Below are 252,658 nucleotides of genomic sequence, written 5' to 3'. Positions count from 1 at the left end.
GCCGCCGTAACCTGACGGGATCCACCTTGTGCCCCCGCTGCCTTTTATATAAGGCGAAGAGATCGCCATGATCGCGGAGGGCTTGGGGTTATTTTTATTTTTTTAATTGGGGGAGGCTCGCCTTTGGCAGAAGGGGAGGGGCAGGGTGGCAGTGGATTGGGGTTGGGTTCTCTCTCTCTCTCTACATATATATATAATTATTTTCGCGTAGCCTTCTTTGCAAAGGGGAAAGCTCTCCCCCCCCAAAAAAAAAACAAATAAGAGCGAAAGGCAGCGGGCGCCCTGCGGCAGCGGCTGCGCCATACGCGAGTGCGGGGCTCCCCACCGCGGCCGCGGAACCGCTGCGCCCCCCCCAACCCCCAGCAGCGGGCGGGGCGGCTCCGCTCCTCTCTCGCATCTCCGCCCTCCCGGAGCGCCGATGCCCCCCGTTCTCCCGGCGCAGATTGGCACAAGGTGCTGCTGCTCCCTGACATCTCCCTGAACTCATTGTGATTTAAATAACGGCCCTTTCTCATCTAAACAAAGCATCTTAATAGCAGATGCAAAGAATTCAGCTCATCTGAAAATCCAATAGCATTTAAGTGGATTAACTGCAATAACACAACTGAGGAGTGATACTATCCTTCATGGAAGACAATAGACTGTAAATGCACAGCCAGGGAGACTTATCCTTTCATCTCTGAATTTCCTTCAGCATTTCAAAAGCGAATGCTTTCTAGAAGCCCTGGAGGGCTCTGCGCGCTGCTGCTTGGACATGCTTCTAGGAAACAACCTGTGCTTTAATGGGCACTTTGCAATTGCATAGAAGTTCCCACCAAAACAGAAGTGGCCTTTCAAGTACGTTTAATTCTCCCTCGTGATGTCATGTAGGCTTACAGGGTGGTCTGCAGGACCACAACGGGGGAAAGAGGAAGGTGGGGGTTGGAAAGGGAAAGAGATATAAAAGATTTGGAAGCACTTGAGAAAGGAGAATGTTGAGAGAATGTTGAGAAAGGAGAATGTTGTTTTCTTTCTTTTTCTTTCTTTCTTTCTTTCTTTTTTTTTTTTTTTTTTTTTTGGAAAAGGAAAACGCCGAGCCAGTGTGGAGCCATTCTCAAATGCCTTCTGATAACTAAAATGAGGAGCTCGGGGTGCCCCAGCCGGGCGCTGCAGGACACTGCGGGGCTCCCCGGCTGCCCCCACCTCCTGCGGGGTCAGAACCGCAGAGCAAAAAGCGGTTTTGGCGGCTTTGGCTAAAAAAAAAAAAAAAGGAATGTCTGCTCTGCACTTATCAGTTCTTTGGGTTAAAGCGACAGCTCTTACGGTCTGTGATGTCATAAAAGCAATAATAACCAAACAGGGAAATAGAGTCTGGCACCGAGCATCTGTGTGCTCCTCTCTTTCCTTCTTCCACTGGGCAGCGTGCCTGGGGCCAGCAGTGCTGGAGCCCTCTCCGGTGGTACTCCTCTATGAAAGCCATAGAAATAGCTCTTACCGTATTTGTTGTTCAAAAATCGATGCAGTTTTGGTTTTTCCTGCTGTCCCCTCTCTTGATGAGAAGCACACTGCGGCTCTTCTGAATCTGTCATTGCGGAGCTCAGATAAGCATCTCTCCTCCGGGTCCAGTTACACTCAGAGTAGCTTTTAACATCAGGCCGTTCATATGGATTGTTGCAAATATTTGATAATGATGCAAGATATGTAGGATCCCAAAGGACCAAGGAGCAGGGAACACAAATGGAATTCACACGGGATCTGCAGGCAGATTTATATTTGGGCTGTCTGTCTGGTTATGAAACACATCGCCTCCTTCCCTTTTGTTTCAGAGACAAGTGCAAACTTTGTGCCATGGAAGTCCAAATCCTCACAGTGCAAAAACCTCACAAAAGCCGATCCTGACTTCTGCGTGGCACCTTCCTGCAGTCAGCTAGGCTATGGAACATGTGTGCACCAAACATGAAGGTTCCTTTTTTGCATGATACCTGTAACCATGGGGTGGTATTATAGGCTGAAAAGAAAATCCATACAAAGACCAGAGCATCAGAAAATCATTTTGCACTTCTTTATTTGTCTGGAAACGGCAAGCAAGATGCCTCATTTGTCTCATTTGAAGCATACGCTGCTAGAAGCCCCTCCAATGTCAGGAATTATAATGGAATTACACTATGGCAGAGTGCTGAGGGAGGATTTCCAGGGTTTGCACAGCGCATGGTTTGGGGGAAGGAATGCGGTGCTCCTTGACACGAAATGCAGCTCCATCAGCAGCACCCGTGTGTTCTGCGAGCGGTGACGCACGAGGGCAGGGTGCCCCACATTGGGCTCCCAGCACCGCATGCTGAGCTCTGTTTAGTCCATGCAGGCTTTTAGAGACACGAGGAGCTCCAGCTGTGTGGGACCAACTGGTGTCTCAGAGCAAGGAGCAGCGGCTGTGAGCACAGGCAGGTGGGCAGTCAGGGCACAGCCGTGGCAGGGAGAGACGTTCCCATTTCTGCAGCGTTTGGGTTGAGGGTTGGGTTGGCTGGGAGGAGCGACCTGTTTTAGTGCAGAGACTGCGTGGGGCTTGGTGTGCTCTGGGGTTTTATCCTGCCACAGCTGCTGACGATGGACTGAGAGCCACAAGTGTGTTGGCTCTGGAAAGAGACCACAAGAAATGCCCTCCGCAGTTGAGCCCCACACCACGTCAGTGCCTCGCAGGACAAGGGGATATAAGTTCAGCCCGTAATCCCAGGAAGCTCACCCACTTTGGATGGTTTCTCTCTGCTTTTGGCCATTTTGTTGGCCTGAGTTCAGAGGGGCACGTGCCACGGGAAGGTTTTCTTCCCTCCTCTCAGTTGCCACCTGCCTTCAGGAACAGAGCTGTCACAGGTGCAGTGCAGAACAGGCGGCAGTTTGCAAAGCAGAATGCTGACAGCAGGCAGAGCACTTCTGTCCTGTCACCTGGCCCAGGAACAGCAACAGGAAAGCTGCAAGGAGAGCAAGCAGGAGAGCTGCTGTTCCAGCACCACAAAGATTGTTTCCTCCTTTTCCAGCTCTTCCTTTTGGATCCTTATTCCAGCTCTGTCTCTCTGGCCAGGCTTTGTTTTCTTTGAAACTTTTCTTGGTGTGACTTTCCAGATGCTTTTGTGGTTGATAGTTTTCTTAAATAGATGTGAGATGCAAATCTGCTCCAAGCTTTCAGCTAAGCAGGATGGTGAGAAGAGACTCAGAAAGATTTTACAGTGTCCCTGCAGGTAAGGAGAGAGGTGCCCATGGCCTGTGCCACATGTGCACCCTGACATTTGAAGCTCCAGTATTTTTGGAGAGGGTTTGGTGTCCTGTGAATGGGGCAGGGTCCAATAAAGCTGTTGCACTTGTCCCACGTTGACTTCAGCAGGGATAGACCCAGCTCTCCCTGGAGAAATGCCCAGGTTTTGTAGCAAAGGCAGTCAGTAACACTCTGATGCACACTCCCCCTGCCCTTCCTGCCGAGCTGTTCAGTGCTGAGTGACATGAGCTTCACCTTCAAGGCTGAGTGGGACCAGCAGCCCTGCCAGCCTGGGTAGCAAGATACCATGTTTAGGCATTGAGCAAGGGCTCCTGCATACCAGCACAGCCCGCTATTTTGGTGGGTTAGATGCAGTTGTTTCCCACTCCCCACCCCAGTGAGGCGGTGGAGTTGCTGCAAGTCGCAAATATCTTCTGCCTGGTGGTTAGAGCTATTAAAAATGGGCTGTGCTTTGTCAGTGATGCTAGTCCATCCTGCTCAATAAGTGTAACAGTACCAGTGCAGCTTAGGGTATCCCGCACTGAAATGTGTTGTGAATGCCAGAAATATGCTGTGGGCTCCAGAGCCCCGTGCATGGTGTACATTTATCCTCAGCAATGTGGGTGTAAAACCCTTCTCTTCTGACTCAAATCAAAGCCAGTCGCAGGGATTCTGTGGAGACCATCCAGGATGTAACTCAGCCATGCTAACTACCATAAAATTGTGATATTATTCTTCATTGTTTGTAGCTTGGAAGCCTGAAGAGGCCTAGCTTGGAGCAGTCCATTTTATTAAGCTCCATCCAAACACCATCCAAACACAGTGAGATAGCTGTTCCTCCCAAGAATTCAAATTCTCAAAGTGCAGGCCGCTCCGTTTGTGTTCTGGTATCCATGCAACCTTGTTGCTTCTACAACATTACACATTTGTCCTGTGAGGTTCCCTCCCTTACAATAAAAACTCACAGGAGTGATGCACGCGCTCTCAGCCCTGCGCACACCAGAGGCTGCAGGACCCAGCCGTGCCCAAAGGACACAGGAGGTATGAAGGCTGCCCAAGTGGAATCGCTAATTTATTTTGAACTGCAGATGTTTGCAATGGCTGTGAGTTTTTCCTAATTGAATTTCTGACCCTTTTTGTCAGAGAAACCCAGTTAATAGAGGAGAAGGAGAGGAGCAAATGGAAAGCGTGACTTTCTTTAAATAAAAAAAAAAAAGAAAAGAAAAAGAAAACAGGCAGAAAAGAAACTGTGCTGCAGAGTTCTGTTCAATTTTTCTTTCAATTTTCTTCTTTTCATTTTCTTCTTTCGTTTTCTAAAAATACAGCATCCTTGTCCTCACATGGTCTCGGAGAATGCACACAGCTGGCAGGGCCATGCACGAAATCTCCAGCTCACTGCAGTGCCACCCAAAGCCCACCCTCCCCGAGCACCTCCATCCTCTCGAGGCATTCTGCTGTCACAGACCCACTTGCTGTGGTGAGCAGAGCAGAGCAAGGAGGCTGTGCAGTGGCACACAGTGCTCAGCAGACCTGCCCAGGGAACTCAGTGCTCTGCAGTGCTCACCCTCAACACTAAATGCTTATGCGGTGTCTCACTAAGAGCTGCGGAAGCTCTGTAGCCACGAGGCACGTGGTTGGACATGCAGAAGGATGTGGTGAAGGCCAGCAGCCCGCCTTTGACCGGGGCAGGTTGTGGATGAGCAGATGGGAGCAGCTGCTTCCTAACCCAACCAATCTCTCACCTGCAGGCAAGTTTTGGTACCACCCTGCTGCTCTCCAGGAGCGGTAGACCTCTCCCAAGCACACAGTGGTCGCATCGCTTGGCTGTGCCACTTATAGATGTCTTAGCTCGGTCAGTGACATGCTAGCCACTGTTCCATGTACAAGGAGCGTGTTCTTGCACATGCTATGGTGCTGGGCTACCAAGGGGACGTGTGCCGCATTTACACCAAAAGAAAATTCCTCAGTTCTCACAAAAACTGAAGTGCAAAGTCATCTTCTCTATCCTACTGAATGCAGCACGAGTTTGCCTTCCAGCATCAATCTGTGATGTGGTGCCCGGCAGCAGAGATGCAGAACACCTTCCTTCTTGGAAGTCAGTGAGAAAGGCTCTGTTAAGCCAAGCGTGGGCAATGGCCCTTTAAGCATTGTCTGTTTAACTGTAGCGCGATCTCTCCTGCACTCGAGTGCTTTCCATAAACAGCAAGTCATCCTGGAAGGGGAGGGAGAGGATGATAAATAATCCTGTTATTCATGCGACTGCGTTCTTTCATGAAACTGGGAAAAGGCAAAATAAAGTGGCGACTGTGAGGCTGAGAATGAAATCCAAGGCGGTGGGTTGTGTCGCTGCAGTTATTTTGGGCTAAAAGAAAATCTGAGAAGAGAAAGGTGAGCAGGAAAGGTTTTAAATTCCAAGGAGCAAGCAAAGAGACGAGGGATAAAAGAACAGCTTTTTCTGCATCCCTGCTTTGTGTCTGCAATAATAGCTAGGGCCAGTGGCATCCCTGTTGCCCGACTCTGCAGGGAGAAGGGGATGCTGGAGCTCCAGCAAGGGCAGTGGGGCAAGGAGGGGTCAGGGATGGGCAGAACCTGGAGAGAAAATCCCATGGAGCAGCAGGGAAAGAGGGCAGAAACCTGTTTGCTGAGGGCCCTGGGGAATGGGCCATAATGAACTGCAAGAGCTAATGTTTGCTCTATCCGGCTCTGCCCCTGCCCTGCCCTGCTTCATGCCATGCCCTGAGCTGGCAGCGCAGAGCCCAGGCCTCCCTCCAGCCTCCTGCAGAGCCCGCAAAGACAGCTGTGGGGCTGCGACATCTGAAGTCACAGCAGCCGTTTGCTGGCTGTATGTGAGTCAGAGCCCCATGTCCCTGCAATGCCCCTGGAAACAGCCTCATAGCACCGCTGCATCTCCAGGTACCAGCCCAGCATTGTGCTGAGAAGGCACACCAGTGCCTCTAAGGCTTCACACATTCATGACAGCGGTGTGGTTCCAGGACTGGGACAAGGCTGGCCACGTGGCAAACATCTCCAAAAAGTGTCTCTTAGTGGCATCAGCCCAATTCCTGATGAAAGCTTCCCCCATTGTAAACAAGAAGGTCTGAGAGTGTAGGCACTGTAGAGAGAGAATTCCTCCCCATGTCCTACATATTTTCATATGGGGGTTAAAAAAAATGAGAACGTTTAAGACGTCAGCTTCTCTGCTGTTATAAATGGGGCTGGCTCCCTTGAACTGCAGGCTGGTGTGTCTGTTATGTCATCACTGTGCACAGCTCCCAGTAAGGCAAATGGAAATCACACGTGGTGTGATGAGGACGGTACAGATACCTTTGTAAGTACTGCAGAATCACATGAGCCACATGTATCTTTCCTGAGCAGCTCTGCCAAACCAGCAGGTGTTTTTTACATCAGCTCCTATATTAACACGCTCCTACGTATGTCTGGCGCATCTGCTGCATTAATGATCCTTTGGTGCGTAATGGCTGGGAGAGTTTGTGAAGCTAAATGCCACGGGCAAGAGCCCAGCCATGGTGCATACAGTCAAATTGCTTGCACTGTTTCTGTTAGTATCACATGGTTTATTTCTCTTGTTCCTTCACTACAACTTCTTTCTTCCCTCCCTCTCACTGCATTTTTTTCCTTGTTTCTGCCCGTTCTTTCTCTGTTTGTGGTTTCCAGATCTCCCCAGTCTCTTTGTTTCCTCCCTCTTTTGCCACAGCTTTCCATCTCCCTTCAGCTGCAGCAGTGCAGGAGCAGATGGGGGCTGTGGGCTGATGGTCCTTTGGTGCCCTGCTGATGGAGGGCATGCCACCACTGCCACGCCAGCTGCAGTTCCTGACAACTGTGGAAGCAAAGAAGTGGTAGAATTTCCCAAGGGTGTCCAAAAGTTGTGTAAGCTCATCTCCTGTTGAAGTGGGAGCTGGGAGCATTACTGCATGAGAAGGATTTCAAAAATAGTCTTCTATCCTCCTTTGTTTGAAATTAAGATGTCAGCATTCAAACGCCCATGCTAGTGTTGTATCTGTTTCCATTGCTCATGCTTTTAGTCTCACAGCCGTTGCCGTGGCCCTTCATGGAGGTCTCACCCTTGGTCTCTTGGCCTACGGCTTAGTTTTCTGCCATGCTCCGACAGCAGCCTTGCACACCGAAGCACAACAGCTGGTGGATCTCTTATTCATGGCTTAATCACTTCCCCCTGGAGGTGTGCGGTGTGCTGTGTGGTCTTACTCAGTGCTGGCTGTCTCAGGGATGCTGGGGCAGGGTCAAGCTCAGCCCAGCTTCAGCCCAGCACTGAGCCCTATGACTAATGCCGAGGCTGGAGGGCTCTGCTGACGTCACCAGGATGGACCTGCTTCTTTTCCTGGCTCTCAGCAAGCATTTCATCTTCTGGAGCCTGCGCTACCACACCCTTCCCATCGCACGCTCACCCCAGCATCACACCACTCACTGCCCACTGGGTTTCCACACATCTCCTCTGACTTTCCCCAGGCCCCTCTGATCTCATAACCACATCTTCCCCATGTCTCTGGTCCCACCCTCCGCAGGCACTGGCTGTGGCACTGCTGCTTTCCCATCCATTCGGAATTCCCCTGCGGCCCCTGAGCCACCCATAGCTGTCATCAGGAGCCTTTCACTGGAAGAGATGCTTTGCGTTGCCTCGTGTTTCTTCTCCTGGTGGTTGTGTAACCCAAACTGGCTGTTGATTTAATTGGAAATGCCATTACTCCAAAGCAGGGCCTCAACATACGCAGCATTTGAGCGAGATAAAATAGTGATAGGGAGCCAGATGGCTCAAGAGACTGGGAATCAGCTATGGAGTCTTTAACTTCTACATCACTGCTTCAAAATGCAGCTCTGATCCGCTCTGTGGTTGCAGTCCAATTTCCAGCACATGACCGGTGATGCCAGAAAAGCTTCCCCCACTGAACAGCCCTGCTGTGGCTCAAGACCTGCAGTGTGTGTGGGCACCTTGGCCCGGCCAGGTGGGCTGCACAAAGCCTGCATGGTGACAGCAGACATGTCCGCATGTGGCTGGTGCCCAGGGACATTCAGATTGCAGGAAACGTGTTTTCTTCCCTCCCAAATTGCTTTGAAGCCATTTTGGGAGCAACCTATCAGCCTGGTCACCTGGGGACTGTAACTCATCCACTCATCAGGCTCGTCAGGCTTCGCAGGGCTGAGGGACCCTGGGCAAAGGGAGAGGCACCGAGAGCAAGAAGCAAGACAGTGGCATCTGGAGTGTCGCTGGGGTGAAACAGTTTGAGAACAAAATCTGGCCATGCTCACAGGAGCCAAAACCATACCAGGCTAAGCAGTGATAGTCCATGATCATGATTATTTTCTAATCTAGCTACGTATGCATTAGAGAAGAGCGGGTGTCAGCAAAAGCGGCAATGAATTGATGCTACTGGAGCAAGAACGAAGCAATCCAGCCTTGCAGGTTTCCTTTACCAAAGCCATGACTGATAGCACATCCATCTCCTTGCTGGTGAAGCCTGTGCTGTATATGAAGGTAACAGAGCAAACAGCTTGACTGGTTTTCCTTGCAAGGCCTCTTGGCTTGTGCTAGGCTCTGTGTTGTCCCTCCTCAGCCACACTCACTTAAGCTGCTCTCTCCCAAGCTTCACTTGCCCCATCTGGAAAGCTGCCCAGACGTTCCCGCCCCAGATTTAGGGCCAGGACCCAAACAGCAGAGTCAGGCTCATTTCTCGGGTTGTGCCCCTGGGCTCCCTGCAGGAACCCTTCATGCCTTCCCCCTTGTTTTGGCTGCAGATTCTCCCCAGGTCTCCACGTACACCTGGCTGATGGCCATGTGCTGCCAGTGCTGCCCCAGCACCCAGCCCACCCCATGCCTGTGGCCCTGGGGCTCTGCTTCATCCCATGAGTGGTTGTTTGGTTTATGTTCGCCTATCAGGCTGTGACCTTGAACTGGCTTCTCCCTTTAAATTCCTCCCACTTGGCTCTGCCCACACTGTCCACAAAGCCTCGCAAAGAAATGCAACTTGGAAGAAAAAACATATCCAAGAAGAAAAAAAAAACAACCTTCACAACAAAATGTCCTTCTCTCTGCCGGCAGCACTGCCTGGCTGTGGTGTTCCCAGTGCTACCCCCATTTAGATGCAGGGTCTGTGTATCTCTGCTCTCCTGGCTCTGCAGCATCAGCAGCCACTCCATTGCAGGGCACGGAGCACGCACACAATGTGCCCATCCACTGGGCTCATCCCGGCTCTGAGGGCTGCCCAGAGCCACCACACTCCTGCAAAAATGTGATGCATCCCACATCACTCCTGTGGTACGTATCCACCTTGTGTCCTATGTCACTCCTATGGCATCTGCATTTATGCACCTTATGTCCTATATCTCTCTGTCAGTAGCTGCATTTACCCAGTGTTGCGCCCTGTGCTGAGCTTATGAGAGGCCCAGAGGTCTTCTTCTCCACTGTAAAGAGGCAAAGAACCCCCATCCAGTCTGATTTGATAGATAGATAGATAGATAAGATAGAAGATAGATGGGGTTGTCCCTGCACAGTGGCAGCTCCATGTGTTTGGGGGGTGGATAGCTTTGTATTTGCCCTTGTGATTTCATGCCAAAACCATTTGCAAGTTCAGCTTGCTGCTTAATTCTTCTCCCATTCTCCCCAGCTACTCCCAGGCCCTAATGAACTCACCCGTGTTTGTCCCAGCTTCATCTCCCCTTGCCCTCCCTCCTTAATGGTCAGACTTTTGGCTGCAGGCTCCAGGCAAGTCTTTCAGAACGATCAAAATAAACGATGCCATACGCAGTGCTGTTCTCACTCTTCCCCTCAGCCTCTATTTTCAGCAGTTACTTTGGGATGATAAATAATTTACAGCGAGGCTTGGCACAGCAATGGTTAAAGGGACAAAGCTGGGCTGACGCAGGAGCCTTCTGGACAGAAGCGGTTTTATAAAGTCCCATAAAGTGCTATTTTTTTCTTTAGGAAAGGAGTGGATTTTTTTTATATATATATATATAATTTTTTTAACTGTTGTGAGAACAGGAATGTTTCTTTTTTAGCCAATTCCACATACTTTTTGTTACAGGAGAAGATGCGGTCTGAGGGTTTTAGCAGAGGCTAAAACAGGGGAGAACTGGATCTATTTTGGTGGCTATCAAGTGGGTAGGAAACAATCAGCAGCGCTGCATTACAGACGAGCCCTGCTCTGCAGACAGCCCTCCCCACCTGCGCAGTGCCCCCAGGGCTGCACTGCTGGGGGTCAGCATGCAGATTCCATCCAGTTTCCCCATTTGGCTGAAATTCATTCCTTTAATCCTGCCCTCCTGGGAGCTGAGGTCTCGTGTGCTATTGTTTTTGTGTTGAAATGAAGCATTTTGATTCCAGAGGTTACTTTCAGGAGCCACGGAGCCCTTCCCATCGCCATCCTCTCTGCCCAGTGAGAGGTGATGCTGGTTTTTGGCACACGTGGTGCTACAGACACGATGAAGGCAGTGAGGTGCTGGCAGAGGATGCCCAGAGAGGTGGAGGTACCCCAAAGTCAGACAATGGGACCTAAGCATGTGATGGAGCTGTGGGTGTCCCTGTGCGTTGCAGGGAGGGGGACAGATGGCCTTTAGAGGTCTAAGTGAAATGGTTCTATGACTCTGTGACACACAGTGGCCCCATTGATTCAGGCCCGTAGTGATGGGTGGGATGAGATAAAAACAAGAGGGCAGAATTCTTAAGGTTAATCTGCTGATGCCAAAGGGTTGTCTTTGAAAATAGCACACGGAGAGTTTTCATTGGTTATATTCCCACTTAAGCAGCCTCTTTCCACACATCACTGTGCGCCCTGCAGACATCAGCACACGTTTGGGGCTTCCACAGCACGGTGGGTTTCTGGAGGGACGCACAGAACTTTGCTTCAGGACTCTGAAAGAAACCCCCTTTGGGTTTGTGCTTCTGCACACTTAGAGAATCATCAAGGTAGGAAAAGTCCTCTCTGATCACCAAGGGCAGCCCCAGCCCATCCCCACTGTGCCCACGAGTCCACATCGCTCAGCGCCACCCCTGCCCTTCTCAGCAGCCGTGGGAAATATCTCCCCTTTCGGTGGCTGTTGGGATTGAAGCACTCTGATTGGCACCTCACAATTTTCACTGAAAACTTTCGCACTAAATGGGAGTTTTCTGACAAACGACTCAGGCAGAATGACCTTTTGTACTGCGAACAAACTGCGATGAACGTGTTTTTGGTGGATTTTTGTTTTTTGACGAGGATTTTGGTATGACATTATGAATCCTGATGGGAGATTAGTGAGCGTGGCTCATTATCAGTGTGTGGAGCATCGCAGAGGAAGGATTGGAGCTTTGAGAGATCTTCAAAACAACCGCCCGATGCCAATAAGCAATTTGAGATACAAATGGAGCCAAAAAGCAGAAACCGTGAGCTCAAGTCAGCACTGATGTAACTCCTTGTTCCCCCAAGGCTGAATTTGCCTAAGGAAAGTCAAGCCAGGGAGCGGATTAACTTCTAAGAAACTCAGACTGAACAAATTACGGCAATTAATTGGTGGGGTCAGCAACGAAACCATCGCAGAGGAAAAGAGGATTCGTTGGTGAGGAGCTGAGAATGGAGCCTTTGCAGGACATATGGGGCAAGGTGGTGAGGCAGAGGTGGGTGAATGACCTTTCCAGCCACCAAAGCAGACCGAATATGCTTTGCTGCCGCCCGCTGCTTTTCAGTGTATGCCTGTAATGTTTGGAAAACAAGGGCCTGTCTGTCTCTGCTGAAACAGAAGCAACAAAATAACACTGCTTGTTAGGGAAATGCCAAAACATGGAAAGATAATTGAAACATTCAGGCTGGCTGCAAGTGGGGATGAAGGCAATAAATCCTGACAGTGCAGCGCTATCTCAGGTGGGAGTTAACTGCTGGTCCAGCTCTGCCCACTGCCCCAATCCCTGGTCTGACTTTATCTGCAGTGCTTTGCCCAAGGCCATGACCCCGTGCAGTGCAGAAAGGGATGCGTTTGTTGAAGCAGGGAGATCTGCGTCCCTCCTGCTGCCATCTGCCCTTCCTGGAGCAGTTCTGTGCTCTGTGCAGGTGCAGGGAGGTGACTGCAGGTGAAACGGGGCCCATTGGCTGCATGCATGGGGATGCTGCCGTGGGCACAGGGCTGCCATGCTGCTTCTGCACATGCAGCTCACACAATGCTTCCAGAGCTTGGTGGTGCCTGGGAATCCTCAGGGACTCCAAAATTGTCTCAACATGAATACATTCAGAATGAGGGAACCCCAGAATTCAACTAAATAGTTGGTGATATAAAAGAAGACACAGATTTTCCTTCTAGTTTCGTGTGTCATTGAAACTTGAGCAATAGAAGGGAAAACCTGGAGAAAAAATAAGAGGGAAAAGAAGAGAAAGAAAAAAGAAACAAGCCTGCAAACAAAATTAGGATCCCTGAGTCTTCTGCTTATTACATGGCAACTGAGGTATGTGATGCTGCAGAGCTGCTGGCGAGTGGCCTAGCCCTGCTCTCAGAGGAGCCCCGGAGGAGCTCTGGGAGTCCAAAGGGAATCTGCAAGTTGTGCTGGGGGAATCGCCCCATTCCTCCCCTGCTGCAGCCTGGGACAGAACCTGCTTTCGCATGGTGCACGTACAGCTCCTGCCACACAGCACTGCAACTCGAGGCCTTGAGGCATCGCTGTGAAACTCGGCTTGCTGTGAGTGCTGCCCCGCTCAGAATTACCTCTCTTTGGCAGAATGCAGCCATTCCTTTTTCTCTGCTGTTACAGTTGTTCTGCAGTGAGAACTCAGAGTGGAGCAGCTCACAGTGTGCAGCAGTGCCTCTACCTTCGGGTGGACGTGTGGATCAGATGGCACCGGATGGTTTCAGCATGAATCACACAGCCTCTGGAACCAACATTCCCATAACCTAAATCTATCACAAAGAACATAAACCACATCAGACGCCCGTTCTCGGATACTAATTTGCTAAGACTTTGGAAATCTCTTATATTAAACAGATCGTCTCTTTATAGGAGAAGCTGCCCTCATTACACAAAGGGAGGAAAGGGACCATCTTCCATCAGGGAAGGCTGTTTAAGTTTTCCCAGCTTCCTAAAAACCATTGTCTTGTAAACTGAGCATTCCTCTGCTGTCCCGTAGACACAACAGTCCCCATCCCGGCGCGGTGCAGGCCAGCTGTGGGCTGCCAGAGCCCTGACCCAGGCACTGTGGGCACAGCATCCTAAGGGGCAGGAGCCCTGCATTTGGGATGGATGTCCCCAACACACTATTGTGCACTGGGGCTGCAGGGTGCTGCCAGAAGTGGGCCTGCTTGGGCTTTTGAGTTTTTCTATCTCTAGCGATCCAACTGCAAATAGCAGCAAATTGCCAGCCCTTAACACAACATCACATCTTCCAGGGAAGGTTTGCCTTCGTGTGATGATAATCCCAGGCAGCTGCGTTCAGCACCAGTGGATGATGCACAGGTCCCTGTTTGTGTCCGTGCTCTGTGCTGTGTGCAGCCACCTGGCCTTACACCACATATTGCAGAAGGAGCATCTTCCCAAAGGCATTGCATTACCAAAGGCACTGAGTCGCTGAGCAAAACCATTATTGCAAATATCATCTGAAGTTAACCTTAATAAAATCCAAGGTAAATATTTATAGGCACTACAAAAGTGGCTGGATGTGTTTACAGTTTGACATTGTCGGAGAGAGGATTCCATGTAGATTAGTCAGCTAATCTGCTGTAATCTGCTTAAAAAGCACCAAAAGGGGCTTCTTTCACTGAATCGTGTTAGCTCTATGCACACAGTGGCTTCAGATACAGAATGGACTCAGACACGGAGGACATTTACCCTCGGGCACTGCTTGCACCACAACACGGACACATCTCCTCCTTCCCTCAGATCCATGCTGTGGGGCCTGATTGCAACTGGAACGTGTTGGGCTCCTCTTTGCCATGTCCTCACTGCGCTGTTTGAGCATCATGGCTGAGGATACTCTCCTTCCTGGGGAGGCACCTGCAAGGAGTTGACATGGAAATGGGCCTTCCTGAGTTGATGGTTTTGGTGGCGGAGCCGTGTAAGGTCCCCGTGCACGGGGAGAGCACGCTGCTGGTTCTCTTCATGTTTCTAAACATTGGGGTGGATGGAAGTCGCCTCCTGTTCTTTACCCACCTCTCAACTTTGCACACAAGGAAATGGCAGCTCATGGGGATTTCGGTTCTCAGCACAGCTCCTGCAGCTCTCTGGCTGCTCAGAGCCCATGGACAGGGCATCAGGGCTCTGCCTTGAGCCTTCACCAGCCGTAGAACTCACTGCACACTGCTTTCAGGCCCCAGATCCTGCACCTCCATTTTCTCCTGACTGCATCTCCCCGGTGTCAGCGGATCATTTCAGTGTGGGTCCCTCTGAATAAAACATTCATTTGGAGTCCTTCCCCCCGCCCTCAGCAAGGCCTTCCCGAGCTGAATGCGGTGGCTCAGCTCCAGCGCGCACAGCTGCCGTCACTGCTGCAATTCTTTTGCCTTGAGAAAAAGCATATACAATTTAATATGCTCCTGGCACAGCAGCTTTTCTGTAGCAGAGGAGGCGGGTTTGTTTATGGCTATTTTGATAGGGCAGCTTTCATCCGGACACAGGTTGTGCCGCATCTCCCTCCCGCACAAGGCTGCCTTTGTGGATGCAGGACCTTCTCCTGCCCTGGAAAGTGGCTGTAAAAGGCCCTGCTCACTTTGGTCCCCATTTCTCTTACTTCTCTAAAAGCTAAACCCCAGGCTGAATGCCAGAACACAAGGCAACAGCAGAAGGTGTGATGGTGCACGGGACACGTATCCAGGACAGGAACCACCCCATGGCAGCACGGCCCAAAGGACATCGGCATGGTGCTGCCAGCAGGAGCTGCAAGGCTGGTGCAGCACCTTCCCTGGTGCAGGTGTCAGCACCAGCAGATGCAGATTCCCCTCCAGCAGCAGTTCCTGCTGCCATTGCTACGTGTGAGGCTGAGGGTGATGCGTGGACAAGCACTGCTGGGCTCAGGGAGCACCTCCAGGTGGGAGAGTCCCAACCCAAGAGCCCACAGTCTGCAACAGCAGCCACACAGCTCTGGCATATTGCTTGAGCTGCCCCTGGATGGGAAGGAGAACTGGCCTGTAGTGTTTCTCAGCTGTTATGTCTGTTCTCTCTCTCTGCCGCAGTGGAAATAAATGGTGGGAGGGCTCAGCCTGCACTAATTCATGGCCGTGCTCAAGCTGAGGCCTCTGCTACTCTGTGTGCAGAACACAACTGTGAAAGTGAGAGCCGCCAGAAACACGGCCCATCATCAGATTATCTTAAACACATGGTAACAAAACAGAGTCACTCTGTAGCGTATAAATTCCACACATGTGGAGGAATGTAAAGCAGCTATTGTGCCCCCACTTCGCAGATCCATTTCACTGTTTTTCCAGTTTATCTGGAAAATACATACTGCATGGTACTGTACGTCGTATTTCACTGCTATGCACCATGATGTCTTCTAATTGAACAATTGCCATGCTTGTAGTCTAAGGGCGATACAAAAGTGCTTTCAAACAATAACAATGCATTGTCTGTATAAAGAGGATAGGGAGTAGCCGCTTCCCAGAAAGGCTTGATTTCCCCAGAGCCAGCAGTATGAACATCCAGAGAGCCAGCAACTGCAGGCAGTGCTGAGAAAGTCCCTCATCATCAGCCTGCATGCCCAACAGGCAGCTCTCACCCAGCCAGGCGCGGGCTGGCAGCACTCAGCAGCACTCCCACCATAAGGGGCTTGGCCAAGGGGCACCTCATTGGCAAACGGAGCCTTGGGGATGCGACCCTGAGACGTGAAGGGAGGGAGCTTCCAGAGATCGCGCAGGAGTGCAGCATCTGCCAATTCACTCAGCGCTGCTGGCCCGCGGAGCAGCATGGCACGCCACTGTTCCATGTTTGGAGACAGTTTATACTGGAATAGGAGCAGTCTTTTTTGTTAAAATGATTATTATTTTTTTTTTTCCTCCATGAGAATTCACGACTTCTTAAAGAGAACTCTGCACGCTTGCACAAGGGCTGGACAACAGGGATGTTACAGCTTGGCTGTGTGCAGCAGATCCTCTGTGCTACTATTGCAGAAGACAATGTGAAAACAAGGGTTAAAACAGATCTGGGAGGGGCCTCAGAGCCACAACAGTCACCTGTGCACCCTGAGATCGGACCAAGCAAGCCCAGTGAGACATTCACACTCCACTTTGTGCTCTCTGGCAGAGCGCAGCCTCTTTTCTAAAAGCTGCATCCAGATTTTTAGAGCTCAAAAGAATCACTCTGGTATTGGAGTTGGATCAAGCACAAAAAACATCCTCAGCCTTCACAAAAATACCAGATGGCTGCAGATGCCAGCTCCTCTGGCCAGGCAGCTTTGTCAGAGGAAAGGCCAGCTCGTTGTGCAAGCTGCATCCCCGACACAGCCCTGCTGGCAGCAGCGCCTGCACAGAAACCCTGTGAGAGGAGCATCAAAGCGGCGTGTTCCCAAACGTCCGCTCTGCGAGGCTGTGCCATGCTCCTACCTACCGTGTTCTCTTTCTCCAGGCGGCGGCGGGACCTGCAGGAGCCACTCTGGCTGTGAAAACACTCCTCTGAGCTTCCCAGCGCATGTGAAGGGGGAAATGAACGGCAGGCAGAGTTGCCAAATGGTTGGAAACAAATCTAAAAAGCATGCCTGGGCGTGTTAGGTAGTTCTGACTCTAAATGGTGAACTCTGCAGTATCCAGTGTGGTTTTAGTGCTCGGTGTGTCAGCAGTGCCACGCCAAGTCAGTGCCCCCCTGCGCTGCAGCTGCATGCACACGGCATGGCGATGCACCGCAGGACCTCAGGCTCTTCTCAAGGACAGCATTGTAGTTTTCTCTCTGCTCTGTATCACCTCTCTCTGCTGCTATACCGAAATGTATACGAATACGATCTCTTCCACGGACAGGTCAGTGAAAGGATTTCTGAACCATTTGGAGCTTCAGAACCACATGTTCTTGTGAACCTTCACCCTCTGCACATGGCTCCATTTCTGAAGATCACTACTGCAAGAACAACAGAGCAGCCAGCGTGCATCAGTATTGCTTTGTTCTCTGCTCTCTGTTTTCCACCAGCACCCAAATGGGCACCACGGGGTCAGCCTGTGCCTGCCTGGGGAGCAGGGCCTCGTAGGGCTGACAGCACTGCACAGCTGAGGGCACTCATTGCTACAGAGGGGTAGGAAAGCTGGGCACTGCATGCAGTCATCTGCTGCGCTCACCAAAGTGCGGTCAGCCAAATGGGTCTTGTAAAAAACCTGGAGGTGCAATTAGTTTCTAGTAAAAGAAAGTCTTGTCTTTTGTCTTGGAGTCCTAAAATGGCTGCGAGACAATTAAAACCAACTGAAAAAAGAAAGACAGCAAGGAGTGGTGAGATGCCCTTTTTGGGGAGCGTGGGCTGGTCATCTCCATCTGGAAGGACCTCAGAGAGAGTGGTCACTTTTGATTACTACATAACGTGAGTAATCTCTGGAAAGATGAGTCCTTCCCTCCTGAATCACAGCAAAGGGGGAAAATAACACACTCCAGAAACAGCAAGCTGTCAGCCCCGCTCCGGGAGCCGCCCAGGAGCCCTGCCTGGACCCAGCAGGACCCCAGCACCTCCACTGGGGCAGCGCAGAGCCCGCAGTGCCTGCAGGTGGGGGGCACTGAATGTGCTGTGCTGACCGCTGCTTCTCAGCCCCTCAGTCCTAATGCAGCAACGTGAGGAGCTGAGAGACACCCCAAATCCCTGCTTCTCCCTGTAGATACATTTAAACACAAGAATTTTTTTCTAATCTCCCAGAACTCCATTTTGGTTTTCATTACTATATATAGAGCGCTGGGATGCTCGGTTTATTTCGTGTCCCTTTGCATCTGATTATTATTTTCAGCACAGTTCCAACTCTCTGTGATGGGCAGATTTTAACTAGAACATAACTTCTATTCATGCAGACTTCCAGTATTAATGAACCCACAATGGCCACATATAACGTAGAAGAATTTTATTCATACTGTAATTCTATCCCATCATCCACTGCAAATATTACAATTATCTTTAAAATGTCATAGAAGATCATTTTGTTCCACTTAAAGCATAGGGAGCCTGGCGTTGAATGATCACACTTCTCTTGAATTTGCTCATATGGTCATTCAGACGTATTTTCATGATCTGTGAAGGTTTAAAGCAAAGAATCTGTTCTGTGTGTGTGCTGAAGTAACTCCTAAGTGGTGAGGCTAATAACCTGGTGAGTAACCATGAATGTATCTTGCACATGATGCAAAACACTCACAATTTTTGTTACGAGTACAACAGAACGGCAATAGGTTAAATAACATACAGGAGTGACCTTTAAAAACGTGTCTTAAAAGCAGCACAAGAGAATACAAAAACAGTGAAGAAAACTAGAAGTTTTACAAACGCATACACTTTTATTGACCTATAGAACGGGCATCTGCCTGTGTGGATGCATGTCACAGAACTGCAAGGCTGAGAAATGTGCATGGTCGCATTTAACAACACGTGCAAGAAGCATAACGTAATCATAATAAATAGTAGCAACTGAGATACGCTGACAGGGCTGCTGGAAATACGTTGAAATAAATTAAGCACCTTGGAGTGGTGAGAGGACTCTGACTGCAGACTGGGAGCTCCTTCTCACTGCAGTGGCAGCAGTGGGCAGCACGAGAGCCTTCTGCTGGGAGGCAGCAGGACAGTGCCAGGTGGGCTTTGTTAACTCCAAGGCTCATGTCAGTGTGGGTAATTTGAGACAAGTTCTTAACTAACACCTATAGTTTCAGAAGGAGGATTGCTGCCTCGTTTCATTATACAGCCTTTGGCATGTAAAAGGTATGGAAAGTTCCTATTTACTCTGAGTGGTGCTATCGTAAAGAAGAAATACAGTTTTGCTGCAACTAAAAGGTGGGCAGTGCTATTTAGGGTAGTGGAGATGCAGAGATTTGCGGCAGTTAGCACAGAAAACTTCTCCTTCAAAGGAAAAGCTTCCCCAGAGAATAATTTGGATGATCCCAACCTGCAGGGCTGCACAGCAGAGCAAGGTCCAGCTCTGCAGAGGCTCTGCTCGATACCCACATCTGCACAAAGCAGCAAGAGCTGCCAGCAAGGCTGCGGGCACACAGAGCTTGCTGCAACTCCTGGTGCCTTTTGTTCTGCCATGCACATCTGCTGCAGGAGGCAACACTTTGGAGCACGTATTTGGCTGGTCGCACACTAAAAAAAGGCATTTGAATTGAATTAAATGGACTTCATGTGAAAGAGCCCTATCAAACTGCTGCTTTACACCTGCCACCATCTCCTGAGCATTCCTTATAGTATTCAGAGCAGCAGCTGAGGACACTCTGGTGCAGATAAATATGTTTCAAAGCACACCTAGTTCAGTGAAGAAGTTCTCAGTGGCATTTAAGGAACCTGATGCGAATCCCATGTAAAAAAGGGAGAAATCAGATAACATTGCTCCTAAAGGCTCCATCCATCATCTGACAAACCGCTGCTTCTTGGACGCCTCACCCATAGGCCCGGAGCTGTCTGTTTGCCCTGGCATCTCCTCAGAGCTACAAAGCAGACCCAAAGGGCTGGTAACACAGAGGAGTAATGGCCCCTGTTTCTAAACCACAAAGTGACTCAAAAGTCCTACTTTTCCTCAGCTTACTGGAATGATTAAAATCTTTCCCTAATTGTCCCTCTTTAATCGCAGAACTGCCACTGACCACGTGGATTTTGGAAACCTCCAGTCCCTAACCAGTGAAAAGTCTGCTAGGAGTGACAGGTAGAGGGACATCACTTTATCAAAGAAGCTTGACAAAAGGGGAGTAAGACTGGCTTTGAGAATAGGTGTAAGATAGTGAGGGAAAGAGACATTTGTCTGTAGTTTAAATAGTTAAAAGCACAGTTTTATCTGTACGATCCAGCAACAGGTAAAAATCTTGCCTGCAAGCCAAAAGCCTGCTCTTCCCTGAGCACTTTCCCAAAGCTAGTCTTATCCAAACAGTTGTCTTCTTTCTTAAATGATACATAAGATTTGAACTGACATCCAGTGCGTGACATAACAGAAAAAATACACATGAAATGCACACCTTTTATTTTTTCTTGCTAAAGCCATGGAGCTGCACGGAGCTAATGTAAGTGCACAAGGTCACACAAAGGCAGCTTTCCAAAAGGAATCATTCAGACAGTGAGAGAGATGAAGCTGTTGTATCTCTGAATGTTTCTCTTGAGGATCTCAGAGCAGGGGCCGAGCACTCGTTCGAAGCGGGGCCGGTCGAGCTTCACACACTTCAGGGGTCCACGTGCCACCACCGTCGCAGCGCGGGGCCGGTTGAGCAGCAGTGCTATCTCACCTGGGGACGGGGACAAACACACCATCACACCTCCCCTCCTTCAGAGGGTGCATCCTGCGGCCACCATGCAGTTGCTTTGGTTGTAGAACACAGCTCTATGTTATCCTGATAGACACTTGACATAATTCCGTTGACAGTACAAATGCATGACGCATGCATAATGCATGCGTGTAAAATGCCTTTGAAAACAAATGCATTCAGACTGTTTTTGCTGATTCTGGATCTGTCTCCTGTCAGCCACACTGCTGTAAACCAAGGAATAGTTTCAGCTTCCATGGTATCTCTCAGTAGTGCTGAAAGTAGAAGCTGACCTAGGCACAACCCCATGTTCGTTAAGGAGTAGAACACTAATTAAAACAACAACTACTCCATGCAATTCCAGTTGCTATTTTTCTAAGCCACGTTTATGCTGAATTTTCTTACCGAAATAATCTGATGGACCAAGCCTTCCAACTTCGACATACTCCTCGTTATCAGACCTGCGCTGCAGAACAGAGGCTGTGCCCTGCAACAGAAGAGCAGAGGAGCTGAGTGAGGTGCCCAGAGTGGAGGTGTCCCATCCCTGCAGACTCCCACGGTCAGGGGACGGGATGTAAGCACTGATGGAGCTGTGGGTGTCCCTGCTCAGTGCAGGCAGTGGGACCAGGTGGCCTTTAAAGGTCCCTTACAACTCCAATGATTCTATGATAAGGTTACCTTCTCTTCTTGACCCTGTTACCCATTTGGGAAGCACTGAGTGCAGTGTCCCCTTTCATGGGACATGTCTCACTCCTTTCGTTCTGCTAAGGCAGAGATGACCACCTCAGTCAATTTCTTATACACGAATAAAAAAGATCCACCAGTATGGCAAACTTGGTTTCACTTTTATGAATGTGGCATTGTTCAGGTGCAGGCATTCAGCTCACACAAGGCAAGAGGAACAGGACAGAATTCAGTAACTGCTGCCATTATGCTGTGCAGATGTATCCTTCAATATCCTTTAAAAATATGCTCTGAGTGGATGCAGAACCGTACAAGTGATGCAGGAAAGACTTTCAGCACAAGGAATAAAAAGGCACTTTTCCCAGTACTATCTTGGAACATGGATTTGCAAGGCAGCACCAAGACTTTGCTCTTCACGTGACCATTCGCTGGCTCTCTTGCTAAGATTGTTGGCAAAGGCAGTTTTTAATGCTTAGTACAACAGAAGGTGTTTTTTTAGTGGCCGTTTGTGATCTGGACACCTGTGAATCAATTGCTTGGGAGATGGAATGTGCCTTGTCTCCACTCCTGCTATGAACTACGGTACTCAATGCATGCCAGTACATGTCACAGCTCAGAAACACTCTATTGAAACCTTCAAAGGGGTCTGACATGCAGAAATATTCTAACCTGGAGGAAATCTTAAATTATTTGTGGCATCACAACTTTGGAAGGGAACATAGAAAGAATCTCCTTTCACTTTTCTAGGACCTGGGGCCCAGAATATTCGCTATTATCTGGCAAATTACTGTAATTTGCTTACTTCTGAACAAGCACTGCTAAGCTGCTGCAATACTGCTGTATTCCATCGCGTCCCATTTCATAACAGGGTTATTTTTAAGCCTGTATAATTTATGAATTGCTGGGCCACTCTCTAGGTTAATTTGTAATGTAACCTTCCTGTGCTACACAAATGAAGAGGGACATCAGTTCTGATGATGGCAGCAACCAGAGCCACAAATAATGGTCGAGCACCATCTCATAGGTGCTAAGCATCTGATGGCTTTTATATGTACTTGATGTACATCAAATTGATCTGACACATTACAAGTTATAATTTCTCATTTTGCCCATTAGTGGTAATCAGTGCTGAGTATAAATTACTAGATATCAGACTGTCACTGCATTATATGGGCCATGACAACTTACCATTCCACCCCACCTCCCCTGTGCCGTATCAGCATTAAAAAAAATACTGAATAAACACCAGGACTGCAAACCCTGGTCCATTTGAAAACAAATGCAAAATTCTTCTTGGTTTCAGCGTTTTCATTCTTGATGTGGTGAACACACGTGCTTGGCACCAGCAGGGCACCTGAACTGGGAGAGGTTGTTCCAGTACCAGCTCCCAGGGCTTCAGAAATAAGCCAAACACACGGAGGGAGGTTGGCTTTGGAGTTCTGGGGAGATAGCTTGGGGTTAAGGCATGCCATGCACGTAACACTGCCCACAGCCCGTGTGAGGACATCCAGGAAAGTAACTGACAGAACTACATGTAAGAAAGTGATTTGGTGCCTGTCAGGTTTCCAGGAAGAATTCCTTATCCTTGATATAACTAAGTTGTTTCGCCAAAGCTGCTGTTTTCCAAGGTCTTCCAGTAAATCTGCAAGGGGATGAAAGCGCAACGATGGTGTCGTGAGTTTTGTTATTTGCATTTCCTGCAATCGTTCAGGACAGAACACATGGGGAACAATGCACTTACTAATCTCTCCCTGGCCACGCTTCAGATCAGGTGTATCTCATGGGGCCCAACTCAACGCTGTTCTTATTGTCTGTGCTTTGGAGTCAGGATCAGCTTCAGAACCGCTTCCAGCCCCTGTCCTCTGCTTAGTCCCCATCTGGAGCCTGGCAAAAGCCTAACCCCTTGACCTAAATAGCTGTCTGCAATCCACGTCTTCATTTCTTTCCCAAACTATTCTTCAACAACTTTTATTACAGATGTTTTATTAGATACAACAACAAAAAAAGTCTCTTAAGTAATCAGACTGACTGCTCAGGTCAAATGAGAAAAGGTGTCAATTCCCCACTGCTCACCTTGAGCACGCTGCCATAAAGGTAATCACAACATCAAGCAATATTGCTTTCATCTCCTCTTGTATCAGCTTTTACGGTGGTTAATATTTTTTTGACAGGGCCAGTATGATATAGAGTTTCAATAAGTCAGTCTTCTGAAGCAATTTCTTCCACTGTTCCACTACAGTTGGGCTTTTTAATCCAAGAAACACCATGCTATCTGTTGGAGGAGGACAGATGTGTCTGGCCTCCACAATAAACACTCAGCTTGGCAGAATAAAGCAATGCATATTCCAGATACATATTTTTCCACTCTTGTTTTAGCAGTCACACTGGCTCTTCCCATTGCCCAGCAAGAATGGGTCTGTCACAGAACAAAAGAAGTTTCCTGACTCCTGAGCACACACTGTATGGCCCCACTGCCTGCTTGGCCCCTGCACGAGGCACAGCCCCATCCTGCCCCATAGGAAGGCTGTCCCCACCTGAAAACAAAGATGTACTTTGTACTATCTATCCACATCACTTTAGGTACCTCATCTCTGGAAACAGCGCCATTCTAACTGGATTGGAGCAAGAGTCCAGTGGTACGTGAACAGTACGTATGTAAGAACAGCGTGAACAGTACCAGCAGAGCAGGGCAAAACTAGAATAATACACAACCGTTATCGATACGCTTAATGAAGTTCTCATACCACATTATTTAAGTGCTGACCCCTATCTTTGCTCTCATCACAGGTTTTGTGGCTGTATTTCACTTCAGTTTATTTCTCAAATCTTTCTACTGCAGTTTTTGAGCTTTCTGTCCTTGCGCTAGAGCAAAACCCAGCCTCACATGAGTGCTATCATCACTCAGTAAGTCTCCTGGGTGCTGTCCTGGGAGGTACAGGCATTATCTAACAAGGATTCAAGGGGCTTATCGCTCTCAGCCCCAACAGCATTTGGTCTCAGCGGAAAAGATTCCCCCTTAAACAGCACACGGAAACTGGCAGGATCCAGCTCTGTGAAGCAAACTGCACAGTCCCAGATTTGCAGGATCAGGCTGTTTAGTGCTGCTCAATTTAAAACACTGCCTTGTACACGGCGAGTCATTTCAGCCTCCTACGCCGCGGAGCAGAACTTTCAGAGCACGTGCTCAAACACTGTGAAGAAGTTTGACACTATTAAATAAATCAGCACTTTGTGATACGAAACTGAAAGCAGACAGGCATGTCTTTCTCCTAGCAGACACTCGGGAGTGAAATGATCTTCAGTGGATCCAGGAATATTCCCTTTCAGTCACTGGGGAGTGCCTGTATTCGCAGGAACCGATATCACTAACCTCCCCTCCTCTTCTCCGAGTAAATACAGGCATCCTATTGCAAAAACAACAGGAGTAGCAGCTCCAAAAGCAGTGTGCCATCAGCGCTCTCTGGCAGCCTCACCCCACGCACCTGCTCACTCCCCCTGAACAGTTCTGCTGTGGTGCTGAGAGCACTTATTCATGTCTTTCAAGTGCATCAGCAGTTTGCTTTGTAAAAATTTATGGCTTGGATGTGGCACCACAATTTAAGATATAAAAAATAAGGTTTATAATCCATGCGCTCCCACCCTCTCCAAAGTAATGAGATTTTGATAGATGTTTCACTTTTAAACTCTCAGACCGCGGGGCTGAGGGAGACACCCGGATCAACGTGAAGATTCCCATGCCTGATCCCACATGTACTCAGTAGTACAGACTACTTCTGGAGCTCCATCTTTATATTTAAGTGCAAATCCTGTAGCCAGGAGTTGGCCTGAGTAGCCTGGCTATAAAAGGCAAGTGTTCAACAAGATGGCCAGAGGGGAAACCCTGTAGTTTTTTTCTCCATTCCAGCAGAGGAAGCTCAGAGATCAGATGGGATTGCTCCCAGCAGCACAACACTGTGCAGCAATGGGCACCAATGAGTAAGAGGTGGGAAGGGAGACTGAGCCCTCCTTCTTAGACTTTGGCATTTAAAAGTCAGTCTTGTTAACGTTCTGCTCCCACTGGTCAAACCTCCCACCTCAAAGACACAGCAGTCACTAAAACATACAATGAGGGTCTACAGAGACGTATTTATCACTATTAAAATTGAAGAATAGTTATTCTATGATGACCACATGCAGTGTCAATATCCATGCCCTTTCAGTACACTTAGTATACAGAATAAAATTCTACCCTTAAGAAATGTAACGGCAGACAGTTTTTTCCCCCATTCCCCATTGCACTTCTGTCCTGGCTTTGAGCTCTGAAGGCTTTTTTTGTCGACTTCATTTTCCTCTGCACAATTCAGTAAAAAAGAGCAATGCAGTGTTTTTTTTCTATAGAATTAGTGATGAAAAAGGTCAAGCTTTTCCATCCACTACTGCTATTATCTCTATCAATCACTATTATGAACATACCTCTGCTTTCTCACTTTGTTAATCCACACACTCCCATTCAGAAGATGTTTCCCCTCACTCCACAGTCACACAAACCCTCATTATATGCCGCTATGAAACCTTTGCAGAGTTGCTACAAAAGATGAAGGAAGAAGCTGTGGAGTGGCTCAAAACATCCCTGGTGAATCACACAAGACTCCATGTAAGGACTCCTACTGGTCTGAATGGAAGAAACAGCAGATAGCAAATGAATCAGAAGATCTTTCACATAGAATGGTTCTGTTCACATCGAATGATTATGGGAGTATTTTATTTAACTGTAGGCAAGACTTCAAAAAATGGTCATTTAAATCAATTCAGCGGCCTTTAAGTGAAACCTTCAACAACTTTGGTTCAAAGAAGTTGTTTGGTTTGCTTATCTCTAGTGAGCTTTCTCTATCCATTAGGGCTCAGTGCAGCTTGCACAGAGAGACGGGACAATGCCTGCATTGGAAATGTCAGCTACTGCCAGCTTTGAACACAGAAATAGGACTTTCTGCACATTCTGGCCTTTTAATTTGGTGTGACCCTGGAAACCTTTCACTGATTTCAGCAGATTTTCAGAAAGCCACCACCTTGGCAGTATCTTTAAGATTCAGTGGTACAATGTCAAATAAGCTCCAAAGGCAGCACGTTCACTGCGACACCTCTGTGATCTGCAGAGAGAGCAGCGCAGCAGAAATTACCTTCACTCTGCAACCATTCTGGTGACAATGCATATGATTATCACAGTGTAATCATCATAACATTATAGCACTAGTATGCCATGTGCTATTGGCTGTGTATCCCAACAACACCAATGCACGCTGCCACCCTGCAAAGGCAGAAAGCAAGCAGTCCTTCTCAGCCAGCACCAATCTTACACCCAAGCTCTACAGCCATAGTGGCTACTAAATGAAATGCAGCCACACCACACCTGCATGAGACTACTGCATGGACATCTCAACTTCCATCCGTTCTGCTATCCAGGCACATTTGCATCACTTCAGAAATAACATCCATGCTCGAAAGAGAGGAACAAAGCTGTGCAGAGCAGCCACCAAAACAGCCACCAACAAAAAGGTGCTTTTAAAAATGACAATCAATCATAAACCAAGTGCAGCTTTAAAACAGCAGAATCAACCGTGCCACAGGGCATTTCCTAGGGATACACGAGAGGCCGGGGTTAAGGCCCAGACATGACTACACCCAGCCAGCCATTAATCACCAGGAAATGCCTTTGCCTTGATCATTTACTATTTAAAATCGTAGACATTTGACATGGAAAGACCTTTTAGATCATTTTGTTCATCTCAGGCAATCTTCCCCTTCGGTATTTCTTTAAGGCAATCTGCGTTAAGCATGTCCTGTGTCTGAAATGTACTCCCCCTGAAGCAAAAGAAATGTTAAGGGATGGGACAAGACAGGATTCAGGCAGAAAGACCAACAGACGTGGTGCAGAGCCAGCAGAATTGGAACACGCTGCTCTGGCTGCACTTTGCCCCATGGATGGAGAACTCTGCAACACTTCGGAGAAACAAAGCGGTTTTGCACAAAGAATAAAAATCAGAGAACACTTTTTTTGTTGCTGAAAGGCTTTTCATAATCAAAACTTGAAGCTCTGCTGTCTCTTGAGTTCACAGTCTTGCCCTCGAGGTGCAGCAGCAGAGCCCAGCCCGCACATCCACACACCAGGAGCCATCCCTAGGTGCACGGTGCAGAGCAAGGAACATCTCCAGGCTCAGGGCATGGCAGCCCCACACCTCTTCTCCACCTCCCCAGTGGCCCTCAGGCACTGGGAGGCCTGGGAACGAGGAGATGGAGGCACATGGGTGATGAGAGTGGCCCTTGGGCACAGGACAGCCCCTCAGCCTGGCTTTGCCCAGCTGCTGCTGGCAGGAAGCCGCCAGGCGGCTGCACCGCGGCCCAGGCGCTGGGCTCCAGTTGTGTTCTTTGCTCTTGGAATTTGAGTTGCCCCTCTTATTACATATCCCATCCACCTGTTGCGGTGGTGACGCAAAGCAGATCTGCTCAGCAAAGGTGGGCTCCGCGCTGGGTTTTAATGAATCATCCCAGGGATACTTGGCCTTGACTAATCAGTAGCTTCTGTGGGAAAACAACTGAATTAATATTCCTCCTGGTGCCAGATTTTAAAGGCTGTCTGTGCCAAGCACTGTGGATTATTGGCAACAATGCACTGTTTTCCTCCCTCCGACATGTCAGCGTACAAAGCCATAAAAGTCACAAAGGAAAAAAAATGTTGCATTTTAGAGATTCTTTCTTTCTACAAAGCTAGCCATTATCTTTACTCTCTCCGAAGCCAGGAAATGTCCACAGAGTCAACATAAAAGTGACTCTATAATGGGTTATTCATCAACTGTTGGTATTTGTGACTGCCCTTACAGTTACCGTGCCCTGGAAGCAGGCAGTGCAGCCTGCCACCACCTACAGACATCAGACACGAAGGACAGAGCACACGCTAACAGGGCACCTCCCTCACCCTGCCCACCAAATCCTTTCTGGTGAAAATCGGTTTTAGCTGCTGATGTTGTTTTACAGCCCAATTACTCCTACCACCATCTGCTTCTTTGTGAAAACATTCTGTAGATGCTGAAGTAAGCAGACCAAGCAGAAGTCTGAGACAGGCAGCACCATTAAAGTCTCAGTGCTAATTCTGTGAGCAGGGCTGGGCTGGCAGCTGTGGACAGCCAAGGCAAGAGCTGCAGGGCAAGAAGCAAAACTTGGAATAAAGCAGGGGAAAGGGAAAGGGGAGCTTATCACAGAGATCAGGAAAATCCCTATAGGAAGCTTTCTTAAAGTCCCATCAGTCGGTGAATCCCGAGTATTTGTGGACCACATTTTGTGATTCTGAAATTCAAAAGGAAAAAAAAAGACCTATCAAAGGTGCTTCTTCTGAAGGACAGTGCAGAGAGCCTTGCACATTCCTCTAAATCCACATTATAAAGCTAATGGCCGAGCCCTCAGGGATGTATTATTTCAGTCATCTCAACATTATCTTTGCAGAGGAGGGATAAAAGCTGTCTCAGGGAATTTTAACACGATCCAGAGAAAGGGCTGAGCTGCACCACGCATCAGGAAACCCTCCACTTCTTTCCCACCAGGCTGAACACCACTATATTCCAGGCCATACCTATGTGGCAGGATTTTTGTCCAAACACAGAGGGGCATTCCTCAGGTCAGCTTATGGACGGAGCTCCTCGCTCCTGGCAGAAATGCCCTTCACTTCACTCTACATTTACCATGGTCTTGGTCACTTTGGGTAAATACTTTGAATCAGGACTTTTGAGCTCTGTCTTCAACACCAGAAGTGTTTCTAAGGATCCTGAGAACCTCCTGAAAATTCTGTCGGGTAAACAGCCCAGGCTGTTCTCCTTACTCACACAGAGGCACTTCACTGTGTGGGAACCTCTACTGCTTCTCCAAACCTCCCTGGCAGCAAATTCCACTGGACGAGAGAAAACAAAAACCATACCTTAAAGTATTACATACATGAAAAGTCACTGTCAGTTTTGAGCACAAAGAAAACTGATGATTTTGATGAAAATCGAGATGGAGACACACATATCAAGAATGAAGCAGCCAATTATTAACGCTGGGTTCTACATCTCTGCACACCAAATGATCTCCCATTTTCCACATATTCCATAGTGGTAAGAGGACGGGGTGTGGCTGAACATCCAGCAAAATCTTCCATTTATGGGTTTACAAATCAGATGTTTCAGATTGCAGCTGAATGAGACTGAAGACTCCTACACAAGGTGCCATGTCAGAAATGAGCTGGGGAGACATCCATAGACTTTTGTTTTTTGCTTTGGATATAGCACGTGCAAAGAGAAGTGCTTCTAAACCTTTGAGAACTGGATTGTTGCACTGCATCCTCCTCATGTTTTGCTTTAAGAGAAAAGCTTACTGATGTCCCAGTGAAACGGTAACACAGAAAGCCCTGCATGTACCTCGAGGTTCTGGCACTAGCAGTGTTCTCAGTTGCAGAGTCCTGGAAGACCAATAGCATGTCACTCCTCAGCTGCCACTGCAGCCCTTTGGGAGTGCTGATAGCATCATTCTTGGGACAGCTTTGATTTTACAGTTAAGGATCAGCAGTTCTAGGGCTACTTTCCAAGAGAAGACAAATCCTTTGAACTACATAGCCAAAGACACTGCAAAAATTCCTTTAGCCAGAAAACAATCTTGGATTTTTATTAGTTCCCAACTTTTGACTTATGAAAGACTATCATACAAAAACAAGGGAAGAAATAAACAAATTTTAGTCAGCAGTACAAAGAGCAAATTAGTTCCACGTAAGCTGCAGTAGAAAATAGCACCCATCATTTGAGGGCAGTAAAATCTAACGTGAAGGAACAGTTGGTGGGGTACCATGCGATCCTGGCCATAAAACACACACCTCTCCACCTTAGGCCTTCTGTGGGAACCATGAATTCCAAGACCTGCAATGTGCCCTATTCTGACCGACTGATTTTCAGTAGGGATGATGAACTCTCTTAACTCTTGTGTTCTTGCTTCAGACTGGAACTTGTAATGTGGAAGGTGCTTCATGCACCTCATCACACAGTTGTGGTGGGCATCAGCTCCATGAAGTTCTTGAGATGTTCGAGTAAGACAAGTGGGTAAATAAGATAAAATAAGTAGATGAAAAGGTGAAATGTATTTTATACCACAGTAATTATCACTCTCAAAATTATTTTGTCCTATGTACACATTAGGCCATGTGCTTGTGCTGAACCAGGTGAGAATCTGATTTCAGAAGCTAAATGTTGGCTGTGTACACTGTTTTTAAATTGTTTCTCTCCCCAGCAAATTAAAGAAGCTTCTTTTCTGTAATATAAGGACTATCTAAACAGAATGGTGTTGGAGGAGGATGATGCAAGAGGGCTTAATGCTGGTTGTGGACAAGAGTTTGAGTCATGACTGGTTTGACGGCGCTTTTCTAACCATGCATTTTTAAACTATTATACATTATTCTCCAATTCTGAGTTCATAGCAACTCACAGGATTTACATACAGTTGTCCCGGTTTCTGCCACAAATGAGGAACAAAACCTGCAAAGTTCTAAAATAGACCAGAAATATTGGCTAATCTGAAGTCTCACAAAATCGTTCAGCAAACGATCCAGCATTGCTCCTGAGGTTACAGACTTTGCAGGACGTACTGCAGGAGCCGGCACTGCCACGGATATTGGAGGGCTGGAGAAAGATGGAAGGAAGGACTGAAAGCTGCATGACTCACAGCTCCTCCATTGCTGGTAGAACAAGAAGGAGAGCAGCCACTCGCTCACTACAAAATACTGGCCCTTTCCAACAGAGGAGGGAGAAGGGCATGCTCAAAGTTTTACCTATGTGCAGCCTGATGCATCCATCACTCACAGAACCCAGGGTGAACTCAACAAGAGCAGGACTGAGACTGCATTTAAGTCATTTGGGCTCACAAAACACTTCACCTCTGTCCCCAGGCAGGATGGCACCCAATCACATGCCTCAGTTGATATCTTTGATGTCATCTAGCCATTAAAAATCCCATCCTGAATGCAGATGAACTTTGATGTGGGGCAAATGGAAACTGTGAGCACAGCCAGGTGATAGTGACAAAACTCAGACTACCTTTCCTGTAAGAGCTCTGCAAAAACCAATGTCTCCACAGTTAAAAACAAGCAAAGCACAAAGCTCTTAGTAACTGCTTGCTCTGCTTATTAGGTATATTTTGTTTATTAGGCATACGAGGAGTTGCTGTAGACTGCCCTTAACAAACATACTCAGTATCAACAAAATCCTGGTAACACTAGGCAGTTCGGATTGCAGCCTTTGAAACTCCTTTTCTAGACAACATTCATCTTCCTAATTAATAATTAATCACACTGTGTTTTTAAAGAGATTATCAGGTGTGATAGCAGAGTGTGCCTAAGGCAGTGACTTCATTAACCGTACGGAAGAAGTTTACTTTGTAGTTCTCCTGCCTGTCGTAGGGGTAGGTGCCAAAGGGGTCTCTCTTGGGTTAGAATGTCAAAGAGCAACAATTTAAGGCAGGAAACAATTGGGCTATTATTTTTTTCTTTTTCTTTTTTTTTTTCTTCTTAAAGAGCTTTTAAATCATAAATCTTCAGATGCTTCTTGTGCAATTTAAGACTCAAGTCTCCTTTTCCTATGAAAGGGCCAATTCTACAAGGAGTGAGCCCAAGGATCTTCCTCTGCCCCTTCACGTTACCATGGCACAAAGGGTTTACAAACACTCTTCCACCTAACAAGCCATTTGTGCAGAGATGCCCCACAGCGTGCCAAGAGTGTCAGCAGGGTTGGAAATGCTGATTTCACCTACAGGATGGTATCTCAAGCATGCTTTCAACAGTCACAATAACTCATGGTGGATCCTGCCCAGACTGGAGCCAGTTTGTGGCCCTGACTGGAAACATCAACAGCATACAACAACTAGCAGCCCCTCAGCAGGCACCATGCTGTTTTGAATGTGATCTGCACTATCCTTGGCTGGATCAATAATTACTATCAATTCATTCCACTAATTTCCATCAATTGGGCAGCACTCTACTATTTTTGGAAGGATTTCTGTGCTGACAGTGAAAACTTTCCCTTATTTTCCAATTTTGCTGTTCCCATTCCCTAGTTTCAGTACCAATGGATACTTAATGTGATTTCCCATTAAGCTGTTGCTCACCTTCATGGAGCGTCATCAGGATTATTTCCACTGGTGTGGAAACAGAGGTGTGGGGTGGGTAACACTGCCTGCAGGCTGCTCTGACAGCCACAAGGACAGCAGGGAAGAACACCAGTCCCAAGCTGTGCACAGAGAAGGCTGGAACTACCCACTCTAACTTAATACCCATCTACAGTGAAAAAAAGTTTTGAAGTATTTTTCCAATAAAATTTGCAATGTGAAACTGCTTGATACAATGGGTCCACTTCTCCTTGAACTTCCTCCTGCCAATTATCTTTTATTTTTAGATCTTTTATTTTTAGACTGCTGCATGTTATCACTGGGCAGCTCAACCAACAATTAATTGGAATTGTTTTGCTTCTCACGCAGTTTTATTTCTTTGCTTTAGGCAGCACTTGAACCAAACTGTCCTCAGAGGAGATGACAGCACATACAGCACACTAAGGACAAGCACAAGCTGGCACGGCAGGGCACTCTCACTGCACTTCTCCCCTCCCACACCTGCATACATTTGCATCTGTGTGTGCATTTCTCTCAAGCCACGTCAAACCTTATGAAGAATCAGGGCCATATGGCAGCAGCTCAGCAAGCAAACAGCACAGAGAGCACTCAGTATGCGACCAATACAGGAAGACTGCTCTAGCACAGTCAGTGAGCTTCACAGCAGTATACATGGTGCCCAGCAGTGACAAAAAGATCCAAGTGATGTGATGTGGGGAGGGGTGGGAGCTGGGAATCCCAGCAGGGCACTGCAGGGCTGCGATCCCATCAGCTCTGGCTGCTGCTTAATGGGCTTTTCTTCAGGGTGCATTGCCACCAAGCCAAAGCTGAGTTGAAGTTACAGAACGGTACACGATCCCAACCTCTGTTTTTAATTCTATTGCCACTACCTTGTTCAGTAACCTAGACAACAGCAAAAATCTCCTTCCAGTCCCACAGCACCACTAAAATGGCCTGAACTACTGTTCATACTGAACAGTGGCAAAGCACGAGCTGGGAACAAAAATCAGCCCCCATTCAAACAACATTTCATTAAAGGGCCTTAGCAGTTCCTACGTCGTTTAACTCCACAAAGCTCACACGCTTTTGCAAGCTGCCACTTTAAGACACTAGCTAAAAATATTTGCTTTATCTGAAGTCAGATGAATAAATCCTCCCTACTGTTGGGTACACAGTGTGGCAGTGTGCAATACAACTGCAAATTTATTTGTTAGGAACTGTACATCTGTTATGATTTACGCTTGCCAAAATATTATTCTTTATGGCAACAATTGTTTCACGGTGCTTAAAGTTTTTCACCTCTGTGCCAGGAATCTCATATGGGATAATTCCATGACCTTGGAATCCAACAGATACATTCCACATCTGTCTGGTCTGGGAAAGCCCGAGTTTGTTGTGTGAAAAGCATAGTGGGAAACTGAGACCTGGAAATATCTGAAAATACAAAACTGCAGGGCTGCTGCTTTTTTCTTTTCTTAATTACCAGTTTCAAGTGCAGTAAATCAATCTCACAAAAGCAGTTACTTTGCTTCCGTAAGCATGCATTCATTTCTCAGCCTATCTCCAAATGAAGGGACACGGTACAAACATTAAAAAAAAAATCTACTGCTGGAAAAAATTGCAGCCTTGAAATACTTAAGCTAAATCTTGTTGAAGGCTGTGTCAAATGTAAATGAGTAAAATACCCAACCTGCTGCAAGGAAGCAACGCACTGCTGCCTGCGAAGACAGAACGACAGACAAACTGTGGCAGTCCTTAAATCTTAGGGTAATATTCTTCTCATTAGATTTTTACCAGAAAATGACCACAGACAGCTTTGTGAGCAGTGGACTTACAAAGCCTGGTTTCCCGTGGTTTTCCCCCATGCATTTTCTGTTATTCCAGTATTTTTGCTGAGCTCATGCTGCAGCCTTTCAATTCCATGCGCAGAGCCTGTCCTTCCAGCAGCCTGCACCCTGCCATGGTATGGAGGAAGATGCTGGACAGAAAGCCACGAAAAAAGGTTATTCTCAGAAAAAAACCAAAAGGAAAACAAAAAAGGGAACAGGTGAATCTGCATGACTGGCAGAAAAGGGAGCCCATCTACCTCTGTCCATAGTAACAAGGGTGATATTCCTGGTTTCAATCAGGAATTTTCCACTCGATCTGGAAGTGTCCCTTTCAAGAGGTGACCAGGTGCACTTCAGGCTGCAAACCCCGAGCGTGCCAGCTCCCCTGCTGGCAATGTCCTTCTGCAGGACCAGGGGATGGAAAAGACTGCATCCCACAGGATGAGCAATTTATGGAGATGACAGAGAATGGTGCAAACAACTGAAAATCCACGCGCTGTCCTTGCTGTCTGCAAGAACCTTTTACAACAGGAGTCTCAATATTTGTGATGCTGGTGATCTCTCTGGCTTTACCAAAGACTTACAAATTGGTAACTGATATGCCTAAGGCTTTCTGCAAACAACCATGTTTTGTAATAGCTCACTATCTTGCCCAAAAATTCTGTGGCAAAGTGCCTCCAAAGGAGGCTGCGTCCTGCTGATGCGTGCAATGGTTTCTGCATGCATGGCAGACAAAAAACTGGCTGCATTTGTAGTGTTCTGGACTGTATAGCCACAGAAATCAATAAAGATATGAAAGACCATAATGACTGTCAGGCATACTGTGACAACAAACCAGCTTTCAACCAATGTCTGTAGAAAACAGTGCTCCCAGTGGCTCGTATCAAATCTCCTACAGATCAATCGAACACCAAAGATGCAAACTCCTGTGAAATCAGATTTAAAGCACAAATCTTGAATTTTCTGTGAGAAGACACAAATACTTCTGCAGCACAAAAAATAGCTGATAACTGGACGTTCATTCTTTAATGCAGAACAGTACAGGCAACTTCCAGACTAAGAAACTATGCAAGATTTACAGTGCATGGGTGAGGTGAGCAGATACTTTATGATTACATAGTATGCAGTGCTAATACTTTCTTACCCATTCAAGTCTTTACAGCTGTTCCTTCATAGGGGGAAAATAAAGGCCTTTGGTAATTCTTTAGCAAGCTGCCAATTTTCCATATGGAATTTGATGGCTAAGAAAATCAGGTTTTTCTAGTCTCATGCTGCTGCAAGGAGTAACAAGATGCTCAGTAATACTCACAGAAATAAAAATTCCACATTTCCAAAGAGGCACAACAGTTCCTCAATTCTTCTTATACAGTAAAGATCTTATTAATGAGACAAAAAACAACACCTAAGTAACAGTTAATCTGGTTTTATTCCCTCACCATTGATTTGAAGGCTCATCACATATTTAAGGTTCCTCAGTGTGTAACTGTGTGCTCTGCAGGTGTGGTTATTTGCACTGACAACTTTGTGAGCATCAGGAGATAAACTGTGTTCATAAATCAAATAAATATTTCGTCACCAGCATCCAACACTCAAGAGGGAAAAAACAAATAGAATTTTAAGTGTCATATATTGATTATGAACTGAATTTTGGCTGCCTTGGGTAGAGGCACCTGTCCAAAAATTCATACTTAAGCAGCAAAGGAAAACCTGCTGGCCCCTGAACCATTTGGAATGGGTGCTGTGCAAACCCCTTCTCACCTGCGTGGCGCAAGGTCTCTTTCCTCCAAACAATCATGTCACAGCACAGCATCTGATGGAACCCAAGATGTATTCCATGTACATGCAATTGGATTCTAAGGCAACACCATGACACTAGCTTCATTACATCCACCTGACCCGCGTTCTCCCATCAGAGGAATTCAGATAGCTACTACCCCTTGTATCCCCACTGCCTTATTGCTGGTCGTGTAACACATGGCCTGAGCTGTGCACTTGAACTGTCACCACACAGCCACATGCCAGCCTATGGATTTGTGCAGGAGCACTCACAGCCAGCACTGAGAAATATGTCCCAAACTCCTATTTCAACTCATATACAAGCATATCCTAATGCTGTCTTGTTATCCTTCTCTCAAATAAAGTCTCTCAAATGCCTTTCTATAACTTGTTAAATCACAGTGTTTAAGTATTTGTGTGAGATACAGAGGACACAAATATTTATGCCAGAGAGGAGGAGAAATCCCATCAGCATCTGTTTGCAGAAGTGAGATGGTGCAACTGAAGTGTCAGATAATCTCCCAAAAAGATGTCAGTATTTTCAGCTGCCTGACAGATCTGTCTGCTTATGTGAGAGTAAACAAGAAAATGGCTCCACCATTTGGACTGAGTTTAAGGCAAAACGAAGAACAAATGATCCATTTTCAGATCAGGTCTCCTGTTCCAGTCTACAGATGTTCGCTGCAATTTCCCTTGTAAGTCCCTCTGGGAACTAAGATCAACACACCGTGTGGCTGGCCAGCCTTGTGAAATACGGACAGTTTGGAACAATCTAAAAAATGAAGTAGAAAAGAAACCTTCAAATGGTAAAGACAGAAGACACACCTCAAAATTCCTCCATGCCTTCACTTCCCTGGAAATCAAGGACTGTCCTGCGATATTTCCACAGAAATGGTGTCTGAATTCATGTGAATTTTGAGTCATTCTCCCGGTTTATGTGGAGTTAGTTCGGATTTATGCTGGAGTAAGAGATTAAACTGAAACCAAATGCCTTTCATACAAAGTCTTGATCTTTACCAGGAAAAGACACAGCTGATCAGGGTGCCAAACTCACCTCTGTAATAATGAAAAAGTCATCACCAGGTTCTCCCTGCACAACAATTTTTTCTCCGTCTTCAAACTGGACAGGTTCCAGCGCATCAGCCACTGTCAGCCGCTCCCATTTATCCAGGGACTCTAAAATATTGAAGATCATAAAACTTTATTATAAAAAGATTCTAACTTTGGCAGAAGATTCATATATAAACTGACAGCCCCGATATGCCTGGTTCTGTTATAGAAGAAACATTTCTTTCATCCAGGCACTTTGCACGAACCTCAAGTTGGGAAACATGAATACATTTATTCATTGTGCCTTAGACTTTAGTAATCGCTCAGATAAGAATCTTGAAAGTTGGACAGGAATAGTTGGCTGCAGTTCCCTAGGTCTGCGATCAGCTCTGCTGCCTCGATGCTCAGGAGCAGCCCAGCTGTTCTGAAAGACTGAGATCCTCTCCTGCCACATCCCACCCCAGATGCCAGAACAAGTCCCGGTGTCTTTGCAGCAGCGTTGCTCTCAGATGGTTAACAATGGCCTTCTGAATAAGCACTGCAAAGGTGCTGATCCAAAAGATGAGATCAGGAGCTCCTGGAGCCAACACGAGTCCCTGTTAGCATGCGTGGCAGTGGGGCTCAGTCTGCTTCAGTAAAGCTGCACCTCTGTTTCATTTGCAATTTTGGCCATTGGGACTGCACACAAAAGTGTAAGAACTGTTTTTCTTTTCCTTCTGCCGCTCAGAGGAAAAAAAAGCTATAAAACTTCAAAGTAAACTTCAATAAGAAATTATTAACAGTCTGTTTTATGAGTAAAGGAACTCACAAAGCCTGGCTCCTGTGGCTTTGTGTCCTTATCGCTTACCTGCAGCTGCCACCATTCCCTCTGATACCTGCATGGCAAAAAAGTCTGCAGAGCGGCCAGCCCTGGGCTGCTGGCTTCCTCCCAGTGCCTTTCCTAGGGACAAATTCTATCAGTCCTGCCTTTGGGAAGATAAGGGACGGTAATCTGTGTCTCTTTCTTTTGCCTCTTTGCATGAGAATTCAAGAGAATTAATTGTGTTTGAACTTTTACCTTTTTTAATCAGATTTGAATGGGAAAAGCAACAGGATTAGAAGTTATTAAAAGGAAAAGATAACACAACGATATAACCCTCATAGCTTTCAAAAGTTGAGCTAACATTCATGTACTAGAGCTCTACTGATTCTTCCTTAATTCATTAGGAATTACTGGACGATTTTAAGTGGCTTCTATGGCTTCTGACAACAAGACCAGACTTGGGTTGCTTGCTCAGACTCTGGCTTTTGCAGTTAGTTCAATACAGTGCTCAGAAGCATTGTGGGAATGTGAAAGAGTTATTCTCTAAAATCCAAACAGCCCTTTGGCTGAGCCCAAAGAGTGCACAGAGTCTGACAAGACCAAATGGGTGATCAGGGCACGAAAGGTAAGCTTTGAGCTGATTGACAAAAACACAACTTAATGCTTCTGTGCATTTTCTGTTGCAACTTGAGAAATAATTACTCCTAATATGTTTCCCTCCTATAATCACGAATGGACTGTCCTGGTATATTTGTGGCCTTTCGTGTAGAATCATCAGTATCAAAGTCCAAGCTCATACCATCAGTGCCACATTCAAACAGTGCTCTGTTTGACTAAAAATGAGCATAAAACTCTTTCATACAGAGTAGAGTGGGCTTTTTCTTTCTTTTTTTTTTTTCTTTTTTAAAGAAAGAGCTCAGTAATTAAGAATGAAAAGAAAGAATCTCTTTAAACTTCTTCAGTTGCCTTTATGAAAAATTCAAAGCTAATTCCAGCTCTAGTCATGAAGTGTCTCTCTTTTGTCTATAGGAATTATGCCACTACAAATACACTGGTTAATGGCTCTTGCAAGCAGAGTACCATACAGAACTTTGTACACGATACAGCTTAACATTTGAGTTGCAGAGTTAAATTCAAACAACAAATAAGTAGACCAATCTTTTCAATTTCTAAACTGTACATTCAAATTCATTATTGTACATTTAATTAAAGGCCAGGGAAAAATTTTAAACTGATTAGTTTCAACATACTTTCTTAGACAGACAGCTACCGATAACCTAAAAAGTCCTTAGGATTAAAAAAAAATAAGTAGGTTGCTTCAAAAGTAATGCCTCCTATTTATTTCTATGGAAACTACTACAGCTACAAAGAGCACAATAACACTACTTGACAGGGCAAATTCTAAGCTACCAAACAATGCTTTTCAACACGGTCATCACCATTAGCTGTGCGTTTTCACCAGTGGTGAACAAGAGCCTGTTTGTCTTTTCAGCCCTTTCCTACCCCAAAACACAGTGCACATCACTTCACCCACTGAGGGCTGCATCATCACCTTTTCCTGTGACAAGGAATTCATGCACTGCCACTCCACAGGCTGCCATTTTGACTCTGACTCATAGTGGTGACACTACAACTCCTCATCACTAATGATGCTACCCAGGAAACTGGCACCTCCAGCCCTGTATTGGTTTAATAGGTCCTGACAAATTTGCATGTGGTGTTCATTCTGCTCCTTTTGTGGGAAACACCTGCTTTTCCAATGATCTACCACCATTTCTGACAGTGCCAATATTCAGCTCCATACACAGTTCCCTGATCATAACCTTCTGATTTGTGCAGAGGAGCTGATCAAAGCCCGCTTCATTTCGTGGTGGGACAGCTGTGCATGGCCACCCAGAAGATGGCTTTTCCTTCACACTGCTGTCACCGCTGCTGAAATGCACCACTCGCCCCTCACTGTGCTCACGTCCACTGTTCTGTCTCCAGAAACGTTCAACAAGTGTTGATGAATGTCAGTGGGGCCATTTTTTCTGCACAGAGGAATTCAGTGACACACCTTTGCTACATACTCACTTCCATGCCAGACGCCACCCTGTCAGACTGTCCCTCTGCTGCCATCTGTCACGTGGTCACAAAATGTAATGGGATATTGGTGGGAAGGTTCAGGCTCTGCTGCCATCCCAGCGACATCTGCCTCTGATGCCATGAGCCAATATAACAAAACAGGAGGCATTACTTTCAGAGCAGCCCTCATGCAAATCTATGCCCTTACAATTACAGAGGTAATTACAGACACAGGCAGGCCTTGTAAAGAAATCACCAAGTTCTGACCAATTAAGGCACGAGGCGATGCTGACTTCCTTCCACTTTGAGATGTCTAAAATACTTTTGTTTTCCAGCTGCCATCTACTCTTCACACGCATGAAATAAATCCTTCAACGTCTCACCTAAATTCTCTTTCTTCCTGAAGTGATGTGTTATTTTGTCCGGTCTTTTCTGTACTTAAAAAAAGCTTCAAGTCTTGAAGTCCTCACTCATTTCTTACTGAGTTTGAAAAACCATTCTACAAAGTAGGATATAACTATCTTGCAAACCACGTGATTGAGGAAGTGCATCTCTGTGTAACTGTTCTACTCTGGAATTGGTTTGAGATGTCTCAAATTGTAATTGCTTCCTATTATTACAGGTGCAGAGATCCTTTTTTCTCTAAAAACTCACCGCAGTTAAGTATAGCTAACACTTTTGATACAGAAAGTTTAAAATCAAGCATAAAAGAAGGCACTTAAATGATCTACACTTCATTAATAAGTATACTATATACTTGGCTTACTTTAAGCAGAGAAACATAGTTGAATATTGCAGGCACCTCTCCAAAGTTCAAGTCTATTCTCATGAAGACTCTCATATTTCAGGTGCATAAGCTCAAATCACAGAGGAATATCTTAAGCATGAAACAGAAAGTGTTTAAATAGGAAGACAAATACTTTTATTATGTAGGAAATAAATCCTCAACTGTTTTTTCAAAATAGCCCTAGTAGAAGCATGACGTTTCTCATACAGAACCAACATTTCATTGCACTGACTAACACCGTCCTCCTTATTAGAAGTTTCTGTTCTGCTAATGGTGATTGATTGGCCCGGCATTACGGGTTTGTTGTTTTTCCTACTGAAGGCCATCAAGAACATGTCTGAATTTCGTGGCTATCACATTAATCAAAGGGAAACAAAATCCAAGGACAAGAAGCTAAACAGATGTTTTAAGAATGTGAGACAGAGGCTGTAAAAGACACAGAAGAAAAAATTCGGCCCATTTTGATTTGTGAGGTTAGTTTGCTTAGTGCACATAAATATAGGATTCCTGCAGGAAAAAGCTTCTCACCTGCCACCTGGAAGGATGTAACTGACTTAATGACAAATTCGTCACTCTGTTCTGTTTTCTCTTCTATCCACATGCAGTTACTGCAGCAGCAGCTACTGAAAGGTTACCGGTGCATGTCTGTTCACATATTTAAGGAAAGATTTGCCTTTCAAAGAAATGTGCACTGCTTATTAAAGAATGAGAAAAACAACTCCTAAAAAGGGCTCTTTACACTTTCATTCCTTAGGAAACAGTGCAGCTGTGAGATCTCCTGTTTGACCACCACTGCTTTCATCATGCCATCAAAGACCAAAATTCACTCAGCCAGCATGTACAACAGAGGAACGAACATGCAAGTCCAAAGGGCAACTGACCCAAAATGGAGACCTTGCTCAGGAATTCTTCATACATCTTCCGCTTCCTCAGTGTGCTGCCCTGTTATTAAAGGAGAGAGAAAAAGAAGGCAGGGCATTACACAAAGTATTTTTGTGATTTCTTCCTACGGCTGCTTTTTTTTCCCTTCTCCTTCCAAATCTTAGGCATAGCCAGTAAAAACAGCCAAAGGCAAATGTTTCCCCATAAAATGTCTGGGCAAGTTGTGTTCCTGATAAGCAAAGACAGAAGGAATCAAATTCAGCCCTGGTGTAATTTCACTGACTTCACCGACTTCCCTGGTGTTACTGGACACCAAGGATGAATTGTGTCCATTACTGCAGGCACACATCTAGCTTCATCAATTAACTCCTTAGCTAATTCAATATATATCTTGTTACCAGTGAGGCCCTACAAGAAGGGAGGTTACAATGATAAAGTGCATAAAAGTGCCCCCCTCATGGATCCCATCCTCTCAGGTTAGAAACTCTCTAATGCCAGGAGTGTTTGTGTGCCAGCCTGTGTTTTCACCCTGCACAGAGCTGTATGTATTGCTCCTGCTGAGCAACCTCATCACACTACCATTTTAACACAATGTAGATGTTTTGGAGCAGAGAATCCACCAATGTATGCACAGTCAGCAGCACAGTCATTCCCAATTCGGATTTTTTGTGTGATAAATTACCAGGAAAAGCTTACGCTTACATGAAGCTCCACAGAGGAGCCATTCCAGAAAGTGTTTTTGTCACACATTGTTACGAATATATACAATGCAACATGACCAACACAAAAATTAGTAATAAGCTAAAGCTCCTGCAGTGACAGCAGTGACTTGGAAGTAGCAAAGAGGAATCCCTTCCACTGTGCTGTTCCTGTACACGACAGCCCATGTCATTTCTCACTGGACAGACAGTGGTGGATGTCAGAGGCTGCCTGGTGCCTATGAGCCAGACCTACAGAACAGGAGTAGAGCAGCGTGGAGGTGACAATGCTCATCTTCTGAAGAAAGGGAAATGAAGATGGCGTTTATTCTCAGGCCAGAAAGAAGAGAGAAGCAAATGTCAGTGTCTGTATTCTCTCTTCCTACAAGTGCTGCTCAGGTGGGGCCTGATCCAACAACCCCAAATCACAGGCAATTCTTCCACCAAAGCACCGGGCCGCAGCTCCAGCTCCTAACAGGAGCACCAGCAGAAGCTGCCGGCTGCCCTCCAACATTACCCTCCTCTCCCAGGCTACCTCTGCTCTGGAATTACCCCAGCAGCAGCAGAAGCCCCTCCGGGGTCTCTGAACCAGCAGCACCAGCTCCCAGTGTCCCCCCTCTACACCCCCCCATAATTTCTGAGCCCGGTGATGACAGTTCCCCTCCCGGAGATAGCATCAGTAACCCCGGTCTGACCTCTCTGTCTGACAAACCTGGTTCTCAACCTCGGAGGCCCCTGGAGCATTTGAAGTGCCAAAAAGAAAAAAATGAACTTCAAACGGAGGAGGCTCTGCAAACCACGCCAAATCCTGACAGCTCACTGCGAGACAAAGAACGGAAAGCTGGACTCTGCGCGGTTGTTGCTTTCCTCCCTGCAATCGAGTGGAAACTAGACCGGCAAAATTGACAGCTGTGGAAAACCAGATTGGTGGTTTAGTGTGATGGGCCAGGGCAGCCAGGGACAGATGGGGAAAATGCTTTTAAAATGACTGTGGACACAGATGAATTTTAAGAAGCAGTAATCAGTGGCCATAAGTCCCGCCTGACCACAGCTTGGAGTATTTAGGGATGCAGACGAGACCCAGGAAAGTGGGAATTGCTGGCATCCTGGCAGGGCTGGGCAGTGAGAGCCCATCACTGTGGGACCATGGGGTGTTAGATCTTGGCTGAACTAAGCCAGTGCAGAGACACAGAACTCACTCTGAAGACAACTGGGAAAGGGAACTAATTAATTGAATGTGCTACTATTTGTATTGTGATAGCATCGAGAACCTCAGCTACAACTGGGACTGCCCTTAATGTGTAACTGGTTCCCAGACAACACAGCTGGATCCCCACTCCTCCTCCAGTAGGCAGAAGTCTGGCTCACCTTCATGCACTCACCAGGGCCAGGACACTGCTTTGTTTTCACTGAAGTGCATTTTCCTGCTCAAGCTCTCATAAACACAAAGAGGGGAAGAGATCTGGGGAGACTACTCTAATATAAGGTAAAAAAAAGAAACAGCAATAGAAATCTTACAAGCAGCTTATTTCCATAAGTATTAACCGTCCTTCCTTCCCATGAATCAGAAAAACAGAACACGTTCACTGCCTACTTTCCCACCTTCACTGATCAGCCTAATATTCCCCTCTTATCCCTGGCCATACATGCAGTGTCACTTCTCACTCACAATTTCCCTTCTATACTTGCTTTGTTTGGTCTAACTACTCATGAGTATGAACTCCATCATACTCCATCATCCACTCCTTCTCCTACCTCCAAGTGGTTTCTGCAGAAGTGTCAACCAGCACTCTCATTGGACATGTACTAAATTTGATTGTATGCAGTAGTTTCACAATGTTCCAGAAGCAGACAGCAATGGTATCTGCAAACTGGGAGACAGCAGGTGAGATGTGGTTTGCAACATCATCCTGCAATAAGAAGATGGCCAAGGCTACCTTGGTTTGTGCACTCAAAGACATTATTCAGGAGTGAAGTCTTACCTCCATGGCCCTGATGTGACTTTGCTGGTTTGCCACATCCTGCCTGAGCACCTCCTCTGCAGAGAAGTGCTGCAAAGCTGCACCAAGCCTGAAGAACTGCTAAAACCCTTGGGGAGAGCTAAAATGGAAAGAGCTAAACAACTTCAGCCTGTGTAGCTCAGCACAGCACCAAGATCATAGGTTCGTTATACTCATAACTAGCATGCATGCTTGTAAAGGTTTTAAGCAGACAGCACCTACACATATTTTAGATAAGATAATTTAGTCAGCATAATTTGACATAACTCAAAGTAATAGGAGAAAATTACAAAAATCTACTTTAAGATGAATATCAAAGAGGTTTTCACAACTTAAGATTTATTCTCTTTCAAAAAAGGTCCCCAAGAGAAGCAAAAATCTTACTGACTGAGCCAGGTAACAACAGTAATGTACACGAACAATTCTGTACTGGCAGGGTTTTTGATGGCATGTTCTAGAAAGCCTTTATTACTTCAGCTTTTTCTCACCTATTAATATCTTCGCATTTCAATAGTCACTGCTTCTCCTCTCCCCACTTTCCTTTGTTCTGCTTCCCCCCAGTTCAGAGCTGACTTGAACGAGCTTTCCTTAAAGCAGGGGTTCTCATTGACTGTGAAGTGCTGTTAATGTTCTAAGCTGCAGTGCTGCTCCCTGAAACAGTCTCAAGGAGAAACAAGTCACTTGCGTTTGCCAATTCCAACCAGGGAAGTGTTCAAAGACATTTGAGGACCACTTAAAAATACACAGGCTATAAAAAATGAATGCTGCAGAGATTACAACACATCGTGTTGAATAGGACTGATGCATCTATTTTCCAGCTGTCTCTTCTTCATTTCCGCTGGTTTCTTTTTCCATGTTCCTCCCCATTTCTCTACTCAGATCTCTGCCCTCCTTCCCTTCTGCTTGCCTCTTTGCAAGCACTCCAGCTTGCACTCTCCACCACTCGCAGTGCCTTCTCTTACGCTCCCTTTCTTTGACACTGCAGACAGGTTGGCAGGAGTTGACTGGGTCCTTCCTAGAAATCCCCACCTTCAATAAGAAGCCCAACAAATGGCTACCGAAAAGCAAAGCGTGGCTCAAGTTTCAAATAAAAAAGCTATGCTGGCAGGTATGCAGCTGGCAGGAAGCACTGGAATGGCCTTCTGGGCTGCTCCAGCCCTGGTTAATCCCTGGGTAAACCTGATATTGAACGATGCTTAGGGTGTACATTCTTGCAGGAGCCTGAAAAAAAGTCAACAAAACAATGCAATACTGGCCCTGAAAACAGAATACCCCACAAGACCTTGGCTGCATGGATGTTAAAGAGAGTGCAGGCTTCATGTTTGCTTTATGTTTTGGCAAGCATGCAATCTACATTTTATGGAAATGCTAAGTCCTCCTGACTTGATTTTATCTCAGTGGAAAAAGGCACTTGCTAAAGAACGTGTACTCAGATTCAAAGCTTTGAAGAGATGGCAAAACAAAGCCAAAATACCATTAAAAAAATGCGACACAAAATTAGGAACTGTCTAACATTTCCTTGTCACTGCTTATATCCCAGTATTATAGCTCATTTTCCATGAGCAAAATCTGCCAAACAAGTAAAAAGTACTGCATGCAATGCAATTTCACTCTCAGAGCCAGGTAACTTGGAGCATGGGAACCATAGGAGAGTTAAATCATCCTGAACCAGGCCCTGTTGCAGAAGAAATTACAAGAAATTAATACTTCAAATTTCCTCAGTCTGGGAACTGAATTGTCTGGGGGATCAATCTGATGTAGGGATACAGACATTTGCTTCTCTGGTATTTGTGGTATTTGCCATATTTAGAATACAAATATTGTACTACCCTGGGATGTTCCCCACTCTGTGATGCTCTTGAATCCCAATAGCAAAGAAGAAAGCAGCAACGTTTTAGCAACTGAATTAGATAAGAATCCTAAGGCAAAAAATTCCTTTGCATCTCTCCCAGAAGAATGTAAATAAATACAGAACACATACACACAGTTGTGTTTGTGGGTGAGCACGCAGAGAACGTGTGGGTAAAAAACTGCAACAGTGTGAAAAGCATGCAGCTTAGCACAGATACTTTTATGTAACAAATGGGACACACAGACGTGCAGAAATCTGTGAGAGCACTGAGGGGGGAACACGCTGAAGTGGTTTTTGCAATCCATCTGATACAATGAATTTCATGCTGTAACACTTCGCGAAGGACTGCAATGAAAGTCAAGCAGTTTCTCTGCAAATCCTAACAAAAAGAATGATCCCAGCATTTACAACCATCACAGCTGCTAAAACAAACTTGAATGTGACCCTTAAGCTATCAGGGTACCTGGGCTGAGGCAATGAAATATAAAGAAAAACATCTATTTTGAAGAGCTCCTTTTGGGACAGTCTCAAGTAATAAATGGCTGACAAAGGCAACTAAAAGCCAGCAGGAGCTTTTTGCATCGGGCTTTGTCCACCCAAAAAGATGGGAAACCAAAACTCCCAAACCTCCTGTCACACGTTTTATTCATCCCACAAAGCAGTCAGTATGGATGAGACAGGTAAGTGGGGAAAATGGCAGTGAGCAGAAACACAAACCAGAACTGACTGCGTGTGAAGCAAAGAACCAAAGCAGAGCCTGCAAGGAGAAATGAGGCACGGAGTCAACGTCTCATGACAGGATAAAATCTTTTTGGCAAGGGCAGACCTGAAGGCATGATTCACAAATAAATATTTACAACTTGAATAAAACTTCAATGCCAGCTTGAGAAAAATGGGACTGGTCACGGCCAGGAAGGAATGCAGACAAAAGGAAAAACCATCACGGGTCAGGGAGGGATTTTATCTGACTACAGAAGAGAAAAAAATAAACCACCATCTTTGGACAAAAGTATTTGCAAACAGGAAATAAATTAAAAAAATGCTGTTCCCTCTCAGTTTTCAAATCACTGTAAATGATATATTTCAAAAGTTATCCTAAGCGTTGCTGCTCCTCGTTTAAAATCAGAAGCAATTCTACATCTAAAATATCCAGCAGCTTTCTAGAAACACGAGGTTAGAGGCTAAATGGCAGGAAATCGTGTTTCTGGGACTTGAAAGGCACCAACTACTGCCTCTTAAAACCAACTACAGCAAAACCAGCCAAGTAATGGTGGAGTTAGCCTCAAGTATGAAATACAACCACTGAAACATGATGTAATTAATTCTTGGGCTCGAGGAAATGTGCAGAGAGACACTGTAACCTGCCCTCACATGAATGCACGGAGACAGGTGTCTCATTTCACCTACAGCCAAGGAATTATCCACGTACAAAGAAATGAAAAGATGACAGAATCCATGTAGTATGGATAAGGAAATTGCATCTGAAGTGGACAGCGCGAGAAACAGGGCACCTGCAATACCTGCAGCAATTAATTCACCTCGCTGCCTGAAATATTTCATATCTAAGTACTGGGAAAATTACAATTATGATGTTTGAGCGTTGAATGTAATTGAATTTTTAATGGTCCCAGCTGTGAGGGAAATACAGAAGTATCTTGCAGAAAAGTCTCAGTTACTGCTGCCTGCTTCTCTCCATTGGGAAGCACTGAAGAATTTCACCCTGCTTAACAACACAAGAGAGGATCGTGTGTTTGTCACCACTATTCCTGTATCTTGTCCTGCAGCTACCAAGATGACATCTGGGCATGGAGTGTATCTCCATCAGCTGAATTCTGGATGTCAGTGCGATGTTCATTTATGTGACAGAGAGTTCAGATAATGGAATAAGGAGAGAAAACAGTAATGCTTCACAGAGACATCCAACAGTCACTACAGGTATAAACAAAGATCACACACTCCGTTTCTTAAGAACTAATCATTCAACTGTAAAATCCACTCAATCCTTTTGCTGATTTTTCAGTTACCTGTGACATCCACTGGAAATAAATACAATCTGAAAATGCGCAATCCTTTATTATGCTGAGACCATAATTTAATTTCCTCCCATAATGAAATAACGCATCTTTTAGGGACAAATTCTATAGAGAAAGAAGTAAGATTTAAGTAGAGCTGTCTGTTAATTATCAAAAGAAAAGAGGAGCATTTTATGGGGAAGGAAACAATACACACCTTGAGATCAGAAACAAACACCACCCGAAAAAGTTATGATGTTGCTAAAGTGAATCATCGGAATTTCCATTTTAAACTCACAACTCAAGAACTGGCAGCAAATCCATAAGCTAGCACATAGCCCAGGTGCCCAGAAGGTCTTCTGAGCTTTGCTGGGGAGACCAAGGAGTTTGAAAGGAGCAGAGCCATGAGCCCTCAGCACAGATTGCAGCTTCACATCCTGTGATGTATGCAGCTGTCTGCTGGCCAACCAGACGGAGGGTGGAGTCTACATGAGGCTTTATTTTACAATTTCCCTAGCACTGTCTGCCTTGAACAGTTTATAAAGCAAACTGGAAGACCTCATAGGCAAGGTGTAGTGATGAAAGATATTTTGAGGTACATGAGGAGACTTGCATTAGCTTAGGTGGGTACTGGAGGCTTCTTGAAGCTTTCACAGCTGTCTGCAGCTATTCATGTACAGCAGTTATTACATATATTATTCACTTGCATTTCTGAGTCAGCATCTTTGTGCTGAACATTGTCACCTTTTACTTCACTTAGTTACTTAATGTTTTTGTGATGTCCTTTCTTTTATTTAGGAACAGAGACCACAGAGCTTTCTATAATCAGTGCAATCTGAGCAGAGTAGCACTGGCACTACAGAAGAAAGCAAAAATATCAGTTCCATAAACAAGTCATTCTCCACAAACTCACCATTAAGATGCGCCTGTAGCTGTCCCTGTCGATGCCCCACAGCTTGAGATCCGTCTTGGCCTTGACCGTGGCAGCCCTGGGCGTTCCATAGATCAGTGCCAGCTCCCCAAAGCTGCCTCCTTCTCCAATGCTGGTGACCCACTCTCCATTGACATAAACCTGTCACAGCAGAACACAAAATGAGAAGCAAAATGAGACCAGGGTCTTAGACGCCATTCCCTCCTCCTGCCCATTACCTATCAAGTTATTGGCAATTTCCTTTCTAATAGTCAGTGCTGTGGGCACTGAAAGAAAACCAGAGCAGAACACTTTCCTCGGTCAGTCAAAAAGAGGGCAACCACCTGCTTTGTGGACAGAATTTCAAGTCATCTTGCTTCAGCACAATGACCGTATGTTCTCTCCACAATTCCAGCTCCCATGGTTAACTGGCACCAGGCTTTTCTTCTTGTGTTCAAGGCTTAGAGAGTCAACAAGCAGAACTGTCACAACTTTGGCTTTGGGATGCTGAAAAGCACCATGGCCATGAAATGAAAAACACTGAAAAAAGGGTGTCTTCTTTGGAAAAGAAACTCTTTTTGCCCCCTAAGCTTAGTGCCTCCAACATATAAATGTATCAGAATCTCCTCCCTTAGCAAGGAGTACCGAGTGCGTTGGATTTGGGTAGCTTCCCAAATCCTTTACAGAATTACCCTTCCATAACTCAGGAATCATAACACACGAAGCAGTAATTCACCCAAAGGCTGCTTAGGCAATATATCTTCTTGAAATACAGTATGGGTCGATACCACTATAATTTGAGACATATAATTGGAGAAGCCCTACACCTGGGTGCTATGTAAAATCTTCAGTGCAGAAAAGAGGACTTAGGAAGGTCTTTTACACAGGGCTCTATTTGCCATTGATGATACAGACCATGAGACATAACGTGCATTCTAAGGCTGGTATGGGTTGTGTATTCTGCAGCTTGCTTGAAGCCTTGCTGCTCTAAACCTCCACATTAAGCCCTCTTCATCCTACTAATGTGTCAGTGAGGTCAGAGGGTAGGAAAGGCTGTGTGCACTTATCCAGTGTAGAGTATGTCCCAGTCTGTTACAGACCAGTAACAGCAGAAATCAACTAGAATGAATTCAATTCCTATGGAAACTTTGTGAAGAAAAACGCTGTGAAGAAAATACGCAGGTATTCTTGGCTTCAGCAGGAAATCATGGGAAAGCAAAAGACCATAGCATATTATCAATTACTGGTAACAGATGAGCAGTTTTAAAAATACATGAATTAGAGCCACACTCAAGCTAGGCATGAGAAAAGGTGGTGAGCAAAATAAATGAACTGGGGTCAAAACTCAATGAATTGTCAGTATTAATTTTACTTCTACTTTCATTTTATGATGAAAAGGCATATTATAGACTACAGCTGGAATCAATCCCAATTTATCTTCCCGATACCCAATTAAGATCTGATCCAGCCCCTCCTGAGGTCAGTGAGAACCTGGTTGAGTAGGAGCTAAATGAGGCCATGGAGCAGTTCAGCTCATCAAGAGACCTCTTGGCAGCCAGCTGAAAAGGGACACCATTAGCATCCCTGCTGAACTCAGGGCACTGCTGCAGCTCTTTGTGCTCCTGGAGCATCTGAGGATCAAGGGGTTGATATAAAGGGTAAAAATAATCCAGAACAGGCAGGTGGTAGCAGGCTGCCAAGAACGAAGCCAAGCTACAAAAACGTGTTTGCGCTTCTTTTCCTTGCCACCACAGAAGTGGCGCACAGGAGAATCTCAACATCATCTCCTCTCAAACCTTCACACTCACTGCAGAAAAAATCTTACAGAACTTACTTCTGATTCTTCTCAATCCACCCATGGCAAACTTGGCCACACGTGTGAATGCAGGGACATGCTCTTATATTGAGAGGTACTTCACCAGATGGACCTGGGTTTGCTACAGCGAATTCATGTCGTCACTGAAAATTTCAGGGTCAATAAGGACAGTCCAATAGACTTGAATAAACTGTGGAGTCCACTGTGAATGTCAGTGTTCTCATTTTTAGCACAGAAAAGATACGTGTGTTTCTATATGCTCTTTTGTCAGAGAGCAGATTTTGTTGTTGCGTGAGAGGTAGTTTGGTAAAATGATTGGTTAAACGCAGTGACAACTTCTTTGAGGAATATAAACCAGGGTTTGGATTATAAGCAGAAAATAAACTCATACCAACACATAATTCTTCAGCAGTATGGTTGACACTTCTTTTTAAAGCAGTATGCATTGCATGACTGTCGCCCAGAGGGGAATTAAGATGGTAAACTCGAGGCAGAGCAAGCCATGGACAGACATTTACAGTTGCACAGTTGCTGTAAACAGAGGCTACTACAAATCTGCTGTAAGACTTCTTTAGTTTTACTGTCTTACTTGACAAGGCTCCCCAAAATATGTTTGACATCCAGCCTGTAAACTGTTTATGCAAACAGTCATCCCTCCACCCCAAGGGTGTCAGGTTTAAAGTACTCTGAAGAGAAACCACATCACTGATCTGACAGTCTTTGGGCTCAGCATTCACTACCCCAATAAAAATGTCATTTCCAATATCAGTCTCCAAAAGGACAAAACAGCTTGAGAATAACTATTGTTTTCTAAGAGGAAAACCACTGCACTTCATTCTCTGGAAAGGCCTAAGTCATCCATCAACTTTTGTCTTCACGATGATGCTGAAGTGCACCGATGAAATATTACAATGCCATTCTGCCCTTAGACAGAGGCTCCACGATTCCCTTTAAATCACTTTAAAAGAAGATAAGAAGTAAAAAGGAAAGGAGCTCTGTTTGTAAGGTGTAGGAAGTAAAGCTATTTTAGGCTCAGAACACCTTATGAAAGCCAATATTACATGGCAGCAGCTGAGATGATCTTCTTTATCTTAAAAAAATACTGCGGTTTTGGCTCAACCATCTTTAGGCAGTTGTGAATTCTAACCAAAGAAGCAAGGATACAAGGGAATTAGTTCTAATTGTTCCTCAGCCTGCTCTGTAACAATTGGAACCTTTTTCTTTCTTGCAGCCGAGCAGAAATGTGTGACTGCAGATGCCCAAATAGGAAGGGGAATAAAGCCAGCAGGACCACCTACTTCCCACAGATCAAGAGTATTTAAGATTCCTATTGTTTTCCACCATTTAGTACCAGCAGTACAATTCTTGTGGGCTGGAAAATCATGCAATTTCATTCACTTCAGGGATTTTTTAGGAGGCAAGTGGGAAAAACCTTCTGAGAACATCAGCAGTTCCGTTCTCCATAGGCCACAATATACATATGTGCTGTGAGAGAATCTGCAATGAGTCACACCATGCTCAGCGCTGTCGGAATGCATCTTGGCCTCATTCATCTTCATCCAGAGAAGCACAGTGTGACCTTAGCATTAGCAGTAACAGAGCCACGTTACTCCAATGCAGGAGAGGAACGTGGATCTCTGAGCTTCATAGAAGTGACTTTACTACGTTCTCACTCATGCGTTGCTGATTTCAAGCAAACTTTTTAGCTTTTGTTTTTTTTTAAGGCCACTTTGTGATCTGTGTGGACAATCTAATTTGTTCCAGGCATTGCAACTTTCAGATCTTAAATCTTGAATCTGTTTGTAATAATTTGTGCTTTGTGTCTTGTCATGCCTTAATATTTGTTATCCAAAAATGAAGATGAGGCTTATTTCTTCTTGGAAAAATAACCAAGTCTTAGCCATGAGGGATATTTATATGTGGGTAGTTTTCCCAAATAAAGCCAGTGCTTTATTTGTACTGTGAATGTGCTTTTCTCAAATATAAACACACAAACTTGGAGGCTGCTCTCAGAATCCTAAAAAATCAAGGGGAAAGCTTCAAACTTTAAAAAGTTCTGTTTAAAGTCTCAAAAAAATATATCCTTTTGAAATTAGAAAGGCATTGAACAGGAAGAACCATAAAGATGGAAGAATTCAAACAAAAAGCAGCCTATGGATTATAAAATATAACTAGTTTTAAAATCCACATGTAAAATTTAAAATTCTCACATAAACCACTGTGTAATTTTCATCTTTGTACATACAAAGTAGACAATCTGTATATACAAATAAGGGTTTCAAGAAGATCTGACCTACAGTAGAAAGATAATCTTAATTTATAGCTCCAAATATAGCTTAATACAGCACAGAAGCTATTTAAGAAAAACACTGAAAAGTTTTCATCTTGATTTTCACCGAATTGCATTTCAATGGCTGTTGTTTTACAAGAAGAAAACCTGAGAACGTCTGTAGAAAGTTGCTGTGACATTAAATAGAATGGGAAGTTGCTGGCTCTAAAAAAAACAACATCTATTCTGAAAGAGCAGTTGATGGTGCTTTTTAAAGTATAAAAAAAATAAAAATGAGGTTGTAGGATTAAAATAATAAACAGGAAGTCTTTTTATATTTAGAAATATGGATTAGAGATTTTTGCAAGACACATACTTTAGCAGGTGCTTTCAAGATCTTTAATGGAAACTATAATTTAAGCTCTGCCAGATTTTGGCACACGTTCACATTTCCTTGAGCAGAACCCTTCTGGTAGGCAGCTGACCTCTGAGACTTCCACCCTCACGCCTTTAACAACTCGCTATGAACTGCATGTGGATGCAGCACCAGGTCAGGAGTTTATGGTTCCTCTCAGCCCCGAAAGGCGAAGAAGGAAGGCTGTGACTGACAGCTCCATCACGTCCTCTCACACCCCATGCCTGCCCTGGTCCACTACCTTTCCCATACACCTGCTGCATGAGAGAAGGAAAGCGGCTTCTCCCACACGTACCCCATTACTGGTGTTCTGGGATGTGCTGCAAAGCAGAAAGGTGATGGCTTGCACTGCATTGAGCTGAGCAAGCATACATGGCAGACAGCAAGCTGCTGTAAAGAAATGACCTGAGAATAACAGCCAGCAATAAGAACCTTCCTCCTATAGCTCCTATGGCTTTCACAATCACTGAAGAACACTTTCATTTCTTTAAATCAGGTAGAGGTGCTACCCACACATCTGTGGATGTCGGCTTCTACTGCCTTGAAAACCGCTGCTATGTAACTGTAAGTCTTCCCCACTGCCATTAGGAAGTGAGATTAAAAACCACTTCTGTATGACAATTTGCACTCTTCTCCTTAGCCCACAGCTCATGTGAGCAGGGCACAGTGCTTGCCAACTGAGGGAGGGGCTGCATCTTATATGGCTGTCCACACTAACAGCATGAAGGAAATGTACAGACACTTCATCCTGTGGGCATGATAACAGGGCTGGTTTATACTCTAAGAAAGGCCGAGAGTTGAGGATAAAGTGTTATTATATTTAAAGATACGTTCATAAATTGTAGTTCTAATTTGACTCAGATTATTTCTAAGCAAACATGAGAATCCTCTTACTCTTCTGGGTGCCCATCCCCAGACTAACAGTGAATTACTTCAGAATGTTTGGGGTTTTCTCTCAACTCACACCACCACTCACTGCTTTTGTTATTCCAACTGTGTTGGTACTTTGTTTAGTTTTGTTCTCTTAGTTGAACGATTTTCAGCTCTGCCCCAACTTTCTTCCAGGAGACAGAGATTTTATGATGGTAATTGCCATTTCCTTTACGTATATCTTTGCATGTGCACTCGTTGCTATCAGTCACAATGTACTCAGAGCAAACTGCTCCTTGAATCCACAAGTCCCATTGTACCTGATCACGGAAACAGAGAAAGCACAGCCTGGCCTGGGGTGAAAAGCCTCGATGCACTTGCCAACACTGGCTGAACTAGGCAGATAATGGCTCGAGGCTGTAAGTCCCGGGGTCAATTATCTACTCTCCAAGTAGCTTTTTTTTCTTGGAGAAGGGTGGAAGCATGCCAAAAGAGTATCTGGCAAGGCTTAAATGAACTGCAGCTCGGTTACTAGCGGTCTGGGTTTTCTTCGGACAAAAAGGATTTTAGCACCGCTGCCCTGAAAGTGGAAGAACTTTTCCTGGGGAGCATCTGCAGCATGATGGTGCACAGCCATGGGCCTGGGATCTGCCACAGGAGCACATTACTGGACATGAGCAAACAGCAGTCTTGGACACCACTGTCAAAACCATCTATACTGCTTAAGAGCCTGCACGTACTCGCATTGCAGTGGCACTCAGACCACTCTGTTGCTCTAGCTGTTTTTTCAAATTTTACCCTACACGCTATCTCAGAAGCCTCAAAGGATCCTGAAATGCTCTGGGATATACAGTATTGCTCTGCCTAAAACGTTAATGAACTCCAGAAGTCATGAAAAATGATGTGGACACATGTATCTTCTTGGGCCACTTGTGGTCAAGAGCATTTATTAAAGAATTTCAATTTTGTCCACAAAAAAACAGGCAGAACCTGTGATAGACAAGTAATACATTGTGTTAGATGTCTATCACAGGTTCTGCTTCTTTTGTTTTTTTTTTTAACCTTCAAGAAGGTGTTTTTTATTATGTCAGGTTATACCTGGGAAGGAAACTCAGGTTTCCATCTTACCTGACAGAATATAGCCCCTGGTGCTGTAAGCAAGCCCTTCTCAACATTTGCCACCTTGCAAAAGTTTTGAGATCGTTTTCTGATGCCATTTATATTCCCCCTCTCCCCAGGCCAAACAGCGAAGAACCTTTTCTCAAGGGCTTTCAGTCAGGACTGATTGTTTTAAAGAGAATTAATCTTCAAGATGTGCATTCATGTACATTTGTGCATCTGATTCAAAGCCAAGGAAGTAATTAAGCCAGGTACAGGGCCTGAAACGAGTATTTTAAAACTAAATTTTAGCACTGTTCTATAAATACTGCTCTTTTATTTTCTGTCACTGTGGATGTGGCAGTGTTTGCTATTGAGAGGTATGCCTGATAGGAACAGTGAGTCAGACGGATTTCCTGAGCAGCAGCTTCCAGAGGCAGAGGCAGCGTGTGAGGTTTCTCAATTCCCAGCCATACCAATTAGATGGTCTCCTGCCACAAACACGCTTCTAAAAAAATAACTTTCACTAAAATAACTGCATGCTCCTGCCTGCCTTTAAAACAAATCACTTTCTTCTTTAAACCCTCTGAACAAAACTCATCTGGGCATCTGAGGAGCGCCGCTGCTAATGAGCAGTCCTGCTCAACAGCACTGGTATGCAAGGTGTGCAGGAATTCAGACACATGAGAATCTTGCAGCAGAACTGAAAAGGAGGCAGCCTCATACAGCACAGAAACGATAAGAGGTGAACAGATCACAATTTGGAGGGCGGTTTCAGAAGAAATCGTCATTTCCAAGTCTTGCTGATTAACCCACCACATATTCCTGCAAACATTTTGTGGTCTCACAGATCACTTTACACTTATAATAATCTTTGCTTTATTAATACGCTGTATTGTTCACGTATTTGGGCCTAATTTTAAACACAAATTAAGGCTTCTAAGATGAAACTAACTGCCTGAGGCTGCATCTCAATTTGGAAGGAAAGAAAAAACCACATCAGCTAACTGATTAAAGAAAATATTTTCCTTTTGGCTGATCTGAACCCTCGGGTGCATTCCAGCATGGTGGCCTGCTCTGCCAAAGACTGCACACCTCCAGGTGTGGTTAGGGCTCTGAAGATAATGTCATTTGCTTGTTTTTGATACCATATTTTCCTGCTTGGAATGGACAAATAAGCTAGGATGTAAAACACGCCAATTATGAAATTATGCACAAATGACTTAACACAACAAAAGCAAAGCAATGAGACCAATACTGTGAAATCTATTCCAAGAACAAAGGAGACAGAACCACAGAACACTGCTGGATCAAACTGCGTGCCAGAGCATAAAATTGTATTAGTTAAATTCAAAGTAAGTATCAGACTGTAAGTTTGTACTTACATCCACCTCGCCTTGGTCAATCACATAGAAGTTGTCTCCTTCATCACCTGGAAGCAAAATATAAAAGGTGATTGCTTCCTGAAGGTCTGCTAGATTACTCAATAATTTCCTGTCTCCATGTTTAATTCTGTAGATATTTGCACAGGTTTGTACAGCAGATTACTTACAGGGAGAAAGAGCTGTGCCTTCATAAATCAAAATGTCACGACCATTTCTTCCTAGTATCTTTCACTTTGCTTTAATTCATCTCTTTTGATTGATCCAACACTTCATTGAATGTAAACATGCAAGAGGCTTTATATCCTGAGGGCACTGAACTCCTCCACAGCATGCTGCAGGCATGCAGGTAAGTTGCCAAGTGTGATAACTACGATACAGCACAATGAGGTGTTGAATATTGAAAATATTTTCCACCTCTAATTTCTCTCAGCTAGAATGTGCCACTCTTACGCATTCTGAGCTGTGCTTCACTTCCTGACTATCTGAAGTTAAGGAATGAATGTCTTCATTTAAAATACTGTAGCATTTTGAAACCATACAGATCTACCACTGAGGTTAAGTACTGGAGAGCTCTACATACATTCAGCAAAAGATTGTGCCTACATCAATGGATTTATCACATAGCCAAAACACCTACAAACTCCTGGAATATGGACATTCTTCCCATTAAGCAAACAGGGCAAACCCTCAGGTGATGGGATGTGAACTGTGTGATCACAGCAAACATGCAAGGATGAAAAAGGGGGAAGGCTTACCTTGCTGTATGACAGTTTCTCCTGCGATGTGTGTAACAGGAAACATGGCATCAAATATGTCACTGGAAAAGGAAAGAAATGTTCGTTCATGAATCAGACTTATTTCTTATCTAGCCAGTAGACCTACACTCATTGTTCCATTGAGACTTCATTAACAGATACTGCAGAAAAAGAAAAGGAAAATGTTAGATGTGACTGGAAAATGAGCCCCTGCTTGGCAAGAAGTCAAAACAACTAGCTTGGCACAAGTTGTGCTTTAAAACTGAGACTGTGATTCAGTGCACACTATTTTGAAAGAACTCCTGAATAAAATGCACATTGGCCACTTCTTGTAGCACTGTGCAAACAAGGCAGCTTGAATATTTTACTGTCTAAGAAGACAGATTTCAGATTTTCAGCTGCAATTACTATGTGTCCCGGCAGTAACTGCTAGATGCCTGAATGGGAGCTCTGCTCTTGTGAACATCTGGCCCCACATGTACAAGCAAAACCTGTTCCACAATGCAGAGTATATTTGGAAAGGTAGATGGCTCTAAATTAATGTAGCATAACAACTGGCTAGAGATTACACTTACAGTGCAGAAGATGGGAGTCCAAACTCTGACAGTCTTAGTTACACTTTGGTGAGCTACCAGTGAGAAGGGAATCTGACCGATGCTATAGAAACACTGAAGCTACAGAAGAGCCTTATGCTCATTAATCATTGCTGAATTACACACCTTACTGTGTTCTTAAGCATACTGTCACATATCCTTAAAAGGCCAGGCAGAGCAGTGAGGACGGGAACGCACCCTGCACCAACACTTCGGGCAACTTGCCCAAATCCAGTCCTTTGTTTACTGAGGGATACAGCAGGCTCCCTGGAGCCTGGGCTTCCTTTCCCCACACCGGCATTTTGGGGAACTTACTATTTTCAGATGCATGAACAGTACAGAGAAGGGTGCTCCCCACCTCTCTTCCCCTTCCTACGCATCAGGAACAGGGGCTAAGGAAGCAGCTCCCCAAGGCAAACAAAAGGCAGCCAGGAGGAACTGCTGGTCTTTGTGGGATCAGCCCATTCATGGACCACCAGCAAGAGATGACATGCTTCAGACTGGGATGGAGCACATTCCTCACAAGCATAAAGGAGTGCAAGCAGTGAAGAAAAGTAAAATTTTCATCAAAACAGCCAGAAGATCAGCAACAAACCCACGTTGCATTTCAATGCCTTATAAGGGAAATGCGTATTGTAAAATCCCATTATTAGCTTATTTCCTGTTCAACTGTTCCAGAATTTATTCAGGCTCAGCTCTAGGAAATGTTTCACTCCTAAGTTCAAATTGGTCATGTCTTTCCTCTCAAGCAGCCAGAACGGTTTTGCTCCCAGGGCTGAGATGGAGCACCACAGCTCTGTGTCAGCACCTCCTGCTGCTCCAGGGTACCTGCAAAGGATGCTGAAGCCTATGCTAAGACAATATATTTTGCCTCTGTTGTTTCATCAGGCCCACTCTGTGCTACTCCTATTACATTCAGGAAATGTGTCCATCACAGCTAACAAGCCAGCTCAGAGGTTCTACGGACAACAACTTCATTGGTTTTGAGTACCGAAGCAAAGATGTACATTAAATTATTCTGAAAAGTAAAAGGACTGTATTCTAAAATCCAACAAACTCATTCCTAATGAACTTGAATGAGCTCAGCATGTCTCTGTTTCGAGACTTCTCTTAGCAGAAAAGCACGAGCATGCAGCAGGCTGTGCAGCTCCTGTGCCCACACTCAGCTGAGCAGCTGAGGTTCAGATGTGATGGGGGAAAGCACCACTAGAACTGAACTGAAACAGTCACTGGAGGACCCTGTGTCAATCAGGCAAGTCAAACTGTTCTTCAGTAGCTCCGGGACCTGGAAATTTTGTACCACAGAGCCTCCTCTGCCTCCCCATGATCCCCCCTCCCCTGTGCCTGCTCACCTCACTGAGCTTTAAGAAGAGTTCTGCACCATTTACAGGAGGAAGAGGCACTCTGCAGGGCAGAGAACGAAGCCTTCGATGTGATGCATCCAAAAATAGACACGTCACTGTGAATATCAATAACCAAACCGAAATGTGACTGAGCAAACTTGGAAACTCTTTTTTGGAACAGAAACGCAGAGGAAGTAACTACCCACAATTTCAGCCTTTCATCTTTGCTCTAAGGCTGCATTTTATTTATAACTTAACAATTGACCGTACAAACAGTGCCCAATAAATTATGTATAGCACTGCACCCTTCTTCAAAATGTTCCACAAGTCATTTCCACAACACTTCGCAATTTTTTTTCCCAAAAACTCTTTAGTAAAAACTCACACACTAAAACTTTCAGTTGAGGTGTAATGAGCCCAAAGACTGTTGGCAGCAACAGCAGTGTTACATGAATATTTTTCTGCCTCTGGCATCACAAATACAACGTCATTCAGCAAAGGATTCACGAGACGAAGTCTTAGATATTTGAAGGGACCTCTGAAGGACATGACATCAAACATTAGCCTACAACACACATGCACAAGTTATCCAAAGTCACGGTGATGCTGATTTGTATTTCTAAAGCAAAACGATAGGCATTCCTTAGGGAAAGAAATACACCAATATCACCACTGTCACTGGAAACACAGTCCCGTTTCTTTCTCCTTGGGAACTATTGTTCTTAACTTATATGGTTAGGCCAAGATCTCTCACGGTGATTAATGAGTCGGGGTGTTTCTGCTTTCGGATGCCCAGTTTGACATTCATTAAACAGACTCAGATCTCAGATGATACGGATCAGGAGGCAGCCTCAAAGTTTCCCAACCTACAAGTCTGGCAGCCAAAAACCGGGACATTTAGAATAGCACCAAAGAAAATCAGCCCTCTGGAAATGACTGTCATCAAATGTAGCAAACACTTACAGTCCCTGCATGAAATCTGGCTTTTCATTTAATTCAAACTAAGTGTAAAACCCATTTTGAGAATTTTCTTATTGCCTTTATTCACAGTTGCCGAAATAAACATGTCACAAGGATCAACATGCCAAAATGCTTTGAAAATTTGAAAAGTTTGTTCCTGACTCAAGCCAAAATGTGGAATTGCAGTAAGCAGACATATCTTCTCTCTTGCAGTCAGCCTATGCTCCGCATCCAGTTCCAGCCATGTGTCCTGGGTCTGAACTACATGGAGAAAACAAGTGAAGCTTTAAATACTGAAGGAGCTAAGAAGTGGCACTCAGAGGCGGCACAAATAATCTAGGCAGGGCCAAAATATGGGTGGTTGCTTTTTTCCTGTATCTTGTGCCTCTTTTTGAGCCATTCAGAATCACTCACTGGCCGTTACAGTTAAAGAAAGGCCCTCACCAACACAGTGCCAAAGCAAAGACCGTAGCTACATTCTGCTGCCGTTCTGCACACGTAGGTAGATGCCCTTCTTGCCTTGGAAGGCATTGTTAAATAATTAAACACAGACACACACATGCTCATTCCTAAATTACAGCATAAAGAGAAAGCCAGAAAACCACTAGTTAAGTTTTCACCCAATGCTGAACTACCATGATTTCATCTTCTCTGTCTGAGCTGCACCACCAAGAACACAGCAGCCTCTGTCTCCTGCCTCCACACCAGCACTAAACTGTTGACACCAACTGTGCAAGCAATGCTGTGTGCTGAACTGATGGAAAGGGTTTGATTTTTTGCCAGGGCTTTTATTATTGTGCTCTAAACGAGAATTGCTAGCAGGGATTTCCTTATTTTGTTCAAATGGAAATGTTATCGTTTGCCATGTTTCCAGATGATTTGTGCAGGTAATGGAAGAAGAAAACAGGGCTCCAGCTCTGAGATTTCAGCAGCTGTTTCATGAGACTGCAAACACGGGAGATGCATCAGTGCCTCCTGGGCTCAGCATCAGCATCCGGAGGGCTCCTTCTCACCCTCTCGAGAGTCAACACTTCTGATAGGCTCTGTAATTTTTTCACAACTTCCCTGCCTGCTTCCAGAGGATTTGCACCTGGTTAATTGTGGCACTTGGAGCCAACCAGAAGGTATCAAGGACAATTTCTGGCTTGGAACTGTAGCCGTAGGTAGGATTGCATGTACATGAATATTCACATCTGGATCCGAAGGGAGACGCTAGCGTGATATGACTGATGTATTCCAGAGAGACTTCTGCATGTTTAATTCCTTGTAATAATATCATTCAAAAAACCAAAAAATTTACAAGAAAAGCATCTGAACAGCATAGAACATACAGAACGGTTAACTAGTCCAACAAAGTGAAACCAAGAAATGTGTTTAGACATGAAATCTCTATCTATGCAATCAAAAAATACCATCTGTCTTCTTAGGGAATATAAAAATGTAACGAAACTTTTTCAGAAAGGTCAAAGATATCAAAGAGCTGCAGCAAGTCTTAACACATGAAGCGTCTTCCACGAGCATAAGGGAGAACTGCAGACAACTGAGGTCAGGGCTGCAACCTTAAGGTCTGATCCTCTGCTGTCTGTCATTTGTGTGACTTTGTGATACCTGCACGGGCTGAGCCAACTCCTGCTTCATGCAGAGAAGGAAAACTCCACTTGAATCAACGAGACTGCAGCTGTTTATACCAGCAAAGAATCTATCACACTGATTGCAAAATAAATGTGATGAAACACTTTGCTGATTTAATTCAGTAGCATTTTATATACCCTGCTTGCCAAGACGCAAATGACTGTGCTAAGAGGAAGCTCGCAGAGAGGGCAGGCCCGAGAGCTTCTCTTTCTCGTGAGAAAAAGTGAATGACAAAAATAAATCATCTCATCTGCTTTTGCACTGAGGCTGCCTGGAGTCAGTGTGGAATATGAGATAGGCAAAAAAAAAGTGCAGTGCAGGTAATAAAGCACAGGCAATGGGCAACCAAGAGCAAGCTTGTTAAAACAAAGTGAGAGAACAAGGATTCCAAGCACTTTCAGGACCAGACCATGGCAATGGCCAAAATAGGGAAACTATGTAAGACAATTTATCAGTTTCACAATCAGATTTCTTTCCAGCCCTTGCTGTGCTGAATGCATTACAGGAAAGGAAAAACGGAATAGACAAAATGTATATGTGCTAGGGAAAAATGGAAAATCCTCATTATCCCTGCAGGTTATAATTTGCCAGAATTCAATCACAACAATTTCATTGTGCAGGCAATCTCAGAAAGCCTTCAGTACGTGTGCAACACGGAGATTCTTCTTCCTTTGCTATCTCTCTAACAAGACAAAGAAAGCCCTGTCTTCTTGAGGATAGGTTTAAAAGATATGTAGCTGCTCTGGCAGAATTCAACAAAGACACGCAACTTTTTCTTGGAGTAAAACTGCTTCAGCATGAAGACTCCAGTGTTTTAAATCTTTCCAACTTGGAAACCTCGTAAGCTTAGTAAACAGGGCTGATAATAACTCCACCTTTCATTAGCTGAAACTCATATCTGGGTGCTATTTTAAGATTTCTGAAGTTTTGGAGGTTTTTCTCTTCTCTCTCACGTCTAGGATTTTCTTCTCTTCCATTTCCTGAAAAGATAAAAACTTTCGAGCAATTGTTTGAACAACTGCTCCTCCTGAAAGGATGAAGAGCCCAGAATTTAAAGCAGACAACTTGCTTCAATTAACATCTGTGTAATGAAGGAATAATTGCAGTACTTTACCACGGAATGAAATGGGAGGCTTCATGCTATTGTGCACATAAAGTATAAACCCTTGATCCATTCCTACAAATGCTGCATGTCACTGCTGCTGCCGCTGATGTCAGTGCTGATTCTGCACTAGAAACAATTACTATTATTGAATGACTGCTGAGAATAAAAGCAGCACAGTGCACCACGCACAGGTAAAAGAAAAGATTCCTTTCTAGAAGTATTTAAAATTAATGGTCCAGAGCCCACAACTGCATGGTGTCACAGACACGTACCTAAGACAGAGAGTCAGTATGAAGTGTTCATAAAAGCATTATGTAACCACCTCATTAACTTATTTTCCTGTTAGGAGAGCAATAAGTTAATTATAAAAATAAACAAGCCTATTAGCAATTGAGAACACTTAATTACCTCATTATAATGACCAATATTTAATTACTATTACAATTCAGCCATACATTAGTTTTACCATAATGACCATATAAGTCTTTGAAATTGGACATGAGAACACATTCTGAATGGCAGGTTAAAACAAGAGTCCATGTCTAATTCCAACACATTTATTAAGTCACAAATCCACATAACTCGCAGGTCTGTGAAACAGAAAGAAATAAAACACCACTGCCTCCTATTTCTGTGAAGTATTTCCATTTTTAATGATCTATGAAGCCCTTTTATAGGTTAATTAATTAGTACAGTCAATGACCAGAATGAAACTTTTGAAGTGCAGCATCAATTTCTTCTACGGACTCTTTATACGTCTACAAGTCAGCGGTTCGCATCATCTTCAATGCTAAAAAGAGCTTTCAAAGGGAAAGAGCTTCTGCGGGATCTTCCTCTGGAAAACCATCTGCTGTGGTCAACGGCATTAAGAAGTGATCCCCTAAGAAGAGGCCAAGACTTGTGTCTGGAGGGTAACAAGGCACACAGCCCAGCCCATGGCTCACGTCCAGGCTGCTGCTCCTGCCTGCTCCTCAGACCAGCATTTATGGCAGCCGTGCTACAAGGCTGAGGGAGAGCCATGCCTCCCAGCACGTCCCAGTGCCAGAGGCAGTGCAAGACAGCATAGCGTGCTCTGTTCACTTTTGGGTTCCCTCATCCAAGATACTGACAAATTGGAGTAAGTCCATGGTGGGCACTGAAATGACCCAGGGCCTGAAGCACACAGATGAAGGCAGAGTGGGAGGACGGCACTTATTCTCTTAAGATGATCGGTGGTGCTTATAGCTGCTTAATGGGATGCTGTAGAAGAGGCAGAGCCAGACTCTCATTAGAGGTGCGGAGCAGGAGGATGTAACGCGACAGGCACAAATGGGAATAGGGCAAATTCCCACCTGAGATAAAGAAAAAATATTTTGCTCTAGGGGCGCTCAAACACTAGAAAAGGGGCCCAGAGAAGGGCAGAAGCTCAAAGACAGACTGAGCAAGGCCCTAGAGCAGAGCCAGCAGCCCTGACAGAGCAGCAGGTAGGACGGGGGACCTCTGTTAGTCCCCTCCACAGACAGGAGCCTGGGGCCTGGCTGCGAGCTTCCCTCGCTGCGAGAGATGAGGTGGGACAGGGCTGAGCCACAGACACGGCGGAGGCAGGGGAGCGTGAGTCAGGAGGCCAGCTGGAGGAGATCCCGAGCGTAATGCACGGAAAGTATGCGCTGTGCGCAGACGGGCTGCACGCTTCTGCACAAATAATGGCAACGAGACCATCTCCCAGCTGCACATCACCGCGAGCACCGCGCCGCCACGGGCCGGGTGCCTATCAGAAGATCCTGATCACAAATGAAGTACCAACGTGTTCTTTTGCAGAAAAGAATCAGTTTGACGAAACTGAATATTCCTGTGGAAAATGGCTGATGTCATTTCCCGTTGAAAATGGTTTTTAAAGCGTTTAAGCCGTCTAATGTCCTACTGTGACAGCTTCTGAGAACCTGCTTTTCTCTACGATATTATTTAGAAATGAAGTTTCTTAGTAAAAGGTTGAAATCAGAACAAGACACTGTAAAATGATATCTCAATTGACCTTAATCCTATCTGGTTTGTTTTCTGTATTCTCAAGATTTTAATCTTGCAAGTAAGGCTCAAAATGGGGGAAAGAAATGAAACGCCAAGAGAAAAGCAAACAAGAAAAAAAATCTGAGGAACTTGGGTCACATACAGCTTCTACTCGGTTATGATGTACAAACATATATATGCATATTTAAACACTCACACCGGACTGCACAGGCTTCTTTCTGTTTTATTCGGAGAAGGATAAGTGATTAGAAGCTCCTTCCTCAGCTAGCAGGTACAGGACTCCAACATGAAAGTAGAGGCATTTATGACATTTACATGCAACAAGACTTGCATTGCTGCAAGCATAATATACTGAAGCTTTTACTTTGAGAAAGTTCCAAATACATCACGATAAGAAGTACAGAAGGGCACTGTAACAAAGTCAGAGCTGTTTTCTGCACACACACTGGCATTCCAGAAGTGACCTGGGGAAATGCTTATCACAATGAAAAATCATGTACACGAGAAAAGTGGGCCAAATTCATCTCTAGAGTAATCGAAACAAGGTCGGTGCATTTGAGCTAACTGAGGAGGACAGCTCTGTAAGTCACAGATGAGTGTACACAATTTACATGTAGGCTCCATGCAATCAATTATTTGTTCCTTTCTCAAACATTCTAGAGAAGAAACAGCAGATACCTTGCTGAAAAAATAAATATCTTGACGTAATTGCTTCTACTGGGACAGAAAGACAGCATCACAGGAACAATTACCACCCCAAAAGAAATCTGTTACCAATATGAAGTGAATTCCACCCGTGATAAAGGGTGACCATAACAAAGTTCCCATATTTGAACAATTTATTCCCTCTGGTATTTTTTAAATCTCTTCACTCTTTAATTCCAAGCTCCCTCTTCTGGACTATCCCAATTAAACCCAAGAGTGACTCTGCACTACCCCTCATCCACACCTGAATACTGATAATGTAGCTAAAGAAGCCCTTGCAAATGGCACTGATACGGATCACGAATCTAAGGGGTTACTGCAGCTCTGCAGCTGAAGTTCTTCAGAAATAAATTAGCAAATAGTGAGATTTAAGGAACTCCCAGAGGTTTGCAGTACAAAACGCACCACTATCTTATCTCTGGGAGCAGATGCTCAACTTCGAGACACAGCAACATACAGCCAAATAATGGGTTAGGAGACATTATCTTGAATAGTGAACTGTGGTAAATTACATAGCGTGTGAACGTAAGCAAACACCAAAAAAAACCCATACTATGTATATTACCTCTTGCTCACATTTTGCAAGTAAGAGAAATACTTCACCCGTAACGGTAATGCTGTTTTCTGTTCTACCTTTGAAACTGAGATGGGGAGGACATGCTTTAATGAGAAACAAATGTTACATATTTACATTTCCTCGCAGCTCTCTGACCAACAAGCTGTTCACAAAGACTTTATTCTACCAGTTAATTTACCAATTTACACAGCATACCTACTAACAGCTACTTGTGCTTGTAGGAACTTGGTAACGGACCTAATATTCATCGATTTAAATTATTCTGCTTTTTCTGTGCAAGATTCACTCCTAAGAGTTCTCTATAAATATTGGAAAATTAAACTGTATTATTGTATTATTGTTCCCAAATCACATACTGCTCCTGTGCACTGTTTTTATACGCATGGTTTCTGCACGTGTAGGAAAGGCTTGAGTGTCACCAGAAGTAACTGTGCCTGGAAATATATCAGCACAGAAACACATAAGGACATTTTTTGGTTGCTTTTCATCTTTAAAAAACTTGAAAAATGTTTCCTTTCTGAGCCTAGCAGCCCTCGCCATTTAGGATACTGCAAGCATTAGTGATCAGGTGCTAACCAGAAATGCAGAGCAGGTTTTTAATCAGCTTGGCGTAAAACAGTTTTGCCTATCAGGAAATTCCTCGGGCACCTCGTGCAAGGTGTGTACCAACACACGGTGCTGCTGGAAGAGCAGGGAAGCGATCTGCAAGCAAAGGCAGGGGCTGCAGAGCTCCATCCCCTGCCACTCCGCTGTGTGCCTCCTGCAAGCCAGGGAAGCGCATGCTGCAACTGATCACGCCGAGTCTGACACGCGTCTCCTCCGGCTGACAAGCACATAACATACGGCCACAGCCATCTCCCACATCTCACTTAATTAATTTCCATCCGCACTGTGTTCTCCCACACCTGGGGATATCAAGCAGCTGCATATAATAAAAACATTCAACTCGTGTTAGTGGATAGGATTCAATTTACTATATAATTGGATCAGTAAATGAAATCATTATAAAAAAGCTGATAAAGGTTATCTAGCGCGAGTCAGAATTATTTTCCAAAATTGTACAGATCTAGTGTTAAACAGTGATGAATAAAATTCATAGCTGACACAAAACCACATGTCCACAAGCACTTGATTTTGTATTTGCATATCTATAATAGCTTACAGACATGTGCAAACTCAAACACCCACACGTTTTCCTTATGTTTTCCCTGAGTTTATCATTACTCCCCTTCATCTCTGATTCACAGCTTTTCTGAGATAGAATCTTTACAATAAAATGAACCAGAGATAAAATTTCCCGAGACAATAAATAATTCTTTTGTGAGAGCATTTCAGTCAGCTACGTCAATTAAAGCAGCTTCATTTTTTACAGCGTCACTAATTCAGAGAACAAGAAAGTAGAGGTCGATTAGATCAGAAGATACACATGTTGTTTTTACTGATCTGTATGTGCCGACACCTGAACCAAGGGAGCTCTTCAAGCACGAGGAGCTGTTTAAATCTACTGACTGTACAAATACAGACCTAAGGGCACGCTTTCTTCGCACATACACAGATAGGTTCAGACACAGTTGCATTACTTTGTTCCATCTTTCTCAGTAATTTTCCGTCAGACTCTTCACTAACCACTAAAACGTACATCAAAGTAATCCTGAAGACACCCAGCCCCACTGCTGGCAGGAACACCTGCTACTTCCAGCCACGCCACACTCACGCACTATCAGTTTGCTGCCTTAAAAACCCAACTCACAAACACCTCGTTTTCATTACTATTGCCAGGATGCCTTCCTACATATCTGCAGCGCATTTTTGAGATGCCTGCTTGAAAGGGAACACGAAGAACTCACAGGGCAGGCTGGTGGCTCAGTGTCAGTGTGGATGGCTTCATTGCTGCCAGCCCAGCTCCCAGCAGAGCGTGGTGCTCACACCTTTCTGCTGCATTCTGCTGGCTCCACGTCTGCCTTCACACCACTAGCATCTCTGCTCAGCAGGAAGAACTGTATTTTGTGGCATTACATAAAGCAAGACAAACTCGGCCCGAAACAAACTGCCAAACCTTGCGAGGGTACATCATCGCTCAACTCATCTTGTTTCCTCACGACTAAATAACCCTCCTCACTCACAGATTTCTGTTTAATTTGGCCTCTGGCATGACAGAAAGGAATTTTTTGCCCATTTACACAACTCTATGAATCAAATGCTGACAACGGTAAGCTGCTCCTCAGTCTGACTTAGAGGCATGCACTGCAGAAAAGCAGCCAAGTGCCGTGCTTGCTCCATCGGGCCTCACGCATAAACCAGTGCTGATATGGCCTGTAGCACACACATCCCTCTGAACGTGAACCTTGGGGAGAAAAAATGCTTCACGGTTCCATCACTTGGAGACTTGATAATTTTGGCTGAGCCAAATCATCTCAACACAACTGCATCTTTGACGTTTATTTCTGAACACAAAGCAAGGATGGAACAAAATCATCAGGTATAACTGGACACACTGCCACAAACTGCACAGGCATCGGCATCTCAAAATACTCCTTCTGTAAACTGAGAACTGATTTAGGTTAGGCTTAAACAACAGTCCAAAACAGACAGTCAAAAGATTTTGCTGCTTATATATTTTTGAATGTAGGGCAAGCTGGCTCTATTTATGTTGATATGAGATTCCAAAATACAATAAAGACATTTCAGAAACATCTATACTAAAGCCCACTTAAAATAAATCCAATTAAAGGGAATAAATAGGACAAGAGAACAACTAATTCCTTGTATTTGCTTCTCTGCAGGGAATATTCATATAAACCCACGGTCTGACATTTATGCTGTTTTATGTGACAGGGATCAGAATTCTCCATAGAACAACATTTTAAAAGCATTTGCCCCTGCAGCCTGATCATGGACTTTTGTAGTGAATAATAGAAAGCTCTCCACGTTCACAGCAAATTTTCTGTGGACTTGCAAAGGGTCTCACCCTGCCAGCTCTTACCCATGTGAACAGTCACTGCTCTGACCTGACATAAAAGGGATAATTTAATGAAAAATGGCTTGTGGAATCAGGGATTTAGAGTGAGAACATTCTGGGACAAAGAACATCTCTCTTATCTGCGCTTCTGAAGAAGCTTGTGATCACAAGTATTATATATGTGCTTTGTAATGCCATAATGATAACAAGAAGAATTTTGAGCTCGGTGCCCAAATTAAATGACTGCCCTGGATCCCGCAGAAATCTTGCCTTGGGGCAGCTTTGTGGCAAAGACAGGGTTTCCTGACTTGGGGACACAGCTTGTGTGCTTCCCTCAGGGCAGAAGCAGGCAGGCGGGCTGCTTTGGAGCCCACTTTGCATCTCATTCTTAGGGGGAAGAAGTCTGCAGGGACTCCACTCTTGGCCAAATGGCTTCAGCTCCTAATTAGAAGCAATGCTCACATCTCTGTATACACCACAGCCAACTGGAGGCAGAAAGGGGCAGTGTTTGTGTGCGTTGATGGCTGACTGGCTGTGGAGATGCACAAAGCATTGCTTCAGCCTTTGGGACACTTCAGCTTGGATACAGACCGAGATGTCATCATCCCAAATCAAGTGCAATTTAAAAGGACAACTATAATAAGAACACTGTAGACAAATTTCACGTTGGTGACGGTCAAAAGAGTGGGGAGGAGGAAGGCAGTGAAAAGTGTTTCTTAAATAGAGAAGTAAAGATGGCAGGAGATAAAAAGGTCAGACCAGGTGGTCTAAAGGTCCCTGCTCACCCTCAGCTCAGGGAAAGATACAGAAAAGCAAACACTTGGGCTCAGAAAGAGTCGCTCACACAAAGAAAATCTTGGGGGAAAAAAGAGGCTATCAGTGCAACGCATACACCCTGCTGGCAGATAAATGCATGATGCACAAACAGCCTGCTACTACGGGCCACTTCATCCTCCACTTTAAACAGCAACATACACTGACATTCCAGAGATTCTCTTCAAAAATATACACTCTCTGCCACAGCACACTTGACAGTTCTATTGGAGATCATAAGAAAAATCTCAGATGAATAAACAGATCTGAAAAATAACCTACTGATGTGCCGTAGGATTTGAAACACTGAGTTAACTTTAAAAAATAGACTAATACATGCAAAGGTCACTAAAATATTTATATTAATGATGGAGCTGAACACTAAGCAGATATTGACTTCTGTTAAGGTGAACCTCAAGATTTATTGGCCTAAGAGGTAAACATTGACTGAGATAAATCCAAGGTCAATATTTACTACTAAGGACAATAAATCTTGATGGTCTATGAAACATAAAATAAATAAATATGTATGTATGTATACATTCAGAGACACATCTCTGAACAGATCTCTATCTAGAGATATTCACACAAATTATTTGGGGGAAAAAAAATCATCCTCAACATCATTTTTTCAAAGCATATTTTCTTATTTATGCTAGAAGGAACAAACGACCAATTATGGACCAGGGGCAGATACTGCTATTTGCATATGTCAACACTGATGATATCTAAGGGTGGCATTACTGCTTCACCAAGTGACTCTCTTTGCCCAGTGAAATGTTTCCAAGGCACCAAGGGAAGTCAGGACCCTTAAGTCTGTAAGTGCAAACCTGCTGCTCTGTTTCTATTATTCTATTATTCCTATTATTACTATTATTGATGCTTCTAATTGAATAGATGCATACAGCAAACCCACCTGAACAACTGTTGAGCTCTAGACTTAGCAGAAAAGTTTCAGTTACTGACTCCCAGGGAGTGCTTCTGAAAACAGTGTAGCTTTAGCTAAGGTCAAGGTTCTTCCCAAGGAAGACAAGCACAGGAGGTAACACATGGATATGCTGCAAGTGTTTTAACAAGAGGCACTTCTACAGTAGTTGTGGTCAATCCTGTGCATGCTCAGAACAAAGACCTATCAATCAAACTGGACAAAATAAATAAATAAAAGCACTGGATGACTTTCAGAGTTATAGGCTTTTTCCTTGAACTAGAAAAGCAAATAAATTTAACAGGAGTGCTGACAAAAGTAGACCTTCTTCCTCCAAACAGTATACAAGATCTAAGCCAAAAGGAAACAGATGACTTTGTGTGTTTGTAGGAAGTGATTAGAGAAGATAGAACTTAATTTATTAAGACGGGAGATGGTGATTCTTTTGTTGACTTTTCAGGTCAAGTGTTAAAACCTTCTGCAAATAAGGCAGCAGATATGCTGCAACAAAGCCTTAATGGTTCAGGAGACCCGGCTTTTTTGATGCCATACGTTTTTCTTGTTCTTTGAACAATTGTTTTGGAAAGCAAAGTGAGAGAAACTTGCAGCCCTTACCTACGCCTCCCAGAGGAGCAAACTGCAGCAGCTTGGGCATTCTGGGGCTGTGTTAGAACAACACATGCTTACAGTCCCACTGTAGGACATGCTCTAAGGGGAAAAGGGACAGCATCCACATGACTTTTGCTTTTTTCTTTCCAAGGCACCCAGTGGATAACGGGGGGTGGGGGGGAAAGAAGGAAGAAAAGGCAGAACAAAGTGCTTTAAAAAAATTTCATTCATCTACTGGCCTGACAAGCCTAAGAGAAGAATGTAGTGCTGCACATACATTGCTGCCCAGTGAATTTGCAGGAAGGAAGAACAATTAGAACTGCTGGGCAGGAAAAGGCCTGTTAGCACTGCTACCTTTAACTTAATCTTTAATCTCCTGCTATGCCTCCAACTTGTCACCGCAGACATTAATCACCTTCCAGGTCTTATAGCTGTCTGAGGCTCATTTATATTATTTGTTTTAATGATCTCTCTTATGTCACTGGTTTTCTGCGGTATACAGTTCTGCCCTTACATCCTGTTCACTGTTTTGTTCCACCAAGTGATGTGGTTTATTTTCATGCAGGTTTCCTAAGGCTGCAGTGTAGCCACAGGTTTCAGAGATGGCATCACAACCAACCTGGAGAGAGAGCACTTCAATCCATGAAACATTATTGCTCCAAACATTTTAGAAGCCTCTGAAGTCCCATTAATATGAACACTTCATATTTCATTAAATTTTATTAATGTTCTTAGGAACTTAGGGGAAGCTTGCACTCTTTAAGAGGATTTATTTCTTAGCCTGCAAAGAAAAGAAGAGTGATTTTTAACTACCCAAAAAATGGAACATGGAAGGAAGATATCGAACTGACAAGCAAGGAGACAAAATGTCATTCTGGTTTGTGTTCTAATCCAGATGAGGCCTCCTGCTAAGAGTTCTCTCAATAGGCAGAATCACTGTATAAAACTTATAGCCAGTGCTTTCAAAATTAGAAGCCAAAACTCCACATTTGTGTTTCCAGAAGGACCTAATTCTGGGACAGTCCTTTCCAGGAAAATACAATGCCAAAATAGAATGAATTAATAAGCACAACTTTGAAATGCAAAAGGACTGCTGTCTCCCAAGACTGGAAGCTGTGTCCAGAAAATGTCTACCAACGTCTGCTCTAACAATTACACAGATCTTGTTTTCTGCAAGCTCTCTACCCCATGAAGATGCTCACGAAGAGACTATAAGTGAACAGTGATAACAATTACAGTAGCCAGAGTATTTGCAGTTAATGTCACTTTCACTTTGAAATAAAGCCAGAAACGTTCCCTTCGAACTGAAGCTCTTTTGGCTATTGTGAAGAGCCCCTTGTGGATTCTCAATGCAACACAACATAGATTTCATACCATGACCTCCAGAGGCAATCATGTCACAGCATACAAAATGATGAGGAAACAAGGAAGGTTCGAGGTGGAATTTTAAGAGAGGTACGGACCCAGCAACCTGCTTGGAGAGCAACAAACGAAGAAGCACAAACTTCCCTAGGTTTTTATTAATCTCTTCTATTATTCTTTATTCTAATTAGAAATAGAGATTTCTAAAAGTAATGCCTACTTCACTGGCATTTTGAGGGGAGCTAGCCTGGTGTCCTACTAAATCTGTCACACAACCCCATAGACTGAAATTCCACTTCCAAAGGCTCAGGAAGGTGCACCTTTCCTGGCTTGAAGCAAGGAACACATTGTGATCGTCTGACCTGTCATGAACCAACTCAGAAAAGACTGAACTGAAACACACTTTGCTCATCATCTCTGATGGATACAGATGGATGTCAGCCCAAGGTAACCGGTGCAGCCATAGATTGTCCATTAGTCTAACCTCAATAATGCAAGGCTTAAAAACAACATTTGAAGCAAGGAATAACGAAAGTTACAGAGGTAATTGGAAAATGAGACACGGAGCAATATCTGCTCAGACCCTTTATTTGATAACTGACATTCTAAACAGAATAAATCAATCAGCTCTTCAAGGAAGCACGTTCAGCATTATGAGGCAAACCGCTGGTTAAAATGGCAAAGTTGATTAGGAAGAAAAACTCCAATGTGCAAAGGGCAATAATTCAAGATAGACCAGCAAGAGCTGGTATTGGAAGAACAAGATCACAGGTAATTTTAGCGAGAATATTTCAAGGCCTGGTCTTAAGGATTGAAGATGCTGCCTTCAGAGATCCATCACAGGGTGTCACAGAAAGAAGATGGGTGCTTTTGATGACTGAAGTAATAAAGCTGGACTGAAATGCAGCAATCCAACATGAAACGCCATGCGTGTTAAAGTTACGGGAATAATTGCTGCTTTCATCTGAGTTTATTAAATTGGTGGCTAACTGTAAATCACCCTTTTTACCCTTGGCTGGGAAAAAAGCAGAAACACCCTGTGTCAGTACAAAGTAGGTCACTTCCAAGTGAGCAAGGAAAATGTTAATGCCCCTAAAAAAAAGCACCTCCGTAAGAGATCTCCCTTCAATCCTGTGCATGATTCTAGCTGCTGTGTGCAAAAGAAACAAAGAAAGAAGATTCATTTGATTCAAAGAAATGTTGGAAAAGGTATTCTGGGATGACAAGAGAGAGCCTATCTTTCATAAAGGATTATAAAAAGAGTTTGAAGTATTTACAGCAGTGAAGTAGAAGAAAAAATGTCATTGCAGTTTATAAATACATAGAGATGAGAGGTACGGGCAAGGGTGAACATCAGAGCTGAAAAAGTTATTTTAACTAATGGACAACAAGGGCATGAAGAATCAACACATATAAACATTTAGTCTGGAAACGAGACACTGTCTTGCCATGGGAACAGTAGTGTTATGGAGCAGCTTTCCAGCCACTGCAGCCCAATAAACTGGGGAAAATAAAAACATCTTCATTTAGGCTATCCAAGGGGTAATAGGACTTGGGGTCCTACATTATCTGATGACTGTGCTCAACAACCCAAGAGAACCCGCTCAGATTGTCCCCAGGGCAAGAAGAAAGAGGTTTCCTCTCAGGGCAAGGAAGAGTGGAACAAGTGCAGGATCACTGTCAGAGACGACACACTGATTTCTGACAGCCTTCTCTTGTAACTGAGACAAAAAGCTGGAAACCTCATCAGATTTGTTCCTCTCAACTTTTAAAAGATGAGAGGCAGTGCCAAACACTCAAAACAATAACGTCTTGCCTTTATAAACAACCTTTAGTATCACTGGATATAAAACAGAGACTTGGACATCTGCTGAGCATGCCTATTGGATTGGCATCAGTGCTCTCCCCTGGCTCGCACGTAAGGTTACAGGGTCAGGAATGAGACATGTTGTTCTTCAAAAACAATCTTCCATTTTGCCACTGGTAGCTTTCAGAATCCACCTCCTATACGTCTGATGCCTGTTTCATTTTGCCTGCTTTAAAAATTTCCCTAGCATCCTCTAGCATCTGCAAATGAAAGCCTGCAAATCCGTCTGGCTGTGTGCACTGTCTGCAATTACTGAGCATCAGACATGGGTGAACTTGGGTCTGTTGGCACGGCCATGGGTAATACTGTATGTCCTGGTACAGACTGGGAACAGACTGCCTAGGACAACTGTACAAATTTCTTTATTACAGAGGCAGCTCAGGACCGCTTTCTCACTGTTCCACCAAAAACCCTTCTTCAGCCTTTCGTCTATCTGCTAATAAATGTTATTTTTAAACTGCACTACCCTTCTCCATATTTTGCACATTGTCAGTAGAGATTCAGACAGCGTTTTTCCAGACAGACACTACGTATGGGTGGGGAATGACGGTAACTGAGTAAGTCAGTACTGGTGGGACAGCAAGAACAAAGGTGTAAGCCTCAAGCATTGCTACCATTCCTGTACCTTCTGGATTTTCCTCCAATTCCTCCACCTTGCCAGCAGACAATAGCTGGCACAGCCCACCACCATGCAGAATGCACCATGCCTCACACCACCACGCGTTCCTCCAGCTTCAGCTCCTGGGATGATTAAACCAAAATATGCTTGTGAGTTAGAAGAGGGACTTGTAAAGGCACCGGGGGATTCAGCCAGGTCCGGAGGGAAGGCAGAACTTGGGTACTGGAAGGAGCAGAGTGAGATTGTTAACACCCAGCTGATGGATTAGAAATCTCTGAGCTCTCCCCGTCTCTTTCACCGGCCTGAAGACAGGACAGAAATATGGGCATGTATAGGGGAGTGTGAGCTATTTTAACCAAAACATTTCATCCATCCCTAAATATGGTCACAAGATTTTAGATACTTGGCTTAGTCTTAAACAGTAAGATTCTGAATTATCTCCAACTGTGTAGGCTGTAAAAGAAAATGCATAAACCAGCAATCCTGCAAACTCCCTAGAAACACACTCACTGCCAGTTTTCTCTGTAGCTGTTATATTAATCAGTCTTCAAAAATTAGAATGCCCTATGATTATATCTCTTTCAAAGCTAATAAGCAACACTTTGCAATTAACTTCAGCTTGCTTCCCTTAACATCATTATCTATCAATCTATCATCTAGAGCTTTGAGATACACAGCAAAGTGCCGAAGTTTGGCACCACAGATAGAGGCTGCATTTTTTTCAATGAACAGCAAACAGCAGGATTGCAATGGCATCTTGGTTACTTTCTTCAGGTTTCCAACCCAAGTGGAAAAAATGTGGAAAGATCAGCTGTTCTCAAACACATTGCCAGAAAAACACATTCAAAGCATTTTGGCTGAATCGAAACTCAAATCATATTCCAGAATCTGGCCTTGAACCAAAACTCAAGAGATCAGCCCAAATTTCATGCTTCGGTTTTCTGTCTTATCAGATATTCCTATGCAAGCCCATCTTTAAATCTACATCTATGCACACGTGTAAAAGTGTGAGCATACACACGCAGAGCGTGATGCTGGGCTACAGTCAATGGGCTCTATGTCTCTACTTGTACATGTACAAAGCCTCACAGAAATACTTCTCCTCATCTGCCATATGAAAGTGTTATATATGTGCAAAGAATGGTACGAGGCATTATCCACATAAATTTGGAATAGTCAAGGTATTTATAAACAACCTCGGTAATATCAGATTTTAATTGACAAATGTTGATAAAAATGGAATTTATATTGCCCTCCTGGATTCATGGGCTAGAATTCTTTTTTCTGAAATTGAACAGCTGCCAGAAATAAATCAGAAATTACAAAGTGGAAGAGAGATGTAAGGCAGCGTGTCAAGGGCTGGAAGGAGAAGCAAAGTAGAAAATGACCAGAATGAAATCCAGGCGGATTTAATGGAGAAAGGCAGAGCAGCATTACTGTAAATAGGATGGGAATGGAGACAGAGCCTCCAAACTGACCAGACATGATAGTCAATAATAGAAATCAGGAACTAAAGGTACCTTTTGAGTTAAACTCTGAATTTTCATTAACCAGAATGGCTCTGAATGGCAATATTCTACCAACCACCAAATCTCCAAGTGCTACAGATGAATTTTTTTAGTCAACATACATAGTAAACCTGGGTGAGTCTTCTCTCAAAACTCATCTGCATTTTAGAAGAACAAACAGTTATTAATTTGCTTTAATGTATTGCTTATAACCATGCTCTGATTTGTCATGTTTCTGTGGCTGCAAAGCTGGGTGGCCCTATGACCAAGAGGCCAACTCACAGAACAAAAAAACTAGAAGACACAAGCAAAAAGGAAAAAAGTAGAAACTTCAAAAAAAAAAAGAAAAAGTATTTAGGAAAATACTGTTTTTAAAGCTCTACACTTGGACATCTGTGCAGTGTGCTGTTTGAGTGTCGTACTCCTCCATATCACATCAACAAAAATAATGAAAAGAAAAACGAGACTACAGTAATAAGACATTGATTCAATTAAGTCAATCACATCTATTTCATGTGAGACTTCCAGTAACTATGAAAGGCAGCCAAATTTAAACCGCTCCCAGAATCTATAAAAACTAATTGACTTTCTGATTGAGTTAGCTTTACAGAAGAGCTATCTGAGAGCACAGTTTAATTCTCTTCTCCCAATATTTTCTGCTGTTTTGCTTACAGTGCAGAGCTTCTTTATCTCGTGCCCCTCTGCAGTCAATTTAATATTGATTAATCCTCCTGCTTGTAGCAGCTCCCACAGACATCCACTGAGCTCTGCAGGACTACAAGGGCTGGTCTGCACAGAGCCCCGTTCAGGATCAGATACGCTGTGATTTTATTACTCAATCACAGTAACAAGGGCTATCCAAAAAGCTTAGACATAGCCAGCGGTTCCTCATCCTTCTCAACAGAAAGCCCAAATCACAACAGGCAAAGGGAATCCTTTAGGAGTCAGCTATTGTTGATATGAATATGCTTCACACAGCTTCTTCCAGCAGTTGCTTTCCAGCTATCAGCTCACTGCCATCCATTTCTGCTGCTCTCTCGCACAGCTCCCTATCAAGCCATACATCAGATCCCACGGCCAAGATTCTCCTTTCTCCTGAGACTTAATGCAGCTATATATCATTATAAGCATTGATTTATATCTATGAGGATCTTCCACTTGTGCCTTCATCTTCCAGCCGATCCATTAGCAGCAGTTAAGTGAGGATGAGATGTTTTCATACGAGGGACTGTTACAACAGTGCTGTAAAGAACCTCAGCCGCAGCAAAGAAAAAGTGCAGTAAGCAGCTCCAAGTGGAGCAGGCAAGAAAGCTGGGATCTAATAAAGCAGTGACAAAATCCTCACTGATGCCTACCCACAGCTCCATCCCGCAGCACTGCCGCTCCTGCCCTGCCCGCTGTCAGCACTCACACACTGAGATGCTGAACCCGGTGTCTCAGCACTGAACACTGTGCTTCCTTGCCCAAAGGGCTGCAATTCTTTCTCTTACTTCACATTCCGTGCATTTTCACACGTGTAAAGAGAAGGCAGCTGTGCTGTATTTTTAGCTTAACCGGCCGAATTAGGAAGGAAAAGCAAAGCATTATCTTGCACTATTGAGCATACTAATGACGCCTTTCCAACCTCATCACCATTCCCATCAAAACTAACATGTTCATTTACATTCTTCGTACAGTGCCAACCATGTGCACGGCAGCACGACACCCTGTGTGAAGAGAAGAGCTGCCTCATTACAAGAGACAAAAGCATCATGTTCTGATTCCGACCTCATGATGACATCAATAACAAACTACTCCAAAGAATACAGATTATAGGAAGACTAAGATGTTGTCTTTTCACGTGCTTTAAGAATTACATAACTAAAAAGGATGCTAAGGAATTTTATTTAGAGATGGTGCCAGTGATGCAAAGTTCACTCCAGAATGAAACAGGCTTCAGGCAGGCAATTCTGCAGTACACTGCTGCCTAAATGAGCCTCCTGTATTGCAAAGTATGTATGGTTTCCATTTGCAAAGTGGTAGAAGAAACAGCACCGTGTGCAATACTGTTTTCACAAAAGCATGCTCCTTCAGCTCTATCTGAAACTGAAGTATTTCTTATCTAATTGAAAGCACAAGATACGTCAACAAAAACATTAAGTAAATTGCACACATCATTTCTAATTAGCACTGACAAGAAAGGGTCACGATATCCATTTACCAATTTTCCATTCTAAATACAACCTGAATTTCATGAACTATCTTCTCTAGTCTTATTATCTAGAAGTTTCAGCAGTATTTTGCTAAGAAATAAAAGATGCACTGCCTGGATGTACGTGTGTTCTTCAGCTCTAGCAGAGGCCACCCAGTGGTCAGGTACAGCAGGAGAAACTCACTCTCTGGGTACCTGCAGGTCTGCATATCATCTGTGAAAAGAAGACTGGAAAAGAGTTGCTGTGCCTTACTGCGTTAGCTGTGTCTTCCCTGCTGAGAGGCAACAGTGGTGCAGCTGCTGTCAGAGACCTGCTCTGCTTCACAGCAGCACTCACGCTGCCAATGCTGTGAAAATGAGATTTGAAGCAGCACTTGCAATGTCTGGAGCTGCTCTTTTCCCAGTCCTTTCTCTCTCACAATGAGCACCTCCATGGGAAGATTTACATCTGTAGAGCATTCTATAAAGTTTTAAAATAAATACATATTTTGACAACCTTAAGCCTAGGCAGCCTGAAAATACAGCTAAAGTGCTTGTAAGATGTACTGCAGGTATGTAATATATCATGTGGGGTTAGCTGAGATAAAGGTTTAAATAATAGCACACTTAAAAATACCATAAGATGGGTGCAGATATAAAATATATATTACTCACCTATAATCTCACTTCCATGTGTGTAAATAATATAAAGTCGCTGAGCAACATGCAGTAATTCCAGCATAGACCAGGCTGAGGTCAGCCTCGAGGCCACTGAGCATTTTTCGGTCACAAAATGCACTGCTACGAAGATCTTTAAAGCCAATGGCAGCACACAGTGCTGACCAACAGGTAGGAGAGCTCAGACAAACAGCAACAAGAAAACATCCATGAGAGATAATGCCTTTCTTGGGTCAGCTCCTCTCTTCACAAAAAACCCAGCCTGTTGAAGCAGATTTCTGTTTACACACTGAAATTCAGCACTTCCTTTTTTTCACACACAATAAAATTTTCAAGCAATTTGTGTACTTACGGCGATCTACATTTTAGCCTCAAGGGCTGGGGTTTGGAAGCGTGTTTTTGCCGCTGATATTTTCTTTGTTACTTAATACCTCTCCTTTCTGATAACCTTGAACACAGTGACCCCAGGTGGCAGATAGGACAGCTGCTGTCAGACCGAGCCAAACCTTCACATCCCAGGAGGCTGAGGATCTCCTGCATCCTAAGCCAGGAGTGAGTCCTCCCTATGGGACTGGGGAGGCTTCACTCCAAGCAGATCAATAACAGTCCTTATGGGAAAGAGCAACAGGTCCTGCTATGGTTTTGTTTCACAACTGCCGTTCCCCATCTGTGCAGGGAAGTTTCTCTGACAGTGTGGCCCTGAGCTTTGTTAGAGCACTGGCAGGAGTCCAGCAGCACCAACCTCCACGTGGGCTAATTCACACTGCAGAGAAGCCAGGTAAATTACCCTGCACAAATCTGTGTGCTGCCACAGCCAGGCAGGTTGCTCTGCCCAAGCTTGATCATTTTGGTAGCTCCGAACTACTAACTTGCCCCATAGGCACGTATGAAGTTGACTATAAAAATGAGACACAGATCTAGAGCCAACAAAAAACACTAAGTAGTCTCCAACTCCTTTTTATTTTTATTTTAATAGGACTTCAGCTTCTTAGTGCCTTTATGCAAGCCCCAGTCATCCCACCTCACTGTTCCAACTGCCTCAAGAGCTCACTGGTTTCTCTCATTATACTGCCTGGACAAAAATACAGGCTGCACGAAGCCTGTATTCTGTGACTTGCAACAACGCAATGTAAAACAGCACAAATGAAAGCATTGCTGAGGCTAACTAGAAAATTAACAGTAGGCCGGCAACTTACAGTAGCTCTTCCATCTTTACAGCCCTGCTTTATTTCACAGGTAGAATGGGTGGGTGAGCCATCTCCTCTGCTCTGGGGCAAGGCTCAGGCTAGAACAGCAGCCAGTGTATCTGTAGGGCTTTGCTCAGAGGCTCTGCTCCGGGAGAGAAAAGCATCCTTGTGAGTTCATGTAAACAAATTAACTTAAGAGCAATGGGAGACTTTCAAGCTGCTCATCAAACAGAGCTGCCCAACAATATTTATTACACGGTAATTTAATTTGTATCAGTTAGCCACCAAATTCATGGACGTTAATTAACTTCACATGTGTGATTTTCAGTCTTGAGCCAAAGGATCTCAAAGAGAGAAGGAAGCACAGGATTTGTCAGTGCCTTCCCAGCCGGACTGCTCCCCATTTGCTGGAGTCCCCTCACAGAGATGGAATTATCCTGCCATTGCCAGAGGGTGTCACTACGGCACTAGAACAAAGCAAGCAACCAAATAAAACTGATAAATAAATGTGAAGTCTACCAGAAATAAGATCTATGTAAACTCTATGTGAACAGTGCTTCATGTCACCCATGGGCACTAAGAACATGGTTCTGGAGTCTAACAACAATCAAACGCAGTGTGCTCTTTTTCTCCCTGTATCTCTTGTGCTCCAATCTGATTTATAACACTAAGCATTGGAAGGAAGGAAGAAAGAAAGTACCTATTAGAGCTATTTGCAGAATCTCCATTGTTCCCACACAATTTAACCTTGTTTTCCATGAAAGCATCCTTTGAAAATGAAACTGTTCTAAATGCAGATTGCTCACGCTCACAGTAAATGTATTCGTCAGGCAATTGTTTTAATAGGAAGTTACTGCAAAAGAAATCTAAATTTTCTGGCATAATGACGTACAGTCCAGGTAATTAAAAACAATCTACAATGAAGTGAAGATCAGATTTCAAGTGCTGAATTTGGCTAAAATCCTGAGCTGTAAGATGGAGGAAGTTCCAAACACAAAGAACGCAGTGAATGAGAATGCTCAGATGCCAATGAAAAAAAGGTGCAACACAGCAGATCCTAAGGTGTACTGGATCAGTATGCTTATTGCCTTGCTAGTCAATGCCTTTATTTCCAAAAAATGCTTGGAGTCACATGACTGACCACAAGTCTACATTAATACAGTGTGTAGGATGGCCACGAAGACTTTACAGATGTCAACCATCTATGAAGTGCTCCATCAGGGTGTGCATGGAAGGGATCAAACACTAACCAGGCACGCCTTGGAGGCAACCTGCTATCAGAGGGTGGGCTGGGCTTGAAAAGGAGAACTCTAAGCCCCAGATGTCACAACAAACTGTCTCAGCTGGCAATTAATAATGGGCAGCACTACTTTGGTTATATTTCAGTATTAGAGGACAGTTTTGATAACATTGCAAAGCTCTTGTTAGCCTGTCGTGGAATCAAACTGCATATTCTAATAATAGAACAATAATTTCGTGTTCTTGGAAATAAATTATAGTCAACGCATGGGATTTAATAAATAAGAGAGAAAACATGACACACAACATATCATTAAGGAACCACGAGTAAACTTGGATGAACCACAACTCATGCCAAATCACTATCTTAAACCACGTTACTAAAAGCAAAGAAAAGTCTGCACTGATGTTGCAACAGTACTGATGAAAGCAGCTGCAAAAGGAACACAGGTCAGCTGTGGTGATGAAACTGTCAGGACTTGGAACCGTGGCGCTGCTATGGTATTTTAATACAGCAAATGCAGTCCATCATGGTGAAGGTTCAGTTGGCTGTTCTGGGAGTTACTAGGATGTCAAAAGTCCAAGGTCTGTTTCTGGATATTAAAAAGTAATTGCTATTCAGCTCAAGAGATCTTGATGTGCCTCTGTCAGGAAAAGACTTGGACCAAAGTTTATCTGCCACACATGGAAAGGGGAAAAGTGAGCGAGCATTTCAAATGTAGCAGCAAAGTCTTGCAAATCTCTTAAACAAAAAAATTAAACTCAGAGAGTGTATAAATGTGCTGCTTTGACTCTACTGTTTCTCCCTGTTTTTTTATCTTCACACAGCTGACTTTTCATGACAAACAGATCTCACAGAATGTCAGAAATACGAAAAAAAAATGTGGAAACCTGCACTGGAATTCGGCTTAATGACAGCAAAATTTGTCTTTCCTTGAAAGTGCAAAGAGAGACACAGGGAGCTCCGGCCTTTATGTGGGCCTTGTGGTAACTGCAAATATGAAATACACTGTTATGTGAACAGTGGTGTTTTCCCATTAATGTGAATTGAAGCCCATGAGTGTGCAGTGCACTCTTCTCACCTCAATTGCCCTATCTGGAAAGTCATTCTTTGTATGCCAGCCTTTTCCTAGGATATTCATTCACATTTTCAAATTCTATGGGACCGTGACAAAACTCTATTTTTTCACTCTGTTTTATCCACAAAAAGAAAAGTGAACTAATCTTGATTCTGCAAACAGTGATGATAATTGCCAATATTTTAGTTAATTGCCAATCTTCTCACTATTTAGATGAACTAGAACCAGGACATAGAAGTACACAGCCCAACAAAGTGGGCTAGATGTCACCAGAGGAATAATTTTTGTACAACCCCATTACTATGTACTTGCTTAGGAGCAAATCACTTAAGAGTAAGCTTGAGTGGGTATGGCTCTTTGGGCAAGAAAACAACATTCAGCCCCACTGCTGGCTGCTTCACATTCCCTGTGAGCAGTGCCATCAGCCGTGCAGCACCAAGAACCGACCAACTAATCCATGCTGAGGCAGCCTCAGCTTTCCTGATGCTATCGAACACAGACTACAGAGGCTCCTGAATAATATCCAATCATTTGTAACTGCACTAAAACAATAGTTCAGAAAGACACCCAACATATGCCTATTTCAGGCATCCAAAAATCAGTCAGGCCCCAAGTTACAGCAGCTTGGCTTTCAGGCATACCAACGTTGTATTTTCAAATGTTTTGTTCGCAAGAGATGAGTGCTGATTCTTTATTAAGTGAAATAAATTTTCATGTCATCACGTTTTGCCATCTTTGAAAAAAAACCCCAATATAATGGAGCACTTTAGAATGTTCTTTAAGAACTAGCAGCAGCAGAGAGCCAAGCTTGATCTGAAGACTTCATACAATGGAAAATCTGCCACATGCCAAGCTAGTTTAAATTATGGATCAGTTCCCTGGTTACTCAAAAAAGCAAAAACTAAACTTTTCCAGTCTGAACGTGCCCAGCTTCACCCACCAGCTTCAGGATGTCGCATACCTCAGCCTATTGAAGACACCTTTGCTATCACCCACCTTCCCCGTCCAGACCACAATCGAGTCGCCCTCCATTCTGCTTTGCCAGACTCAACACACTCTGCATTTACAGATCTGCTAAGATGCTGAGTGTCTTAAAATGGCATCTGGTGCTGTTTTCTGGATATGCAGATACTACACAAAGGACTGTGCTATACACTTCTAATGCAAATTTCATCTGTCAACAAGCTTGTCTTCATATCGTTTATATAATGTAAAAATGAACATAAAAAATGAAACCCTTACCAAGAAAGTGCTAGCTTTGTGCTTTCTTTATTTAATTTCTGAAAGCAAAAGGCATTTGACAACTAAATTCATTTTATGGCATTCTTTTAGAAGAAAAACAGAGAGAAAAGGACTATGATGGTGCCAAAGGGTTAAAGCGTTCCGTGTCGGTCAGTCTGAATATCCGAATTTAGCAGCTGACAGTGCATGGTGTGTCAGTCTCTTACAGCTGTTCCAGAGGATTCAAAGACAGTCTTTGTTTCTTGAAATCTTAGCAACTGTTACTTTTTTCCAAAGACAAGACAGACCAGCTGTTACCTCACAGGATGCAATGTACTTCAGGTCAAAATCTTTAGCAAGGAACTTGTAAAACAAGAACTAAATCATTGTTTGGGTTTGTCAGATTTTTTTTCATTAAAACGGAGTTAGGAGCCTAGCAGTCAAATAACTCACACTCGGTACTTCCATTAAGTGCACTGGAATGACAGAGAAATTTCATCTGGTTGCTAAGCTGAATCTTCTATTTCTATAAGAAAAAAAAAAACAAATAAAAAGAAACAATAAAAACCTCCCTGAGCCACAGAATCCCTCAGTATAATAGATTGCTTTCTGTTCTAAGGTCAGTTCCTTTCTCCTTCCAAGCACTGTGCTACTAAGCAGATGTCATCGTGTAATGGAAAGGCACGGATCGAAACATTCGCAATATAAGACGGGGATTTTCAGGAGTACTTTGGTGGAGTGAAATGTTCACTTCCCACTATATATCAATCAGTGCAAATATCTGGTTCCCTTAAGCTCTTTGAACATCCTCTTCTAAATGCATAACTAAGCAACTTAATCACACAGTTGATCCTCCAGTACCGGTACCGGTAATACTCCCACTTAGAGACACGGAGGCTTTCAAAGCCGTGGAAGGTTGCAAAATCAGTCACCTAATGAAGACTTATTAGAGCAAGAGTAGCTGTTGACAGCTTACCTACAACCTCTCCGAAACAACAAAAAAAAAGGAATGATTTCTTTAGAGAGCTTGAGCTGAAGTAAACCATTGTTCTTCCATGTGCAAAGACAAATTGCTGCTCCCAACCAGCTTCCAGCTGCTCCATGCGAAGGACAAAGCCTTGCTGAGAAGAGTGGATGTTCTTTTATTCAACCTTTGTGTTTAATTCTGGAAAGCCTTAGCATTGAGTAATACAAATTCAGAGCCACTGCCAGATAATTGTTGTGTAAAGAAACCCACAAAGGCACACTCACATACTCTGCAGCACAGATTTCAGAAGGCCTGTTAAATTCAGCAGCCTTAATTCTTCTATTCTACATATACAGAGATAAGTTAAGACTCAGTATTTTTTTGTAAGCATGTGTGAATACTGTTTGTCACAGGTAATTTTTCCTAGGTCTAAAAAGGATTTAGGTAAATCACTTCTCTGCTTTCAATTTGTTTTTCAGAATTGGTGACATATTGCCCATATGCAAACCACTTTTATGCAGATTTAAAAATAACTGTCATTAGGAATGGCGCCAGTAGTATTTGTGATGAAGAATATAAACTGTGTAACAAAACACTGGGGGTGAATCACAGCCCCTAAAAAGCTACGAACTGACAGTATTTGTTTCTAAAGATAAAAATATCCAGAAATACCAAATGTGTGTGCTTTTAGTTATGTTTAAGAGAATAACCTATCTACCAGGCCAAGAAGTGACATCAAGAAAAGGATTCTCTAGTACAAAATCTGCACGCTGTCAGGATGCCGGAAAGGGATTGATAGTAAAGCAGATGCAATCTCCTGATGACTGCTGAGAGCAGAACTTTGCATAACTAATTTAAGGACTGCTGCCTGCAGGCACTACAATGGTAATTAAAGACAGTAATTCTTGGGTAAATGAGATGGATGCACTGGAAAATAGAGTCAGTGTTAAATTCACAGCTAATCCTTGAATGGAGAATTGGATCATTTCTTTTCCAAGCGGCTGGGCAATTCTACCTGGTTTCATTTCCATCACTACTGCCAGACGACTGTTGTCTCCAAAATCCATAACTTCTCCCAGTTTAAGTAGTATTCCTCATTGGCAAGCTCCAATTCAGCAAGACAGAATGTGCTTCAATTTATACACATGAGTAATTCCTTTGACATCCACAGCAAGTCAACGGAACAACTCACATAGTTAAACACGCTGTTTTAAAAACCACGCTCAATCAAAGCTATAAACAAGGCATGAAAGGCACAATGAAAACCTGGGCTGCCAGACTGTTTACCTGCAAAATACTGCAGTGTTACCCACAGAAGGAAAGCTTTTGTTTAGTACGCTTTGGTTCATTTGAGAGATGAGCTTCCTCTTACTGACTGCTTACAAAACAGGCTAATCTTCTGATATGATCGACCATCAAGACAAACATCTCACAGAGAGGTTATGTACCAGTTTCTTCTTTACAATATCTGTTTTACTAGGAATTACTAGGCCAACTAGCCAACCCCAGGAGCTCCATCACAGATGGGACATTCACACCTCTACAAACCCGCACAGGCTGCAGCCCACCCTGCAGCGTACCATGCAAAGCAGATTGAGATGATGCTGTGCTTTACGCTCAGCTGCGTCTTTCCACTGCCTCCCTTAGGCAAGCAGAAGCATTTCTGCGACCAGGTGGTGGGAACTGATCTGACCTGAAAATTGTCCCAACAAGAGGAGGATGAAGATCTCACTCTCCAGAGCACTGACCTAGCTAGCTGCGGCTGCACAAGTGCACGAGAGCAGCAATAGCAGCACACAGCCAAGCTCTGGCACTAACTGCACTGCTTATTTTGGTAGCAGCTCAGAGTTACTTTGGGTTAAATTAATTGTGAAACCATACCCTCAGGTTCCTGGTTTAGGTGTATTTGAGCGGCAGCCAACTTAGATGCCAACAACAGGCAGAGTAAATATTCTACCTAAACATCCATGTGGTTTCAGCAGCTACAAAAATAATAATGCAGCCTGATCAGAAGTTTCTTGCACTGCTGTGCACACTGCAGCCGTATATGAAGCAGAAGCAGAAGCTAGACCGTGTTTGTTTTTTAACAGAAGAGTTAAGTTACAAATGCAAGGAAAATACAGGATGTGTAATGAATATGTCATAGCTGTGGCATCCTGTTTCTGAAATATCTTGCTCCTGAATGGTGCCGTCTTAGGTTTCTTCCACACATATGAGGCTTTCCAGCTGGCCTGCAGCCAGTGCTTTAATAAAACACGGTATTATGCAGAAGTGAATAAAGCTTATAGTAATCATAATGTCCTTGAAATTCACTAATCACAAGTTTTAAAAATATTTTAATATGAGATCAACATGACAACAAGTAAAATTCATCTGTTAGATATGGAAAACCACTTTTCACACGTTTAGATTGTGCCTATACTGAAAAACACACCCACACCATTAATGGCCTGGATGACAGCACACAGGATGTTTTCTGAATTTGAAATCTGTAACTAGCTGTAAAGAAGCTGCAAGCACTTCAGAAAACAAGATAAGGATGTAAAATCATTTCAAACTGAAGAAACGGACTGAAAAAGTACTCGCAATAAAGATACAACTGCTAAGTATTACATGGGGGTTAAAATAATCAACGGCACAAACACGTGATGCACATTCACTGCCAAGGTAGAAGAAGGTCCAATGATTCTGGTGATCACATGCTAAGCAGAAGTCAACAATATGCTGTTGCTGTGAAAAATATTAAAGATACAAGAAAGATGTGGATTAACAGAATAAAGTTGAGGAGAACAACAAAAATGGTCAGTGGTCTGAGTAACCTGGTCTACAAAGGAAGAAGGGCAGAAATAGATTCAATCTGAGAAAACAGAAAATGCGACAAGAAACAACAACCCTTCAAATACATAAAAAACAGGAAGAAAAAAAAAAAAAGATGTAAACAGGAAGCATACATTACTGTCCTACACTACTGAGAATCCAGGAGTGACAAAAACACGACTGAGAATCCTCCCATCCACAGAGGACAAAATAGACTTTGTTCGAAGAGGTTGCCTAACCTGTCTCAGCAATCATACACTCTCCAATCTATTTAAGTAACCTCACCACAAGAAATTATTACCACATGTCTAGTTTACTTCCATCTTGTACAATTTAAGCCTAATTCTGATGTTTTGTCTTCGGGGTACAGAGACATATGATTACTCATTTCCCCTTTGTGGCAGCCCTTAATACATTTTAAGAATGTTATTGTGTCTCAGTGCTGAGGAAATCTTAATTTGGACTCTAATGTCTTTCAAACAGTGTATACTTGAGCCCAGCGTGTCCCTAAAGGAGCCCACTTTGGCACCAATCATGACTTACAAAACAGCCTCAATTGCAGTCTGCATCACAGAGCACGGATTACGTAAAACATCTGTAAGAAGGCGGTGGAACATCTTCCTGAAACAGCAAGATGATGGCACCTACAGCACTGTGTGCAGTTCCATCTGCAGTGTGCTTGTGAGGATGCTGGGGAAAGAGTTACAATTCTTTCTTGGAGAAAACTCTTGGTTGGCTTGCATGCCCAGCACAAGTGCCAAGTTTCATTTCTATGCATCAGCTCTAACAAGTGTAGAAAGTAAAAAACGCCCTTTACTCTGACATCTTTGCCATGCAGACAACACACGAGCAATGTAGAACTACGTGTCCTGCAGTAACGACGGCAGTTCTTCCTACCCCTTATTGTTGTTTCTTTGCACTTCTGTAAAAGCTCAGTATTTTAGCAAAAGCATTAAATGGTCTTACTTTTGTTTCCAAAGCATTTTCACACCAGTTTACAGTTCAAAAAAGCCACTTTATTATTAATCCAAGTAATAAAACACAAAAATACTCTGAAAGTTGTCACAGGCATCACAACTGTTTGTAGAGCAGCAAAGAAGAATAAAACACTTGGGAAAATGACTCTATTGGTCTGAATATACATGTAAAACAGCGACTTGCTCTCTCTACTCCCTGATGAGCAAGTTTTACAGAGCTTTTACATATAAATTTTACATACAATCTACATAAAGATACAGATGAACATTTTCCCAGTCCACTTCTGAATGTGGTTAGGCATCCATCAAGCTTCTGAGCAGGGACAGAAAGACAGCTCATGATTCACAGCAGAGCAGGCAGGCACAGGTGACATCCTGGAACCAAGACTGACATGCCTGCTGATCTCAAACTGTTTATGCTGCAGTTCCTTCTCCTTCTCCTCCTCGACTACTGTGAGCTGTAGGAACTTCTGTTTCCGGGAACAGAAACTTCTGATCCCATTGCAGGTCATCTCCAAACCTTCTCACTCTTCCTCTTCAGGTCAGAGTTCCCAATGGCTGTCCCTGTCCAGTACAGACTGAACATCCTGTCAATTAAATGATGAGATGAAATCTTTTATTTTTATCCTCAGAGGGAAAATGAACTTTCTTCCTTCTTTCTCCCCTTGACTATCCAACACCATGGCAAAGCCAAGGGTGTGTACTTCCACTCCATCACTACATGCTGAACTAATAAAAATTCTTGTTAGCTACTCTGCTAGGTTAGAGCAGATTGGGACAACCAAACCAGCCCCTTGTCACTAGTTTTGACTTTATACACCATTTCACAACGAGGAAACCTTAGAGGATGTTAATCTACTGGAAATCCAAGAGTGGGAAAGGAAATAAAACGTTGCCAAGTTATGGGTGTAATTCTGTCTTTGCATAGATAGAAATCACTCACTGCTTGCTGACTGAACAAAACCAAATAAGCCAAGAGGGCATCAATACAATACACCCTGCCTTGCTGATTTGTCCCATATGCAAAATTCTCAAGTGTCACATACTAAAAGAAAGGGGAAAGTTTATGCAAACTCTAACAGCCTTCAGCCTGTTATAGGAGCATAGCTGGATCTGAACCATGAGATCATGTTCAAACTAGGAGGAGTAATATCACAAGGAAATTTTTCAACTTATTCAGCCACTAGAATCAATTCTGCAGGCCACTTAAGACAACCTTGGCACATATCAACTTAACTTCTCATCAGCATGCTGGAGGGAAATTAGAAAGACAGCAGACATGTCTTTCAGAAAGTAGATCTATATCTGCAATTCAAACTTTTTAAAGTTCTTTTATTAAGTACAAATGTCATAATCAAGGACTGGTGTTTTATTTAATAATTTTTACTGGTACTGCCTCAAAGATGCAACAGAGGCACAACAGAAAACAGAGAAACAAGATGGCTTCTGCCATCAACAGAAGTTAAAGACAAACTGTGGCAAAGAAGACCAGTTCCAAAAAGTAAATTTCCCAAAAATACCTTGCAGTTAGTGTCAGCACAGCACTTTTCCCTAGTAAAATGAAAAGAGGGTGAATGCATCTTACCTGGCTACAGGTCCAAATCCACTGATGTTCCATCTCAAAGCTCTCAAGGCTGCTCACATGTGAACAGGCTGGAGGGCAATTCCTGGTTCTTCTGAGCACACAGCCTGCACAGCGCTGCCTTCTGTATCAGAAGTTGTTCCATGCTGCAAAGAGTTCCCTCCAGAGCCACGACACAAGAATCTGTTGTGAAGGACTGTGCATACATACGTGAGGCTTCGGTGAGCAACAGCTCAGGACCAGACAAACACAGAGCTGCTGATCTGGCAGTGATCATACCTAGCAAGTTTTTGGAGTGCTTTCTACCTTGGAAAGCTGTCCTCTTGGTGGCCATCTCCACAGCTTCTCCATGATGTTTGCACAATATAACAAACTATACTCTTACCAAAAAATCTTGCTGCCCTTACATCTCAGCTTAACGAACACGCTTCATTGTTTGCTACTAAAATTCTCTTTCAAGAGTTTTTAAGCAGTTGAAAAGAAGAAAGGAGGATAGAGAAGAGTTAGAACACACCACAGTTAAAGAGCTGATGACCACATCGCTTTTCAGAGCTGCACTGTTGTTACACTATTAGCTGTTCTTGAAATGTACATTTTGACAAGAGTTGCTGATAATCTAGCTCTGTCACTTTCAGCATCTATGCATTTATAGTTCCTTAGTGACTGAACTTATCAGTATAATTTTGCACTGGAGGCTGTGTGTATGTACGTGTGCATGTATGTGCAATTGCAAGATAAATGGCAAACCTTGTTCCACCATGGCATATAAAAAGATGTCACCTAAAATAAGACCATGAATGCAAACAGAATGGAAACATAGACTACTTGAACAAAACTATTTGGAACACCAGTGCAAAAAGGTACTTTTTTTACCTTGACTTCAGCAGGACTTCTCGTGTAATTCACATGGAATATTTGACACAGATAACGTTACACTTTGTGCTTATAAATAAGGGCTCATGTCATACATAAGGATCTTCACAGCTGCAAGCAGCAAGTGGATGGAGCACAAGTCCCATGGACAGCCACCGGAAAGATTAACTTATGAATCTTCTCAGACAGGAAGAAAAAGTGCAAGTTAACCATTGCAAACAAAGACTTGGCCCTGCTAGCTCATCCTAACCCACCTGAACACCTTCTTTACTTCAGAGAATGGTCAACCACAACACTTAATGAAACAACACCACCTTCAGTGTAGGAAGCACTGAAGTAAATAAACACAGTCACCACTGCAGCACAGAAAATGAAATACTCTTATCTAGTTTTCCACCATTCCAAGAGGACAGAACCCCAAATGAAGTCATACACCACGTACTTTATTGAACTGGCTGTTTGCATCAACCAGATGCAAAGTGCAAGTGAGAGCAATGGTACACTCCAACTTGATGACTTCACACCTGACCAAAAAAAAAAAAAATCAAAAAACCCACAAAGGCAATAGCATGATATCAAGAGGGAGCTCAATAAAATGCAAAGAAGGGTCCATCACAATCCTATCTGCAAAAGCAGACTGCATGTGTCCTCCCTGAGTTCTTTTTTCTTCCAACATGAGAAATAGCTTGCTATGTTTGTCTCAAGGCCTGCGTGTGGCACTTCAGCGAGGGAGATGATACACAGCTGAATAACCACCAGTGCAGAATCCAGAAACCAAGAAGCTCCCAAGTTTCTGACAGCAGAGGCAATACACACCTGGTGAAGCCACAGTACAAGGACTGCAAAAATTCAGAACAGCCTATGACATTTCTACAGCACACACACTGGAGGCACCCTGTGCACACCTCTTCCCCCCTACCATATGCCTGTAATGGGATAATCTGGCTGACAAGTAAATAAATGGTTAGGAGACCATAACCATGATGCACACTTAGCACAGTGCTGGAAAAACTGCTTTTCTTTCCCTCTTTCCCTCTCATCCATACTCATATTTGGCAATACATATTGCCAAAACGTGCCTTTTCCAACCAGAAAATGTACCCTACCACTACAGTCATGTCAGTATGCAGATGGTATAATCAGGATTTTTGGCAGTTCTGTACAAGAATTCTCTCTTGTGGGTAAAAAAGCTAGAAGAAATGTTCAGTTACTCCTCTCCTAATTACACCAGAAATCTGCATGCTAATGCAGTATCATAATAATTAGGATTGCAAAGTAATTAAACCTTGTAAATGGCTTCAAGAGGGAGTGAAATTTGCACACTTGAGAGCACGCTTTGATTGAAAGCGTTATGAGCGCAGCCCCATTGAAGGACTGCATTGCTTGATGTTCTGCTAGTAAAAACAATTCTCAATTCTACCAGTCTGTCTCATCTCCACATCATTTAAAAATTCATCACTGGTACACCAGTTCACCATGAAGGTAACTCAAGAGAACAATGGAGAAAATCACCATCAACATGGCTCCCTGCTTCATGACATCTCTCCACTGTAATGCTGGGCCACTGATAATTGGCAGCTGGTACAGCTACCCACCCAGCTCTGCACAGACCCCACATGGCTTCATTGAAGCCATATTTCTCTAGATCGTTTATGAAACTGTCACACACATTAGACACTAAAGCCATAGTGAAACTCAAGCTGCAATGCCTTCCCTAGCTACAAGACTTGTTCAACAAACACAGAAGCACATTTTCAAGGTTTTAAAAATCATTCTGGCTGCTACTGATCAAACAGTTTTTCAAAATAAAATACAATAAATTTACCTGTAATTCTCTTTTAGCTCTTAGTACACATTCTATTTTTACTGTCCCACTGCTCAGTCACCTCAGCTCTCTGAAGCTACAGCAAATGGATCTGAGATCACTTGAGCTAGGACCTTCCAGGATCCTAGAAGGAAGCCCACCAGGTACAGCTGACTTGCAATCATTAAATATGTTCACACAAATTCTCAACTCCTGTTTCTTTTTCAGTGTGTCATTCTATCCTTTGTCACAATGCCATGTGTGTGGAGGGCTGCCATCTAGTAGAACTTAAAACCAATGGTGAGTAGCTCTGATCTTCAACGACCATTCTAAGATAAAACCTGACACAATCCTCAGGTCAAGTTATGGAATCCATTAAATCATAAAGCACCTCATACCTTCGTTCATTGTCATCGAGATGAGCAAAGAGCACGTTCTTGGAGATGGCCTTTGCCAGAGCAGTCATAGTTTTATAGTCCTTCGGAATAACCTGTGGGTGAAAAGAAAGAAGAGCAATTACGTGTCTGGTTGTATTTCCTCGTAATTCTTGAAATCTGTGGAAAATTCCATTATTCGAGATAACAGATGCAATTTGATTTCAATCACTGGGACAGATTTAGGCTATAATATAAAGCCACTAAGAAAGTAATAAATTACAGTTTTGATAACATGGGGATAAGAATTGATGTTCTCAACATGACAACCAGAAAAGAAATGCAAGCTCTGAAATGAGTAGGGAGAAAGATAGCCATAAAATACCATAATTAGCAGGTACTGGCAGCTGTGCAGTACCCTATCAAGTCTATGAGACTGAGGAAAATACATTTCTTATTCTTCTCTCTCACAAAGAGTTTCAGAAGCAACCTACTTTTAAAAATGAGTAAAATTTCTCCAAGGAAAAGGAAAAAAAATGAATTGATTACACAATGTTTTTCATACTGGTTGTGGCATAAGGAACTTTGACCATTGACCTGGGTCAAAACTCACATTTTGCTTCTTGGCTAGTGAGAAGATTTATGCTGGAGAATAAAGAGGTATTTTATTTGCTAACTGAAGAGAAGGCACACATTCTCTACTATGTGAACTTGGTCATAATCCTGAAAGTTTAAATTCTATTAAGTTAAACAAAATGGGTATTTGGCTAGTAACTTTTCCTTGTTTTTTCCTCCTATCAAAGAAACCCCAGACTGACCTGCAGTTCTGCATTTCTGTTCTATGAAAACAACCTAGCTGTTCAGCTTACTGCTGCTGAACCAAGAGGGGATAATCTAAACCACTGACACTCAGCTCTCGCTGACGATAAAATACTGCTGACTAGCCTCTCTCAATCTCAATCTGAAGAATGAAAGCTACAGGGCAGAGATTTAGGTGGGTCTCATGGGACAGGGACACAGAAAACACAGGAAAGATTCCTTAGGTGTCACAGCAACCAGGCATCAACAAAATGAAAAGTCTAAACAAATCACTTGATAACACCTTACATCATTTTTCTAAGTAATCATGAAGCGTTCTCTTCAAGCACATCAACTCTTACAACAAAATTCCCATTCTGTCAGTTGTTCTGTTAGCACTGTGTCAGACGTGCTGACAAACATTGCTTTCTCTGGTTTCAGGACGAAGCGATGAAACAAGCAGCCGCAGTGATCTCAGTGCTCTTCTGAATGGAAGCACCCCAGATGTTTGCTCAAGTCACTCAGCTAAATCTCCTTTCATTTTCTCTCCAGTGACATAACTCACCACTTTCCCTTTAGCACTACTCATCCTACAGCTCACCCTCCAGTGGATCCTTCAAGCTGCTTATGACCCACATGTGTTTCTATCCAGCGCCTGAATTCAAGCCAACGGTTCTTCCTGGCTGTTAGCTAAAAATCCTTCTCTTTGCAATAGCTTAATACAACCCTTGCCTTGCTTTTTACACTTTTTCATTTCTTTCGTAATTCATCCCTCCAGCATCTCCCTCTGTTTCTTATTCCAGAAACCTCTGTCACAAACACACAGCTTCAGGGATCACCATGGGAATCATTTGCTTATGGCAGAAGACAAAGCAAGAAACAAAACATCCCATAGCTAGTCCTACATCCCTTGCAGTATCTGTAGCTGACAGAAAACCATCCCTACATCATGTATTACTTAAACTCAGTCAGTTTCTAGGGAATTAAAATTGCAGCAGTCCTTGCCCCAGAGCACCCAGAATGTGATCTGCATTGCTGTTTCCAGCTGTGGGCCAATTACTGCCTACTAATCCTGCTGCTGGGAAAAGGAATAAAAAGTTAATTTCAGAATCCATCCAAAACAGGAAACATTACCCAGGGAGTAATGGCTGAGAATTAACTACTCCATAATGGGAGGCAACAGATTAGCAGCATTCCTCAACAAAGGAAAGAATACAGAATGCTGAAGCAACATGCTTAGAAAAATACTTTATTAATACATTAAGAGGCAGCAAATGTACTTGAGAAGACGATCAAGCCATGGCTTTGCTGACATGAGGACGACACTCTACAAGCTGACCGGTGCTTCTAAGCACTAAAAATAAGCAGAATACAAGTCACTTCATCGCCCTGCAGGGACATGACAAAGCATTACCTTTCTAACATAAGAAACAGCATCTTCTTCTGTGTACACCTCTGCACTGACTCCTCCTCTCCTGCGTCGGGCTTTTACTACTGGGTTGGGAGGCGGAGGAGAAATCTCATCGTCATGGGAATCAGACTGGGAACTGGACTTCTGCCGAGCCAGTATCTGTTTGCATTCTTCCTGCAAGGCAAAAAGAGAGAAATGAAACATCTCTTACCCATGTAAGACTCAATATGCTTCCTCTATGACTCTCATACTACTCTCAACTACTTCATTTCTACATCTAGATGCTTGGAAATGCACAGAAGTACTGGTCAAAGAAAATTAAAAATGTGCAGCTTGAAAGACTGACACCAACTCCAATGTGTATACAGGCACCATCACTCCAGTACTTGATCTGTCCAATACTTTTACACTTAAAGGAAACCAATATATTATAAATCACAGACATTTCATTGCAGCTACTTCTGGCTGAGAAAGAAAAGGAATAACTTCTTTTGCTAACTCTCCAACACCACAGCTGTTCCTTGCTCAGTTGGCTTTTACATATCTTTGTCTCTTGTACAGAGAACATACCCGAAGTCACATATTAACATGTTAGATGTGTTCCTTCATCTTGCTCTGCTTTGCTCACTACTGCAAGACAGAACAAAGAGGTTCCCTATTCCAGAATTTCTACCATGTAACAGACTTATAACTAATGGGACTACTTCCAAGCAAGCAAGATCCAAGGTAGGCTCCAGAGGACTGCAAGAAACGATGGCTGGCTTGGCACCAGCTGGCCAATAGGGAGGTTATCCTCCAAATACCACATCCTTGGAGGACAGAGTTAAGCACAAAGGGGAGTCCCTGAAAATATGGTAACAAGAGCGGGAAAAATCTTCAAGGAAGGATGTGAGAGACACAGGATGCTGTCAATTCATACACTGATTTATCTGATTTCTGAAGAGCTCATACAAACACAGCTACCCATAGTTATAACATTTTCAGGCATAAAATGCACAAGTCCTTTGTAGAAATCCAAAAACCTACACCTGAGCAGCACTGGTTGTTCTACCGCCTCTCCAGTGCCCTGGCTCATTCATTCCAGCCTCCTCTGACCCTACTCAAGGTGAGGGAGAAGGGCCACAGGATGGATCTCGCATCCAGTCCTCAGCTTGTCCCATAAAGGAAACTGTGGGGGATATGAACATTGTGATCAGTCATCCTGCCTGGCCAGCAGTAGGATGAATAAATCCAGTGATTTATTTGCTGTCACCTCCTCCCTTACCATACACATGAGGTACACCCTGATAGTCTCAGAGCTGTGTTATGGACGCACACACACAGCACTCGTCAGGCTGCTGGCTGAACAGCCCCAGTATTGCTGAGAACTCACACTAGTGGAGTTGCAGGCTGTGTGAAAGAAAAAAGAAAACGCAGCAGTGCTAAGGCCCCTGCACAGCCAGCAAAGCCAATTTCCCTTTGACAGCAATACCAGAACCTGGACATAACTAATTTCTGATGAGATTCAGCGATTTGAGCTAGTAAATGGAGTCAGTGGAGGAGGAAGGACCTCAGAGCATCAGCACCAGACATGTGGCAAATCACCAACACGGCCAGTTGGTCTTACTGTCACAGGAAATGAGTTACAGCTAACTCATCAGGTATGACACCACAAAAGAGTGGTACAGAAAACTGGCAAAAGTTCACAATTTTTAAGCTTGCCAGAAAAACAAATGATTAATATCTGTTTTGCCACCGATGTTTACAAATGTCTGACAAATCCAGTCACGCCACTTGTCTTTTCTGGTCTCACTCCAGCTTCCTTCTGCACCATCACAAACACTGCCCCCATCAACAACTTCAGGAGCTTTCATACCGACCTTCAACGCGTTATGGCAGTTGAAATAAACAGCAAAGTAGTATTTCTTGTGCTGCATAATTCAAAGTAACAGGCCCCACATTATCGTTCTGATTAAGGGACTACTAAAACATCTGAGAAACAGGCACTGAGATAACACTTATGGACCTGGCTGGAGAGGTGAGGCCCTGACCTCCTGCGAAAATGCCGAGTTCCTTCTGGTATCAGTTTTTGTTGTTTTTTTAATGGGGATTGCTAAACTACAACTCCTGGACCATAGCACAGTTGAGTTAGATGATGTATACAAACAAAACCAACAAACAAGCTGACTTCAGATGTATTAAATCTTTACTGGAACTTTTCCATTTCCAATTCAAATTTCAGATAATAGCACAGAATGCATAAAAAATGACTCAGCAGGCCCTACTTAAGCACTCTCATCAACTTCTTCCCCATGCACAACTCCTCTCTGACTACCCTTAGCTTCCCTTAGTACAATTATGCATTTGCAGAAATACAAACATGATAGATAAACATATGTGCACTATTTATTTTCATTGCATTTAAAACCCAGCCATCAAAAACAAAACTACGACTGAAGAGTTTGAAATACTGTCACCAGTATTTCAGCTTCTGTATCTCTTTACAGTTAACATTGTGTTTTTATACCACACAAACAAAACCAAACACATCTTCTTCATAAGCTTAACTGAAAGGTAAAGAAGACTTTTCAGAGCAGAAAGCAGTTGAAAGTACACTAAAAGGTAACTGTAACAAGGAGCAGTCAGTAAGCAGTTAGAGGAATGCAGCTCTTGCACAGCTCCTTTAATACACGCTCAGAGTGAAAAGCAAGAGCTTGCCACATTCAAATATCAAACAGACACTTCTTCAGCACACACTGCATGAAGGCACTTCCAAGGAATTAATAAATATCTCCTCTGCCCCAGCACGGATTTATGCAAGAAAGCAAGTTCAATGAGATAAAAATTAATATCACAAAGCATGCTCTGAAACCCAAATACCTTCTAAAGTAGAAAAGATATGAAAGGATTATAAAAGTGAGTTACCATATGATTCATTTTAAAAGGAAGGCTCTTCGCTACAAACTCCTTTTATATAAACAGCAGATAGTTGACTGACTGCCTTTTCCATATGCCGCTATTTGTAGGCTAGGTAAGATTTCCATTACTGAGCTAAAGAGTGCCTTTTGAAAAGAAAAGCACACACTGTATCCCAGGTTAAGCTTTCACAAAGCCATCTTCCATATATCCTGGGGTGGAACTGCACAAATACAGCAAATACGTTAAAGGAGGAACAGTTCTTCAAACAGCCATCAGGCACAGCTTGGTGTGGACGCCTGTGCAGACCTCACTCTCAAGTAAACACCTCACCATCTTTTGTTGTCATGACAACAAGCCATCTCACTCTATTCGAATCACACAGATAATTCACGATGGCAGAGAAATCTTATTTCCCAATCATGTCCATTTTAAAATGAGGGACTCCAGAAAGCACACGGAAGTCAACAGCAAACAGAGTGACAAACCTCCGAGCAAGCTGCAGCGAGCACCTCGCTCCTCACTCTACCCTTCACCTGCTGCACTGCTGCCAGCAGAGTTGCTCCTGACTCGTGCAGCAGACAGGATGAGGCTCTCCAAAACACAGGGTCTGAGGCAGATACCCGTACACACAGCCCATGCCATTTTGGGCAAGCTTTGCCTGGTTTTCAGTGCTGGTTCAGCAGTGAGAACCCCCTGCAATGCCTACAGGCCCAAGGCAGTGCCTGTGCAATCTGGTGACTTGGAACAGCAGCCTGCAGTCACTGCTATGGTGCAGCACAGTGACAGACCATCACACCCCAAAGGTACAAACCAGCCCTGCTGTGTTACAATAACACCTAATCTAACCAAATTCCATGAAAGTCGTGTTGTGACTGATTAAAAACCTAGCTGGAGCTGTGCACAAAAGACTTCCCTGTGATTTCTGGTGGAGATGAATTGTGAAACAGGAATACCACAGCTGACTTCAATAGGTATGCCAACCAAACCATAAATTGGAAAGAAAACATACCGCCTTTGCATCAAACTCAAAGCAAAAAGAGCTAACACACACATCTGTAGCAGTGACCCATTTATCTTTTGAATGTTCCCCTCTGGCTAACATAGTGGTGTTGCAAGAGGCTGGTGTATAAAACACAGGAATTTAGCAAGCTGTCCTCAGTGCGTGGGGTCATTGCCTCTTCTGATTAATGCTTTTAGGAGTTTTTAATGTTTTAAACACCAGAGAAGCAACCACAATGACAAGCAAGTTCTCAGATTTACCCTTCCTTTCAGCCTACTGCTCAAGAGCACACACCGACAGCTCTCCTGTCTCTTGGCTGGAGCATTTCCAAACAGAAAGTCACTTTCAGTAGTTCCTCTCCTCATTGTTCCTTTCAGGCTTTGTCACTGTCTGGAAACACAGTGTTTAAGTTCATGGAAGGATAGCATCTGACAAGGCTCCAAATCACTGCACAGCTTTAAAACAGGATTCCAGGAAGCCTTTAAAAGCACGTCAGCTGTTAGGTATCACAGCTCACCACCTCCGATCCGCTTCCTACAACTTCTGTGTTCAAAAGGAACAACACAAAGCACATTCTAAATTAAATATTTTCTTTTTCTTCCCCCTCTCTCACCTCCCAAGCACAGTGTCTTCTGACTGAGGCCTAGAATCTGCTTTCATTTCATCCACAACAAATGTAAAGCGTAGCTCATGCACCAGTAAACTAATCTCTCTTTGCACTGGAACTGACCCAGAGGAAACACTGTCAATACAGGAAGGTCTGTAACAGCATGCCTTCATTTTTGGGGAATGACACAATGATTAACAGCAAACCTCTCCTTTGGAAGCCCAGGACTCACTGATTCCATCACTGAATTTGGGAGGTCTTAAATGTTTTACCCACCCTTTTCTTTGTCACAGCAGACAACTCTATAATCTCTTCAGATCATTCAGACCTGTAATCTGAGACCTTTCACACACTCCTAATCACCATTCCTCTGCCTTTTGGATGTTAAATGCTATCTTTTCTTCCACAGCATCACAAAAAATAACCTAAACATTCACCCCCACTAATTTATCCAGTTCATACCTGTCCTCCACTCTACCTGCCACTACTGCATCCTCTGTGGTCTCTCTGCACCATCGTTCATTCCCAATTTCCAATCTAGGCAAATTCTCCTGCCATAAATCTTCCTACATTTCTGTAGCTCTGCCTCACTGTTTGCCATCCTGTGTCCCTTTACCTCCTGCAACATGTTAACACTTCTTATCTTCCCTTCCAGTGTCTTGCAGTAGTTCAGCCCATCACCACCTCTTCTCTGCTTACTTTACCATGAGGCACACACACGAAGGAAAGGTTCTCTTACAAAACAACACACCATATTCCTGATACTTAGAAGCTTATGTAATCAACATTCAGTGTGTAAAATCCAGCCAAATACCAAATGTGTGCATGCATACCTGGCGTAAGAAGAAACACACCTGCAGGAAAGTTCACTTTATTATAAATTGCATTTCTCTAGAAATATTCTGCATTCTGACAAAACATAAATACTGGCAGAGACTACAGAAGACTGCAGAAGATTAATGTTCAAATACTGAAACTCTTTATTATACACAAACAGACTCTAATTTACTAACAGTAAATAGTCTTTCCATCCTACTTTACAGCAAACTTGTCACACGTGTGCCCTTATTTTTCCGATCATGTCTGTATGCAATACTGTCTAATATCACAAGGTGGAGCTACCCAGACAACCTCATTTCGCTGATTTTATCTGATTTCAGATGGTACAGCTCGGTGTTCTCCAAAACTCTTTTGTTTTGGATGGTACCTGAAGGCATATAGCATCAGCCCAGTCCAAAAACCACTGCTGATCCACAGCAAGCCATGGCATTAAGTTCAGCCCGTGCACGACAGCATTCCTCCTGTGTGAGCAGAGGGCAACAGAAGGAACCAGGTGAGCACTCAGATCCAGAAGGCAGCAGCAGAGTGCCTGGCTCAGCTTGCGAAGACACTGCACTGAAATACAGGGCGTGCAAAATGGCTCCACCAGAACACTTAGACATTTCTGAACATAAACTGAAGGTGCTGTTCTCTTCTGCGCCATTTTCTTCGCTAGTTCTACTCATAACCTTTTTCTGTGGAGCAGAAGTTTAGCTTGGTCTGCCATGACAACTCCACCTTTGATCATATAATCATAGCACTGATCAGTCTGACACCAATGAATGTTCTGCAGTCTCACTGTAGGTGAAAATACAAGGCTTTGCCTCCAATTTCTTACTAATTAACTAATTCAGCTCTCTCCCCACACGGGAGCAAAAAGGTATAGCACAGATGCTGAGCTAACAGCAAACGTGCCCTATCAGTGTGCTGCTCATTCCCACACAAACATCTCTAGCAGTTAAATTCACCATCCAGTTAAGATTCCTCAGAGTAACTAAATATGGCAAGTGATGTCCAAAAACAGGATAAAATTCATTTAAACGATTTCTCTATCTTTACAAGTCATTCAAAATGTGACTGTTCCCAAATTTGCACTGTTAAGCCCTGATTCTGCACGCAAACCCGTTGTTTTCATAGTTTTTCCACTAAATAAAGATTTTGTTTGTCAGTTCTGCACAGCTGGAAAAAATAACTGACCTTGTTCCTACCTGACACTGTGCAGTCAGAAACCGCGGCTCCCCTGAGACCAATTCTGTGCAGGAAGAAGATGAACAACACTGCAGAAGACCCTTTGGTTCTACAACTCAATGAGAAGGGACAGCTACTCCTCCGGGATGCAGATTTCTTTCAACAGCATTATGCAACTGACCAAGTCAAAGTATTATCCTTCAGCAGAAAATCCCCCACAGTACAATCAATCTCAAGAAAGTCCTCAAAAATGGCTGAGCAAGGAAGTCAAACTGCTGTAGGAACAAGAATTACACCACAGGAAATCTCCAGAAGCATCCTAATGGCCTTCAGCTCAGGCAGCTTAGCTCTCAGACTGCCCTACAGGAGTCAGTGGCACTTCTGCTTACATCCATACTACGCATCATATTCACACTATTTGCTGCCCTGGGACTGTCTGTTTCTGAACGATCTCTTGTGATTCACAGCAGTTCTGTTTTTGCATCCAGATCAATATTCTGTTACAGAATACCAATGTTCTTTGGGAAATAATAGGAGATTACATAAAAGACTGCAGAATACCCAAGGGTAGGAACTGACACCAACTGTCAATGTTCCTGCAGTGCATAAAATCAAACTCCCCCAGAGTAACTCAAGTAATCCCACCAGCCATGCAGTTTGTTCTAAAACTCTATGGCATATTTTAATGCATTTGACAAAAGCGGCGCTCATCCTTCTGGGCAGGGAGTCTGGGATTGCATATACTAAGCCAGATAACAATTCATAACAAAGGAAATTCAACACATAATTCTCTGCAAATGGGACTCGGCTCTAAGGAGTTTAGCAGAGGCAGAATCAAAAGATGGTTTTGTTGTTGTTGTTTTTTTTTAAACAATGCACGATACAACCAAAAATAAGTTTGTACTTCTATTCATACCCAACATTCCAGGCATTCTTTGTGAATTTCCACCTGGATACAACGTTTGTATTTATTTTCAGGCTACACAAATTTGGCATATATCCACAGATAGAGAAAAGCAGACAAATGAGGAGAGTTGTGTACAATGCTTCTATCATCAGTAATATTCAGCTCCGTGCATTATTCACTAGTTAATTGTTCTTGCCTTGTCCTAGTTCTGTTCCCAGGAGGAAAATAATATACATAAAATTCCTACCTCAAGCCTACAAATGTTATGCACTTAATTAGGAAGAAAAAAAAACAAACCCAAAACCTCAAACATAACAACAGTATTTTTACATTAACTATGTAAATAAAGTGTCTTATAGAATAAGGACTCATACACCCAACAACTTGCAGCCCTGTGTGCTCATGAGCATCTACTTCTTGAGAAATCCCATCCCCTAAAAAAGCAGCATCCACACTACCTGCAATTCCTGCAAAAGATACCAATATGCTTCAGGCAAGATTTGCCTGAGAATGTTTTACAGTACGTTTCCCTTCTACACTGCTTCTGAATACAGCCACAGTAAATGAAATCTCTCTGAATGCATCTCTCATTGGAGATCCTAGGATACGCAATACAGGAAGGAGGAATAAATTAAGTTGGCAGGCTTCAGTGGTTTTAAGTACCTGCTGGTTCCCTGACTGTTTCAGTTTAAAGGGCAAGGGAAAAAGCACTTCACCTGACACCAGAATGAACAGGGAACAGCATCTTTTGCTCTATCCACAGATGAGAGCTGAGAATGTCATGCATCATAATTCAGAGTACGCATCCAAGTTCTTGGGTCACTTGTAACAAGTTCAGTATGATGAGAAATATAATCTGGTGTTATGGACAGTAACAGCATCATGGTAGCCATCAGCAAATAAAGGGTGGTTGATTTGTTTGTTTCTAACAGTTTTTGTTTTATAACAATCGTTTGCTAATTCAAAAGCTAAAAAGAAAAGTGCACCCAAACATCTGAAACGTTTTTAACAATCTTTTCAGCTTAAAATCAGAAAATTATGTGTTATGTTAAAATCACTGACCTTTTCTAATTTTTCGAAGTGTTCTCTGAGGAACTTCATGGGTCGGTCTGGTTTTGCTATGCAGAGATTTACAATGCACTCCTTTAAGATCTGCTGGATGTTGTGCTTCTGAACATAGAGCTCACATCCCTTCAGGCTCTCGTCTTCTTCCACACTGCAGGAAGAAGCAGCAGCCATCTTCAGGCTCGTAAACAGTAAACAGACCTGGGTAAAGAAAATGGTGTAAGAAAGAGACAGTTCTTTATCAGAGGAACTTGGAGCAGCAGAGATAGACCAGTACTGCCTATGGCTGTCAATCCGGAACATTTCGATGCTCTGCAAACACTAACCACAGGATCAACACATTGGCAACTACGAAAAGCGCATTTCAACTCCTCAACATCTACAAATAACGGTACAATGAATCACAAGGCCACGAGTTGCAGAGGCAGTCATTAAACACCGGTTCAAAGCCCCGCATTTCACAGCCTCCCCCCGCCCAGCACAAACCCAGGTTCGCGTCTCAGGAGGATTTCAGGCTCGGGCAGAGCCCAACAGCAGCCGATACCCGAAGGAGGAGGGCCGACCTCCCAGCGCCGCGCCCCGCGGAGCCTCCCCCAGCCCGGGTCGGGCCGCGCGGCGCCTCTGAGGCATCGGTACCGCCCGCAGCCAGCCGCAGGGAGCGCGCCGGGCCGTACCTGGGCCGCCGATCTGCGGAGCGGCAGTGGCTCTTTCTGCCGCCCTCACGGATGAAGGCGTTTCTCCTCCGGCTTCCGCAGCGCAACAGCCTCTTCCTCCTGCTCCTCTTCCTCCTCCTCCTTTTCCTCTCGCTGCCTGCTCCGCGACCGCGGGGCTCCTTCCCTCATGCAGACGCGGACACAAAGGCTGCGGCCCCGCCGCCGCAGGAAGTGCCGCTGCTGTCACTCAGCGGCAGGATCGGCCTCCGCGGGGCGGCACGGAGTCGGACGCCGGGCCGGCTGTTACGGCGCTCGCTGGCCGCTGTCTCAGCGGTGTGTTGTAATGGCGGCTGAACGCACTGCCGCCGGCTGCCCGGCCGCTGCGATGCGAGACAGGGCTGCGCTTTGCTGCGCCCCGAGCTCACGCCGCGCACTGCGGTACCGCCTGCTTGCGTTGCCCGCGGGCTGCGCGGTGCGGTGTGCAGCGCTCAGAAATACAACTGAGCACGTACTGATTCGGTGGACATTGGAAATAATACCGTGTATTGCTGCTGGGGGGTTCTGATCCCGCTATAAATTATTTATTAAAGGATGGGGGGGGGTGAAGGGAAGCACACACCACGTGACACAGCCCCAAGGCGCGGCCTGCCGCCAAGCGCACCCGGCGTGGCCGTAAAGCGTTTCCCGCCGTCGTAAAGCGTGCCGCGTCCTTAGCAACGGTGCCGCGCTTCCGTATCGCCGGGGCGGCATGGCGGCGTGCGGGGCGGCCGAGCTGGCGCAGGCCCTGAGCCGGCCCCTGAGCTGTCTGCAGGGCCCCGAGTGCGGCCGGGCGGCTCGGCTGCGGGCTCTGGAGGCCATCCGGGTCGAGGTGCAGGAACGGCCGCTCTCGTCGGAGGCGGCGCGGGAGGTTTTCGAGGCTCAGCTGGTGCGGCCGCTGGCGCGCTGCCTGGCGGGGGACGCGGCGGAGCGGTGCCGGGAGCTCGCCCTGCAGCTCCTCCTGCACGGCCTGAGCCGCTGCGAGCGGCCCGGCGAGGCGCTGCCCGTCCTGCTGCCCGTCCTGGCGCAGCGCCTCGGCGCCGAGCCGTGCGAGGAGCTGCGCCTCGGCCTACTCCAGCTGCTGGGGCTGCTGCTGCGGCGCGGCGGGGCCGACGTGGCCCCGTACCTGTCCGATGTGGTCGGCATCCTGCAGGCCGCACTCCTCGACCACTACGCCGAGGTCAGGCGGGAGGGCTGCGGGTGCGCCGTGGCCTGCGCCCAGGCCGTGCCAGGTGAGGCTCGGGGGCGGCGCGGGAGGGATCGCGGAGTGCCGTGAGATGCGCTGTCCCGGGGGGGCCAGGCTGGGGCCGGAGTCTGTGGGGATGCAGCCAGCAGCAGGGAAGAGAAATACGTTGTGCACGGCCTCACAGGAGCGCTTCATCAGCCTCGAGGGGGATCCGGTGAAGAAGTGTACCAGAGATATCCACTGGTGGATGCGGGTTGGGCGTGAACCAGCACTGTGCCTCCCAGCCCGGAGAACCAGCCTTACACTGGGCTGCATCGAAGGTGCGGCCAGCGGGGTGAGAAGGTGACCCTGCCCCTCTGCTCTGTGCTGTGAGCCCTCACCTGGAGTACTGCATCCACATGGGGAGTGCTCGGTGCAACACAGATGTGAACCAGAGGAAGGCCATAAAAATGACCTGTGGGATGGAACACATCTCCTATAAGGACAGGCTGAGAAAGCTGGGGCTGTGCAGCGTGGAAAAGGGAGAGCTCCGGGGAAACCTGAGAGCAGCCTTCAGTATCTGAATGGGCTGTAAGAAAGAAGGGAACAGACTCTTTAGCAGGGTCTGTGTGATAGGACAAGGGGAAATGGTTTCAAACTAAAACAGGGCGCATTTAGATTGGTTATAAAGAAAAAGTTTTTTATGCTAAGGGTAGTGAGGTGTTGGTACAGGGTGCCCAGAGTGGTGGCAGTGCTGTGTCCCTGCAGACTCCCAAGCTCAGGGGACAGAATCTGAGTACTGATGGAGCTGTGGTTTCCCTGCTCGGTGCAGGGAAGTTGGACTTGATGACCTTGAAGAGTGCCTTCCAACTCTTAAACAATTCTATGATTCCATGATCAGTTATGGCGTGTGGGTGACGATGTTTCAGTGGGGGAGCAGTGCTTGTGGGCTGACATTCAGCTCCAATATAATGTAAACATCAGCTTGCTGCTCACAGTGCTGCAGAAATCACCCTGCTCAAAATGTGTGGCCCCTGTAGAGAATGGAGCACTTGAAGTTTCTGTCTCTCTCCTAACAGAGCACTTCCACATGCAGTCGGAATCTCTGATAAAGCCCTTAATGCAAACAATTTCACACCAGCACTACAGAGTTCGTGTGGATGTAATTCAGGCTACTGGAGCAGTGATACAGTTTGGAAATGGGAAGTCTGTGGATGATGTTCTGTCTCATCTGGCCCAACGGTTATTTGATGAGATTCCCAAGGTGTCAATTTTCTTCTTTTTTTGTGAGGGATCAGGGGGTGTTATTTTAAATCTAGCTTTCTATTTGTTTTTCCCATTGATTTTCAGCATTCATGCATCCATTTAAGGTATGTAAGCTTGTCACATATGGGCCCAGTCAGCTGTGGACTATCCAAAAGCAGGTGGATGGCCTGTTCCACTGCTGTCTGGTTCTGCATGCTGTTGTAGTGTGTAGGCACCTTAATGTTAAAGGAGGCCTCCAGTTCTGTCTAAATTCTTCTGGCAGATCTCTCCAGGATTTTGTTCTGTGGTTTTTTAGATGTTTAACAAAGACAGTTTGGGTTCCTTCATAAAAAGCAATTGCAGTAGTCCTTTGTAAATGTGCTATGTAATCATAAATAATTCATTTTTTGAGTGGGTGCATTCAAATACTTAACTTTGGTTTCCATTACAGTAAATGGATAAAATTGTCTCCTAGAGAATGGCTGGAAAAGTGCAAATTCGAAAGAAATGTACATTTCTCATGTTCTCAGAGAGATACAAAGCACAAGTGTGTTTGTGCAGTACTTCTTCTAAGGCCGAGTCAGAGAGAGAACACAAGGGGGAGCACGGGGTCGTGCTGAGATGCTGCAAGTGAGGAGATCCTCTGCTCTTCTCATTATCACAGACTGTTCCTGCACTAGATACCAAATCTTAGCTACCAAAAGCAATTTTTTATACTTTCTATCTTTTGAAGCATTTACCTGACTTTTTAAAAGTGAATTATTTTTTTGTTCCCTCATTTTTAATCCACGCAGGTTCGTCAGGCTGTAACAACTGTGGTTGGGGAATGGCTGTTGCACCTCCGGGACAGATACTCCTATTTTCACAAGTTGATCCCTCTGTTACTCAGCAGCATTGCTGATGACATTCCTGAAAATACGTAAGCAGAATACTTTGGATTTTTCTTTTCTTTTTTTCTCCCTCCCTTTCCTCTGTGTGGAAGTATTTCTATGTTTACAGATAAATTATTTGGAAGAAAAGTAAACATTTGTAAACCTACTCCTGACAGTGTAACCTCTGGTGACATGTTCGTTTGAGGAGGGAAATGGTAAGAGAGGCAGAGCTGGGATTACCCTCTAGAAGAAGTGTTCATCAGCATCAGCTCTTCCCACTGCTTCCAATTCTTCCAAATGAATTCAAGAAGTCATAATTTCCAAAAGTCTCATTTTAAGATGTTTTCCTGTGGGGGTCATGATTTTTATTTTATTTTGAGCCTAGGACACTAGCTTGGACTTATTGGGAAAAGATAGGCTTGCAGTGGGAGAAGGAGAACGAAGAAGATCTGAAGGATAAGATGGATTTTAGTGTTCCACCATCTCATTATCCCAAAGGAGGTGAGTATTGCACAGAAAGTAGGGATTTTCCAGGTGGGTGGTGCTGAGGAGGATTGGCTCAGCACTGTTCTCTCTGGAGAACTTGCATTTAAAAGGGGGGGAAAAAAGTGTACGACCTGAGAGCAATTGCCTTTTTTTTCCCCCTTCCAAACTTAGTGATTCCACAGAGATTGCACAGAAGAGTCCTTCTATTTGATGGCCTCAATTAATTCTTTAAATGGCATTTATGCTGTCAAAACAAAAGGAAATCACGGAAGTTGTTAGGCAGCATTTTCCAAAGAGGGCACTGTGCCATACTCTTGTACGTTTTCTTCCTTCTTTAAACACTTTAAAGCATAAACTTTAAGCCACTTTGTAGTAAGAAATATATGTACATTTACAGAGTGGTGTGGAATTAAGAATTTTGCAGTATCTATTAAAGAAATTCTACTTGCACATGTAAAATCCTCAGCAGCATTTGGAATATCTTCTTCCACAGTGAAGCAGATCCCCAGAGCTCATCTTGGAGTCTCTAAACTCTTCCGAGGCTTTTCCTTCCACATGGCTGTCATTGTCTTGTGAATAATGTGTGGGTTTGTTTTCCCTCTCCAGTGACCCGACCAGGACTGGGGTGTCGGGAACTCGTGTCAAGGAACCTCTCCAAAGTCCTTCCAGCTCTCTGCCGTGATCTAACAGACTGGGTTGAAAGCACGAGAGTGAAAGCATCCCAGCTTCTGTATGTGTTACTGCTGCATGCAGAGGACCACATAACACAGCACATGGAGCTGCTTCTCAGAACTTTGTATCAAGCGTGCTTGGATGAAGAAAGCGAGGTGGTTAGGAATGTAAGTATCTGCTACATGCTTCATGAAGACACTCGTGTGTGTGTGTGCCTGGTGCACTGTGTGAGGGATGGCAGTACCGTGGGTCACTGCAGCTTCCCCGTGACATCAGGATCAGCTTTTAATGGGTGTTAAAAATATGGATAAATTGTATTTAATTACTATGTTAAAATCAATGCGTTCTTGTATGGTTGGTCTGAAGACCGATAATAAAATTATTTAAATACTGTTTGGTTTATAAGCCAGCTCCACGAAGCTTCAGAAATGATCTCCATAAAAATCATAAGCAGATTAAAGTGTAAAAGCCTTGTGGCAACAGTTTCCATTTAGAAACGTGTGCAGGTCATGCCCGTTCAGGTTCAATTGATCATCTCCCCCTGCTGCATAACCCACCTTGTTCCACGCCGTACCTGCAGTCATTGTACTTAAAACTCCTAACCTTTTTGCAAGGAATAATTAGTAACATTTTTATCTAATAGTCTATCAGTTGTTGCTCTCAAGGCTTGGTTCAATAATAAGACAATAAAATTTATGTCACTGAAAGGACTAGATGGATTTCTCAGAGGCCAGACAGCCAATACAAACTGTCTTTACAATTTTTAGAGAAGATCTGTTCATTTTTCTACACAAGCAAGACAGCATACGTATAACAAAAGCATCACGTAAGTTAATTCAGAGCTGCAAATGGAATTGCCTTGGGGAATTGGAAGAATATTTTCCACTCACTGGATGCAAGTAGTCCAACTGATGTTAAATAGAATGGATTTCCCAAGTCAAGGTTTTCTTTTCATTCCCACTGTGAGTTTAGCCATATGCAGACTGAGAAATCCATGTCTGAAATGATTCTTCTTCGAGTCTGTTTTTGCTTTGCAGTTTCTTTTTGTTAGCTTTATACTCTGTCTCAATACCAGTTGTTGTTTCTCTCCCTTCATTTTTCCTGAATTGATTCAAATTTTAATCAGGTTCAATTGAACATACGTGGCTAAATCACTAGAGTGGGAGTGACATATATAAAGGGAAGTAAGCTTTTGTGTTTGGGGAAATGAGCCAACTGCTGAATGAAGAAATTAGGAGGAAATGTTCCTGTTGCACGGTGTAAAGTGTGTCTGTGTAATGCACCTGATTGGGGTCAGGCATCAGTAAGGCTTGATGTGCTGGTACGTCACGTAAGAACAGCGTGCTTTGCAGGCAGAGATGGGATCAAAGTGCACAAGTGTAATGGGGAATGGATTTCAGCCCTTTCTGCTAAAGGAGAGATAGCAAGCAGTGAGCAGCTCCATGGCAGTGCTTCCACAGTAAGCCAAATCAGTCACATCACTGCCAAAATACAGTACAATAGCAAAAAATCCCATTGATGGATTTATTGTTGATGCTTTGAATGAGTGGGTGCATGGAGAGCACGTGCCTGAGGACAGCATTTGGAGAAAGACTTGAAACCAGCAAATCTGCAACATCTGGTTATTTTGAGCTTGAGACTTAATTACACTGCAAGCTGTACACTTCATTTCTGTACGTTACTTTCACATGGAGGTTTGAGGCCAAGCAGGGTGCTTGCATACCTTAGTATGTGTTTACTGAACACGTGTCAAGAAAATTTCTTCACGCGTATAACAATTCCTGAGTGTGTGGAAAAGGCCTACAAGGCAACTGCTGCAGCTTTTAGAGTAACAGCTGGAATCATAAAAAGAAAAATCCCAATGATGTACTGAATGGTCTTTGTGTTTCCAGAAGAATCCTCTACAGCTAATGTTCTTTTCTTTTCCAGTGTGTGAAGGCAGCAGAATTGATTGGAACGTTTGTCAGTCCTAAAGTGTCTTTGAGATTAATCACATCAGCCCTTGAGATAACACCTAGGCCGTCTTGTTTAATGGTTCTTGCTGCAGTGATTCGAGGTAGCCCCAAAAAAATCTTGCAGCCTCATTTGAGCGATCTTGGCGGCACGCTGTCACAGGCTGGAGTTTGTCAGCAATCTGAGGAGGTAAGGATTTAGGGAAACGTGACACCGTGCTTCTTGAACTCGCTTCTTCATTTGTTCTCCTTAAGTCCTCCCTTACCTTTCCTGTGCGCTCCCAACCCACTCTGTCTCAGGATGTATCTTAACGTGTCTGAGACTAAGACAGGAGTTTACATGTCTTTCCCAAGACTCCTTATATTCTCCTAGTTGTGGTCTCCTGATCAAACTATTCCCAAAAAACTGCTGGCAGTTCGTCCCCTTAGCAGATGTGGATTCAAGTTCCAGAGCTGATGTAGGATGCTTCATATTGTGGGGGAAAAATGGAGAGGTGTGAGGAGGAAAGAAGAGGTTGTTCAGAATGCGCTGTACAAACAGCATTCTCCATTGGCCAGTCCAGAGCCAGAATTCAACCCATGCTTTGAAATTCTTTGTGTTCTCAGTCCACACAAGATAATGTGTTTTAATCATCAGCAATGGACAGCTTTCACAGGCCACAGAGACTGGTATGTTGGCTTCCCAGGAAAGATTCCCTTTTCGTGTCATTTCTTATTTTTGTTTTGTATTAATTTGTGTACTGTTTTCTGTTTTAAAAAGAAGACAGCAGTATGCTGCTTACCTGTACATTTAAGAGCATGTTCTGTATTCTGTTCAGCTTGGTTGCTTCTCAGTAAGTTTCATTAAGATTCTAGCAAGGAGGCCTTTGTAAATTAGAAATCTCTTCTCAAATGGACCTTTGGTAATGGCTGAGCCATTCTGCCATCTGAAGAATATTCATCAGTTGCTATATAAGGACAGGAGAGCTTCTCTTCAGTGTGCAAAGGAGAATGATTCTAGGATTATAATTATTATTTTTTTATCTTACTCTTCTTTTTTTTCTCCTCCACACTTGCCCAGATGTGGAAATAGATCTGCAAGGAATCCTCACCACCTCCCCCACAAATGCAGTCCTGGCCTTTCACTGCAACACAAGTTTTTTGGCCTTTGTTCTTAAGATGACCAAAAAAGGCTGCACTGCTGCCTTCAGAAAATTGTGTCTTCATGAGATTCAAAAGTCCCTTTACAAAAGTTATTCATGTGTGTAGACTGAATCTGGCATAATTATCTTTCTGAGCCAATGTAAGATACACATGTGGAGTTATTCTAGGTTTCTTCCCTAATGGAATATACACCAGTGATGCAGAGAATTAACCTTAATCTCCGTGAAGCCTGGGATGATTAGGAACTCACATAACTGGAAGCACTACAACCTGATTGCTCAAATAGCAATTCCCTGAGGTGTATCTGCAGAACTGCTTGCAGGTCTGACGCTCAGCATTTCCACGCAGCGGCGTACAGAAGGCGCATTCATCTGAGTCGCAGCAGTTGGTGGAATTGTGAAATTGTTCTAACCTATGGTTTTGGAAACAATCTATCTCTAAAATAGAGAGCAAATGCTGCACAGACATTGTTTAGCTAAGGATTGACTGTGTCCATGAGATTAATAGCATGGATAGCTAAACTATTTCTAGACTTGATTTATTTTTGGTAATAAATTTATAACAATGGCCCCTTCTGTTAGTTGAGTGTAGTCTGACAGCTTCATGGAATATCAAGTGCACTTTATCATAGAAGTTACTGCAGGCTAACTGACAAGAATATTGACTTCCACTGACATCAGTTGGATCAAGATAACAGGCATTATATTGCAGCAAACGAGATAAAGTGGCAAAGATAAAAGCAGACACTCAGGTTTTCTTGTTTTATGCATTTAACCATTACTGTTCAGTTGAAATAGTCAGACATGGAATAATATTTGAAAAAGTTATAATAGATGTTATTAATTAACAGATTGCTCTTCAGAATGAGAAAGTGCTACCTGTAAGCACAGCAAAATGCTTTGATGTTTTTATTTGCAATGGAGCGGTTGTGAGGTTAGGAGCAGGATCACTGAGTTTGTTGCCAGGACAAGGCAGGAAGATTATGCTGCGTTCTGTAGGAAGTAGAACGTAGGTCACCAAGAGAACCAGCATCGAGTGATTGATGTGGCTAATTTAGAAGACTCCACAGCACTCAGTTTTTGTTATTATCACTTCTCTTATCTCGCTCTTAAGGAGAATATTTTCTAATGAACACAATAAATATATGCTTTTATTTAATAAAGGTCCTTTACATGGAGCAATTGCTTTGCTGTGTACAAGCATTGATCGAGGTATGCCAGGAAGACTGCCAAGAAATTTGCTTGCAGCTCATGAAAGTTTTGGTGACAGTGATGGCAGTACCAAGTTCTCAGCACCTTAAAGAGAAGGTAAGATACAGACTGTTTTAGCATGCTGTATTTCCTTATTCTGATGTTGATAAAGTGCTTTGTCTAAACAGAGCCATAGTTTTTTGTGTGGCTGTTAGAATTTAAACCACAGAAATCCTTCACTGAGATTGGTACAGATTGAAATTATTTGCTATTGCCTGAGCTTAACTCTGGCTCTGTTGTGCATCTCTTACTGACTCTTAATGACAACCAAGAGAACCTTTACATGGGGTAAATTCTTTTTAGTGTTTGAGATTATGCAGGAGTGAAAGTGGGACTAGCATTACTATTATTTTTATTAATTATATTGTTATCAATAATAATGAAATCAATACTTTTTTTTTTTCTCTCTCTCTAAACACACATCTGACTGATTTTACAGTAGTTGAACTTTTTGCCCCTGACCAGAACTAAAAGCTTAAATGTTATTGCAGGAATGCTTTAAAGCAAAGGGCATCTGTAGATGCCCTGATAATAGATGAGCTTTTGGGCTACACATTTTCTCACCCCCTTATTCTTCTCTTCCTCTTACTTCCCCAAGCTAAATAAATCAGCAAGCCTTCCTCATGTAGTATAATCACGACCCATCCAAGTTGTCTGTCTTCAAATGTGCTTCTTAAATGTGATGGCTATTCTACTGCCTTTGCTCTTGCTCCCAGGCATGCTATTCCAGAGGCCTGTGCACCATCAGTATTTATGGCCCCCAGCTGAAAGGCTGCCTCTAATGAGGCACACACTTAGAAAACTGCTCTGAAAGAGGTAAAACAGAACAAGTATTAAAAATACTTTGTAGGACAAAGAGGTACAGCATGAAGATCTGTCTTGTGGAGAGCCAGTGAGAGAACAGGATTTATTTTATTTCATTTATTGGCCTTGTGGTTTTTCTATTTGTTTTTTTAACAGAATATCTGTCCACGTAAACCTCAGATTGATCTGATATCTTTTCCAGTATCTTGTCTGTTTAGCCCTTAAGTGGTCTGTAAAGTTAGCAATGTGAATTCATCCTCCTGCAAAGGAAGCTGTTTCATGGAGGTAAATCCTGATTTTCATCAACAAAATTTTATCTCTCAAGATTATTAAAGGTTTAGGATGTTCCTGCAGTCACAGTTGATTTTTAAAGCTGACAGGACTTTGGATGAGAATCTTTTTTCTCGTTAGCCTTTAGTTCAGTTACACAAATAGAGTATCTGGCGACAAGCTCACATAATTGCAACATATAAGTTTGTCACCAAAGAGAATCCAGCTTGCTGCTTTTTGCTTTTCTCCCCTGTTGCTGTTCTTGCGTTCAGGGTCAAAAGATTTTGAGAGTAAAAAGCAATGACAAGATTTGCATTATAGAATTTCAGTTCAGATAAGGAGACAGCAGAGCAGAGCGATAGCGGAGGCTGCAGCTGATGTGACTGATGCACATCTGTGCTCTTCCCACTTGTGATTCTTGGCCCTTCGGCTTTGCAGCCCCCAGTGTTTCTAGTTGCCCGGGGCTAAGGGAAGAGATCAGGACCACCAACTGAGCACTGAGGAACTGTGATGAGGGGGATGGTTTACAGCCCCCAATAGGCTGAAGCTAAGTCAGATGTTACAGTCAGTCAGGCATGTTTTGAGCTTGTCAGTGCTGTAACTGGTGACCTAAAGGTAAGGCTTCTTTTTGTTATCAGTATCCTATGCTGTCTCAGTTCTTGTCTGGGTGTGTGTTGATTACTAGCATGAAAGTAACGCATTGTTAAACTTGCTTGTTTTCAAATATATGAAAGAAAATCACCCTTGCTATTCTTTTTATTGACTACCAGACACTTCTGAATGAGAAGATGCACAACAATCTGCTGGCATATTTGATTTCTCTCCAATTTTTTCAGTTGCACATGTGAAACCAGTTAATAGTTTATTTTAAATCACCTCTGAAAGAAGCATTGTTTTGTGCCTCCTTTGTTTAATAAGGAACAAAAGGTGTTGTGGATGGGGGGGAATGGAGAATGGTTTCTCTCTTGACACATTCTGTCATATAACATCTTCCAATTTATTCACAGATAAATGAGTATTTTACATCCAGGTTATTCTGTTTTGTTTTGACTGGCTCATAGAACGCTCCCAGAAAGAAAAATTCACTGTGTTGAGGCAGGCAAAGCTGCTTTATGAATAACCTTTGTTCCTAGCAAATCCGGATTGATTGGCTTATTTTAAAAATCTCATTTATTTTCTCCACATCTGGATCTTTCATAATAACACCTTTGTCTGGCAAGTTATTAGCCAGCAACACTCCAATGGTCCTTGGCGTGCTTTAGCTGACGCGTGTGGTGGAGTTCAGTTCAAAACCAGTAGAGAGATGGCTGTGATGTTGTGGTCCTGCTGCACCTCATAAAGTCAAACAGTGTCACTCACAGCACTGTGCTGCAGCATTCCCTGCTGGAACTGATGGCCATGCTGAGGATGTGCTGCTCCTTACTGGGGTTCCCAACCATGCCTGGCTCCTATTCTTGGCTCACTGTCTGCTGAAATCAGTGGTGCTGTAGGCAGTGCTTTCAGCACGCTCCTCATCTGTGCCTGCAACAACTTCTACATGGCTTTTTGCCTCTTTAAAGTTTGAAAGGAGAAAAAGCAAAACACAAAAGCAGGAGGAGAGGAGGGAATTCCTTGCCCTGTCTGAGCAGTAGTGGCAGTAGTTTTGGTAGCTGCCGTAGGCCTGGATGTCTGTGTGGGAAATTGCCTTTACGTAGATGTTTAAAGCATTGTTAAGCTGAGAGAAAATCACTGCATTGCTGAAATGAATATGACTGGTTTCATGGCTTGGTTAGGTTTTGGATAGCTTTTCAAATGGATCAGAGATGCTTCAATTTTGGTCCTGCACTGCTGTGTTCCTTACAGTTTTGCTCTGAGATCAGGACAAATATTTGTTTTAAAGTCAGAATTACAGGATTTATTATAGGCCAACACTGTGTGCATTGGGCTTGATCATCCAAATTGCAACTGTGGGAATCCCTTCCCTTTCTTGTGGTATAAACAGAGTTTCAAAGGTTGACCTGTTTTTCAAACATCACCCCAGTTAAGATGAAGTATCTCGCCTCTCTTTTCTTAACAGGCGGAAGAAGCAATGTGTTCATTAGCTGAAGTGCAGCAGTTGGATGGTTTTCTTTACCTCTACAGACAGCATATCCTTCAGCTTCTGGAATGGGTCTCAGTGTCACACGACAGCTGGACCTGTTATTCTCCAGAAATATTACAGTTAGATGTCATTGCGACTCATTCAGGTATGACTTATTTAGTGCTGTGATAGCCCATCCAGTTCTTAAAAATGGAGTGACAAAGTAATAATCTCGGTAGCCTGCAGACACGTGGCACTTTACAATGAATAATGTGGTATTCAGAACCTCTGCAAGAATGATGAAAAGCAAAAATGAAAATGTGCAGGCAGCTCCAATTCCAAAAGCACCCATCGGCTGCAGGGAGCCTCCGCCATCTGAAATCTGGGAAGAAAGCTCTCTAACCCCAGTGTGGTGTTGGAAGGCAGCCTTCCTTTATTCCTCACAGTGCATTGCAGGCGACTTGATAAATCAAGCACGCGCTCTCACGGTTCAAGGCTGAAGTCCTTTTCTTATTTGTGGAATGAACAAGAAGTTTTTTCACTGCAAGCTCTGAGAAGCGAACTTCCCTGCATGCTTGCATTCCCCTTCCCATGACTGAGGAACTCCTAGACAGTCGTCTGGCTTCTCCTTAGTGGCAAATAAATCATAAAATGTCTGGGCAGACGTTTTGACTTGCCCCCCATGCTGGTTATTTGCTGTTGTCTGGGTTTTCTGTCTAACACAGCAGCTCCTAGGGCTAATCTGCTTGTTTGTTTGTTTTTCTTTTTCTCTCTTATCATTCCCACACAGAATGCTGCTTTTTAATCAGTGTAATCAGGCTTACTCATTTCCAGTGTCTCAGTTTTTGCTGCTTTTCAGGAATGTGTGCTTACTCTGAAACTAGCAGTGTAGATTATTTTGTTTATTTCCCATCTGTTGGATTTGGTGTTATCAGTATGATATAATAAGTGTCCTAAGAATGCCCCAAAACTCACATGAATTAATATATCTCAAATAAATGTTAAGAAAATAAAGACCTACTTGTTGACATGGAAATTTAGCAAACTGCAGCTTAACATTCACCCCGTATTGCCTAAGTCTAGACGTTGGAGATTTATTTTATTTTTAATTAGTCACTGCATTTCCAGATACTACTAAATGCTATTGAGAATGGTGAACGGTTCAGTCTGTGTGTTTCACGTGTGAAGAACCTTCTGGTCACCAGAAAGGCCCGGGTGTTGTGTCTGTTCCTGTGCAGGTTCTGAGTGATGGGACTTGAGTGGATGTGTATCACAGGAAAGTGAACTGGAGAAGTTTCTAGGGGAAGGTAGTTCATAGCAAGCAGCATTCCACAGCAAGCAGCTCACAGAATAAAGCAAGTCGGTGGTCCAAGTGTCTTCCTCTTAAAAACCATGCAGATATGAATCGTTGCCAAGGAGATGGGCAGCACCTTCCTCTGACCAAATCACTTCTTCCCGTGTTGGGCTGACAGCTAGGGGCTTATTTCTTAGCTTCTTGGTTAGTGATAAAAAAGAATTCATCAGAGGAGGTGAAAATGTTAATAGTTCAGAGCATGAATTTGGAAAATATTTTTGCTTCAAATAGTAGCTTGTAAAAATTCACTGCATTTTAGATTCTCTTGTCAAATGCAAAGGAGCTTTATGTAAACATGGAGAAATAATAAGGCTGCAGTCATTTTGTTACACAAGTTTTGAGGCTGACCTTTCAAACATGGCATTTCCTGTGAGTGCAAAGTTAAATGCTGTTTTAACACCAGGCATATTACACATTTTAAAGTGCTTCTGTATGAACCATCTGAATAGAAATTGATTGTATTCTTACGTGTTTGTTTTCTAGGTCCTGTCATAGGTGAAGCTCTCCATGACTTTATTCTCATTCTTAAGACGTGTCTGCAGCCAAACAAAGATCCCCAGATGCGCTTAAAACTTTTCACTGTGTTATCAGAGTTGCTCCAGAAAGCCAATGAGACCATCAATTCCCAGGGGTAAGCAGAGCTTTGATTTTTGGGTTTTGGTTTGGTTTTTTTTTTTTTGCAGAGCTATGTATCATTATATGCATGGGCTACGTAGAATCATAGGATTGCTCAGGTTGGAAAAGACCTTAAAGATCACCAGGTCCAACCACAACCCAACCATACTCGCCCAACTCTCTAACAGCCCTTCACTAAATGATGTCTCTGAGCACCAATAGCACAAGCACTGTATGTCCTCTCGTGGAATTGGCTCATATTTAACATCAAGTTACAAGCATTTATAACAGTGAGACTTGAAGGCAGAGAGAAGGAGGATTTACTTGCATTTGAAGCAGCAAAAGGTACATCTTAATGGTGATGAGAGTGTGGTGAAATAACAGTAAGTTCTGGCTACAAAATCATGTTCATTGCTGGCAGTGATTTGTTCAGCTGCACAACAGTTTACATAGGAAGGGTTTCAGTTATTACACCAAGCACCATTGCATGATCATCAAATTTTGTTTGAATCTGACATTATTGTGTCAGAGAGCTGCCAGCTATTGCTTTCCCAGTTCTGTTTCAAAGTGATAGAACAAATATTCTCCCAAACAGCACAGAGTTACGGTTAACGTGATGCTGATGGAACTGACCTCTGCTTGGAACTAAAAGGAGATTTGGAGTGATAGTGATCATCAATGATATTTTTTTCTAGCCAATTTTCTAATTGGGAATTATGAACTCTGAGAAACGTATTTAAAATAGTAAATCGAAGGTTTTTGGCGAATTTCTGTGTGTTTATCGGGATACAGATTTGTTGTTATCACTGAGTCCTATGCGCCACCTGCTGGGCGTGAGGCACGGCCGGATGCCTCGTGCGCTGCTCCTTCCCGCGATGAGCAGGCAGCGGCCAGGTGCTGGGCTCCCGTCTGCAGCTGTGTGCAATGGGTGGCAGAGGTGCATTCCTGTGACAAGGTGTCGAGCAGCAGGGAGAGGTACTGCGCTGTGCTCTGTGTGCTTTGCAGCTGCCAGCTGCTGCGTGAGGCATGGGGATGAAGTGGACAGCCGGAGCCTCTGTTGTCCACCTAGAGATCAGGCAGATGGGGCTTCTCCACCAGGGGAAAGCTACGTATCTGGGGTGCTCCCTGCAGTGTCACAGTTCTGGTGTCAGCAATGGCATTCATACTTTTCACACTGTGAATTGTTTTCACTGGGCAGTCTCAAAAGGCCTTACAGATATTAATGAATCCTATCAGCACTCACGTGGAGCGTTATCTCAGCCTCGCAGGCAGAGAAAATGAAACAGAGAGAAGGTAAGCAGTGAGTCGTGGGCATCATCTGAAGTGGGAGGAAGTCTGGCCTCTCCTTTCTGTGCATGTCTGGTATTTGCTTACATATTACCTCAAAAAATTAAGTTATGAAGGGCTTATCACATATGTTATAATCATGTTGACAAGATTTATTATTTTTTTTTTACAGATTCTTTTTTTCTCCTTTTCTGCCTGTGTTTCTATGGCAGAAAATTCTCTTTTGCATCCTGTCAGTCTCTTTATCACTTCCTCATGAGCCTTTATTTTGCTTTCTTATTTTTGGCTGCAGGCTGTTCCCTAGCTACCTGGAGATTGTGATAAAAGACATCCTGGCTCCTAATCTGCAGTGGCATGCTGGGAGGACAGCAGCTGCCATCCGCACCACAGCTGTGTCGTGCCTTTGGGCCCTTATTCACTGCCAGATGCTTGCACCAGAAGAGGTAAATTCTCTTTTTCATCAAATGTACTCTGAAATCTTGCACAGGAAAACAAAATAAAGGCAAAGAAGAAAAAAAGATCCTTATAGTTTGTAATGTTTTCAAATAGATGCGTAGGTTTCATAATTATTTAATTGCAATGGAGTAGTAACAAGTGAAATGATTAGCAGTGAGGGTATGACGGCTCCTGGTGGCAGAGCCAGGGCCTGCTCTGTGCTGGGTTCTGCTCACCACCACAAAATGCTGCAGGGCTTCGTCCTGGCACAACAGCAGTGCTGACACTGAGCATTGTGAGCATCATCAGTGCAGTGTTGACATGGCCGGGACTGGAGCTGCTGGCACGTGGCAGTGACAGCTTGTCTGTTGCCTTGGAGCCCATGGGGCTGTTGGGGAAAATCATCTAAAGGACTTCTGGAAAGGGCAGGAGGAGCTGAGATGGAACCTGAGGGGTATCTATGGAAACTGATGCAGAGAGCTGGCAGGGAGTGTCCTTAAAGAAATGCAAGGTGCCATAGTGATGGAGGATCGGTGGAATCGGGGGGGTTGAAGCTGCTCACAAAAATGGTGTTTGAAAATGGTGCACTGGGAACACGCTAAATGTTATTCAACATTTACAGTCTCAATAACAGATCTTAATCGAACAAAGGGCTTAAGCACATGTGAGATATCAGAGGCTGCTGTTGTGTTCAAATGCTTTTCTCTATCGGTGGGCGACGTCGTGTCCTTTTGCATCAACATACAGAAAATGTCCGTGTGGAAGACAAATAAGGAATTGTGCCAGAGTGTTACACTGAAATGGTCTTTATTTTAAAACTTCCTTTTAGAATAAGAGCACCATCTACTGTACATAAATTGCTTCAGCTCCAAACTATTGAAAGTCTTGCCAGGATTTGTATTTTGTATTTGTTTGTTTGTTTTTAATAAAAAGGCAGGTAAGTCTAAAGCTTGAATCAGCTTCAGAAAACTCATATGCATATGTACTGAGTGCTCATGAACGGTGTGATACATTGGTAGGTTTTTATTTCCCAAGCTTACTTCCAGGCAAAAATGGAGCAGTGTAACTTCAGGAGGTATAGGTATATTAGGTATAATATAGGTATATTAGGTATAATTACTTGTTTTTTTAATTAGGCAAGCCAGGATCTGTCGGACCAAATAATAACTTACATAAGCAATGAGCACAGTGCTTTAAACTGACCGAACTGCTATTGTTCTTCTATGCTTTCCTCATTAATCCTAGATCTTAAAAGTCAAGGATGTGTTGATGCCCCAGATTATTGCTGCCATGGACGAGGACTCTAAGATCAGTCGGCTGATGGGTTGCCGCATTGTTGGTGGTATTTTAAAAGTCTGTGGGAGGCAATTTGATGAAATCCAGCTTGGCAAGACTTACCCTGGTACGTATAAGAGTTGGGGCTTGGAGGAGATGTGTCTGTACTGTACAGTTACAATTGCTTCTCCCTGAGACTTCCTAGTAGTTTTGTTTGTAACACTGCAGGTGTTGTGGAGCACAGGTGCATTCACTGTGCAGGCTGTCCGCTTCACCTGCAGGCTCACTGTGGCTGCTAGCAATGCAAGCACTAACACAGACTAGGGAATGCCAAGTCTGTGTGATATCACTGATGTGTGATGGCTTTAATGCTATGTAAGGAGCAAAAAAGGCCTTTACACAGTTTGAATTCCAAACAGGGGTAGATTTCATGCTGACTTCTTTTTTATTCCCATAAATATATTCTGCTGCTCTTTCTATATCCTCTTATCTGGTTTATTTTAACTATTCGGGTACTTATTCCATAAAATAATTCTATAGATATTAAGGAACCGGAAAAAGAGTTGTACAAAACTATATGGTTAGCAACAGTTTTGTCTGTGAGAGCCCATTTAATGTCCTGAAGACGTAGCTCTAAACTGTTAGGTGAGACTTCGTGAAGTGTGTGAAGTATAGGTGTGCATTTTAGAGAATCAAAGTGCTGGAACCTCAGTGGCTGTTGCTGAGCATGACTCCAGCAGCACCTGCTTCTTGTGAGGCCCTGCTCTGTTAGCGTTTCAGCTGCAGGCTTTCCTGTCACAGAGGTGTTGTGCTGCAGATACGTTGATGTCATTTTCAGATGCCCTCCCTCCCGAGTGGAACTGATTGATTGTTAAGTGTTCTTGATGTTGTTATGCATCACACCACCAGATGGAACTTCAGTCAGTGTTACTGTCTGCAAGGCTTACCAGAGGTTCATCTGCATTGCTTCTTACTTTAGACCGTATGAAATAATGTTCTAACTATAGTGAAAGCAGAGCAGCAATGCATTATATAAATGGTGGTCGCATTGTTCTCCGTGCAGAGTTTCAGAGAGCCAAGAGCAAACTGTGTCACTGTGCCATAAATAGACCTGAATACATAGCAGGTTGTTGTTCAGGACTTGTTGGCTTGATTTGGTTTGAAAAGGAAAAGGAAAAAAAAAGCAGCTCCAAATCTACAGTGCTGTACTGTGAAACAGAGCTGTTCTCTGCAGTGCCTACTAGGGTGATGTTATACTGCTAAACAATTAGTCAGGAGAAGTACAATCTATGCTATGTGACAGGGTTTATGTTCTCAGAAATGTAAACAAATAAGTCTGCCCTTCCCAAACTGAGCATCTTAATGACTGTTTTGTTACACAGTACTGCAGAAGTCTTAACAACAAACGTCTTTATTTTGGTGAGACGTATAAACAGACCATCAGCAAAGCACATCTTTGCATCTTGCTTGTTCAAGTAGTCTGTGATGCATCTGTTCACTGAAAATGCAATGTTTTACAGAAATACTGTGCTTTACAGAGTACAGAAGCACTATTTCTGCAATTAATGAATAGACATTCATAGTGCTAGCTAGGTAGAGTGCTAGAGAATAATTCCAGTGATTACAAAATAGATTTATGCTTTGAAACAAAAAGGGAAGATAACTTCTCTGTTGGTCGTGCCCTTTGGTTACATATGTGTTCTTTTCAGAGGTTTTAAAGCGTCTGGACGATGCATCAGCTGATGTACGACTGGCCGCTGCTCACACCTTAACTGACTGGTTTAAATGCTTGAAGGACAGCGATGTGAAATCTGCAATGAAAAGTCACATTGAGTTTCTGTACCAAGAGCTGTTGATACACCTGGATGACCAAGATCCAGATACCCAAAATGCAGTCCTAGGTAAGATTTTCAGTCATTTGTATTTTTAACAATGCTTTAAAAAAAATGTTTTCAAGTGTTACATGAAAATAGTATTGATAAGGAGAGACTGCTCTGAGTGGGCTGGTGTCACTGGGAGCCTTCCTTTGGGTTTTGGTGATAGGGAGCTCAGACCTTTCACCTGTATGCAGAATGTAATGTTTCATCTAGCGTTCACCAGGGTGGGAATATCAGCATTTCTGATGCATCACAACTCTGCATAGACAGTAAACAGGACATGAATGCATCCATTGCAGGATGTGACCAAATCCCAGCTTGCTATTCAGATTCTGTGGAATTGATTGGTGTGTGACTCAGTGTTCAGCATGCCAATGTCAATGTACAGAACCTCAGCAAATGAAAGGGCAGCCGGCAGCAGGACTGCTCAACGTGCACAACAGCCCCCAGGTTAGGCTGCAGCCACTTTGAGGGAACGTGGATAGAAAAACACAAAGCAACTAATGATTCTTATACCATATTTTTGTTTTACAGAAGTATTGAAAGAAGGAAGCACTTTATATCCTGAGCTGCTTGTGAGAGAAGTTGAAGTTGCTGTAGATAAGCATCGAACACCAGTCTATTGTAAACAACTACTGCATCACATTCAGACCACCAGAGAACCAGCTTTATGAATCAGTTCTGCAGCTCTTCTTAGTGAGCTGCATTTGGAATCTGTTGATACAGATTGCTTTCATGTTTCATTTGCTCAAGGTAGGCTGAGCAATAGATTTTTTTTTCTCTAGAAGTTCAGTATTAGCTCATTTATAACTCAGGTTGGCACAACTACATTCTTTGCCATGTGAGCAGTTCTTTATATTTACTAGCAATAAAACAATGTTTTAATTCTCTTTGCACTGGAAGCTTTCTAGATAAAAGGTTTAAAAGAGGAATATTTTTCAAGAATTTGACACCATTTCTATTTGAGGGAGATCATTTATTTTAGAAAGTAATAATCTAATGTCAAATATATTGATGTTGTTCAGTGAGGATTCGGTCTTCCAAGGAGTATTTCAGACTGTGGCTGATATTCAGGCTTTGCAGTCACATCGGTGAGGCTCTGTTTTACCAGGAATAGAGACAGCCAAACTTGTGTTGCATAATGCAGCAGAATTTTCGTGATGTTTTGAGTGCTCGTTATGCTGCAGTCACAGGGACATATTCTGAGTAGGTGTCACCAAAGGGGTGTTCTGTATTGTCATTGTATTATGCTTTGTGACTGAGAATAAAGCTGACATTTTTTAAATTAAGGGTTGGATGTGGAAAAAAATGTGCTTTTTGTCATTTAGACGATCAGTATTTATGTTGCATTAATTAAATATACAGTATCTGCACCTTTATGTTGATACTGTAGTGCCTCGGAGGGCAAGCAATAGTAACCTCCTACTTGGAAGGGAAGTTCTCCAATATTAGGTGAAAGTTTTGTGCTGGATTTTTTGTGGTGTTGATTTTGAGACCGTTGTACTGTATAAGATTTTGGTTTGGGGTGTTTGGTGGTTGTTTATTTTCATGTTCTCAGCTATGGAATGAAGTGAGCTTCCAGTCATTGTGGACAGTGTGCCATTTATTGCACACACAGAAAAGTTGTGGAAAATCAGGTTCCTCTTTTTTTAAATCACTCGTTCTTTAGGCAGAAATGCTTTTTATCTTCTATCTCCCAAATGCCCTGGCTTTGTATCAAGTCTAAAAATAGGCTTTGCAAGGTTTGGCAATGCTCCTTATGCTTGGGAAGCCCTCCTGTTTGCTTATCTTTCCGAGCGAATTGTGTTTTTTCACACTTAGGATCCAGTTGGTAACCAAACTGTTTTTGTACCTACCTGCATTCTCAAAAAACATTTGAGAGAGAATAGATAGAGAAAGCAGACCCTACTCCTCTTCTACAAGCAAAATCAGGCAAACTCATGGCTTCTCCTCTGCCAAATACTGCGCTGTTTCGAAGACGCTATCAGAAGGGACGACAACACTAAGGATACAGAGTATAGGAATCTCTGGATCTTGATGATCCAAAAGCCCTTTGGCCTTTCTGTAGAATAGACTGCATGTTTTAAATTGTATGTATGGTCTTCAAGGTGTTCTTTTCATGAATAGCCAAACTATACTCCTGTCCTGAGTGCTGTTTTAGTTGCCTAACAACTATCAGCAGTATGTAGCTCAGTGCAGCTGGAGGGTTGGCTCAATTTCCCAGAAGGTACAGTAAATAAAAATCACTAGAAAACATTGCATGGAATGAAAAGGTTGTGGAGTCTCCACCTTTGGGGAAATTCAGAGCCTGACTACAGACAGTCCTGGGCGACCTGTTCCACCTCCCCTACCTGAGCAGAGCTGTGGATTGCATGCCCTCCAGAGGTCCCTCCCAGCCTCAGCTGCTCTATGATTCTGTGAAATTGCTTTCTTAGTCTAATCAATTATTAAAAGTCCAGGAGACTACACGGCTATCCTAGCAGAACCCTATGAGGTTTTTCAGCATTCATTTATCAAAAAACGGGGTTTCAAAGCACTGCAAAGCAACAGGCTCTTCCAGCACAACCTACGGTCTTGCTTTAGCAACAAGAAACCAATTCTTGTTATAAACTTCCCTTGGAAGTCCACCAAGGACATCCTGCTCAATTACATTTTGCTACAGGAACATTTTTTTAAAGTTTCTACATTGACAAAGTTGAGATTCTTCTACTTCAGCATTGTCTGCAGCCACAGGATAGCTGCAGAACAAGTGATGTGCAGTGCAGATCACTCTTGTGATCTTCTTTATAAACCTGCTTTCAAGCGTGGGATTAGGGAAGAGAGAAAGGAATATCTTAAGTGAAGTGAAATACAGAGAAACTGAAGCTAACTACAAGCATTCAGAGCTGAGGTATTCATCAACTTCAATATATTCACTTGGCTGGGAAGTGTTTTTTGTCTGCACATGTTCTGTTATCTTTCAGAACAGTCCATCGTGGGATGCCTCCCAGACAAAAATCTCCGCATCACCCAACAAAACAGCTTTTCTCTTTAGAGCCAGCAGAGCTGTGTGAACAAAGTATTCTGATAGCCTTTCTAAAGACGTGTTAAACAGAAGCTGATCTTAGTTTATGCATGTATGATAAACTCAATATCCTCCACTGCGCTCCTTCATTAGATAGTATTCTGGGCATAGAACTTCAACAACATGCCAACCTTGGTTATAGTTTTCCCTACTTCATCTCATATAACCTAAATTTCTCAGATCCCCTTATGAAGAATAATGATGAATTCTCCGATGGATGATGTTGAAAGCCTGCTTTTTAAGTTGCTTTGGTTCCAGTCTTTCTGATTCAGCCCTTTGCTGTGTCAGTTGCCACACAACTGAAACATAGATATTTCTTTTCAGTCCTGCTGGTTCATCTATTACCGTGTGTTAGATTTTATTTGGGTTCATATTATATATATGAAGCACTATTGCGATCATATTCATTACGTAAGTTTTAAGCAAGGACAATTTTTCTTGAGCAAAATGGTTATCTCAAACTTTCAGACTCTATAGATAAGCAGACAGCCCTGCCCTTCCTGTGACGAACATAAGGGCTGCAAGATAGAAGACCTGTTGTGGACAGTCCTGGGACTCGGATTCTCAGCAAAACATACTTTTGGTAAGTGTGTGCATTTGTCTAACTGAGTATAGGCTGCTGAACGTTTGTTGACTACCTTAAGTAGAATCCAGTGATTAGACATTAAGAGAGCACTGCGATGTAGTGCACCTCTACTTTGTGAGAAACAAAGCAGAGAGCAGTTCTGGGGGAGGCTGGGTGTGAAGGATGATCCATCCAGGAAATTTCATCCACCTCTCATCCTTGTGGGTCTTTGTTGGTAAGCTGCAAATTTCCTCGGAAGAGCTTTAGGCAGATTGCAGGCAGTGTGCCTGCAGGTGTCCGGAGGTGCACCGTGTTGGCTAATCGCAGTAATGCACGGGGCTGCTCGCTGTGCTCCCCAGAGCCAAACCCCTGCTTAGAGCTGGGTTGTGCTTCCACGTCTGCCACTTAAAGAGGCAAATATAGTTAGGATGGAAGCTTTGTGGAAATGATGACAAAGCAGTTGAAGTGTACCTATAACTTTAACAGAGCAGACAAACATGATGCAGAACATTGTGCAATGGCCGCTATTAACAAACAGCAAAGTCTGCATCTCCTACTGTGGCTTCCACCACTGCTACTATGCTAGCTATTAGAGTGAACTGTGATTTACACAGTGGAGGTTAGAGTTCTGATTGCTTATTGCATGGGCTTTACCTTATAGGAGAAGTCCTTTGTGCAGGCAAAATAAACACAGTGCTTCAGACACGAAGTAACATCCTGGCCTGCAGAAATCCACTGCAGACCTGAGAAAAGCAGTGTTCCATTTCTGTTCCATTGGCAGAATCTGTTAGGATCACCCAATGGAAATGTGAGCGCCTGCTGGCTTTCCTATAGAAGATAGTCAGAGGTGGTCCTGTTGGATACATAATGGGCTGCTCCTTGCCTCAGTCCTACAAGCAAAACTCTATCTGTGTTTTAAAGAGATGGAAAAATACAAAGCAAAAAGTCTTTACTCTTAGGCAGCTGAAGCTCAACAAAAATGACAGTTAACAGGCTTGTGTCCACTTAGAGAGATCAATCCCCCAGGGAAGCTCAAGAACTTGGTAGCTGGGTTGAAGCACCAGATGAGAGGAGAGCGGCTGCTCTGTCAGTCTGTCTTGTTCGTAATCGGCTTTTCTTGTTAATGTCTGAAATCCTCTGTAAGTCAGGACCACGGCAGGATCTGTAGGCAAAATTGAATTGAAGTGCTTTGCAGCCCCCTCTTAACTGATAACCTAAGTGCTCTGCATGGAGTATCCCTTTCCTTGGGCTGACACCAGAGATGATGTGAAGAAGAAACCCTCACCAGTTTAGCCATAAAGTGCAATGAAGCTGGTGAGAAACTTTAATTATCAAGAAATCAGACTTCCAGATACACCAGCCAGTTCTTGTACTACAGCACATATGCATTCATCTCCTTACCTTGGACAAAAGCATCACCACACTTGCTCACAATAAAAAATGTTTCTACAGAGTCCCTCAGCCCAGCACATCCCTACCACACACTGCTGCAATGCCCTGCAGCCAGGACTGACCCGCCGTGCTGCTGAGCTCCCTGTGCCCTCGGCATTTCCAACCTGCACAGCAGGGTCCGTGCCCAGTACCCAGAATTACCACTCAGAAACTCCTTGCTGCACCAGTCTCCGTCACGACCAGCCCATAGCTTTAATTGCTGTGGGTACCTGTAGCTTTGTGGTTGATAGCAGGGCAAGAACAGAGCAGAACAAGATTGCTGAGTGAGAGTGTGGGAATGCACTGGGAACAAGAGTGGGAATCACGGAGGAACAGGAAGGGTGGGAAGCAGGAATGTGAGAAGAGAGGGCGACTGAGAGATGCAGACCTTGGGTTGCTTTGGCCGTGTGTTGTGGTTTCCCTATACCTGGTGCCAAGTGACAAGGCTTTTTTTTTTCCCCCTAAATTCCAAACTGTCCTTTAGAGCATTGAAACTGAAACATTTTTACTATGATCTATTTTTATTCATATTGAATATTTTTCTCCAGACTTCAGCCAATAAAACTGATCCCATTTTATGTTCAGAGTGTTGGAAGCTGAAAAGATGAAATAATTTTTATTTTCTGTACAGCAGTCTTTTTCTGAAATATGGAAATAATTAGCTCTCAATACGTACCGGCTTCTTTTAACTAAATTAGAATATTGGATCAAGTTTCACTTAAGTTCTAGAAGCCAAATGCTATCGGCTCTCTCTATTGAAGAGCCAAAGGCTCTCCTCAAAGCCAGGGAGCAGAGAAAAAGCTGAGTCTGGGCCGTCCTCCAACCTCTCAGCCTGCTCCCGAGGGAAAAAGAGCTGCCCGGGACGAGCGGGAGCAGCCCAGAGAGCTGGATTTGTGCCCAGGCAGCACTGCGTGCCTCGTCCTGCCAGAGCACAGCGCGACTCCCCTGGGACGGGAGGAGAAAGATGTTGGGAGGGCCTGGCCTGGTACCGCCAGAGGGTTTCAGAGAGATTGGAGCTAAGAGAAGATTTTTGTCCTGACTGCCTTATGCATTTCAACGTTTTCTAATGCAAAGACACAAAAATAAGTGCAAAGTGCAGCAAGAGAAGGGACAGAGGAGTGGCACTGTTCACCTTTCTGCAAAGCTTTCACCTATGCGCTGAGGTCAGTGCCTGGCTTCGTGTCTGACAAACCACGTGCCAGCTTCCCAGTGTCCTGGGCTCAGCTCAGCTTTGGTACAGCACCCCGAAATTCTCACATCCCTGCAGTACAGCTCTTTTAAAGGAAGCAACAATTGCCTGACACCAGCTGGCACCTCATTTGAATGTCCTCCTGTTAATTTCTGTGTCTTGAAGGCTAGCTTCTCGCCCGTTTCGTACCAAACAAGGACACGCAGCCTCTTTCTTTAACGGGGACGTGGTTATGAGCCATTCTTTGCTGGCAGAACGAGCCGCTCCTCTCCAGCACGCAGCGGCTGCTGGCCGGGCAGCAGCTCCCGCACCGCCCCGCTCAGAGCGCGGCACCGCCGTGTGGGGGGGGTTAGGAAAAGCCACAGGGGCAGATGGCGAGCTGAACTTGTTTGCGTGCATTTTCCAAACACGAGAACGTCGTGGGGCTCGTTCTACGCCGTGCCTTCTGCGGTTTGCTTTAGCCCAGGTGCCCGGCGGTCGCCGAGCAGCGGTGCTGCGCGGGCAGCGGTAGGTGGGGAGGAATCCCAAAGCGGCTGCGTGGGAGAGGCGCAGCAGTACCGGCAAAGCGCGCGGCCGTTCCAGAGACGCGGGCGGCGGCGATTCCCACCCCGGGCCACTCGAGGCTCCATTCCGCGGCGCGGGGCGGCCGGGGCGAGCGACGCGGGGGCGGTGATCCCGGGGGGGCGGGGCCGTCGGAGGCGCGGGGCGGAGCGGCGCGGGGCGGGGCTCCCGGCGGCCTCGGCAAGGCGGGCGGGGCGAAGCGAGGGCAATCTGTGCCGCCTCGGGCTCGGCCTTTCCTCCGCTCCGCCGGCGCCAGGTAACGACCACCCCGGCGGCGGCACCCCGCCTCGCGTGCCCGCGGGCTCCCGGCGGAGCCTCTGCCGCGAGGCGGAGCCGCCTGGCCCGGCCCTGCTCTGCCCGCGGGACGGGGCCTTCCGCGGCGGTGGGTGGGCGGCTCCCCTTTCTCTCGCCGGTTTCCTCGCGGAGCTCGCCGTGGCTCTGTCCGGCCCCGCGCCGCGTTTATCTGCTTCGGGGCGGCCCCATGCGTTGCGCGGTTCTGGCGGGGCGCGAGGCGGACGGCTGTGAGGCACCGGCGGACGTTGGGCCTCTTTGGCGCTCGGAGCTGTTTGAATCCGCGCTGCTGAGGCCGGAACGGCGGGCGGATGAGATGAGATGCGCGCCGTGGCCGCCCGCGTTCCGCTCGGCCCGGTTGTTGGAGATTTTCTTGTCATGAGTGCTGCAGCAGCTTCACCCCCTGCTTCCGAGGAATTCTCGGTGTTGGCTCAGCGCGGCCGAGGAGCTGTGGGGCACCGAGCGCGCCTTCAGTGCCCCTCGGGCTTCTGTGTTGTTAAAGGCATCAGCCCTGCATGCAGCGCTGCCTGCCCGTGCTACACGACAGCAGAGATGTCAGGAAGATGATCGGGGGCTGCAGCACCTCCCCTATGAAGACAGGCTGAGGAAGCTGGGCTTTTTCAGCCCGGAGAAAAGAAGGCTATAGGGTGACCTCGTTGCAGCCTTCAGTACCTAAAGGGAGCCTACAAACAGGAGAGGAATCAACTCTTGGAAACGGTTGATAACTGCAGGATAAGGGGAAATGGTTTGAAGTTGAGGGAAGGGAGATTTAGGTTGGATGTCAGGGGGAAGTTCTTGACAGAGAGAGTGGTGAGGTGCTGGAACTGCTGCCCAGGGAGGCTGTAGATGCCCAGTCTGTCCCTGGAGGTGTTCAAGACCAGGTTGGATGGGGCCTTGGGCAGCCTGGGCTGGTATGAAATGTGGAGGTTGGTGGCCCTGCCTGTGGTTGTAGATTCATGATCCTTGAGGTCCCTTCCAACCCAGCCCATTCTGTGATACTGTAACATCATTTCCACAGTGTCTGGGCTGTGGGGCACAGGGCTGTGCTCTCTGGTGCTCAGCTTTGGTCCCCCCCTGTAGCAGAGGAGCAGAAGTGCGGTGAGGCACGGAGCTGTTTGGAGGCAGTGCCTGTTCTGGAGTGAGCTCGTGAAGCTTTATGTCTGATAAGGGGAAGAAGCGCTTGGTTGGCCTTGGTGCATGTTTGCTCTTCATTGAGAAGCAACGCTGTCTGTCACATGTTACAGAAAAGGAGAATCTTCACCCGCAGACTGCAGGGCTGATGCTGGTTTGGATGCTCGCAATCTCTTTATCTCTCTGTCTGGTTGTCAGATTAACATCTGACAATTTAAAAAAAAAACACCTTTATTTTACTTATTTTTCTTGTTTTTAAAAACTTGTCTTACAGCTTAGCAGCCCGCTGGTTGAGCTCAGCGCTCTGGTGAGCATAGAAATGAACACCTGATTTCCTGCCTTGCTCTCAGGGCTGTTATCTGTCCATGTCAGCCCTGCAGGTGCTGGGGGCCGCCTGTCGCTCCTCCCAGCTCCACATGTCGGCACATGTGGCTCGGACCCGCGGTGCCAGCTGCGGGCCGGGAGATGGGTGCATCATGCACGATCAGAGTGCCGGATTCCTTTTTTTTCCCCTTTTTTTCTGGTAGAGAGTTGCTTGGAGTCGCTTTATGGGGATGCGGGAGCTCGGTACCGCGTGCCTTTCGTTAGCTCAGCTCGATAAACACGAGGACCGCGTTGCACGAGCTTGAAAAAGAGTGCTTTCCCCGCAGCCCCGCGCGGGAGCTGACGGCAACAGCCCGTGGGGCGGCCGCTGGCTCCGAGCCGTGCTGCGCTGCGCCGGGCGGCCCTGCGGCGCCGTGGGCCGGCGGCCATTTTGCGCTGCGCGGGCACGCGGCGGGATCCCCGCGCACAGCGCCGTGCCGGCCGCTCCTCGGCGGCGGTTCCTGCGGCGCTGCTCCTCTCAGCACCGCGCGGCAACGCGGAGCTCCGCGCCGTGCGGAGCGCTGACCGCCTGTGAGGCGGCCGGCCGCGGAGCTCCGCGTAACTTCCGGCTGGGAGCGTCGGTTTGATGGCCGTGTTGTTGTGTTTTGTGTCAAAATGACGCCGGTTGTTTGTTTTTAATCGAGTCCTGCTGTAGCACGGAGCTCTTTGCCCTTCAGCCTGTTGGAACTTGTAGTGATTGGAAGTACGGAGCGCTCCATGAGGCATCGATTGACTGAGGAATTTGCCTTTAATACCGAAAAGAGAAACCTTACTGGTTATTCCAAGTAGTACAAAATTTGAAATTGCAAATAAAAATAGCTTGCTCTCAGGAACCGTACGTGACATGCTCTGCTTCCACTGCTGTTAATAATTTATCCAGAAGTTGCTTTAACTTTGTAAGCATGTGAAATCATAAGCAAATAAGCTCCACTAGGTGGGCTCTACATCAAGTATTGCTATCAACATCTTTCTAAAGCTTTAAATGTGTTGTCACTGCAAAACCTCCAGGCAATTGATTTATTTTACTGTTAGTTATTTGTCCCACCCCCAAAAAAAGATATTGCTAAAGCATTGCTCAAGTGCTGCCTTGCTTCCTTTGTGCCCGCTGCTGTGGCCCAGCAGTTACCAGTTGCAGGGTGCTCCAGCAATTACAAAAGGTTTTCTGGGTCTTAGAAAACCGAAACCAAGTCTCCTGCTCAGTAACTTTCTGGTGAGTGGTTTGACTCTGTGAGATGGTGTTTTTTCTTTGTCACAAAGGTGCTCTTCAGGAAGTGCTGAGATAGAATTGTCCACATGCTCAAAGAAGCATATGAGGATGGGGCTTATCTTTGTCCTTATACATGCCTGTAGTGTATATTCAGTGTGTATTTGGTGCTGCTTCTGCTCTTCTGACCCTTCTCTGCTTCAAGGCCGCTATCAGAGCATCTCAATGTCTGCAGTACAACCAAGGAAGCTTGCTCCAGTGCTTCTGGGGCTTTGTTAAGGCTGTCTAGTTCTGAAAGTGATCATCAAATCAGGTAAACAGGCTCATGAAGTAGTGGTGTGGCCTTGTGTCACTCAGACACTTGGTATTCCACATTCTCCAGGAAACAGCCAAGGGACTTTGTTAAAAGGTAAATTCTGCAGCACTGATTACAGGAGTCTCTGGGCTTCCTTGTGTTCTGCCCAACTCAGAATTTGCTTGAGTTGCAAGAGGGAGCTGATGCTTGAGATGATTGTTGTCATCTGCTTCTCTAAGCAAACAATCCAGCTGTCTCCTCAGTAGAAGTTTCGAGGTCATTTATAAGTTAAGAGTGATGGCAGTGATGTGACACAGCTGTCTAATCTCTGCTTGGGTTTTGGGTGAAGTTTGTGCTTCTCTTCAGTCGCCTTTAACTTGTCTTAAACATTTCTGTTGGTACATTTTTAGGTAATTGAATGTTTTATAGGCTTTCTGAAGGAAAAAGCTATGCTTAGTTTGCACCTGGTGAAACTGACAACAGAGCTCAGGCCTACATGAATCTGAGTCTGGACAAATCCCTGGGGACCTAAGTTGTAAGTCACATGAGCCCCCAGATGTTGAAACTGGAGCTCTATTTTGTATCTAGCTCTCATGGCTTTAAAATCCCAAATTATTCAATTCTGTATTTTTGCTCCAGTTGTATATGAAAGTTTTGTAAACAAGAGGAATTAATGGGCTGGACAAACAAAGGAGTGCTGTCAAGCACAAGTGAACAAATTAGAGGGTTACTGCTTTCCACCCACACCTGCTCTGCCCTGTAGCTCTGCTGTAATACATACCACACTTCTGAATAAAGTGAATTCTCTTAAATCAATCTGAACCTGGCAGCCAGATTTTAAAAAAGTATATAAATCCAGATTCATAGTAAATATGAAGTGCCTGTTTTTAAAAACTGTGGTGGTTATCCCTGAGAAGATTATTCTTGAGTTGTATTTAAGGCAGTTAAGGCAGCTCCATCTCTTTGAAAATGAAGTAAATGTTTTTCCTTTTCAGTATGAGTTAATTTTAGAGAATCAGAAAAACAGAGAATGAGATAAAATTGCTGAATCTTGTAAGAGGGGTCTCTGGCTGTGGGATGGTGAACTCTTGTGCTGGAGATCTTGGTGCTATGAAAACCAGCTGTTGCTAGAGCCAGTATGAGTATAGTCAAAGTTTTTCATTTAGCAGTGCCACTGTCATGTATGCGTTTTACAGAGCTCAATGTTGTGTTTCAGGCTTTATCAAATAGGGAGTTCAGGTTCTACCACTTAATTCCAAGTAACGAGTGAGCTTTTGGAGAGGGAGAAAAGAACAGGAGAAGCCTGAGCCAGTGTGTTGTTTTTCAAAGTCTGCCTCTGCCCCGTCCATGTGAGCAGCAGGAGGAGCTGGGGAGGTGTGGAAGTATTGGGGCTGTGTGGGAAAACACTGCTGGATGTCAGCAGCATGACATAACTTGCTGAGCTGCCAGTTAAAAGCTAAGGATGTCAGTACAAACTGAGCAGGGGTGCTGCCCCAATTTAGATCAGCCATTGTCATAGTTCTGAAGTTTCATCATTTTGAAATTCGCTGTATTTCCACTTTCACTGTTGGGGGAGTTGTTGCTCTTTGGTCTCCATTTTTCTGTGGTCTCAAAGGAGGGCTGTTTGTTGTTAAGGCATGGCAGCAGTTGTTTGCTGTAGCACTATTCTGTGCTTATTCTAGCACACTCAGACTGCCTTGCCCATACTTCACTATTGGTTTAAGCTTCCACTAAATAAGCAACAAGTTTGGAACAAGTGAGGGAAAGATCATTTAAGGGAAATGTCATCTTTGAAATCTCCAAAAACAAATGTGTGAAGAGCAGAAGAGAGACCTTTCTCCTCAGTAACCCCACAAATGCATGGGAGGAAGCTGCAGCGTTTAAGTCTGTAAGTTGTGATTTAGAAACAAGCAGGAAGTTCAGCTGTCAGCAGCAAAGGAAATGTCCTCCTGCTTCATTGCCATCGGGATTTGGAGGCTGCAGAGGGAGTGGTAAAGGATTTCAGTGTGACATGCGGAGGTTCCCTTTTGAACTGGCATTAGCAGTGCCTGGGACTCCCTGTGCTTGTTACCTTTATTTTTCTATGCTTTTTTAGGTAACTGTACAACTAAAGACTCCTTCAGAATCACAGACAGCATCCCTAATGTGAGATGCCTGTTGATATTTTGTTTACAAGAATTAAAACGTAGCCAGGGACACGTATATTTTAGTTAGGCACGTCAGTGCAGTTGTGTGGAATATCCTTTCCTGTTGTTGAAACAGAAGCCATCGATGAGCTGGAAATAGCCAGGATTCTGCTCTGCTAACCATGCCCATCCAGAACAGCCAGACCTCTGTTGTTAACCATGAGTAACCTATTATCGAAGAACCTCTTCTAGGAAAGCAACATTTTTCTCATGGCAAATTGGGTACTGAGAGTCTCAAGGATTTTTGTTTTGTTTTGCAAATATTTTGAAATTAAAGGTCAGTTTACATAATACTACAAATAGTCACACAAGTTCCTCAATGCAGCACCATCAGGTTTTTCCTTCCTGAAACTCTGATGCCTTTTGAAGATTTTGTAGAAGGTTTTCTGTTTGTGTTTTTGTTTTGTTTGGGGGCACTGTGTTTTTTTTTTCTTTGCCTGTTGGCACTGAGGACAGTTCTAGCAATGTGAGTCATTTTGCAGTTGGCTCTTCTGTAAGGGTGTGTACCCAATGTTTCTATTACTGCAGCAAGTTAACTGTTAACAAATATAACAAGTCAATGTGAAACACGTGAAGCCTCCTTGCTGCTGGCAAGTGGCATTCAGAGGGTAAAAGGATTTGAATATATGTAAAAACTTGTCTCAAATTTCATGTACTGAGCTTTGTTGGTGCGTAATGCAGCTGTGCTGTGCTCAGTGGCCTTTTGAAGCAGAGCTCTGTGAAGAGACCTGAAAGCACAGCGAGGAGGGGCCAACATCTGGCTGCTGAGCTGCTGGGCCTGGTAGTATGGTGAGTTCACATGGAAGTGGCGCAGCTTTGCTGTGATGAAAGCCTTGGCTCATGTTACTGCACGGTTCCAGAGAACTCGGAAATGACTTGAAGGAGGCTATCATTAAAAACCCACCAGCAAAGCCCCCGGCCTGCAGTCGGAAGTAAGCTGAGCTCCGTGCGGGGCTGATAAGGGCTGTGCAGCTCTGGCAGCTGTGTGCTGGAGCACTGAGAGCTCCGTATTTTGGTATCAGTCACTTGAATTATTTCAGTACTTGGAAGCACAGGCTGAATAACGCAAGGGCTCCTACATTGGCTTTATACAACTGTAAGTCATTGCATTGCTTTATTTTCACCTTTTACAGTATGATTTGAAACTGTCACCATGGACTTTTCACGTCTACATACGTACACTCCTCCCCAGTGTGTGCCAGAGAACACTGGCTATACATATGCACTCAGGTGAGAACTTTTTTTCTTCTTATAGAGAAACTGTATGTTCTCTGAATGTTGTTAACTCTGGAATAGCTTTCGTGGTAAGTAGAGAGCCTCTCTGCAGAGACGTGCTTGAGTGGGTCTGTTCTGAAATGTGTCCTCAGTGCAGGAGGGTGTATGTGCTGAACTGATGGGACAGTGATGGAGGCAATGACTCAGTGTTTATTAGTTGCTATGGGTAGATGAGTCCCCACCTAGTTACACTTTCTGTTTTCTCTCAGAATGTCACCAAATTCTTCCATGTTTGTTAGATCTTTAATGTTGTTTGTACATCCTTATTGTTGCTAGAAGTCACATATTGATCACCTTAAAATCAAAACTACCTGTTGTGTAAATATAAAAATGTCTTCTAATCAACTTTTCTTGTACTTTTTTAATTAAACTGACCATTAGATTGTACTGAAATCATTTCAGTTTTCTAAAAAAAGAAACTCCACCCAGAACTCTGCAGTCGTTGCTGTTTGCAGTGCAGTGCAGACAGTTGTTGTGGTGCCCGTTGGAGTTTTTGAATGCTAACAGAGCAGATTGGCTGTGGATTAAATCCATCTCGTTTTTCCTGTTGAGTTAATAAATGCATTTTGAAGCCAGTATGCATGAAAGGGTCTGAGTGACTGCTTGGCTTAATTTCAGCTTTAAAAAAATGATTGCTCATTAAGATGGAGTGAGATTTGTTTCTTCTGTGCCTGTATATCATGGCTGTGTATTTGATGTGTGTTAACTCCGTGTTTTGTTTGGAGAACGCTTGGCTGCTTGCCTACAAACCAGAAATTGGCAAAACCGTGCGATGACCAATTAATAGTAATTCTTCCTTTTGTGTGCTCTGAAGTTGAGTAGCTTTGTAGTTTTGAGGACTGGGTTGGGGTTCATTTTCTTATCTATACGCTGATGTCAGCAATTTTTGCAAAACTGAATGCATGACTGTTTTACCCATTAAAAGCAATTGCAGCTGTTCCTCAGGTCTTAGGAAAGCACTGGGTGCAATGTTGCTTAATACAGGTGTGCTTTCCAGCATCAGGAAAGAGCGTGCAGGACAGCAGGAGATGCCCTGATTCTTCAGGAGGTTTAGGCAGTTTGTTTGGTTTGATGTCTCACGGTGTATCTTCGTTAAAAAGAGCTGCAGAATTGTCTAATTTGATTTCTTTCCCTGAGTTTTATATTTGTCTGAAACAATACTACTATTTCTAACTGTGCAAGCTTCTCCAACTATTTTTTTTCTTGCAGAGGAGGGGAAAAAATAGAAGTCAGTATTACCTTAAGAAATGAAGATTGTTAACTCTGGGCCTTTTTTTTGTGTCTTGCAAAGAATATTACAGAAGTGAAGCTCAATAGTGTGCTCAAACTATCATGGATTGGAACCAGGCTGAGCTGCATTGCTGTTCTTGCCCACTGTCAGATAGGAGTTTGTTTCTCTCCCAGGCAAGCAGGGATACCGTGTGAGCGTGGCTGGCTGCCAGGAAGGGAGTGTGCAGAGCAAGTGCTGTTAGAAATCTGGAGCGCAGTTTAATTTGATGGTAGTTCTTGTGCAGAAGGTAACTGGAGTGTTTGGCTTCCTACATGAACAAGGATGGTCGTGTTGCAAAACTGAGGAATCGCAGAGAAGTTTTTGTGGAAGGGGAGAGTTGCATCTACTGGAGCGTGCTGACATGGTGTTTCACTGCGTTACATGTTAGGGCTGCCTAAGCTGACTCTTAAAAGTGGGCTTAATGAAGGCAGATGGTTAGTCTGAAATTAATTCCATCATTGTAACTTTTCTTTAAATTGAAAGGAAAGATCAGACAGTGCTCTCTAAACTTCCTCATGGAAAATGGTGTGATGTTCAAAAAGTAAAGTGATGGGGGAAACTGCCTGGTGCAGAGCCTGCTTTCAGGGTCCATAGGTGAGCTGCAGTCTCGCTTTGTGCTTCTCCTCTCGTTCTTTGGGTCTGATAATATTTGAATAATCTCAAGTGAGGTTGATTTCAGCAGAGCTGATAATCCCAAGTGTTTCCATGCTGAAGCTCCTCCTCCCCTGCCCACTGGCCCACATTGGCTTCACTTTATATCTGATAACACTCGTTCTGCTTTCGGCAATTGGATCTTTACAGAATCTGGGAGTTTCTCTAAAGGAACTTGCTTGTGTGTGCAGCTTTGCAGGAAAGTTCATTGAAGTTAGATAGCACAGAGCTATTAATAGAGTTGGCTGTGAGCTATTAAAAGGATTTCTATTAATACTCCCAGTGGTTGCTCTGAATTCATAACTGTAGCGGTTCTGCTTTGTGCTTTTAATCTTCCAACTCAAATCTGAAAAGCACTGAGCTGAAGTAACTGAATAACCTTTATCCTCCTCGAGCTGCAGGCCAGACCTGTGAGTCTCACTCATCTGTCAACACATGATTTCCTCCCCACCCCTCGAGCTGCTCTCTCCTTGTAGTCACCCACCTTCAGGGATGCCCTTTTTGTACCTCTCAGGTACTTTTAGCACTTTTCTCTTTCCAAACATAATGAGATTTTTGGCTTAACTTTTGGGTCACTGTACTACATCACATACATCTCTTTGTAAAAGTGGATTAAAGGAAGACTATCTGTATTTTTTTACACACGTTCTGGGACTGGCCAAAGCCATGACTACAGCTTGAGGTGGTGTCCATCAGTTAATGTAAGTGATGCTCTCCTCACAGAGCAAATGGACGTCACATACTGTATGCACATGATGTCTGTTTGGTTCTACATCTCCTAGGTGCACTGCATTCTTCTATCACAATCTTAAGTAATCATGAACCTTACTGCCCACTTCTTTCCAAAGAGTACTTATAAATTACATTTCATGCCCTCTAGAGAAAAGGTGATGTGTGCTAAAACTGGCAGGTATCATTTTCATTCTGCTTACCAAGTTATAACTTTGAATTGACCACTGAAGTGGGTATCTTCTAGGAGCTCATGTGAAGGAGGTACCAAGGGCACAGCTGGGAGTAGATGTGAGGCTGCTGAGGGCAGAGGTGTGCCAGCAGCCAGGGGAGCTGTCGGGAGGAAGGAGCCCATCTGCACTGTTACATATTACCTAGGAGCACGGGCTAATTGCATCCTGCCTTCAGTAAGTTGTTTGGTTAGTCTTATGCATTTGGTGGGAATAATATCAAAGTGTAGGTTCATTTCTGTCCTTTGGAAGAAAGGCCTGGTTGTTTTTTTTCTTGTCAATTTGTAAATTTAGTTTCTTCTGTGGAAGGAAAAGATCTAGCTTTCCAAAACTTGAAACTGAGGTGGGAAATTAAGGGAGCTCTCCATCCTGTCCTGTCTTTGGAGACTTTCTTTCAATATGAAGAGGGTTATTTTCTTGCATAAATGGGAGAACCTCTCTTGTTAGCCTAGGGGAAAAGATACAATGATTTTCTGTTGTCAGGTTTTTGTTAAAGGTGGTGGGGCCAACTCCAAGCTGGGTATTCAACCCAAACAGTTACCAGTGCTCATTGAGATACCCAGTACCAACAAGTGTTCGCAAACAGAAACAAATGAGCTGGTTACAGCTGTCAGCCTGCCCTGTGTACTTTGTATTCTTGTGAATTGAGTGTCTGTAAGAAATGCTGGGGGCAGATAAGGATAAGCAAATGCACAGTGGCAAGTGTAAATAGCAAAATGAGTTCTGAAACAAGTGGTAGGGAGGGACCCAACTGTGAGCTATTGAGACTCTGATGATTTCAGAATGGACAGCAGGAAGAGTCACATTTGACCTGTCTTCTCACTTCACCTCTGTCAGAACGCAAGCCTACATTTATCGTTTTTGAAATCACTGTATGAATTGTTACTCTGTGCCTTTCCTTGTGTGAAAACAGATGTAGTTGATACTTGGAAGCTCCTGGCTATTTCAATGTTCCCTTACCCCAAATACAGAGAAGGACTGATCACAACTCATGCACTAAAGCATGCTGGGTTTATGTGAAGCAGTGTTGGAGGCTCCTGCCTTGCCCAAGGTTGTGCTCTGTATGGGCAGCACTGGCAGGGCAGATCAGTGAGATGGAACAGGTGGTGCCACAGGCCTGCTGCCAGATCTGAGTACCTCTGGGCAATAGGAGTTATTTCAGACAGACCGGTCTGGTCCTGTGGGCCGAATGCCTGCCTGCTGCTGGAGCACCCAGCTGTTTGCCTGCAGTGTGCTGGCTGGATTAGGCTTTTTAGGTGGAACTTCCCATTTGTGTGCTCCAACTCTGTTGTATCCTACATGCAAGTCAGAAACTCATTTCAGAAGCACCCACCTTTCAGAGCTACGTCACTGCTTGGGGTGCTGCTGCTGGGACTGCCCCCGTTAACTTGTTTGCATGCTAGAGTAATACATTACATATCACGTGATTACTTTGTGATGTTCTGGGGTTTTCACACACTGTGAGAAAAGTTTTTGCATTCAGAAGATTGTTTTTGCAATAATACTTGCTGCAGCAGCTTTTGTATTCTGGAGAGCATCCATTTCAAATTCAGACTGCACAATAGGATCTATTGAGCTCTACTTTATTTGCTTATTCCAGGGGCTCTTGGGGGCAGGAGCCTCTATAGGTAACACTTCATACCTTCTCAGTTTTCTTTTCTCTTCCTTTTGTTTTTGAGAGAGATGTTTAAAAATAAATAAATAAATAAAAAGATGGGTGGGGAGATAAAAGGGCACCCAACTCCCAGAGCATTCAAGTAACTGCTGTTCCAGCTCTGTGTAACCCTGAGAAGACTCCAATGGAATGCTGGCCTAGAGCAGTTGTGTTGGGATGCTTTGGTTCACCATGCTGTAGGACTTGAGCTTCTGCTGCACGACGTGCTGTAATGACAAGCTCTGCTCCATTGCATAACTGAATGTTTCCTTTCATTGCAAGAACAAGTATTCTGCTCTAGGCTAAACTTCTGTCTTAGTAAATGCATGTCTTATTGATTCTTCTGCTTAATCTGTTTGTATTTGCCTTGCTCTGCTGTTGCATGCTCTGTCTTCATTGTGAGTTCTTATGAAGCTTCTGAAAGAATCAAGTGTGCGCGTGTGGATTTGATTTCTGGCATACTGGAATGAAGCTTACTTACATGTGTGTTTGCCTCTGGGATAAAACAGCAAGCAAAAAATTGAATTAAAAAAAGACAAAGGAGAATTAAGTGTCACCTTGTGACATAGAATGCATCATGATTGTTTTATTTGCAGCAAGGCATGGGAAAGCAGCTTTGTGTCGTAATGGTTTCGTCTCTTAGATTGGTGCTAAAAGCGCCATGTCTGAGGCTCACAATGCCTGCTCTGCCTCAGCTGCAGGTGTGGTTTCCATGGTATTTGTTTCTTTCTTGTGGTTTGCTTTCTGTTTGTTAAACCTGTAATAGGAATTGCTCTTTGTGCTCCTGTTATCTGGGTAATATTGCATGTCCTGTGGAACTTGCTTCGTAACCCCAGATAAATTGCTTTTAATTGGAGCTTAGTCTAGCTTGGAGGGCATGCTCATTTCTAGGGGGATTTTCTCTTGAATTCTAACTCTTCTGTTCTTATTTTGTTTTAGTTCAAGTTATTCTTCAGATGCTTTGGATTTTGAGATCGAACACAAAATAGATCCAGTGTTTGATTCACCAAGGATGTCACGGCGTAGTTTGCGGTTAGCTGCTGCAGGAGTTAATAAACCAGACAGTGCCCGAAATATCCTCCATGACAGCTCTTACTCCGGGAGCGTCACTTTCAGGGAACAGTCTTCTAAGTAAGCATTTTCTATCCTCACAAGTTAATTTCTTGGTTGCAGTCTTGAGAATTCCTGTCTGAACACGATAAAGCAGGAATGGATTACTTGCTGTTTCATTTCTTGTTCTCAGTTTAATGTCATAATTTAGAGTGTATGGTTCACAATGAATTCTTTGTAAAACTGCAGGAGCACAGAAGTAAGATTGTGGCTGCCCAGTTACATCAGTGCTGAAAAAGCTTGTCTTTTGATTAAATTCTTTCATAAGTGAAAAACAGAAACTTGTATCTGTTAGTGCTCTTCTTGTTTTCTCATTGCTTTGTTTTCTAGCATGGTGAAGCAGCGCAAAAGCATAAATAAACAGTCTGGCAGTGTGAGAGACATGCCAAGGAAACATCTGTCCAGCTCTCCCGTTTTTAACCAAAGCAGCTTCCTCAGCCGTGCCAGCGATACGTCGATGGTGTCCACTGTGCTGGATGAGTCTTCGATTCGAGAGCAGACAGAAGTTGATCATTTCTGGGGTAGGTCGTGGATGCTATTGGTCATATCAGACTGTCAAAGCTGCTTACAGGTTGTGTGTGAACGTTTTCACATCTTCCCTCTCTTGCTCACCCATTTTCCCATCGTGCTCCCTGTGTGTACTTCTACTTTTATGTAGGTGTCTGCTTTGCTGAGATGCCTGCTGGAAATTCATTCACAACTCCATTGTGTGAACGTTGGTGAACTTGTGTCTTTATTGTTTCAAAGTGTTGGTAGAATAAACTTGTAAGTTCATGAAGTTTCTCTTGAAAAGCCAAAGGAAAGGCATATTTGTTTGTTACAGGTGGAAATGTGTTGGAATGTAAAGTGCCTTAACCTGAAAGTTTGAAGTTGGTGATGCCTCAAAGATTTCCTGGGGGTTTTTGTGTATGATTGATTAATAGTTTTTCCTAAGTGTGAACAAGCATCCTCTTCTGGAGTCAACCTCTTAATCTGAAGAGAAAATGTGAGAGTCGCCTTCATAAAGTGTTGTGTAGGAGATCAGCAACTTACTGTAGCACCCAGTTCAGACTGCTTGTTTCCAGTCAGTGCGTTTGTGACTGTCCCAGAGTGAGAATACAAAGAATTGTTTCAATTTTAGTAGAAAGCTGGTAAGACTTGGGTTACTTGTCTGTGGTAGCACTGTATTTTATAGATCCAGATTGAAAAGTAGTTACTAAGCAAGAAAAGCAGTGTAAGTTTGTGATTAGCTGCCTTGAAGTGAAATGGGAGGTAAGAGAAAGTGTAATTGTCATCCATACTTGACTGCTTCTGTGACAGGACACTTCTCATATCCTGTTATGATAGGATATATGAATCTTCTCCTGTAATGGACTGAAAAATGTTAGATCTTCAAGTGACTTTTCTTTGCAGTCATAAAGTTAGCAGGACCCCAGCTTTGAGTTCACAGCACACATCATAGTTGCTCGTGGGGCTTTTCTTATCTTTGTGAACAAATTTTTTTTCTTTCTTCTTTGAAGGTCTTGATGATGATGGTGACCCTAAAGGTAACTACGCCTTTCTTTTGCTTCTCTAAGAGTTCTGTTTAATGGTGACTAATGACCTTAATAATTCTTGCACTGAATGTCCTGCTCCTGGTTCCCTAGGTAGTGATGCCACGCTCCTGCAGAGAAATGGTGATATAGCAACAGCAGAAACGCAGACTACAATGATAAATGGCTACACGTGCAGTGACTGCAGCATGCTGTCTGAACGAAAGGAGGTTCTTACAGCGTACTCTGCTGCTCCTGGGCCATCTTCCAGGATTTATTCCAGGGACAGGAGCCAGAAGCATGCATCTAGTAAGTAACTTTCTCTTGTGCTTTCCCTGAGTAGTAGAACAGTATGTGGCTTAGTTGATACATTTTTGCACAGTGCTAATTAAGTACCGCTCCTACCCTGTTATATCTATTAATAACGAAATTCTTGTGATTCTTTTACCTTTTACGTGTCGGATGAACCTCCTCGTATCCTAATAGATTACATGATTAAACTGACACAGAGCACGATGGGCTGTTCATCCAGCACAGGTGTTCAAGCATCTCTTGATCTGTCATTGGACCTACATTTGTCTCTCCATGGATTTTCACATAGGAACTTTTTCAATGCGGTCCCAATTTCTGATGTGATTTGAATTTTCAAGATGGAGCAGAACCATTATTTCAGCAGTGCCTCTGTTGCCCAGGGAATTTCTGAGGAAGAACTCTTTCTTCTCACATAACCTTCCAGTGTTTATTTAGGAGCTGAACCTCAACCACTACAAGAACTGAACTCCAAAGGGCAGGACTGTTTTCAAGTTGACTTGTAGTGCCTACGTTCCTGAAGCATGGAACTGAATCTTCAGTGAATGTTCTGCCTTTCCAAGGCAATCTCTGTTCTCTGCAGAGTTGGCCTCATGTCTTGGTGTCTGCCTGCCTCTTGCATTGCACCCTGAGCTTCTTGATGCTTGGTGGTCCTCACTAATCACTACTCAGGTGTTTCTTTAGTGGCCTGAAATTGAAGGGGAAAAAAAAAAAACAAAGGACTCTGTAGATGTGTTATTCTTTAATGATGTATATTTCCAGTTAGCTGTAAGCCTTTGGATTTTGGGCTGCATGGTGCAACTTTAAATACTTAAGGCAAGTTTTCCTTTTTGGAAACTGTGTGGCATAGGTAGGAATTCTGTTGTCTTGACATAATGAGCTGCTTAGCAACACTGTATAAAAGCTGTTCTGTTTTCCAGAGTTTGTATTCACCAAGGAGAATCTTAAAAATGAGCTCATCTTCACATGTTCTCCTGAACTTGAATCTGATGTTTGGGTTAAATGAGTGCTGGGATCGAGGAGCCCGAAATCATGACAGGCTTCTGAAATGTGGCTGTTTCTAAGAAGCAGCATGGAGAGCTTCATCCCTGCTGCTCTAAAGGAGAAGCATCTCTAAAGCACTTGAGGCAGACCACTGCAGTATCTTTCTTATTCCAGCGTAAAGGGGAGGAGAAGATGACAAGTTATCTCCCTTTCAAACCAGAATTGTTTGGAGTTTTGGCATCACAAAATCAATATCAGAAAACTTTAGTTATGTAAGGAAGGATTTTGTTGCTATTTGTTGGAGTTTTTAATTCTTACTAAGAAGGTACTCTTGCCTTCAAGGCAGATACCTTGGCGTTTCCTGCAGGTTGCATAGTCCATGCAAAAACATTGGCCTGTAATTCCTAATGCATCCAGACTTCTCGATTCGTGCTTGCTGAACTTTCATACTCCTGGCTAGCCTGAAGCTTTTGATGCTTAGTTCTCACTTTTCTGCAAGCTAATGCTCACTGGCGAGTAGAGGTGCACCTCTTTGCAGGTAAATAATTTGTGTTCACACTTCTTTTCCAATAGGAGGCACGTATTTCTACGTCAGTAAGATTCTGCGATTGGTCAAACATACTGCAGCATCTCTTGCATCACTATTAGTGCAACTATTTCAAATGGTTTTGCTGAAGCAGAGTTATGAATCTAAAGGTACCTTTTCAGTTGTCTTTCTTGGTTTCCACACAAAACTAGTGTGTGTTTTTTGTTCTTTGTCTTTTTTCTGGACTTCTATGGCACTATGATGTTTATCTATATCCTGGCTGGCTCCTATTTTCCTATCTTTTATTATTTTTTAATTCTCTCACTTGTGCTACACTTTGCTTATTTTTCTTCTGTTTTCAAAATACCAAACATCTTTGTTACAGTTAAGATCCATGTGTTGGTTTCCTATATTTTTTTTTACTAGGAAAAGGCAGAAGTTGCTTTTCAGAGCTGTTCTGTGTCACAGCGTCAAGTCTGAACTTTTTTCTTCTTGCCCTTCAGTCCACTGCATACTCAGAGCTCTGTTATATCTGTCTTGCAAAGCTGAAAGTGCAGTTGTTGCTCTGCACATCTTGTTTCCCTTGACAAACTTCAATTCCTCTTCGTTCTTCCTTCTGCATCATATGCTCTGAGTGAAACTAAATGCTGTAAGCAGAAAGTAATTGAGTTTTTGTGATTGTATGAAACTTTTTCGATGTCCAGTCTGTTCCTTTCTACCTTAGTGCTTTATAACTTGTAAGTGCTCTCTTCTCAGTTACTTAATGTTTCTGTTGGGGACAACACGAGGATGTGGCTCATTGACAGGAATAGGAATTCAGGGATTGTTACTTAGGATTTTTTTTAAACTAACTTTACTATCTGAAAAGAGAACTCTTTTTTTTAAACAAAAATGCCCTTTTTTATTTAAAGAAGAAAAAAGCAGGATTACATGAGGTAGGCTTCTTTCAGGGTCACTGTTCAGGTTTCCTTCAGGTAACCTGGCTTCTAATAGCAATCCAAGTGAGTTTGATCAAAATCCGGTGATAGGAAAGGCTTTGAGGTTGAGAATTATGTTCTATTTATCCTTTCTGGATATATTGCAGCTCACTCAGATTACTGTGGAAGCATGAATATAAAGGAGTTTTACAGAGAGGACAGCCGCTTTGGTGTCAGTGAGGAATCAATATGTAAGTATAACCACTTCTGTTGCCTTCAGCCTTGGGCTGTGCACTGTGTTGTTGCTATGATAGCAGTTTGTGCTTCGTGCCTCTGTGGAAGCTTCAGAGTAAATGCTTGTTATCTAGCTTAAATGCAGAGGGCAGAAAAGTGATTCCCATTCTATACCCTTGCCCCAGACAAGTTTTAGCCTGTTGGAATTTGCTTGATGTTTTTTGGCTTGGTAACTGCTAATGTGAAGTCGACTTGTTCACGTTGTCTTGTAACATTCTTGATTTGATCCTGGCTTTGTCCCATTAATCATCTGTTACCACAATCAACAGGTGATGACTGTAAGGGGAAGAAACAGCTTGAAATACACACCACAGAGCACATGCAATCCTCCAGGGCTAAAAGGGTAGCAAGGACCATTTCGCACATCTTTTCTTATGCAGGTTGACTGGGACCTTTTTTATTTTGCTTTTATTTTGCATCAATCTGTTAATCATTCATATTGTTTTGTTGTTTTTGTCTTTATCCATTGAGTAGACTAAAATGTGCAGCGTTGGGGAAATTGATTTACTTAACATCTTTTTCATTTTGATTTATTGTGCTGATATTGGCTTTTGTGCAGGCTTGGTAAGCTGCTTATGTAGTTAAAACAAAGTGTGATGAAGGCATACAGCTTGTGCTTGAGAAAGAAAATTCAGATTGCTAGCTTATTGTGCTTTGGGAAGTCCATACTCTTGATAGGTGGAGAGCTGCCTTTAAATAAAAGCAAGATACAAGGTATTGATATACAGATCGTTTGAATAAAGGGTTTTTAACATCTTATTTTTGTTCTAGTGATAGTCAATTTTTGCAGGAATCTTATATAGTGATAGAATCTTCCCTGTGAGATGGGCGTTCCCTAGCTTGAATGGCAGAGGCATCAAGAATCTGTTTGAATGCTCTTTGTTCAGCAAAGGAAAATGATTTGAGACACTTCATTCACCTAAATGCTTTGCAAAATATTGGGTTGGTATACCTATAGTCCCTCAGATTAACCCAGACATGGCTGCTAATCTGAAAGTGTAGGATTACTTTCTAAGTTGTTTGGTAGTTTGTTCCATATGGAGCAGTGCTAGCTGTGCATACAGTAACTGTTGGCTTCTGGGGGGTTTCAGTTACTGCATTTTGTCTTAGCATGCTGCATTTGACTTTTGCCTTCAGAGACTCAAAACTGACATTGTATTGCTTGCATCCTGCATTCAGTACTGAATGTCTGGTTATCAATACATAGAATTATCAATTTTTTCTCTAGAATTTTAAACTTCAAGAATTTCCTCTTTTTAAACATGACTGGATAGTAAACTTGGTGTAAAATCTAGAACAAGAAAGATGTATGAAAAGTAATGTTTAAAGCATATTTTTATGGGAATAATTTCTTTCCGTTATCAGTTGCACTTGGCTTGCTTATCTAAATGCCATGCTACAAAATGTGAACTTTGGCTGTTGTGAAGAGGGAAGTGGTTTTCTTACTGCGCAGGGGTTGTTGTCCATTACATCTATTGGTGTACAAGAGAATTCTGTTTCTAAATTGTCTTGCTTTTACTTAGATTCGTATTTATTGGTGGTTTAATTTGCTTTTAAATAGTGAGAAAAACAAGTCTGTAGATTGCTGAAGGGTATGGTTTAATACTGTGCAGAGCACGTAGTGGTCAGGGGATGGAGGCTTTTCTACTGCATGTATTCAAAGAACCTGATTTGTATGTTGCCACATAGTTAATTTGTTATAATCTAGGTTACTTTGTGCTGCACGTGTTGCGAACGGTGGGAGCAGCTGGATGGTTTGTGTCCCAGAAGGTGTTGGCTCTCCTTTGGCTGGCCATTCTTTCCCCAGGTTACTACCCTGATTTGTGTGTATGTCTGTGTGTTGCCTGTTCCTTCTTGACAGATAGGAAGTTTGCAGTAGCTGGCTGACACTAATTCTGCTGTGCTTACTCTGGAGCTTGCATAACTTGAGTGCACAAGCTGCTGTGCTGTACTGACCAAAGCATGCTTAGTGAGAGAGCATCCTTCTGCTCACAGGTGTAGTGGGACACGAGCTAGTCTGCTTCTTGAGGGACTGAGTGTGTTAACAGCCCAGATGAGGGGTGTCAAAAAGAATGGGGTGTGTTTGGTTTGGAATTTGCTTCCTGCCATGGCATTCCTCTTAGTGAACTCACTCTGCTAATCTGTGCATTTCTTGAAGCATGCTGAGCTCTTTAGTGTGTGATAACTTGGACTTGATGTTTCTTGCTGAATTTTCAGAAAGATACTGTTGTAACCAGTGAGATCTCATCTCCTTGCATGGCTGCTATTTTTGTTGAGTAGCTGAGGTTATAGTGCTGTCATACTGTGATGTACTGTGAGATACATCTAGATGTTAGTAATCTGTGTGTTGCTTGTGCTCGTGCATTTCTCTGCTCTGCAAAGTACTCTAGGCCACAGCTGCATGTCCCTTTTTGGTGTCCTTGAACATGTGGTGCAGTAATGTCACCTCTTTTGTCTTCCAGGGAGAGCAGCTTCTGGCATCTTCAGGTTGCTTAGAGCTGGCTGGAATCAGCTTCTTGCTCTGATGTCTTTGCTGAAGGTGTTTATTCTTAGAAAGTATGTATCAATTATAAATCTTCTGTGAGCAAGTTCTGTTCCCAGTTATCAGATGAAATATGATAATATGATTTCTTGCAAACTTTCTTCTCTTTCTCTAGATGCCTTCCAAAGGTTTCCAGGCTATTGCTGTTTCTCATCCCACTGCTGTTTCTACTAGGTATGTGAACTTACAGATTTCATAGCAGTCAGTGTATGCTTACTACTGCTTCAGCAAAGAAGTACTTCTGGTTGGACTGTGGGATCATGGGGAAGATACAGAAGCTAAAAAGCCAAGTTTTGGTTTGTGAACAGTTTGTGAATGCTTCCAGAAAGTACTGGTGTGTCAGCGGGTTCTTGTTTCACGAAACTTCAATTTCATAGAGCTTTTCAGACATAGCAAGTAATTGTAAAAACACTGCAGTGCATTGCTCCCTTTCACAGGAGCAGCACTGAGCTCATAAAGAATCAGCTTTTCATTGTGTCAACCTGCATAAAAGCTGATGGCTTTTGGTTGCTGTCAGTGTGTTTATGGTTTTTTATTAATGCATTCTTTCTCTCCATACTTACTTTGCTTGAAATACCTTAGATTAGCTGGCAGTGTTCCAGGCCAGTTGTCTTCTTTGAAAGAAACTCCTATTGAAAGTATTTACTGAAGACACTGGGCTATTTTTGAGAAGCATTTTCGTGTCTTTTTATATCCTCAAAAAACTTCTCAGAGACATGAGGAGTTGTATGGAGAATAAGAAAGCAAGAAGATATTCTGTGTAGAAAATGCTGTTTCTTCTCACTAAAATATTGCAGAAATAAGTACAATCTTTGTCAAATTCTGTGTTTTCATGGAAGCATAAATTTTCTCAGACTTCTGCTAGACATTATGCAGTGTGGTGTGTAGTAAATAGGCAAGATGTTTTCCAATAAGGTAAAAATTGTCAGTGAGTTGTGGCCTGTCATATTCAACAGGTGAGATCTGTGTCCCAGGGGAGCAGTAGCATAAGATTAAGGTTAAGAACGTATCATATATTAGCAGGAATCACCTGCAAGTGGTACTGATACTGCCTAATGCTTCTGGGTGCTTACCTTAACAGTTTTGAAATTGCCTCATGTAGATAACTTTTATTCAGGCTGGAGTAGTTTACTGTGTGGCAAAACATAAAATAATTTGTAGATTGAACTCCCTTTTTTGCTTTTGTTTTTGCTCACTGAAGGTTTATGGTTCTGGGGATTTGACAGCTTTGTTGCACTGTTGCCTCTGTTGAACCGGACAAGAATTGATAAAGTGCAGAGCACAGATGACTCTATTTATGTCCCTGGTCCACAACCTGATTCTTCTCATTCTGTACAGCCTCCAAAGGTAAGGGAGAACAGTCTGGGTGAGAACTTTCCCTTCAGACCTCCTAACTCCCCTGTCTTTGGCATTTTGCAATAACCACTTGACCCCCACGAGTAATAAAAATTATTTCTATATGTTAAATGAATCTTTCTACCTTAGGATACCATAAATATATTTGATTCTGCTCGTATAAATGAGCTGGAAAAGCAGATGGCCTTCGTGTCTGACAAATGCCATCATCATGATGAAGAATATAGCAAAGTGCTGCTTCTACTCCATAATCTTCAAGATCAGGTTGCCCAGATGGGTGACAGAAATGAAATCTTGAAGCTAATAAGAAATGTGATGGATCAACATCTTAAAGATAAGAGGCTGGAGGAAAAGGTAACGGTAAGTCAATTACTGACCATTTCTGAGACTGATCAGAGCACTGTTCTGTTAATGCTGTTGATCAGTGATGTGACTTCTTAGGATTCTCTTTGTGGGGTGGAGTTGACTTATCCTGTCATTTACTGTGTAACAGTTATTTAGCATTCTTGAAAGCTTTGGTCACAGAATGAATGAAACACCATTTTAGCGAAGCACTTTGTACTCAAAGTATGCTGCCTTCTTTCCTGTTTTTAAGACTGACTTCCTGGCTTTACATCAAGAGCACAACTTGCGCATCGTAACGTTGGAAGATCTTCTTAGAAAACTCTCTGCTGAGTTTAAGGTATGAAAGTTAGCTTTTCTAGCTAGATATAATAGTAATGTTCTGATGAAATAGGCAACAAACTATTTATTTTCTTCTGTCCTCAAACCTAGTTTACTTCACACTAGCTTTGAACATTTGTTTCACTGCATGAAACAACACGTTGTTTCGCTGCTAGTGTTCATTCTTTTCTCCATTCTTGTCAGTGTTTTCAGTTCAAAGGTTAAAAATTGACCAGGAAGGTGGGTGCTATTTGGGATAAAATCATACTGTACGGAGGCACAAACAGAAGTAGGAACACAGCCTCGTATAGGTGGTGCTAGAATGTCTTACTTTTTTACTTGATTCACTTGTTTTTTGTCTGTCACTTGTGTTATTGTGTTAAACCAAACTTCTGTTCTTGTTTTTAGGACATTCAGAAGGAACTTGAAATAGCCAAAGCAAAAGCAATAAGGTATGAGCACTTAATTTTTTGTCTAGCTTTGTAGCTCACTAATGGTGATAGGCTTTTTTTTAAATACAGCTATCAGTTATTAGTTGTGACAGACTTCTTGTGCTTTTACAGACATGTAAGATTTCTTCCTCAAACTGCTTAGCATACAGTGATCGGTTTTGATGCATCATATTTTTAACTTGTTAAATCTTATCAACTCTCACTTTCAGCCATGGTTTTGGTTTGTCAGACAAACTGCTGCCTGCTAACATCCAGTGTAGTATCAGGAAAAAAAAAAACACAATTTCACTAAGTAGTTCCCTGTTGGGAGGAGGAAACACTTTGTGAATTCTTATTTTTACATTTAATTGAAATAGCTTTGGAATGTTGGCTACTGCTTTCCATAGCACACACTGAGTGCTGATGAGCAGTAGTTGTGTAACCTGTGCTTACAGGCTCAGCTGAAGACAGTAACTTCATAGGCAGGTGTTAAGGTAACTTGAAACTTGCTCTAATCAGTGACCAGTTCAAGCAAGTAAAGCTTGGCTGGTCTGCCAAACTAGGAATCTGTATTTGTCTGAGTTACTGAGTTGTCAGTGGGATGATGTCCTGAAAGTCATTGCTTCTGGATTTGTTCAGAATTCTGAAATATTTTACTTCTATTATCTTCATCCTAAGGATCTGAAAGCCTTCAAGGAACTGCAAGCTTATGATGTCTATCTCAATGGATAACTGAACTAGGAAAGCACTTTGTATTTAGACAAATGTATTCTCATGCCTTTAGAATTTGATGGAATGATTGAAACTAATTGTTTCCTAATTTTTGGCTATTTGTTTTTGTCAGAGATGGTGATGAACATAACCAACTCTTATCCAGAGTTAAAAAGCTGGAACTAGAGTTGTCTCAAGTGAAATCAGAGCTGTCAACTGGAGAAAGTGTGAAGACAAGTTATGAGAAAATGGATGTTATTCATGAAAAAGTAAGTTCTGGCAACCATCCTAGTGAAAGTCAGACTAGATTTTGTTCACAAACTTTTTTTAAAAGGCACTGCTAAAGTGATATAGGAGTAATATTCATCTTAAGAAAACAGCAGTGCTTCATGGAGTGGTACGATGATCTTTTTTTTCCCATTATTGGTAGCACTTTACTAGGTGAGCTTGTGGTCTGTTTTTCACAATGGCAGCTTCGTTTGCATTTGAGATAATGCAGTGTCAGTTGAATGCACTGTACTGTGCTGTTATAGTGCCATCTCATGCAAATGTGGAAAAGGAACTCATGTAAGCAATGCTAGGTTTGTCATCTGGGACTTCTGTTAAAAATCATGCTTTATTTCTTTAAACTTCTGTAAGGTTCAGTTTGAACGTAGTCAATAAAATGCAGCAGTCCTTAAGTTCTTATTTTAGTCCAAGTTGATATTCCAGTGTTATCACGAGTTATTTTATCTATGTGTACAAAATCAAAGTATGCCATAGGTGAATAGTCACTGAAGTGACTGCTTTATTAGACCTGATAAGTGTACTGCTCCCCTTAGAGTTGCCACAGTCCCTTGGAACTGTTGCAATCAACTTTTCTATTCTGAACCATCAGTCAGACTTCCTTACATAAAGCCCTTCATTAGCAGAACTTTTAGCTGCTCCCAACCCAATGAAGCCTCCTGTTCATCCATGTCTTCTGCATAATTACCTGTTCTGATACTCTAGTGTAAGTCACTGCAGTTAAAACACATGCGAAGGCTGGGTTTCTCTGTAATACTGGAAGGATGTATTAACTTCATGTGTGCCTACTAGATGGACTTCATAAACCATTAAGTAATACTAATCATTTCTATTCTAATTGTTGGTGAATAGGTAGATGCCCAGGTTAAAGAATCTGTCAAGATGATGGTTTTTGGTGATCAGCACAAGGACTTTCCTGAATCGCTTCTCCAGTGGCTTACATCCAATTTTGTGACCAGAAGTGATCTGCAAACTTTGCTGCAGGATCTGGAGTTGCAAATTCTCAAGAATATCACTCTGCAGATGGCTGTAACAAACCAAAGAATAACATCTGAAGTAGTAACAAATGCTGTGAATAACGCAGGGATTTCTGGAATCACAGAAGCAGTGAGTCAGCTCAAGTGCTGAGTTCAATAAAATTGTCCTTTACATGCATTTAGTGGAACACAGCTGTCAATGTTAATGATTTGAAGAGGTGCCTGAAAGATTAATTGAGATGGGCAGAACTATGGGAAATTGAGTGCACTCTTACAGCAGTTGTTGGCTACTCTGAATGTGCCTTTTTTTTCCCCAGAAAAGTCTGCTATCTTGAGTACAGAAGAATTCCCAAATGATGTGGGCAGATGGGGGGAGGGTAGAGAATCCCAGTTCTGAAGAGAACATCAGGCAAGACGTAGTATGAATTTGTTTTAAGCCATTTGCTCAAGCATTTGCATCAAGCATTAAAGATCTGCAGTAGAGTGCAGCATCTCAGAGGGGGTTTGCCACTTGTCATGTGAATGTATCAGCTCTTGTCACTTCATGTTGTCTTTCCTTTCTGTTCTTCTGTGTCCACCTGTAGCAAGCACAGATCATTGTAAACAATGCATTGAAGCTGTACTCCCAAGACAAGACTGGGATGGTGGATTTTGCCTTAGAATCTGGAGGTAAACATAAGAAATACTATAATATTAGGGAAAATGGTGTACTTCCAATAAAAACATCTAAATAATTGAGAACCACAAATCTGTATGTGTGAAGGGACTGAACATCACTGAACTTATTATGGAAAGTGTACAATCTTTCAGTCTTCTGAAGTGAAAAATCTATAATGACTACTTAAAATAACGTATTTGACAGAAGCAGAGCATTGGAAAGTTATTAGAGATTAATGAAAGCTTTCATATTTGGTTGAGTTCTTGTTGTTTTTTAAGGGGAGGAAATAAAAAGCCTTTAGGAAGGAATGAAAAATTACTTCTGCTCACCTGATTTGATCTTTTTTTAAGGCGGCAGCATTTTGAGTACTCGCTGTTCTGAAACCTATGAGACAAAAACAGCGTTAATTAGCCTCTTTGGAATTCCTCTGTGGTACTTCTCTCAGTCTCCCAGAGTTGTTATTCAGGTAATTAAAAGTAAAGTAAACAAGTTCAGCAGTGTTACTTTGTGTTGAGTGTCCTGGGGTGGTTTTTGGGTGCTGAGTGTTTTTCTGTGATAGGCTCCTCTGGGTGGGGAGGACGAGGTCGGGGTACTTTGAACTTTGTTCTGAGAGTGTGATTATTCTTGAAGGCCCTTGGCATTGCTGAAGGCCCTTCTTTAACAAAACTAAGGCTCTCATAGCAGCCTTGGTGCTGCACTGGACTTCTGCAAAATGTGGGCACTGGGAGGCTCCTGTTAGAAAGCAGTCTTCAAGAGAGTGCTGGCAGTTCAGGCGGATCCACTGCCTTTGTGATGAACACAATTAAAACTGCAACCCCTGTCTTCCATTCTATTGTATAGTCCTTCTAACACAAAGTATCATTTCATGTTTGGTCTTTGGAGGCAGGATTGGACTTGTGATTAGGAGTGGAGTTATTCAGTAACCAGTAAAACACACAATAACTTGTTCTGCCGCTTATTATCGTTTTAAGACCAGTAATTCAGAATTCATTGCAAAAACAAAATGCAACGAATGTTTATGTTCTTTCTTGTCCTGTTCTTTCCACACCTTTCTGTCTACTTGCCCTGAAATCTGTTCAGCCGGACGTGTATCCAGGAAACTGCTGGGCTTTCAAGGGATCAGAGGGATATCTTGTAGTTAGACTTTCCATGAAGATCTATCCTACTGCCTTCTCATTGGAACACATACCAAAAACACTTTCGCCATCAGGAAATATCACCAGTGCTCCTAGGAAGTTTTCAGTATATGTAAGTCTTGAGTTTTAAACTGTTGGTGTTGATAAAGAGTACTTGTTGTATATCCTGGAAATAATGAGGGAGAACAGCTAAGAAGAGAAAGCGGTGTTTCAGTTCTTGCTGTTAGAATTGTTCATATTCTTGATGAGCTTTGGGATCTAGAAACAAGTGCTAAAAGTAGTTTGGAGGGATATTTATTCTCCTCATGCTTGTTAGAATCGTGAACTTCTGTGAAGGGAGGTAGCAGTTCTGTTTGTCATGAGCAGGTCATATTTTGCAGTGCGATGGTAGTAAATTAGCTCCTTAATTCCTGCTATAAAAGTTAAGGAGTTTGTATGTTTTCACAGTCAAACAATAGCAGGAACTGAATGTACAGCTTGTCTGAACAAGCACTGAGTTGCACGGGAAACATTCTAATCCTTGCATGGTAGATTTCTGGATGCTACTTGTTGATCCTCAGTTACATAAATATGCTTCTACAGTTTCAATACTTGAGAGAAACAAATCTTTATCTCGTTGTTACAGGGCTTAGATGATGAATATCAAGAGGAGGGCACGTTTCTGGGACAGTATGTCTATGACCAAGAAGGGGAGCCGCTGCAGATGTTTACAGTGGTAAGTTTGGGTGATGAGATTTAAAGTGTCAGGAGAGACTCATTTTTTTATGGCAGTACTCAATGACCTGTGAATAGAAGGGCTGCATTCTCTGTTGGGCAATGTAAAAACAGATGTAGGACGTATTTCTGTATTTGCATCAAAACCCATCATCTAAATAGGTAAGATGAAGTGTTTCTGCCATCTGGACACAACTGGTGTGAAAGTAACAAACTTATGAAGAATCAGCTTCACACTTATTCTGCTCCCTTAACAAGCAAGGAGCAGACAAAGTAGGAAAGCTCTGTTCAAAGTGGTAAGAAGTTCCCAAGCCATAACTTAATTACTAATAAGAGTGAGTTGCAGAAAGCAAGTTTGGTTGAGAATGCCACTTTGGTTGTGGCAGTTTATACTAGAGAGCTAACTCTAGTTTGTGTGTGTTTGCTCTTTCTTTCTCCAGGAGAAAAGTGAAAACGTATTCCAGATAGTGGAACTGAGAATTCTGTCTAACTGGGGACATGCAGAGTATACCTGCCTTTATCGGTTCAGAGTGCATGGGAAGCCTGCTGAATAATCCCCTACACTACAGCGTGGGTTGCTTTGTTGTACATTTTGTTTGCAATCTGTATATACCGGACAGCCTACAACACTGGAATCTTTGAAGGATGAGGATGCGAGATATATTCTGCAGAGCTACCAGTCCTCTGATAAAGACTGTCAGCAGAACTGTATAAAATAAAACTCACTTGCTCTAATGCTCAGCTTGTAATTGCCAGTTAGCTTTATATTTTTGTGTCCATGCTGAGAGAAGTAATGCATGCAAACGACTCTGGTTCATAAAGCCCAGTTAGCAATCAGGTGATACCTATTTTATTACAAATGAATGTATGTGTTTTTTTTGCTTTTTTTTTTTTTTTTTTTTTTAAAGAATAAACCACACTTTCTGCAACTAGGATTTTTTTTTCTTTTAATTCAGGGCTCAACAGCATATTTGTTAGCTTAGCACTGCAAGCCAAATAATGTCATGGAGTTTAAACAGCCTGTGGCTGCAGGTGTCCTTCAGTTGACTTTGTTTTGACCTGCTGGGGGATCCTAAAGGGCTTCTTCAATAAATGTTGACTATAATAAATATTGCTGTCAGGGAAAGTTAACACAACCAAAATTAATTTAAACACCAGCGCCTGAGAATGCTTTACTGTAACTTGTGGCCATGGGTTGCTTTAAAATTCAGGGATAACTTCAAGTTATTTTAAGGGTTTTTACCATGGCAACTTGATGAGCTTGTTTAATTGCTGTATGTGAATGTTTACCAAGCAGTTTAACAGTTTTATCAGCTCTTCTCACTTAGTACACCAAGGCTGATTTGGAACTTAACCCTAGAGAAGAACTATCTTAATTCCTCAGAAATTCTCTCCTTACATCTTATGGTTGGTAAATGTTGTACTGCAATAATGCAGCACAGGGAAAATGGGGCCGTGAAGTCTCATCAGTACAAAGTAATGGTGTCCAGTAGGTGGGCATGCAAAGCTTTGTACACAGCGCGAGCTGAGGCTGCTCTAGGGCCCCCCTTTAGCATCACTACTTTTACAGATCCTTTTCAGAAAAGACTCCTACATGCACTTGGTGTGCAGAACTTTTATCTGGTTGTTCCCGTGCATTTTATGACCTGTGAACAGTTAACACAGGGAGCTGCTGACTGGTTTTCTGAATAGAGTTCTGTATGTTGCACAACAGTCCTCCAATGTTTCAACACAGTCTCTGCAGGGAGAACTCTTCCCTTGAGCTGCAGCCTGCGGCCCATGCAGAGGAGCTGCATTGTATGTACAGGTGTTTTAATATGTTACATATTTAAATTAGAATTATCCTGTATAAATTGGAATTGGGTAGTGGGAGTATTTTGAATAACACTAACTTATTTTTTAAAGAAGCGAGATAGGACTTTGTGCAATGTATTTTTGTAAATGCTTTTCAAATCGTCTGTTCTTCGCTGCCTCCAAACTGACGAGATGCTATGGAAATGTTTAAATAAAGAGTTTTAATTTTTTCAAAGTGCATGTAATATTTGAAACAAAATAAAGCTTTGGTTTGGGTTTTTTTTCCGTATCTTCGATGATCTCTTTGAATAATTAACGCCCCACTCTCCACGTCAAAGCCCGGCTTGAAGCAGCCGTGCTGCAGCACTGAGGCTCCAAGGCTCCGGCCGCAGCTCTGCGGGCTGTGGGCGGAGCGCCGCCCGCTGCCATTGCTCCGCCCCGGGCCCCGCCCCCACGTGACTCCGCGCCCCACGTGACTCCACGCAGCCGCTCTCCTGAGCCTCGCGGGCCGCCGTCGCGCCGGGCGGAAGCCGGGCGGTGAGGCGCGACGTCGCTCCGGGGCTGCGCGCGTCTGCGCCCGCCTCCCGCCCGTCCTCCTTCCTTCCCTCCCCCCCTCCGCGCTCCTCCGCGTCGATGGCGGCGGCGATTATGGCGGCGGAGCAGGAAGCGGCCAAGGGCGGCGGCAGGAACCGCGGCGGCGTGCAGCGCGTGGAGGGCAAGCTGCGCGCCAGCGTCGAGAAGGGCGACTACTACGAGGCGCACCAGATGTACCGGACGCTCTTCTTCAGGTACGGCTCGGCCCGCCGCCCGCCCGCCCCTCCCCCGCGCGGCCTTCCAGAGCCTTCCCACGCATCGCTCCCCGCTGCCGCCCGCCGCGCCCACGTCCCGTTCCTATTGGCCGCCGCTCCCGTCCGTCTCCGCCTCTCGCTCTCTCATTGGGCCGCGCGGGGGCGGGGCGGGGCGGGCGTGCGCATGGCAGGCTGCGGGCGGCACGGCTCCTGGGCCCGGCCTGCGCGCCGCGGGGTTCCGCCGCGATTCCTCCGAGCCCCGCCGCCGCCCGTGGTGACTCCGCGGTGTTCCGGCGTCCCGCCGCTCGCGGGGCTGAGGTGGCGGGCTGTGCCCGTGTCGCTGGTCCGGCGGCGGGACCCCCGTTGGCGCCGTGAGGGCCGCGGGACGCGGCGCTGCTGACGCGTCTCCCGTGCCGGCCTCTCCCGGCTCTCGCTTGGAGGTTCCCGACCCTTCCGTCGCCGTTGCCCGGCTCCATGTGGGCCAGGCCTTCCCTAACACAGGGGCCCTCCTTCCTCCCTCCTCCAGAGCCTGCAGGACTCCCGAGACGTCGCCACGCGTCTCGCTGCAGTCCGGGATATTCCGGCCCCGAGATTGGGCTACAAGTTGTGCTTCCCTGTGCCTGTTTCCCATGCCCCTGCGTTACTGTAGAGGCGCTGAGGCTGTGCCCCTGTGGAAGCTGGCTCGCTGCCTGCACCCCTTTGCTGTGCTCCTCAGGTGCCGTCCTGCTGATCCCTGTGCCTGTTGCTGTCTCTGGGCAGCCTCTGCTGGCTCTGCCTTCGCCATTCCCCTTCCCTGGCAGCTTTAGGCTGACCAAGCTTATGGGCAAAAATGTTCTTCCTTGTGTATGTGGCAGAAATTAAGTAGAGGAGACCTGGATGCTCAGTCAGACATTTCAGTTATTACTGTGGCCTCTTGCAGTATTTCTTTTCATTGCTCACATCCATGGCGACTTGCTGTTGTCACCTCTTTCCACGTTCAGTTTAAAAGATAGACCTTTGGGAGCGCTGAATCAGGTACCCCTTGTAGGGGCTTCACTGGTTGGCTTTGTTCACTCGTGGTAGTGCCAGAATTGGGATGTTGCCCTCAGCCTCGTGGCTCCCTTGTGCCATATGTCCCCAGAGCTGAATGGGATCAGCACATGGGTACCCTCAGCACACAGCAGCCGGAGTGTGGGGTGCTGCACCCTCAGCACTGCAGGCCATAATGTCCTTAGTGCACTCTTCCCATTGCTGCCCTCCCTGCTATATACTGAGCACCATCACACAGCAGATCTGCTGGGATCAGCGAGGGCAACATCAAAGGTTTCAGACTTAAATTATTATTATCTGAGGATAAAAGTAAATCTAAGTCATAGCGCAGCCTATTTTATAGGAAGGATTACGTGAGGTGGTGGCTGCAATGGTGGAAAATGACTTTGTTCAGCAGTTGTTTCTCATCTCGTGTTTTATATGCCTTAGCTCACATGCTTTGCTTAAGCCTCACTGTATTAATTGGGAGTGAGAGTTCCTGCCTTTTCCCTTTCAAATGCAGAAGGAAGGTGCTTAATTAAAGGGAAAGGTGATATTTGCGTAGCTACGGAGGGGATTTCCTTCCAGGCAGAAAGATAGAATGAGGCAGAGAAGATTTGTTTGGAAAGTCACTGAGAGTGGGAAGGAGTCCCAGACAGTCTTGTCTGTCCTCTGCTAAATGTGTGTTGAATGTAAACAGTCTTCCAGAGAGACATCAGCACAGAGTGAGGTGATCTCAGCTGCGGAATGTAATTGGGACACAGTGTTGATTCACTTTGATCAAAGCCAGCCTGTAAATGCTAGTCCATTCCGTCATGCAGTGCGAGTCAAACCTGCAATCCTGACTCAGAGCTTCAGAAGTCAGAAGCCAAGGGGTGCTTGAGGTTGGAGGAGGGTGGGGAGGAAGGATTATCACAAACCTGCATCCTGCAGTGCTTGTCCCTCGCTGTGCTCCATGTGGCAGGAGGAATGTGCTGCTGCTGTCCAAGCAGCATTATGTGGGCAGTGCAGGCTGGGTGGAGCCATCACTTTGTGCTCTGGCACTTGAATCAAAGGTTCAACATGACTGCCTCTGTAGTGGCACTGACTTCTGTTATCCTTGTGCTTGTAGGTCTGTATGGTATGGATCATATGTCACAGGATTTCAGTTCTGTTACTCTTTGGTTCTAAGTGCCATTTAGATTCACAGGGTGAATATTTCTAATCATTTTTGTTCATATCTTTCCAAAAACGGTTCTTAAGATGTATTTTATGTTGTAGAGCAGTTTTCATTAGTATCACCTGCAGCCACTCCAGAGTAGGAGGCTCTTGGAAACAGCTCAGTGGGAGGGGGATCCACGAGGAGCTTTGGAGCCAGAAGCCTTGAGGCACACCTGGCTGTGAGGCCAGCTGCAAAACGCTGCAGGTGCCGAGCTGCTCAGCTGATGCGTGAGGCATTACTGTGGCTGTGAGCTGCTGAGGGCACTTAGTCAGAGAAAGTCCTGCTATCCTTAGCTGCTCTCAGTGGAAGTGCTGCCTTTCTAACCTGGAGATGTGATGGTCCAAGAGCTGCAGTTGCCCGTTGCAGGAGGCCGTGATCACCGTGCTGTGGTAGGAGATCTTGGGGTCACTGTTGGAACCGGTTGTGTCCTTCGTTTTTTGGTTTACTCCTAAGTGAGGAAGGGAGGAGCTGCAGCAGGTGTGTGAGAGAACGCTGTGACGGCACAGCCTGCGGGCTGCCTGCCAGCACAGAGACAGGCTGCTTGGCTTCAGTGCGGGTGGCTGGTGGCCCTCACTGGTGCAGAATCAAGCAATTTAATCCTTTCCATTAATTGATGCACATGCAACTTGCTTTCTAGTAACTTTTATCAAGGCTTTGCTGTTGTTCCCAGGTATATGTCACAAGGAAAATATGCGGAAGCGAGAGAGTTAATGTACTCAGGGGCTCTGCTGTTCTTCAGTCACAACCAGGTATGCTGGTGTTTTTGTGTGGTGCTGGGGGGTTGTTGTGGGGTGAGTAGTGAATTCCCAATGGCAAACGTTGGGGTGGTTGCTTCATAATCTTTAGCTTTATCTCTTTGTTGAGTTTCTCTCCACAAGGAAAGGTGATTCCAAACTGGAACTGTGAACTGCATTTGTTTTGCTTTCCTGGGAACTTCTTGCTGTTTCCATCAAATTAATGTAAATTTTTGTAAGAGGGAATTGAAATTTCCTGTTGTTCTTTACCTGTAACTGCTGATAAAAGTATTATTGTGCTTCTGACAAAATTCTGCATGAGAAATGAACTCTTTCATGATGTTTCCTTTGATTCACTGTTACGTTCATCACTACCAGCATGTGTTTGTCTTTTAGCAAAACAGTGCTGCTGATCTGTCCATGTTGGTTTTGGAGTCTTTGGAGAAGTCAGATGCAAAAGTATCAGATGACCTCTTAGGTACGGTGACCTTTGCACTCAGTTTGTTTAGGTGTTCTCACTTCTCGGTGAGCATTGAGTCCTGGAACCTGAAATCACTGTCATCCCATGGGGCTGGGAAGTGGAAAAGGATGGGAGGAAAACTTTGTTACAGAGAAGAATGGGTTGCTGATAACTGACAGTGCTGTGAGCAAAGGGACAACTTTGAATTAACGTGGCATCCTCCTTTCCTCACTGCCTGTTGTCTGCACAGTGACTTGCAGCTCCAAGGCTTTGCTGGATAGCCGTGCCTGCCATAGCAGTGTGGTGGTGCACGCAGTACTTGTCAGTCAGCCTCTCACTTTCTTCTCCAGTTGAGATTTAGTGAGCAGACAATTCGGGAAGACCATAAGAGTCTGCCTTGTGCCCGGTTCAGGGGGTCAGCCATTGCCTCGGCAGGCTGCAGTGTGGGTGGGGGCAGAAGGTGCAGAGAGCTGGGATGGACCCTTCCTTATTGCCTTCGGTCAGCTCTGCCTTTCTGTATCCCACCAATGACTTCTGGTGGTCCTTTTCGGAACTGCAGGCTTCTGTCTGCTGCCCTGTTGATGGCAAGCACTCCTGAGGCCAAAAGCCTTCCCAACTCTGTGGGGCTGTTTGAAGCTCTGGGATTCCGTGTCCCAAACCATGACAGGATTGATGTGATGTTTGTGGTGTATTTCTGCAATTCAAATCATTGTATTTAAGATTTTTAAGATCTCTTATAAAGACTGAGAACAGAGCTTGTTTTATTAGAAGTTGTATCTTGAGAAGCAGCAAGTCTCCCTATTTCTGTTAACATTATGCATTTGTGAATGTTATTCTTGTAGAAAACTTGGCAAAATTGTTTAGTTTAATGGATCCAAATTCTCCTGAAAGAGTGGCTTTTGTATCCAGAGCACTGAAGTGGTCCAGCGGGGGATCAGGAAAACTTGGCCATCCAAAATTACATCAGTTACTAGCCATTACCCTGTGGAAAGGTAAGAAAAATCAACTGGCTCTCCTGTGTTTGGTTTTGAAAATGTTGAAAGATGTAGGAGATGTATTTTGGAAATAACCTAGGGAAGCTGAGATGGAAATGATTGCTGGTGTTCCCTGCTGTTTGTCAGCATTTCAGGGTTTTGCCACTAACAAAAAAAAAACAAAATAGGCTCATAAATGTGTTTGTGCAAACCCCAAAACACAGCTGCTGTAAAGCTCTTTGGTAAAAGGAGGGCTGATCCTTTAGGCACTGAGGTAGTTTGGCTAACAGTCGTTAGGAGGAAGCTTGTTGGGCAGCAGGGCTGTTCTGTTGGCTTGTCATCACATCCTGGTTAAACCTAAGAAAGATTGATACCCATCACAGCATCCGACCTCTGGGTACCCGTGGGATGTTGAAGAGGCTTATTTCAGGCACTTCCCCTGCATAGTGGGATTTCAAATAGACCAAAATGCTCAAAATAATTGTGTTTCATACTCAGTTTTTAAAGTCTTTTCCTCAAAACAAAGAGGTGGATGAGAACAACCAAATAATTAATGCTCTCCTCTGGTTTCTCACCCATTAAAAGCTGTGCAAGGTGATTGCTCATCTGCTTAACGTCTTTCAGGAGCTGGGATTGGTGCTCATGGCTGTTGTGCCACACTCAGACCAGGGCTGTTCTCAGGGGTTGGTGGTGGTTTTTAGATGGCTGCTGCCACCTCCAAGGGAAGATTTTCCTCAGTGTTAAAGTGAGAAGCTGTGGTGTGATTAGTGTAGAAAGCATTACATTCTGACAGTCAGAATCCCCATCCTGTGACCTTCTGCTCGTCCTTCTCTCACAGATCAGGATGTGTTTTCTTAGTAGCTGTTGGGAGTCATCAGAAATGGCTGTGATTTTTCTAACAAAGCTTTTAAATTCCAAAAAAGAGCAGGTTTCCAGTTGTATTTGTCACTACCATGCTTTTGCATGATACTTGGCTTCAGGTTCTAACAAAACACTTTCATTTCTTGCACCTTTTTCTCCTGCATAATTGCTGTTATGTTCAGAACACGAAGGCAGTTGTAATTTTGATAGCAGGAGCAGGCTATGCTAAAAATAGGGAATGCCTTCTTTCTGTGCACGTAGAAGGAAGGATGCTGAGGGTACTGATGGGCTTCATCAATTGCCTATAATTTACAGGGGGAAAAAGCACCCCTCCTTTTTGCTACTTGTCCTGTCATTACTGTGTGCAGCTCCTCCTGCCTGTAGAGCACCAGCCTAGCAAATGTGTTTTTGTGCTCAGCTATGATGAACTGATTTCTTAAATGCCATTTTCTTTTTCCTTTTATAGAGCAAAACTATAGTGAATCTCGGTATCACTTCTTGCACTCCACAGATGGTGAAGGCTGTGCAAACATGCTCGTGGAATACTCCTCATCCAGAGGCTATCGCAGTGAGGTGGACATGTTTGTAGCACAGGCAGTCCTACAGTAGGTGTTGTGTTGTTTTTGAACTCTTGTGTGTGTGAGGCCAGTCTAATTTGATGGAGATAACCGTGGGTTAACTGAATGTCCTGTCAGAGAAGCTGTGAAAGTGACCAGAGGTTCCAAAGCTCACTGTGTGTGGTAGCAATAGAAACCTGTCTCAAAGCTCATGTGGAGTGGGGAAAAAATGTGTTAAGGTCAAAACCTAATGTTGTGTTAATTGCTTGAAGAGTTAACGTAACCTGTTTGACCCTCAGAGCACAACTCTTCCTTTTCCTTAACCCTACTTTGTGCCTGGTTGGTTAGGAATTAACTGGATGTGCTCACCAGGCCTGGGACTACATGGGCACAAGACTTGCTCTCGGTCTCATTGTCCTAAGAGATTATTAACGTTGGGTCACCCGGTGTCTGAGCAGCACAGACCAGTGGTTTCTCAGAACGGCTGGTGGCTCTCGTTTTCTGTAAGCATTTATTTGGAAGGACGTGGGAGTGCAAGGCTGTGTGTGCCTTTGCAAGGCTCACGTACAATTGAGGCTGACAAAGCCAATTTTCCTGAGTTTAATCAGCAGGTGGCTTCCTGCAGGCAGGGAAAGCAGCTCTGGGGGAGGCTGAGCAGGAGGTGCAGCCAGGACTGCAGCACGGACAGGAGGTGCTGTGAGAGGGAGTGGGTGAGAGTGAGGCTGTCTCTTGGCAGCCTCCAGCTGTCGTGTCGGATGTGTCCTGCTTTCTTTAGCTGGTTGCTAGAGATTGTAGTGGTGGTTAGTGGTAGAAAATCCCTTCTCTAGGTCTGCTGTAGGTAGGACTCTTAAACAGTGCTGTGAGTATTTGTTGTATATGAGTATCGATTACAAATAAGGGATTCTTTGTCTCAGCATTTAGACAGGGGCACTTCTTATGTCCTTTAATGGCCTCAGAATTTATCTCAGATGCCACGCCAGATTCTCTTACCTAGCAGTTCATACTCTTCTCTGTTTTTTACCTTCCCCTGTTCTGTTTCCTTTTGCAGATTTCTCTGCTTAAAAAATAAGACCAGCGCCTCAGTTGTTTTTACAACGTATACACAGAAACATCCTTCAATAGAAAAGGGTCCACCCTTTGTGCAGCCACTGCTGAACTTCATCTGGTTTCTGTTATTGGCTGTTGATGGGTACGGTGTGATTTTTCTCACTCTGCTCTTAGTTTCCTTTTCATTTGCTTTTGAGATGACATTTTTGGTTGTTTCCTTTCTAGGGGAAAACTAACAGTATTTACAGTATTGTGTGAACAGTACCAGCCGTCCCTGAAAAGAGATCCCATGTATAATGAGGTGAGTTACTGGGAACTGCAGCAGGATGTAACCCACAGAGCTAGTTAAATGATGGCTGATCACTGAGTGCAAAGCACGTGGGTCACACTGCATGTAATGTGGCGGAAGCAGCCGCTGGGTGCTGGCTTTGTGTTTCTCCAGGTGAGGTGCCGATAGATGCTGTGGACAGCAGGTGGCTTTTGTTGGGAGGAGTGTGTTTCATTGGTGGGAGTGGAAGCTGATAAAGCTATCAGGCATGGCATTTCAGTTGTTCTCAATGGCATGCTGAGAAGTAGGGTGGTTCAATACAGCTTGTGGACAGGAGTCAGTGATCTCACTTGTGGTACTTCCACCTGTAAACGAAGCAGCTGATGTTGTTCTCCATCTTGTGTCATTCCAGTACCTAGATAGAATAGGACAGCTTTTCTTTGGTGTTCCGCCCAAGCAGACATCGTCCTATGGAGGATTACTAGGTAAGGTTTATGCCAGCAGTTCTGGTTACTGCAACCAGCCCTTCCAGCACGGTGAGAGAGCAGATAAGAAGTTTTTAATGAGCATATGGGACTGGTAAGCTAAGTTTGACTGTCATGTACTTGGTTCTAGGAAATCTTTTAAACAGCCTGATGGGAACTGGAGAAGATGATGACACAGAAGATGGTCAGGAAGACAGCAGTCCTATTGAGCTGGACTGAGTATTTTTGCCACAGGCTGCCGTGCACACTGATGATTCGATGACTCCAAAGACAGTTTTGGAATTTGAATCCTGCAGTTGTTTCTTGGCGCCTAAAAGGGCTCCTCCAGTCTTTTAGAAATGGTTGCTGAAATGTTTATAATGTTTGGTCTATATTATTTATGTAAACAAAAGAAAGAAACCAACAAAAAGTAGCCAAAAGAACCAATGGCAGAGATTGTTAGCAGGTTTCCGATGCAGCGGCTGGTGACTTTGATTAAAATATAGTTGTCTACGGTTTCTGATGCAGTATTCCTTTTGCACAATAACTCAGTACATAGGGGTCTGCTCCACGACCTACCCACTACCACGTTTGGTACAAGAAGGCCTCCCTGACCTCTGCCATCTGCGAGGAACATCCTGAAAGCAGGGTGAGTCACTGTGTAACTGAGGGCTGAGGCTGGTGCCAAAAGCCCTGCGATGCATGCGAGGAGCCCGGAGCACAGGGAGCTGCACAGCCAGGATGCACTGACAGCAGGAGCTCCCTCTGCTGCAGTGAGAACAGCACTGCCTGTGTCTGTGGTGAGCTGGCTCTGCCTGAGCCCGTGTGTGTGTTTAGCTGATACTTCTGAAAAGCACAAGATTGAATTGCTCTCGAGTGAAAGCTGAGCAGTGGAACGGAGGTAATTGGCTCCACACGGATCTCTCTTGCCTAGGCTTAAAAATTGGGCATCTAAAATACCTCCTCTGGCTGGAGGCTCTGCTCCTTTGGAACATTCTTTCTCATTCTGAGTTCACACCCATCTGTAACAGTGAACAGCCACGAGCAACGTCTGCATTTGAAATGCAGCTATATGTAAAGAAAAGGGATACTGCAGAACTTTTGGTTCTTTATGATATATTTATTTTTCTCGGGTGATTGATTCATTTAACACTTCGTGTAAAAAGGATAAATCAATAAATAATGGAGTAATTTCAACCCCAGTGGTAGGCACAGCAGTTCTACATCTCCTCTTTAATGCAGAGCGCTGCGTGGCGGTGGTGCAGCAAACAACTGGGAGGGGGAAACGCTTTATTTTTTCACGATGAAAATACGAAGGCTTAGATTAATAAACAGCAATCATGCATGGGGGAGGGAGGGGTTCATCAGACTTTACTGACTGTATGAGAAAGAAAAGAAGGCAATGAAAGGCAGATTTTGTGTTAATTGTGATGTCTCAAATAAACACTTTATACCAGGATCTACGATACAGCTGCTTTCTGAGAGTCTGTGATGGGTGCAAATCGCTTCAGTTTGCAGCCTCAGTTCCTGCTCAGCGCTGGCTGAATGCTGCACACATCATTATTGTGTGGTGGGATGCAGCAGCCTTGGCCACGGCCCGGTCCAGGGAGGATTCCTTATCACAGGTAGAACATATACTCACATTACTGTGGTCTTTTTCTATTTAATACTTGGTAAGCTCTAATAGTTATTATACAGGCCCTCATTTTGCACACACACACACAGTCTGTCTCCCTCTGTCTGAAGCCTCAGCCACTGTTTGAGACAGGGCTGATTTAAGTGACAGCAAAAAAAAAATGATTTTGTAAGTTGTATGCATACATAGGCAAACAAATACAGAGAGCAAGCTCCACACGTGTATAACTGCATTTCTGCATCACAGACTTAGCTTAAATTACAGGCAATACATAAACTTTATTAATTAATTAATAAAAAATGCATCCCAAAATTAATTTAGTTATTAAAAAGCCAGTAGTGCTGGCTGCAGATGAAGAAGCACCGTATGTGCGTTGAAGAAATACGTTTACCTTCTATGTTTGTCAGTTATTCCTATAAATGCCTCTCTGCACTCACCTCTGTGTCTGTGATCCTGTAACACGACAGTGGGGTGAGTGCAGTGAAATACCTCTTGTGAATGTGCACACATCCACACACACACATACAGTACATGAAGGAAGGTATTCCCACCCCCCTCCTTTCTGCTTCCCTGCACCCCCAGACCCAGACAACACCAGCACCTGTCCGACATCAGCGTTTATTGGTGCGAATGACATGTAGTACCACAGTTCTTACCAGTGACATTACAGACAGACACAGCCCACGAGGGGTTCGGTTACAAACACTGACAGCAGGGCCTGAGCCCCGGCCCCAGCAGTTACAGTGCTCAACACAGCGCTGAAATGTCACTTCAAGCAGCTTTTGTATTCATTGCAGGAAAAAAAAATAATAAATGAAAACATCCAAAAAAAATAATAATTAAGAGAATTATTGGAAAACAAAGTGCACCAACCGGACCACAGAGGACTGTGCCAAGGGCAGCAGGGACACAGGTGGGCACGGCCCAGCCTGCTGCTCAGCCCCAGCCCCACAGCCACCCGTGGTACCCAGCAGCAGGCACTGCCAGGCTGTGCACTTTGGTAAGCAGCTAACGAGGCCAACGACACAGATACCTGCATTTCTACACCCTGCTCGGAATCAGCCTAGAGACAGCACTGCCACCACCTGGGAGCTGTGATGCTCACCCACACTGATGTCACCTATTTATAAATTACCTCTGTGACACGGAGGATCGCTCATTCAGCAACACCAACACAGCAGGAGACTGCAGTGCCCAACAGCTGCATCCTGCTCACGCTGCCCTGCAGGCACCAGCACAGCCCTCACAGCCAGCTCCATCCACCCGCATGACACCATGAGAGCAGTGCTCCCGAGGACAGAAGCCTCAGCCAGGATGAGTGTCACCTCCTGCTCCCCTTGGGGAAGGCAGAAGCAGCACGGTGTGGGCACCCGTGGGATGGAGGGCTGGTAATGGTCCTGCACAGGAACCACTGTCCGGGGGTAGAAACACAGTGATGGGCTTCCTACCAGGAGCTGTTTTCAGCTGCTCTCAGCACTTCTCCCTTACGTTTTAGGGAGTGCAGAGGACAGAGGCAAGGACACATTTTGGTCATCTCCAAACTCCCCCCCCCCCGGTTCAGCTGCACATTCCTACAGTTAAAGACAGTGGTTTCTCTCCTCTTGTTTTTAGGTGTCGGCATCTCAGGGGCTCGCTCTCCCCTGGAAACAGCTGGTAGGCAGCAGGGGCAGCAGGCAGCACCCCCAGAGCAGCAGGGCCGTGGGCTGAGCCCGGTGGGATGAGGTGGGGGGAATCTCTGTCACCAGAGCACAGGAGGCTTCAGGCCCAATCCGTATCCCCTGTGAGCTGAGGCAGCAATGAGCCACGGAGGAGGAAAAGCACCAGCCCCAGCAGCCAGCTGCTGCAGCATCATGGGCAGGGCGCTGGGATGGGCCGCAGCCTCACGTCCTCCAGAACAGCCATCGCTTTCCACAAGGAACCCGTGTGGGTTTTGCACCACAGACCACATTGTCCAAAAAGTGTCCCGTCCCCAAGAGATTCGTCCCCGAGACTCTTCACCACAGGGCAGGGGACCCTTCCAGCAGCACAGCGCCCTACCTGCAGGAGACACGTGGACACGAGGTGCAGGAGGAGCAGAAATGAGTTCTGGGTTGGATCAGTGCCTTCTCCCATGTTTTGCTGCTGCCCTTCTTGGCCTCCAACATGATCAAGTGAATGATGAGGGGAAAGGGAAGTATTATTATTATTATTACTGTTATTATTATTAATAATTACTTTTTTAACATTTCAAATAAAACCATGTTGTGTTGTAAACAGAAGCTCATTCCTCAGGTCTGCCCAGCCAGTCCCATCTAAGGTTTATGCTTGAAATGGGCTTCCACTGAAACAAAAGAAAAGAAAATAGAAGTTAAAGTCATGGGCACAACCCCAGCTAGGACAGCCCGGCCCCACAGGTGTGATTGTCCTCAGTGCTGGGTGACTGAGCAGGCTCTGAGGTCCCTTCCAACCCAACCATTCTATGTTCCTACAGCACCGCTGCCCCTCCACCAAGCACAAGCCTTGCACAGGAGGGCTGCCCCACTCACACCAGGCACAACAGAGGAGCTGCAGTCACCCCATCATCACCCACAGAATCACAGAATGGCCCAGGTTGGAAGGGACCTCAAGCATCATGAATCTCCAACGCTCTGCCACAGGCAGGGCCACCAACCTCCACATTTAATACCAGACCAGGCTGCCCAGGGCCCCATCCAACCTGGCCTTGAACACCTTCAAGGACAGGCATCCATCCCCTACTCCAACCAATGGGAAATCAACTGTCCAAGGCTGTTCTCCAGACCTCGTGAGCACACACCTGCGTATTCCTGAGGCAGCATTGGCCTGCTGATAACTTTCTGGAAGGTGGTAATCCACTCCAGCTGGTCGTCCTCCGTCTCGCAGGCAAAGAGGAATTTCCTGTCCGGGGTGACGATGGTGATGCCGTGCTGCCAGTGATTTCCTTGTGTGGATGGCGGGAGCCCTTCCAGGACTTTGTAGCTGTTTTCCTTGCTCCCAATGAACACTTCCCCTCTTGCAAAGGCATCCTAGAAAACAGTAGCCAGGAGCACAGAGTGCAGAAGCTGAGACCAAAAGCACCACAGCCCCGCAAAGCCCTCCACCAGCAGCAGCCCAGACCCAGCAGCACAGAATTCCAATGTGCCCTGCTGAGCATCAGCCTGGGTTTTACTGCAGACTCAGTACTCAGCTTAGGCCCCTTTCTCTTACCAGGGGATCCTTGAAATACATGAGCCTTCGGTCATCCATGGTGAACCATCGCTTCTTGAATCCTTCTGTTTGCTGCAGAGTCAGAAAGTGCTGAATTACACCCCAAAGTATGAAGTGCTTTGCTCATCAAATGCAACCTGGCAGCATCAGGGCACAGAGGCAGTTTCGGGTGGCTTGGAGGACCCTGCTGGGTGGCTGGGAAAGGCAGCTGGGGGCAGGTGGGCCAGTAGCAATGGCCAGAGAGCATGGAAATGGGCTGGGTTCATCTGTGAGATGTTTCTGGATTATTTTTTTTATCTTTTGGTTCCAAACCCAAACTTCAGGTGGAAAACATGTATTAATGTGCTTACAGTGTTAAGGCTTCACCTCTGCAGAGAGGACAAGATTGTCCCACCAGCAGACCCTTCACCATCCCATACAGAGCAAGCCCCGGTTTTGGGGGTGTTGCAGAAACAGTTATAGCCTACCTTGGGCCCTGTTTTCTCCATGTACCCCTCCTTCAGGTAGTTTCTAGAGAGCTTTGGCACCAGCTGGAGAAACCAAACAGGAGAGAAATGAGAGCACAGCATCAGCTGGAGGTGGCTGGGGAGAACCTGCCCGAGCCCCACTGACCCCTTTGCCACCAGATCCCAACCACGTGGTTGGCAATTCCATGCAGGTGAGCCAACCACACGTCCCACAGCGGGCTGATGAGATGCTCCCTTTGATTTTTTAACATTTGGCCCATGTATCTCTTAAGCTGAAAGTGGTCTGAAGGCCCTCCCATCGCAATAATTTTGGCAGTTATCACACAGCACACACTGAAGGACTGAGCACTCCCCAGAGCTTTCCTGCTTGATAACCCTAAAAAGAAGGAAAAAAACAATCTGGAAAACTTACATCAGCATCGCTGGCTCCAGGAAATGCCACTTGTAAGTAGTGAAAACGTGCAGCACGAATGGCATTGAACCAATCCACTATTTCCTAATAAGAGGAACAAAAAACAGTGAGCACCACAGCCTGCACGTAACAAAGCAACACCATCCTGCTGCTCTGCAGCTCTCCCATCCCTTTGTCCCAGTGACATGAGTGCAGTTTAGTGCTATCCCTCAAAAAACAAGAAAACAAAATCAAAGTTAGTTTGGTAAAGGGCACTCAGCCCTTTAACATGAAGAAGATCTGGTAGCAGCACTTCTCATCCCCGCTCCCCATCTGCTCGTGTTTAAGTCAGGTGTGGGAGGAGGAAGGTCAGCAGAGGGAAATCCAGCTGGTGGCTTTGAAAAGAGACTTCAGGTGATCCAGGAGCCATCGCTCAGGATTAGCAGAGCCTGAAGTGCTGGGGAGCAGCAGGATGCACAGCACCATGGGCAGGGTGCTTGGCAAAGAGCTGGTGAGACCCAGCGTGGAGCTGGCAAGACCAGAGGTGAGCCCAGTCCTGCAAACATGGATTTATTTCCCCCTCACTGCACCCCGCCTGCACACAGATGCAAATCCAGGCTAACAGCTCCGCCGCCTGCTCCCCATTTCCAGCCTCACCCCTTTGAATGCAGGGAACACAAAGGACATCTGCCTCATTCTGAGGCCACATGACTTCCTTCCAGATTCTGCTGCAAGAGTGGCCGGGCATCTCTTCATCCCTGCACTGCAGCCCACCCATGAGTCCCATACCCAAGTCCCAGCTCAATGCCCAGATGCTGTGGCTCTTCTTTCCTTCCTTGGAATACATCTCTTCCCTTTTATTTTCCTCTCCAAAACAGTTTGGTTAACTTGGTCAGTTTTGAACTCATCTGCTGATTCGCTTCTGGTGAGATCACAGAGCCTGTGCTGCACTGGCACCTTTCTGGAGGTCTCACTGGAAAATGAGATGCATTTGCAAGAGGTGTAACAGCTGCACACATGCACACTGAGCTGCAGGAGAGAGAGGGCTGTTATGGGTGCGTGTGAGGTGTTACTGAGCCAGACTGGAGCTCAGCACAGAGCCCATCCCACTTCAACCCTCTGAGGTGAAGCTGCTGCAGCGCAGGAAGCACTGTGAGAGCAACCTCAGCCCTCACTAACATTTACATACACATTTTCAAAAGCAAACTGAGCTGAACAGAAAAACCACACAAAAATCAGGTTACTTTACATGTTACTTTGGAGATCTCAGTTATAAGAAGTCCAACTTGAGGCGCTCAAAAATGGTCTATGGTATCAACAGCCATCCTTAACAGCTCTGGTATTCTGGCTGCTTGGTGAACCTACTTCATGCTGAGAGGGGAGAAAACGTACCAGGACACACAGACAGTGCTCTGGAAAACTCTGACCTACTTGTCTGAGCTTTTACTTATCACTTGCTTTTCCATCCTAAGCAGCTAAGCAGACCCCGGATAGCAGCACAAAGAGGATCTGCAAGAGGAACTGGCTCCTGAAGTTAATGATGAACATTACAGACTAGAGGCAATGAAAAAGAAGCTGTAACATTGAAGTGGTGATGATTCACAGAATCACCAACTGGAAGGCAACCCTGACGTCATGATGGGGGTCACCTCCCCGACCAGTAGGTCCTGCCATGCAGAAAGCAGAGGACGAATCTCTCATCGACTTCAGACTATCAGTTTTTTTCCCAGAGCCAGAATGATCCACTGCCACATCACAGCTCTTTACATAAGCACACATCTGTGTCTGCAAAGCCAAGATGCACAGCCTCTGCTCCAGACCTGAGCCACTTGCACAGCCATGGCAGCACCAGGCAAACAACCCTGCATGAAACTGCATCTTCTCACTGCTCTTCCAGCTCAGCAGTCCTGAAGTCAGCTCCTCCTGCTGCTGACAATGGCCCTCCTTGCCTGTTCTGAAAGCTCTGCTGTAGCTCAGGAATGTCAAAGAAGAGTCCTCAGCTCATTTATCCAGAAAAGATTCAAAGATATTGGTTTGCACTGTGTAGAGGCCTTTCCTGGAGATGCAGCCCGCCTCCGAGGATGCTAAGGATGATGGTAAGCTTGGGGATGGCAGCAGCAGCTGCTGTTGTGATGGCTACAGGAGAAGTCCTGCAGAGGGAGCTTCAGTCCTTGGCAGGAGATCAGTGCGGTGAGAAATCGGCTTCAGCACCCCATGTGTGCCTGGAGCCCTGCCACCATTGCTGCCTTCAGCCAGCAGAGCAGGTCCCACTGCACCGTGCCTGAGAAATGGGACTCCAACATCACTCTCCTCTGCTCCCCACCTAAGGCCATCCAAAGGCTGGGTGCCCTTTAACAAACTAACTTTGCTCCCAGCAAAACAGGCAGAGTTTGACCAGCCCTTGTTGGCACTGGAGCACGATGCCAGGTAGAAACCTGGGACAGTTTTTTTTTGTTAAGTGGACGCAGAATGAGATGCATGCAGCTGCATTGCTCCAACCAGCTGTGTGAGTGCTCAGACTCCCATAGTGAAAGAGAAAGCTCCTCAGCTCCTCCCGCTCACATCAAGCATGTTGCTCTTCATTTCAAAGGAGCTCAGCACAGCTGATGATCCAGAAGCCCCTTAGGTCACAATGAAGTAATGCCTGAGAGCATTTGTGCCCACCACGCAAAGGGAAGCACAGAGGAATGCTTCAGGTAGTATGATCTGGTTACTTGAGATCTGCATCTTGGGTTCCTTCCATACGTATTTTCAAACTACAACCCTCATTACGCATTGCTGCCTCCCACAGCTGTGATGGAGACTGGCACTTCAATGCACAGAGAATCAGGGATGGGGTGCATCTTCAGCCCCAGCTCACCCCAATGGCCTCGGTCCATCTGGTGATGAGCACGTGCTAAGAAGCCTTCAGCTGCACACAGCTGCCCCATCCTGCAATGCTCTGCGGAGCAGCAGTGATCCAGGTTGTTCCTTTGGCTTTAATTTCCTTAGCTGCCTTACTGCAGTGAAGGTTATCGCCTGTGATGAGCTTACATCCTCGTTCAGCCAAAGGAGCAGAGCAATTTCAAGGAATTTGAGAGAAATTCAGCTGAGGTGTTATCAGACAGCATCAGAGCCGCCTGCCCAAGCACTGAGCAGGCAGCAGCAGCCACCAGGCTCAACCCGTGAGATCAGCCCTGCTCACAGCAACTGCCTGCCTGCATGTCACAAACCACTCCATTCAAGTGGGCATCTGGTAGAAAAATCAGCTTCTTTAACACAGCAAAATTCTGCCTTTGCCGAGCAGACTGTCACAAACCACAGACAGAGGCACCTCCTCACCAGACAGAAGCTGGTGAGATGCAGCTTCTACAGGAAAGAACTCCTTCCTTTGGCGTCTGATTAACTCGTGGCCATGGAACCACGACACATTCTGCAGCACAGCCCTGCAAGCACAGTGGTTCCACTTGGGCTGACCCCTTGAACACACTCTGTGAGCACTGGGACTCTCCTCTCACTGCAAAGGCCATCGTGTGCCACATCCTCCCTGTGCAAACAACTGCCCCACACTGCCGAGCATCCCACTGATTTCCACACTGCAAAGTCCCACACCCCCCCCCCCCCCAAGTCACAGCTGGGTTACTGACAGGTGTGCCCCAGTCTGGCTGCATGCAGCACCATCCTCCAGGAGCACACGCAAGGCCCTGCCACCCCCCTGCTCTCACCTTGCCATCTTCGTGATAGACAAAGATGTTCCTTGTGCTATTGTCCTTCAAGTACGTGATCTGCAGTCCGTGTGGGTTCCCGATTTTTGCAGGCTGGAAAGTTGCATTTAAGTGTTCAATCTTCATAATTGCTTTGGGTTCTTTTGCCTGGAAAACACAGCTGAGTGAGCAAACACCTGAGAATTGGCTTTTAAACCAGAATGCAGTTTACTGTGTCAGAAAAAAATTCCTCACGATGGAGGGCATTACCTGAAACATGATGCTCAGCCCACAGACCTGCCTGGTGATAACACAGCTGGGGCTTTGCTTGGGCACAAATGAATGCTTTCTGCCAACACGGCAAAACGTTCTGCTGCTCTGCAAAACTCAGCAAAGTTCAAGGAGATTTCAGATTTCAGCCCAGAAGCAAGATAGGCAGGTCAGGTCTCGAAGACAGCAAGGATGCTGTGCTATGAGCAACTTCATGACTCACAGGTAATGTGGCAGCAGAGCAGGTAGCCTCAAGCTACCGGAGCTCATAGCAACTGAATCCAGCACAGGCACTGCTGCAGCTGTGGCAGAGGCCTGAACTGCTCTCAGTGTTCTACTGGAGCTGAAAGCTCCTGAGGCTGTGATGGAGGCATCCTCCTCTCTGAAGGTGATCATTGGAGGTACCAGGGAAGAGCAAAAGGTCATAGAAAACACCTCAGCTCCCCCATTGTGTGTGCAGAAAAGCAGAATGTCTATCCATTAATCACAAGGGCAACGTTCATGGTAACAGCTCTGTATTTCCCTTCCAGTACATGAAATCCATTCTGGGGAAAAGGATGAATGCTTCACTGCGTGGCACTGAAAGAGGAAATCCTGAGGGCTGTGAGGTGCTGTCACAGGCAGCGCTCCCTCCCCCAGAAGGGAACCATGGGTACAAGACCCACATCAGTTGGATCACACAGGGCCAGAGCGGAGAAAAATTCATGGTGGAGAAAGGAGAGCCAAGAGCAACACAGCAGGCAGTGGGGACGGCTGGTCAGCATCTCCCCACTGCAGTGACTGGGGACTGAGAGCAGGTCCTGCACAGCACGGCGGCCAGCTGGGACATCAAGGACACAACGCCTGCGGAAACTCCTTGTGCACCAACGCTCTCATAGCACGACTTCCCACCCCCACAGCAGCCCCAGGAACTCACGTCGTTCTTGTTGAAGTATTTCAGTGCTCCTTCCCTCTCTGACAGCACAAACTTTCGGCTCAGGAACTGCCCGTTGTCCCGTCCTCTCTTCCACAGAAACCCTTCTCGGTACCCTGCGCACATTGAGCAAAGGGGCAGGGTGAGGAGAAGGAGAGCCACCTTCTGTTTGTCTGAGGCAGAATTACACACAGGTCCCATGGAAAAGGTGCTCTCCTTCCTGTAGTTTCAACCGTTTCGGATTTTTGGCTCAGGCTCTCAGGAGGTAGGATTTTCAAGCTGTACCTTTATAATGACTTACCAGTGGATGTGAGGATGTGCAGAAAGCCCTCATCCAACCAGATCTTCAGATAGTGGTGCATATGACAGGAATGCAGGCTTCATTTTTAAAAACAGATTAAAAGATGCACAGAAATCCCCCAGCCAGCCCTCAGTGCTCACTCTACAGTACAAACCATATGTTTCCATGCCATAAGAAACGCACAAACACACATAAACCACACACACAAGTGCATTCAGCAACCAGGGCAGACCAAGGTAAGAGTGGCACAAACAGCTAACGATGCTAACTGAAGACTAAGCACCTGTCTGGCTATCGTGCCTCTGCTGACAGTCAAAATGCCACTTTCTTTTGCCTGGACGTATGAAATCCTACGCCAAATGCTTTCTCCAGATCCTCAGAGAAAGCTGAACGTGAGGGAAAGCTGTCAACATCTGGCAGCAATAAGCGCCATGCAAACCCCGCGCTGCTGCGAATGCTGGATGCCAACTGCAGGGCCTCACCACCACGGGCTGCACCGCAGGCTGCTGGCACGCAGCGCAGCCAAGGGGCTCATTGCTTGGTGCAGATGTAAGCAGTGGAAATATTTAAAGCTGTCAGCAGTCCTTCCCTTGGTTCTTTATTTAATATGGGTCACGCGTTGCAGCAGGGCTTTCTTTTAAAGCACGAAGCCACACCGCTGCCTGCCCAGCCCTTCCTCTCAGAGCCCTGCAGTGCAGAACACACTCTGGGTGCTTGGGGCATTGACACCCACTGGCAGCACTGCACAGACACCAGACCAGCAACCCGAGCACCAAAACCAGAGATGTCTGAGGCATTACATGGGCAGAGCCCTTACCCTGCCCACTCAACCATTCTCCAGGCTTGGGAGAGACCCCCCCCCAAAGACACAAGTAGCACTGGTGAGCTCAGCCAATCCATTCCACCCTACCCCAACTGCGGACATTTCCCAATATCAAAATACAACCAACCTCTGGGAAGGCACTCATAGCGTGAGAGAAAGAAACACAGAGTGAGCAGAATCATCCTCAGTCTGACAAGGGGAAGCAGCAAAACCAGTCCAGGGCAGCAGCGCTGGCTGGCCCCCTCTTATCACTACTGTGGCACAAATTAATTCCCCCAGTGTGGGGAACAACAGCATCTGACAGGTTGTATCAGCAGAACCACTGCGTGCTCAATAGTGGCTGAAGACAACAGAGCTGAACAGGGATAAGGGCTGCACAACGTGGGGCTGACAGCAGGCAGACAGGCTGCAGGTCCTGCCCAGCTGATATGGTCATAAAATGCAAGATTTGCTTAATATGAGGGAGAAATGCTGCCGGGGCCCTGAAGGTAGGAAGCTCTTAGTTGAAATACACCCACCTGAGTTAGCTCAGCTCTCAGCTTCACAGCCTGACCGCAGCTCCTTGCACAAGCCATGGCTGCGGGTTGCCTTCATTCATTCATCCAGAGCACTTTGCTACAAGTATCCAAGAGGTACAGGGTGTAAGGATGCCCTGTTTCTCTTCTCTGCAACAAATTTATTGTGTTTTCCCTTAGCACTAAAGGGGTAATGAATAAAACTCATTGCTTTTCCCCAAGGAGCTGCAAATGTATGAAGTACACTGAAAGCAAACCCCTGTCAGACTGGCACCCCAGTAGTTTTATATGAGAAGGTGAAAGCACAGAGGGGGTTGGAGAGCTGCCCAGGGCAATACTGTGAGCCAGCATCAAAGCCAGGCTGGAAACCAAGGCTCCCATACCATCTTATGTACGGACACTTTCATCATTATGATCTCCTTTTTTTTTCCAGCCCTTTGAGCCAAAACACAGCATCTGAATTCACTGTGTTCTCCTTCGGAGAAATTAAAAAAGAAAATAAGAATGCTGGCACTTTCCACAACCATTGCCTCTGCAACAGAGCTCCTGGCTACTCTCACAAAGCCAGCTGCTAATTTTGCTGTACTTTGGCACAGATTTCCTTAAATCCTTTGCTTGCTTCTTTTCTTTCTTCCTTCCTTCCTCCAGGGCTGTGTCCTCGGGAGCCGCTCCTGCGCTCTGCCCAAACTTGCTGCCTGCTCCCCTGTCACTGCTGATAAATGCAAAACACAGCGAACTGGATGTGAACCGAACATGAACTCATCCAGCTTCCCCAGGCTATCAGTATGTCAGCAAGACGTGTCCTCAACATCCTGATCTAAAAGACAGTGCAAACAGCTAGAGAAGGTGTCGAGGAGCAGAACTGCAGGATGCTGCAGATGCCGAGCTCCTACTGAACGTATGGGAGCCGCTCCTCGCCTCCATGGGCCGCCCTGCCTTAGCAACAGCTTCCAGTTCAGAGCTACCGGGCCAAACCCAGACCTTCAGCAGGGCTGCACTCATGATGGTGAAGCAAAACAGCCAGCAGCACAGCTTCAGGGCACACAGCACTCCATCACCTGCAGGTGCAGAACAAAGGCTGCAGCCGCCCGCTGCCATTGCGCTCGGCCGCCAGCACACAGCCATGACTGCCAAAGGGACACTTGGTGAAAACCAGCACTCTTTAGGAATAACATCCCCGTGCTTGAGCCGCTTGGCATTGGGCAGTTCTGGCACAAACCTGGCTTGTAAAAAGGCCACCAAGCAATTGTGACAAAGTTGGCCAACAAATGGCATGCACATAACCAGAATTCACACCTCTGGAATGGGCATTTTCGACCCACTGTGCCATTTCCAAGGTAAAAAGAGGAACCACCACTTCTACATTCCTTTCATCACCACAGCTTAAGCTCCTTGGGAGAAGGAAAATGGAATTACCACGCTGGTTGCCCAGAAACAAGACGGCCTTGTGCCGGCTGTGCTGAGTGCACGTCTGCAGCCCCTGAACACAGCCAGACCCTTCAGGTGCTTCAGCCTAACCCAGCTTTATCACAGTGCCACAGAGGAAGCAAGCGAGAGGATTTGTTACCAAGACAGTCTCGCATAGATAGCATCTTCCCACCCGACTTCCTCCAGCAATTTGTTCAAGTTCCCTATTTTTAAGAAGAGGAATATCACCACTTCCCCACGTCACTTATGGCCAGTTGTTACTGATGGGGTTTTTGGTCCCTCTGTGCACACAGGTTATAGGAAGTACCCAAAATTACTTTCAGTTTCAGCCTTTGTTCTCAGAGAACAAGAAACCACTCAGAGAGGGCGAGCAGAGCAGACCCACCGGCTGGAGAAAAGAACACATGCTTGGACTTTGCTTTCTCTCATCACACATCAAGCATTCTGAACTTGGAATTAAACCCTATCTGCTCTCTGGTTTCTTTGGTGCTTAATCTGCTACTTCAGCTGGGAATGGAGGCAGCAGAACTGCTGGTTTCCATGATTGTCACAGTGGTACAAGCAGGCCTGGTGCAAGGCTTTGAGGAGAAACATTCATGTACCCAAAACCAGACATAGTAGTAAGACAGCACTTCAGCAAGGAACAAATGCATTACTGTGCTTTCTCTCCTGCTCTCACTGCCAGACAGAGCATAGAAGGCTGAAAGAGAGGAAAACATTTACTCATACTTGTAATCCAAGAGCAACTGCATTTTCCTCGAGCTCAAGCAGGGCACCTCCATCTCCAAAAATAGGTTCTTTCCTCCCAGCAGTCAGACAAAGTGCTCTGACCCCAATTCTGAGCTTTGTAGATGAAGATTTAAACACAACTACATCACATCGCTTTGCTGCTAAAATTACAGGGTGAACATCAGCACTTCTGCACGTCAGAAGCAGAGCCATCTGCTATATTAACAGCATAAGATGTTAATTAAGCCAGAACAGGAGATAGGAACTCACTGGAGATGATGTGCCAGCTCGTTCTGCGAGGTTAAGGAACAGCGTAATTATTTGGAGCAGCTGAGTGGAGAATCCCTGACACTGATGTCACAGTTTCCTTTTAGCACAATGAGTCTGAAGGATATTTCTTCAGAAATAAACCGTTTTGTCCATAATCAAAGAGCTGGACAGAGAGAAGGTGACGTGGACCCATGGTTTCCCAGCGGAACAGATTTCAAATAACATTACAGAAAGAACTGTAAACCTCTTGTTTGGCTGCAACAGCGTAAATTGTTGGGTTTGATTGCTTTAAGCAATAGCACTTCTTCCTGCTCTGGAAGCAAAAGCCTCAGCAAGGGGCAAATGGGCACCTGTTGAGTCACCCTGGAATGCAGATAGCTTCCCTGCCCCAGGGAGGGCACTGGGGAGGTAAGCTCTTGGTGTGCCCTATGCTGGGATGGGTGCCTGGCACATCTCACGTCCTGCCAAGTGGGACTTCTCCATTTTGCAGCACTGGCAGCAATCCCACCTTCCAGACACCTCTTCGACCCACCCCGAGAGAAAACACCCCCACCCCATCACACACCCCAGGATCCACCACGTGCTGACCCCGACCCGGCACACGCATTTTAGAGGGGAGAGTTTCCCAGCTCTTAATCAATCAGCGCTCTCCTAATGAGCACTTAACATGCAAATTACCTTTCCTAAAAGGCCATTTTGCAGAGAAAGGATTCTCGTTGCCATCCAGTCTGCCTCTGCTGCCATCCAGGAGCTCATAAAACAATTACTGCCCTGCTGCATTGTAGTGCCTCAGCTATGGATGCAAGCAGCTGATTAGATTGATTGCTTCCACAATACCCAATTAACCCACTCACTCTGCAAGTGATTGACTTAATCAAAGGCAATTAGCTCTTGAATGGCTACATCACACACAAAGCCGGGATTTAGGAGATGATTGAGATAACACAGACCTCTGGTTGGCCTTCCAGGGGAACACATCACTATTAACGTCCAACTACCTGAAACCACAGGTCGGTGGTTTTGGGTGGCACACAGTGAGCAAGGACGGCGACAAAGGGAGCGATGCCACGTGCTGCTGCTTGGGGGAACCTCAAAAATGCCAACGTCTCCCTCCGTGCTCCTGAGGACTGGCAGCACCTAACAGCTGAGACGACCTCAGTGATGATTCCCACCCCTGACAGCTTCAGGAGTCAAACCACAAGTGCCCAACACACAAGGTTGTCTCTCATTACCAATCCTCCCAACAAACACGTCCTTACAAAACCCTCTTCCATGCTGAGCTCTTGCAAGGTGACTTCTCCCACAACGTAAAAATGACGAGCAGAGAAACAGGTGGGGATCCACTACCAAAGCAGTGCAGAAATAGGGTAGCACAGCCCTCAGCAACTGCTCTGCCTCTGATCAAACCTCACAAAGCCTGCCCCGCTCTGGGCAGCACAGCCAGCACAAAGCCTTACAATGGGATGGTCAGGGAGAGAATCCCACTCCCCCTAAAATAAGGGATAGAGAACATTGTACAACATCCCTGGGACAACCCATACACTGTGTGAAACAGAGCCAAACACATTGGCTCTGCAGAAAAAACCCGTGGGGCTGAGCTGAACAGTGCATCCTGGTCCTGAGATTGATGGAAAAAAGACAAAGTCTGTCCCCATCCATGGGTGTGCTGTATTTACATGCAAGGTCAGCCCTGGGTTTCCAGTCCCTTTTAATGTCACTGTGAACACACTTGCATTGCTGGCACACAGCTGAAAATTCAAATTGCTTCTAAGCAAAGCCCCAATAATAATGCTGAAATCCATTAAGCTTGTGATGTTTGCCACCATTTAAATCTGATTAAAATCATTCATGACACCACTAAGCCTAACAGTCAGAAAACACTCCTGTCAATTCCGATGTTTCCCAGTGTAATCCAGACCCCCTTCTTTCACCAAGCTGTCAGCTAAAGGGAACCATAATAAGAGATTATAAACCTAATCCAGCTTCCTAAGCTGTTTTTAACCAGTTTCTTTAATCACATGCTATCATTCCCTACGGAGTAGCTCTCAGGTGACAAAGATGTTCATACAGCCTTCAATGCTCCCTGAAGGTATCTTGGATGGGATCCCATCACACCTTGCCTGGGTGAGAGCGACCAAACCGAGACAGGTGGGGACAGCAGGGTGCCACCGTTGGGATGAATGCAGGTGGGGATGGAGGTGCAAAGGATACTCGCCAGAAAAAAACTTCCACTGGATACAGCAATTCCTGCTAAAGCTGCTCTATCAGCCAGAGCTCCCCTCCCTGAAAATGCTATGGAGGAATGAACAGTGGGGAAATATAATGAGGTGTAAAATCCTCAAGTCTTTACCTGACCACTGTAGGCAGAACAGGTTCGGTTTGCACTGTAGAGAATACATCCTCCCTTTTATCAGATTATCAGTTTATTTCATAACTGATCATCGATACAGTACAGCTTCCCTGGTAACTTAATTACAGAGCAAGCGTTTACATATTGAAGATAAGGCAATAGTTAGCTGCTGCAGTGCAATTAGATTGTATCTGCATTGAGAGGTTAAAACCCTCTGCTACAGAGCAAGTCTTTACTGGAAGCCTTGTGCTTGTGTTACTGAGAATTGGACGTGGAATCTAATTTTACTTGGAAATCAAATGCTTCCTCCTTGAGTGGCATTCCTGCACGGCCACCTGGGAGCTGCTGGCTGCTCAGAGAACAGCAGTTACAGGTAAATAACCTTCACGTTTTCATCTCGTGAATCCAGTCTGCTATTACAAAAAGGCAGTTGAAAGCTGAGAGGTTGGCAGTGCGATGTTCATCCCTTTTACCAGCACTGAATACATCTGAGGTCTGATTTACAGAGAAGCTGGGAAAGAAGACATTTAAGGACAGGCACGCAGCGCCAAGTCATGGCAGCATCCCTACAACAGCAGCATTACTGTGCTGCAAGCTGGAGTTCTAGCACAAAATCCCAAACCAGGGATCAGGGCAGGACGTGAGCAGCCCAGCAAGCCCTCCCTGCAGTCACTGAGCAACAAAGCGCACAAAAGCTGCACAAAAGGATGCACCAGCAAGAAGGAAGCTGAGGCACAAGGACTGCCCACCACACTGCAGAAAGCACTGAACTTTAAATGCCCAGAGCCCCACACAGGACCAATGGAGATGGGCAGCATTCCCTCCCTCAGCTTGCACCACGGACGGGCTGTGCTGAGCTGCGCACTGCTGAGGCTGAGGCTCCAAATGACTGCAGAGCCCCGGGCAGCACCTGAAGGTCTGGGCTTCCCTCAGGCCGTGGGAAAAGCCAAAATACATTCCAAGCCCTGAACAGTTTTGGATGGATTTTCTATTTCCCATACCAGCAAATAAAACCTCAGCATGGGTGGCAGCTCCCATCGATCAACCCAAGCAAGGATGAGAGGAACTTAACTGCTGACCAGAGCTTTGCTGAAGCCAGCAGAGAACTTCACCACTGACTTCAAAGCAGTTTAGGATTCTCTCTCCAGGGCATCCTGCTCCGAAGCATTCCCCCCCATATAGGCAGTGCTGCCACACGACCATAAATCAGGGAAGCCCATCCTCTCACACACCCAGCGTTCCTCTTTGTTTGCTTTGAAGAGAAATCCAAATGGCTGTGAGCACATCTGCTGCAGTGCTAATGGCTCCTGATCATCTATTATTGAGTATTTGACACATTTACAGTCAGGGCTATTGCTTTATGCAGGGAAGGGAGAATTTTTAATTTAGGACTTATTGCAATCCCAGCTGCCCCAGAAAGCCCTGGTTTGGATGCTCCCAGCACTGTAGGACGGGGGGGAGGTGCATCAGCAGCACAGCCACAGCCTGGCTTTACTTTACATTGGCTTTACTGAACCTATTGCCCCTCAGCCCCATAGCAGGGTGGTCCCACTGTACGACCTCCTGTAATTACATAAATCTGGGCTCAATCCTGGCCTGAATAAATCATTGATCAAGATTCCTACTGCCATCACTATGCTGTAATTCCTCCTTCCAGTCTCTGCAATGCGCATAAGGTTGAAATTCACACCCTGCTGTGCACCTCTCTTGCCTTTCAGACATTTTGGGGATATGCTGCTGTTAGCACTGTGCCACACCACCGCTGCTCTCACAGAGCTGGCGATGGAAACAAACCAGGATCATCCACGCACCCACCCTGACTGCAGCAACATCTTTAGAAACAGTCCCATTGGGAGAGCCAGGGAGGCACCTTCCAGTCCTATTCTGCATCCAAGAGAGAGCAGAACGTGGAAAATTCTCTGCTGCATCCAAGGTTTCAAGGGGAAAACTCAGACAAGGGAGAAAACACAACGCACACCTCTCAACTCTCTGCTCCTCCTTCTTTACATTACCATTACTGCAGCACAGCAAGCTGCTGAGCAGCTCTCTGCTGAAGGTCTGATAAGCTCATGCCCACTCATAGCATGCTGACCTGCTTCGTCACGCAGCACCAGATGCCAAACCTTCCCCATCCTTCCACAGCATTACAGAATTCACAGCATTTTATTTTTGGAGCCCAGAATTACAAAACCCACGATGGAGACGGGCTGAGCAGAAAGGCAGTAAGAAATGCTCACACTTCTCAGCTGAGTTTGATTTAAGGCTCAGCAACAACATCCCAGGCAAACTCCAGAAAAAGACATGACATCACTCCGGAAAAACGCTCTTTATCTGGTGAGAGACAAAAAGTGCCTGGCCCTGCACAGGTCTCCAACACAGAACGGATCTTTAATAGCAATTCAATTAAGCTCGGATGAGCTGCCACGAAACCAGTGCTTTCCATGCACCGAGTTATAGCTTACTTCCTCCCCATCCCCACCCCTCCATTACCCAAGATGCTGCAGCAGCCTTCTGGCCTCAGGGCACTGTGCTACAAAAGCACTGCAGAGATCAGGACACCAAGAACTGCCTCCAGAAACCTCCAGAAACAGAAAGGGCTGCCTCCCCCATTCTTTCTCTGAAAGTTTATTGTCAAAAGTGTGAAGAACCGGTCTGATTTTTCTCTTTAGCTCTACTCCATTTAAAATAGATTAATTTACTGACTGTAGAAACCCAAGGTCACAAGAGCAGGCGGTCTGAGCAGCACCAAAACGCAGTATTTCAATACCATCCCAGACAGGGAAAGCTACTGAGGGCTGACATCAGTAATAATGGTGTTTCATACACCCCATGATCCCACAGCTCACCAGGCAGCCTGAGAGCCCAGAGGCACACAGCAACCCCATGGAGCTCCCCATCCCAAAACACAGCGATGTCTTCAGCCCCCAACAAGCAGCAATCCCATGACTGCTGCTAACCCAGCACATAAACCTGATGCCAAGCTGACCACAAATGAAACATCTTTGAGTTGAATTGGAAGACGTAAATCTTTCTGTCGGGGATGATGCAAAATGAAAGAGCACCTCTTACTCATTCTTTTTTGAGGGGGAAAAGAACAAACCCTAACCCAGCTATTTGTACAAAGCACACAGAGAGGAAAAAAAAAAAAAAAAGAGAGAGAAAAAAGACCAAACCACAACTATTTAAAATTTTATCAGCCAGCCCTGTGCGCTTGGAGTAAGGTTTGCAACCTGTACCATTCTGCTTCCCTATGTTCCTCCTATTGCAAGAAAGCTGCTGCGGGGCTAATTATAGAAGCTTGGATGGAAGCTGTGTTGAAGGCAGCCTGACAGAACCAGCTGTTAACACTACAGCTGGAGCCCCAGGTAGCTGTGAGCACGCAGCCTCAGCTGGCAGAGCCGCATGCCCTGCAGCCAGCAGTGCCAGTGCCCCACTGGGCCAACTCCAGCTCTCCCACTCAGACCTACACCTTCTCACCTGCTGCTCTGGCTGCCTATGTGCTTTCAGGAAAGCTGAAGCCAGCAGCACGTTGCTCTGCACTCCTTGCTCTTTTTGTAACATCAGCTATCTGTAACAGGAATGCTGATTTCCCCCACCCCAGCACTGGGTCACTGCAGCACTCAGAGTTCCTGGAGAGCACAGAGCAGTTCCCAGCCTTTAACCACAGCCCAGACAGAAGAACAGCAGAAAAAAGGCAAAATGCACCAAAGGCAAGAAAAGCTTTTGCATTTGCAGCTTTTTCTGTTGTTGCATGCTGTTGGCACTGCATGCTTTCATTTCAGCAATGCAGAGACACGGCACAGCACCCTCCTTTGATTTTAATGGAGCCTTCGTTAGATGGCATCACATTTTTAGAGGGGCTGCCCAGTGTGAGAATCAGCACTTAGCAGCACCGACAGAAAGCAGCAAAAGGCTGAGTCAGTCTCTGGGCGCATGACATCGCACCGCCCTGCCAAAACACAGCCTGCCTGGCACCGGGACACGCAGCGCAGGCACATCCCTGTCACCAGGAACAAAAAGACGACAGCCGTGCTGTGATCGCATCCTTCTCCTCAGTCTGGCTTGCTAAACAGCTCTTTGATGCGCCTTGTCTGCGCTGCAGCACGGTCCGTGTTTGATGTTTAAGCCATTTGTATTGCAAAGCAGCTGCTCCCCGAGCCAAGGCTGTGCAGAGGGCTCTCCAACAGCCCCAGCTCCACACGCTGCCCCGGCTGGACCCGCTGCTGATGTCTGGCTGGAAACCATATGCAGTGCTGTTTTGGGGATGTTTTTCTGATGGATGCTTCCCCTGTGAGCCCAGCCAGCAGTGTGTGCTCTGCACAGAGAAGGTGGCAGAGAGGTGACCTGCCCTGTGCCACACTGCCAAGTTCTGCTGCCCAAACAGAGCAGTGGTACAGCATGCAGAGGAAGGAGAAGCAGCCACCATTTGATCGGAGGCAATGACAGCATTTCCCTCAATCCAAGTAGAGCATTCCCCTCAATCCTGGAGCAGATGCTGTGTAATATTAAATGCAGGATTAAACCAGGAAGGAATATAAAGGGCACTGAACATTGGCCAGTGGTGATGCAGATGCTGTCGTGGCCAGGACACAGCACAAGATGCGGTGTCTTCTGCCTCCCCCCCCAACATCCCCATCGCTGGGTGCTCCCCATCCCCAAAGCACCAAGCAGCAGAGATGCCAATACTTTCAGTCCTGCTGGGGAAAGATGCTTAAAAATAGCATGCTTTTCTCCCAAATCACAAAACAGCAGATCTAGGCTCCAAAAAAGAACCAAACACAGAAATTACAGAGTGCCACCACCAGCTCTGGTGGCAGCCGGGCCAGCAGGAAAGGTACTGACCAAGCTCACTCACCAGCATTCCTCTTTCCTTCACCATTTTTTGTGCATGACCAGCCTGTCCAGCAGTCCAGGCATGGCCAAGGAAGAGCACATGGGCTCTGAACAGGCACTGCGTGCTTGGTGCCGTGTCCAGCAGCAACCTCCAGGGCTCAGGAGAGTGCTCCCAAGGCCAGTGCCTGTGGAGCCTGGCTCCCAGCATGTCACCTTCCAGCCACCCGCAGCTGATGTCATGCCAGAGAACAGAAGCTCTCTGTGCCTCTGGCTGCATGAGGAGGCTTCACAAGGCTGCTTGCTGGAGGGATGCTTCTGCTTTAACCCACTCCTGACAAGGGCACAACAGACTCTGGTAACCTTGATATTCAACTTGAAGAAAAAAAGAAAAAAAAAAAGAAGTAAAGCTCTGAAGTAGCTGCATTGTGTTGGCAGACATTCAGGTTTTGCAGTTCCAGTACAGTCAGCCACATACCCTTTTCTGCTGAACATTCTTCGATTATAATCTTGCTTGAGCAAGAGCACTTTTTACACCTCTGCACCAGGTAGAAATCCACGTGTAATGCTTGCCCTCGAAATGCAACCAGTGACATCATCTGCAAAACAATTGCACTGCCTTTGCAGGGGCTTTGTCACTCTACTTTCCCTGCAGCATCTCCCCACTGCTCCAGGCGCGTTTTCTACTTTTCTATCAGTCAAGGACTGAGCAGCCAAGATCTTACGGACAATGGCAGGATCAGAACAGAGATTTGTAATAGGATTTTGCTGAAATCCAGTAAGAGCCCAATAGTGGAAGCAGCTGCTGGAGATTTACTGGAAACCATGATTTAACAGAAAGCAGTAGTGGTGCAGTCATGATGTGTGCACCAGCACACACTGCACCGTCACGTCTTCCTATCACAAAGCATCTCTTCTCCTCTGTCCAAATCTCAGATCACACAGAAGTCTGCATAAGGCTCCACAAAACACCGTGCTGCCCTCACTCGTGCTGCTTTTCAGCAGCAGACCTCTTTGTATCTCAGTCTCCACGTCCATAAAGGACTTACTCACAGGGATGGCAGAGGAAAGCTAGAAGCACCAAAAGCACTGGGCTGGGATGGATGCTCTGCAGACCACTGAGCGCAGCTCACCTTCCTGCTGCACTGCAGCCAAGCCTCAGCCTGAACACAGGATTCATCAAAGAAGGACAAGAGTGGAACGTGCTGGAGCTGAGCTCAAAGCTGGGCTCTAATTCTTAAGCCTTTCGAGCACGAGAAGAGAGTTTTATCCATTTTGTGAGTAACATCAGATAACGGTGACATTAAAAACCAGCCAGAACAAAGCAGCGGCTCCACTTGGAGGCTGGTCAGGAGAAATAAATTAACTGGTTTCTTTGTACTGAAAATTCCTCTCCAAGGGCTAAGATCGAGGCTCGCTAAAGCTTTCTGATGCTCTGCTGGCCAATCTGTCCTGCATGCACTGAGGTTAAACAAAGATTTGCCTTCACAGAAGCTCCTGACACACTCGGGTCTTTGGATGGAGATTACAGATGGAGCTAAGTTGTATCTTCAGAAATTCAACTGCAAAAAATGGCAGAACAGCCCATTATAATCAGGCTTTTCCCAAATTTCTCTCTATATATAATGTAAATCAAGAGCCTCAAGTCACTGGCATTAAGGAAAACGTGCCAACATAAAAACAGAAGAAAGGAGAAAAGCTCTTAATTTGCACGGCTCTGTTCTCTTCACAGACACGCAGTAAGGATTGGCTTTAAAGACTGCTTATAACTTTGCATCATCCACATGGATTTGAGACCTTTTGGGCATCTTCCACCCAGCTCACAAATGGGCAAACGAGAAGCCCGCTAATTTACTGACTGCATTCTGACGTTGTGAATTCACTGAACTTGGCCATTTCCTGCAAGAACCACTGATGACAAAACAAAGACAAAAGGCATTCCACGAGGAAACCCCCGACCACCTTTCCTTTGTAGTTGCAGCCACAAACAGCTGGAACCCTGCTGCCTTCCTTCTGCTCCCTTCTCTCTGCTCCTTATCTCACAAAGAACCACAGCTCTGAGGACGCAGCCCTGCTCAGCCCACCTCTGCCTGCACTGTCAGGTCCCACCACGCATGCCAAACCAAGGGGCTGGGCATGGCTCACACAGCACTTCAGCCCCTGCACTACCTTCTCCTTCAGGACTGTGTGCATCGGTGTCTTAACACATGGTATCTCCAGTGATCTTTATTTCCTTGCTCTGATTGCTCCTGAGGCTGAGAGGAATGCTGGAGCGCAGTGTCACCATGGCACTGCTGGCCTGTAGCTGAAACGAGGAAGTGACAGCAGAGATGAGGTTTGTCATTTAAAATCATTGGCTTTAAGCTGCAACACCGCTCGCTGCTTTGTCTGATCAGGCCCGAAATAAACTGCATTACATCACAGGTCAGGCTGAGCTAACAAGGGTGTCTTTCTCACAGTGAGAAGGAACATATTCACGTTCTGTGCATTTTCTCTTTGCAGTCAGAGCACCTTCCAACTGTGCAAATGCTGGGGGAAAATTAATTCAGATTGCTTCCCAAGTTATGCAAGAGCCACATGGAATAGAAAGTGCACATTAACAGATTCTACTATTTTAGGGCATTCTTTTATGTCTCGTAATTTACTTTGCTATCGTATTTGCAGACAAATAGAAAATATCACATAAGCAAAGCAGTCCTCGGGGTGTCCGGAGAACACAGTGAGGTGCACAGACACCCTCAAATGGCACTCTCTGTAGCCACCCAGGTAAAACCAGAGCTCACCCTTCTCAACCCTGAATAAGGACAACGAGATCTACTCCATGCCATAACTGCATGGAACATAGAGCAGCTGAGGCCAAAGCTATGTGAAGCTGCAGTAACACTGTATTGCCTCACACCCTGCAGGGCAGTAGGCCACCACCCTCAGATATACACCTACCAACCAACCGAGGTCTTCTCTGCCTTCCATCTTCAGCTGGTGTCAGTCTGAATTCCTCCACTGTTTTTATGGGACCTATGACAATTTGCACCAGCTGAGGAGCTCCAGCCTCCCATGACAAAAGAACGAAAGCAATGATGCTTGCTAGTATTTACATCCTTCCTCACTGCAAACAATGCATTCCTATCCCGAATGGAAAACAAATGTCTCAACATGAAAGATATGCAACAGCATCTGCTGTGAGTAAGGGAGAACTGCCTTTCACCAGTCCTAGCAGGATGCAATCAGAGTGGCATACAGGTTTGGTAGCAGCATGTTTTATCTGTGAATCTGCTCCTGTTATTGACTATCTGCAAAATTAACAGCAATAGGACTCACTGGCCTATTTACAAGAAATACATGGGAGCAGCATTTGCAGCAAAGTTGCAGAAAGCTGCACTTGGTGAAGCTGTTGCTTGCACAAAGTTCACCCCATGCCTGCCATCTGTTCACACTGTGCTGGAAAGCAACTACATTCCCATCTGAGCCCGTAAATCACCACTGAACTACCTCAATGACCTTATTAAATAACAATACGTGGCATAAATAATCTCTTAGCAGTACACACATCTTGTAAATTTGCAGCTCACTGGTGAGCCACTGCTCTCCTGTGCTTGGACTCTTTAAGAAGACCAGCGAGTCAGGCTCTTTCTCCCCCAAACGACACGATCCTGCTTTTGCTTAAGTGTAAATGTTTTCAAGTATTTGGTCCAACGATTCTTCATATGGCTTTGGCCACTACTGTCGTTAAGACACAGCCCAATCTGCTGTTGCTCCTTGTATCCATGATGTTCACCTGGGTCTCACAGCATCTCCATCTCGACAAAACACAGATTCACAACAAACTTGGGAAGAGGACAGCACTAAGGGCATCCCTGCTGGAAACAAGTGCAGGCCAGAGGAACGCTGCACTTGACCTGCATGGTTTCCATGAACATCCAGGACTTACCCAAATTGATGCCACATTACAGAAAGACACGACCAATGTTTTCACGAAAAAGGTGCCAATTCCCTTCAGACTGGCCATTGCTGAAGATACCCATAAACTCCATCTGGCTGCACTGGCCATGCTCAGCCTGGGGATAAGTGCTTTACTGAACCTAACTGTAAAGTTGGGGCATTTTTCCTGACAGGAGTTATGAGATTTAACAGCAAGTATAAAGCAGTGCTCCTGTTTCATTTGTTAAAGCAAAGATCCAAAGCTGGGTGCTCTTGGCATCCTGCTGGTAAATGAGACAGATGATCCACCGGAAGCCAAAGCCAGGTTTGCAGGATCCAAAGGCTCCCTTTTGCTTCCTCTTGGCCACACACACATCCCATTCTCCTGTCTATGGCCTGAGCTGCATTCTATCAGCTGTACCTTTCCAATATATAATATCATAATGCCCAAACCTAAAGCCACTGTTCTGTTTTGCTTCCTCCATACCTTCCCTTAAAATAAACCCATCTGATGAAGAGCAATCAAAAGCACTCAAATGAAGCAACTTTCACCAAGACATTCAGAAGGTGTTGCTATAACTGCTGCCAATCAGTGGCAGGGGAAGACATCCAAACCTGTTAACTACCTGGAGCACCAAATCCAACCTCAGAGCAACTAATAGCACCCTTTGTTTCTATGAGATGTCAGTGCCTGTGCCTCATTAAACTCCTGGAGAGGGGACAATTAGCTGGAGACTGACAGGAATTGAGACAGTTCATTTATCAGAAAGGATAAAATCATCCTCAAACACACTAATGTGAAGGTCTCCAAATCAGTTTTACTCTGTCTTGTTGTACAACAAATGCATCAGCATCACGAGGAAAACACCACCGCGTTAATTGTGATTCCTGGTGTGTAAATAATGCTTTGCCTCATAACGCCTGGCCAGGACAATCAAATTATTTAGCCCTAATAGGAGAGCAGAATTAAGAACTCAAACATATAAGAGGACATACCTAAGAATCGATAGCGGACCACCGAAGCATTTAATCACTGCTTTACTAATCTTCCTGCACTACCTGAACTCACACCAACTCCTCGCACTAAAATCAATGGTGCTAGCACACTCATTAACAACGCCTCATCAGGAGGAATGAAACCATCAGAGATTGAAAAACTAAGCCATGGTACAGGAGCTGGAGGCTGCAGCTGCAAGCAGCGCACGTGCTCATGCCCATAGGCTTCCTATGGAGCGAGGAACTGTAACAATTCCTTCAGAGGAATTTGCACTGAAATCTTGGACTGAGGGAGAGCAGCTGTGACTGCAGGTATGGCAGCACATCCCTGAGAGCCAACATCTGGAGCAGGGCCACGGGTTTGCTGCCATGGCTCTTCTCTGGGGTGAGGATTGAGAGCTTGCTTGAACACAGCTCTGCCCATCGCAGGGATTTCTGTATGAGCAAGGTGTCTTTCTGCTTCCCAGCTCCAGCTGCGCTGCCTTGCATCGCCTCCCATCACACAGGGCAATTTCCTGTTGGTTCAGGGGCTGTGCAAGCACCTGGGGGCAGCTGTGTAAGGGCCAAGCACTGCCTCTGCATCCCACACTGCTCAGTCTCTCACTTATATCCCTCACCAGCAGCTAGTGAGTTTGCTGCGTCCTCCTGGCAGGCTGCCCTACACGATCTCTTAGTCCTGACCTGCACGTCTGACACTCTCATCCTGGGACTCATTTCTCCCAGGTGTGTCAGTTCGGCTGCAATAGCTTCTGCTTGGCATCTACAGGCTCCAGGTAGTCTCTCCCCAAAGGATCGTCTGCAAGCAAGACACTGAAGTTCCGACCAGGGCTTCATCAGGCTGCCAGGAAAAGGATGTTACTCAGAACTGCTCACAAACAGCATTTTCTTATTTTTATGCAATTGTTGAGCAAGTGTCAGAAAGCAAAATTGCCCTTGGGATGGGAAAACGGAATTAAATCTTCCAGCAAACACCAGAAAATGGATACTGACGTCTCTATTAACAACAAAATGTTTCATGCTTAGAAATTGGTAATCTAACACTCCTTCAGGGAATTCAGAATGGTGAGAAAAAATAGTCTAAGGCAGCACTGGAAATAAAAAGAAATACACTTAAATGAAACTCAAACTCAGGGTGTGGGGTGAGCAGGAGAGCAGCCTTGCTGTCCCATTCCAGTGCATCCCCATGCAGTTCAGGAGGTCACAAATAGAAAAGAGTGGCCCAGATGCTCTGCAGCTCCCAGCAGGCACACAAGGATTGCCCCACACAGAGTGCATCCAAACTGCTGCTGTGGCTGCCAAACTGAAATGACCCCGCCAGCAGTGGTATGGACAGAGCCAGCACATGTGATATGGCTGAGCTGCTCCTTTAGGTGCCAGACTGCAGTCTGTCTTGGAGTGTTTATGGATGGCACAGTTCAGACCAGTTCTTTGGTGGCACTGCTTTACACCAAATGGGCAAACTGATGGCCCAACACCACAAACATCACAAGCCACAGCCCTGAAAAACAGCTGATCCCAACCTAACAGCCAAAGAACTGAAAGCAGTGCCCCAGCTGAGCTATGGCACGTCACCCAAAAGAAGGAGCACAGTTTGGCACAGGAATGCACCCACGCTTTGGAGCTGTTATGGTGAAGTAGAAGGGAAGAGCTGGCACTGAAAGCTTGGTCCCCACCTCCTCACTGTTATGTTGTGACACAAACCTGGTCACCCCAGGGAGCAGCCAAATGCCCCCCTTGGAATTTCCCATCCAGAAGAATGAACAAATCACGTCCTGGTCAGTGTTGCACAGGTCTCTTACACAGCTCCTGTGCTGGATTTAATGATGATACAAATCTCAGAGAAAATAGTAACTAACTAAAAACATCAGTACTCAATCCACAAATACCTACCAGTCTGCCTTCCCTCCCCCTTCTCCTCCAAGCTCTGTTCATTTAAAGTGATTTGCTACGTTTTCTTCTACAGCCAGCATTTAACAGTGGCTGAACTTCAAAGAGGGGAGAAAACCCTACTGCTTCTGTTTGAGCTCTCCTGTAGTATTTCTCAGAACCGCTGCCCTTCTGCCCAGACAGCAGAGGAAGGCACTCCTCGCTCTGTGTGCTTAAAATGGGGCATCTGCCTGAAGAGTCCACAGCTGAATCCAGGCTTTCACAGCTAAAAGTTGCACGGTACAAAATTGCATCATTACTCCTGGGTGAACATCGTACATGTGTCAGCAGATGTGTTCCAAATCTGTCTAAGAAATCAATTACTTACTGTCAATACTACATGTCCAACCCCAGAAGATTGCTTTGAAAACCTAGAATAAAAATGTGCAGCATACTGTACACGAATACAGATAGCACACAATGTGCAGGTTTCATACATACAAAACAGCAGAGCAGAAAGCCTCTACGCATAAACAGAGTCTGTATGAGATCAGATTTTAATTGCAGCCTTAATAGCAGCCAACTGCTGGAGTTACCTGCTTATTATCAGTCCTGAGAAGCAGCATGAAAATAGTATTTTAACCTTTCATCTGGAACATGGTCCTTGTTAATGAAATTATCCAAGAGTCATCCATGCACATAGCTGGTGTCAACTACTTAATATGCAGAATAAATTAAAGTCCATTTGCATATAGCAAAACAGTGTCCAGTTGATTTCAGGCACGCTAATGCTCGTTCTCATGCTGGTGCAGCAGCACAACAAGCCCATTCCAACCCTGAGCCTCCTCAAATTCTGCCCTTCTTTAATGAAAGCATCTCATCCCCTTGACTTAGCACTTATAGACCATTACCCACACTGTGCCATTAATCCCACCTCATCTTTTCAAAGCAAAAGCAACCTTGATGAGACAAACGCTCTTATCTCCATTTTAACTCACACTTACACCTCCTGCTATCAGGAACAAACCTGAGAGCGGATAAAAAGCCAATTGAAGTCAATAGAAAGACTCCTAATAATCGCTTTTCTCCCATCCAGCATCAACATTTCCAATATTTCTAACCAAATACAGGGAACACCAGGATTAATCCTTCACTAAAGATCACACTTTGTTAGCGACATATGAGAAATAATCAATATGAAGTAAATACAAACACAAACAAGGGAAAGGAATGGCAATGGACATCAAAACACTGATCTGCCCAAAGTTTCTTTGGCTACCTGCAGAATAAGGCTCCTGCTTCTCACTGTGAATGAATTCTTTCCTTTCATATTTGGCTCTGATCCACTGTTCCCGCAGCAGTCTGGAAAAAAAACATAATACACAGAGAAGTAGGCATGGTCCAAGATAAACTAAGGAAGAATCCATAACCATTAATTCTGCAATCAAAATACAACTGGGATTTAAAAGTCTTCCAAACATTAAAAAGCACACTCCAGATTCAAGAGCTTCTTCCATGTTCTGCTGGACAACAAATCGTTTCCCTGCACATCTTATTTTACTGGAACTGTACTAAAGAAAATCTACAGATTTAACACAACAGCCCATTGCCACCCACCCAGGCCGCCTCTGCACAAAATTCCCTCACCGTACAAACAATTCTAACTGAGCCCCTCAGACTGGATTCTTTAGTAAAAGGCATCACTGAATGAAGAAGGAAAAGAACAAAACTACGAACAAGAGGAAAAAGAAAAAAAGATCTTTGTGCTAAAGCTGTTGGTATCAGAATAGAAACGTGGTACACTTTGTGTGATGCACGCACACAATGGCCAATAGGTGAGAGGTGACTCAAGAGACATGGAGCTCATTGTAAGGTGTTATGGACCTCCCAAACAAGCAACAGTAGGAAGCCATAGGTTGTCTCTTCAAAATGAAAGCACAAGAAGACATGGAATGGTCACACCCCAGCCACAGCCAGCCTCCTGGAAAGAACAAAGGTGGGAAAAAACACGAAGCCTTGAGAAGACCAGGAGCACGTGGCTGGCTGCTGGGGCATCCCTCTTCTGCTGTCACCCTGTGCTACACCCTGGATTGAGTACAGCCCATCTTCAGATCCTCACAAGGGGCTCAGGTTGGTTTTGCAGAGCTGTGCACTGAGATTTGTGGGCTGAGCAGAAGGCTCTTTCTGGATCCACCATCTACACCATGTTAGGCTCTAAGAGTAGAAGACTGATGACGCCGACAGCAGCATTTAATTGCCTGTTTCTATACTTCTGCCACTCATCAAGGAACCTCCAGAAATTTGATCACAGAATCAACACCAGTACTTAAGATTTCTGACTGTTCTCCCCATTCTCCAACCCACTGCTGCAGACAGCTTGTTATCACCATAGCCAAACTTGGACCTTTTCAACCATCAGACCATCAGGAATTTAACGACAAGGAAGAGAATTCACACCACCCTCAGTTCCAGCTGACTTCAGTGGATCAGCAGGAGCTGCATCTGTTCCAAAGCCTTCCAATGTGAATGTTTAAATAAATTTCACGTGCAGCAATGGGAAAACGCTCTTGCTCTATCATGCAAGTACTACAACAGATACACCCTGCTGGTCTCACGCCTTAGGGAACCCTGTTCTGCAATGACTTATTTCCCAAGATGCTGTCAATGACAGTGGTTCAGCCTCTCCACAGCTGCTGTGCAGGAGAGCACAGACTGATCAGCCACAAGGCAGCTAGTCCAAACGGGTGTCCTCAGAAGCTGCAAAAATCCCTTGATAACCTCTCCAGCACTCAAGCCAGACCACAGGAAATCCCAATGGTGAGTCCCAGGGTAGACAAGACCCCAGCCATGCCACATTCCCAACCCATACAACTTTCAAACATTCTTCCTCTGTTCTGTGTCATCACAAACACAGGATCTCTCAGCTACAATTTCCCCCCAGAAAATCAACACACATTGACAGCTGTCCACAATAAGGACGATTCAGTGCAAGATCAGTGGCTGCAGCCTCTGCTCCAGTTGTTATTTATAGAAAGCAGAACCAGCACAAGAAACCAAAACAAAGACCCAAAGAGGACAGCAAGGAGTCCAGCATCTTCCTTATGGACAACAGAGAGCTTGAGTAGGCACTTGACCATCCTTGCTACAAAGGGCTACAGGCAGTCCTGCCATAAAAAGCTGCTGTTGAGTCCGGAGATAACCCCCGCATCACTGGCACTGCTTGTATGAATCTAAACAGGCACAGGAATTCGTCCTGGTATCTACAGGATCTGAAGGCAACCAGAGGGCAGGGCCAAGCCTCAGGTCCCTCGTACAATCTCCACATTGTTTCCAGTAGACTTCAGATCTGATCCCCGTTTCATTTTAAGTACGCCTTCAGGGGACTTTTAGATGTGCCGCTGACAGAATTCTCTGCTTCTATTCAAGTGTATTTTTCTTGAGGTGAAGGTGTAATAAATAACCCAGGGCAGACATCACATGCCCAATACAAGGCCCTGCAACCCAAGCCCTCTTTCATTTCAACAGCTCTATCACTCAAGTGACTGCAGCACCTGCCTGCCGGGATTTGGTATTTCTGGTGTTGGGATATACAGCAAACACACAGTTTGTGTTTCTTAGAAAAATATAACTGCACTGTTCCCGAACTACAGAGATGCAGAGCTTTTGGGATCAAGTCCAAAAGCTTTAAGCAGCCCACCTAAAGTCTGGCAGGCTGCTGCTTACAGGGAGGTGTCATTTTTTTGGCAATTAGAACAGAAAGGTCTTCGTAATTAACATGGTAAGAAACTGTGAGCAAAGGAAAAAAATAATTAAGGAAAGACTGGATTTCCAGCAGCAGTCTGTTGAATGGAGCAGTAGAATGGACAGTCCCCTCCACCTCCTCCATCTGCTCTCTCTGAGGTATCATTTTTCCATCACCAGTTGGAAAAACCAAAGCCAAAGCCCCGTCCTTCCAAAAAAGGGGAAAAGCCGCTGTCATTGAAGCTAGTTTTCCTCCAAAATGAAGTAAGAAAATAAACAACAGAGCTGCCATGTAGAGCTGGATGTGCATCAACTCCTCCCTGGGATGAACGCTGCACACTGCGGAGACTGCAAGATTCCTGGCAGCTTCTCCTTGGGCTCTGTCCCACAAAGCACAGGTGCTCGAGCAGTAGGAGAGGTAAGAGGTTCAAGCCTTTTTTTTCCTTGAGAAAAATAACCCTGGCAAGATCAGCACTCAGAGCACATCACTCCACAGCACACACCGGTTTGGCCGATGCTCAAATCGTTCCTGCAGTCGTAAATGCTGTGGAAACTGCTGCCAGGAGCCATTTTAGATCGAAACTGAGATCTGCCAGTGGTGCACAAAGGAATGGTTTTTTTTACTGCCAGGCCAGGCAGCACTGCTCACGCCTGGGCCTTCCCAGCCTGGGGAAGGGATGCACCACTGAGATACTTCACGGAGATGACAGGTGTCCTGTCTCTTCCAAAAAAAGGCTTTCTGCATGCTGCAGGAAGACAAATACAGGAATAAGAATACAAAGTCACTTTGAGGATGTGAAAGGTGCTCAGGATCCCTTCAGCTCACCTTCAGGGGGATTTTAGACTGGGGAAACACAGCAGAGCCTTTCTACCCAAAGCCAACATCTCCCATAGGGAGTCCTACCAATGCTTCCAACATTTCCATTCAGTGCACCTCTTACAATGGCTGAATGCATCTCAGAGCCTGACACACAGACTGGGCACTGGTGACACCCAGCTCCAGCAGCACTATCAGGGGGTCTCGGAGGCTACAGCTCACCTGCTTGCTAACACAAAAGCACACAAAACCCCATTGGTGCACTGTGGGATTGGGCCCTAGAAAATGATCTCATGGAACAAACAACATCCACCCATCCTTTCCCTGCTCTGTGCAGCACGTCCTGTCTGCTCAGCTGCCTCACTCTGCAAGGCCTGCTCCAGCTAACAAGGGAGGCTCAACTACAGCATACAGGATACAGCAGCTCTTCCCTTGTCTCCATAGAAGAGATGTGTGACTCCAAGAGAAAAGGAAGAAGAAGAAGGAAAAAATCCACCATTCTGACACTTAGAAATAATAATCAGCCCCTCCTATTTCAGGAAAGCAAGTTACATTTTGGTTCAGAAGGGCTATTTGAAGAGGCAGAAATCAATGGGTGGAAATTGGCATTTCTGTAGCTTTAGGAACTCGAAAGAGTCTGGGGAACAGACAAGCTATTGACTTCTCCACATCATCTCAACAGGACTTATTAAATAAGATCCCTTGCGTGGAATAAATTCTAGCACACACGCTCAGAAGAACACAGATTTTCAGGGCTTCCTACGAATGCAATCCCCTCTGCAGCTGAAAAAAACACATCACGCTAAAACTAAAATACGACAGAGGCTGCAGCTGCACAAACAAGTGAAAGCTGTTTACCAGCAAAGCTCTTTACTTACTGACAGTCAAGAAATGTTGGCTTGTAATAAAACGGTGGCATTTTCGATTCGTATTTTGCTTTTGCTACGTTGTTCCCATTTGAGGCCATAAACTGTAAAAGAGAAGAGAATAAAGAGAAAGAATTAAGAAATGTTAATCTGGGGTTTATTTCCCTTGTCCTCCTTTGCTTCCTCAGAGTACTAAACTAATTGGGATGGGGCCACATCTTTCCCTATTCATAAATTTTATTTAATTAAAGTCACTTTATAAGTCTAAGAGAAACATCCTCTTCCAGGCAGGCTGTGCTCAATGCGTTTTGTCAACTGTACAACCAGAACTACAGGTAAGCCTGTATTTTTCTTAATTTCCAAGGTTTTTTTCCCCACTATTTTCATGTTTTTGAGGTCCTTGAGTTTATATATTCAGTTGACTCAAACAAAAAGCAAAATAATCAGGGAAGGAAAAGCCCAAGCAACACAAAGGCCTATTTTTCTCATAGAACACATGACTGTGAGCTGCGGCTCTCTGAAAAACCTCAAATCTACAAAACAAAACGTAAAAATCAATGACTGCAATCATTCTCTGTGCCCTTAAAGATAAGAACAGGCAAAGTACACAGGTGTCCCGGTTGGTTTGCCTTAGCAACATCACCAGAATCTGTTCGGTTGCATAAATAGAGAGGATTTACATTGCAAGGGTACAGTTCTTCATGACACTGAGTTTAAAAGCCTTCAGAGCTCAGTGGAAGAAAGCCAGGAACAGCCGAGCTGGGCAGGGATGGCAGGAGAGAGTGGATGTAACAGGAGAAACAGAAGACAGTTCATTTAGGATCAATAATTTCTACACAGTACACGCTCATTTATAGGGGTGGAGGAAATACTCCCATCCCTTTCATGAAATAGTTATTCCATTTTTCAATCAGATTTCATAAGTACGACATCACAGACTTCCATTTAGAAATGCCTTCTGGGATCATGTTTGCCATACCTTCTTTGGACAGGACTCAGTTTTGCTGCTTTGCTGGTGAGGTGGCGTTAAGAGCAGTGATGTGAAATGCAATGACAGAAGCTCGCTGGCATTTCAAGCCTGAGGTGCACATACCTCCACTTGAGCATCATCCCAGTCATCCAGACGGACCGACTTCACCTTGCTGACTTGTGGAATATTGCGATGGATTCCCGAACAGTTCAAACAGATGAAAATCCCTAGGCTATGAGATGCCCAGTCTGGATCTGAAATTAAAATGGAGAGGAGACAGTACTTGGCTGGTCAATCAAATTCAGCACAGGAAGGAGAGGGGGACAGGACAGCAGAGGAGGTCTGGAGTCACTGGGTCCAAGTTCCATCACAGGAAAGGCATCAGAAAGGCACACAAGATATGCATTAGTTCATACTAGTTATCAGTATAATTGGTATGACTGTTAGCAGGCCTCCAATCCCAGCAGCAACGCTTATTCACAGAAACTCAATACACAGAGAATATACACACAAGACTCCCCCAGAAGTCAGTCCTCACTCACACGAAGAGCAAAACGCCCAGCCTTCACCAGCTGAGCCCACCCAGCAAGCACTGTGCAGAGCAGGAACTGCCCCATTAAAACAAGCAGCTCAGGGAAACCCCTGTGCTGCTTCCCTGCCTTGGTTGTTCTTATTCTGGGAGGTTGTTCTCTTTGTTTTACAGTGGGAACACAGCATAGAGAATGCAGAAAGGGCTGCCAGGCCAGGCCACATCCCTTGCTGCAATGGTAAAAGGCTGCTGTAGCAGCTCTGTGCTTTCTCTGAGCAGAGCCACGCTCCGCATGCAGCCCTGAGCTGACATCTCACACAAAGCACTTCAAACACCCATCCCTCATCTCCACATTCCTCCTCAGAGAGCTGCGGCTGCCACAAGGCAGTGCCCAGCATACAGACAGACTGCAGGACAGGCAGGGTGCACCCAGCAGTGCCTGTCAGCAGGTCAGAAAGCCCCAGGAGCTGAGTTAGCACCCTCCAAGAAACTGCTAAGTAGTGAATACCCCCAAACCAGCTTAAATGGCAAGCGAAGTCTTTCCGAAACATCACTGGTAAAATAATTTATTAGTGTAATGCTATAATGGGATGGAAAGGATAGCAAAAATAATAGGGTAACAAAGTCTTTGGTTGCAGCAAATGAGGACAAGCCCAAAAGCAGCAGCTCTGGATGCAGAAACAAAGGAAGAAAATTTGCCTACCTCTGGAAGAGCTCAGGCATGCAGGGCTCCCCAGTGAGATACCCTCACCTCCACTGCCAACCCTTAAATGAGGGCTGGGACGGGGTGGATCCTGGCTTCACCCTTCTGGACATTGCATTGCATGTACCTGAGCTCCCCTGGCTTGGCTCTGCCTTCCCACCAGGTGCTCCATCACTGCCTCCAGCCGTGACTTAGCATTTCCACAACAATTAGCAAATCTGTAAGCATCATCTGGACAAGGGAGGGGTAATGAACCCAAGCAAGCACTCATCCTGGTGCATTCCTGTGACCCCGTGCTGCCCAAAGGCAGGAAGGAGGGTGCAGGATTCCCATCTTCCAGAGGTCCCCTGGGCACCCACACCCCACACAACTGTGACACAACTGTCAGCAAACTCCAACTGCACAGCCTCTGCCCACAGACATGCAGGGGCTGGTAGCAGATCATGGCAGCAAAGAGTTCCCCAACCATACCAGACTCTGTCTTCACTTCTGCTCTCCAGCACAAAAATGAAAAAAACATGAAAAAAACTCAGTTTATGGCAAACAGCAACAGATCTCCAACCCTTGTCTAATCAGAGGCTTCAACTCTTCAAATGACTGCTAACACAGACTCTGAGATAATGTTTTATCAAGCATGTGATTAAATCCCTGTCTTTACACAGCTGGAAAAGGAAACTTCGGCACAACACGGCAGAGATTGTTTTTATCACCTGCAAACAGATCAGAACAACTTTAAAAATAAAAACCTGAAACAGCTTCATTTAACATAAATAAATAGATGAACAAAGCTAAACTCCAGAGAAAGACACTGAGGATGACTTCTTCACATCTTGTTCATCTGAAAGGGAAGGCACCGCCAGAGCTCAGGAAAGCATCCAAAACAAAACTGGAACACTCAGGTCACACAGCTTAACTCAGAAACCAGCCCTGGCTGTTATGACAAGGCCCAGGGAAACCCAGCACTCAGCAAACCAGCTGCAGCTTCAACCCAACATCACTGAGCATAAGAAGGGATGTGGAGGAAACAGAACTTCTCCTGTCTGAGGCAATAAGGAGCAACCAGAAGAAAGAGAAGGACCTCCCCAAGAAGGCAGAGCCTCTTCTCATCCTGCACAAGAAAGGTAATGTGTCCTGTCATAGATGTAAGCACAGGGATTTCCGTGCAATCAACATAAACAAAGGCCTTTCTGCTGCCACTCTGCTTGTTTGCAAAATACCACAGTGAGGAGAACCTCGTGCAAAGCACTGCAGTTCTGTTGCTATTTACTTTGGGAAAAGATGAGGTTAGTTAGCAGGCCCTGGTCACGCATGTTTAAAAATAACAATAAAAGACACTAAAACTGAAGCCAGCCTCCCACCAGCACTCCTCTCTAAGGAGGAAAATTCTTCAGTGAAGGCATTAAACTTGCCAAGGCTTTGGACTCAGATCAGGCTCCAGCAGGAGCAGGCAGACAGAGCTGCCCCTCTCAATGCCCTGTGCTCCAGAAGCTCCTTTTCCCTGCACAAGGTGGCACCAAGCTAAGCACGCTGCCATGGGAGACCCCCAGCACCCTTCCCTCTGCTCTGCGAGGTAGAAGAGCTGGAAAATTCCTGGGAAGAAAAAGAACCATTTCAGCTGGAGGACAATGGAGGTGCGGGAACAAGTTTCCACTTTTAGCTTGAGAATGAAAAGACCGTTTGACGGCATTGGAGCAGCAAGCTGCAGAACAGCTTTCCAGTGGGAGGAGGTGGGGGCAAAGAGACAGCACGAGCTGCAGCATACAGCCCTGTGCTCCTCAGAGGGATGGGATGTCAGTGTGGATGATGGGACCGGATGGCTCAGTCACCTGCCTTCAAATAGCTGTTTTTAGACCAGTGAGTGGATAGGGAATGAGGCTTGAGATCCAACCCTCTCCATGCCCTCCTTAATCCAGAGCAAATCAAGAGATCCCTGGCACTCAGCTGTTCTCCTCTAATCACCACCCTTACTTCAGGAAATCAAGGGAATGGAAAAGCTTCACCTGCTCCAGAAATCACAGTGCTGGGCTGCAGGAGGGTATTTGCAATCCACCTCAGCTCACATCCTCCTCCTCAGGCTCTGATACATAGCACAGCACCAAACCCACTGCATTTTGAGACTCCTCTCTATCACTCAATCTCTGCTCCTTCTCCACCCCATCCATGCAAGCCCCACATACTGAAAGGCTGATGTTCCCTATTCTCCCTTGAGGATCCAGGTTCCAGTAATCCACCCCAAATTAGAAAGATGGAAATGATGTTAAAAAAAAAAAAAAAAAAAAAAAAAAAAAAAAAAAAAAAATCAAAAACCACATGAACTGCTAGAGGGTTTGAATTGCAGGACTGCTTTGCTGGGATTTCTACTTATGTCTTCACAGACACACTGTCCTCCTGCACTGCAAAATGAACCTCACTCAGTGGAAACACAACCCTAAGTCCCAGAGAAATGGAACAAAGAGAGAAATACTCAAGGTCTCATTGTGCTCTGAAATAATCATTCATCTTGTGATGTGAGGAAAGATTGCCTGAGACAATGAATCATTTAGGGGAAAAAAAAATTAAAAAGGCATATCTGTAACACACCCAAACAACCATGCTGCAAATCAGCCCCTGGGAGCCCAACCTCCATCACCAGAGTGACGGCACAGCACCCCATGCCACAGGTAACAGCACTGTGGGGACTCCAACCCCACCATTGGGTCTCACAAATGCAGCCAACACAGCCTCATCCATTACAGATGGAAGACATTTTTGCAACTTCAGTATTGCTCTTACTCAGAACTTTCCTTGCAGACTAAGGTCCTTTAAAGACAAAGTAATGAAAACCAAACTAGAAGCCTTTCAACAAACACGAGCTGCATGAGTGAGAAGCAGCCACAGCGGTTTTTTCATCACTCTCATTTTCAGTTTCAACATTAGCATCCTTTCCACACTCCCAGCCATCCAGGCCAGAGACCCTGCTGCTCCCTCAGCCTGAGACATGCCCTCAACACCTCGTCTGGGAGAACTCAATGGAAGACCTCCTTTTGCACTGGAGATTTTCCTGCCAGCCCCGGGGAAGGCACAGAGCACAGACCTGACCTTTCTGAGCATCAGATCCAGCGTCATTCGAGATCTGACAGCAAACAGCCTTGGTTTGAGGATCAGGATACGTCGGTTCAGCTGGAATTATTTAAGTGGCAAATGCTGGCCCAGACCCAGACTATGGGTAGGCTTTGCGGAGCTCTCACCAAGGATCCAGCCAAGAGATGACCCACAGAGGACAAAATTCCTTATGCAGACCAAGAGAACAGGCACTGCCAATGCTACCTGTCTGTTTTGGAGCTGATTTTTTGCATGGTCACAGCCTTGCCACAGCAGTGCAAGCTCATCTGCACCAGGAACCCAGCTTTAGTTACATGAGCCTGTCACACCTGGGGCAAGCCATCAGCCCAGGGCTGTGGCTGCTGTTCTGGCACCCAGGTGAGCCACATTAACAAAAGAAAATCTGTTTTTTAACAGCAGGGAGAAAAAAGCTCCCATTGATGGGTCAATTTCTGAAAGAAATACTCCCAAGAACAAAAGAAATTCCAGCTTGTTTCCAAACACGTGAGTAAACTGGCTGACACAGAATTTCCACCTGCTATCCCTCAGACCCATCCTAGTCCCTGTCATCTGCAGCCCTTCTCTGAGTGACTCTCTCACCGTGGCTCCAGCTCAGGATTTCAGGGAAAGGAACACGCTCAGCTGAGAAGCAACCATAACCATCAGGGCTCCTGGCTGCTGCTTACCCCACCTGCACCACATCAGCAGCATGACCACATGGGAACACAGCTCTGTGCTATTTCCCATCTTTTGTTCGTTCTCCACTCTTTCCATTCTCACTTCACCTTCTCTGCTTCATCACTTTTCTGTCCCTACCTGTCTGGCTGGCACCAGCTCTCATCCTTATCTCTCTGCATATCCCATTTCTCAATGGATAAAGTATGCACACCAGTCTGGAGGCTCTCCAGGCTCCTGTCCCACATCACCAGACTCAGAAAGATGACTCAGAAAGATGCCTGCTGTCCCTGCCCAGGACGAGTAACAGGATTCAGCCTGAATATTTTCAGTGTCACTCACAGATACCAATTATGCATCTTAGCCCCCACAGAACAACCCAGGGCAGCCGATCCCCACTGCCACCCTGAGCAGACGAGCACTTTCCAGCACAGCAACCAGCTCACCTTTACCAAAGACACCAAAGCAAAGCGATGGCTAAAAAAATTGGGGTTAAGAACAGCGATGCAGTCCCAAGAAAGTAATGCTGTGACAGAGGGCAGGATGGTATTAATATAGCACATCTTGTCTAACAAAAGACACTGGCCCCAATCCTCTCTGAGTTTCACTACGACATCTCTGCACACAAGCGTCACTGAAAGCAAAATGGCTTTGTTGTTTCACAAAACCATTTAAAGACTTTAACAAGAACCATCTTCCCTCAGTGTGAGCTGTTTTACTCTCCTATAGCTCCGTCTCTATCTATGTGATGAAGTCCCCATTTTGCAGAGGGGTTTAGCACTACGCACAGGGCAAGGAAGTGTCACCCCATGGAAATGCACAGTGTGGGCTCGCTGTGTCTCCTCCGGGAAGGGAGACTGTAGGGATGCAGCGACTGCTGTGCCCACATGGCAGCTGGGGGTGGGCAGCTGCAGCCCCACAGCCCACAGATGGGTGGGAGCAGAGCTGCACAGCAGTTCCAAATAGCAGAAAGTTCTTTGTCCTCTCCAGCTGGTACTGGGGACACAGGGCTGCGTGAGCTGCAGCTTCATGAGATGTCGACTGGGGCATAAAGCCACTGGTTGAAATCCCCAATAAATCAATACCCAGACGGTTAAAAAGCAAAGATACAGCTGAAGTAGGTTTTGTTTCTTTTTTTGGTTATTTTTAACCTACAGGGCGGCAGAGGTTGAAAAGGACATCCCTACACCTCCTTTAGAGCCACGTAAGCTCACGCACATTTCGGTGTACCCATGCGGCAATAAGGAAAAAGAAAACGGGATGGGGGAGGGGGTCAGCGGCAATGCGATTTTCTAAGACCCCCCCCGGGCAGTCCTGCTGCATCAGGCAGGCGGTGCCCAGCGAGAGCCGGGGCCGGGCTCCGCTCCCCCACGGCGCACGCGGCCCCAGGGGGCGAGGAGCCGAGCCCAGCGCCGCGTCCCCCCCCGCAGTCCGGCTCCCAGAGGCGCAGCCCCGTGCTGAAGCGGCGCGCGGTGCCCGCACACGGCAGCGGCAGCGCCGGGCGGAGGTCGGAGCGCAGACACCTGTCCTGCCGCACGGACGCGGCGGCGGCACGATGGCACGGCGGCACGGCGCTGCGCCGCAGCGGGGCGGAGGAGACCCGCCGCGATGGCACCGCGGTCCAGCAGCGGCACCGCGGGCGACCGCGACGCAGCCGAGACCCCCACCCGGTGTCGGCGGGGGCTCGGGGTAGGGACCGGGGTCCGGGGAGGAGCGGGTGCCGCAGCCCTTGCCCGCGCTTACCCGGCGCGGCGCAGTCGGCGCACGCCGCGTTGCCCGGCCGCTGGAGCAGCTCGACCAGCGCCTTCCTGCTCCTCTCCTTCGCCATGGGGGCTGCGGGCGGATCCGCCGCGGTTAGCGGCGCTTCATCGCGGGGCGCGGCGCGTTGGGCGGCGCCGGGGCTGCTCCATGCGGCCCCTCGCCCCGCGCAAGGTGAACGGCGGGAGGGGGAGCGCCGGGGCGGTTTCTGCCGCGGCCGCCTCCTCGCCCCGCAGCCTCTCTCCTTCTCTCCCTCCCTCCCGGCCGGGCACGGCGCCGGTTCCGCCTTCCGCCGGGCCCCGGGGGCCGGGGGCCGGCAGCTCCCCGTGCCGCTCGCCCGCGACCTCCAGCGGCCGCTCTCCGCCGGAGCCCCGCAGTCCCCGGTGCCCCCCACTGAGCTCTGCCCTTGGGGTGCTCTCGCTGGCCGGGGCCACCTCTTTCCCGGTAACGCCTTTTGGAGGACTCCCTAACCCCCTCTCTCTGCGCACCAGCTCTTCTTCACCGCCTTCTCCCCTCCGTGCCCCCCGGCAGGCCTGCCCCTCCAGGTGCTCATCGCCCCTCCGAGCGCTGGGGATGCGGCACACCGCTGGCACCGGCTACGTGAGGGTCCCCGGGGCATCGCGGCTGCGTCGCTGGGGCCAAGGGCTGCAGCCGCCCTCGCCTCTCATGTGGCCAAGGGGCAAAGGCCGTGTAACAGCCCGGGGCGGTGATGTGGGAAACCCTCTGAGAGGAGGGGTTCAGATCTGCAGCTTTGAGGCTGCTGTCCTCACCCCTGCAGAATCCCTCCTCTCAAACACAGGCTGCAGGCATCAGTGACACTGCTCTGAGCGCATGTGGTCCACACAGCCTTGTCTGCTCCCTTGAGCCCCACTGCGCTGCTGTGGGGCCAGAGGCAGCAGCACCTGGAAGCTCCATGCAGCTCTGGGAAGCCTTCCAACAGCACAGCACTGCCTTGATCCCACCAGCCTACACGGATGTGAGCAGAGCCGCAGGTTCCGGGGAGCGTTTTGTGCAAAGAAAACTGCATGCAGCCTTAAGTAGGAGCAAAATCATGGCCTGATAGGTTTACAATGCTCCCCTTGTCTGAAATACATTTTCCCGAATGACCTTTGCATTTGTGCTGTCAGGCGAGCGACTGTAACCGAGTCAATTTCTGATTGTTCCCAACTGACGTCAGGCTGCTCCTTGCTGACTCTGTGCAGCACTGCGCCGAGGGCTGCTGCTTGTACACGTGTAGGCTGATGACATCTGCAAACTCGTTCCCATGCTAACCGAAGGCATAATCCCAAACAGAGCCCTTTTGTTGAGGCTTGCAGCCGCAGCCTCCAGCTGGTGTGTGCCTGCAGGCGCCCTTGGTTGTTCAGTCCCTCACACTAACCTGGAGCAGAGCACCAACATCCACCAGGGGCTTAAATCCATGCCGGAGAGTTAAGCCGGCTCCAGCGCAGCATCATAGCCCCAGTCCTCCCAAACCTTGCCAGGTCGAGTTTGTGGGACTGCTCCTCGGTGTAAACACTTACAGGAGCAGAGCTCTAAACCCAAATCATAAGGCAAGTTTATTACCTGCATCTCAGCCCCAACAGTGTCCCCTCCCTGCAGCTTTCCCAGCGCAGGCACTTGCTGAATGCTTCATGCAACAGCCAGGATGCTGCAAGTCATTGGGAACTGATGGGGGCAGCGGCTGGGGGAAGGGGGGGTGAAGTCTCTGTTTAGCTTTCCATTAAGTCTTATTGATTCTCTTAATTTTTGTGCTCCTGGTTGCTAGGCAATCCCTCTCTGCGTGCTGGAAACCAGGGCTGCAGACAGAAATTTATATCTTGTAATAAAATCAAATATAACAGAGCCTGTTGTCAGCGATGAGAGGGGAGCGGCTGGCAGAGGAGGTGCTGAACGGAGCCAGCCAGGATCAACCCGCAGCCATCGCAGCGCTCAGCTCCCACCCTGCCCATGACATAAATGCAACGCTGCAAATCCTGCTCCCAGCATCCAACCGGGAAACAGCACAGGTGGATGGGCAGAGGGGGAATACAGGGAAGTTGGAACAGGACCAAAGCATCCAGAACCGACAGTAATCTTCTGCTCACTGAGAATGCAAAGCTCAGCCTCAGCCTGTCCACAACAAGGGCATCTCCATAGGCTCACTGCTGGTCCTAGAGGATCCTAGGGGCTGGTGGCAGCTCAGGTTCACCCAAATCACACTGCTCCTCTTAGGATGCAACCCCTCACCTGAGCTTTCCCTGTGGATGTGACCCATCAAGGAGACTTCAATGCATTTGCTCCTACTTCTCAGGAAGCCTCCAGCCATACCCTCTGGGGATCAGCTGTAGCAATGTGCCATCCTCATTCAGATGGCATCTGACGCTCCACAGCTGCGTGGCTCTTACTGTCTGATATAATTTTGTACAGATACATTCTTAGATACACACATATTTAGGTGTACAACAAGCTCATTTATAAACACCCACATTTTGAGCTCAGTCTTTTCTACATCACAAGGTTGTTGTCTTAGAAACGGACAATATCAATACCATCTCCCAAGGTGCTACACACAGGGCAGCCTGGAAATGCTGGAGTGTGAGGGCAGGGAGAAGGACGCTCAGAAATCCCTGCATACCTCTTCATCATCTTCATGGTGACACATTGAAAACGTCCCAGCTCTCCCCAAAACGTGTTCTCCTTGCCCCTCTGTAGCTTTCACCCTGAGACTGCTTTTTTTTGCTGTGCCTGCACTGCTATTCAATATACGAATTTTGCAGCCCCAGCCCTGAAATGGCTGTATCAATGTCACAGTCACCCAAACACACAGGTATTAAACTCAGCCCCTTAAGTGACCTGGGAGCACATCCACAGTGCAACGCAGGAAAACATTAAAAATTCCTGTGCCAACAGCAAACCCTAACAGAAATATCAATAATTCATGCCACTGCAACCGCAGTCAAGCACAACCCTGTGGAGCAGCAGATACAGCAGCCTGGGTCCCTTCTGCTTCCTCAGCACTACAGCAGAGGCAGCTCTTGCAGCTCAGGGTTTGTGTGCACAAGCCGTAGCACTGACCGCTCCCATGCTAAAGCAACTCATTTCAGTTGCAGTATGGTTTCCTGTTCAAATGAAAAAAAGAAAAGGAACAAAAAAGGCAAAACCTCCAAATAAACCCAATTCTACAGCTGTCTGTATTAAAACATGTGTGTGTGTATATATATTATTTATTGGGTTATTGAGTTATTAAATCAAGACTGGCAATGCCGGGAAAGGAATGCCATGAAGCTCAGACCAGGGTAATTACAAACCTTCAAAATGAAAATCTGATACCAGCACCAATTTTCTCTGATTTTGAGCAAATTGCTGCATGGATTCCTGCAGGGTTTTCTCCTTCTGTAGGACAGGAGAAAAGCACTCTGTCCATACTTGGTTGGGATCTGTTGACAGAGTTGAAGATGACAACGCAAAGGAAAATGATGCAAGGCTGCCCAAATAGCAGAGCTAATGCCTATACCTGCAGCAGCCCCCAATGATAAAAAGGTGTCACACAGCTCCTGAAGGGAGCTGGGGAGTGATTTGCAACTCAAAGTTTCACTACATTTGCACAGTGGCCAACTCTGCTGCAAACCTCAGAGCAACCAGTGTGAAAAAGCAGCCTGTTCCTCCCATCGCTTACCAGCTGTGTGGGTAACAACGTGCACCAACCCAGTGAGTTCCTACTCATGGGAGAAAAACAGGGAGAGTGAGAACAGGAAGGGGTTGCAGAGCAAAATTTCTCTGCTGATTTACCTAGACACCATTTTTCAGGCTGCTGCAATTCTCACCAATTGCAAGTTTTGTTCATGGCTGCACCCCGGAGCTCAGAGCAGCTTTCCTGCAACCACACTGTCACAGAAAGGAAAGTAACCTCAACCACTGCTCTCAGCCCACCCATCACTTGCTCATGTCTGTGCTGTTTCTTCCCTCAGCATGACTACTCTTCTTTCCCCCGGGCTCGCTGCAGAAACAGGCTGGTCTGGGAATCAACATAGAAAGGGGCAAGATCCTCACTGGGGTCTCAGGAGCTGCTCTGTCACACTGCTGGGTGGCTGGGGGCCCAGACATGTCCTAAAGAGCAGCATGAGGGTGTTGGGTGTTTGCATCTGTCTGCTGCACAAAGGAAAATCTCAACACAAGAAAAAAAAAATCATTGCAAAACTCCTTTTGCAGTTGTAGTGGATCCATTTCATAGGACAGCAGAGGGAATGGGCTCCATGGCAGCTGCCATGCACCTGACTGGAGCTGTGCTGCCTAACGACACTCTCACAGAAGACTAAATTAGACCAATGTAGTCAATAATTCACCTACACCCATGTTACACCACTGATTAGCATTATTCCTGATACACAGGAATTAGAAGACTCAGATCTGAGGAAGTCCTGTATGGAGAAAGCAAACGTGTGTGAAGAGATCAGTACATCAGGGCCCAGCTTCTCCAAGAAAAGCCAGCACAGTTATTCAGACATTGCCACCTTCGGGTCAACCTGAATCAGGGACAGGCTTGACGTGCAAACTGCAGGGCAAACACTCATCATAGAAATTGCTTTTGCTCAGTTCCAATAACTTAATCTCTTCCTGGCTCAAATGCCTCATCCTTCCAAGAACAGCTTGGAGACACTTAAGTGGGAGACTGCACTGCATGATGTCCCATTGCAGGGTGCAGAAGGAACCAGATGAGGAGGCTGCTGTGCCTCAGATGGAGAAACTGTTGGTAGGACTGCTGGACAGCAAGAAAGGAGCAGAAGTTTAGCACATCACTTCTGGCCTGGAATTCCCCACAGCAGAGCCAGGGTCCTCAGAAAGAAGACCAGCCATTTCAAATGGGCACACAGAGAAAGAGAAACCGGGTGCAGCTACAGCACCCGGAATGGGCTGCTGCTCTCAGCTGCCTGTCCAGCTCAGGTGTTTGAAACCACATCACAACCACCAATCACAAGATTACTCAGCTGTGATTTGAATAAAGCATTAGGTGGAAACAAAGCTGTGTTTTTTTCTCTAGAAAATGATTAGAAACAACAGCCTGGAGGAAGCTTTTGAACAGCTCAAAATGGTGTTTGAGCCTCCCCCAACTCAACTTTATCCACAGGATGTCAAGGACTGTGTCCTACCCTTCCTCTGGCTGCTGATGTGATTGTTTGGATGTCACTGCACGCCCTGTAACAGCTCCCACAGCATCAGGATACAGAGCGTGCTGTTCACTTGTTTATTTCAGTATGCTTTGCCAAAGAAAAATCAGCAAAGAATTAATTAACAGCAATTATTTCTAGCAACAACAGAGCAGCCCTGCTCCAGAAGCCATGAAAACAACATCATGAGACCCCTGTGGCTGAAAAGCAGGTGCAAAAATAAACAACTTTATGGCAGGCTATAAAATGAACCCAAGCCAGGTTGGGGAACGGCAGGGGAGAGAGTGACAGAACAGCCATTTCAGTGCTGAGTTGAAGCAGCTGCCCAGGTGACTTCTGTGAAAGAGCTTTAATAACCAAAGCAGCCCTGAGCAGTGGCACCAACCTGAATCAAAGAACCAGAGGACCAGCTTAGTGCTGCCACAGCAGGTTTGCCTTACCAGCCACTCTGTGTTATTAATGCTGCTAATGTGATGTAGTCTCAGCCAGTCCAACCTATTAGAGCTGTGTCTAAAGTACTAGGCAGCATCAGTTTCAGTGATAAACATCCCTCCTCCCCCTTACTATTTGCTAAAATAAGCCAAAATAAAGCTATCAATCCAGACATCTCTCTGCTTCAACGAGCCCTTCTAGCTGGCACTACCACACCTGCAGGTCTCCTGGTGTGAGCCTTGAAAGGGTGCAATGAGATGTCCTGAACATGCTCTCATTTTTCACCCACCTGGTTCTTTTTCAGCAGTCTGTGAGCTCAGCATTTGATTCTTTGACCAGAAATTGCTCACCCTGCATCACAAAACAGTGTGGTACCTGACTGTGGTTGTCTTTGTCCTGCACACAGATGGTCCCACTGACCGTATCCCCATACGAGGAAGCCAGATGCACTTACTGCCGGAACTGCTTTCTGGGAATTAAATCCTGGCTCTTCAACAGATTTTTGAGAGCAGGATCTCACCCACAATCCAGCAGTTCTATCACCTCTGCTAGAGAAGCAAAAGAATTTGAGTACAGGCTGTACGAGAGCAGATGATCCATGCAGGGGCATTGATGCTAGTGAGGTCTCCATAAATCCTGGTCCTCCCAACAAAGTCAGGATTTGACATTCGATTCGGCTGAGCACTTGCAAGGTCTGAAGCATCCTGCAGCCCACAGCATCACATCACATCTTCAGGGCTGTGCCAGCATCCCAGATTCTGCAGCGCTGTGATCTCCTGCCTTGTCCTGAGGAGAGATGCAGCGCCTCCTAAGCTTGCTGAAACTCAGAACAGTTTGGTAACGGAGAAATGCAAATTGAACAACCCCAAAGTGGGCCTGACTGCTTTCCAGAGCACTTCCTCCATGTGACTGCCTTCCCATATGCCCTCCTCCATTAGCAGCTTCACAAGCCAGATTAAAACCAGGCGCGTTAAAAATTTCTTGCTGAAGCAGGGCTTCTTGGCACTGAGGACACCAGAAATCCTGCAGAAATTGGAGCTGTCAGCTCCTAGAAAGTTACTAAAATAGTCAAAGAGCTCAGTTGCCCAAAGGGACTGGCTGCAAAAGCAGCCACCACTGCCTACTTCTTAAAATCATCAAGTTAGAAGCCTGAATCATTCTGGATACTTCACTACCCCACTTTCTTTTTGCGAGGCTACTTTACTGCTGCTTTCAGTTTGTCATAATTCATATTATGAACAGAATATTCATAACAGAGCTGAATAGAAGAGCACCTGCAGCACTGGGTGGTGTAAGGCACTGCTCATTATCAGCCAGCAGGATGCAGCACACGGACCACAGTGCTCCTCCACATCAGTGGAACCTGCCTTACTCTGTGTGGAAGCTGGGAAAGATTGTTCATTCAGTTACAATCCCACCAGAGCTGGAACAGCACAGATTGGATTCAGCCCTACAACTGCAGAGCTAACTGGCTTTTGCTGGGCTATGTGATGAATGCCACACTTGTCCGCAACCAAGCCCAGCAGGAATCAGCAAATACAAAATTGATGTACCTGCTGATGCAAGTCCCAAGATCTCTTGGAATACAGGGAATAAACAATCAGTGGTGAAACAGCCTGTGCAATGCTAGGGAGAAAACATGAGCATCAGTCCCTATGAGAAGTCAAAAAACCTCTCCCTGTGTCACTGTCAGTCCCAAGAAATAAAAGAGATGCACCAAGGTTTCTCAAGCCCTCTGCACACACACATGAACTTCTAGGTGACTTTCTATGAAGATCTTATTTCTAGCAGTGATCACTTTTGCATTTCAAGCCATATGGCACCAGAAGGAAAGCATTTTGTCTTGAAATCTGCTAGCAAGAAAACTGCTGCATCTTGACGGAAATGCAGCATTACCAGCTATTCAGAGAAGCAGTCATTAAAAGAAAAAAAGAACTGGAAACTGGATGTCTGATTAATCTTTTCCCATTGAAACACCCAGGAAAGGGAAAGTAACCCTTGCAGGTACCTTCCTCAAGTGTTTTGTTTGCTTAATCTGAGTCAGTTTGAGCAGGTAGAACAAACCAGGAAGAATCTGGGAGAGGATTCAAGAACTGCAAGGTCAGCTGGCTGCACCCACAGCCTGTCCATAACTGCACTGACTGCACAGCCCCTCTGCTACACCTGCTACCCCTCTTCCAAGGGGAACAACCCTTCCTTACCACAGAGGCACAAGCTCACTCTGCTTATGTACAAGACTTGGGACCACGGCCCACCTTCCAGCACAACCATAGGAGGCTCTCTTTGCACAGGCTTTTGTGCCTTTTTTTTTTTTTTTTTTTTAAAAAAAAAAAAAAAAAGAACTCTAAGAGCCTTGAAATTGCTTATTAAACTCTTTCTTCCTTGTTCTGCGGCTCATTGCTATTGTTTGGAGATACACCTAGAGCTCAAAGTCTTCCAGGAAGACATAAAGAGGGTTGGCTTGCAGCAGTGCTCTCTTTCTGTAAATAACTGCAGTGACCAAGGTTAAACTCTGTGGCTGAACTGATTCTAACCGAACAAAGAAAGGGGGTTATGTGTGAGCAAAGCTTTCCTAAGTGCCAGCACACACAGCACTGCTGACCAGGAACCCTCTGGGGACTCCCCAGGACAGGATCCCACACAGCAGAGCACCTACAGTTATTTTATAACAGAGGTTTGGCTGGGAAAAAAAACCTCTAGGAAAGACTATCACAGCCCCCTTACTTACTGTTTTCTATTATTGTTTAACAGCTTACACAGATCTTCATTCCAACACAGTCAGCACTTCCTCCTGCTTTAGGCTATGCCTTCCACACCTGTACCATCACATCTCAACAGGCACTTTCAACATTAATCCATGCTGAACATCATTTTGCAACCGTTTGCATTTCTCCAAGTCCCAGGGACTGTCAGCAGGTGGTGCTTCATGGCAGCCTTTGAAAGGCAGCACCAGTGCAAACAGGCACACTCACCAGCTTCTCACATGAAGATTAAAGCACTTGTGTGGAACTCACCTCGTTCCTGGAGCCACACACAGCAGAGCAGCTCATCAACTCTGAACAACTACATAAAGAAATCAGCATCCCTGACAAAACTGCTCCTCTTGTATCACACACACTGAGCCTCAGCTCAGCACTTCCAGAATAAACTTACCCAACCCGGTGTCAGCTTCTGGAGAGCTTCCTCCTCAGTACAGGAAAGATTAGCTACAAACTTAGGACTCCTGTTTGGCTTAATGTACTGCTGTCATTGTAAAGAAGCACAAAACTTGATCCCACAAGCAAAGCTAAAATAAACAAGTTTTAGAGAAAGGTTTTAATTAATGGTCTGTGTGCTGGCAGGAATGAATTGAATTCCAAGAACGTCCCCCTCATGGCTCTGGTGCTGCAATGACTTGTCACCAGAGCAAGTCAGGATTGTTTGACCCCGGGCTCAGCACTGATTAATGATTTTTCCACCACTTCTCAGTTACATTAGATCTCAATTGAAAAAATTGATAGCCCTCACCAACTTTGAACTCACCTCACAATTCCACAGAACATATTATCTTCTCCAGCTAATGCCTCACAGCCAGGAAATAGATGCTGCTGTCAATTTCCCGAGTTTTCATCTATCCACTCACAGCCCTTGGTCTTGTCCTGGCAAGAAAAGAACTGTGCTGTGAAGCTGAGTCACCGCGCTGGGAGGCAGGATGAGATGCACTATGGATCCAGGTGATGTTATCTTCTACAGGCTGGTGAGAGGTGCAGAGTTCCCATCCCTGTTGGGATGGCAATTCCACTTCTGCAGTTGCTGTGTGAAGGATGAAGCACACTGCACCCACTTGGCAGATCAGCAGCAGTCAGCCCATAGCACACAGGGTCCTGCTGGCCACATCACCAAGGTGCCACGGTAGAACTGCAGGCAGACAGGTAGCACACAGCACTGTTTCCTTTGGCACAGTGTGCAGTTCTTAGAAATTACTTCTGCTCTCACAGTCCCTCCTGCACCAGGTCCAGAGTCAGGGCCTCTGCCATTCTAAGAATCCCAGCGGCTCCTCCCTCAGCTGCACTTTAAGTGCACTGTCTGTCACTCCAGCTCTGCTGGCTACATTCATTCACTGGAGACTTCTGGAACATCACCCCTTCTACTCTACAGTTACAGTATCAACTGTCTCAAGAAAAACACAAAGCAACTGTTTGCTCAGATTCCCATGCAGAGTAGCCTAAGAAAGAAGTAACAACCTCCGATTATTCCCCACTACTGGTGGTTTTCTGAATCCCTCCTAGGTGTGTCACTTCACAATAATCATGGAGCAGGGAAGCATGAAATTTGATTTCTTTCATCTGAAGATGTTGGCAATTACTTTAATTTTTTATTCAGCATCACTAAAAGAAGGCTTTTGTTCATCGGCTTAACATGAAGTCTTTTAACGTCTGTTTCAGCAATAGAATCTCTGCTTTCTTTTTTATAATCTCATCAAAAGACAGAATTTAAGCAGTGGAATGAAGCAGACTAAAAAGACACAGCAGAAAGCAAACAGAATGCCCTTTTCAAACAGAAATCTGCTCTGAACTATCTGCGTTCTGCTCAGATCAGACCAGGACCACAATTTAAATCTCATTTCCCCCCCACTAACGTGAAGAGCAGAGAGTATTATTTTACTCTTTCCTGGATCTCTCTGAAAACAGAAACAGGAATGGCTGGATGTACCAAACAGAGGACACTAAATAAAGAAGGAAGTGTAGGAGAACCAGCTAAGTGTGTGCATCCCAAACAACAGGCTTTCAAAAGAAAAGTCCAGACATGTTTATATAAATAATTCACATTTACTTCAAAGACAAATAAATACCATTGCCATCTTCCCTCTGATTTCACCATAAGGATGTGAAAAATAACATGGCAGCACTAAGTGGAGAAATGAAGACAACTGTAATGAACGACTATTGGTTAAATGATGAAATAAAGGTCAAACGTTGGCATGGTAAATAAAAACCTACTGGTGATGCTGGAAATGCATCCTGGTAAGAAGGAGATCACCCAAAAAAAAGGAAATTAAATAGAAATTTGCAAGTACCACAACAGCTTTATTTCCACCCGAAAGGTGCCTGCTGCAGGCAGATTAGTAATGCCCACATAGCAATAACCTATAGTTGAGGTGGAGGGTTGTTGTGCTGTTGTTTTTTTAAAGCAAGAGTTTATTACCCCTGCAGAAACAGAGAACACTCCAGGCAACCGCTGTTTGCTGCCACGTGAAGTGCTACAGTGACCTTTAGGAGCAGGCTGGAGGAGGAAAGTAAACAAAGGCAGCACTTTGGCTCGCCTTAACAATCTGATTTTAAAAAAGAATATTTGGGAAGAAAAGCATCCTCCCCAAAGCACTTCCTATTGCAATACAGGTCCAATACGTACTACACAGGAGTTACTCCTCCCGTACGTGAGGTAAAGCAGTGAGAGGTAAAGCTCTTTCTTCGTCACTCTTTCCCAGCTTCCGCTTCCGACTTCTCATCCAGCAGATCTTTAAATCCCAGCTTTTCCAGCGGTTCGTTAGCCATGAGCTGCCTACGTTGGAAACAACAGGAACAACAATTTTGCAGAACACACCGCGTAACAGACAGAACAGCAGCGTTTCCTGCCCCACTTCCTCCTATTTGCTGTAGAGAAACCCGAGGCACGCAGAGCGGCTGGCAAAGCCTCAGAAACGTCAATGGGGTCAGCAGCATCGAGACAGCCTTCCTCCCCACAGCCTTCCTCCCGCCCTCCCCATACAGCCCCTCGGGCCGCGCGCTACTGCACGCGGAAGGCACAACCGCGTCAGAGCACGCGCTGCGCGTGCCCGCAGCCCCGCGCGCCCCCGGCCGCCACCTGCCTGTCCATGCGGCACTGCAGGTAGGCCATGGCGCGCTCCCGGCACGCGCCGCTCTCGAAGCCGCTGTCGCGAAGGCACTGCATGAAGCGCTCCTTGAAGGCGCTGCACTCTCCTGCAACACACGGCGGGGGTCGCGCTACCGCCGGGCTCGGGCTGGGGCCCGCGCGGCGCCGAGGGGGAGCGGGGCCCGGGCGGCGAGCCGCGTTACCGCACCGAAGTGATCTAGCGGGAAAGCGCCCTTGTCCGGCGGCCGCGGTTTGAAGCTCTTGGCGCTGAAGTTCATAGCGGTAGACATGGCTGCAGCGCCGGGCCCCGCCGCTCTCGCGAGAGTGCCGTGCGCGTAGAGCGGGACACGTGATCGTCGCCTCATTGAGGAGGCGGGGCCGCGTCGCTATGGAAACGGCTTCAGCGTCGCTATGGTGACCCGGGACGCATCCGCGCGGGGTGCAGAGCGTCGCCACGGCAACATGGCGGGGGCGAGCGTGACGTCACTGCCGCAGGCCGCACGCACACCCCACCACGGACACCCCGCCATGCTGGCCCCGCCCAGGCGGGAAGGTCGGGCCGAAGCCCCCTCAGGGAAATAAAGCACGTTGTTCTCACAATCGCGTTGTTATTTCCTAATTCGGCTACCTGAGGGCCAGGGGAGCTGGTCACCGCAAGCTGCCTTACATCAGCAGTGGGAAAGATGGTTTCTCCTCTTAAAATGCATTCGTTTGTTTGTAAACAGAGGGGAAAAGAGCAAAACTACGAGATCAGTGCCAGATGTGTTTGCAGGGAAAGCAGCTCTATGCTGCTGTTCTGAGCCAGGCCTGGCTGAGGGCACCTGGTGGCACCCAGCATCTGTCTGCAAATACAGTGTTTGTTAGTAAAGGACCAGGGATGCTCACCCAACACCAGGGGGGCTCACACGAGGCCAAGGAAAACGCTGTGTTGCCCATGTGTGCACAGCACAGCAGGCCCCGCACAGAACCTCACGTCTCATCCCGACAGGAGAATGAGGGATGGTGTTGGTTTATCGCACCCCAGTGTTGCCCATGGGTTGTGCTGCTGCTGCCTTCTTTTTTTCCTCTGCCTGCTGCTGCAATCGGGTTAAGGCGGTCTTTCACCAGTTTTAAGTTGATTTTCTTTTAATTAAATGATTGAGATAAGTAGAAATGATGTGAAGTGGGAGGAAAAAAAAGAAAACAGTTGCAATTGCTGGGATGGCCATTACGGAAATATTACCTGCAGCACCACTTAAAGGGCTTTCTTGTTTGTGCTTTGATTGCTTTCTTATTACAGTATTTGAGATTGTAAGTGGAAAATTACACCATGTTCTATTACATAAGCGACTGGTTTACACAGCCTGAAAGATGAGGTTTTATTTATTATCGTGTTTTCAGGGCTACGGACAATAGATGTTTTTTTTATTATAGGGTAAGTAGCACTTTTCCACTTGACTTCATTATGACAGTTAACAGCAAAAAGGAGACTCCGTTTTCATCATCTCACACAACTAACTCGGGGAGCTGAGCAGCAGAGGAGCAGCTCAGGCTGAGGCTCCTGATTTCAGCCGTGCTCCTCTGCTCCCACGCAATGGTTCACCCCAATTCCTTGTGTGGTGAAAGGAAAAATCAAAGGAAAAGATGTGCAGAGATTGGGATTATTCCCAAACAGAGACAATCCTGTGCAAAGGATCCATCACCTGGCTGTATTGTATTCAAATGCTTTAATTGCCTGTCAATTAGCTCAGTGTCTTCCTGTGGAATCTTAGTTTTTGTAGTTACCTGAATTCAGGCCAGGTACACAGCAGGTGTGTGGTTATGCTTACTTAATGCTGTACTGCAAATGCCAGTCGTATCTTCTAGAGTTTCCTTTAAAGGTAAGGTTTGTCTTAGAATCTCATACAAGTGCTTTAGCAGTTTAGTATGTGTTTTTCCCAAGGAGATTAAATAAAAGCTCCATTAGATAATACTTGTTAAGAGAAAAAAAATCTAATTTGCAGATTAAGCCAATGAAAAGAATTCAGTAAAAACAGAGCCGCAAAGCAGTGTCACCAACAAAGAATCAAATGCTTTTCACATGTAATCTTTAAAAGAAGTGAGAGACTTTCATGGTGTAGGGGGATCTGGGAAAAAGCTGCCACTTGTACAGGAGAGATCGGGTCATTTGTAGAGATCCAGTGAGTTGCAGTGATTCTACCCTGGAGCCCCTTCCACGGGTTAGGAGGCTCAGAAAGGGTGATTCCCTGAAGTGGGGAAAGTCTTGAACTTTCAAGTTTAACTTGATTTAACAGCTTGAATCAGAGCTGTTAGTCATTAATTATGTACTAAAGCAAAAGTTTGCTCTTTTACAACGTTGTCAAATCACAGGGAAAACCTTCAGCACTGTTGGTGCTTATCTGTCAGCTGCACAGATGCACCTGCAGACGGGTTTTACTCACCCCACACTGCTCTGGGAAGCACCACCAAGACGGACCATGTCAGAGCAGGAACCAGAACCTCTTTTCTTTGATGGGAGCATTGCAAAGACTGTGACTCTTTTCTCTCCCTCCCCTTGCTGCATCTTCTGAGAGCCTCCAGCTCCAAGCTAGCACGTAGTTAATTGGAAAATAATTTATCGACAAGCTGCGAAAGCCTTTGAGTAAAGCAGGAGGCGATTTTGCAGCTCAGCTTGGTATAGCTGTAAGAAATGAATCAGTTGAACAAGACCAAGCACATTCAGGCGCTGGAATTTGTGCCCTTGAGACTGCTGTTCCCAGCTCCGGCACAGAACACACCTCAGAGAAACATCCTTCCAGCAGCTCGCTGCTCGCCTCACCCTCACACCGTCAGCTCTCCGCCAGCTCTTACATAAAGGCTCTTGCTACATCACTGCCACGGGCTGTTGTAAACCATTTTTCTCCCCTTTAATTCAAGTTCCTAGACAAGTAAAAATGTAGATTATTGCCAGTAGTCTGGGGAACGGGGATTTCTGTTATGGATGATTAATGAAACGTTATTGTTTTGCACTTGGGGGGAAATCATAGTTTCATGCCAGTAAGGTCAGGGCCTTAATATGCTATGCACTCTGCAAAGGTGTACAGAATGATAGATCATTTTCTGTAATGACTGAGTCAAAGCCTCACCAGGGTAGAAGGGAACACAGCAGAAATAGAAGCGTGGTGGTGAAAGCCAAAGCAAATTTATTATGTTGCTAGTTTCAATTCTGGTATATCTAAACCCACATCTCTATCTGCTCCAAGACAGGAACCCCAAAACTGAGATGCTGGAACACTGGCTCTAGATACCTCCCCACTAATCCCCCTATCCACTACGTCCCAAACTGCTCCTGGATTAATACTACTTCTGCTGTGCTGTGTTGAGAAGATTGAAGCTGCAGACCTGGGACAAAAAGAGCCTTGGTGCTAAGTGAGGTGTTGGAATTCTCCAGTCCTGTTTAGAAAATAAATCTGTCACAACCTGGACTCCTCAGCATTAACTTCTTAGGTCAGGCTGCCTCGGCTTGTTGACTGTGGACACAAGGGCTCCGACTGCAGGTACTTTTGTAGGGGTGCTTATTGTAAAGAGCATCACCAGCACCAAGTTTGTGACAGAGTGAAGCTCCTGGAGGAACATCAGTTTGAGGGCAATGCTTTTAAAAGGAGCAACGTTTCAGAGAACAGTTTGTTACTAAAAGAGATAAGGACATAAAGTGTGGGGAACAGCGTCACCTTAGGCTCTGCACAGAGACAGTGCGTTAAGCCCAAGCAGAGGTTGGTTTTAAATGCTTTCCTCCAGTGGCCAGACCCATCACATATAATTCATCACAATCCTTCAGTCTTTGGAAATTTGTAATAAAATGATTTTTAAAAGTGTATTTTCAGGGGTTTTCCTTTCCAAAGTAGGTGTGTAACCGACTGATTTGACAGGCAAATGAATAGAAATCCAGTACAAGTTATCTGTACCAAAATGCCCGTAGCAAACACTGAGCGGTATCCTGCAGTGATCCCACAGAAATACTGTTTTGCAGGATGGGGAGAAGCAGGTGGAATCCAATAAAACACTGCAATAGTTATTGAAAAAAAAAAGAAAGGAGGTCAAAGTCTGAGGCTTTTGATTTCTTTTTGCATTGGCATTTGTCAAGGTGAGCAAAATCCCTTGGCAAGGAGCTACCTGAGTTTTAACACATCTCAGTCCATAAAAATGTTAATGTTTAAAAGGGTTTATATATCCCTGATAACAATGCATGGCTGATAGGCATCTCATGTGGTTGTAAATGTGTTGCAGAGACTTGCAAGGCATACAAGCCCTTGGTGTTCAGTCTTGTGGTTTATTATGTTATCTGAACTCACTGACTGAGTTATGGCTTTATAATAGCTCTTTCTCTGCATTATCCAACTGTTACCATAGCATTATTACCCCACGTCTCATTAGAAGATTGTATCCAGATTGATTCCAGATGAACACACACAAGTCAGATGAGTGAGGCTGTTTAACGTACAGGGTCCTTTCCTAGGAGGAACTGATTACTTCCCTGAGCTATGCCCACAAATCCTGCTTACCTGAAGGTGGTACTGGTTCTGGCTTGTGCTGATAGAAAGACAAAGACACCTGTGGGAAGAGAACAGAATTTACTCCCCAGCCCTATAAGCCAACAAATTGGTTGGCAGCGCTGAGGAGTGCATAGTGGAAGCCAAGGTTTGTGAGGAAGAGATGGAGGTGAGGAAACAGCATTAGTGGTATTTTAAAACTCCATGATCATCTCCTGCGGAGAGCACATTCATCTTTTCAGGCATGGCTCCAGCGGGCTGCAAGTCCATCAGCTTGAGAAAAGATTTCACGCTCCCTTATCACCAGGCACAAACTGTGTTTGAAGCAGTTTGAAAGCCCCTGAGAAGGCTCCCCTTTCTATAGCATTAGCCACCTCTGCTCCAGTGGAGGAGGACACAGAGCGAGATCTTCTCACTTGTGCAGCAGATCCTGAGGACACAACTCTCTGTTGTCCTCCTACCTTCCCTTGCACTGCCAACATTGCCCCTGCAGGGTAAATCACCTCGTGAAAAAGCTTCCCTTCACCCAGATAACCAGCCATGGAGAACAGGCAGACATGCAGGCACCTTTTTTCATGTCAATCTAATCAGAGTTTATTGATTCCTCTTGCCTCCAGCTAATGTACTTTTATTATTATTAATAAATAATCATTTTTCTATCAGTAGACCCTGTGCCCAGGAGCCTTAGAGGATTCTAGCAAAAAGTATTATTATTAAAACTAAAGATTTCTAAAGGGTGGAACAGCAGCACAGCCTGGTAATCAGACAGAATATGCAAGTGGGGAGCAAAATATCCCCACCTGAGAATATGTGATGGAGCTACACATTGGCTTCTTGCCCTCGGGCCACCAATTACAGCCATGGTCTCTCATTCATGATCCTTCCTGCTTCGCCGACATCCCCCAAGGACACAAAGGGTGCGGGTGGCTCTTTGGTGAGCTGTCACCCCCCCAGACACGCTGGCTCTTGCAGGACCATGCCCTGGCATGGTGGATGACTCAGTGCTCAGGGCTTCACGCTCCTCCTGGTTGGCGCCCGCTCTGCAGAAGCTCCAGGCAGCCTCTCTCCTCTGCCCAGCCTGCTGCCCAGCCCTGCTCCGATGCGCCTACAGTCATGCAGGGTCTCTTTCCCACCCTAGGCAGAAGTCTGGAGGGGATGGTCTTTCCCAGAGGACTGCACATACCTGCTCTTGAAAAGGCAGGAACCACGACATCACCAAACTAGACAAAGCACGCTGCCTCTGACCAGTAGGCTGCAGAATAGTGACTGCAGTGATTTCAGGGCCTGTTGGGATGGTCAGCAGAGGACTTGCAGGTCAGTAACAACGTCTGCCATGAAAACACTGGGTTGCCCAAGGAAGTGATTTTGTTGTCATGCCAGAGGAGCAGAGCTTTACCAACTAAAGGGACCAACACCTTTCTGCAAGCCTGAAGTCAGCACATCATGTCAGCTCTATCCCATCTACTTGGTTCGCTTTCTGTTCTCCAGGGACTTCCCTGCCAGCTGCCCCCCAGCCATTACCAAGGGCTTTCCCTCCTATGTTCTGATTCTCTCATTGGCTGTGCAGTGCTCTAGCCAAGTCCCTGCACCAGGACAGCCATGGGAGAACCCAGCACAGCCCTTCCTTCTGCACCAGAAATCACATGGACCACAACATGCACATAACACTGGAAAACAAACACCTTGCTCTCTGTTCCTGTAGATGAAATAGGAGCTTCAGATTAAGTTAATCCAATTTTCCGAATAAAATAGGTTGCTTTTTTGGCAGGTAAAAATGTACACGTGGTCCAAATGGAAGTAAACAAGACCTGAGAGCCCTTTTTTCTGTGCAAAGCCACTTTCCCACAAAGTGTGCTCAGGTGATGACAGAAGGGCTATAAAGGAAGCCCCAGGGTGCTCATACCCACATTCTGGTTTCTGATCCAGCCATGGCCATAACAAGCTTGCTGCAGTGCGTGGCCATCAGCTTGCTGCTCTATCTGGCAGCAGGGCTGGCCGTTCTCCTTTACTTCACCACCAGCTGGAAGAAGAGAGTTTACAATTTGCCTCCCGGGCCACAGCCTCTTCCTCTGATTGGAAACTTGAATGTGGTGGACCTGAAAAAGCCATTCCAGTCGCTGACAGAGGTAGGCTGGGAGCAAGCAGGTAGGGGGAAAGTGTGCAATTCCCAAAGCAAGGAATGCAGCTAGGGAAATGGAGACAGAATTGTGTGCTGACAATGGGGAGATCCAGTCCTGCTAAGCTCACCTGGGCAGACACAGTGAGAGGACCTTGCAGGTGCTCAAATTCTGCAGTTAGTGGTGGAAGATTGTCCAGTTGGACTTCCTTGGCCTCAAAATGCAGCTTTCCTACAGCACTCACACAGTGTCCATCAGCCTTGACTTATGAATCCCTCAGGCTTGTGCAGAGCAGTTTCCATGGCTGTACCACAGGTATGCCCATAGGAAAAGTCACCTCTTTCTGGCAGTCCTGGGGGATCCCATGATACAGATGTCTCTTGAAGGCACCAGATTCACTTCCCCTAAGCTGCCATCCAGCTTTAGGCTGTCAGATGTGCTGCATCCAATCCCTGCGCTGCTGAGTAAAACCAGGGCTGACACCAAGAAGTCCTAATGAGAAGAAATAACCAAAGGCAGGCCAGGAGGTGGCTGTGATGCCCTGCCCCAAACCTGCTGCATGCCTGTTCGCTGCTAGGGAGGCATGAACCAGCGCTCATGTTATCTCCCAAGCTGTCAAATGGTCATTTGATGAAAACAAATTTAATTTGTCTGGTGTAATAACAGGAGCTGCTTCTAATCTGAAATTCAATTTTCGGTATGCATCTAATGCATAGCAAATGGTAATTCAGGCACGTCAGAAACAAGGAGACATTTGGAGCGGACGGCTCGCAGTGTTTAAACTAAAGCTAAAATACCAAGTGAGTGATTTGATTGTCAAAGCCACTCTTCTCTGTGACAGATGATTCACATTTAATTTCCTATAAAAGCCCAGTGCTCCTGTGACATTATCTACAAGAGAATGCTTCCTGGTTAGACTGAAGTTTCTGGTGGCCAGCAAATAACTTTGCTATGACTGCAACACTACCCACCTTGCAATAATCAGGGACAAGTGCTATCCTGAAAGAGTTATTGTCTAGCTTTGTTTTTGTAGTGCTTGTGGCTTCAGCCCCAAAGTGGTGCGCACACCCGCTTGCCTCAGGTCAGTGGTATTAAAATAAACAGCCGCCTGCTACAGCATTTGCAAACAGCCTCCACACAGTAGTATTGCTATGCTGGCCTGTTGCTGCAGAGCACCACAGGAATGCAGTGCTTTTTTTATTGACTGCTCATCTGATAGGAGCAGCGATAGCAGACACCTTGTTGTGCAAACAGGGTGCAAGGAGAGATGCTGGCAGTGATAGCCGTTGCTCAGCAGTTACAGTACAGCAGCACCTGGAGACCTGGAGTAGGGTGGGAGGGTTGCAGTGGGCTGGAAGCTAGCGAGGGAGGCAGTGTTTGGATCCAGCTCTGGTTTAGAATGAATGTATTTATTCACTGTGACAGCTCTCCAAGCTATATGGCAATGTCTTCACCGTGCATTTCGGACCCAGGAAAGCTGTGGTGCTGGCTGGCTATGAAACCATCAAGGATGCCCTCTTAAATCATGCTGAAGAATTCGGAGAGAGAGCAGAAATACCCATATTTAGGAAAATGACACGAGGAAATGGTAAACAGCTTTTTTGTCACTGGTTTTTGTAGCTGATCTGAAGAGACAGCAGAGAACATCATCTTCTTATGCCTGCCTTTTGTCTGTACAATCGTGCAGAGTAGCTCTGTAACAAGGCCTTACATTTACTAACCACAGGTAGCATAAGGATTTGACACTTTCATTTTAGGCATAGCATTCAGCCATGGAGAGTTATGGAAAACTATGAGAAGATTCACCTTGTCCACACTGAGAGATTTCGGAATGGGAAGGAGAACGATTGAGGTCCGAATCCTCGAGGAACTGAATTCTCTAATTAAATATTTTGAATCTTATCAAGGTAAGTGTCAAGAATTTCATCCAGAGACAGAAAACGTGTCCAGCAGAACAATAAAGATTCACAAAAGTTTAACACTGACCAATGGTATCTGATGGTTAAAGTTCAGCATAGGTAGGTTACTATTATATGCAGCGTTGGTAGGTTATTAAATGGAGGCCTAAAGACATTGAAACCAGATTCCCTACTGTGCATTTTGGGTGGTAAATGAGCTTTTTCTGAAGGAGCTTGGGACCACATTTCCACAAAAACCTGACCAAATCTCTGTCCTTTTCCCATGCCTTGAATGTGGCATTTTGCACAGCATTCCCTGATAATATCTAAGGCCAGCCAGCTGCTCCCTTCCCCAGCAGCACACCCCTGCATCACAGGGCAAAATGGGCATCATCCCATCACCATTTGTTTGCATTGCCTGAACTACAGGGAAACCATTTGACACGAAGATGATCCTCAACAATGCTGTATCCAATGTCATCTGCTCCATACTGTTTGGAGAGAGGTTTGAATATGATGATCCAGCATTTCTCACTTTGCTGAAGCTGTTAAATGAGAATACCAAGCTGCTGGGCTCTCCGATGGTGCTGGTAAGGGCTTGATTTTAAGTCTTAGCTTTTAGGAGCACATCTGATTGATGGTGTTTGTCCTCGTGGCTTCCCACACCTTGCTTCTCGAGGGGAGAACAAGAACACCACCAGCAGCCTGTACTGAACACACTGCAGCTCTGTATCTACAGCACATAGATTCCCCGGCCCCTGGGCTCCTCTGCTGCTTATCAGTAAGAGAAAGAAAAACAGCCTTCACCAAAGGAACTAATTCACTCCCCTTCAAGAGGAGAAGCACAATGCGTCTCTCACACCAGAGACTGGCACTAAAATGCCCCCTCAAGTGTGCCTCCAGAACTGAAACTGTTTTGGGGGTCTCCTTGCAGAAGTGTCCACTTCTCATGGAGGGCTGGAGGCAAAACCAGACTTGCTGCAAACACCATGCCTGTATGACACACTGCAATGCTGAGCTCAGGGCAGCTCACATTTGTGATACCTGTATATGTTCAAAACACCAACAGGCTTCTGTTGCTCCACAGTTGTATAACTTCTACCCATCCCTTGGATTTCTCTTTGGAGCTTCCAAGACCGTGCTACAAAATATCAGGGAGCTGAGTGCTTTCCTCCAGAAACTCTTCAAGGAGCACAAAGAAGAATTTAATGAGAACAACTTAACAGGCTTCGTTGATGCCTTCATGATGAAGCAACAACAGGTACTTCAAAGCTAAGTCTGGGATTCTCTTGGCTCTGGCTCATTATTAGGACTGATCATCTGTCAGGGATGGAGGGTGAGTAAAAACAGAACTGCACTGAGCAGAACATGTTGAAGCTCATCCTCATGATGAGCAGTGCTGTATCATCCCATCACTCCATCACTCTGCTGGAACTCTGGTTGGGGTTGTGCTGCAATTAGCTGCCACCCAACACATGTAGGGAAAAGACTATCCACAACCTCCCTGCAAGAATAATGCGGTGGCAAACCTCACTGCAGTAACTGAGTTCTTACAGACCCAGTATCAGGATTTGGAGGCTCGATATACACAAATTCTATACAGTGTAAGTCCTAATACTAAAACCTTCTGTTGCCTTCTAAATATTTTGTTTCCCACAGCATGTTAATCACAAAAACCTAAGATGCAGACAAAGATGGTGGCAATGTAGTCACTACTGGTATCACTTGCTGCAGAACTTACAGCTGTTGCCTGTTTGCTTTGAAGGAGTCAAAGAAACCCCACAGTATGTTCCACAATGAAAGCCTGCTGTTTTCAACCCTGGATCTCTTTGCTGCTGGGACTGAGACTACTTCTACAACCGTGCGCTGGGGTCTCCTTCTGATGATGAAATACCCAGAAATTCAGAGTAAGGCTGAGAATTCCTCTTGTATGATATTCTGTTGCATGCATAAGGCTCGGATTATGGAAGGGAGTGGAACTCATTCAGCACTGTTTAGGGTAATTATTGTGAGTTCTCTGAGAGAGATAACAACCACTGACTTTACACAGGGGTTTTATTCAGATGGATTGCAATAAAGCAGCCCAGCCTGGTGGGAGAGGCCGAGAGGCAGCCTGAAAGGACAGGAGGTCTCCCATCGTTGTTCTCCTGCAGGCTATCAGCATATGTCACTAAAGGTTTCCCATCTCCTCGGGAGCTGCTCCCGATCTGGTTTCCATTGAAGGCCATGGGGTAACAAAGGTGTGCAGTCAGAACCAGGCATGGGACGTCCTGTCGTGCTCCATTCAAGCTCCCGTGGCTCAAGAGTAAAACTGAAAGAACCACACCATGCCCTGCCTTACCACCCCCCTCCTGTTCTTCCCAACCACCCCCCAAAGTTTTCCCTTTTCTTCATCATGGCCAAACTGAAGGCTACTTCAGTTGTAAGATGAGAGGAGTATCAACTTCTTAATCCTTTCCTCCCCACAAGGAAAAATTCAGGAAGAAATGAACCAGGTGATTGAGCCGGGGGAGATGCCGAAGCTGGAGGACCGGAAAAGGATGCCTTACACAGACGCAGTGATACACGAAGTACAAAGATTCGCCAACATCGTCCCGATGGGGGTGTCACGATCAACACCTACAGATGTGAATTTCCAAGGTTATGTGATTCCTAAGGTGAGCTCTGGGACCAGCAGCTTACACTGCACCAATTCATTACCATGTTATCTAAAGCTGATAAGAAATATCTACATATCTAGAGATGCCTTGATGCTCGGTTTAATCCACCGTGTAATTCTTTGTCTTGGATGCAGAACAATTGTTAAAAACATGTGGTGATTGTAGAATGTTGCAGCCACTTGAATCCAGAATAACCAGACTTTAATGAAGTCACATTGGTTTGATTCTATTATGCCCAAAGTGAAATCTATACTTCAGTAGACTTCTCCAAAGATCTGTCTGAATCTGCAAGAATTCTTTCATGGTGCAAAAGCAGAGCAGCAACTACTGATAACAGGCAAAGCCACAGTGGGGCCAGGAAGCATCCTGGTTCTGTTTGCCATGGCTCAGTCTCATTTGTTTCTTCACATGGGAAAAAAAAAGAAAGCTATCCCAGCTTCCTTCTGCTCCAAACAGCTGCTTCTTTGATCCCTTGCAGGGTACAGAGATTATACCGCTGCTGACCTCTGCTCTAAATGACGAGCTGCACTGGAAAACCCCGCATCAGTTCAACCCTTCCCACTTCCTGGATGCTGATGGGAACTTTGCTAGGAGAGAGGCATTTATTCCATTCTCCGTAGGTGAGAGGGGTAATTTGTGCCCATCCCGGGGCTAGGCTAACAGCACCGTGCCCACTGACCCCAGGGAAGTATGTAAGTGAAGGACACTGATAAGGCAGGATAAGAGGTTTCTGGACATTGGTCCTGTCCACCACTGCTATAACCTGCTGCTCCTTGGGAGATCTGGCAGACGCTTATTTACCCCCAGGCACTGCATGATCTCACACAACTGTAGGCTTCCAGGCAACTTGACACTAAGTCAGCAGTACCCCCCTCCCCAGAATACAGAGAAAAGAAAGGAAAAAGCTTCCTACCTCAGCTGCACAGACTGCGTGTCCAGTTTAGAAGGTCTCAGATGCCATCACCAACAGTTCCACTGCTTAACATTTACTTCTCTCCTGCTTGTTTTCAGGACGAAGGGCTTGTGTTGGAGAAGGCCTGGCCAAAATGGAGCTGTTCCTCTTCTTCGCAGGCTTGCTCCGCAAATTTGTTTTCCAGCCCCCTCCAGGGGTGAACACAGCAGAGCTGGATCTCACTGCTGACGTCGGCTTCACCCTGAACCCCATGCCTCACCTGGTCTGTGCTGTGCCCTGCAAGTGATCAGACAACATGGAGGTGGTGTAGTGGGCACTTCAAGCTTGAACGCAAGTCTAGCTACAGGGGGAAAAGCTGTCTGCCTGAGCTTTAGGGAAAGGGCACTGGGTTCTGCTGTTTGTCTTTTGTTCGTATGATCCTTTCCAAGAGCTCTTGTACCCTCTGTACGATGCAAACCCTTCAGACACCTCTGAGCACTGCTCCCACATTCAGCATGACCCACCTCTGAATACCAGAGATGCAGTTTTCACAGCTATTTCAAAGAATGACTTAGTTTTGAGCCTCCTCTACAAACAACCCACCTGGGGCTCTCCACTGAGAGCCTCTATGGGGAGTTTCTCAGCCTGAATCCCAGCTGTATAGCACAGCTGGTTATCGATGGCCCAGCTGGAGACAACAGACCCTTAGAAGTCTCCCTGAGATGACTGTTGAGCTGAGCCTTGGACTGAGCTGCCATTGTGCAGCACAGCCTTATCTTTATCACAGCGTCGCAGACACTTGGGTGTGACACGGGCTGATGCCAAGAGCCAGGCATGGGTCACTTATCAGGAAATTGCTAAGTGCTTTGGAAAGTGAGCTCATTCCGATTGCACTGGATGTTTCATACTGAAGAGCCTATTTACTAGGGGGCCAGCCTCACAGCTTTCACAGTAAGGAAGGCATTTCTCCCATTCCCTTGCCCCTCCTGGCTTTGACTCATGTCCAGCCACACTCTAGAGCAGCTCTGACCCTACACTGGCAGAAACTAAGCAGCCACAGAAAGTGAGTGATTTCTGAACCAGCACACGTGATGCTGCACACAAGCCTGAGGCAGTGCTGTGGTCACCTGCATGGGAACTGGTGTTACAAACACAGAGCTGAAAATGCTCACACTGCCAGCAAAGACCCTGCAGTGCTGACACAATCCATAGGATTTTTCCCATAGCAACTAAAAACTGTAAAACTGGAAAGAGAGGTGGGCAAGAGCTTACTACCCAGCCTGTTACTGTGCCATGAGCTTGGTGCATGGGGTCTGTGCACAGAGCTGGTGTCAGCAAAGAGGGAAGCCTTCCTAGGGCAGCTGCTTGGTTAGAACAGTTAATGATTATCTTCTGGAGCAGCCATTATGTGTAGGAACAAGGAGCTGTGCTGCAGGGGGAAGGTGGGAAACCTGAATGATGGTGTGGGGAAGAGAGGAGGCTTCGTCTGTTAACACAGGCAGGAAACCAGATGAGGGCTAGAGAGTGGTGAGTCACTGAAGATGCTTTGTGTTGCTTTGGATGCATGAAATACAAGTCAGGATGGAAAGAAAAAAGGGAGAAACTGACAGTTACAGAGATTGAGGGGGTGGCTGGGGCAAGTCTAGCACAAAATGTTGCCATCATCCAAACCTGATCTGTGCTACAAGTGGAAGGAAAGAAAGGAGCAACAGATTACAAAGAGATGACAAAGCAGTCACTCTTTGTTCAGCCAAGGCTCTGACTCTTTGCAGCTTTAGTTCACAACTAAGGGCAGCACTCTGATAGCTGTGCTTTGTCCCAGTATTGCACTCGAACGTTCCCTGTGCTTGTACCGGGGCTGCACTTTCACTTGTGCTGTGCCTTGAGGCCAGCTCCAGCTTCCCATCCAGCTCAAGGAATCTGCTGAACAAGCTGTGTAACAAGAATGCCTTTGCTGCTACGCTTGCTTACATTCATTTTCTGCTGCTTTGTTTGCAGTCTAACTACTGCAAGTTTGACCTTAGCTCCTACTTAACAAATAAATATTTTGCTCTGTTGCTGTTTATCTATGCGGCATTGCAGGATAAAGTAGATTTAGGGTCAAACTGATAAAGCTGGGCTGCACCTCCTTTTGTACGCCCACAGGAGCGCAGGGATCCCTGGGCAACACGCGGCCAGAACATGTTTAACAATACAAAGTGTGAGCAATGCTCAGAGCCACAAACAGCTCCAAGGAAACCAGGCTGTTTCTAGAAAGTCGCAACCATAAAGGATTCTTCACTGCTTCGATAATCGTCCCTTCAAAAGTGTCTCTTTTCCTAGTTGATGCCATTTATAAGGGAAGAATTTTCAGAGCTGATTATCTGGTGAATTGGAGTCCTCCCAGACCTACAAGATGCTTGAAGATGCCATGCCAGGTGTTTTCTTGCGTTGGTCCCAAGGATACAGACAAGCAGTTGAGGTGTCTTTGAGTTCTGGCTATCATATTTCTAAAAGGATTTACTTGCAGAGAATTTGGGATAGGAGGAAGTGAAAACAGTGATGGAGAAGAAAAACCCTCCACATAGACACTGGCATGAAAGATGTGTCTGTTTGCCTTAACGAGGAGATGGAGAAGAGAGGAGGGAAGGGCAGGCCCACACAGTGTCCCAGAGGTGATTGGAGTCATCTGCTGCCATCAACCTTTCCTCATCGCAGCGAGAAAATAGAAAATTAAAGTGAATGGTAACACATTTAAACTAATAAACAGATTTTTTCTGCCCGTTAAAAACTCTAACAGTGCAGAAAGGATACAGCTCTGTGCTCTTCAAGGTAAACGCCAGGTAGGGAAGGAATACGAATGCTCACCTGGAGCCCACGCGGTGCCGCTGCGTGGCAGGGCTCTGTGCTGGGATCTGTGCTGGGTGCCGGGCAGGGCAGCACGTAGCAGCGTGGCTCCGGAGCAGAACACGTACCAGACGGGTTATTGAGACAGGAATTTCTTGTCATCACAACAGCTTGACTTACCTTTGTCATCTTAATGCATTGCACTCAGAGGTTGGTAGGTTTAAAAAAACCCGACGCGCTCCCCCCCCTCCCGGCCTTTCAGACATAATTTAAATCTCTCTCTGAAAGGCTTTTTTTATTATTTTGGCGGCTCCCAGGGCAGGGATGACATACCAGGAGCACGGCAGTGGCACGTAGCTCTCCGGTCAGAGCACACAGGAGCACACGCAGAGCACAGCGCTGTGCCCCCGCTCTGCACCCTGTGCCACCCCGGCCCCGCTCTCCTGCTTCGCACCCCTACTGCTCTGTGCTGGCTGCAGCAGGGCTGAGTCACACAAGGCACGCTCTAGAGAAAACCGTCGCCTCCAGCCCATTTCTTGGAAACTAATAAAAAAATCCCAGAAATGTTGCAACACATTCGCTGCTTCTGCTGCACCGCCACATCTCTGCAGCACGTGTGCACCAGAGCTGCTCCAGGAGCACGCTGTGCCCCCTGCGCACCAGGCCTGCTGCCTTCACAGCCCTCTTTGCTCTCACAGTGCTGAGGACACACTGCCGAATAACATCCCCTCCACAATCAAAGCTTTGGATAAAAGGAGCTTTGTGCTTCCTGATCGCATCACGACAGACCTTTCTTCCCTGAGCAAATGTATTCCATGGACGGTTTATTTCCAGCATCGCTCTGACAGCCACGGCTCAGTCTGACAGACTTCAGTCCCTTCTGCAGGGGATGGGAACCTTCAGGAGGAATGCATGCTCCAGGTGTTTCATACTTTTGACTCACAATAGTTCCATTCTCCATCATGCTCAGGTTTTGCAGCTCTCCAGCTCAGCGAGCTTCATTAACTTCATTAATTTATCCCCTCTGCCTCTTAGAAGCTGCTCTTTCCAAATGAGGAACCCCCCAGCAACTTCAGATCCAATTCTGCCTTCCCATTTAATTTACACACAATCCACTCACGATCACTTGACCTGTGCTAATTTTCCATGGCCAGCTCCTACATGTCCTGCACACCTCAGAAGTCTGCAATCCCATCCCCTCTGGGCACTCCGCAGCCACTCTGTGAGCTTGACGGGCTGCAGTACCCCGGGATACAGGGCCGTTACCATCATTAACAACCTTTGATCTCCACTTGACACAGACCAAGTCAAAGCCTCCCCTAACCGCTTCTCTCCTTAGCAGCCCCAACATCCCAAGCCCCATCCAAACCCAAAGCTGGGGGTTTCCTATAGCGCTCAGAGGAACCTTTCCATTCCCCCGTGTCAGCAGCGTTTGGAGGGTCACAGCACTGCCAGTGAGGGACCTGGAGGTCTCGGGCGGAGGAGGCAATAGAGGAATGCCAAGCACCTTTTCCCATGTATATGTTCTTGCACACACATGCATGGGTTTGTAATTTGAAACTCTCTTTACTTCTGGACAGGCTTTGCAAACTGCTTAGACCACATTCTCTGAGGTGTTTAAAGAGGGTGGAGTATGCAGTATTTATTTAGGTACTCTACAAACCTTAATAAGAATCGAGTGCTTGTAGCGATCGCAGAGAACAAACAGAGAGCCAGCTGGCAGGAGCCGAGCGCTGCCGCTGCGCTTTGATTGCTTCTAACACCAAAAACCAGAGTAGTACTTAAAAAAAAAATGGCTTTCTTAATTTCTTTTATCTCCGATCCTGTGTTAATGGGTCTGCTGTGTGCAGCAGTGCTGTTAGCTGCACTCTATTTTTCAACCGGCTCTAAAAACGCAGCGTTTAAATTGCCTCCTGGTCCAACTCCTCTTCCGATCATTGGTAACCTGCACTTGGTGGACATCAGAAGGCAAGATAAGTCACTAATGAAGGTAGGACAAAAAACCCAAACCTGGATCCTCGTGCATTTTAAAGCTGCCTGGGCTATATCAGTGCTGATTTTTTGTCTTTTTGAATTTGAACTGGATAGTAAAGGTGTGGAAACTGCTTTATAATATTTTCTTTCTGGTCTTCTTCAAGCCAATGTCTGTGTTGGTGCAGTGTCATTTATGAGCAATCAACCGTTAAGTAAAACACCTCTGGGTAATATGAGATTTCTTCATGTTATTGCGATGATGTACATCAAGTCTGCAGCACTTGTGGGACTTTAAATATTAATTTGACAGCTCTGACACCCAGACAATGCGGACAGCATTAGGAAAGAACTAGCGTGAATGGAAACTACTTCCCTCCCTGCGTTCTAGAGAAGCGGTGGGGGAATGTTGTGATGCAGAGACCCCAAATCCAGATGTCCCACTGCAAAGCCTATTTCCCTCGGAATGAAAGGGATTTGCATTAAAATCCAGACAGCAGCAGAAGGGTGGGATGGGAAGACTGAGCTGAGGAACCAGAAAGGAGAAGCCTGGAAGCTCTTCCATTGGTTTGCAATCAGAATGGCTTACCCCACTCATGCTGGAGCCGTGTGTTGGTGCCAGGCACAGCTGGCACAGCCAGCACTGCGGATCGCTCCCTCCTCCAGTGGGGCTCCATCGCTCCAGTGCTGGCTGAATGCAGGCAGCTGTCGGGTGTGCAGTGCTGGGCTGAGGCTGCATTGCTGCTCTGCCTTTTGGGCAGTGCAGCTCTGGGGCAGCTCATCCAGTGTGCTGGGCACAGGTTTGCCTTCAGACTGAGTTTCTGACTGACCTCTGCGTGCTCTCACTGCCTGCTCCGTTGTATTTACAGTCACCTATATTTGATTTTAATTTGGGATTAATCCAGAGGGGTTATCCCTGTTCCTCACCCCACAGATTAACACCGAAGCAGTGTCTGCATTGCAGTATGGCTGGCTGGGCACACTGGTGGGGTGCTGCTGGGCAGATGGGGATGCACTCTTTCCTCTGCATGGGCTGAGGCTGCACCATGTGGGCTGAGGCTGTGCATGCAGCTGGGCATCACCTGAGGCCGCTCACTGCCCTCCTTCAGCCATTGCAGACCCTTCTCTGCAGCTGTTGTTGCTCCAATCCCTTGATCTAGCAGCAGCAGGAGCATGGGAGAGGAGCAAGGTCTGTCCCGTATAACAGCGCCACTATTTGCACTATTCTGGTCTTTCTCTGGTTGGCCAACCTGCACTGCCATCTGAAGTCCAATGTAACTCCACATGTTGCCCTTATGTTTTTTCACTTTCTCCTTAACAAAGAGATCGGATTAGCAGTGCACTGACAGGGGGTGGGCAATAAACCTGAGCACCCCTCCACTCACCCATGCAGAGCATCCCACGCTCAACCCCGGGGAGTGCTGACTGAGGGACTTTCCCTCATTGCTGACCATCACAGCTTACCTCTCTTTCAGCTTGCGGAAGAATACGGCCCGGTCTTCACCCTCCATTTTGGCTTCCAGAAAGTTGTGGTCCTGACCGGGTACGAAGTTGTGCGGGAGGCGCTTGTGAACTACACAGAGGAGTTTGTAGACAGACCATCCATCCCAATATTTGACCAAATTCAGAATGGAAACGGTACTAGAGCAATGAGGGGGGGTGGGAGGGACGGTGCCGCTCAGTGCCAGTGTGGCGCTGCTCCCAGCAGCCCAGCTTTGAAAAGCTCCTTGGACCCTCCCTACACCGATGGCATTCCCTCACTTTCATGCAATGCATTTCCACTGTCATTATATTTTGGTTGTGCACTTGCAGTCAACCCTTATCCTCTCGTTGGAGGGCGAGGAGTGGGGTTTTTAAAAGCACAGGTTTGCCCTTTCATCCCGATGCCTGGCATCCATTATTGGATACAGTCAGTCCCCAGCATCTTGTCTCCCTCCACCAAAGCTCTCAGTTTGGACGTGTATTCTGTTCAGCAATGGGCTGAGGCTGGAAATTCTTTCCCCAGATATCCCCACGGTTTTCCCAAGGACATCAGAGGACATCCTGCCTTGTTCCTCCAGCCAGGCTCTGGTGTGAGCAGTCAAAAGGCAGCCCTGTATGCTGGTCACAGGCCAGAGTTGGGATTACAATTAGAAATTAAATTACCCAGCCACAATATCAAGAGACGAATTTGTCACTACACAGGGAAAAGGAATTGATGGGGGAAAAGCATCATTCAGAGCTAATTTACACATAAAATATCCCTGTGGGAGGCTGCCAGTATTGCCCTATCAGTCCTTTCTCTGTTATCTTCTCAACCCAAATCGGAATTGCTCAGAGGTGACCCAAAGCCATAAATTCACACAGGCTGTAGGTAGCAAGGGTCACAGATTTTCTGAAGAATCACTTTTTCTCTCCACCCTAAAGTGGGGGTGTTTTTAGTGTTATTGGGAATCTCAAAAACCAGTAGAGCACTGACTGGGATCGAGGAGGGTGAATCATCCCATCCCACAAAGATAAAAGATCTTTATGATTGGAATAGAACAAAGAGGGAAGCTTCAAAGAGACAAGGCTGTTGCTTGAGGCCCCACCTTGCAACCAAACAGGGTCAGAGAGTTTGCATGGCTAACTCAGACCGGCTCCCCCCCAGCCCCACGCTGTGGGTCTGACAGCCCTCCCTTCACCCCGCGGCCAGCAGGCTCAGTGTGACCAGGAACGCTGAGCTGAGAGGGTGCGGGGCTGGAGCACAGAGAAATGGGGGACCCCAGTTCCCCAAAGCCACGGGAACTGGGCGGCAGAGGCTTGGGGAGCTCCCTCCTCGCCCGGCCCCATAACTCGCTTGGTGTGCTGTGCCTGCCCCAGGTGTGTTCTTCTCCATCGGCGACCTGTGGAGAACAACGCGCAGGTTCACCGTCTCCAGCATGCGCAACCTCGGCATGGGGAAGCAGATGATGGAGGGGAAGGTTTGTGAGGAGCTTCACTTCCTCATTGAGAAGATCAAATCCTTCAAAGGTGAGCCGGAGCCCACCGGGGTGCTCTGCAGCATCCACGTCCCTCTGACACTGCTCTCCTCCTCCCATTGCAGGGGAACCTTTCAGCCTGAGGTCCTTCAGCATCGCTCCGATCAACATCACCTTCCTCATGCTCTTTGGGGACAGGTTTGACTATAAGGACCCAACATTTCTCACTCTCCTAAGACTCATAGATGAAGTTATGGTTCTTCTGGGATCTCCATACTTGAATGTAAGTAACCTGTCCCAATGGTTAGCATTTTTTCCTGACCAGTCTGTCACTGGTGGAGGGGCAGTTCCCACTGAACAGTAAAAAAGCTTAAAATTGAGTTGTACTGCATAAAGGCTAAAAGGTTGCAAAGCCCATCCGTGTGAAAATGAGCCTGAGCCCTACAGAACTCCCTGGGATGCACAGATATTACTACAGACAAAACTCACCTCATCTGTCGTGCCTTAGGAAGAAGCCATTTCAGCATGTTGATTCTCCTGCACACCTAACGCTTCTTTTTTTTTATTTTATTTCTTATTAGTATTTCAATTTCTACCCATTCCTTGGATTTCTTTTCAAAACTCACAAGATTTTGCTGAAGAAAATAGAAGATGTGCGCGCTATTATAAGGCAATACATGAAGGCGAGCAGGGAAGATATCAATGAGAACAGTGTGAGGAGCTACACTGATGCATTGGTATTCAAGCAGCACGAGGTATGGGTCTGCTTGGGCTCTGCTGGCTGTTTGTGATGTCTCCTTTGGCTTTTCTAGCTTAAAGAGCTGTGGATCTGGATTTCAGTTCTATCATGTAACCCTACTGAAATTAATGCTATTGTTCTAGTGGCACTGAAATCAGATTCCAGTCTTGTATGGTTGGTGTACTTTACTGCAGGGATTTTTCTATCAAAATTGAGATGTGGAAGCCATTCTCTCAATCCATCCCCCAAACAGCAGTGCTAATAATGTGACATGAAGCCCTTGTTTGTAGTAGAAAATGCATGAACTCACATGCAAGCTGACTGTGCTTTTCTTTGTATGACAACAAATCAATTAATCACTGATACTGTTGCTCCAAGATGAATGATACACTTAAAGAACTGGAATGATAAATGGTCAGTACATCTGCGAGCCTAGCCCTGCATCTTACTTCAGTAGAGACTGCAATTTCACACATCAGTTGATTTCATTCCACACAAAGTATTTACGCTCTGAATCTTTTCTTCTTTCCCACTGGATCTGGGCCAACGTGAGGCATTAAGTCTTCTTCCCATCACTGTGGAGGAAGGTTCAGTGCAGACTCTATGGCCCAGGAGAAGTGACATCAGGCCATTTACCACACTGTTCTCAAACACACGATCATACCCAACAGCCTTCTGGGTTACAGAGCATTTCCCAAACTTGCTGAATACTAACACTATTCTAAGAGCTTTCTCACACTTGTCCTTTTCAAGGAGAAAAACAAGAAAGACAGCCTCTTCCATGATGACAACTTAATTGCATCCATACTTGACCTGGTCATGGCGGGCACAGAGACCACGGCCACCACGCTGCAGTGGGCCATCCTGCTGATGATGAAATACCCTGAGATCCAAAGTGAGCTCCTGGTGTTTTAAGACTCCTCTTCCTCCAGACCCTGGAAAAACACATATTTTACCAAAATCAAATCTGCAGGGGGAGTTGGTTTCCTCGCTGGGATACACCCCTGTTCTTTGTTCCTTCCAGAAAAGGTGCAGGAGGAGATTGGAAGAACTGTCAAAGCTGGCAGCTGGGCCACGTACGAGGACCGCAAGAAGATGCCATTCACAAACGCAGTGATCCACGAAGTGCAGAGGTTCATCACCCTCCTGCCCCACGTTCCCCGCTGCACTGCTGTGGACACCCACTTCAGGGGATACTTCCTTCCCAAGGTGGGTACGGCCCAACCCAGGGGCACACGGCACTCCTCTTGTTGCCAGTGGCACTGTAGGCAGCTTCTTTAGAGGGACAAATGTCCAGAATTACCCCAGAAGAGTTCCTTCCTTTCCAATGACTGTGCTGAGCCCAGAGAGACCAGTACAGGGGAACTCGATTCAGGCCCTCATGCTCAGCTCTTCCACACTCCAAGAGTGACCCTAGTTTACCTCTGATGCCATCTGCCCAGTGAAGTATTTGCCTGGGAATGCTCAGGATCTGACCCTCTGCCTCAGGTCCTCACCGTGCCACGTGGCATTTGGCTTCAGTGCTTGGCACGGCTGGGAAAATCTCCCTATTGGTGGAGGGGATGAAATCCTCAGGGTCTCCGCCTGCCCCACTCGAAGCAATAAAAACCAAATCACAAAATAAAGCCACGTCACAAAATAAAGCAACACAGAGCAATAAATCCTGCCTTTCTGCCCAGCCAAGAATCTTCCTGGCACAGCAATATTTAGAGTTGGAGTGAGACGTTTTGGTAAACCCACCATAGACAGGAGCTCCTCCTCATCCCCAGCCCCTTCCCCACACCCCTCACCCAGGACCCTTGGTGCTGCACCACAGGCACCCCTGGGCCTTGCTATTTCTTGTGTCTTCTCCCAGGGCATAATTGTCATCCCATCGCTCACCTCCGTGCTGCTGGATAAGACGCAGTGGGAGACACCACACCAGTTCAACCCCAACCACTTCCTTGATGCTGAAGGGAATTTTGTCAAGAGGGAGGCTTTCCTGCCCTTCTCCACAGGTACCCAAAGGCCTCGGCCACACTGAGGGGTCCTCATGGCTAATTACTGCCTCTCATTTGGATAACGAGCTCAACAGCTGGCTCCCAAAGATCCAGCTGGGGAAAGGACCTTTCTAGGAAGAAGGACAGCCCTGTGGTCGGGGGGGTGGTAGGGCACTGGCAAAGCAACATTTAGAGTTGGAGTGAGACATTTTGGTAAACCCACTGTGACAGGACTTCTCCAGCTTGATACTGCCGTCAAGTAAGCACGCTGCTTCCATCCGCAGGGCGAAGGAACTGCATTGGAGAAAGCCTCGCCAAGATGGAGCTGTTTGTCTTCTTTGTCGGGCTGCTGCAGACATTCACTTTCCAACCTCAGCCGGGAGTTTCAGAGGCTGACCTGGACCTGACCGTCCCTGAAACGACTTTCACATTAAGGCCTCGGCCCCAGGCGACCTGTGCCGTCCTGCGCGAATAGGCAGTGCTGCTGCGGGGCGGCCAGGTGGGGACACCACCAAGGCCCATCTTAGCTGTGCTAGGGCTCATCGCCCCGTGCCATCGTGCCACGCTCTGTCGTATTTCCCTCCCGCTGTCTCTGTCCACTCCCACCCCTACATCTCCCCATAGGTCGCTGACCTGCTCTTTGCTCCCTTGCTGTGGGGAATGCAGGCAAATCAATGAGAAAGCACAATCCTGGTGACCCTCCCAGAGAGGGACACCCAGCAGCTGAAGGACCCGGGGGTGTGTGTCCATGACATGTAGGTGTGACATCCACACTTCAACACCAAAGTAAGGCTCACAACACTGCAGAAATCTCCCAAAATTCCCACTCAAGACACACCAGCGTTCACTGGGAGCTGAAATACGCTGTAGGTGCTTCTTGAGCCAAGCTCTCTCATTAGCCAGAGCTTCCAGCAAAATCCCACTGGGGCAGGCAGCCAAGACAAGCACTGAAAGTGCAAAACCACCCATCCACGGGCTGTGGGGATGAAGTTCTTCCTCCTTGAAACACAGTCTTGAAAGACACCTTGAAGTCTGCAAGCCTGTCTAGATAGCCAAGAGTTGCCGCCACCATGTTCAACACTGCTCCACAGTCTGAATGGAAGAGGATCTACATTTTTAAGTTTGCAGTTAACATTCATACCAGCAAGTGATCATAAAAGGCTAATGATACAGGAAAATAAACCAGACTCATTTCTAGTTTTATGGATGTCTGTCTTTTCTGACCTGGTTAAAATAGGAGCAAACGCATTCCCTCTCTCAGGAATTCCTGGGCAATCAGTGCAGTTTGGAACAGTTTGGCCATTGGAACCAACCATGCAATTTCTTTGCAAGTGGAGCCTTGTATGCATGCAAACACTCATGCAAGGAGAATTTGGATCAGACCAAGTTGTTGTTATTTTCTTTTGCTGTCTGCTGCCCCAGTCCATAGCACTCTTATCATCCATCACATTCTGCAATCTCAATCCGGTTGATGTATAGCTCAGGATATTTTCCATCCAAATAGCTGCCTGTGAATCGCTGTTCTCCATATGCATTATCTTATCGTGTGCTTTATCACATTGTTTATATCTTTCCCTTTACGGGAACCCAATAAAGTTTTAATTCTCCCACGTTTTCATTACATCAGATGTTTCTGCCACCAAGCTTTGTACTTTGCAGAAAAGCAAACGCCATGGAGTTGAACCTGAGCCCAGAGTGCCAATAACACAATTGGTTCAACTCGTACCCCACGGCTGAGAGGTTCTGCATGCCCTGATCCTATCACAAATGGCTCAGCTGGAGAGCCTCCATATCAGCACAGTGGTTTCCCCGGGGCTCTGCTGTCCAAGGGACGATGGCCAGGTGCCAGAATAGCAGCAACTTGTGCAACGAGCACTGCCCCTCTATTTGCAGCCCCTTTGCACGCTGGCCAGAGCAACAATCACGCAGATGATCTCTATTTCCCTTTTGCCACGAGATGGCACCACGATCCCTCCGAGTCACTGCAGTTCTCACTGGGCCAGAATGCCCTGTCAGCCACAGCCAGGGCTCCGTGCAGGGAACACCTCGCAGCTTTATGAACCCCCAGTCCAACTGCACTGACCTGGGAGCGAGGCTGGGAGCAAAGAGATGTGCACTATTTATTTACCATTAACCTGGAAGAATCAGGTGGTATGCAGGTAATGGGAGCTGCCCTCCTCCCATCCTACAGCAGACAGCCCCTTTCCATGGGGTTCACCTGTGCAAACTCTTTGAAGGGCATTGGCTCAGCCCACCCCCCACTGCAGACCTGTCAAATCCTTCTGGTCCCTACTCTGCATTTCAGACCAAGGAAGAAGTGAGCTGCTGGAAACGAGAGTCCTGTTGTCATCAGTAGTGAAGGGGTGTGATGAGATCCCTCAGAGCACAGGAACCTAAAAGGTCACGGTTTGGTATTGGGGTTGAAAATCAGAAGACTGGAAAGTATAGGAAGGGCATCCACTGGACATGGTGCAGGTATCTGGGAGTACTTCATCACAGCAGGTACAGTAAGGAATGGGAGAAGAGCACGGATGCGAGAATGAGACAATCTGTATCTAATGTTGCTCTCCAAATGAAGGAACAAACCGCCCATGAGAAACATTCTCTCAGAAGCTGAGAACTGGGAACCTTTCCTTATACTGTGCATTTAATGTGTGAATGTGATGGTTCTGTCACTCCCCGTCATGTGTTGGGTGCTATTCCCAGCTCGTCTCAGGCCCAGCTCTCCTCTGCTTCGTACAAAACCATTTGCTCAGCACATTTTAAGCACAGCACCAGTAACTGAAAGTCTTTGAGTCAGAAGGCATTACTGCTAAATACTGCATAGTGAGATCTGGTTTCTCCTGTGTGCATCTGCTGGGCTCCGCAGCGAGCAGCTACATGGGATGCTGTGCACTCTGAGGCTGGGGCTCCGGGTGCAGCACAGCACAGGCACACTGTGGGAATGGCCGCATGGTGAACCCAGCCTCTGCTGCCATGTTCAGCTCAGATTCCTTCACCCCGGGGGGAGGCTTAAAGGTGAACTTCTGCATCAAGCCCGTGAAGAAGATGAAGAGCTCCACAGTGGCAAGGCTTTCTCCAATGCAGTTTCTCCGCCCTGCGATGCCAAGAGCACAGCGGTTTGTGGGCTGGCAGTTTCCTTGAGAACTCTTCCCTACCACTCAGTGGCAACAGTGTGAGGGACAGAACAGGCTGCAGAACTGCAGACGTAGTGGGTTGATGATCAGCAGCCATTGCCACTGGTCTGCCATACGTATTTGAGCAAGGCTGCTTCACTCCAAGCCTGCAAGGCATTGGTTTGGGACAACCTAGAAACCATTCTTCCTAAGGGAGAGAGAAGGCAGAACTCCTGCTTGAGTTTTCTACATCCCAGAGGTGTCTTTAAACCCTGGGGCCCGGTGTGCTTCTCACTGAGGACTGAATTTTGCAATTCACTGAAACCCAGAGTGAATGTTGCTACAGCATCCCCACTGCTGACCTGTGCTGCTGCTGCCAGAGCTCACAGCCCAATGCCTGGCTGCACACTCAGCCCTGTGCCGGCCCAAACCCTTCTGTCACCTGTGGAGAAGGGCAGGAACGCTTTCTTCTTTACAAAGTTCCCATCTGCATCAAGGAAGTGGTTGGGGTTGAATTCATCCGGCGTCTCCCACTGAGTTTTATCCAGCAGCACCGAGGAGAGCAGAGGAATCACTGTTGTTCCCTACAACACAGCTGTGTTCAGCTGAAGGCCATCCAGGCATACAAACCCTTTGGGCCTTCAAGCAAACTTCCAGAGAAGCGATTTCTAGGCTTGTACGTAATCAAGTGATACTAGTTATTACATACTGCCTTTGCTGGAATTATTGACTAACCTACGACTACGTCACCTTGTGCTGTTACTGAGCTCAGAGCAGAAGCCCACACTCCAAATCTGCCCGCGGTGTTTTGCCCCGTGTGCCACCGCCCGCTCTTGGGCTGCAGAGCAGCACGTACCTTGGGGATGAAATAGCCTTTAAAATGGGTGTCAGCAGAGGTGCAGCGAGGAACGTGTGGCAGAAGGGTGACAAATCTCTGCACCTCGTGGATGACGGCGTTGGTGAAGGGCATGCTTTTCCGGTCCTCAAAGGTAGGCAGGCAGCCAGGGCCAAGAACGCGCTCAATCTCTGCACGCACCTTTTCTGTGGTCAAAGGGAAGGCATCGAGTGAGGAAATCATCTCCAAACCCTGACCCATGGTGAGTGCTGGCTGAAGCCCCCCGGGATGCAATGAAGATATGCAGCCCTTGGCAGTAGGTGAGAGAAAGCCCTCGGATCCCTCAGTCCTGAAGGGCAGCATACAAAGCTTGGACATAGATGGACACATTGCGGGCACTCAGATTTTGGATGCCCTGGAGAGCAGCTATGGGGCTTTTGTAGGTGAGCAGCATTTATGAAGTCACTGCAGAGTGCTTTAATTCCCTGTGTAAGAGGCCCACAAAGTTGTCTCACTTTGAATCTCGGGGTACTTCATCATCAGCAGGACGGCCCACTGCAGGGTGGTGGATGTGGTTTCAGTGCCAGCCATGAGCAAGTCAAGAGCAGAGGCCAACACATTTGCATCATGAAAAATGGTATTGCTTTTATTATCCTCCTGTAGGGAAATAAACAGAAAAAGGCAGCGCTGTCAGCATGGGAAGACAGAACGTTGCAGCAGTGTGGCTCTGCACAAGATGCCACATCAGTGACCACTGTAATGCTGAAATACCTCTTGTTTGAAGACCAGAGCATCAATGTAGCTCATCAGGCTGTTTCCATTAATTTTTGCTTTGCTTTCCTGGATACGTTTCTTTAGGATCACACACACCTCTTCCACTTTTTTCAGTATCATCTTGTGAGGTTTGAGAAGAAATCCAAGAAATGGGTAGAAATTAAATAGCTAAAAAAAGAGGGAAAATAGCATGGGGAAAAAAAAAAAAAAACGTTCTGTAAAAGACTGCAAAAACTTAAGGATCATATGTGAGACATCAGTTGGGTGAGGAACCAAATGACACAGTATGAGAGTCTCTCTTTCTGGCTAACAAAAAAAATGTAGTGTATAAAAATGTCTCCTACGAAAAATTCTTTACAGAAATGAATGGGAGCTATCAGACTTGTCTAGACACAGCCTATAAACATGAATTAAAAGAACACAATTAAGGGAAAGTGATAGTGAACTCATGAAACAATGAAATTACATTTTTAAAGAGGTAATAAAGCAAAAAGATAAAGCATGAAGTTCTAGCAAAGAAAACTCCAAATGTTTAGCAAGCCAAATACGTTTCTTTAGAAACTGTTAGAGCATCATTTTTAATTTTCCCATGAATTATAAATCAATTACACTCAGCATGGGGGGTGACTTACATGCAGGAATGGGGAGCCAAGAAGGAGCATAACTTCATCAATGAGTCGTAGCAGAGTGACAAACGTTGGGTCTGCGTAGTCAAACCTTCTCCCAAACAGGATAGCAAAGGTGATGTTGGTGGGGGCTGCGTTCAAAAGCCGAAGTCGGAATTGCCCACCTGGAAATGGCCCAAATCACCTGCATTTGTCTTCCAGAGCAACCTTGAGGTCTTTGCAGTAGCTCTGCAAAGTAATAAAACATCCCAGCTCACCTTGGAAGGATTTGATCAGCTCAGTGAGAAACTGCAGCTCCTCGAGCATCCTTTCTTCTGCAAGCCGCTTCCCCATGCCCAGCTCCCGCATAGCTGCCAAGGTGAACCTCCGTGTTGTCTTCCAGAGCTCTTGGGAAGAGAAGAACACACCTACGGAGGGATGGATGGTGTGGCTGCACAGCTGCTATGGGGTTTGCTCGGTACATAGGGGCTCTGTGACATGCAGGGCCGGGTGCTGGGGGAGGGCTGCCCTGGGAGAGCCCAGCCCCACGCAGGTCCCACAGGGCAGGAAGCAATCTGCTGTTCACACCTCTGGGTTTTGCCTATTTATAGCTTTGTCCCTTCTCAACCACACACAGCAAAATCTCTATGTGTGGTATTTGTCTCAGGCTGACTTGTTTTCCTCCAGGAAAACAATGCAGCTGTTTCAGAGAGCAAGGCTCGGAGCAGACGACACTGCTGTGTCCATGTCATGAACAGGACAAACAATTTCCCTGTTGCAGTTTTAGATGAACTTTCTTCTGTGCAAGGGGATGAGGAGGGATGGCAGGGAGGTACCACAGCTTACAGCTGGGAAATCTCCCCAGCTGGCCCTTAGGTGATGCCAAAAGCTCTCCTGTTTGGCAGAGACCAGCACAGCAGGCAGCCCTGGTGCCACGGTGGTGCTCCCTGCCCAGCTGGCTCCAGGGCTGAGCACGGTCTACATCTTCATACAATGCACCCCTCCTCACTCCGGGCCTCACTTTTAAAAACAAGATGAAAAAACCCCACACGCTGTATGCATTATATACGTATTAGGTCATCAAATCTTTTCCTTTCAGCCCTGGATTATTCCCTTCACTGTTTTTCAATGTCTCGTCTTGGGCAATGTATTACTTCTTAGCATGCAATGCAGAAATATGCCAAAAATCTGTTTACAGAAGTAATTGTTTGAGGTACAAACAGCTCGTGCTATTGCGCTCCTGCCAGTTCTTGCAGTCTTTATCATGAGTCATGCATGATCCAGGCTCTGTCTGAACTGCCAGTAACTGCAGAAGAGAGATTGCATAAGGACATCAGCCTTCATGTGAAAAATAATTTCCTTCCTTCTGCACTGCAGCAGAACCCTGGAAATGTGACCCAAGTACTGCAAAAAGCAAAAAAGAATGGATAAGGCAAATAGGAAGGTGCTCACAGCTGCTGTTCTGCAGAAAGCAAACTGCCTCAATCCCTCCCCGTGTAGCCACCGATGGGCTCAAGACTCCTAAATGTGGTTGAAATTGAAAGAACACATCTGGAAAACAGCAGAGTGAGCGTGCCCTGATCTCTGCAAGGCACCGGTACCATTTCCATGCTGGATGTGATGGAAGATGGGGATAGCAGGTCTGTCTGCAAACACATCCGCTGTGTTCAGAAGTGCATCCTTCACCGCCTCGTAGCCGCTCAGCACCACCGCCTGCTGCATCCCCAGGTGGACAGTGAACACTGGCCCATATTTCTCCGAAATCTGCAAGGAGAGGAAAAATCAGTGGTCAGCGGCAGCACTACGTCCTGCTCTGCTGGTGAGGTCGTTGAAGTTGGAGAAGAACTCTAAGATCACCAAGCACAACCCCAACCCACCCCCACCACGACACCAAACCACATCCCTCAGTGCCACATCTCTGTGGTTCTGGAACACCTCCATGCTGGTGGCCCCACCATTCCCTGGCAGCAGTGCCAGTGCTGCACCATTCCTTTTGGAGACATTTTTCCTCCTGTCCAACCTGTCCCTCTCCTGGTGCAGCTTGAGGCCACGTGGAGCCAGGAGTTGGACTTGGTGATTCTCCTGGGTCTCTTCTAGCTCAGGACATCCTACCCTACCCATGTTTTTCCAAGTCCAAGCCACTCATGGTTTTAAATTATTTCCCCTATATCTTTTCTTCAGGCTGTGCTACACTAACTCCCTTCTAGAAAACCAGCATGATGAGCAAGACATACAAGCTATTTTGGCAACTACAACTAAGCATCCGCCTTTCAATTTGGCCATGTGGACACTCAAATATTTTGGAGTATTTCACAGCATAAAGATGCCAAAGTTTACGTTCATCCACCCAAACTGATGCAGATACTCATAGCCTTCACTGTGTGGGCAGCTCTTACATACTGACAGCCCACCAAACTCTGCACAGTTGGGGTTGAACAGTTTCCTTCATCATCCGGAAAGCTTTGCATTTAGTTAATTAAATCACACTTTAAAACCCCAGCATTTGGCACGGAGCAGTTATCTCAGAACTGCCATTGGAGGGAGAAGTGCAGCCATTCCTCCCCCAGGGCCCAAGGCAGCACGTGTGCTTGCTCCTACCTTCATCAGAGACCTGTCCTGTCTCCTGATGTCCAGCAGGTGCAGGTTGCCGATGATGGGCAGAGGAAACGGACCGGGAGGTAAATTTAAAGCTGATCGTTTAAAACCTTTTACAACACAGAGGAGTGCAGCGATGAAAAGCGCAGCGCAGAGCCAACAGGTGAGCAGGGGCACCAGGGCAGCCATGCTGGTGGAGCCTGGCCTTCTGCACTCTGCTGAGAGTTGTTGATTAGGACACTCACACTGTATTTATTGAGAGTATTTGATGCCAGGGCTGCTGCTGGGCTTTGCACAATCCTCCCCTCCACGCCCATACCTCACAAAATTGGGAATTTTTGTCTGTAAAAGGCAAAGTCCAAACACAGCTCGGGGAGGTGTGGGTTCCCACGCCATGGAGCTGACTGGGTTCACTGCCATTCTTCTGCCTGCAATAATTTGCCCAGAACCTGAGCGACCCACACCTGTTTCACAATTAAGCAGTAATCATGAAATCTCTCTTTATATTCCCTCTCTCCATCTCTTCCATCTTCTCATCCAACCTCATCTGTGGACACCAGCAGCTCTTCACCATGCACTTTTGATAGCTTACAAATGCCAATTCCAAATCATCCTTCACAGCCAGCACCCACCCTGCAGCACAGCACAGCACAGCACAGCACAGGTGCAGCAGGTCCTGCAGTGCACTGATTTGCTCCAGGGGATGCATGAAGCTGCACACAGCCCCTTCCAGCTGCTCCCCCCTCCAGTGAAGCATTTTCTCCCATAAAGAAAAACAGAACCAGGCAATCTGCAAAAGATTCAGGATGCACTTGTTAGCTCCCTCTGCAAATTTGGAGCTCCGTTCCTTATCTCTTCCTATTTACTGAATCTGGGCTGTCCTAAAGCTCTACCTATAGATGCCTCCTTCCCTTGCAGCCCTGCAGCACACCTTGTGCCATCACATCACACAGCCACATGCAGCTCCTCTGCTCTGCTTCGGGCTTCCAGTCCTTTTCCCAGCCTCACTCAGGGAATTTAGGGCTGGGGGCTGCCCAGCACCACCAGGTCCATCCCTCTGCAGGGACCCCCCAGTTGCAAGGGATTACAGACACAGACGGTGTTCCTTGCTGCTTGGAGCAGACATTGGTGAAAAATGAATTCCGCACCGCAAACCCCAGAGCCGTGGTTAAATTCCATGCGTCCTGCTTTTATGAGTGGGGTGCACTTCTTCCTGCGGCTGTGGAGTGTCACCTGGTGCCACTTCCCCTCTTTACCCACCAAAAGGGACACAAGACCT

The 252,658-nt window shown here is 45.6% G+C and overlaps 9 protein-coding genes across 24 annotated transcripts; 5 read left to right on the top strand and 4 right to left on the bottom strand.

The window, feature by feature from the left end:
• Nucleotides 1-18,214: 18,214 nt before the first annotated feature.
• PRKAR1B (protein kinase cAMP-dependent type I regulatory subunit beta) lies at nucleotides 18,215-106,188 on the bottom strand. Of its 2 annotated transcripts, none has more exons than XM_048961486.1 (11): nucleotides 105,622-106,188; nucleotides 104,945-105,148; nucleotides 96,467-96,637; nucleotides 94,279-94,370; nucleotides 57,706-57,767; nucleotides 56,951-56,997; nucleotides 49,101-49,259; nucleotides 41,625-41,685; nucleotides 37,095-37,216; nucleotides 21,006-21,087; nucleotides 18,215-20,582 (listed from the first exon to the last, which is right to left on the bottom strand). In XM_048961486.1, the coding sequence occupies exons 2-11, from the start codon at nucleotides 105,119-105,121 to the stop codon at nucleotides 20,410-20,412; spliced, it is 1,146 nt and encodes a 381-aa protein (XP_048817443.1). In that variant the 5' UTR covers nucleotides 105,122-105,148; nucleotides 105,622-106,188; the 3' UTR covers nucleotides 18,215-20,409. The 2 variants fall into 2 exon arrangements, with proteins under 2 accessions (XP_048817443.1, XP_048817444.1); XM_048961487.1 differs by lacking the exon at nucleotides 105,622-106,188 and adding an exon at nucleotides 105,434-105,562.
• Nucleotides 106,189-106,312: 124 nt separating this feature from the next.
• On the top strand, nucleotides 106,313-125,686 carry DNAAF5 (dynein axonemal assembly factor 5). Its single transcript, XM_048961471.1, has 13 exons — nucleotides 106,313-106,868; nucleotides 107,881-108,065; nucleotides 108,841-108,965; nucleotides 109,304-109,419; nucleotides 110,011-110,243; nucleotides 112,006-112,218; nucleotides 114,335-114,478; nucleotides 117,552-117,720; nucleotides 119,392-119,539; nucleotides 121,103-121,253; nucleotides 122,491-122,647; nucleotides 124,230-124,421; nucleotides 124,932-125,686. Exons 1-13 carry the CDS (start codon nucleotides 106,349-106,351, stop codon nucleotides 125,069-125,071), a joined length of 2,493 nt encoding a protein of 830 aa, XP_048817428.1. The 5' UTR covers nucleotides 106,313-106,348; the 3' UTR covers nucleotides 125,072-125,686.
• A 2,263-nt stretch (nucleotides 125,687-127,949) lies between these two features.
• Nucleotides 127,950-159,693, top strand: SUN1 (Sad1 and UNC84 domain containing 1). 11 transcript variants are annotated; one of them, XM_048961460.1, is made up of 23 exons: nucleotides 127,950-128,044; nucleotides 137,811-137,907; nucleotides 143,426-143,617; nucleotides 143,927-144,117; nucleotides 145,096-145,122; nucleotides 145,222-145,416; nucleotides 146,974-147,096; nucleotides 148,011-148,094; nucleotides 148,407-148,517; nucleotides 149,846-149,944; nucleotides 150,600-150,693; nucleotides 150,795-150,853; nucleotides 151,881-152,026; nucleotides 152,165-152,395; nucleotides 152,631-152,717; nucleotides 153,107-153,150; nucleotides 153,974-154,109; nucleotides 154,978-155,232; nucleotides 155,687-155,771; nucleotides 156,111-156,226; nucleotides 156,841-157,008; nucleotides 157,522-157,611; nucleotides 158,051-159,693. In XM_048961460.1, exons 2-23 carry the CDS (start codon nucleotides 137,831-137,833, stop codon nucleotides 158,162-158,164), a joined length of 2,724 nt encoding a protein of 907 aa, XP_048817417.1. In that variant the 5' UTR covers nucleotides 127,950-128,044; nucleotides 137,811-137,830; the 3' UTR covers nucleotides 158,165-159,693. The 11 variants fall into 11 exon arrangements, with proteins under 11 accessions (XP_048817417.1, XP_048817424.1, XP_048817423.1 ...); XM_048961459.1 differs by lacking the exon at nucleotides 127,950-128,044 and adding an exon at nucleotides 131,363-131,463; XM_048961467.1 differs by lacking the exon at nucleotides 137,811-137,907 and having other exon boundaries at nucleotides 128,021-128,044.
• A 213-nt stretch (nucleotides 159,694-159,906) lies between these two features.
• GET4 (guided entry of tail-anchored proteins factor 4) lies at nucleotides 159,907-169,229 on the top strand. Of its 3 annotated transcripts, none has more exons than XM_048961494.1 (9): nucleotides 159,907-160,192; nucleotides 163,072-163,150; nucleotides 163,532-163,613; nucleotides 164,438-164,587; nucleotides 165,942-166,035; nucleotides 167,036-167,176; nucleotides 167,260-167,335; nucleotides 167,715-167,787; nucleotides 167,918-169,229. In XM_048961494.1, exons 1-9 carry the CDS (start codon nucleotides 160,038-160,040, stop codon nucleotides 168,004-168,006), a joined length of 939 nt encoding a protein of 312 aa, XP_048817451.1. In that variant the 5' UTR covers nucleotides 159,907-160,037; the 3' UTR covers nucleotides 168,007-169,229. The 3 variants fall into 3 exon arrangements, with proteins under 3 accessions (XP_048817451.1, XP_048817450.1, XP_048817452.1); XM_048961493.1 differs by having other exon boundaries at nucleotides 159,909-160,192; nucleotides 165,897-166,035; XM_048961495.1 differs by lacking the exon at nucleotides 159,907-160,192 and adding an exon at nucleotides 161,235-162,790 and having other exon boundaries at nucleotides 165,897-166,035.
• Nucleotides 169,230-170,004: 775 nt separating this feature from the next.
• On the bottom strand, nucleotides 170,005-209,785 carry ADAP1 (ArfGAP with dual PH domains 1). The gene is made up of 11 exons (XM_048961488.1): nucleotides 209,482-209,785; nucleotides 202,874-203,004; nucleotides 201,793-201,884; nucleotides 197,636-197,718; nucleotides 178,334-178,446; nucleotides 177,169-177,315; nucleotides 173,486-173,569; nucleotides 173,074-173,136; nucleotides 172,607-172,678; nucleotides 172,197-172,425; nucleotides 170,005-171,722 (listed from the first exon to the last, which is right to left on the bottom strand). Exons 1-11 carry the CDS (start codon nucleotides 209,564-209,566, stop codon nucleotides 171,694-171,696), a joined length of 1,128 nt encoding a protein of 375 aa, XP_048817445.1. The 5' UTR covers nucleotides 209,567-209,785; the 3' UTR covers nucleotides 170,005-171,693.
• Nucleotides 209,786-219,830: 10,045 nt separating this feature from the next.
• Nucleotides 219,831-221,276, bottom strand: LOC125700599 (cytochrome c oxidase assembly protein COX19). Its single transcript, XM_048961509.1, has 3 exons — nucleotides 221,134-221,276; nucleotides 220,917-221,032; nucleotides 219,831-220,609 (listed from the first exon to the last, which is right to left on the bottom strand). Exons 1-3 carry the CDS (start codon nucleotides 221,213-221,215, stop codon nucleotides 220,526-220,528), a joined length of 282 nt encoding a protein of 93 aa, XP_048817466.1. The 5' UTR covers nucleotides 221,216-221,276; the 3' UTR covers nucleotides 219,831-220,525.
• A 4,203-nt stretch (nucleotides 221,277-225,479) lies between these two features.
• On the top strand, nucleotides 225,480-233,701 carry LOC125700601 (cytochrome P450 2K1-like). Its single transcript, XM_048961512.1, has 9 exons — nucleotides 225,480-227,559; nucleotides 228,976-229,138; nucleotides 229,308-229,457; nucleotides 229,878-230,038; nucleotides 230,536-230,709; nucleotides 231,214-231,355; nucleotides 231,918-232,105; nucleotides 232,587-232,728; nucleotides 233,120-233,701. The coding sequence occupies exons 1-9, from the start codon at nucleotides 227,362-227,364 to the stop codon at nucleotides 233,305-233,307; spliced, it is 1,506 nt and encodes a 501-aa protein (XP_048817469.1). The 5' UTR covers nucleotides 225,480-227,361; the 3' UTR covers nucleotides 233,308-233,701.
• Nucleotides 233,702-234,433: 732 nt separating this feature from the next.
• LOC125700590 (cytochrome P450 2W1-like) lies at nucleotides 234,434-245,875 on the top strand. 3 transcript variants are annotated; one of them, XM_048961476.1, is made up of 9 exons: nucleotides 234,434-234,527; nucleotides 239,273-239,340; nucleotides 240,639-240,788; nucleotides 240,862-241,019; nucleotides 241,318-241,491; nucleotides 242,229-242,370; nucleotides 242,500-242,684; nucleotides 243,331-243,472; nucleotides 243,739-245,875. In XM_048961476.1, the coding sequence occupies exons 3-9, from the start codon at nucleotides 240,698-240,700 to the stop codon at nucleotides 243,927-243,929; spliced, it is 1,083 nt and encodes a 360-aa protein (XP_048817433.1). In that variant the 5' UTR covers nucleotides 234,434-234,527; nucleotides 239,273-239,340; nucleotides 240,639-240,697; the 3' UTR covers nucleotides 243,930-245,875. The 3 variants fall into 3 exon arrangements, with proteins under 3 accessions (XP_048817433.1, XP_048817432.1, XP_048817431.1); XM_048961475.1 differs by having other exon boundaries at nucleotides 239,273-239,435; XM_048961474.1 differs by lacking the exon at nucleotides 234,434-234,527 and adding an exon at nucleotides 237,618-237,816 and having other exon boundaries at nucleotides 239,273-239,435.
• A 111-nt stretch (nucleotides 245,876-245,986) lies between these two features.
• Nucleotides 245,987-251,678, bottom strand: LOC125700589 (cytochrome P450 2W1). The gene is made up of 9 exons (XM_048961473.1): nucleotides 251,383-251,678; nucleotides 250,386-250,548; nucleotides 249,063-249,212; nucleotides 248,812-248,969; nucleotides 248,177-248,347; nucleotides 247,921-248,062; nucleotides 247,427-247,611; nucleotides 247,013-247,154; nucleotides 245,987-246,551 (listed from the first exon to the last, which is right to left on the bottom strand). The coding sequence occupies exons 1-9, from the start codon at nucleotides 251,566-251,568 to the stop codon at nucleotides 246,331-246,333; spliced, it is 1,518 nt and encodes a 505-aa protein (XP_048817430.1). The 5' UTR covers nucleotides 251,569-251,678; the 3' UTR covers nucleotides 245,987-246,330.
• Between the last annotated feature and the right edge of the window lie 980 nt (nucleotides 251,679-252,658).

The sequence above is a fragment of the Lagopus muta genome, chromosome 15 (assembly GCF_023343835.1).
Source record: "Lagopus muta isolate bLagMut1 chromosome 15, bLagMut1 primary, whole genome shotgun sequence".
NCBI lineage: Eukaryota > Metazoa > Chordata > Aves > Galliformes > Phasianidae > Lagopus > Lagopus muta.
Note: the sequence above shows the minus strand (reverse complement) of the source record. Positions and strands in the feature narration are given on the sequence as shown.

Excerpts from the sequence above, each read along its gene's own strand:
- LOC125700601 (XM_048961512.1), top strand. The coding sequence starts at position 227,362 with ATGGCCATAACAAGCTTGCTGCAGTGCGTGGCCATCAGCTTGCTGCTC. Across the intron at positions 229,139-229,307 it reads GAAAATGACACGAGGAAATG|GCATAGCATTCAGCCATGGA; the intron begins GTAAACAGCTTT and ends CTTTCATTTTAG. Across the intron at positions 231,356-231,917 it reads GAAATACCCAGAAATTCAGA|GAAAAATTCAGGAAGAAATG; the intron begins GTAAGGCTGAGA and ends CCTCCCCACAAG.
- LOC125700589 (XM_048961473.1), bottom strand. The coding sequence starts at position 251,568 with ATGGCTGCCCTGGTGCCCCTGCTCACCTGTTGGCTCTGCGCTGCGCTT. Across the intron at positions 249,213-250,385 it reads TCACATCCAGCATGGAAATG|GTGTGTTCTTCTCTTCCCAA; the intron begins GTACCGGTGCCT and ends ATCCCTCCGTAG. Across the intron at positions 247,155-247,426 it reads AAGGCTATTTCATCCCCAAG|GGAACAACAGTGATTCCTCT; the intron begins GTACGTGCTGCT and ends GCTGTGTTGTAG.
- SUN1 (XM_048961460.1), top strand. The coding sequence starts at position 137,831 with ATGGACTTTTCACGTCTACATACGTACACTCCTCCCCAGTGTGTGCCA. Across the intron at positions 145,417-146,973 it reads GAGCCAGAAGCATGCATCTA|GAGGCACGTATTTCTACGTC; the intron begins GTAAGTAACTTT and ends CTTTTCCAATAG. Across the intron at positions 152,396-152,630 it reads GGCTGGAGGAAAAGGTAACG|ACTGACTTCCTGGCTTTACA; the intron begins GTAAGTCAATTA and ends CCTGTTTTTAAG.
- DNAAF5 (XM_048961471.1), top strand. The coding sequence starts at position 106,349 with ATGGCGGCGTGCGGGGCGGCCGAGCTGGCGCAGGCCCTGAGCCGGCCC. Across the intron at positions 117,721-119,391 it reads TGTCATTGCGACTCATTCAG|GTCCTGTCATAGGTGAAGCT; the intron begins GTATGACTTATT and ends TTTGTTTTCTAG. Across the intron at positions 119,540-121,102 it reads GAGACCATCAATTCCCAGGG|GCTGTTCCCTAGCTACCTGG; the intron begins GTAAGCAGAGCT and ends TTTTGGCTGCAG.
- ADAP1 (XM_048961488.1), bottom strand. The coding sequence starts at position 209,566 with ATGGCGAAGGAGAGGAGCAGGAAGGCGCTGGTCGAGCTGCTCCAGCGG. Across the intron at positions 172,679-173,073 it reads TGGAGAAAACAGGGCCCAAG|CAAACAGAAGGATTCAAGAA; the intron begins GTAGGCTATAAC and ends CTGACTCTGCAG. Across the intron at positions 171,723-172,196 it reads GCTGCCTCAGGAATACGCAG|TGGAAGCCCATTTCAAGCAT; the intron begins GTGTGTGCTCAC and ends CTTTTGTTTCAG.
- LOC125700590 (XM_048961474.1), top strand. The coding sequence starts at position 237,619 with ATGGCTTTCTTAATTTCTTTTATCTCCGATCCTGTGTTAATGGGTCTG. Across the intron at positions 239,436-240,638 it reads CCAAATTCAGAATGGAAACG|GTGTGTTCTTCTCCATCGGC; the intron begins GTACTAGAGCAA and ends TGCCTGCCCCAG. Across the intron at positions 243,473-243,738 it reads TTTCCTGCCCTTCTCCACAG|GGCGAAGGAACTGCATTGGA; the intron begins GTACCCAAAGGC and ends TTCCATCCGCAG.
- PRKAR1B (XM_048961486.1), bottom strand. The coding sequence starts at position 105,121 with ATGGCTGCTGCTTCTTCCTGCAGTGTGGAAGAAGACGAGAGCCTGAAG. Across the intron at positions 96,638-104,944 it reads ACTTCGAAAAATTAGAAAAG|GAAGAATGCAAACAGATACT; the intron begins GTCAGTGATTTT and ends TTTGCCTTGCAG. Across the intron at positions 20,583-21,005 it reads TGGTCCATCAGATTATTTCG|GTGAGATAGCACTGCTGCTC; the intron begins GTAAGAAAATTC and ends CCCCGTCCCCAG.
- GET4 (XM_048961493.1), top strand. The coding sequence starts at position 160,038 with ATGGCGGCGGCGATTATGGCGGCGGAGCAGGAAGCGGCCAAGGGCGGC. Across the intron at positions 163,151-163,531 it reads TGTTCTTCAGTCACAACCAG|CAAAACAGTGCTGCTGATCT; the intron begins GTATGCTGGTGT and ends TTTGTCTTTTAG. Across the intron at positions 163,614-164,437 it reads AGTATCAGATGACCTCTTAG|AAAACTTGGCAAAATTGTTT; the intron begins GTACGGTGACCT and ends TTATTCTTGTAG.
- LOC125700599 (XM_048961509.1), bottom strand. The coding sequence starts at position 221,215 with ATGTCTACCGCTATGAACTTCAGCGCCAAGAGCTTCAAACCGCGGCCG. Across the intron at positions 221,033-221,133 it reads TTTCCCGCTAGATCACTTCG|GAGAGTGCAGCGCCTTCAAG; the intron begins GTGCGGTAACGC and ends CGTGTGTTGCAG. Across the intron at positions 220,610-220,916 it reads AGTGCCGCATGGACAGGCAG|CTCATGGCTAACGAACCGCT; the intron begins GTGGCGGCCGGG and ends CAACGTAGGCAG.